This window comes from Amblyomma mixtum, chromosome 1, assembly GCF_055824585.1.
Source record: "Amblyomma mixtum isolate Tamu chromosome 1, ASM5582458v1, whole genome shotgun sequence".
NCBI classification, from domain to species: Eukaryota; Metazoa; Arthropoda; class Arachnida; order Ixodida; family Ixodidae; genus Amblyomma; species Amblyomma mixtum.
In genome coordinates this window covers 210,755,893-211,044,250 of record NC_143012.1, presented here as the reverse complement: position 1 = coordinate 211,044,250, position 288,358 = coordinate 210,755,893, and the positions used below count along the sequence as shown (strand labels likewise).

General features: G+C 45.1%; 1 protein-coding gene across 1 annotated transcript; it reads left to right on the top strand.

Moving 5' to 3' along the window:
* The first annotated feature begins 68,248 nt into the window (after positions 1–68,248).
* Positions 68,249–270,331, top strand: LOC149370777 (cell adhesion molecule Dscam1-like). Its single transcript, XM_089578576.1, has 29 exons — positions 68,249–68,700; positions 150,109–150,281; positions 151,794–151,950; positions 203,811–203,972; positions 207,589–207,750; positions 216,960–217,307; positions 217,991–218,317; positions 223,792–223,969; positions 224,758–224,987; positions 238,749–238,910; positions 239,253–239,540; positions 247,799–247,918; positions 248,299–248,475; positions 249,296–249,443; positions 251,264–251,412; positions 253,699–253,830; positions 255,264–255,431; positions 255,914–255,984; positions 256,204–256,444; positions 257,364–257,456; positions 258,334–258,555; positions 259,249–259,554; positions 260,526–260,693; positions 260,843–261,180; positions 262,348–262,414; positions 264,295–264,478; positions 266,828–267,016; positions 267,695–267,870; positions 269,923–270,331. Exons 1-27 carry the CDS (start codon positions 68,628–68,630, stop codon positions 266,955–266,957), a joined length of 4,974 nt encoding a protein of 1,657 aa, XP_089434702.1. The 5' UTR covers positions 68,249–68,627; the 3' UTR covers positions 266,958–267,016; positions 267,695–267,870; positions 269,923–270,331.
* Positions 270,332–288,358: the final 18,027 nt, after the last annotated feature.

Genomic DNA, 288,358 nt, shown 5'->3' with positions numbered 1-288,358 from the left:
CTTAGAAATAACTCATGTCATTGAAGAAGCGTAGCTTGTTGGGCCAGTTGGTGCATGGTATGTAGAAAACCAGCGAAAAGGACGCATTCACAAGGATGAGAAGTACATAGGACAACGCTGGAAACACAACTGAAAATTTTCAGTTGTGTTTCCAGCGTTGTCCTGTGTACTTCTCCTTCTTGTGAATGCGTCCTTTTCGCTGGTTTTCTACATAACTCATGTCAGGTACACAGCCACAAGTCCATAATCAAGTGGTGACAATTGCAAGGTCAGTATAGATTCGAACTTCTCGATGTAAGTAAACACTTTTGGCTGCTTGAAAAAGGATGGCATACAAATATCACGAACCTTTAATGAGATCGCACAAGGAGGGCCATCAATAAGAAAACTGTTCGGCGTCGGTATCTGTACAAAGTCTCATCTTTCCAACCGATAGAGGTGACAGGAGGCGTTTCTGTTGATTTCGATCCCTCCTGCAGCCAAGGTTGGCAGGCGCAGATGCAGTGAAATCGCCCTTTCCACATGCAGGAGAGAGGAGAGAGCGCACACACTAAAAATACCTCAGCGAAAATCGAAGTGACCAAGAACGGCTCGAAAGCGAATGCTATCGCCTATACTCCGCATGAATTCAGTGGATATTCCTCAAACTTTCATTCCGTTTGTGATATCCTGCCCAAATTTAAAAACAGGCCTTACAGCCGGAATTTTTTTTATCGAGGTTATCCGCAACTTTCAGAGCATCTTTAGCAAAAGCAAGCGGCAAGGCCATAACGCATGCCATTTCAGACCTTCCTCAAGAAATTATTGGGGGTAAGGGGTAAGCTAGAATGCTTTTATTTGAGAAAATTGTTTTCAATCAAGCTTTAGAGCATATTTTTAGTTCCGGTCGCAACCGAAATCTGGGAGGCTTGTTTGCGAATCAAAAACAGCGATTCCGCTCCTTATGAATCTTCGTATTGCATTACGGCAAGTGTCTAGCGATAACTCATCAAACATTCGTGCAGGAGTTGACAGTGACTCATATACCGATCAGCTACATACCTTCGTTCGCAATTCAAGGTGCAGATTATGTACGAAGAATCTAGATTTGAAAACTCAATAGAAAGCTTGTTACATTATGCTCGAAAGCGAGGAGGTTTGAAATTTGTTTCTGTCGGATCTCAGTCAATGTCCATGTTTATAAAAAGGATGCAGTGCTTAACTCTTAAAGGGCTATTGAAGCGGTTTTAAAATTAAATGAGTTTAAGGTTACCGAATGTGCGAAACGTGCACGTAAAGCCTGCGAAATCGTTTTGCTCTAGCATTTAAAATGTTGGCGTAATCGCCGAATAACGTCGTCGTCGGCGTTCACGCTTCTCTGAAGTGCACAGAGACGGGCAGAGGCCCCGATAATGACGTCACGTATGACGGCCCTACGTTTCCAGCGAAGAAACGATTATTCCATGGAAGAAAACCGACCCCTCACGATGCATTGTTTGGCGCCATCTGACGACACACAGCAGCATGCAGGCGTAAGCAGCGGACATCTGAAATTTCGGCAACAATGATGTCTCTGTTCAGTTTCCCCGCACTCCTCCAAAGTAGTGAGAAGAAGCCTAAACATCTTCGCGGTTTCAATCGATGATTATGACATCATTTTAAATGCTAGTGCAAAAAATACTTTTCATGCTTTATCTAGAAGCTAGATTGATTCGACGTCTTAAATAACCTCAAATTCTCAAAAAACCGTTTCAGCTTCAAAGCTCCCGCAATGTCGAGCACGAGGAAAGAAAGCTCCTAAAGTAAACCAGAATGAACATTACATTAGGCTATCTTGAACGGTAGAAAAGACAGAAGGAATAAAAGAGGAAAATAAAGGAGTCCAATGAAAGAGGCAAAATGAAAGAGGATGTGGCACTGTTAAAAATAGCCATTAGTGTTCGATACCTTCACATCGTGAAGCAGTACCCGATAAGTTCTCTTTGCTGAGAACCGCTAGGATATCGGCGTCAAATTACGGCGGTGCTTTCTCTCACGGCCGGAGTATCAAGCTTGTTCTCATGCAAGGGCCAGGGGCAAATCTGTAGTCAATAGTGGAGGAAAAAGACGTTTGGTTTGGTTTGTTGGGGTTTAACGTCCCAAAGCCACTGAGGCTATGAGAGACGCCGTAGTGAAGGGCTCCGGAAATTTCGACCACCTGGGGTTCTTTAACGTGTTTTACGAATTGGAAAAACAGCGCAATCAAAGACGAGACACAAGAGAAGGACAAAACACCAGCGCTGGTGTTTTGTCCTTCTCTTGTGTCTCGTCTTTGATTGCGCTGTTTTTCCAATTCGTAAAACATGTACCAACCAGCCCGTATTTGCCCTCTTCTGGAATTCTTTAAGGTGCACTGACATCGCACAGCCCACGGGCCTCTAGCATTTCGCCTTCAAGAAATATTCGTGTACACTATGCCAAGCCACTAGTAATAGGGAAAGTTTCTGAATGTTGGAGTAGGCCAGGTGGAAGGTGTTGCCGAAGTTAATCCCTTGGGTGCGCAGACAATTTTTCGGCAAGTTCCCTCTTTCAAGAAATAAGAGTGTGCTCACAGGTAATGATGCAAAATTTAGCGAGTGCATCGGTTCTTTAGATAGTATGAACGGGTGTTAAACTTCGTTTTGGATAGATATGGCGGCTTCGCACCCAGTGCCCTGGCAGTCAGTGGTACGATGTACCTGCCGTCGAGTTTTGATGAAGCTATTGAAATTTAGGAGCTACTTGTGAATAGGATTTATGGTTGACTAGTTCACTACAGACAGCATTTATTTTAGATGTGTAGGTACACCGAGCGGTACATTTTAAAATATTTTTATTGACACAGTGTTTCTAGTAGCACAGGTTACTTTTTTTTTAATTATTGCATATTGCTCCTCCTGCTTTCACACGCTTTTGTGTCTTATTTCGACGCGCCTACTACGTTGAAGTGTGCACGTTTTTCACCGGCACAGTGAAGCGCTAGTGAACATCCGTGCAGCGATTCTACGTGCAGTCAAGGCGCTTATATTTTGGTCATGCTTGTTTTGGCTTAAACCTCTAATTACTGCTGTATTCACGTCAGTATCTAATCTCACCCGCCTATTTTTCTCGCACGTTATACTCTCATTCGCGCGTCCTATTTGCGACACAGAAGAAATGCAACTTTCTGCTGTGCTTTGTCATCCATGACATGAATATAGTACACATTATCGTAAATGAGATAAATCGACTGAAGAATGGAAAAAAATGACAACTGCTGTGCAATCTCGCGCAGTCTGCTAAGCTCAGTGAAAGATAGGCTGTACCTACATGCAGTGTAAATTTTTGTAACCCTTCACGTTGAGGTTGCGTAAAGCGAGTAGGCAGCACGCAGCACTCAGTTTTCTTTTCCTTTCCTAGCTTCCAGCGTGATTTTCCTGTTCCGTTAAGCAAGGAAGAGTTGTGGTGATTATAGAACTCGGAGTAGGGTTCCTTAGCAGGTTGTGGAGGAGTGTCCCTATTTCACTTCCATGTTTCTCACCGAGTGCTTAACCATGGTGAGCGAATATTTGTTGCATATATTGAATGCTTTGGGACTTCTGCCTCGCAACCCCAGCCTTGTGTGACCAAGAATTCTGGTCACAGGGATCCTAAAGTGCGCGGTTTTCGGAGCTTGCAGTGAACCCTTGTCGCGTCACGGCTTATCTGCAGAAGTTGACCACGCCGCATGCACTAGTACATATAGCTTGCTTGCAGGCATGGAAATAAAAGCTCGCAAGTTCCTACGTTGCACAGCCGCCGTGAGAAGCCCGCAAACTGTGAGGCACCTGTAGGGAAATCACAGCACTCTAGAGGAGCACCCTCGATTACCGAAAAATGCATGTTTACGAGAAGAAATATCGCTTACTTGCTAGTGTTCTCCTCTTGTCTATGGTATCGAGGTTTTGGTTCTCTTCATCGCTCTCCTTCTAGCATTCGACATGAAAGGAACGCATGGAATAAAGGCGGACAAGACACAACACCGAAGGCAGACCCGAGCAGCGCTTGTAGATCGTACAGACGTGCAGGCGAGGGCAGTCAACTATAACAACGGCCCACAGACCACTCGATCTGATACGCTGTGCCGCTTAACGAGGCCCGTACCAACCGGCAGCTTTCGACCAGAACGAGTGTAGTACACTCTGTCGCTCATGACCGCTTGCCTGCAAAGTGGGGTGGGGAGGGAGGAAGCTGTGTTCAGCTCGCTGTGTCCGCTGCGCGCTGCACACATCGGCCCATTAGTCTGCGTTAGCGACGGCGCCGACTGATGCTCGGACGATAGCCGGAAACAGGGCGAGCGGCGGGGCTCCCTCGGCGGGCGAGTTTGTCTCCACGCTGTCGGCGTGGGCGTGATTCTCGCGCTACTTCCGAAATCTCCTTGTGTTCTTGCATGGAAGGTTTCCATGCCAAATCATTCTGTTTGAATGCATTTGTAAGCAGGAAACTCATTATGAAGGCATTTTTTTTTCATATAATGTAAGATCACTCTATAACAATCAATATATTCGCAGAGCACACTACAGAAGTGTATTTTTTTATATTAATGTTAGTGCTATCGTTGAAAGCGTTCCTCGTTGGTTTTCTGTGGCCGTCTTAGCTGTTCGATGCGGTCGGTGGAAACATTACAAAAGAAGGATATTGCTGCATATCTGAAGAATGGACCATTTACGTCAATTTTGGTCATGATTTATGAAGAGCGTTCGCACCCTTTAATATTATTTCGTTCAGAAAACAGTGTGTGAAGGGCAAAGTTTGAGTTGCAAAGAAGAGTTTTTCGTTGCTTACTAGTGAATTTCTAACTAAGCGTGTTACCCTCCGCACGCACTTATGTCTATAAGAGAAGGCGATGCTTGGCGCTATGCACTCCTTGTGCCTGCTGGGCGTGTTCACTGTAGTAAAAAACATTCCGTACTACGGAATTCCCTTCTTCTAGTCCCAGCTTCCGCTGACCACTAATTATTTCGTCTTAACTGTGTATAAAACATGAAACATATTTTCATTCTCTCATTCCTCTCATTCTAATATCATACATAAATGCATGCAGGTTTTTCCTGTGGAATAAGCCTGAGAAGTTTAAAAGTTACATGTATTCTTGTTTTTGAAATGCGGCATTCGATAAATAGTGGGAGCGTTTAAACTTGCATCTGTAGAGAGTCGGCCAAGTCTATGACATGCGCGCTGCAATAAAATTATGACCTGACATATATCGCCCGCAAAGGAAATGACCCCCCTCCTCCCTGCCGTTGAATTCAATAGTACTGTTTTCGAAGAAGTGTTAGGGCAACTCATAGTGAATTTATTATTTATTCTGTGTAGAAGGCTACACACAGCTAAGAACATTGTACTATAATGCGTCGTTTTGTTTTTCATTCACTGAAACATTGCGCTGCGAAAGAGTGGACGATGTAAGGTATGTCTCCAGCGTTGAACTCAATACGCACGAGCGGAAAGGTCTTGTTAGGAGATGCTGAACTAAAGATTAGTCATCCTTTGCCGCTTACCTCGCGCTCTTTCTGTCTCCTTGGCTTTTTCCTGTGGCTGTCTTTTTTATAGCGCAACGTGGTTCTTCAAAGCAATGCACCAACTCGCCCAACAAGAAGTTCTTCTAAACTCTCGATACAGGTCTGTTAGCATTACTTTAAAAGACGGCTGCTAATGGGCTCGTACAAATCCGCTGTCGAGAAAGCCGCCACAAATAACGAATCTCAATATAACACAAAGGAGCACTTTTTTGAGCCGTCATTTTTGTGTGTTTTCCTGATTTTTCTTGCACCCTTTCTTGGCAAGGCGGTAGTAGTTTTATGCGCTCATAGGTCTTACTTTAATACATTTCATCCAGTTCGTGAAGTTGCGTTGCGTCTTTAAAGTTATTTCTGGCCGGCTTAGAGGGTTGAAATAATTTTAACTTTACACATAACTTGAGGCATGGTGTAGCGCTGACGGCTTGAAGTGGAAAATTATTTTTAGAAAAGGAAACATCCTGTCCATTTCCGCTTGGGCTGTTACATTTTGTAGGCTGCCACAGAGAACAATAATCTATTGGCTTAAACCAGACTTACTATGCATGAAACAAAAGCGTTCACTTTTTATATCGAATTGTTCGAGCTCCACTTATTTTTCGCTTATTAGCTGCAAATGCTGTATGCTTACTTTTCGGATGTTGAGTTTGGGTTTTAAGAATACTAAGCTATGTTTAAATGTTATCTTGCCCGTTAATAGCTTCGAGGGGGTGTTAGGCTTTGTCAAAGGAAGGGCAAAGAAAACTACAGAATGCGAAAAAATTGCAGCGACGAGCGGATGGCCATTTTATTTACAGAGTGCGCCGTTTATAAAAGTTTCGTACGATTTTTCTGTAGGACAAATGTAATAGAACGGGTTTCTGAATTCTGAAGCCGCATCACGTTCCGACATCAACATCTGGCTTCTTTGTTATATTACAGAAAATGTGGGGTCGAATGAAATCTTTTGTAGTGAGAAAAACCAGCATCCTCGTTAACGCTGACGTCTGAATTCCTCTGGAGAAGAACGTGTATTTTAGGTAGGTGGTTCAGAGCAATGATAGCAGCAGTCAACAGAAGACGACACACAGAGATGAAACACGACATGAGATTAAGTAGGGATTTTCTTTGGACATTCACACATGTAATTAGTCAAAAATGCACGAGGGCGACGGGGGAAGGCAGGACAGAATGCTGCGCAGCTGCGAATTAACAAAGGTAGTCAACGTAAAAAGTTAGGTAATCAGATAAAAAAAGAGCCCCCACTGCTCTTATAGGGGAAGGGTGTGAGAGACCGGAAGATGACTGTGGCGGAAAGAACCCTCTCACTTGCCGAGGTTGGTACTTGAAAAAGCAAGCTACGACCTGTCACGTGCCACGGTGGGGGGGAGCGAGGAGGAGAGTAAAGATTGACCTCACTGTCTCTTGTCAAAAAATTTTAATCAGTCCGGTGGTGCATTGCACCTGCAGTCCTGCATTATGCGTATCTTAATGCATGGTATGTGTGCTTTGTATGGTATGTGCGGTAGGCTAGAAGCGCACCACAATCTTCCTAAGCTGTTGCATTGGCAAAGTTTAAGGTAATTGGGTGTCCTCCAAGTTCTTAACTTGTGATGTTGATTACTAACGTCTTGCGACTGCTCAGCATGATGTGCTCCGTTTCCACTGCCCCCTCCTGCCCCAGTCGCATATTTCTCATGCGCTTTCACTTTCGTATGGAAGTTGCACGGAACAGAAACTAAGCCTATATTTACTGCACGGACAACGCATACGAAGAAGCCTACTTATTTTTAACTGCATATGACTTCATGCACTGTGAGTGAATATTATTGGGCTACTGCGAAAAGACTATAAAAACATTAGCAAAACAATAAGAAAGCTTATTGATTATGACGTATTCATTTATATCGTACCGACTCTGTATTCAAAATTTTCATCTGCTAGGTTTTAGTAGCGGTGATATTTCTGAAAAGGTTATCTTTTGCGTAATCTTCGCTCAACCCAACAGTCACGCGCAAGACTTGCGGATGCAATCAGGCTCAAATTTCGGCTGAGAAGCAGCTGAAACGAGCAAAGCACTGACTGCTTATTCTGAAGCATGAGCTTTTACAAGCGTTTCACATATTCCGTTTTCCTTTAGTGCAAAACTGCGGTCTCACCCCGGCACCAAGAACAAGTAGGTGGCGCCGGCAGCAAGAACAAGTAGGTTTTGAATATATCTACGCTTAATTTCCCTGGCAAATGCAATCAACATGTTTCGGATAAAAGTATGGCATCTATTGTACGCACTATTTGCTCATGAGCGAAGCCACGTTGCAGAATTAGCGCCATCTACTTGGTGGTCAAGGCATGGCTTCAATTCGGGCGTGTGCTGCCTTTGCCTTAGCAGTCACTAGCTGCGTTATCTAATTGTATTTTTGTAGCATCTTTTTAGTGGGCGCTGCTTTTTTCAACTCGAGCTTCAGCTTACAAGGTGCCAAAAACGAATTTATCTCATGCCTCAGCGCTGACAAACCCGCGAGCGAAAGTGACTGACAGCGATTCAAAAGCAGCTGTTGGAAATTTTACTAAGAAAACAATACCATCCATCTCCTTGGTAATTCTTAAGAATTACCCGAAACACAGCAAAGACGTGGAATTGTTCTGGGTACCGGCCCACTCGTCAAACGCGGGGAATCGGGCAGCCAACGATAATGCTGGAGTATATATAGCCCGAGATGTGGATGCTAATTCGCATGTCAGAATGACATGAAACGGTCTTAATGCTTATCGCTAGATCACTCAGTATTACAGGCTGGAAAGGCTAATTGTCCCACCTCCGCATAAAAACCTAACCAAAGAACAGGAGGTACTGCTAAGACCAATCCAAACTAAAACTTCCCCTAACACCGCATTCCTAAGCCATGTGTAACCGGATGATTTAAACCGGAGTAGAGCAAATGCGGCGGCAATGCCACCGTAGACCGCATATTTTGGTACGGTTTGACCGATCCCCCACCAATATCGCTTCAAAGGTTCGTGCACCCGGGCCCGTCGCAGACCTTGCTGCTGAGCTCCGATCTGGAAACACAAGTACCGGTCGTGACAATAGCCTCAGAGGTCGCCGCCAGTCTCCACTGAGGCCTACCCAGCAAGATCAGCTAATCCACTTGTTACTCATGGCTATAGGTTGGCTTGGTTTATGGGGTTTAACGTCCCGAAGCGACTAAAACTATGAGAGACGCCGTAGTGGAGGGCTCCAGAAATTATAAAAGTTTTTCCAATCCAAAATCTGGCGCCACCTACAATGATAATCTTTGAATTACGCTATGCCAAAAACTTAAAAACCAGGCCACTTTCTTTCCAAGTGTATGTACATGTTCAGAATCGGCAACCGACCGAAAGCTAAAAGATAGTTTGAAAATGCCTGTCACCTTCATAATCCCACGTGAAAGAAAAAGACATGCAGCAGAGGCAAGTCGCCCACGAGCCCACTGGTGGAAAATAATAAGCAATAAAAAGCAGAAAATATTCTCATAGAGAGAACACTAAACGTGTGGAATTGTGAACCAACTAGTTTGAAAACACATTAGGGTGACACAAAATAGGTTTAAGTGTCGCACTCTGGTGGGACAACGATAGCGGAAAGAGCAAAAGGATGCGGATGCATGCTGCAGCAGGTAGAGGGTATAAGTATTTGTTTGCAAAGTACTATTTGCGACCATGTCTCGGCAGGTTATACACGCTAAATGGACTGGATTCGCACCTGTTGACAATATGAGATATAAGGAAGTTAAGTGTTTATTTTCCGTTAATTTTTTCGAGTGCGTGTAAGTGAACAATTCTCAGTGGATCAGGTCTGGACTTACAATTCCTTCTGCCATAGCCTTGCAATATTAAGCAAACATTACAAATTAATGGCGAAGAATAAGCTCACTTTTTATGTGGGGTACATAAAACAGGCTCCATGCTCGTACACACTGTAAGGAGATAGCGCCACCCAGCGGCGTTCGTGAGGAGAAGACAAAGCACGAGGAGCACGTGCGGAGGGGAACGCGGGGCAGGTCGAAGAAGATTACGTGGCAGAGAAGAGAAGAGCGCGGTGGGCGACGGACGTGGACGAGTTCTGCTGGCTCCCCGAGTTCCGGGCTTGGGCCTTAGCCGCAGACGTCCGGGCCACCAGACCTGGACATCCATCGTCGAGAGCCTCAACCACCAGGCCCAGGCGCCACTCTTCTCCGTCCATCCGTCAGCTGCTCCACACAGGCCGCCTCTGGCGCCTACGTGACCTTTTTCCGGGATACCAGGCCTGGGAACCGTGCCGGGAGCCCACGAACGCTGACGCTGCGGTAGCGTTTCATCGACGTTGGAACGCCAAGAGACTCCTTGACTGCCCGACACCCAGCCAGTCCTCCCCGCTCGTTGCTCGAATAAGACAAGTAGTGTGAACTTTCCTCTTTGACTCTTTTTCCTGCATTTATCATAAGCACTTTGTTCTGTTCCCCCGTGTGTTTTTCCCGTGTATTGTTGCGTTGTTCTCTTGTTCCTTTCCTTTCTTCTCGCTCATATTGTAATTGGTTTCCTTTCCGTTAAAAGCCGCCTCGTTTATTGTTTGTACTTTGGTGTTTGTTGAAAATAAGACCTGCAATCATCTCACAGAGTCCTCACAAATTTGGCGTCCACTACGACAGGACGAGGTCGGTTTTTATTTATTTGCCTGTTGTGTTAATTTAGGAACAATATGAGCGCTTCAGATTTGGTTGCTTTAGGCGAGCGCATGGGCTTGTGCGGCGCGGAGTTACGAGCGTGGGTGGAGGACGAGCTTCGTAAGGCACGGGAAGAGAGAGCCGCGGAGCGTGAAGCTGCGAAGCAGAAATTGGAATTAGAGGCACGGAATTTAGAGGCTGAGCGTGAAGCTGCGAAGCAGAAATTGGAATTAGAGGCACGGAATTTAGAGACGGAGCGTGAAGCTGCTAAGCAGAAATTGGAATTAGAGGCACGGAATTTAGAGACGGAGAAACAGAAATTGGAGTTAGAGGCGCGGAACTTGCAGCTACAAATAAGGCTCATGGAGGGTGGCGCAAATCCTCCGAGTGACCGTGGAGAGCGTAGCGTCTCATCGACCAGCTCCATTAACCCGCACAGCCTCATACCACAGTTCAATGAAGCGCGGGATGACCTCGATGCCTACTTAAAGAGATTTGAGCATGTGGCCACGGGGCAGGGTTGGCCAAAAGAAAAGTGGGCAACGGCGTTGAGCTTGTGCCTTGGCGGCGAAGCACTTAGGGTCTTCGGTCGGCTCTCGCCTGAGGATTCCGTGGATTATGACAAAGCGAAGCTTGCCTTGCTTCAGAGGTTTAGGTTCACCGCGGAAGGATACCGAGAGAAGTTTCGCCAGAGCAAGCCCCAGGATGGAGAAACGGCCTCGCAATATGCTGCCAGGTTGTTTAGCTTCTTTGACCGTTGGGTCGAGATGCGGGGAGCAGGCCGCACTTTTGAGGTGGTTCGCGAGATGGTCGTGAGCGAACAATTTCTGAACAACTGTCATTCTCGTTTAGCCCTTTTCTTACGTGAGCGGGAGGGCAAGACAGTTGCCAAGCTGGCGGAGGCTGCCGATCATTTTCTTGAAGCGCAGCGGCAAAATAACTTGTTGTTCTTCAAAGAACAGGGGGAGCATACGATGAATAAAGCCAAGGACGAGGTTTCAGGTTCACAATCTCGCCTGCGGTGTTTTCTTTGCGAGAAGACTGGGCACAAGGCGGCGGATTGTCGGACGAAGCCGAAGCAATCGTATTGCACCTGGTGCCGCGAGGTAGGACATGATGCCCAGTCGTGCAAGGCTAAGAGGCCAGGAGACCGTGAGGAGTCCGCCTGTTGCATGACATCTCGATATTCACATCCCGATAGCACTGCAGTGGTAACGCGCGTAGAGGGCCAGTTGGGGGAGATGGTCTGTCCTTACAACCCGGTGGAAATTGCTATGCCCGTGGCGCACGGTGAGGTGTTCGGCCAGTCTAGTTCGGTATTACGGGATACGGGCAGCACCGGCATTGTTGTGCGTGAGTCCCTTGTACCGGCAGCGGCGCTTACAGGGAAACAGGCTACATTATTCTTGGCCAATGGGACCCGTGTAGAAGTTCCGGAAGCGGAGGTGGTGATTTCTTCTCCATACTTTTCGGGTAAGGCCATCGCGCGGTGTTTGTCTACACCCCTGTACGACATCATAATAGGCAATGTCCCTGGCGCTAAACCTCCATTCTCGGTTGACCCGCCAGTTCTCACTGATCAGGCAGTTTCCCTTGCCATGACGGGTGCGGTCGATGTTCCTTCCCTTATGGTGACAGCAAAGGTTTCAGAGAGTAGTAAAAGCCCCACTCTGAACACACTCCACTTGTCACGGCCGGAGTTTCGCCTCAAACAGGAAGAAGACCCGAGCTTAGAGGTGTGTCGCAGGAAGTTGGGGCAAATATTTCGTGGTAAGGGACAGACCGCCCACTCCTTTGATACTGATGACGGTGTTCTTTTCCGGTCGTACCAAGTGTGTCCCGGCCAGGTCGTTGAGCAAGCGGTGGTACCGAAGGGCTTACGCACGCAAGTTCTTAAGTTGGCACATAAGAGTGCATTATCCGGCCATCATGGAATACGGCAAACAATAGCTAGGGTGCTCAGTGAGTTTTACTGGCCCGGTGTACAGGCTGACATTAAGAGTTATGTCAGATCGTGTGACATGTGTCAGCAGACTGTGTCGAAGGCAAGGGAGAACAGAGTGAGTAACATCATAGGACGGGAACATGTAAAATCATGGTGGAAACCGAGGTCGGTGTGGAGAAAACGGTTTCACAAAGGAAAACGGAAGTACTAGCCGGAAAAGTTCTCGCGACGGTGAAGTGGTTTGATGTGAACAATGGAATACGGAAGAATGTAGCCCACACCTGTTCTTGTTGGAATTGTTTTTGTTTGTTCATGTTTGTTTCTGAGTGTCGGCTATCTACTTTTTATGCCTTCCGTGTTTCTTCGCCCTCTATGGACGCTTTACGTTGACTTTCCATGTGCTCTCTGTGCTGTGTGTGCGAAGGTCTGTGAACGCTTCGAACATTGACGACCGTCGTATTGTGTGTGGTGTATAGTGTGCGCGCTGTGGTGCGGTGTTCTGTGTTGCGATCGTCGAACGCGTCTGGTGTCGCTCTCCTGAAGTTGAGTTCTTTCCGTTGGAAAAAACTTCCGAAGAGGGGGCCTTCTGTAAGGAGATAGCGCCACCCAGCGGCGTTCGTGAGGAGAAGACAAAGCACGAGGAGCACGTGCGGAGGGGAACGCGGGGCAGGTCGAAGAAGATTACGTGGCAGAGAAGAGAAGAGCGCGGTGGGCGACGGACGTGGACGAGTTCTGCTGGCTCCCCGAGTTCCGGGCTTGGGCCTTAGCCGCAGACGTCCGGGCCACCAGACCTGGACATCCATCGTCGAGAGCCTCAACCACCAGGCCCAGGCGCCACTCTTCTCCGTCCATCCGTCAGCTGCTCCACACAGGCCGCCTCTGGCGCCTACGTGACCTTTTTCCGGGATACCAGACCTGGGAACCGTGCCGGGAGCCCACGAACGCTGACGCTGCGGTAGCGTTTCATCGACGTTGGAACGCCAAGAGACTCCTTGACTGCCCGACACCCAGCCAGTCCTCCCCGCTCGTTGCTCGAATAAGACAAGTAGTGTGAACTTTCCTCTTTGACTCTTTTTCCTGCATTTATCATAAGCACTTTGTTCTGTTCCCCCGTGTGTTTTTCCCGTGTATTGTTGCGTTGTTCTCTTGTTCCTTTCCTTTCTTCTCGCTCATATTGTAATTGGTTTCCTTTCCGTTAAAAGCCGCCTCGTTTATTGTTTGTACTTTGGTGTTTGTTGAAAATAAGACCTGCAATCATCTCACAGAGTCCTCACACACACCTACCCATTCCAGTGCGTGGGCTTCTGCAAGTGCTTCAGGAGAAAGGAACGACATCGTAGCAGTTCTTCAGCTGACCCTGCTATGACATGCACAACGACCTTAACTAGCGTTTTCTTGAGGTTTCTTCATCTTCCGCCTTCCAGCTCCCAAACCCACGAAAATAAATTGCCCGTGGTTTCACCTTCCGACCGTTCTCATGCATTCCTTGCACTCCTGTCCGCAACTTCGCCTCACCTTGCCAATAATTTATAGCTCGTAGGAAGGAAGCACAAAGCCATTAACGTCGATGCGCTAGGTACTGGCGTCGCATAGCAGAAGAAGAAGGAGTGAAACAGCAAGCTAGCTACACTCGAAGAGTGGGAGCTGATCCCGAGGGAAACGCGGGCCCTTTATTGCCCATTCTCGACCTCGCCTTGAGAATCGATCCTCTCGGCGGCAAGTGTCTTCCTGAAGCATTTTCCTCTTTTTCCTTTCTAACATTCGAAGCGCGTCTGCCAGCGTTTCCCGAAGAGAGAAAGAGGGACTATCCCATGGGAGGCCACCGAGAGTGCCTCTCCAATTACCGCCTGTTTGGGATCCCCTTAGGCGTGCCCTGGGCTCACCTCACAAAAGAGCGTGTTTGTTTGTTCCGGTTAGGCCTCCGAAAGTTCCTGGTTCTTCTTTGCAATATTTTTTTCTTCTCGCACTACTTTTCGTTGTCTCGCAGCTTTCCTCTTAACATAGTTCAGGAGTGTTTTCATGTATTAGGCAGCTCTGTCGTCTGCATTGTTCCCCGGTCGCAGTACTTCGCGGTGGTACCTTGCCGGCACACGCATAGAACAACGTCGGGCTTCAGCTACAGGGCCCGGCCCTCATGGCAAGCGGCGCCTTATCTTTGTCTCGCGCCCTCTTCCTTCCCTCCTGTTCTCTATTCGCAGTCCACGCTTTGTGTTTTCGCCGCCAATCATTGGATTCTTTTCGTTGTCGTGCTTCGAGTCGAACAGTTCTTTTCGGAACCTGTGGTCAGCCATTCTTTTCTGCTTTTCTCACACGCATAGTCTCCTCTTCGCGCTTTCGAGTGGTACCCTTTGTGGGAGGCGTACCATAGCACACCCACGCGTCACGACCGTAGCGCTGCTTCGCACGTCTAAAGGCCGGGACGCTGCTGAGCCGAGTACGATGAGGGCCTGGAGACTAGCAAAATAAATAGAAAGCAGATAGATGCGTATCTCTGAAGCACACAAGGAAGGAAATTCAAGAAGGAACCTTTCTATGATGATTTAAAGAGCCACACACACCCTGCTTTTTTTTAACCAGATTATGGAGAGTAGAATGCCAATCTGCAAAAATAAATACAGCTAAGACGCTGGCACGACGTCGGTCTGGTGCAAATCTGTAGAAACAATTCAGCATATTTTGCTAGAATGCGGCAGTCTTCATTCAGATCACAACGCACGTAAAGTAATTATCTCGTGAATCGCACGTGCCTTATAATTAGTCTCTGTTCATTCCTCCAGGCGCCAACGCTTAGGCAGACGCGACGGTCCTGGCGGCGCTTGCGAGCCCTAGCCGCATGTTTTCGTGCAGCGTACTTCACTCGAGCTTTGCAAGACGTTCTCACACCATGCGACTTTCCGTCGTGGTCACTCCGTGGGGAGGGCGCAGAGCTGCTGAGTCGGAGGAAACGGGTGCAATGCCAGCCGGGACGGCAGCGTTTCGATGTGGACGAAGCGAACCTGTACACATGTCATAGTGTAAATAGAATACTTGTATATTGTACCTTTCTCCCCCTATTATTTCTGCCTGTCCCCTCACCTCTTTCATTTCATTTCTCCAGTCTTCCTGCTATCCCTTTATTTCCGATGACCCAGCTCAGGTGCTTCCCGTAGCGATGGCAGTTGCCGGGGCTAGCAAAAACGTTTTCCATTCAATTATTATTATTATTTAAATAAACTACTACTGCTACTACGAACTTGTTAGTTAGTTATACGGGGTTTTATGGCGCATAAGCAACTAGGGCTATCATGCGCCAAACACAAGGTTAGATGATATGTCAATTGTACAGAGGTTACATTATAATAGATTTAAAACATTGGCTTTCTTTAGAAACTTACAAACAAGTGAAAACTCGACAAGTGTTTGCTCGCCTAAAAGCAATGCGGGATGAAATGGAATGTGTTCATTGTAAAATACCGTAAAAAAGTTTTTTCTATGTTCTTCGAGACGCGAACAAGAAATTAAAATGTGATTTACTGTGAGCTCCTCACCACACATTTCACACACAGGTTTGTCTTTTTTTGTTAATAAGAAGTTATGGGTGATGTGCGTGTGACCTATGCGTAAACGACATAAAATTACTTCGATAAAACGCTCTTTATGGCGGCATGATTTCCATTCTTTTAAAATGGGCTTTATGGTATGCAGCTTGTTGTGTCCTTCATTTTCCCAAGAAGCTTGCCACTTGGCTCTTAGTCTGCTATGCACTAACTTCATGTAATCCCTAGGAGGTAAATTCACATGTTTTATTTCCATGGTTCTGGTTTGTGCAGCACACATGTCGGCTCTCTCATTGTCCGTAATGCCAATGTGACTGGGAACCCAGCAGAATTTTATAACATGTTTTTGTGTTGTGACCTTTAGTATATTGTGTATGATGCTTCCAATCAGTGGCTCCGTGGCATTTTTGGAGTTTAATGCTGTAAGGACGCTCAGTGAATCTGTATAAATGATGCTGTTTTTGATGTTTTCATTTGTTATTTTCTGTACCGCAACACTAATAGCATAACACTCCGCGGTGAAAACTGTAGCACATGAGGGCAGTCGTACTGCATTTTCATTTTTTCCTTGTATAACTGCACTTCCTACATGAGCATGAGTTTTTGACCCGTCAGTATAAAATGCAGTGTAATTTCTGTATTTTTCTTGTAGTGCTAGATATTCTTGTATTATATGGTCGTGTGGTGTACAGGTTTTCCTGAGGCGTGTTAGTGTGACGTCACACACTGTGGGGAGAGTGTACCACGGTGGTAGCGCTTCGTGTCTTGGGGCAATATTTTTAATTTCGTTTAGTATGTTCAGAGCTTGGCATTTTTCTTCGAAGCGCAAGAGCAACGGCTTAATCGCGTGAGGCTTGTTGTTGAAGAGTATTCGGGATGGGCATTTCGTCAGAATTGGGTAACAGAGATGTTTGGGCTGAGAAAGGATTTTGAGGATGTATGTACAAGTTAGTGCAGTTCTTCGATCTTCTAAGGAAGGTTCATTCGTTTACACATACAGACTTGCTATTGGTGAAGTTCTGTAAGCACCGGAAGACAACTTTAAACCAAGATTGTGGATAGGATCCAGTCGTTTTATGTAGGATGGTCTTGCTGAGCCATATACGATGGACCCATAGTCTAACTTAGAGCGAACCAGAGAACGATATATATGTAACAGGCATGCCCTATCAGACCCCCAGCGTTTTCTTGACAGTAGTTTCAGTATATTGAGGGCTTGGGAACCTTTTTTCTTTAAGCTATTTATATGTGGCAAGAAAGTGAGCTTTTTATCGAAAGTTACTCCTAAAAATTTATGCTCTTGTTTGACAGGTAATGGGGTCTGGTTCAGATATAGTGTGGGGTCGGCCTGTAGGGCTCGTCTCAAAGAGAACAGAACCGCTACTGTTTTCGGAGGAGAAAATCTAAATCCGTTTCTATCTGCCCAGGTAGCCAGTTTATTTATTGTTATTTGTATCTGTCGCTCACAAGTAGGTATGCTGGAAGACGTGCATGCTATTTGGAGGTCATCTACGTAAACTGAGTACATTATGGATTTTAGGATTACTTTGCCTATTGAGTTCATTTTGATGATGAATAAGGTCGTGCTGAGGATGCACCCCTGGGGTACACCAGTTTCTTGTATAAAAGTGTGGGAGAAGGTTGCGCCTAGGCAGACTCGGAACGTGCGGTTGGTTAGGAAGTCGTTCAAACAGCTCAGCATCCTGCCGCGGATACCTAGGTCCGCTAGGTCACGGAGGATACCGAATCTCCACGTGGTATCGTAAGCCTTCTCCAGATCGAAGAAGACCCCGATACAGTGTTGCTTGTGGATGAACGCTTCCCGGACTGTGTTCTCAAAGCAAACAAGGTGATCGGTTGTGGAACATGTCTTTTTAAACCCGCATTGGTGTATATCTAAAAGTTGCCGGGAGTGAAGTATGAAGGTTAGTCTGATGTTTAGAATGCTTTCGAATGATTTTGCTATACAGCTAGTGAGTGCTATTGGCCTGTAACTGGTGGGACTAGTTGGTGGTTTGCCAGGTTTTAGAAAGGGTACTATGATTGCTTCTCTCCACGCTTGGGGGATTTCTCCACTCATCCATATTTTATTGAAACATTTTAGGAGAGCCTCTATGGCAGTCTCAGAGAAGTGAGCAAGCATGGCATAATGTATATTGTCTGGGCCTGGTGCTGTCTTTTTACCGGATGTTAGTACTGCGTTTAGTTCCTGCATTGTAATAAGCTGATTGTAGTCTTCATGTATGCATGTTCTGAAGGGAAGTTTTTGTTTTTCTACTATTGTTTTGTGCTTTTGAAAGGAGTGTGTGTAGTTGGATGAGCTTGAAACTGTAGAAAAATGTTTACCTAATATGTTGGCCTGCTCTTCTAATGTTGTTTGAGTACCGGGTGTTGTTAGCATTGGAAATGTGAAAGGAGTAAAATTTACAGTAAATTTCCGCACCTGCTCCCACATTTTTTTGGATGTTTTTGAGCTGTTTATCGAGGATATGTACTGTTGCCATGATGCCCTTTCTTCGTTGCGTCGGATGTATCGTGCTTTTGCTCTTGCTCTTTTAAAGTTTATAAGATTCTCATGTGTTGGATATCTCCGAAAAATGCCCCAGGCTTTGTTTTGTTTCTTTTTTGCATCTTTACATTCTTTTGTGTGCCAGTATTTGTGATTTTGTTTTACTATTCCAGAGGATTGAGGAATAGCTAAATGTGCGGCAGCTAAGATAAAACTTGTGAACTTTTCATTGATCTCATTGTTGTCAGTATATTCTAAAACTCTGTTCTCCAATGTGGCTTTTGCACTAAAAAGTTGCCAGTCAGCTAAATGTAGCTTCCAACACCGTGGTTTTGTGGGAACGACTGTTGGCGATGATGAGAGACTTATTACAACAAGGAGATGATCACTTCCATATGGATTGTCTAAAACACTCCAGTTAAAATGGTTAAAAACAGAGGGTGAACTAAAAGACAAATCTAAAAAACTCATTTTCCCCAAGGTTGGGGAGCACTATGTAGGTTTATTAGAGTTGAGTAAGCAGACGTCATTGCATAAAATAAAATCCTCTACGAGATGGCCTCTAGCGTCAGTTTTGTCGCTTCCCCAAAAACATGAGTGTGCATTAAAATCTCCAACTACCAGGTATGGTTCTGGTAGCTGCTCTAAAAGATCCTCTAAGTCATGTAGTGTTAAATTAAAGTGCGGATCGATATACAGTGAGCACACTGTTATGGTTTTATGGGCAACCAGAGTGGCTGCGGCAGCTTCGAGTCTTGTTTTTAGTTGAAGCTCTCGAGACGGGACACCGTTTTTCACTATGATGGCTACGCCTCCCGACAGCCGGCTCGCCTGTTGCTGTTCGCGGCGGAAAACAGTGTAATTCTTAAGAAAGTTATTTTTTTGGGGACCTAAATTTGTTTCTTGTAGACATAAGGCGACAGGAGCGTGTGCTCCTAGTATGTCTTTTATGTCACTGTAATTGTTTAAAAGTCCTCTACAGTTCCATTGTATTATGAAAGCCATCTTAATTTTGTGTTTCTATAGGGTGGAAAGGTAGATCAAGTTGTTGATGGCCCCGTGCTTCGGAGCCGGTCTTTTTTTGATCGATCCAGTGAGCTCCGCCGACCGTCCGACGTGGACGGCGCCGGGCTGCCCGGGGCCGTGTCCATCGCCTCTGCGGAGGCGCTGGACGACCGTGCAGGAGGCACGTTCGCGTTCGAGTTGGACTTCGACCTGTGGGAAGAGGTCTTGAGGCCCGCCGACCCGGGGGTCTGCGCAGCCTGACTTTCAGTTGGCGGAGCAGCGTTAGCTGCTCTGCCTTGGGGCGCGGATGGCACCGCCACAGGCTCACTGCGTGTGACCTGGACGGGTGCCGAAGCCTGGTGTGGTGCGCCGCGCCCACGCACCACATCGGCGAAGTTTTGTTTTGTTGTGAAGGAGAATGAGTTCGTGAGCGCAAAACGCCTTCTAGCTTCTTTAAATAAAATGTTTTCCCTTGTCTTTATGGTGATTATCTCCTTTTCTTTTTTCCAGGACGGACACGACCTGGAGTATGCTGCATGGTCTCCTTCACAGTTTGAGCAGTGCGGGGCTGCGTCACATTGATCAGAATGATCCTTCGAGGCGCATTTCGCGCACGTTTTCCGGCCGCGGCAACTTTGTGAGCCGTGACCGAACCTTTGGCAGTTGAAACATCGGCGAGGGTTGGGAATGTATGGTCTTACGTTAACTTTCAGATATCCTACTTCGACTGTGTCGGGCAGTGTGCTGGTGTTGAACGTGAGGATCATGTGTTTTGTGTCTATTTCCTTATTATCCTTCCGGATCTTGATTCTGTGAACATCTATCACGTCTTGGTCACTCAGACCTTCGAGCATCTCTTTTTCGGTGATGTGGACAAAGTCATTTTCGGATATAACGCCTCCGACGGTGTTCAGAGATCGGTGTGATGTCACGGAGACAGGAATATCCCCAACAGATACAATGTTTACGAGTTTTGAGTGTTGGACGTTGTCACGCATTTCGAGCAGTAAGTCACCGCTGGCCATTTTAGATACCTTGTAGCCAATGCCCAAGGCTTCTGTCAAACACTTTGATACTAAGAACGGGGACAGGATTCTTGCTTGCTTATCTTCTACTTGACTATGGATGACATGGTATTTAGGAAAACTCACTTTTCTTTTTTGGAAACAAACATCTGCTTCGTTCCACCCTCTCTTGAGAGAGCGATCAGGTTTGGAAAGTGGGGGAGCCATAAAAAATTCAAGTTTTTCAGTCATGATGCCAGCCACCCACCATGGAGCCCAACAAGGGGACGGGACAGGAACTTGAAAGCAAGTCCTGCCCACGCCAGCTGTACACCTTAACTATAACCTAATATGACTCAACTCAGGGTAGTTGGTCACACACGGTTAACCCTCGCCGCCAGGAAAAAGAGGAAAAAAACATAGAAAAGAGGAGGAGACAGGAGAGTTGTAAGAAAGAGATAGGAAAGTGAAAGATAGAGGGGAGGATAGGAAAAGGCGACTGCCGATTTCCCCCGGTCGGGTCAGGCCGGAGGTGCCGTCTACAGGAAGCTGGGGCCAAAGTGGTGTGTTGCCTCCGCCGAGGGGCCTTAAAGGTCCAAACGCTCGGCATCGGCTCAACCACCAAGATCCCCTTTTCCCCGGACACGGCGATGCCACTCACGGCTAAGCGCGGATGCTCGGGTCCGTGGTGACGCATTGTTCACCATCATCCCCCTGCGGGGATGTCCCTGCGGATGCTCGGTTTAACCCCGTGGTGTCGCCACTCACCAACGTCTGCGTGCTGCAGACGCCCCCCTGCGGGGAGCTACTACGAACTGAACCTGCATCTCGTGAGCTGAGTATATCAATGTATGCACCCTGAAGATCCGCAGGCAGGTTGGAGAAATTATATTCAAGCCCATCCCTTTACGACACCTTTTCTCCTCTTCTTTCTTTTACTCCATCCTTCATCCGTTCCTTACAGATATCGTTGTGGTCTGCGCCTAAACGTGAGACAGCTACAGCGTCTTTCCTTACCTTACACAAAAAATTTACGGAGGGCACAAGATTACATACCTGTTGTGAGTGAGAAAGCATTTGTGGGTCAATGTGGGCTACTACTTAGCAACATTTGATTACAAATCACTACCTTTTTATATTGTCGCAAACGGGTTTCCGGTAAACGCCCTTAGGACAAAGGCCTTAGGTTGAAGGCCTTTGGAAGAACCATATGGCATATGCATACGTATAAAGCGCCGCTTTAATAAAGCCATTACGTCAATTCCGGCCTTCACTTCCACATTAGCTGACTTCTCTTCCACTCTGATGCTGTCACTTTCGATTTCACTTCCAGTCCGATGATGTCTCTTCTTGGCTCTTGGACAATGATGAAGTTAAACGGAATTTTCATGACCATTTTTCTGACTGCGACTCACACAAGCTTCACGCGCACATGGCAAATCCTTGAATAGCTGCGAAACATCAGCGTTCCTCTGGAACAAGTTTACCAAGCTGACGGCAATGCCCAAACGCATAGCCAAGCGAATGAAGAAAACAATTTTCAGGTGGTGCTGTGACACCCCCAGTCGTAGTATACGCCAAGGAACGAGCGTCATCCCTCCTCTGCGGGGACTGCATCAGTTCCTGTAAAGCAGTGAGGGGTGCTCAGGCCACTGAATGTGCTGTTGTTATCGCGACTGAAGGCAAGAAGAGGAATGTGTGCGGGACAGTCGCCTGGTTGGAGCTGAGCCACTATCACTGTCATGTGCAGAGGAGTGTTGAAAGAGATGTGAGAGGAAATTTCGAAAGAAGAGACGCTCGTTCCAACAACGGCGTTCGCCGAAGCGTTGACGATTGATTTCGATACAAATATTTCCGCGTGCAAACAAATATTTCCATGCATCGTGCCGGCTTTCAGATGGTGTGAAACGGGTTCTCTTCGAACATCTGCTAGTCAATTTCGAAGCTAGCACGTGAGAGGTATCCGATCCGAGCTCTCCACTGTTTCGCTTGGACATTTCTAGATTCAGTGTTTGTGGAATCAGCGTTCGGAGACTCGTCTTCGTTTAATTTCTAGAACATAGTCTTAGCCACTGGTATGGGAGACACTTCACAGAAACATGTCGGCTATGTCAGGGTAGGGCAGATCTCTTACACATTTTATTGACATGCCCTAAAGCATGCAATATACACAAAAAAACTAGGGCAGATCTTTGGGAAACTCCAATGCACAGCTCGCACTCTGAGACTCAGCTGAGAATCGTCCGACTGGCCGAAAACGCCGCCCGGGTCCAAGACTAAAGCAATCCTGTATCTGTCAGAAAATAAAGTTACCTGCTAGTGCAAATACTACTGCTCGACCTGCGTCGAGATGGAACCCTCACGATGACACACTGTTTTTTTTGCGTAGCATATTGCAATCACTCAGTTCAGCCCTTGGGCGCGGCCGGGCAGCCACCAAACCACGTGACGTGACGTCACGTGGTTTGGTGACGTCACGTCACGTGGTGACGTGACGCCACCAAACAACGTGAAAAAAAAGGAAAAATAATAATAAAAAAAAAGACGGCGGAGCATGGTGGCGGTTGCCACCGCCCCGTTTCAAAGGGGGCGCTCCTATCCATCCATCCATACGTCACGGAGGAAAAGCTGCTGAGAAAATCGAGTGCCACCAAGCAATACCTCGCGCAAAAAGACCGCACAATATGCAACGCATTCTTGGCTTAACCAAGCTAAGCCTGGGCATCTTTTTTTGTCTTCAGAGCACCTTAGCTGCCTTGAATGCCCTCTCACCTTTTTTCATCCTGTTTAAGAAAAGCAGCCTTCCTTAATTGGAGGCACTGTGTTTTTAGTTCTACTTGCGGTATGAAGTGTTTGTGCGCTTCATCCAACAGCTCATTGATCACAGGATTCGGGGGTGACAGGCACATCTACCTTTATTCCGGGCGCCATTAGCGGCCCATCATTGTTGTACAGACTCGTGCGAAGTTATTATCCCTTCGACGTTTCCGCCCGCCCTATTCGCTGGCTGGCCCTACTCGATAAAGCCCTCATATTTCTTCCGACGTGTCTGGTTATGTTTTACACACGACTTCTCTCCACCAAAACAAGTTGCCCGCCGATTGTTCATGACAGCGGATGGGAATCCTCACAAAACCAAGAATATCTTCTCTTTCGTTTCTTGTCTTTTCACCATGAGTTTCCTTTTGCCGGTGGTTAGCGAGTGCAGCTCCGGGCGACAGTTCTGTACTCCATCCAGTAACTGTGTCAGCAAGGATGTTTTTTTCTCTTTCTTTGTCGACGCTTCAACAATTTCGGGCTGCGTGGCCACCCATGCCTCTTATATTTGGACCACAAAGGAAAGCGCTACGTGACTTTCTTCCTGGGACGGAGCATAACTTCCGAAGACTATGCGCTAAAGCAGCTTTGATCTGCTACGGTTAGTGTATTGGTTTGGTTTTGTTTATTGGTGTTTAACGTCCCGAAGCAACTCACCTAGGCTATGAGGGACGCCGTAGTGAAGGGCTCCGGAAATTTCGACCACCTGGGGTTCTTTAACGTGCACTAACATCGCACAGTACACGGGCCTCTAGAATTTCGCCTCCATCGAAATTCAGCCGCCGCGGCCGGGATCGAACCCGCGTCTTTCGGGTCAGCAGCCGAGCGCCGTAACCACTGAGTCACCGCGGCGGGGCGGTTAGTGTATCCTACCCAGTGCATCCTCTGGTGAAATACAGGTTACTGTTGCGCAGGCAGTTTTACGGGTAATTAAATGAACTGATCTAACGCCGAATAGGCCTAGAATCTGAGTTTTTACTGCGGAAAGCAAGGTGGGTTTGATATAAACATATGGAAGGCAGCTTGGACCTGTTTGCTTTGGTGACCTTCCAACGTAGTTCCTGAAAAAGTTATTCATGGCTAAAAAGAAAATCATACGCAATTTGCGTCACCTGCTTGTGCTCACAACCGATATCACGGTACTTGCAATGGGGTGTGAAGAAATCATTATGCATAAAGATAACTAGCTCGGAAAAACTGCCCGAACCTTGACTTTTTTGTGGTGGCGGGTTTTCGAGAACGTATAACGGATTTGGCTAGCTCATCCTTCCAACTATTCAAATTGATGCGTCCTATGTGTCGCCGTTCTCATAAATCAGGAGGATGATGCGAGAGCAGTATTATGGAACCCGCTGCTAAAAGCCGAACACAAAAAAACACTTAAGCACTTAATATTACAGCATATCGAATAAAACAAGGTGTCGACTGCAGAGGTAAATCGGCCTTTCCTGTGGTCCTTAGGTGAGGCGAGTGGCAGCTTTGGCGACAAAAATTACGAGCGCACCTGTTTTTGACGAAAATATTGTCGGGAGGGTTAGTATTGAAAAACGATCGCTTTCATTAGTGTTTCTATAATGTACACAGTGATCAGTGGATAGAACGAAATCACAAAGGAAAACAGTAAAAAAGGATTAAGCCGGAACCAGCCAATCAGCAGAGGCTTAGACAACAAATCGTAAATAAGCACCCACAAAGCGAAATTGCAGGTCACAGAGCAAGTATTTCTATCATGGATTTCCAAAACAAATACACCGTGAGCGTGAGCTCTACTCTGCAGGCACTAGGGTCTTAGACTAGGGTCGGTTTTGCTACTCTGCTCTGAAGGTGCCGGTGAAGGCAGTCGCCTAAGCTAGCGGCGTTGCATTTGAAATTCTCGTGGCACAGCACGAACCATCTCCTACTGCTTCATAGAGTTTCTTCGTTCGCCGTTCTACATCAATACTCCCCGCCTTTTGTGTTGATTGTTAATTTTCTGCAAACAAAAGTTTCGACAAATTAGTTTTGTTTCATTAATCAACATTTACAGTTCACAGCATTTCGAACTTTATTGTGCTTTGTGAATTTTTTCGCACTGCTTGCGCTCTGTTCCTGAGGGTGCGTCTTGGCTTTGTGTTGTTGCATGAAGTGTTGCGATTCTTTTGAAACATTTCCCCGGCAACATATGCACAATCGCAACCGAGTGAAGCTGCCTATTACACCCTGTTTTGAAGCTAGCTGCACACACGAGCCTATACTTGACCCTGGTGGCCAGTATACTTTATTTACAAACAGTATGCGTACAGCGGCGTGCTATCAGTTTTTGTTTTTTAATGCATAAGCAGCATGAGTGCCATTAGGCAAAAATACCGGCGTGTGTCTCTGCGCGGCCGCCGAGTGAAGCCTCAGGCCCCTGCAGCGAGCCGTGCGCGAGAACCGCTCCCCGACGAGAAGCGAGAGGGAGAATCGCCATCAGAGGACGCGCAGAGGAAAATGGCAAAGAAGAAAGAGGCGCAACAATCTCCTCAAGCGAGCGGTGAGTGCTGAACGAGGTTAAGCGACGTTGAAAGTGAGCGCGTGTTATCGGCTGATCCAACGTGGCGCGCCAAGACGAAATGTGCATAATGAATGAAATTCAAAGGTATAAAAAATCAACAGCTAGCATAAAGGCGATCAGCCTAAAACGAAATGCAAATGCAGTAAATGTAAAACCATAAATAATTAGAAATCAATGAAAGCCTGTCGAAATAACTCTAAATTAATTGGTGGAAATTCAAAAGGATGCATCGCAGAAAAAAAAAACAAATTATCAAGTAAAACAGCGTAATTCTAAAAGCGTACTTTGATTAGGCAGTCACATCGCATAAGATCACCTTAGCGTCCCTCAATTTTTGTTGTCGAATCTCTATGTTGACAATTATGTATTCATCCTTAGCAGCATCAAACACCTTGCAGTTGGTATGAGGAACAGAAAAAAATATCCTAGTGTAACAATACGATTTCGCATTCAGTATCACTCTGCAATATCCAAGATATGCTTGGAGATCTCTTCACGGGGCAGACGGAAAGCAGCGCTGCTCAATGGTCATGAATCTTACTCAGTCGAAGGGCTTTGTCAGCGCGTACTCAGTAGCTACGAACATCGAAACGCATTTATGCGCGGCCGATTCCTCGTAACGATTTCTGCTATGAAACTCGCGACCGCGCATTCACTTCAATAAACACAACATTATTTACATGAAAGTTGTGCCACGCAAAAAAAAAGCGTAATCATAGCACAATATAGCCATGTTTTAACCAAAGAGTATGCTGTGTGCAAGCGATGTTTTCCGCTGCAAGAAAACATCCCAGGAATTAGGTTTCCGGGCAAAATTATCGAAATTTGTCAAAATTTCAGAAAATTCATGGTAAGCACGGTGTCTTATGACGGAAAGTCGCTCCAAATAAATTTCCCATTAAAATTCAAAATTTTAATGTTAAGTACATTATACAGAAAAACATTGGATCCATGCGTTTTTTTTTTTACCAGTGCAAGTCTAGCAGCAATATTGCGCGCATTGCAGTGAACAGCCTGGCGCATCCATTAGGATCTAAATGCGAAGGCAATTGCTGTGCCTTCTCCATCTTTTTTTTTTTTACGTAGCGCGCTGTTCACGATTCGCAGAGAAATCACCCCTGCTCTTTTTCTTCAGAAACGCTTTCATATGCACGTGGCAAAAGTGGAGTGTTCCGAATGCATAATAATAAGCACGCCCATGTTTCCAGCCTGTGGCGAAAGTAGCGACAGCAGTCACTCTCTGTATGTTTCAGAATACCGAATAACGCCTCTCAAGGGTGCGCAGTAGGACAGCACAAAAGAAAGGAGTATGCACAGTCACGCAAATGTCGCGAAGAAATAAGTTATGGAGATAACGGCCTGTTCGATATCACGCGCGCTCTCCCAATACGTTCTAAAAAAAGGCGTCATGGGGGGAGTCGCTAAAAAATCCGTACTGGAAAGCACTACCAGGTGTATTGCAGGCTTTAATCTCAATATGTAGCGTTTGGTGCTGTACGACTTTAAAACGCAAGTACTCAAACTGAGCTTAAATCTTTAAAAGCCGATGAAACTTCTCTTGATAACAACCTACAATAATTGGTCCCAAAAGCCTGATTAATAATAAGCCTATTGATTGCTTCATGTGCTGAGCCCTGTCATTGTGCGCTTCATTGCGATCCTTTGGGCTGTTTCACAAAAGCTCTGACCGAAAATTATTCAAATGTAAAGAAACATCGGCGTACCGCAGTAAAATGAAGCCAGATTTAGAAAATGTGCTAAAATAAACCGATCTCATGCGATTACAGCAGCGTACTTACACCTGCACTCGACGCTTGTTTGCCGAGAACCCACGCGCATTAGAGCAGTACACTGTCCTTTCTTGCGTCGCGTTTTTGTAGCGAAAACTACATTGACCACTAACTTTTGATTTCGCTATGGCGGTGCTCCGAGGAGGCACAGAGACCGACCTTGAGCCGTTGCCTAGCAACCGCCGCAGCTGGCGGACGTCGTGCGCTCCGCGCGCCATCTGGTATGACGTCAGACCGCTTGCCTCGTCGTAAGTTTCAGCAGCGCGGCCTCCCAGGCGAAAGATGAGAAAGATAGAGAAATAGAAAATTTGAAAAAGGAAGTCGGTGAAATTAAGGAGATCATTAAAAAATTCACTCAGGAATGATATATTTGTCGATGCTAGAAGCGTGTCCCACCAGGCATCGGGTCCAGGAGCACCGCCGCAGTGCCGAAGGAGGAAGGAACGTGGGCCGGAGACGGGGAGTAGGGGAAGTGAAGGAAAAACTGTATTCACATATTTACATTATTTACATAGAGCGGGACTGAGAATGGCTCTCAGTGGAAGGGCAACGTCTTCGTCAACCGTAGTCGACTGGAGCTAGCAGGCTTCTCGGCCACACTCACGGCCGAGTTAAATATCGTCCGGTTTCCCCAGATCCCTGGCTGGGGAATAATGGTCGACGAGCACTGTCCAATACGATGGACCGAAGGGGACGTTCTTGTCACCACCCACGGCTGGGCAGGTGCGAGCTTTTCCACTCTCCCACAGCTGGGCCGATGAGAGGGGGAGAATGCTGACTCATCCAGCACTGCGGGAAAGGAACCTCCCGAAGTCTTCCAGCAGGGGAATGAACTTGCCTCCCCGCCGATTTCCCAGAACGCGAGTCGGGGACACAGAATTCTTCAATTATCCGCCAGCGTGACCGGCGCCGCCAAGTCGCCTCCGCATTCACGGTGGTTGCTCGGACAAAAGCTCCTGGGCCTCGCCTGCCTTCGTCGCCGCTATAGTGGTCATCTCCGCTGTGGTCGCTGGGGTTTCTGCTGACAATGGCCCTCGACATTCTTGCTACACTAATCCGCTGAGGCTCGGAGGGGCATTCCAAACATCCCACTTCCCATGGTCGTCGCGGGGTTGTCGACCTTGGTGATTGTTCACGGTAGCTGTTTGATCGGGCCACGTGGTCCGAAGTACGGCTACAACAGCAGGCCTCGATGAATGTTCACGATAGCGGCTTGATCGGGCCCACGTGGTCCGAATTACGGTTACAACAGCAGGCCTCGATGAACGTTCACGGTAGCGGCTTGATCGGGCCCACGTGGTCCGAAGTACGGTTACAACAGCACGTCCGCCGCCCGAAGAGGTCTCGTAGTGGTTGCAGCCAACGCTGCTGCGCGCAGAGACCTGGAGTTGTGTCCGTTCGGCTTTTGGTCACAGCTGGGCCCAAAGGTTCTTCCTGCTTCGTTGACAGCTGTAACGAGCTCAACCAGCAAAGTCCAAAGCCCAACAAGCAGAAAGCGCCAAACTGACTTCAAGAACTGCCAAGCTGTTTTCGGTCAACAAAATCTCTTTAGAGAAAATGAGCTGTAGCGTGAAATTTACGTCCTCCTCCGAAAGTTGACATGTTTGACCAAACCAGAATACACAGAGCTTGTTTAGCCAAAAGGGAGGAAAATTTCCTAAAATTTTGGGGGGGTGCCGTAGCACGGTGTATGTCACAGAAAGCCACCGCCCGTGAGAGCACAAAGGGAAGGTGGAGCTGCTGAACACACATACAAAACAGACAAAAATGATTCCCGCTAAAGCAAAAAAAAAAACAAAATACAAATTTGCATAGCGGATTAACGTCCGTGGAGTCAGGAAAGGGCATTACACGGGAAAGCTTCGGCTGAGGCCATCAGCGTTTCCATTACCTCGCACTGTAGTGCAACGCATGTAAACTGAGTCCGGCAATGCCAAGCTCCGAAATTTCGCTCTCATTTCGCATAGGAGAGTGTAATGAACAAAAGAACAAAAAAACAAGCATTAAACTCAATATGAGATTATGCGTCATATCCGCCCCTTGCGCGGCCGCGGTCCGACAGCTGCTTTAGCAGATGAGACATTGCATAATGCTAAGAATTCCAGCTTGCATTTCCGTACATGAGAGTTAAATGAACAAAAGAGACAAGCATTCAACTCAAGACGGGATTATTCCTCGAATCCGTCTGCAAACAGCGTTGCGATCAGAGGAATTTACTGCTTCCTATTTTTCAGCCGCCCCCTACGCGGCCGCGGTCCGATAGCTGCTCTAGCAGGTGCAACAGGACACAAGGCTAGGAATTTCAGCTTGGGACCCTTAACTGTTCTTCGTCCAAGTCTCGCGGTTCTGAAGTTTAGCTGACGCTCAGAAAGCAGAATGCGAGAAGGGAGCGAACGAGTGCGAATGCCGTGCCAGCGAATCCGCCTCTCCCGGATTGGGTTCGCGCGTTGCGTCCCCTTAGCCTGTGTTCCCTTCATGCGGTGCGTGCGATCTCTTGAGCGCTGAGGTGCCAAATTGGGGCGGTTACACGGCTGTTCGGTTTTTCGTGCAGTAGTCAACATGAGCCGCACTTTCCCCTTCATTAACATTCCCCGTTTGGCCACCTCTATACGCTGCCGCTCTGTGGAAAACCTGGCTGTTGGTTTGCGTGGCGCGTCACTAGGAATCGCGAAACCGTCACAGGCAAAGTCGCTGGCGTTCGCCTCATCATCAGTTTGTAATCCAGCCTGCTCTGGCTCACTACCGTCAGAGTTTATAAGGCTTACAGGGCCACGTTTGCCCTCTTCACCCGCGTGCTCTGCTGGCTCTGCGAATTCTGGAGCCTTCGAACTGGTAAGGACCTGCGCAGCATTATCTCCAAAACAAAGGCCTTTTTCTTTGGGCAGCATATCCAAGCGATTTGATAAAATCGAGGGATACTGCATAGGCAGGTTTTGGGAGACGGCTGCCTTGGTCAGACGCAGCTCGAGCGGGCTCTCGTTCGCGACGCGGGCAGTAAGTTGGTCGTATTGGATACCTTTCCTATCCTTATACTGGCGGTACAGCAGGCCAGAACGGAGCTGGAAAGGTATGTTCTTCCGTGACACACCTATGTCACTTTGGTGACTCAAGTTGCGTAGAGATTGGTCTTTCTCTTGCTCAGCGGTGAACGTTTCCCTGTCTACACGAAGGAGTTCGAGAAAGCCATCCGAGTGGGGTAACACCAGATTGGTATTCAATTCCTCACCTAGCTCCAGCTCATCACTTGCGCCTGATTCTGAAGACTCACTATAGCCTGCACTACTGTCGGTACTCTTTACCGCTGTGCTAGAGGTGAGTAAGTCCTGGGCTGGCTCGTCATTAGGTAGCGCGGAGCCGTCACGGGTAAAGTCGCCGGCGTTCGCCTCATCGCCAGTTTGCAATAAAGCCTGCTCTAGCTCATCACCGTGAGAATTTACAGGCTTCGGGCTTACAGGTTCAGGTTTGCCCTCTTCAACCACGTGCTCTGCTGGCGCCGCGACCTCACGAGCCTTCGAAATGGTAAGGACCTTCGCAGCGTTATCTCCAAAACAAAGGCCTTTTTCTTGGGGCAGCATATCCAAGCGATTAGAGAACATCGAGGGATGCTGCTTAGGCAGGTTTTGGGAGACGGCTGCACCGGTCAGACGCACCTCGAGCGGGCTCTCGATCGCGACGCTGGCAATGGGCAAAGACACGCTGGTTTCAGTGGAGCATAACTCATTTTCGGGTGTTTGGTCGCGAGCGGCTGTCGTTCCCTGATCGTTGAACTGATCATTGTTTCGAGGCAGCGCTGAGGCGCATTCCTCGCTTACAATAGAACTTGCAGTTGCCACTTTCAGCGCGCGACTGCTTTCTGGAGGACTGCCTTTTTGCGCTGCGCCTACGCCTATCTGGGTTGCAAGGAAAATCTGCGCGGCATCGCGCTTTTCATCTAACGCCGCGCTCTGGCTTGGAGCGCCACAGTCGCTGTCAGGTGACTGACAACGACGCTCTGTGCTGCAGATTATCGCTTCAACTTCCCGACTGCCACTGTTCTTCTGAGCAGTTAAATTGTGCGTAGCTGACCAAGCGAGGCTCTTTGGCTGGTCACTGACGCACTGATGGGAGCGCTGCCCGCTGCTATCACTTCGGCTTTTAGATACGGTCTGTACACGAATTCCGAAGTATCGGAAGAGGGCACTTTTGGCTTTGTCGTAGTTGCGGGCATCCTCATCGGACAGTCGCGCTAATACGGCAGCGACATCACAAGGGAGGATAGCCAGCAACATCATTGACCATTCGCCCTGATCTAGTTCCTCCTCCGCACATACCTGTTCAAAATTCGCGAGGAACGTTCTGAAGCTCTCGCCTCTCTGAAAAGTCCTCAACCGATCTCGGGCCCTTTTCCGTCTGAGAAATTGAGTCGTACGTATGAGCTCCTGCTGCTCTCGTTTACGTAGTTCCTCGAGCTCAGCGCGTCTCTTACGGCATTGCTCCTGCCATTCTTTTTCAACCCTGTCGGCCTTCTCCTTGCGCTCTTTTTCAATCCTGTCAGCCTCCTTCTTAGCGGCTTCCTTGCGGTAAAGGCGTTCTTTTTCAATCCTGTCGGCCTCCTCCTTGCGTTCTTTTTCAACCCTAACGGCCTTCTCCTTGCGTTCCCTTTCAACCCTGTCGGCCTCATCCTTAGCGTTCCTGATTCCCTCCTGTATGACTTCCCAGGTCTCCCAAATTTTGTCACCCTCCTCCTTAGCACCACATTCCTTAATAGCCTCAATCAGCTGCGGCTTTCTGTGACTTTTCCTGGCCTCAATACCCAGCTTTTCACACAGCAACATCAACTCTGGCTTCTTTAGCTTGCTCAAATCCATGGCAATTCCCGAACGAGGACTTTCAAAAATAAGCTGCTACGTGAAATCCTTTAGCGAGCACGTGCAGAAGATTAATCTACAGGTAGTGATAAATTTCCAGAGTTATCAAGCCTGGCAGATTCTTAAAGAAAGTCAAGCGCTCACCACTGCTGAAGCCAGGACCAAGCGTGGAAGATCCCGCCGCTGCCAACCAGTTGATATATTTGTCGATGCTAGAAGCGTGTCCCACCAGGCATCGGGTCCAGGAGCACCGCCGCAGTGCCGAAGGAGGAAGGAACGTGGGCCGGAGACGGGGAGTAGGGGAAGTGAAGGAAAAACTGTATTCACATATTTACATTATTTACATAGAGCGGGACTGAGAATGGCTCTCAGTGGAAGGGCAACGTCTTCGTCAACCGTAGTCGACTGGAGCTAGCAGGCTTCTCGGCCACACTCACGGCCGAGTTAAATATCGTCCGGTTTCCCCAGATCCCTGGCTGGGGAATAATGGTCGACGAGCACTGTCCAATACGATGGACCGAAGGGGACGTTCTTGTCACCACCCACGGCTGGGCAGGTGCGAGCTTTTCCACTCTCCCACAGCTGGGCCGATGAGAGGGGGAGAATGCTGACTCATCCAGCACTGCGGGAAAGGAACCTCCCGAAGTCTTCCAGCAGGGGAATGAACTTGCCTCCCCGCCGATTTCCCAGAACGCGAGTCGGGGACACAGAATTCTTCAATTATCCGCCAGCGTGACCGGCGCCGCCAAGTCGCCTCCGCATTCACGGTGGTTGCTCGGACAAAAGCTCCTGGGCCTCGCCTGCCTTCGTCGCCGCTATAGTGGTCATCTCCGCTGTGGTCGCTGGGGTTTCTGCTGACAATGGCCCTCGACATTCTTGCTACACTAATCCGCTGAGGCTCGGAGGGGCATTCCAAACATCCCACTTCCCATGGTCGTCGCGGGGTTGTCGACCTTGGTGATTGTTCACGGTAGCTGTTTGATCGGGCCACGTGGTCCGAAGTACGGCTACAACAGCAGGCCTCGATGAATGTTCACGATAGCGGCTTGATCGGGCCCACGTGGTCCGAATTACGGTTACAACAGCAGGCCTCGATGAACGTTCACGGTAGCGGCTTGATCGGGCCCACGTGGTCCGAAGTACGGTTACAACAGGACCTTCACCGACCTCAACCACAAGCATGTGTGGGGTCCCTCCCGTCTCAGCAAGCGTTTCCTTCAGGACAGGTAGCTAAATCGGCTACCCCACCTCCGGCGTCAAACGTGGTCACACAAAACGCGCCGTCGGCGACGGAGGAGGAAAAGATGGTCACTGAGCCCATTAGACCTCCCCCGCAGAAATGGAGGGGTGGGGAGACAGATCTGCTTGTGGCATTAGAACAAAGGTTAGACGCGAAGTACCAGGCGAGATTCGAGAGGATCGAGACTGGCATGATCGGAATTATGGGTCTCCTAAATAAGATTAAGGAACAACTTACAGTTGCTGCCGGGAACGCAGCCTCTGGCGCTCTCACGGAGACGCAGCCAGTACTTGACCAATCCGAATATAGCCAGAACTCTATCAAAGAATGATTCGACTGTGTGGCAGTGGAACTGCCGAAGGTTCCCGCGTAAGCGAGCGTTCGTGCAACAGTACCTCGAGCAGGAAAATGAGAAACCTTTAACCGTAGCGCTGCAAGAAACGGGAAAGGGCGCGGTTAAACTTGCCGGATATCAAGCGTTTGCTAGCGACCGCGGGGAAAAATCTCGGGTTACTACATTCGTCAAAAGGAACGTAGCGGCAATCGCACACGAAATCAGTTCTCGTGACATTGAGGCGGTTCTCGTTGAAATTGTTACGGGTAGGAAGGTGGAGCCCAGTATTTCCTCTTAAACATTTACAGCACCCCCAAGCAGCGTAAATTTAGGTTCAGGGCCCTCTTTCGCAAAGCCATCAAGGCGGCAGGAACAAACCCGCTGATAATTGTAGGGGACTTTAACGCGGCCCATCAAGAGTGGGAATACAATAGGTACGACCCGAAGGGAAGGCAGCTGTGGGAAGACTTTCACGAATTGGACCTCACACTGCAAACGGACCCGGGCAGTCCGACCAGGTAGGGAAACAGCGTGAGCGTCGACACTACCCCAGATCTAACCTTCACCAGAAACGTTGCAGATATTAGCTGGAGAAACACCTACATAAACTTTGGGAGCGAACACTACGTCCTCGCAATAACCCTTAAACGGGGAGCCAAAGTAAGAAGCAGCAGAAAACCCAGTGTAACTCAATGGGATAAATTCAGACAACTCAGAGAAAGCTCCGACGTAGAGCAGCACATCCAGGATATCGACGAATGGGTGGAAGCCCTCATGCGCCAAGTTAAGGCCGCTAACACGACCCTACAGGAGGAAGACGCACCGGCGACCGCCGAGAGCAAACTCTTGCACATGTGGGAAGCTAAACGATGCATGGAAAAGCGTCTCCGCACACAGAGATGGAACAGAAATTTGAGGCGAAGAATAGCCAGGCATAATAAGGAAATTGAGGAGTACGCAATTAAACTTTCTGAGCAAAACTGGTGTAGTAGATGTGATGAAGTGGAAGGCAATATGAGCCTTTCCTAGACGTGGGGCCTGCTTAGTAGATGTGATGAAATGGAAGGCAATATCAGCCTTTCCTAGACGTTGGGGCCTGCTGCGACAGCTCTTGGACCCTGATAGCTCATAAACACAATCGGGCACTAGATTGGCGAAGGCCAGGCACGCGTTCGAGGGGACGGACGCGGAGCTCATGGCAAAATGAGTGAACACCTACATCGGCGACACAGAATCCCTCCTCCTTCCGCAGTACAAGGGCCCTCCTAACGAGACTCTCGATGCGCCCATAACAGAGGCGGAGGTTAGGGCTGAAATTTTGACTTTAAAGACGCGATCGGCCCCCGGCCCAGACGGTGTTACGAACATATTATTAAGGAATCTGGACAACATCTCCATAACGGCACTCACGAAATACATGCAGGAGGTATGGAGTGGCGGCCGTCTCCCTCCGCAATGGAAAACTGCAAACGTGGTGCTAATCCCTAAGCCGGGTAAACCACCCGGATTGGAAAATCTCAGACCAATTTCCCTAACTTCGTGCGTAGGAAAGCTTATGGAACGCGTCATCCAGACTAGACTGACACGCTTCATGGAGCAGAACGACCTGTGGCCGCACGAGATGCTCGGATTCCGGCCGGGCTTGTGTACGCAGGACGTGATGCTTCGCTTGCAACATGACATCATAATTTCGAGATCCAAAGATGCGAAGGTGATTTTAGGTTTAGATCTAACCAAAGCCTTCGACAATGTTACGCATGCGGCCATCCTTGCGGGGCTTCAGGAAATAGGTGTCGGCGAAAGGACGTATAATTACATCAGGGATTTCCTGTCACACAGGACGCTAAAACTAAAATTTCAGTACTTAGAATCCCCCACGGTTTACCTGAGAAGTAAGGGAACGCCGCAGGGATCGGTGCTCTCCCCCTTCCTTTTCAACGTGGCAATGAGGGGCCTTCCCGCCGCACTCAGGAATATAGATGGCATAAAATTTAGCTTGTACGCAGATGACATCAACATATGGCTGAACAGTGGTAGTGACGGTAGCATAGAAGAGCGGCTGCAGGCAGCGGCAGACACTGTAGTGTCCTACGCGGCCGAAAGGGGCCTTGTGTGTTCGCCACATAAATCGTAACTTTTTGTTTACAATCCGAAAGCGCTCCGGTGCAAGGGCGACTGGAACTTTGAAATTAAGGTAGAGGGCAAAGCTGTACCGAAAGTTAATCACATTAGGATCCTAGGACTTTTTATCCAAGTGGACGGTTATAATGAAGGAACTATCAAGAAGCTCAGCAACTACGCTGCGCAAGTAACAGGGATCTTCAGGAGGGTCGCGCTGAAGGGCAGGGGCCTCAAAGAAAGTAGCCTCTTGAAACTGATGCAGGCTTATATTATTAGCCGAATATGCTATGCCACGCCATTCCTCGATATAAGGGTAAACGACAGAGAGAAGATCGACGCAATTATTCGGCGTTGCGTCAACAGGGCGCTGGGCCTACCTATCTCCACCTCTACAGACCGCCTGTTGGAAATGGGGGTGCATAATACTTGGATTGAACTCGCCGAGGCGGTGCGAATCGCCCAGCTCGAAAGACTGAGTACAACGAATACGGGCCGGACCATCTTAGAGTGGGTCGGCCGAAAAGTAGATAGGGGCATATGCGACAAGGTCGCCCTACCGCCACAATGTCGCGAGAATATCATCGTTCCCCCCCTCCCCCGCAACATGCACCGAGAACATCACAGGGAAAGACGGGAGAAGAGGGCGGAAGCGTTGGTTAAAAGGGCCGGGAATTTCAGGGCATATGAGGTTGCCTACGTGGACGCAGCGAGTGGCAGGTCGGGGGCGGCGGTCGCCTCAGTGGTCGACGGCCGAGGTGCACCAGTCGCCGCCGCCTCCATTAGGAGTAGAAACATAGATACGGCCGAGGAGGTCGCAATAGCGCTTGCTTGCGCCGGAACCAAGGCTAGTTTGATTCTTAGTGACAGCAAAACAGCAATCTGCAACATCGGAAAGAGCAGGGTCTCGCCAGAAATGGCTCGAATTCTGTCCGCAGCCAAAATTGATCGCAAGATCACCTTAATTTGGGTCCCAGCACACACATCCGTCCCCGGTAACGAGGCGGCCCACATGTTAGCCCGAGATCTCTACTTCCGGGTAACTGTAGAGCCACCCGACCCCCAGGGGATGGACGAACGTTTGCAAACGAACGCGGAAATCGCCGTGCACTACAGGTTAGGCAGGCGTCTAATGCCACCACCAGATCCAAACTTAACCAATACAGAGGCCATCGCCTGGCGACGATTACAGGCCGGAAATTTCGTTAACCCCGTCTGGTTATTTCAAACCACGTTAGACGATAAAAAAGATGACAAATGTAAGACCTGCGGAGCGAGGGGGACCCTCGATCATATAATTTGGCAATGCCTCGGATCCCCGGGTGCTGCGGATAATATTAAGAGTAGAGCAGCCTGGGAGACCCTTCTGCGAAGTGTGGTCCCCGCCGACCAGAAACGAGCTGTCCGCCTGGCGGCTGAAGCCGCGAAGAGCCAATGTATCTTCGCCAGTCTTTAGTCGCGGAGGCCCCGTCCCCCGTCCCCTAGGCCTGCGTGCCAGGGACGGGGAGTAGGGGGCCTCCTACATCGGTGGAAATAAAAGTTGTTATCATCATCATCTCGTCGTTGCGCTCGCAACCGCTTGCTTCGCCAGTTGTGTCGCATTCCTGATGACATGGCGAAGGATTAAAAAGGGCAGCTCGCGTGCGCCGCAACCAGACTAACCCGGACTTGCAATCAAGATTAACCAAGGCTAACCAAGCCTCAGCTTTCGCTACGTATATCCTGGCTTATTCGAGCTAAGCCACTGAAATTTTTTTTGTATGCAATGGTTCCACCTATACTCATTGATTTTTGACTGCTTCGTTTTTCGGGCACTTGTTATCGTTCCGCTGTAGACAAATGCCACTGGCGCCCATATCACTGCTTTTCCAGTACGCAGAAATACGCTGTGTTAAATACAGGCAGTGTGGTTTGAAATTATGCAGCAGTAATTTCGCCCCTCATTTCTAATATCGATTCAAGGCACGAACCGCAATGTTTTTTAGTGCACGCTCGGCCCCTAAACGACTGCCCAAACATTGCAAAAAACGTAGCTAGAATGTTGGTTTACTCAAGCGTAACTAGATTGTGAAAAATTCTCTGCCTCTCCCGTAAACGAGAGTAGAGTAAGCATGAAATGTTTACGGGCCTAATGTCATCTCGGTGGACACCCGAACCGCACCGTACAGGAAGGGAGGAACGCCACCACCCGTTCAGCGCGATGCCTTGCCATTTAAACGCAAGGTTTTTTGAGGAAAGGAAATGGCGCAGTAGTTCTCTGCCATCTCGGTGGACACCCGAACCGCACCGTAAAGGAAGGGAGGAACGCCACCACCCGTTCGGCGCGATGCCTTGCCCTTTGAACGCAGCGCTTCTCCCCCGGATCACGTATGACAACGAAGTGTATCATTTTGCACGCGTTATTAGAAATCGGAAATTATAATTCCGTGCATTATCAAACCCACAGCTCCACTGATATCTTGATAAACATTGAGAAGGAACTGGCAGCAGTTATTTTTTGTCTCGTTTGGAGACCAACCGGCGCTTGCATGCCGGTCGCGTAGGAGGGCTTACAGAGTCTCGTTAAATCTCGCTAAGTCTCGTACGGTGCCCGGATGTTCTCGTTTCAGAGCCCGGATGACTGGAATTCAGTGCCCGGATGACTGGATTTCAGTGCCCGGATGACTGGATTTCAGTGCCCGGATGACTGGATTTCAGTGCCCGGATGATGGCTCTCGGTCTCGGCGTGACGTCACCACACTGCCGACAACGGGGGCTAAAAGCATTTCATGCTTAAAATCTACGTTTGTTACCAAACAGCACTCGTTGATAAAGCGTACTGGAAATTTCCGTATAATGGCGCTAGCAGCAACTCTGCAGCAGCAGGAACAGACTACGTGCCCAGCGTGAAGCAGAGCTCGATCGCAGCGCCACTAGGTCTAGTGACGGCCACAGCGGCCACGCCAGTATTTGGGCACGCAAATGGAGCTGCAAACTTATGGTGGCCTAGAAACAACAGCTTACACCACCTCTTTTCCCTATCCTGCAATCTTCGAAAAAAATGAAGCGGCATTAGTGTCCGGAATAATTTCGATCCCCCGTGATCTTTAACGTGCACTGAAACCGCACAGTATAAGGGCATGTTTTGCGTTTCGCCTCCATCGAAAGCGCTCTGCTTGGCGGTTCCACTGCCGCTCTCAGCTGCGCGAACCTTCTCACCCTCTCACTTGACTCCAACATCCACTCTCGCGCGTGGGACATACGTGCTCGATCTCTCCGACCCGTTCCATCTTTCAGGTGCCTGTTGAGAAATGCGATAGTTTTCGTTACTGCGCTCTTTCCCTTAATTACTACAGTTTCTTTCGGTCCACAGCGTCCACAGCGCATGCCCTGATGGCGCCGCTAAAGTGTGCTTGCGAACAGCCGCTGTTCACATGGCATGCTAATTGCTGTCCACTGGTGCGACACTGCTACGCGTGTGTTTCGCTCATGGCTCCTACAATGAGCTTTCTCTTGAAAACAAATTTAACTGGAACAACCGTTCCAAGAAAATCCATGGCAGTATAACAGGTGTCTCTGTACGTTACGGCCTCTAATCAAATTTTCTTGGGCCTGGCGTGTTGAAACCACGAGATAAGGTTGGGGAAGTGGGTGACGCGTCAACTTCACTGATTGCTCAGAGATCGTCTGCAGACAGATGTACTGTGTAACGCCAATAAGAAATATAACACCGGAACATGGTTTGAGGCAGATATCCGCCCGGGTATTTCGGTCGGACATTTTGCTCGGGCCATGCTTCAGCCAAGCAGAGATTTGTCTCTTGGTTGCGTAATTTGTGCGAATCCTGGTCTGGAGCACGTTCCGTTTTTCAAATGGAAGATAGAATGTTTCACCTGATAACCTGCTTCAAATGGCGAGAGCTAGGCAGCAGTATGCTGGTTAACATTTTGACTTGATGGCTGTGTCTTGCTGTCAGTGAATGCACTCCAAGGTTCCAGTCGGTTTGGCGAGTTAATTAATAATATGACATGGAATTAGGCAGCGAATGTTTCTGCGCTCTTAGTTTCCTCTACCTGAACTCTTCTGTCTGCACTGTCCATAGTGCCATCGCGTGAAGACGCCGCTAACGTAAGCAAAGTGTTCCAAAGCTGCTCTTGGGCATGCTTACGGAAAGAGCCATTCCAAATTGTTCAACGTTCTTAGATATTTCGCCAAGCTGTCTTTCATGCAGCGGTTTTCAGTTTTCTCCTCGTGGCATTGAAATTCCAATAGAAAGAAGACCTGCCTGGCTTGTGAGGCATTGGCCGCTCTAGGAAGACGCTGCTCTTACTTTAACCTGAGGTTCAAGTTCTGTACGTACATTCGAATGCAACATTCTTAAAAATTGCATCAAGATTGGACAACCGCGAGGCAGAGAGGTTGTCGTGCTTTGCACAGCAGCGCACTCTCACTCCGGTGGATGAACGCAACAGCACCAATGCGCGCCGCTAGGGGACAGGCACAGCGACGGCGCAGGGAGGATCTTTACGTAGGAGCAGCGCTGATAAAACGCATTTTTCGGAAGCATGATCATCACGTTTTTTTTTTACCCGGCTGCCAGGAGACGGCTTAGACTCTGAACAATGTTTAATATGATTCAAATGAACACAATACTCATTGTACAAAATTATATGGGTATTCTATTTGTGGCAAAGCATTGAAGTTGAAAGAGAAATTTGAAATTGTTCTAACCTCGTGAGTTTTCGTAACACTAAGTCGAGTTCGGATATTACTCGACGCGGTGTACCTACGTTCCATTTTTCTTTAACTACAAAGTTTCTGAGAAAGTTACACAGCTTTTTTTGTAACTGTATGACTGCGCTTGGGTGGGTGCAATGCAAATGAGTAGTTTATCCCTTATAACAGGTTCTTTTCAGTTTCTAATTTTCTTTTTTAGTGTGAAGAAAGAATATTCCAGAAATAGGTGGATCACATGGCGTTGTTTCCTGTGGAGATAACAAGAATCCATTCTTTAATGGTACTAACGTAACATGGGTAATTCCACAGGCTTGTGTATGGCTTCGAGGACTATCCTGCCGGCTTTGTAACGACAAGCGTTGAAAAAAAAAACAGACTGCATCTTGTAATTTGTGCAAATCACTAAAGAACTGAGTATTTGCGAATGTCGTTTCCAAAGATCAACAGATAAAAACAGTGGCCGCACAAAAGTTGAGAGTAGTTTATTTTGTATAAAGTTTTAACTGAACTCCACACCTCTCACCATGTGGACCACAAGGCTCTAAGATCAATCAAAATTGTCGATTAGGCGAGTCGGTGGGACATGCTTCGAAATGACCAGCGCGAAAACAAACAAAGACAAGAGAACAAGCACTGACGACAAGATGGGCGCTGACTAACAACTGTTTACTTTCGAGAAAAGCCCAGCACAATATATGCCAAAAACCGCGTCACAGTCAGCGGGCCAAAGATTACAACCTGAAGCACAATCATCAATGGGTGGCCGACACAAGCATGAAGCGGAAAAAGCCAAATATTAAAAAATGGGGGCGGAAAACTTTATTAAATGATAACATCAAAAAGCACTACAACCAGCATAAGAAAAACGCAAGGAAACAAACGCGTGCAGACAACATCGTGGCCAAGGGGCGGCGTCAAGAACCTTTAAACAGCAACAACGAGCGAGCCTAAAAGGGTCCAAGCAAGCGAAGGAAAAGCAGAGTAAGAAACTAAAATCAGATAAAACGTCATACAATCCTGCTGATGCCCCAAAAAATGTCTAAAAACAAACGAGCACCACCTAACAAATGAGCGAAAATTTGTCAGTGCTAGAAAGGCAAAAAGGTTAACACTGACAGAAAACTAACAGACCACATGTGAAACACATTTTCGACGATTACAACTTACAAGGCACGCCAAAAGCCTCAGGAGAAGTCTGCGCACCGGCAAACATATGAAAACTTCATGAGCAGACAAGAAGTGGCAGGCAACCATGCAAAAACAGGAATTCTTAGGCATGGTCAAGGATGCGCATTTCTTTTTCGTGCAGTGAAATTGAGGGCGTGCTTACGCAAATGTCTCCTGCCTTAGCAGTAAAGTTGGTCACAATGACCTCCCTTTATGTTTCGTTTTTTGACGTTGCTAGGAACCTTGTATTCTCTAATATAGGATTACACTTGTGGTGAGGCTGGTTGCAGTAATCTGCGAGATTACCTCCAGACCATTTATCTACATTTTGGAAGTGCTGCGTGGCCTGATATTAAAGCATCTTCTTGTCTCGCCTATGCACACACTACCGCACGTTAGTGGTATCTGATAGACAACCTCCATCCGACAAGGTGTGTACCGTTCCCCGTGTCTCGTAGTGCAGGCCGCCTGCATTGCCCTGCTCTTAAGGCAAATATCTTAGAAAGTTTGCACGCTGCGGAGAAGACGACCTGGACGTTGTACCGCCCTGCTATCTTTCTCAGGTTGTGGGACATCTTGTGGAGGCAAGGTATGACTGCAACATTTTTTTTTTCTCACTCCTTTCTAGCTTTTGCCGCCGCGGTGGCTCAGTGGCTATGGTACTCGGCTGCTGACCCAAAAGACGCGGCTTCGATCCCGGCCGCGGCGGCTGGAATTTCTTTGGAGGAGAAATTCTAGAGGCCCGTGTACTGTGCGATGTCAGTGCACGTTAAAGAACCCCAGGTGGTCGAAATTTCCGGAGCCCTCCACTACGGCGTCTCTCATAGCCTTAGTCGCTTTGGGACGTTAAACCCCATAAAACCAAAACCAAAACCAAACCTTTCTAGCTTCTCGCCCCTGACTGCTATGTGTCATGTGGTTTTTGGCGTATATTGTGCTGGGTTTTCTTCAAAAATTAACAGTTGTTAGTCAGCGTCCGTCCTGTCGTCAGTGTTTCTTCTCTTGTCTCCGTCTGCTTTCGCGCTGGTCATTTCGAATCAAGCTTTAAGATCGCTAGCTAGTTAAATGAGCTTGATCATACCTCCCTGGCTTACTCGTCAGCTGTTCCATACGTTAATTTACTCGCATATATATTACTGCAGTTTGGTTTGGGGAGCTACAACCAATATTAGCCTTGGGAGACTGCATGCGCAGCAAAAGCAGGCTATTACGTTAACAGCAAATAAGTGAAAATGTAAAAGCATATTTTTCATGTTTTAAAAATACTTTCTGTTGTGAGGCTTTGCGAATTTCAGTGCTCTCTCGTCGTCAAGCATACAACAGTATAGCTAAACCGGTGAGTTGGTAATACATGTTAGGGCAAAAGGCTTTGTCGACGTCTTTCGCATGTTGCCCTTTAAAATCCAGATCTCTGCTGGATAAATATTTCTCGCGTTCTACAGATGTCAAGATTGTCCCTATTATTCAAGAAAAGACGAGTGGTGCTAAAATAAAGCTCGGACGTCGTGCGCAAGATGTTGCGACCAAGAGTTGATGTTGCGACCTGGGAACTGCTTAACGCTTAGGATTAGCTAATTGACCCCATGCAAGGATCGATATCGCTTTGCTCATTTGTGTAATGGGCAAATTGTCCCCTTTGATATATAAAAATATAAGAAAATTTGCTCTCCTGTTTTGTGATCGCAATTTATGCGTCTTATGCAACATGCTACCCGAGCATTTTGGTTGCATCACGATCTTCACGGTTTTATTGTTACCAATCAACATAATGTTCTGTATTGCCTGTCTGTGCGAGCACCTTTTTATCAATAAGCTTTTTTGTGCATTTGTATCATTATGTGGTGATTTCTCCATCTTTTTTTTTGTTTTTGAGGAGGTTGTATGCGATATCACTTGCCGCTGTAGCTGGTAGGCTCTTTGCATCCTTGTCCCAAGCTTTTGTATTTTGCTTTGTCTGTAAAGTCTGCTTGTGTTTTATTCAAGCCATTCGAGATTTTATACAGCCGGACTGTAGTCCGCAGCGGTATGAGGAATTATAGGGTTCCGTGCCCTCGTCAATTATTAGAGCCCATCTTTCTCAGGTATTCAGACAGGATGGTCCTCATGATTCCTTATCTTTAGATATAAATTGCATTATTCTGAGAAAAATAAACGAATCAACAAAGTCATTCCATAGACTCATTTTGCGGGCGAGCATCAGGCTACGCTGTTCCCTAAAATCTTGCGACGGAACTGTGGGAATCCAGAGTTGATTAAATCGAATACATAAAACTGGCGACGAGTAACAAGTGGTGCTCCTGCGCCGAGTTCCAGTGGTTAAATGCTTTAATGCCACAGCATAACTTTACGAGGCCTAACCGGCTCACCAAGCTTGTGTGAGGCTTGACCTTCAGGGTGGCCTTTGTAAAATCATAAATAAATAAATAAATAATAAATAAAATAAATATTGCCTTGCCGTGATAAAACCCGTGGCGGCGCGAACGGATCAGCTTAACTGGCCGCTGCACAAGAGCCCTATGCCATTGATACTTTTTTTGGAACAAGGTATATATTACGAAGATGTCGTTTCATACACATGAACTACCTGCAAACAATAAGAAAAGAATGGCACATCGACACAAATAAGCAACTAAGCACGAGAAAAGGATCTATTCGGAGCACATAGCTTATACATCATAACAGGACATACTATCGCCACCGCCGATCCCGCCTCGTGTCAAACTGCAGCATACTCTCGCGCGGTACATTGCACATTGTCGTCTTCTTCAACTAATAATACTCCCAAACTAATTAATATACACCCTCTCGTGCTGTGCATTCCACGTCGTCATTTTCATCAAACAATGCTACTATCGCTAGACGTGCCAACGATTCAGCAAAGCAAACCACTGAGCTAACCAGGCTAAACACATGCTTTCGCATGTCTACTCGGTACAACTACGTTAAATCGCTACCACTTTTTTCATCATCTGTGCACGCGACGCACACAAAACTGGGTCCGGGATCACTAGCTAGCATAAAGAAGTGCCCTATTAATACCAAAAATATGTAGCTCTTTTAATCATTTCTAGTTGAAATTCCTTTTTGTCATTGCCCGCCTTCCAGAATGAGCGTTATACGCAGCGTGGGACCTCGGTGGTGCCACTTTAGGTCACAATTCTTTCTTTCTTCACACAGGAAAATTGCGTACTTTGCTACGTCCTTTCATGTTTTTATCTCAGACAAGCAGAGAACGGTGCGATTCCGCTTGTCAACTTTACATGTCATGGCTCAGCTAAGCCATCCCTGGAGTTTTTTTTTTGTTTTGCGTAGTTTTGTAAGACGTGTACTTTTTGGTCCGCCTTGTAGCCCTCGCTGCATGAGTGCTTCGCACTCTTGCCTCATTAATTTTTGTCTCGTGTGCATATTTTAAATGCCTACTTTCTGCGCCGTCCTCTCAGCAAGAAGATGCATTAAGGTTCACGCTGAGCTCCCTGGATTGAAGATTTTCCTCCCCCCTCGTCTTTGTCCATCCATGTCCCTTTGTTCCGCGCATTCTTTCCACTTCCCCTACTTAGTGTTTAGCATCTGTTGCTTTTTGGTTCGCTCTGTTCGCATTACGCTACAAAGAAAGCTGCACGTTTCAAACAGGGTTATTTTTTGCGCTTCCTTGAGAGCAATTAGCCACAATGGGGTCCCACCGCTACTTTTTTGCAGTGTTTAAAGTGCTATATTATTATTATTTTAATTTATGATACCATTATAGGCTGAAAGCGCATTACATAAGTGGGGGTGATATAAAAAAGGAGAATGGTAGACAAACGTCACCGGACGGCAGTTGGCAAACAGAAGTTACTCTATGGCACAGTTTTCAGTATGCAAATATAAACAAAAGGGTATGAACACCGTGAAATAGAAAGACCACGTCACTGCGACAGGACTCTCGGTGTTCGGCATGCTTGCAGATTGAGTAACGTGAACTTCGGCATGAGGGCGCATGCGTTTAAAAGCATTTATAAAATGTACGACCATCCAAATTTAGAGTACGGCTGTGTCTTCTTCATGTAGTGCCATCTTGAATTTGCCCTATTCTTCTCTTGGAGCGAAAAGCGTCGTGCCTCCGACTAATATTTCCAAGATTTGTGGGTGATTCTCTTCCGTACCCAGAGGCGTGTATTCAGTCACTGCCATCCAGACTGCTGCTCCCAACACTCCAATCGTTTTAAAATGAGGTCACTAGGTTCATGCTTCAACGTTGGTCATTGATTGTTGAAGCTGTTTGTGTAGTCCACACATCAGTTTTCTGCAATGCCTCCTTGACCCATTAAACGTCCAATCTGCGTAACTTCTTCCGCTGTGCGCCGATTATGCATCTGTTCATACTCTCTTCGATAATATTTTTTGAAACAACGCACAGCTACTGCCCTTCCGCCCGTTCAATAGTTCATTAGAAGATGACCTGATGTTCTGATGTTTTCAATGTTACAGACACCTTAGATTACCAAGAATAAGCATTCATCAGTACATTCTGGATCTCCCTGAACGGGTCATTTTGTGCCGCTTCCCCAAATTCACTGCAATTAATTGGACTAATTTTATGCAGTGCTCCTGGCCTTGCGTAAATAGGACCACTCTTGGCATGCCTTAAATATAATGAAAGCTTTTTGTATGCGTCCGGAACCAAAAAAAGGGCATACGCTACGGTCAGCTTGGGTGGTTGAGTAAAGAGGAGCCCATTTAAATGACGTAACGGATACCTGAAGAAAGAATATTTTCAAAGGCCAGTCCTTAGCCTCCTGTCACCCTGTGGATATGTTATGGCGGCTAGATTTCGCTGGTATATACAAACGAAAGAATTTTTCAACATAAGCAATTCACATACTCTACCGCCTTGCAGCATGTTCTGGTTCTTTGGGGGAGAGAAGAATGGCCACAGCGCAAGCTGGAGGTTTCTTTCACACAGATAAGTTGCCACAAACCTCAAAATTCTACATCCACAGACTTGGTCTCGCCGTCTGTCCACTGTGTTTGTTCTGAGCAAAGACCGAAACTATCATTCACTTTTTGTGTTCTGCCACCTGTTCTCTTTACGGAGGTGCCTGCTAGAAAACTCCTTTCGACAGCTCGGTCTGAGTTCGTCTACTGAGGTTCTCATTTCCGTTGGCGCTTATACGTTTGGGCCAAGCAACAGTAAAGTGCACTGCACCATTCAAAACCTCGTTTCAGAAAAAAAACGGCTCCCATTCTGAAGTGGTTTTGAATTCCTAGTTCTTCCTGCTCATGCACAAAATAGATTTGCAGTCAAACCTTCCAACACTCTGCACATAAAGCCCTGGTTAGTTATTCACTCATCCATCTCAGAAGAAAAGATTTGTTCATGATTATATGCTGCTGATCTTGATTAAATAATTTGTTTTGTGTTGTAAAGCACTCTTGAGCATCTGTCAGTCGCTGCCTGTGTCCTGAGCAAAACACGACAGTGGGTATGCACAATTTATCCTTGAGGGCGATAAGAACAACCAAGCTTCCTAATTTTATCAGTTCTAGCTGAAATATCGTCAACGATCAAACGAAACGGGCCATTTGGTGGCGTAATTAAATAAAGTGCGAAAATATTACGCTCTGAATGTTAAATTTCTCAACCAGATGTGCGTTTCCACAGCAATGAATACAGCCTGTCTGGGTTAACCTATTGTGGTTAAAGCGCGGAACCTTAAGCCCATTTCCTTCACCGAACTTTGATTACATGTTTTTTCATTTTCATAACTGTTCTTTACCCTTCCAGCGGTACTCAATTAGTTCTCTCTTCAATTCTTTGGTTTGGTTTCTTGGTCAAATAAAGACCGTGTCTTCTTTTTTCTTCATTTTTGCAGCTGGCATGGCGACATAGTGTAAAAATGTGATTGCATAAAGTGAGTATCCCGGTGTCCAGTCGAGAGACCAAAGAAACATGCTGTCTGTGGAATGTTGCACAATCGCATTATTATCGGTGAAGGCACACAGGCAGAAGGTTGTAGTTGCGAATATATTCGCAAGGTGCGCCGGTTTAATTTCAGTTCAAATGATAAAACCCGCGCACGGCGTGGGTAAACAGCAGGTCTCAAAGGAATCAGGTAAGCTGCCAATAAATGAAAATTTGGCTGATTGAGAGCTCCGCCTTCTGTTGGCTTCGGAAAAGAAAATGCAGAGACTTTTTAAGGCCTACTAGAGAATTATTGGAGAAGACACCCAGGGTCAGTTTTTTTTTATTTTGAAACACACCTGCTCATACTTTTCTATAAAACCAAGAGGAACGTTATGGAAATAAGTACATGTTTTTTCTTTCTTTGTTGTGAAAAATACGCATGAGCAACTAATGGTAGTTGAAGTAACGTAATTCGAACCACATGCGCTATCGTCGCACTGTATTATTTTCCTCGGAACGAAATATTTGCATCATATTCCGATTATCACTTCTTATGTTTAAAGTTAAGCCATGGTGGCTTGAAAATACATATAAGATCTTTGCTTCTGCAGCGCAAAGCAGAGTTTGCTCTACCACAGGCTGGAGTGGTCGTGGAAATATTGCCCATCCCGTATTGGCTGCTCTACATTTTTACCTCGTGTTCAATAGCGCATCAACACCTCAGCTTTGTTTTCTTTTCCATCAAAAACGTCGTCATCATCATCATCACCAGCAGCAGCTGAATTAGGACCACTTCTCAGCTTAATTTCCCCTACATGCCATTCTTCTGCTCTCTCAGCGTAGGCCGAGGTTTTTTCTTTTCCTCATTCAAGAATGACACACGAACGGAGCACACCGCCGGTAAACAGCTTACGACACATAGTGTCTCGGTTAGGGGGTGCACCACGGCAGTCTGAGGCTTGGCCCAGTTTTGACCAATTCCGCTGGGCCGACTAAAGTCAAGACGGACAACGGCACCGAAGTTGGGCGTTTTCGGGACTACATGCGCTTTTGATACATTCTTGGACAAACTAGAAACTGCCATCCCGTCTCGCAGTGTTTCGTGTTCGCGTGTGCTTGTGTGTCGGTTTTGTTTTGGGTTCGGTATAGTTATTTCGAGCTTCCCGATAAAGCGATGTTTTTTTCAGCTGAAGCAGATGTCATGCGCAGGGAAAAATTTTGAATTTTTCGTCTCGTTCTTTTGTTGGCCTAATATTGGTGGGGTCCTCCGTTCCGTTGTCCGAATCCTTCTTAGTAACACGAGCGGTCGTTGTTCAAACTTCTCCAACCAGGTTTTTAATGCTGGCGTACAGAGCAGTGGCGCTTTCCTTTCTTTCTTTTTCTTCATTTTTCGCGCTCAGTTTGTTTCTTCCTATCCGAGCACAGTGCACATTCGCTTCCAGAAGTTTCAGTTTTTCGGGCCCTGCGCACATCGACCGGGTTGTGCGGCCTGAAACAGTTGTCTCTCGTTTTTCCAGAATGCCGGTGAGACAGCTTGTCCAAACTGATGCAACAACACTGTGCTGCAACCAACAAAGTAAGAAAAAAATGAACCCTTTCACGGTACTGCACAACTGACATGTCCGTCTCTCCGGACGTTTATTTTTTTAGAGGTAAACTTCTCGCACCCGTTACTGTTTTCTGCGTGCTGCTTCGCATTACTGGTGATGGAGTTGCAGCAGTAAGTACAATTCTGTCAGGGTCTTGTGGAGAAGGAATCCACTCGCTTTCGGCTGCTCTCCTTCAGGGAATTAAAAACAAAGTGAAAACAAAACGCGTAGCAGTATGGGGAAATCAGCTAAGAAATAAAAATGGCCATATAAGCAAAGAACAGGTATCAGTTCCTAAATTTTTATATGCTTGTGTCCAACTCGTGAAAAAGCTATTCAAGTAAGATTACCTTAGCACTTGATCGTTCATAACGCTTGTCACGTTAACCGAGAGCACTCAGTATTGGGAATATTGGATCTCTCACAAGTACATCGATTGCATAACATTTTACTTTGTCCTTCCTGATAATAACAGCAGTGCTAAGATAATCTCGCTAAAACACATTATAACCACAAACTTACACCACCCCTCTTTGTTGGCTTCCTTTTCGTTCTGCGGGAGCTACTACAACTGAACTTTACTCAGTCACACCATTCCAACCCCTTAGTGGAATGTCTACCTATTCTAACATTCGCAAGATGTAGAAGCGGCTTTCTGTCACTCAAAACCTTTATTTATGACTATTTTTTCATGCAACTCTCGGTAGTGGAAGCGCTTTCACAAAGCAGTGGCTTCTATCAATTCTCGCTTCGACTTTTACAATGGCTTAAATATCGTAATATAACCACAGCGGATCTAGGGCTGTCATCTAATTTTTTTTTTTATATCCATTCCTTTCTATATTCTTTTCGTCGCCATGCGGCAACAAAATAAAACAGAATAAATATTGGTGCCACTATTTCGTTCGCAACAGCTTTAGTAAACGCACTTATACTGTATGAAAAATCATTTACATAAGTTTTCGTTCAATATTTCTGTGTATTTGCTTTAAACGCTGCCAACCAAAATTGGGTGATGGAGCATCTGTCTGCATTGTCTGAGAAATAACAGCAGCTATCATAAGCGCGCTGACTTTGCTTAAGTGTCCTCTGGAATAAGTCATTTTGTGCCATGCGCATGTCAATTTATGTCCGAGGCTATTGGTGAAGAAAAATACAATGAACCTGTTTCGTTTTTCAGAAACAGCTGTTAGGACGATATTTCCAGAAACTATACTCCGTTTCACACATAGCAGTCAACGCTGCCAAAGGTACGAAAGTAGTCCGCTGCAAAGAACAAGCGAAATGTATCCGTTCGCTTCGCGTCGTGGCTGAGTGGTACGAAGCGCGCGCCTGTCTGTTCATTTTATAAGGGGTCAAGGTTCGGCTCCCGGCTTGGCTGTTTTTATTTTTCTTAAAAGATTCATTAGGTAGAAACTCGAAACTGTCAAACTTTAATACCTATTGTGAAAAACACAGCGCTGTTTACCTGTTTCGAAGGGAAAAGGCAGTGTAGTGTACGGCATACGTACGATGTAACTTGAGTCGTATGGCGTTGAGTGCAAAGCTGTCATATTTAACACTGCGAGAGCTAGATAATGTCATCTTGCTAAGTCGTTTTTGCGGTGACCTTATTCCAGTGGAGAGACCTTATTTCTTCAACCTCGCAACTGTCCGAGGGCTCACCCCGGTCATCTCGCCCACAGTTTCGAGAACTTCACGCACAGTATTCTCCAGGAAGCGCTTCCTTACGCTAGAGTAAACGTTGACAATCACCTGATTGCAGTCTTTCGAAATTTTCGGAGACTTAAGCTTGGAGAATAGGCGGGCAGATGTTTTTGAAGCCTCAGTGGGCCAAGAAAACAAGCGAGTAGGAGATAGCGGTGCCATTTTCGCAGACTAAGAAACCAAAAGACGAAAGCAGACATCACCGGCCGGCCTAGGTGCGAAAACCTGATACAGGAGGCGCCGGAAAAAAACCAGAAAACTAAGGCACTCTGTTTTGAAGAACATAAAAGAAAAAACAATATTTTTGCAAAATAAAACACTTTTATTATTACACTACAATATCGACCAACATTTACTTTAATTTTAAGTTCATTCCTCTTTTCACTTTCGACGCACTACATTACGATGCGGACGAAGAGCGCGAACAGGCGCCGCAGCCTTCGATGCGTTGACTGCTATGTATGAAACGGAGTATAGGGTTGCACAACTCCGCGCCCTTCATCACTCTCAAGGCTGCAGAGGACGGGAAGAAGCACACCATCTACAGCACACAGCGCAGCCGGCAAATTTAGGAAGGAAGGGCAAGCGGCGTGCACACACACGGAACGCCGAGGGAAGGAACAGCACTGCGGAAGTCAAGGTCGATGAAGAGCCGTCTGCCGCTGCTACACGGGAGGGCAACACATAGAACCCGCTTCCTCGTGGGGAAACCACTGGTGTTTCTCGTTGATGCGACCATAGTGTGTCAGCGAATAATCAATCAAACACGTTGGTGATGTCATAAGTATATAATGGTAAAGGACTCAAATGAGAACAAGAAGTTTACCTGTATCGACACTTGAATATAAAAAATTCAAGGGGCACTTTGTTGATCTAAAGTGCGGTGAGTCGAAAGCCTTTAGCGCGGTGTTGCTGCTTGTGTCACTCATGTGTGGTTAAGATGTTAATTTGTGAATCTTAAGTGCTGGAGACACCGGAGGGCGTTTGGGAGGCATCCGTCTGATTCGACGCCTTTCTGTAAACACTCTCCAGCGTCCTAGACAAGGAGAACTGCGTATGTGTTGACCGGAAGTAGCGTAGCCACTAGCACGCTTGACTGCGGAACGAAATGACGCTGGTTAGAATCCAATTGTGCACAAAGATTTTTGTCCGGTCTGACTAGAAAGAGAGAGAGGCGATGGAGAGCGCGCGGCAGCGGCGGCGGCCCCGGCACGCTAGCTATGCGCTGCTACAGCGCATGCCATGCGCAACTGGCGAGCGCAGCGGCGGCACTTCTGAGTCACCCGCGCAGCGACGGCGGCGGCGCGCCAGCTGTGTGCCGTGTGACGTCACTGCTACTCGCGCATGCGCAGTGTGGTCTTTCCTCGACTCCGCGAAATGGCTCGGCGACTAGCGTACAGTTGCTTTCGCAACATATTGTAGCGCAAAACAAAGACGACCGCAGGAGGTAGACACCACAAACACGAACGCTACTAACAATTGGTTTTATTAGCCGGTACTGTTAACAGGTTTCAGTGACAGCGAACACTTTAAAAAATTATCAAAAATAGCCTTTAGGGGATAAAAATATACCTTTTGTGGTTTAATTTTGCCAGAGCTGGGGAAGGCCAGAAAACCGGTGAATCTTCTTAAATAGTAAGGTAATTAATTTTTAATACTTAACTCTTTAACCAGGAGAGTGAGTTAGGCACCCAGTTGCAATTACAGATTTGTAGCCGGTCGTCAGTAATAACGGTATCAGGTTTTAGAATCTCGATAACGCGATTACCCTTTTCGCTGTGACTTGACAAATTTTGCTTTTTCGACTAGTTACGTGCACTGGTGGCGTTGCTTTACCTGCATTTTTTCGAAAGCGCGTGTGTTTTCGCATGATGTAGCCAAATTTTGTCGAGCTACAGTGACGAGAGTAACCGTGTTTTCGAAATTCTAAAAACTGATATGGCTGTTAACGACAACCGTCTACAAATCCCTAATTGCAACTAGGCGTCTAATTGTATTAGTTAAAAGCTAATTATTAAAATTAGTTATCCAGCGTATTAAGACAATCTACCGGTTTTCTGGTGTCCGCCAACACTGGTAGTACTATGCCGCGAAAGCCATATTTTCGGTCAAATGTTTTAGGGGAATCCCCCAAGGTGGAGTAGATTTGTAATAAGGGAGTAATAACTCATTGAAATCTACCCGAGCGCTCGGGTGGATGCCAGTGAGTAATTACTTCCTCATTACAAGCCATATTTTTACCTCAAAAAGTCTAATTTTGAAAATTTTTTTAAGTATTCGCTGAAACACCCGGTATAGGCTCACACATCGCATGCGCACATCACACTAGTGTAGTGTGGTGTGCCGACACTATCTACCCACTACAGCGTTCGAATTGAAAATAAATCATTCTCATCGGAAACAGAGTTTCTTAAACCAGTAAAAACAAAGCAAAAGACGCCAGATACACTTAAGAGTGCTTCGTGTGAAAAGGCCTCATGGGAGCTTGGGAAGAGCAACCTGAATCTAACAAGCCCCACCGGTGGCTATATTCGAAACACTCGCCTAGGCAATGGTGCATTGCTTAACCGCTGCACAACTCAGCCAGCCAGGGTATAAGGACTCCCTGTGATCTATAAAAGCGACTTAGAGGGTCGTGACGTCATCAACACCATGTGGCCATCACTTGAAAAATCGGAGCGCATCGCACAAATTTTGTAATCTTAGGATCCCGAGAATTTTAAAGTTGGCCGACTGGAAAAATCGATTCCGGTGAATTAAGGAGGATTGGTTGATGTACATTAAGTTGGATTTATTGGTCGGGTTAGTACCATCTCAATATAGTCCAGTGCAAGGTTTTCATTCATGGCTCATACATACCTTATAAGGCCGATGGAACTGCTTTTAACCAGTGTTATGGCGAGAAAATCGTAAGTAGAACATTTGACGCTCATTATAGACTCATACAAAGCTACTTAAGCGCCAACGCATATTCTTTAAAAATATCGGTGTGGCGCTCCGCAAGTTTTTTTTTTGTCACCCGTTTTAGCTGCATGTACCGTTTGGGCTCGAGGTTGTTGGTGTGTCAGTAAGTACGTTTACAAAGGTTACAAAGAGACAAAAGACAAGCAGCACATGCGCACTCGGGGAAGAGAGAAAGAAGAAACCATGCAGATGCCCGATGAACTCGAAATAACATTAAGTATTCACGCTATGGAATTTTAGCGCCCCGTTGCACAGAAAATCTGACGACGGCGTTGTGAGCTCAACATCACGTGCATGGCCATCGCAGGTGGTCCTCAGAGAGCAACCTAGCAGGCAGATTTCTTGTGAAACAGCGCAACGGCACAAGGCCTGAGGAAAGTAAGGGACGATACACAGCGCTGACCAACAACAGACTGTTTATTCAGTAAGCTATGCTTATAAAGGCGCCAGCGACTCTGAAAAACAGAAAAATACAGAGAAACGTGACAGATATCCCTCGGACCAGGCACTTATTTGATAACACAAGGCTAACACGTGTGCAAAAATTCCTATTCTTTCTGCAAGATAGCGACAGAAGATGTGCTTGCACACCTCTGACCCAGCTTCAAGATCTCAGACGCTTCGATAACTTCTCTAGTCAGCTGATCTTTGTGTTTATCAACAATCCTGCTTTTGTGATATAAAGGCTGGCAAGAACAATCACGACAGTGAACACCGATGTGGCGGGCAGCATTCTTTACATCATTTTTGTGCTCCCTCAGCCTATCGTTCAAACAACGACCAGTTTGTCCAACATAGGAACCACCACAACTCAAAGGGATCGAATAAACCAGATTTTCTACGCACTTCACAAATTTAACCTCCTGCTTTTTTGGGCAGACGGGTTGAGCTTCAATTGACTTTTTGGGGTCATTTACACGCGCGCACAAACTTCTCAATTTCATAGGAGCAGAAAACACGTCTACTCCGGCTCTCTTACCTATGCTTTTCAAATTATGCGAGACAACATGATTGTAGCAAGCAGGTGGGCCACATAGGTCACGTGAACGTGCGGCGTCATCACAACTTTCCCACAGAATTGTGAGCGAACTGCCCGCGGTGGTATTTGGCAGTAAAATTAATGATTGGTCGCTCGGGATGAGTAACCTGGGCCGAACATGGTCCAACGCTTGGAGCACCTGCCATTGAACGGTAGTGGCGCATCGCCTAAGTACAGCAGCACTGCGCCAGGAGGGGTATGAGGACTTCCAGGTATCTGTGAATGTGATAGTAAATTTTTTATGGTGCAAGGACATCTGTGGCCAAATTGTGCGCCATGGCAAAAGGTGTTTTTCGACTACTCAAGGTGGGGTCAAGGACCCATTTTCCCGAGCATTTTAACCAAGATAATCCAAAGGAATCCAGGCTAGAGGAAAGCTTGGGCCCATTCTATTACCGGTGCGTGCCCGGGGACACTTGGGATCGAACCCGGCACCTCCCGCATGAGAGGCGGATGCTCAGCCACTTGGCCACCGCTGCGGTGGACCTATGAATGTAAATTAGAGGACGGCCTTCTGCATATATAGGAATTAGCCGTTACGCTACAACTTCGTACCCTTAAGGCGCAGTTTAAGAGTACCCTTCATTTTTTCGTTTGGTTCGAAGTATTTTAGCACCGGGAGCATATGCGTGCACTGCATAGCAAGAACTTTTTACACAGTTTAGAAAGAAACAAAGACAAGCAACACGCCTTATTATGTTCCTCTTCCTTAGCCTGTTCCCACACTATGTAAAGGGTTCTTACTATTGTAGCGGAGTTACGGTGATTGGCAGAGGCCTGAGTGGTGGAAGGAAAGATAGAAGCTACCATGTTAGCGGGGTTGTTTTTCCATGAGGTAAGAATGCAAAATTCGAAAAATTTTGTTTCTTTCGCGCTGCTGTAATAAAATGAACGCGAACTGAAAGTAGCAGTTACACGCTTGTGGCTGTTGCGAGTACCAACAAAACTGAAAAAATAAACTAACAATGAAAGCTAAATTGCCCAAACTAAGAAAGAAAGTACCATATCATGAGGCTACCGAACTTTTTCTTATCATATGTTATGGCATAGCAAACGGACTGTCTCTTTCAGGAAGGTGTTCTATATTTTGAAACCAGCATTACGCCCTAGTACCCTGTACAGAAAGAATGGCGGCAGTCAGAGTCGCCATATACTTTCCTGGCCCATGATTAGAGGGATTGTGAACTATTCCAGTTTAACAGGGAAAAAGATTGCCCTGATTAGAGCCTACATTTCTATGCTGTTCAATAAAGTAAACGTCTTGCGCGCTAATACGCGTGACCTCTGGATTGCTTTACTACTTGATATGCACTATGCTATTCTTGTAGCGGCAGGGGCCATGTCGTGTTTCCCCCATCCGCGCCCAGTATTCTTTGTGGCTTTAAAGGCCTACTCCAGCAAATACGCAAAAACTGTGGTCATACACAGGTGAGCTTAGACATTATTATTTGGATGGCCTGGGAGAGAAATGCTTGAAATAGGTTGTTAGTTGTATAAAAAAATTCTGGCTAATTTCACCCATTTCTCTCGTCCACAATGGGACGCCTGTCGACAAATTAACCACCAGTGCAGAACCGAGGGTACACTTCTTTATACAGTAGCACAATTGCGCCCGCGCCGACGGACAGAGAAATGATGAGCTGACACGGTAGGCCACAGGCGGAAATTTGGATGGACTCGCAATAATTGTCACAAAAATAATTGCCTTTCACGAATTAGAATTCACCGCCTATGCGTCAGTATTAAGGGAAGTGTTCCAATCGCGTAGCAGCATTTCGTCTTTCATCTGTGAGCGAATAGTCGGAGGCGCGTTCGAAATTTTCAGCTGATTATTCTATCCAAGAATTGTCGCAATTTTGCTCCTAAATTGAGAATAGGCGGCTCTACACGGCACTTGCAGTCCGGAGAAGAAATGACTGAAAGCATCACTGGAAAAGAATGACGGTTGAGAATAAGAGACGCATACGGTGGCCGTCAGAGTGTTTTCTTTTTCTCTTTGGTCATGCTTTCAAGCGCTGCTCTCACTGACCCAAAAATCTACCTCGCCAAAAAAAAGAAAAAATGATCTAAAGACAACTTGATATGTGCGATGGCGAAGTCTATATTGGGGAGGAGGTAGGAGTAAGGCCCCTATATTAAAACTGAAAGCAGAAAGCCAAGCGTTAGAACATTTTCAAACAGAATTCATTGTTTCCAAAAAGGACATTCAGAAAACAGGAAAAGGAACGTTCAGACATTCCAGTGATGTAAATATGTGTCACAAATAAAAGTGAATAGAGCCACGCCAGCTTTTTCATGTGTTTCAGAGTGCGGGAATGCCCAATTTTAGGGCACATAATACAGTGTGGTGTAGTTTCAAGTGCCATCTGCAAAAATTTAAATGTAGTGAATGTGTACTAACCGAAACGTTTTGAGTATTGAACCTTTTTGTCATAACCTTGACTTTAAAGGTGACTGATCCTGTTAGCTGATAATCCATCGACAATTTTGAATTCAGAAAAAAGCACAACAGGTAATAGACATAGAAGGTATATTAATACCACTTGGTAGTCTCGGCTTTGCCGTGTCCCTGTGAAGCCTCGCGGTTGTTTCCGTAAAAACATGGCTATAATAATGCGCTCTCCTTGGAGACTAAATGAAAACTTCTGAGAGGGCCTCAGACAACACCAAAATGTTTCCGCGGAAGGCAGTTTTGCATCCAATGCTTTATTATGAGATGAAGAATAGACACGAGAAACTATGAACTGAGGTGACGCGTAAATCTTCGCTAGAAAGTAAACTTTCGCAGGTTCGTTTATAATAATTCTGTATACAACAGAGGAAGCACGTTTTGAACAGGAGACCTGCTAGCCTTTACGAAACTTGCTCTCCTTTCATGCGGAATTTTCGAAATATGGGTAGACTTTATAAGTTTGTGCCTTCAGGTTATTCCTTCGCACAAGCGTACACGTATGCTTTTTAGGGGAAGCCATGCCCATAGAGCTGCGTAAGGAACTGATTACCAAGCCTCCCACAACTCATTACAGACTGACGCAATATGGCACAAACACTCTGCGCTACACGGGCATTTAAATCTATGCGTGCTTGACCAAAGCGGTCTATTCTGTCTAATGCGGATTTCGGATTGCAATAGGCGTCCAATTTTGTTCTCTCCGCATTCAGAGATTCGAAGCGGTACTGTACGATACACTGCGAATGCCAAACACTAGACAGCACTTTGGGTTTGTTGCAGCGCAATGGGCAGTCATTTTGCAGATTTCAATTTCTTCGCAAGCGCCACTATTTCTTCCCGCCTCGCGACTATTATGGATAGAGCCTAGAATTGGATGTAGCGAGCGAAAGGCGCAAAAAATCTCCATTAGTCTGGGAACTGCATTCAGTTCCGAAAACTCTACCATTAAAGGAGGGCATCGCTTCTATATGGACTTGGCGACGCCTACCATCGTAGAGTTGATTGCAGTGTTCGAGTTGCTGTTTTCTACCTCCGTCTTCTGCTTTGACCGGACCCTTGTACAGTATCGAGCGGAGCGGAGATGAAATGTGCCAGGTGTTCATGGCAGCCGGTTAGCGACCAACCTGCGCGAAAATTGAGGCTGAAGCAGCGGCGCGTGAAAATCAGAAAATGGCTGACCATGGCTTAATGGAAGTCCCAAATATCTGAGCGAAATGGAGAACAGTCGCTGTAATGAAGTCATTGTATTCGTGCTCAAGAGTTACAGGTACTTCATTCTCTCCCTCCGTGCCTCTCTTGTCAGCTTAAGTGTGCTTCAAAGAATACCAGCCCAAAGGACGATCTGGTTAGTTTACGAATCTGTGTGAACGAACATTAACTTTCAGGACTGAGTCGTCGTTTAATTTGTAGTCAAGTTACCCTAAAAAATTTAGATTTCTCAGGGTTGTTCCGCGCGCCTGGAAATATATTCACGTGGTGCTTTTTGGATATGGCCTCCATCAAAAAGCTAACGCACCGGTCGAGATAAAACCGCAGCTTTATCTTTGGACCCCTGCGAATGAATTTCCATCCTTTGTAATAAATAAAACACCAGTCTTCTGTCATTTTGGCGGAACTGGGTGATTGTGGTCGTTCGATTTGAAGCGGGCCGTTAAGCACTTTCCCCCAAAAGAAACATATAGCCTTCCTATTCATCTGGAGCTGAAGTAAGCACTAAATGAATTTCAGAGTAGGCACAGTGAATTCCAGAACTGATCAGCTTTAACCACACTGTAGTCTTGGAGCTGCCGTCATCAGCCGCTGTTCTTAGCTTTGACCAAATGTTTAGGGCAATCCCCCAAGGTGGAGTAGATTTGTAATAAGGGAGTAATTAATCATTGATGTCCACCCAAGCGCAGCCATACGGCTACAAAGGAAAGCTATACAGCTTTCTGAGAAACTTCGCAGTTAAAGAAAAATTCGTCCTGGTCCGGGGTTCGAACCCGGGACCCCCGCTTCACTGGAGCAGTCGCTCTCATTGTAGCCGTATGGCTGCGCTTAGGTGGACGTCAATGAGTAATTACTCCCTTAATATTGTTCTTAGCTTTCAGAAGCGAGCGACAGCGCGCTCGTTAACATTCGTCGCTTTAGTGTGTTTAGACACGAGTGATCAATGCCGGCTTCCGAAGCAGATGTGGCGTCAGCACCAGCCCGCGCTACAGATCGCGCTCGCGGTCGACTGCACGACCATGATCCCATTTTTTGCAGCTACGTCCACGTGCCTGTGAAATGAGCGGCCGCAGAGGCGTTCACCCGTTCAGTAATTCTCAGCATTCTCGATGGCGCGTACTGTCTCAACCTATTTCTGGCACGCACCGCTTCTGATCACCTGGTTCGTTAGAATTGTTTTATGTGCTGCTGCCTTCAACAGCTTCTCTTTTCTTACTACGCAGCGGGTTGAAAGTCTTTCGTTTAGTTCTTAGGGTCAGCCTCGTTCTTTTATGCACCGGGGCGCTCGCTATCTCTTCAGGGGCACTCACCGGGGTGGGTTAGAGGTTAAGGCCCTCGGCGATTGAGACAAGGTGATAGAATCAACTATACCGTTTGCGGCTTCCGCAATTCGGAGGAGCTGAAATGTGAAAGGTATCACGTGATGTGCGATCTAAGAACAGGGTTGAGAATCCCAGGGGGCCCAATTTAACCGGATCCAAACACTGCCACACCTGTTTCTCTCTTTTTTCTATCATTCCCATCATCCCTTCCCCCACGGCACGTTTGAGGTTCACAGTAAAAAATGGTACATTTACAAATAGTTTTCTTTCATCAAAACAATTTTGTTGTAGCGAGAGTTACTACGCAAGCCGCTTCGAGAGGTCAGCGTGGCTGCGCGCTGAGCCATGGCACTGCGGGTAAGGCGTCGCGCCAAACGGGCGATGGCGTTCCTTCGCAGAACTGCAAATTGGTTTTTGAGGAAAGTGAATACGCAGTAACCGTCTCACATATCTCTATAGACACCCGAACCTCGAAATAGAGGAAGAGATAAACAGTTGGCTCAAAGAAGTGGTTTATGGTTTATGAGGGTTTAACCTCCCAAAGCGACTCAGGTAGAGGGACGCCATTGAGGAAGGCTCCGGAAAATTCGGCCACCTGGGGTTCTTTATCGTGCACTAATATCGCGCAGTACACGAGCCTCTAGAAATTAGCCTCCAGCGAAATTCTAGCCGCCCGCCTTGTCAGTTGTGCCCATGGGCGGAGTGTCGTCAGGGATGCGGCGGCTACATATATCACAACGATACGCAGCCTGTGGTAGAAACGTACAGCTCAGAGGAAGCTAGGGCTCGTCGTAGGAACGAAGGCAAGAGGAGGCGGTGAGCCGAGGAGACCGAGGAAGAGCGCGCTAAGCGTCTCGATAAGCGACGTAAAGACGACGCGGCTAGACGGGCCCGCTTAGCCGACGACAGTGCATCCACGACGACAGATGATGATGAATCGAGTTCTGCGTCTCTGAAAGAAGCTAGATTCTAGCTACTCTACCCGGTTTAACCAGAGCTAAACCAGACCCATTTTTTTTCCTTAGATGCCTAATCGAACATTCACAATGCAAAAAAGGGGCATGAATGATGAATAGAGGCTACCAGTTAAGCGCGAGAAACTACCAGTTAAGGACTACGACCGAGAAGTCGAATGCAGTGGAAAGCGAAGCGCCCACCAGTTCCTATCCCGCTCGGAGTGGAAGATATTTTCTTCTGGATACCGTTCGTACAGAAAGCCCTGAATATTTCAGACACGTTTCCCTTCGTGTTCAGAGGAAGTTTTTGCATCATATTATTTCTCATATTCTCTCTCTTGTTCTTCCTCACATTCGCAAGTTATTCGGCTCAGTTTGCCGAGAGGGGCAAGTGGAAGCTTTTCAGAAGTGCATTAAGCTTTGGGTCTCGAAGAATATTCATACTTCACTCTCCTGCAGCAAGGGTTTCTGGAACGCGTTCGGAGCAAGCAGAGTTATGAAGAACCAAAATCTGCACTGCATTCTTTTAGCACCTTGCCTTCCTTTTTCGCTTTGATTCCACCTGCGCTTTTATGGTGAAGTCGTCGTTATCAATAAGAGATCTCTCCCATCCCTACCACTGGCGCCCAACTTCGCCGAATAACCACGTCCTCCACGCACAGGCGCTCGAAATTTTGCGTGAGCTGATAGTAGCTGTATCTAACTCACAATAAAATTCTTTAGCGCTGTAATGCATTGTACGAGGTCTGTTAGAAAAGTATCCGACTTTATTTTTTTTAACGAACACCTGATAGATTTGAAACAAGCATGCTTGCACCAGCCTACCTTGAACCTTCGTGCGCATGCACAAATTTTTTCTCGCCTGCCGATAGCGTCAGTCACTGGTACGCAGCGTTTGAGTGAGGCAGTGCGCAGTGCTCTCGTCGGTTTTTTATTGCAAGGAAAATGGCGGAGTGACAGGAGTAGCGCTACTGCATCAAATTTTGCCTGAAACTAGCCGACAGCCAAGTGGAAACCATTCGGAATATTCAGACGACTTTCGGTGACAATGCTATGAGCAGCACACAGATTAAGGCCGCACATCGGTGCAGAGAGAGCCACGCTCCGGTCGGCCATCAACATGCCGAAATGACCAGGTCATAACCGAAGGGAACGCTGTGGTGACGCGGGACCATCGTGTGACTATCCGAGAAATTGTTTAAGAGGTGGACATCACCAATTTTTCTGAACATTTCATTATCACAAAAAATTTGGCCATGGAGAAAGATGCGGCGAAATTCGCGCCGAAGCTGCTCACGGTGGAGTAAAATTAGCTTCGTGTTGAAGTCTCACAGGATATGCTGGATTCCACAAACTGTGACCCCGATTTCATCAACACCATAATCGCTGGTGACGAGTCTTGGGTGTACAGGTATGACCCGGAACCCAAATCCCAGTCGTCACAATGGCAGCATTCCACGTCACCAAGACCAAAGAAGGCCCGCCAAGTGCGCAACAATGTCAGAGTGATGCTGACTGCTTTCTTTGACTCGCTCTGTGTGGCACACCACGCGTACACACCCCAAAAAGTAAACATTGACCAAAAGAATACTACAGGAATGTCCTCTGTGGCCTGCGTGGTGCTGTGCGGCGCAAAAGGTCAAAGTTGCGGTCAACAGGAAATTGGCGCATCCATCATGACAATGCTCCTGCACATTCCTCGCACTAAATTCACACTTTTTCCGCGAAAAACCAAACTGCTGTAGTCCAGCAGACTCCTTACTCTCCTGATATGGCCTCCTGTGACCTCTGGCTGTTTCTCAAAATCAAGAGACCATTGAAAGGAGCGCGATTTCAGACAAGAGAGGACATTATGGCTGCAACAACAGCTTAGCTCAACTCCATTCCGAAAGGGGCCTTTTCGGAATACTTCCATCAATGGCAGCACCACTGGGAGAAGTATGTGGAGTCCCAAGGAGACTACTTTGGTGGTGATTAGGTTTCCAACGCTCCAGTTATGCCAGTTTTTTTTTCTTTGGCAAAAGGTCGGATACATTTCTAACAGACCTCGTATTGTGATTCCTGGCATACTCTACGGTATAGATGGCTCCTCATAAGCCCCATGTGATGAAACTTTTATCGTGGACGCATGATATCGTCCTTTCTGTTTTTTCTTTCGCTTTATCTCGCGAGGCAGTCTTTTTCCAGTCATTGCGCACGCTACTTGTTAACGTCTTGTGCACACAAGCACAGGGATCTTCTCTACTGTACTTGCTGCGATTATGAGCTGTAAGAAACCGAAGAAAAAAGCAAGCCAACTTCTATGCGTGAAGGGGAAATATTTAGCAGAGATCTTTACGAAAGGTTAGTATAAACAGAGCATGCATTTCTTTCTGGTATTCTAAAGATGTTGCGGTGACTATTATGTTGAAGAACTTTTCCACTGTGCACATCTTAGCGGACGTGTAGCGGCTACATTTTTAACCCGAGTAATTTAACGACGAAACAATGAAACAAAAGCAAAACACACAAAAATTAAATATTCTGCACGGTTGAGATTGGTATTTTTGAATGAAGCAGCTGGGCGAGTTTGCACATTCCGTCGCAGTTCATCTTTGAGGAAGTAATTGAAAGAAAGAAGATGTACTCTAAATTTTTCGTTCCTAACAATGGGCTGTACAACCCTGCAATCTATTGATCTATGCGGCCTATCAGTCAGCCCTCGTTTCTATTCTAGTCAGAGTATTCGACTGATGCCTTAGCTGCTGCGTGGTTTAATCTGCCTACAGTAGCTGTAAATGCTTGCTCATCAGTGCGCTTTACGACCGCCGAGATCTTCGCCAGACAAGTCTATAACATCCGCGCAGAGCGGCAGCATCTGGCCGTGTTCACACTCTGTTTACTTGCTGGCGAGCAGGGTAAAAGGCTGTCAGCAACGTACTGACTCTGAGACGAGTTTCCACATTTTACAGGCGCTGTGGACGACCGAAGATGAGAGAGGTGTCAGGCTGGCAAACTGACTCTCCCCAAGGAGAAACCAAACTCTTCTGAGATTAGAGCAACCCTTTACTTTCCTAGAGTCTCTTGTTCATCGCCCCTGGTGGCCATTCGTGTCATTAAATATGAGACACGATTTATGCTATTACAAGTCTTAATTGTCACCTGGAACGACAGCCAACCCACTGCCACTAGCCACTGGGTTGCTACTGATTGGTTCAAGCGAAGGGCATCGCAGGGTTTAGAACAGGGAACATCTACTCTTAGAGCAAAAAAATATATCCACAAATTCTCGACAAGTTAATTTTTCATACGGAAGTTATTTATTAACGCAATTTTTTTCATACACTTCAAAGTAATTTTGGAGTAAAAAAATTTTGCGGGCGATGTGAATTGCCTCAAAATGTAAAAAGGAGAAGTCGATTCCGCTTACGGCAGCTTTAGCTGGCATGCATGACTATGTGACACATGGTGCATCCCAGCATTTCCTTGTGTAGAATAAAATAAAATTATTTCCATCCTTGCTTATACTTTAGGCAAAATGCACCAAACACCTCCTACAAAGCGATTGCGACTGTAGGCACACGCATGACACAATGCCTAACGTTAGGCAGGAATAGCAACATTTGATTGCTCAAATAGTCCCGACGCGGTGGCTCCAGTGGCTAGGGTACTCGGGTACAGATCTGAACAGCCAAGATAAATCCCAGTCACGGCGTGCGTGCTTAGATCGAGGCGACACGCTAAAGGCGCCGTGTGCTCAAGAGCGTCAGCGCACGATAAAAAGCCCCAGGATCTCTGAATTACCTTTTAGCTCTTCACTGCGGCATCCCTCAGAGCCCATGTGTCACTTCGGCCACTTAAGCCTTGCCATTCACACCAATTTATTTATTGCTAAAAAAAAGCACAACTTTTGTTTTAAAAATTACGCCTTGACGAAATTTTTTTCCTATTCATACTGTTTCATTTATGAACCGTCCTTATATTTTCAGTGCAGGCAGAAAATACACAGAACACTGTAGGTCGAAGAGCATGCATCCCTTGGGCACGCCTGTGGGATCGAATACAGCTCTTCAGCTGCTATTATGTCGAACATTTTTGTTCTTGACCTTTTTATAAGGTTATAAGGTTTGCCTAGAAGGTTTGAAGTGGTACACATAAAAACCATCTTGTGTAGGCTAAGCGTGTGGAGTATTCTTTGGTCCTGTCTTTCCGCTCTTATGCTGCCACCATACCTGCAAGCAGCATTTCTTAGTTATATTTTGCTGCGTGGCATTTTGTTGCTTTCATGAGCTTATTTACAAGGCGGTCGGTTTGTTCATTTATTTACTTGAGTCCGTCGTGGCTGAACATCTTCTCCGCTACATAAGCCACGAAATCAATGATTTGATATCAAGGAATTATGTGTCATGGGCATGCTATGAAAAATGAAAAATGCACATAATAGCAAAATCCTTGGAGCTTCAAAAATAATGTGGCTGTGAGGAAATTTTCGTCTTCTAGAATAACAATAGCGCTTAACCTGAAGCAAGTTGTAGTCCTGCGCAAACTTGTTCGCTTCCGTAATAGACTCAAAAGAAAACATTCGACAGAAGTCTGTCTGGTTGGGAAATTTAATGTTAGGAGAAGGTAAGTGACGCCAACCAAGTAAAATACAGGGAAAAACACGACGTTTCGGGACCGGCTCGGCCCCTTCTTCACGGTGTGACTACGGGCGAGCGCAGCTTGGCTTTTTAAGCCCCTGTGTGGAGGACCTGCGGGTCAATGGCCGCTGCCCATGGACGTAGGATGAGGGGAGAGTCCCCAGGGAACGATTAACATTCTCTCGTGTTTGCTGTATGTGCCACGACTCGAGTAGAAGCCTCCTGCGTGGGTTAGCTTCCGTTTCCAATACAATGGTGCTGTCGAAGTCAATTGGGTGGTCACACCCTTCACAGTGTTCGGCCACGGCGCTGCGTTGACGATTCATGTGACGGACGTCCGCTTTGTGTTGGTTCATCCTTTCCGCGAAGTTCTTCGTTTCCCCTATGTACGACGCCGGGCAGACGGAACACGGAATTTTGTACACGACGCCCTGGGCCTTTTCTCTGGGCTGCCGGTTTTTTTTTTTTTGGGCGGGGGAGAAGGCGACCGATAGTGCTGGTCGGTTTGTGCGTTGTCAGCACCCCTTCTTTTCCGAGAATGCGACCGAGCGTCTCGCTCACGCCTCTCACGTAGGGGATGCAAACACGTTTCCGCTTCTGGCATGCGTCTGAGGAAATAATAGACCGGATTTTGTTTTGCCTTTCTTGTTTCCTGATAATGCGCCGGATGAATGAGCTTGGGTAGCCGTTCTTTTGGAGGTCAGAAATGACTCGGTTCTTGCATTGCAAAATGATCAGGAGAAGAACCGAGTCATTTCTGACCTCCAAAAGAACGGCTACCCAAGCTCATTCATCCGGCGCATTATCAGGAAACAAGAAAGGCAAAACAAAATCCGGTCTATTATTTCCTCAGACGCATGCCAGAAGCGGAAACGTGTTTGCATCCCCTACGTGAGAGGCGTGAGCGAGACGCTCGGTCGCATTCTCGGAAAAGAAGGGGTGCTGACAACGCACAAACCGACCAGCACTATCGGTCGCCTTCTCCCCCGCCCAAAAAACCGGCAGCCCAGAGAAAAGGCCCAGGGCGTCGTGTACAAAATTCCGTGTTCCGTCTGCCCGGCGTCGTACATAGGGGAAACGAAGAACTTCGCGGAAAGGATGAACCAACACAAAGCGGACGTCCGTCACATGAATCGTCAACGCAGCGCCGTGGCCGAACACTGTGAAGGGTGTGACCACCCAATTGACTTCGACAGCACCATTGTATTGGAAACGGAAGCTAACCCACGCAGGAGGCTTCTACTCGAGTCGTGGCACATACAGCAAACACGAGAGAATGTTAATCGTTCCCTGGGGACTCTCCCCTCATCCTACGTCCATGGGCTGCGGCCATTGACCCGCAGGTCCTCCACACAGGGGCTTAAAAAGCCAAGCTGCGCTCGCCCGTAGTCACACCGTGAAGAAGGGGCCGAGCCGGTCCCGAAACGTCGTGTTTTTCCTGTATTTTACTTGGTTGGCGTCACTTACCTTCTCCTAACATCGCTTCCGTAATGTAAATGAAGAACGAGATCAAGATTAAAGCCTTTCCACGGGTGAAAGGGGGACAACTTTGGCTGCAGCACACGTCACCTCCGACCAATCCGGTTTGCTCCGGAAGATTGCAGTGTTGGGCGCTTGATTTTGTAAAGCCCTTATTACGGTAAGCATTTTGGAGTTAAATATTAGAAAACCAATTACGTGCCAAAATAGAACTACAACCAATGTCCTAAAATCCACTAAAATACTCACAATATACCCTAAACGAATAAACCAATCTGAAAACTCATTCCCGAGTTTATTCAATCAGAGTCAAACTGCGGAACTCTGGGCTCCGCAGTCACCTTCTATGCGCCGTTCTCTTTCAGTTGTTTCACGTCACAGCGTGATCCTGAAAAGACCGGAAGGAAGATTCTTGGACCACCGCTGTCGCCGTTACGATACGCTCCTTTTTTCCCGACATGTCAGGGAAGGAGAGGAGGAGATCGGAGCAGCCGCTTTGAAGGACTTCGGGAGAGGGCGAGGGTGGCGGAAGGGGAGCTCTGGATGGGTCCTGGCAAGTTGCGGCTGAGAAGGGGGGTCGTAAGGGAAGGAGGGAAGGCGCGCGCGCGCCACACGCACGCACGTGGTTTCTTTCGGAGGCCGCGCAGCGTGGAGGCGCTCCTGGCGGCGCGCGGCAGTTGGACCCCGGCTCGCTGCTAGCGTTCCGGGAGTCGGCTCTGTGAAGCCGCGAGTGGCTGACGTGCGCCGACTCGAGGCTGCGCCTCCTTTGCTTCGTGTCTGCGGTTGCCCACAGCGTCCAGCTTGACGGCGCCTCATTCTGCGGTAGCATCGAGTGTACCGTTAGTCTCTCTCGTCTTACCTCCACGTCGTCGAAAGAGCTTCCGCCAGTGAACTTTATTTTCTCTTCGCAACTTGTTAACTTGTTGGTGCCACTCGGTGAGGTTTAGGAACTGTGGATAGCGCGTATTTTGCTTTGCAGCCCTGAAGCACTGGGCAGAGACGATGCTTGTGTGTATCACTAGCAAATCGGTGGAAGATAGAGTCGAATGAACGTATTTTAAAAGGGCTGTTCACACTGAACACGCTATCACAGTGACAGTATTTCGGCATTTATACACCCAAAAAATCATTTGCGCTGTGGGTCGTTAGAACTTTCTCCCTGCACAACGGTCCCTGTTATCACTGCAAGCATTGTCACGTCGCAGTACCTTAGTTCTTAAATCAAAGGGACATGATGGCCTGACAGGTACTTCAGAAGATTGTAGCAAGTGGATTTGTATTGGCTAGACTACTGCTGTGCGGTGTTTGTACGCTGGATTTCGACTTCCTTGTTATTGACTCTCGAAGTGCCAGCTGCGATCGTCGTCCGTAGACGTAGTTTCGCTCGACGAGTGAAAAACCGGGATACTGCTTCGTCAACTAAGCGTGGATATGAACGTGGTGTGAGTGAGGAGCACTGGTGCCGCTGGATTAGGTTAGCAGACAAGATTACTTCACTTCGACTTCTACTTTCTGGGCAGACTGCTACGACCGTTCAGTATTGCAGAGGGATAATCTTTTGCTGGATAATAGTGCGCCGTTTAGCCCTGCCAACGTAGGGCTCCAGACGGATTACCGTTCTTCCTGTGATCGCCACTTCCAAGTTATCATGGGGATCAAGACGACATCGAGATCCGGCTTTGTCGTTGCTTCGCTCTGCTTGCTGGTAATGGCTCACCCGGGTAAGCCTCTTCTTCCTACTAAGAGGGGTAATCTTTTATCCTCTCCTTATCACCTAGTCTTTGCTTTTCTCAACATTAGAATCAGTAGCATTCTTTTCACTGCATGCTTCCCAAAAGGACAAGCATAAAAAATGCTGTTTTCAGTACCCTACTCCCGCAAGTATTGCTAATGAATGGTGGCACACGGTTATAAACAAAGCGATTTCGTAATTCACTAACAAAATTTTGTGTGATGTCGCCGTTATCAATAAAAACACTCATTATAAAATATATAATGTCATTATATAGGCAAAATCTACTTTGGGATAATGTCATTTCTAATGTCATAAAAACGCTAAACTAAATACTCAGACAGAACTGCACACAGAATGCAGCAGACTTACCGTCTTCAATTTACCCCCCCCCCCCCCCCCCCAATCTCCAATAATTTTTTTACGTTCTCTCCTATTTCAGTCGCAATGCGTGAATTGTCACAGAGTACTATTTGCTGACTCTCCTTTCTAAGAAAGGAGCAGAATATCTTGCCCGCGAACATTTTGGTCGGCAAGGCCATGCCCGTTTAAATTCTTCAACATTTATCCAGCCAGATTCCATTAGCAAAGAAGGTGACATTTTAATATTGCGAAATTCTTTCGCACACCATTGAGAGCGCGCTAGTATTCTTAAGTCAGAGGTCCATGGAAGCTACCTGTTCCTCATTAATAACACTTCTTACATGCACTGCTGAAAAAAAAAATCCTCCATCAGTGGTCTCCAAGTGCCGCCATATTGCGCCAACAAGTGGCCTTCCTATCCCTGCACCATTGATAAGCTCGCCACTATCATTGCATTTAATACTATCGGTTCTGCGTTTTCAGTCAATTACTAATAAAGAATGCCTAGCATAAAAAACTCGTTATCAATTGTTCACATTTTGCAATGCATACTTCAATTTTCTTGCCTTAGTTTGAGCTATGCGACCATTAACTTCAAAATTCTTCTCTAGATCATGCTGGCTTCCCTTGCTTCTTGGCGCTGTCAACCAGCGCATAAGGTTCACAAGCACAAACCTCTGTGAACGTTACAGGCGCGGGCTGGACGTAATGAATACTAGGTTCGAAAACATTGCATATCTTGCAGTATTTCTTATATTTCTATAGTAGCCACTGTTACCCTATCAGCTGGAAAGAGGGGAGTACGTTCTACTGCATCTTTTTTTTTGTCAGATTCACTGACTTTAGCGCTACCTCGAGACATGATCTGTAATCAAAACTACGGGCCAGTGATGATACGGAGCCATTGCGCCCGATTTAGTATTTTGGGAGGTACTAAGCATTTGGTTTGGTTTGGTTTGTTGGGGCTTAACGTCCCGAAGCAACTCAGGCTATGAGGGACGCCAGAGTGAAGGGCTCCGGAAATTTAGACCACCTGGGGTTCTTGAACGTGCACTGACATCGCACAGCACACGGTCCTCTAGAATTTCGCCTTCGTCGAAATTCAGCCGCCGCGGCTGGGATCAAACCCGCGTCTTTCGGGAAAGCAGCCGAGTGCCATAACAACTGAGCCACCGCGGCGGGGCGTTACTAAGCATTTCTTCTACAAACAAGCAGTAAAGTAAGAACAGCCGAGCTCCGTTTACAAAAGCATTGGGGTATATATCCCTAAGTAAAATCAATTGCAGCTTTCTATTAACATTATTTTATGCAATTGCACTCACAAAGGTGCTAATTTTATGGTTGGAAAAGAGATAATTTGTTTCTAGGAATTGAAGGATGCTGCGCAATTACGCCAGCTCATTTGGGATTATAAGAATTCTTCTAAAATTATTTATATAACATACTGCTGCGTCATACTTTATACATAGCAGGAGTGCGTGCTGATTCCAGTAAAGAATAGGAACATAAAGCACTATAGAACAAATTAACTGGTCATATTATCAGTCAACTTCAAAGAGAACTCTTCGGGTGGCAACGAGCGAAGTTAGCCATCGAGATTATTCACAATTTCAACTGTTAGCGAAAAAAAAAGAAAATTAAAAACAGTCTATGTCCGATCTGAAAGGAACAGTGTTAATTGGGTGGGTCCGTCGAGTAGCACGCGCACTAGGAGCGACAAAAGAGAACCGCGCCTGAATGCAAGGCGCGATGTGAACGATATTGTGAAACATGTCGACGCGGTCACATGCACGCCTGTGTTTCAAAGGCTGCAATCATAAAGCCTGAGCATGTGATAAAGGTGAGAAGTTGCAATCATGGCGACCGTAGATCAATCTGACTGCTTTCTTTAGATCATTCCAATTCATCGATGCCAAGCGCGCAGTGAGGGAACCAAACAATTGAAGCGCATTCCAGTATCGGTCGAACTAGTGATCTGCAAGCCGTTAGTTTGCATTCCTTGGTTGTATTTCTTAATTTAACATAGCCTTGCTTTGCGGAGTGATCTTCCTGAAATGTTATTAAGGCTACGCTCTGAATGTAGACACAACAGTGGTTTTATCTAATGGTATCAATGTGCCGCCCTTTCCTTGAACAAACATCACAGACAAGAAGCCTTTCCCGAAATGTTTCTAAATTAGATCACCTCGCAGTATTCATTCGGCCACAGGAATCGATGCATAGGCCTCGACCTCCATACAGTCAAGCATTCACAAACAGTAGTTTTTCTTCTTATGGAGCGAGTTTATACCGTATTTCTTCTTTCCGAAATAAAAAAAAATCTAATTTCGCCAAATCTTCGATAGACCTGTGTTACGCGCTCGCACTCTGCGCCATATGTGAACTGGTACAACTTATTACGCAGGGTTCATCCGTTCGCGCTCCCCTATAATTCTCGTTTTATACGACAAAAACTTTTGAGGTGCTCCAGTAAGATTTAGGCGACGATCCCACACATGCGGAAAACCAGGATTGTTCAAGGCACACTAATTCAGGAGAACCACTCTATAACTAAAAATCCGCATGCGAACACAGCCGCGAGTTTTGCGAAAACAAATATGAGTTTGAGTTAAGGTCCTCCTAGGCAACTGGCGTCAGATTACTATAACCTAACTCCAGATGGTGCCAAAGTTTTCTCGAAGCAGTCAAACAAATAAGCTCCTGCCGTGCGCAGCGAACTGATATTTGTCTCCCCGTTTCTAAAACAACGCACTCAGAAAAAACTAGCGTGAAACCGAAAGTTCTGCCAACTGTTCTAGAAACGGGTAGAAAGTGAGTTTACTAAACGCAGTTTTGTGCACTTTTGCTTAACATGTACGACTTTAACATTTCAGTGTTCTTATCCGATTTGTCTACGTAGCTGCTTCAGCTCCATATCTCGATTGGCTGAATTCGGTGTCTTTACTGATCCAGCTATGTGACACAGGAACGACTAATCTTTGTGTGTGTGCGTGTGCTTGGGTGTGCGTGTGTTTGATGGTGTGCGCGCGCACTGTTCCTCATTTTTTCACTAACTTTCAGACAGTCAGCACCAAGCTTCCGGCATCCTCTTCCGCCCCGCCATAGACGAAGACAGAGAGGGTCGCGTTAGCTTAATGAACCGTCTTTCGCATCACTTGCCTCGCAGCGAGGGGGGGACGACGAATATAATGCCGCTGGTGGCTCGCACTGCATTGCACGCGTAATTGGGGACAGCTGATTGATGGCGCTGGCGTTCGCAGAAACGGCGCAGTGCTCTCTGGGATTTAGTCGGCCGTTTAGTCGGGCGCAATGAACGACTCTTCGGGGGCTAAAGCATCGGCTGAATTGAGTACGGAGTACACTTCCCACTGATTGGACCCCGATGGAGACGAAACGCACGCTCGTTTCTCCGCTCTACCGACGAGAATGGAAGTAATTTATCCATTGAAACACTGCACCTTCATCCGAGTATTGAATTTGTTTCGTTCCGTTTATTGAGCACGGTTTTGCAGAAGGGCACTTTGTAGTAAGTATGGTTAATATGGCCATAGATGTGCTTGCTTCGAAAATTAATTGTGGCTCGTTGAATCGTCAGTGCCTTTTGCCTCGGCAAGCCACAGCCTGTGCAACATTGAAACGTTGCAATGCAGGTCCTCGTGTAAGAATCGCTTATCCAGTGATGGCCAGGAAAAAGCTATTTATTCAGCAAATGATATATACAAACAATGTGCTAAAAGTATTCTTTTATGAAATTGAGTTACAGCATATCAAAACTAGGCGTTCCTCTTTTTCCAGCGCTGATAAGAAGCTCTGGTAAAGAAATACTTGGTGCGCATAAAAACATTGGTATCCCTGGTTTCAGGCATTCGATCTGAATGACTACTTCTTTAGCAATAAGGGTCACTCACAATGGCGCGCCAAAATTTTTATAAAACTTCTCTCACCTTAATACAAACATAATTCCTGAAGCTCTGTATGTTAATTGTGCAGCCTTTTCTTCTGGTCAATTCTTCCTAGTTTATAACAAAAAATATGTGAAGAATGATTGCGTTCTTTGTAGGATGTTACATTCCTGCCTGGCGATAATGGGAAACGCTCTTAATCTCAGAATGCCACGATGTACACCACTGTATGCTGCAGACCTTACAGGATTTTTTGGTCAACCAGTGGCGGTAAACCCACGACACCGGATGAGAGCTAAATCTTGCACTGCGTTTCGGGTTCACACACACACACAAAAAAGATCAGACTGCATAAATGCTTCCACATTTCGGTCGGGAATGAACCGATTCATATCGATCTAAAGCGAACAAAATAGAGCTCTCGATAGCACACTTGCCGCAGCTTTGCCTAACGAATTTGAAACGCTTTTTTAAATGGTTTTTTAACGTTCTTTGTTTTGTTCCTCTATGCATGGTACAGATACGACCACAAGCAAAGTCATTCAGTGCATATTCCTACTGCGAACCCGTCTGCAAAACCACCGCAGCAGTTACAACTCTCATGATCGCGAATGTGTCGCAACAAATGCGTTGCATTGCCGGGTTCTGTTGCAACATATCTTGTTCGATTGTAATTGAAGCCTGACGAGTTTGTTGTAACGTTTCAGAAATCCTCTAGGCCAGTGTAAGCTTTTGACCATGACTAGAATTTGACGTGCAATAAGTTTTTTGAATGTGGATAAAGTTGGATGCGCATACAAAGCTTCCAGTTCTGGAAATATTAGTTTAGCAATATCGCACATAGGGCTTCAGTCGAAGGTTAACAACCCAGCTTCACGGACTTATCAGAGCATTCAATTGAATAGTCGTGTCTGCCGTTCTTCACAAGGCGCACTGTTGCGAACGTTCGAGGTAGAAATTACGTTGACCGTCAGTGACTCCGGCAGCACCAGAAGTGAAATTCTCAGATATCTAAACTTTCTATCATAATTTTACATTATTTAAAATGCATTAAGTACGTAGCATTTCATGAAACCGGGTAAGATGCTCCGCTACCTTTTTGCTTAAGTCGTCTAGTCAAAACATAGACTTAAGTTGAAAGGAGAAAAAGTCGCTGCTAGTAGAACTACGTGATTGAAACCTCAAGTACGCCTAGGCTGTCCCTGGATATAACTGAGTACAAGGCACATTGGAATATATGCAAGAAACTTTTTCCCTACTCAAGAAACCGAACCTCTCCAAGAGTCTAGTGAGGAGCAGAAGAGAGTAAGTGCAGGATACGTGCGCAACAATGAACTATTCAGTTGTTAAGAGAAGTTCCAGCCTCTCTATATTAATTCAGCGAGGACACATAGTGCAACCGTGGAAAGAAGCACTAACATAGCTGTATACCCATCAGCTAGTAGACACTTTTAACATAGCGTCTACTCCTACCACTAACCGCACACCATGCGCCGGCAGTGCGCGTGCGCAGGTCACCACGAAGACGCCAGATTGCCCATGTGCCGTCCGGCTAGGGACATAAGTGCGAATAATTACAGAGCTTTAAACCACAAGCAAAAAAAACTTAGAAGTTAAAAACTGGAGTAATTCAATGAAGAAGAAGCAGACGAGGACTATATGGAAATTAAAAAAGGAAAATCAGGAAAAAAATCGTAATACGATAAGCCAGGATACAGTGCCCTACTCTTTCAAGCTATGTCAGGGTGCCTTAGAACGCAAAGCTACAAAAATAAATTTGGCCAAAAAGATGACAGATGTGGCAATGCGTGGTAAATGTGCAGACTGAATTGAACAACGTATAATAGAAAGCGGCAGTGTCCATCCGGATGTCGATGCAGGCAGTGACTCTGCCTGAAGGTCTATGTTTTAGAGATGACTATAGTCATGTGAATGAACTTGCGGCGTAAGTTAGCAAAAAGAGGTTCGTAGAAAGGTGGCTCAAAGCAGAGATGTGATATTAGAAGAGTAGCGTTTGATTAAAATGTATTTTAAAAAATGGCGAGTTTATAAACCGATTTGTTGCACCGATAAAGAAATATTTTTCCGAGCATTCCAACACTGATTTCAAAGGGAACGCTCTTATCTTTCATCCGCGCATCCATGCGAGTTCGCTTGTCAGTTAGAATTCATCTGCGCATGCGCGGTGACGGGGTGCGGTAAGCGGTAGTAGTGGCGGTACGCGCTTTGCCAAAATTCTCTTATGGCACTATGCGTCGTCGCAACCATTTTCTTCTCCCATCACAAGAGCACAAGGATCCTCTTTGCAGCAGTTAACTATGAACTGCCTATTACGTGGATAGCCTCACCAAGCAACACAGCGCTTCCGTCGGAGACTTAAGTTTACCTGCCAGAGATATTGGCGTTGTTCAAAGCAGTCGCAAGTCTTCCGCGAAAGCACGAAATGACGTATAGTGTCGAATTCTTGAGTGAAAAAAATTTTATTATCCTCAAGCTGTTCGCGGAAGTATGCACGTGTGAAAAGTGAAAAAAAGAAACTCTTCAGGGGTGTTATGCGACAGGTTAAGAAACCTTAATAGCATTTAGATAGCTAGATAGACATCACAGTTGTATGTTTAAAAATATGGCAACGACATATACGTCTCCAATAAAGCACGTGATTCAGTTTCCTAATGTTTCTTTTAAGGAGCATTTGAGTGCAGAGTGCCGGTTGCTATGCAGTATGGTAAAATGAATCAAAAGAAATTATCATTTGAATATTATGATAAAAAAAACTACTGAAACTTATCTCGTCGATGCCAACAGGAACTAATAGTATTTGTTTTTGGCAATTTCTTGCTATCATGTTCAATTTTTTTCACGGATAGATGAAAGCATGGCAGAACACTCTCCTTAGATATTCCTGGCTGGTTTATTTCGTCCAGTGCAGGAGTTGTGAAGATCGAAAGGTGGCTTCCACTGGATCATTTTCAAAGAATCAATTTTGTTACACGGCGATCAAAGGTCCACATACATAAACACCTTGCAACGAAATTTTCTACTAAGATGAGACTACACGATCAGGTACCACAGAATTAAAAGACGACAACAATACAGAATGCAGACTTCTGCCAAGAAGAAACTTAACAAAGATACCAGCGGTTCAAAGTGAGTAAATTTCAGTAGAATGCCTCTGTTCTTTTCTTTCATCCTTCACTTTTATATACAATTCGGCCGCCCACTCTATTCTACGTCTTGACCTGAACAGATAAAGTTGGTTGTATATTTGTGCGGTCGGCAGCCTACCACACAAAGAAGTTGAGAGGAGGTGCGCCGCAAGATAGCTCGCTAACGCCGTTATTCTGGTAAAAGTGCTCTCATCATTTATTTACTTATTCCCTGAAGGTCCTGCCAGCCCCACCGTTAAAGCCTCTGCTCCCGAACAGCAAGGGCGGTTCTTTCCTTCCTGGACAATTTATCTCTACAGGGAGAGATCGGTTGGTGCAGGCCTCTTGCGGATTTAATGACCCCTTCTGAAACATATTGTCTCCTCTTCCTCGCCGTTGTCCTAAATACAAGCTTTATCTGAAGGAGCGTTCGCTTCTTCTTGTTAAAAATGTGAACCGTCAAGAAATATTTCTTACTTCGTTTTACTTAGACCCATACATGTTATGCCGTTACAGGAGGAGCAAGTATTAGAGAAAAACTTGCTGCAACGTTGTTATCGGTAAAACAATGAACAAACACCGAGGGAGATACTTACGCTCAGCCTTAATGAAATCACGCGATAGCGTTAAAAGCCAATCCACATATATGCAGAACTGGCCATTCTGTACTGAACATTGTTAGATACCTAGGAGTCCTCATACCACTCCTGGCACAGTGGTGCAGCGGTTGATGCGCCACTGCCCTGCGACAGCAGGTCCTACCGCCGGTGAGCTTTCTTCGAACCAAGTTGCTCTTCCGGAGCAAACTCTCGCGACCAAAGATGATTTAACTGCCACTTGCCAAGCGAGCAGTTAACTCACAATCAGTGGTTATGAAGACGCCAGAAGGCTGCGTTACTTACGCGCCCCACCTGCCTCCATGGTTGCTTGTTTGGGGATTTTTCGTAGATTTTTCGCCCAAATTCATTGACGGAGGCGTCCACGCCGGATTTTCTGCGGCACAAGCTTCGTGACTCTATTGAGTTAAAGGGCCCCAATTCTTCAGGCACGTTAAAGAACCCGAAATGGTCGAAATTTCCAGAGCCCTCCACTACGGCGTCTCTCATCGCCTGAGTCGTTTTGGAACGTTAAACCCCCTAAACCAAACCGAACCAATTCTTCAGGCTTCAATTTTTCATTAATAACGCCTTCTAGTTCGGTATCTCCAGACATAGTAATGCTGCGCAGCAGGTAGAATGAGGCATTAAATAGCACTTTTCAGGATGCCGGCTGCCAAGATCTGGTCTCGTTAACGCTGAGCGAATTATGCCATATGGCTTATCAAGTGGCATGTTGCCAAACACTGGTGCAAATATGTTTCTTCGTGGTTTTCAGGAGGACACAAGACTCTCTTATTCATTACCGACATGTTACCATAGCCTAAATTGGTCGTCTGCTCGGCTTCCTGTCACGAAGCGGAGCATTTGGAGACGATAAAATAGTAAACAAAAGCCGGATTATGCATAGTGAGACATTATAGATGTGATATAAAGAATTCACGGTCCGTTTTCGTGAGGCATTTGAGAAACAAGCTGGAGAAGGTGTTCAAATCAAGCACTTCAATTTGTTTTGGGTGCGTACGTCAACTTAACAGCGTGAGGGTTACCGCTAGTGGGTAATGATTGTTAACACCTAGTGCAGCAAAATCGCATATAAGAGACCAAAAATACACAAGAGTTTGTTTACTATTACTTTCTCCTTTGTCGCCGTCAGTTTGCGGCACTATCCGTGTTAACTCTGTGTGTTGCAACTATAACGTTCTGTTATCAATGTCCACATTGTTTCATTGAAAGGGAACACAATTAAATTTTTTAAACGCTATGCAAAGGAAAGAATGAAATTTCCTATCAAAACAAAGTAGGAATCAAGAAGGATGGGCTATTTTTTTAAATTACAGACTGCAATGTTTTGGATATATCTCCTTGCAGTTGAACCTGCGCATTATTCTTGTACATTCGCATTTTCCAAGTTTTTTTACAGCTGCCAATCTTTGTATTATACCATAAGTGTTCCTTTTCAGGCATGATTTTGTGATTTCTTGATGGCGCAGGTGTTCGTAGAAAAGTTGTTTCCTCTCTAGCTGTATTAAAATATCATTATTGTGAAAGTCAAACTATCAGTCATGTTTTGATGAAACCTGCCTTCGTGAGGTTTTATGTTTTTTGCGCAGTCAGCTTTGTCTGCGCATTGGAGGTTTCTTAGTTGAAAATAAAAGTGCACGGGGTAAGCTTAATAGGTGAACATTTGTCTTCTGCTGACAGACGTCGATATGTGCAATGTGTTTTCAGGAATGACATCTCTATAATATTCGCTGGCAACCTCGGCTGACATAGCGATTAACAATGATGTCTTCACCAGAAAGAAGAAGGCTCCCTTGAGTTCTGTTTTCTATTTTCGGACACTGAGGATAAACAGGCGGTGAATGCAACGTGCGAAAAATGCTGAAAGTGCCATGCGTATTAATTCATCATGACCGTCAATCGGTCTTCCGGCATCTATATTTTCAAAAAGTCTGTTATAGGCGGGAACGGTTTGCAGTAACAAGAAAACATTACTTCCTTAGTACACCAACTTTTTAGCTGGTTTTCTCATGTTTGCAGTATTTATGAGTAACTCGTTTAGCACCTGGGTTTAAACCATTTGAATTGGCAGATACTAGCAGGATGTAGATATTTTGAAAGCGCTATATGTTCTGTCTGAACTGCGTCAGCATTATGCTTAGGCTGTACAGAACGCGTTGATTTAGTCTAGAGCGGGCCTGAAGTCGACTTAGCTCCGTCGTTACGATTACCTTCTTCTTTGCGGGTGAGGCCATCCCTATTCCTCCGTGCATTTATCGATCCGGAAACACGCTCACTACCGGTGTAGCATGAGCCCTCTCCGTTCGTCTCTCACCGTTCCTTTTATCCGGTTTCTGGTGCAATGCCCTCAGGGACGTCGAAGGCGGCTTAAAAGGTTGTTCCTTACGGGATGTTCGAAGAAAGCTGATCTGAAGTCTCGAATGAACTCGATGTTTAATTTTCTTCTCAGCCTTTGCCCGACCTGCATCTTCTATGCGGGTTCCTGTTCTCTCCTAAATATCTTTAGACTACTCTCTCCTCGAGGCTGCCTTTTGCTCCTCACCCCTATGTTACTCCTTGCCCCCGCACCTGTCCAGAATCTTCTCTCTCAGCTTTGTCAAGTTCGAGCCGCATCTCTTTCCGTTTTATTTCTGATTTTCCCCCGTTTGTCGCTTATACTTTTGTGCTTAAGGTGACGAGGCACCCCTCCATTTGCAACCAAAGTTGCGGTCTTTCTTCATCGACACTTCCCGGTTTCTGGAGCTGGGGAGTGCGTTGTGTGGATGCTGGGCATTTCTATTTCCATGATGTCTTTTTCTATTAACACATGATGGTGCTTCATTCGGAGGGCACTGCTTCCTGCGGTAAGTTATGGATCTAGGTCACAAAGCTCTCTTCATGGCAGGCGCTACCTGGACGAGAGCGCGCTCCTTATTTCGAATAAGCCATGGTTAAAGGTGAAAGCATCTAATTAAGGAGCCCCCGCCATTGCCAAACGAATATCGTTTTGTGCGGCCAGAAAGGCTTCTGGCGAAATCGGCAGGCGTGCAACCCTCAGTGAAAGCAATACGGTTTATAATAGAACTCTTATGCGGTCCTCGGTGAATTGTTTTAATGCGTTAGCAGCAAAACGTTCCTTATGTCCGAACTTGATACAATAAAGTTGCTTACATACGAGGTAGCACATAGCTTCGTAATTTCCATGGTCAACGCGGTAAGCTCGTTATATGTAGGTACGCACGAGAAAGTTCGTTATATCTGAGGTGGCATACTTAGCTTCTTTATATTCTAGTTTAGCACATCAATATATGTTACACGCGATTTCAATTCGCTTCAGTTGAGTTTTACCTGAAACGGCATAGTTATTTTCGGCATACCTGAGGTTTATACTAGAGTTCATTATATCCCACGTGGCGTAGTAAGGTTCGTTGTATCGGAGGTTCAGAGATGAGCAGTCGTTATATCCGATTGACTATTCTAAGGTTCGATATATCGTAATTGGTATATCAAGTTCGCATAGGTAGTACACAAGGTTCTTCGTAGCGCGGTGGGCAGGATGCGACCTGTAACTTCCTAATGGCAAACGCAGCTCGCTTTTTCAGCTTTCACTGGCCATTGCAAAGCTCGCGCATTGAAATCCACTTCTGTGAGCGCCTGTAGTCATCAAAGTTCGATACAGGCGAAAAGTTACAGCGCTGTTACGCTAACATTTCAGCGCACGTTGAAGTTCCGGTGTACAAGGTAAATTTAGGTTCTCCATTTTTGTACCTTTTCGTATCTTTTCGTACCTCAGGTGCCTCAAAGCAGAAAGGCACCCGAGCTACGCAAAGATTCAATGAAGATAGTTTTTGCATTCCTTTTCATAGAGCCAAGAGCCCTGTATTGTTATAGTCTATCCGGTGCGCACATGGTGGCCTGGCGGGTTCCGACAAAAGCCGTCAGAGGCGCCGCCAGAGAGTTCAATGCAAGTTTTGCTTTGCAGTTTTACATACTGCTTGTAACTGCGTAGTGGGCACCGGCTTGTTACTCACTGCTTCGGCGCAATTAACAGACATAATCTTACTACGGCTTAAAACCGGCGGTTTAAAAGTGGGGTTCTCTTCAAAAACAAGCCCATTTGAGAAAAACACATATAATAAGATAACTGGCGCAACTGGCACTCTGGTATACTCCCTTCTGGAGAATGTCTCTTTATTGAGCAGAGTATTTTGAATAATACTGTAATTACATCGCAAAGTGATCTTGCTGCCTTCACGAAGGTTGAGTTGGGGAATGCCCACCTATCAAGAAAGAAAAGTGGCGTGCTAGTCTTGCTTCCGACCCCGGAGGCAATTAGTAAGGACAACTTCTTACCTGAATGTTTGCCAACGTAATGGGCTCCATTTTTTTTACGCGTAATAGCAGGCACACCTAATCCGACTTACGAGGGATCCAAAAATAACAAGTGCTGAAAGATGACTCTCTTTCTCTGAGTCTCCCAAAGACCTGACGTTAAAGTGCGTTGCCTAGCGACTGTCCTCAGGTTACAAAAATTAGCTGCCATTTCTTCTTTTTTTCGACTTCTCGCTTTCAGCAAAAAAAGCGCGAGATTAATCTTGTTCATCGATCGAAGTTTCTAATTTTCTCGGTGGGCCCGACGACGTTGGTCCAACACGGGTTACTTTAATTACGAACGACGTACTAATAGGCGCCGTTGGTTCGTCGTTGACTTTGCTAATTAGGCCCCCTTCGCCTCACTCTCTATCCTCTCGTACTTCGCCGCCCAAAAAACTGAAACATGACTCAAGACAGCACGACTAAAGCACGCCCAAAGTTGAGCTTGAACTTTGGCCAACAGCGTGTTACGCCACCGATAAACGAGTAGACTTGAAAAATCAGTTGTTGACTCGCCTCGATTAAGGAGGCCCAGGAGCACTCTTATACGCCCGCTCCTGTACTTGTTCCTCTCCTTCCTCTCCCATGCAGAGAGACGTTCAAATTTACCCTGATGAGATGGGAATGTCACTTAAGGCAAATTACTACAATAGGAAGATGTTCTGAGCAAAAGGAAACGAGCAAGCATTCTCGAGGATACATCATCAAGTGGAAAAAAAAAACCTCACGCATCACAGAGCACTTGTTGTGTGAAGTGCACTCTTTTCGCCGAGCCAAGCTCTGTTATGCTTCCAGATGCTTTCACGAGACACGAGATTAATCGGAGAGTAAACAAATGCATCATCAACGATGTGTGTCAAAGAGTCCCTTCACTAATGTTAATTTGTCATGCAAGAACTGACTACAATTCGGCGAGCTACCTCAGGACCCCATACTCTCGGCTTGAGGTGGGTAATAAAGCATTAAATGAAGCTCTGAGCCTTTTGGCCTTCCTGCAGGCAAATACTGGGCAGCGACAGCTGGCCATATCCCCGCAGATTACGCCCATCTCTGGTCGTTTCATTACAATTTTAATAAATGGAAAGACTATCCTCTGGCCGGAAAGTAAGAAAAAAAGAGGTTGTTCCTTCTTTCTTTTTATGTTTAACGTCACTGTATTAGGGACGAGAGAAAACTTAGACGAATGAAATGAACACTGCAGGTGCTATTGTGAACAAACCGTTGTTATTCCTTTAGGAACGCAATAGCGCTTAGATTTCGTGAATCAGGAATCTGAGGCGGTTTTTTATCGGCCCCAGTAATTATACAGTGACACAATAGTAGCCCACTTGATAGCTCTATGGCATCAGGCTGCTTTAACTATATACCTAGTGCTCTTTGTCGTTCTTCATCAGAAATTTCCCTTAATACCTCAACAATCAAAACGATGTCGCCGTGTGGAAAAAAAACGGACGCCGCATCTGTATCTCGATTTTATTAATAAGATTTTACAGCTTCCTTGTTTCTAATCATATAAGGTGTAAATTCTACTTGGGTTTAAATTTAGCTTCGTATGCTGTAGAACAGCCTCTGTCCGTCTTTACGTGTTCAGCCAGAAATATTCCATAACGATATTCAGATACCTATTCTGAATGTACGTGAAAGAATGTTTAACAAAAATAACGCTCCCACATACGTCACTGGGTGTCAGTGACTGATATTAATTTCAAAAACATACGCCTCCTTGCTTAGCTCATTATCACTTCTTAATACTGTCAAAAACTATTTCGTTAGTTGGTTTCGATCATCATTTCTCTCTTTCTTTATTTTCCGTGGTTAAAGCCCGACACTTCGATTTGTAAAGATCAAAGTCGACATAAAACGAAAGGAGTTCTTGATGATCCAAGTCTGAAAACAGAATCACAAAGACTTTAAAATATGAACAACAAACGCCCACTAAATGAGCAACGGAAAAACGAGTGCCAAGGAAGAGCCGGAAGTTCCAGAAGGCCAGAAAGAATTGGATCAAAAGACGAGGAGGCGCGAAAGAGAATTTCTTCGCGGGCGACAGAAGCGAAGAGAAAATGCACAAAATGGTTCGACTACCGGATTTAAATTTCTAACAGGGTTGATTTGCATGTGCCAAGAAACGTTCTGAGGAGGGGGGGGGGGGGGGGGGGGGGTGTTGTTCCGCTTGCGCCGCACAGTAGCGGCCCAAGCACTTGCCTAGGCCACGGATTCTCCTTTTCAGTTCGTTGTGGTGAAATGTTTATTCTGTTTTCAGCGCATGCACAATTTCTTTATCCTTCGCGCTCCATGTTCCTATGTTTTACCCTGCCGCTTTTATTTTCTACTCAACTAACACCTGTAAGCCTCAATTTGACGTGCGCTCCCATTCTGAAAGGGCACATGCCGGCACGATTGATGAGATTTATTTTGTGTTTACTATTTTTCTCCTTGTTTTGCTGCTGTTTTCTCATTTTCTAGCGCATATGCAACGCATTAGAGTATTTAGGTGGTACTGAACGCGTAGGAAACCGCAGCTTCGCAGGATTGAGATCATTCGAGACGCGAACTTAGCGTGTTAAAAATGCAGGCAATATAGGAAACGTTGACAATTCCATTCTGTGGGACGAAGTCTGCCGGTTAAGTTTAAATATGTTGAGGCATATTTCTTCGCTTCCTCACCTAAATTTGTGCATGCATGCCGCTAAAGGAAGGAGAGAATTATTTCGATAATTTATGAAAACGATTTTAGAATTATTCTTCATACAGCACTGCCTGACTGTGCGGTAATCAAAGGCATATGAGACCCTCATAGAATGTTTACAGAGTGTTATAAATTCAGCACGTTCTTCAGCGGCACCGTTGTATTCGTTGAAGCCATTCGTTGGATTTGAATGATCGTAGCTTATTAATCTGTGACCACGACTTTTTACTTACAAGCAGGCGGAGCCATAGTTGACGCTGATTTTAAGCAATCTCGTTCGTTCATATAGCCCACGCTTTCCAAGTGCACAGCAAAGAGGTATTAGAAAAGAATTTGCGCATCTTAATTCCCTCAGCGCGAACTCGTATGCCTACACTAACGGAACCGATAGCCTTGCATTCGGGGGCGCAAATAATCATCAATCAACTCAACAAGAATAAACTACCTTAGAAAGCTGTATGCGGCGCGCAATTTTACTCGCAAAAAATATATATTCGGAGAAGTAGGAAACGATTCAAGACTTCGCACAGTTTGGACAGACCACCATCACAGTAACTGCCTCCATCATGTTTCGTGCTGCTGTGTTCAAAGATGCACAACTCTTGCAAGCTTGACGCACGCATGAGCTGGGCAGGTGTATCAGTACCATATAATACACACAACTTTTATTCACGCAGCAGCAATACTAGTAATGATGCAAGCTTTTCTAGGTTATATCGGAATACTTTTTAGATCGTCCATAGGGGCATCAACTCGTATTTTCCGTGGAGCCCACTTGCTCATCGCACAATATCTTCACCCGTCTAGGTCAATTCTTTGCAGAACACAAATTCCTGTAATCTATATTCGGTCCAAGTGGGTATATTTTGTTTTAAGCCGAATACAAATGCATCCATATTAATGTTTTCCTCCAAGTTAATGAAGTGCAGCAGGTCGAAGTGTTCACCCGTCGGCTATAGAACGTACCTTACACGTGCAGTCTTTGCGAAAAATATACAGCCGAAGGAGGTTTGATCTCATGCCATGTAGCATGGCTCTTAGGCCCGCTTGACTGCCCTCAGCTTGGGAGGGCTGAGGACTGAAGTTCATCCCGCCTTCGTGAGATTAGCGTCGCTGAGTATGCAAGCAGAGCTGCACTGCAGCGCTCAGCTGAAGACCTCTTGGGCTGTATACTTTTGACGAATACTGTAAGTGGGGCATGTAGAGAGTGAAAATAGAATTTTAGTGCGAAACCATTTCTTAACACAGTCCCAACCGAGAATCTTGTGTGAAGCCTTGATTTAACTCGAGTAAGCTCTGGTTAGTTCGGAGAAGCGTCGCGCAAGCTGAAACAAATCGGAGGAAGTGAGGGTAAGTTCGAAGGAGGGTCGCGCCAGCTTTAGCCAATGGGAGAGCGACCTTGAAGGTGACCTTAGCCAAACGTAGCATAGCAACAGACTAAGCAAACAAAAAAATAATTATTGCTGCGACTGGGTTTCAAACTCAAGGCGTCACGAACAGATCTGCATCGTTGGTCACTGCCCAAGAGACCATGCTATCGCAGCAGCTGATTACGCCGCGTATAAACGGCAACACACTCTCTTGCCGTGTGCTGCACATTTACGTCTTCATCAACTTACAAGTGCGGCGTGAACAGATATGATCAGCTTAACCTCGATCAGAGCTTGATCTTAGTCCAATATCGTTGCCAGATTTGCCGACGACCCAGCAATGAGCCAACCAGAATAAACACGTGCTTGCGCATGTCTACTCGGTTTAAATTCGTTAAAAACCCTACTCCATGTTCTTTTATGCGAAGCATATTGCTAGAGCTACACTACAGCCCGTCGAGCGCGGCGGTGGAGCTACCATTGACCATTAGCGTGACCACGTGACACCACGTGACAACATGACGTCACAGCAGAGGAGAGATGGGCTGCCGGCTCGCGCGGTCGGCCGCGGCGGTGGAGGCTCCACATCAGAGGCGCTGCAGCTGACCACGTGACGCTAAGCAGCGGTATAAAGCTGAGCTTGCCTCGCTCTCCGGGCACTTACGAGGCGGCCAGGTGTTGGAATGCCGCCTAGAAGCAGGGCTGATTTGAACGAGAAGCGAAAGCTGTTGTAGCCGGTGCTGGGGCAGCGGTTGTACACTCTGCATTGAATTCACCGATGATCCCGTATATAGCTGCCACGGCAATCCTTGCTACACTTCTAGTGGTTGTATTAAAATGATCAAGTATTCAACCAAGGAAAGCCATGTATTACCAAGCCTAGCCATCAATATGCTTCGCATCTGACTAGGCTTAACCTTAGCTAAGCCTCAGCCATTTTGTTTCTCATGGTTCGCCCCGCTGGCACAAAGTGCGGTTAAGATTACGTCTCACAGGAGGCGCCAATCGCACTTTCGCAAGAAGTTCACCCGCATATCTCAGCATTTGCGAATGGTGTGCGAGCTCTTGCGTGCATAAAATGTATACAGCTTCTGTGGTTATGTGTCTGCAGCAGCTGGTCAGAGTCTTCGCTCCGTTACGACGCTGTTCCCTGTTTGAGAGATTAGGGCACGGATGAAACACCACGTCACGCAGCAAGCAAAGGAACCCGCGGCCGCAGAAAATTCGAGAGTGGAAAGAAAACACTGTATATATGTATGTACGTGTACCTGGAAGGGTCATAAAAAGTAGTGGTTTTGGTGCCATAACGCGTAAAAAGGCGATATTTGCCGCGGAGGCGGAAAAACTTTTCCGTTCGGCAAACAACTTGCAATGTTCGCCAGCCACTATCGCACAGATTGGCTTCGGTGGATTTTACGGCTAGCTGTAAAAGAAAAATAAATCTAAATAAACCATTTCCACACGCGCAGAGGTCGGCAGCGCATAGAAATCGGTTTTGGACCGGACACGACGGGGCCAGCGCCGGATGGAAACGGTTTATGGGCAGATCTGTTTGCTAGTGGTTTTGTTATAATCCGCTATCTCTCTATGTCCTTTTGAACCTTCGGCCGCCCTCACACCAACCTCGTTTTCAGTTTTGTTCGCATAATTTGGATTCATTATATGCAGTAAAAACAAGCCTCGCAATAGAAGAACAAGGACAAATTGATAAAACTGGATTCCTTGAGTACCGAATGTTTTAAAGATACCAAGGACTTTTCCGCATAATATATGCAGTATGAAGATTCCCTCGCAGAGCTCATCGACTGGGTGCATCCTATAAAAGAGGCATCTTTTTTTTAAGGCAGTTTTATGAATCCTCTGCCTGGCTCCTCTGTATGTGTCACTTTTCCGGCCATAATTCGCGACCACATAAAAGTTCAGGGTAGCACCGAGGGTCAGGAACGCGCAGATAAAATGCTTTTTTTCCTGCAACAGAGATTGCCTTCGCGTGTAAATTGTTTTGCCGCATGTGGAATGATTGCCGCATTGAATAAAAAAAAAGAAGAAAGCTTGAGCATGAGCTTTTTACGCTTGAACCCGACCGTAGCCAGGCTTGTGGAAGATTACCCAAACTTCCTTTCTGTTGCCACAGAGCTGGCTCCTATGTTTGCGTGATGCCTCTTTACCGAAGTTTAAATTGCTTGCGAGCACTCTAGGCAGATGTTTATTTTTTTTATTTGAAATATCTGTTTGTAATTTTTAATTTTCTTTTCTGATACTCCACACAATGAGAAAAAAAAGTTTGCCGACTTTCTATTCAGCCCTCTTAAAAGTATTGAGTAGTATTTGTACGTACGCGCACGGCTATGGAGACCCCTTACTTTATTGATTTCAGGCATATAATTTAAATAAAAACAAAACTATTCATTTTTTTTTTCATTTGAATGCATATTTCAATGTTTGGTTTCAGGTCCCCGTCTAGCAATGAAAATAGCGAGGGGCCACTTTGCGGACCATTCTAGACTACGTTGCAACAAGTTTTGGTTTTTTGTTTTTTTTTTGCGTGGTTTAACGTCCTAAAGCTACTCAGGCTATGAGAGATGCGTTCCAAGAAGTGGCGCCTCTTATAGCGCGCTAATATATATCCCATAGCGGGCTCTTTCTTACTTTGCCTGCGTAAAAATGCGCCACTGCGAATCCAGGTGTTAATCAGGCACCATTTAGCGGAACAGCGAAATGCCATGACAGTAAAAAGAAAGAAAGCCGACACTATTTTTTGGCGTGTAAGCACGTCCCCGCTTCCTGCGGAGGTTCGTCGTTCATGAATTTAGTTTGTCCGGCCACCACCTTAGCCGTCTACACGAGCGGTAGCTTCAGTTCAAGCCACCATTCGGTCAGCCGGTCACCTCAGGAAATCGGTTGATGCAATGGCCATAGGCAATCCTACAGATTTCTCCTCTATGCTCGCTTCTACATGTAAAATAAGCGTACCGCTATTATCAGCGCATGGTATTCTTTTTTTTTTTGCCAGTTTCCTCCACTTTGCCTATTTATGTGCATGGCATAGTTTTCTGCTCTGTAAATCGACGATTTACCGAGAGGTTCGCACTGCGCCGCTTTAGTTTATTCATGATTGCTAGTCTCTCATGGGAGTGGATGCTGGAGAAAATTCACCTCGGTAATCTAAAATGGCCCCAACTACGCATAACGACAGAGTAGCACGTCACTGTCCGCATTGAACGAATTGGCGATTTCGATACATGGCAGAACAGTCGATCAATGTAGACTTGTATTTCTGGTTATGCCTGCCTCAATTTCATAGCCTTATTATGAAACAGCAATCCCTTCGTGGAAGTTACCAAAGCGTAACTAGTATTTAGCAATTCCACCCAGATCTTCTTTCTTGAGTCGCAATCCGAAGCACTTGACCCAATATTATCATACTTTGAAAATATATGTTTTATATTATGTATCAAGAAGTCGTAATCAAGCGTAAGAAGTTCTAGTCAGCTTTATTTTGGAAGCTCTGTGAAGCTTTGTGCGCGGCAAATTGAAATACTCGCAATCTGCGGCGGCTTCGGTCAGGACAGAATGGCTTATACGACCAAAAGGTGAATACGGAAATATATACCTGCAGTGGGGTTTTCGGATCACAAATAGCAACTGAAAAGCGCATCGGCACTTGATTGACAGGTTTGTATTTTGTCTGCTGCGTAACGATTTCTACGAATAACCATTTTGGTATTTAGTAAGAGAATACAAACACTCTTTTTCTTCTTTAGAATCTTGATATGTAGGTTTTACGCACCATGCAATAAAACGCTGCACCTCATGTAGTTTTGTTGGTCGTTCGAGCAAAAACATTTCAACCTGACCAAATACCATACTCAGAAGATGTCCCCTTTGACGTGTAGTATGCTAAAAATTAAGCTCTCGAAGGAGTGCCAGACAAAACTTGTGGTAAAGACGCGCAAAAAATGTGAGCAATATTTTCTGAAAAGCCAGTTCGTGAGGGCAGTGTTTTTATCCTTACATTTTTTGCACGGTGCAAGGGTCAGTGACCCCGAGCTCCCGGTATTCCCAGCCTACCAGCCGCACAAACTAGACAAGAAAACCGCTCGCGGCAACACGCACGTAGTTTCTAAATTTACACCCGATTTCTGAAAAGCCAGTTCGTGAGGGCAGTGTTTTTATCCTTACATTTATTGCACGATGCAAGAGTCAATGACCCCGAGCTCCCGGTACTCCCAGCCTACCAGCCACACAAACTAGAAAGAAAACCGCTCATAGCAACATGCACGTAGTTTCTAAATTTACATCCGATAAATTCGCACAGCCCACAATCGCCATGCAAGCGGCCGCACTCACTTTTGATAAAAGCGGTCGCGACCATCGTGGACTTTTGCGAAGCAGTTTAGGCATTCCGCGGGCGTTCATAGCGCATATGGGAAGCCTCCTTCACGCCGGCGTTTCCATCGTCGCTTATGCTCCATCTATGCAGCTCGGCTCAACCATTTTGCTCTCGTGTCTCCGTGTGCGTCCCTAGTCTTGTGAACGTGTCTCTGTATGCTTTTGTTCGTGTGCGGTCTCAAAGAGTCGCAAAGCGGCCATTCTTTTTACCATCTATTCTCTATTCCTTTTTCCTCCGGATCATTCGCTACCGCCAAAGAAATTTCCTGCGTAGTCTTCTACTCCATTAGAAACAAGCTAAAAGAAAAGAAAATAAGACGAAGAGACCGGCAGCGGAGCCCCTCTCGTCCCGGACTCCTAGGTGCCAGCTGTGCAGAAACCAACCTCCCTAAATACACTTACTAGCACAGAGCCGTGCATCGCCAACATACGGGTCCTCATAACGCTTCCTGCTCTCGGCTCATCCAAATCATCTCGCTCACAAAGCGCTTCCCCTCATACAAACGGGTCCTGCGTGTTTGGACTACGGCTGCGCCCCAGGTGATTGGTGTCCTTTCATCCGGGCGCGCATATCTCGAGTGGTCTATCTCCATCCCTTCCTTCCCTGAAGCCTTCGCCTGGTCGGCGATGATCTTGCAAGCGCTCGCGCGGGCAAGTAAGACCCGCTCTGCCCATTTCCCCTCACCTCTTCCTTCCTCGACTTCTCCTCCCTGTTCGCCGAGACAGGCAACGCCTGTGCATTGCATACAGATGTGGCCAGCCGGCTGCTACATTCGGTCGTCGGCCTCCCGGTAATGCGCCTCACACACGGCTCCCTGAGCCGATGAGAAGAGCAAGCTCAAAAGAACGAGGACCCACAGAAAACGAGTCTGATGTCTATATACGGCCGGCGAGCGGGCCACTTGGTCTGAGCAGTCTTTGTGGCCGAGGCATGAACAAGCTGGCCATATTTCGTTCTCCGGCCCACGTTTCTCGCGAGGTGAGATGTCTGATAAGCTCTGCGCGCCTGCTTTTCTGTGTCACGTCTTAAAAAAAGGCTTACAAAGCACGCACCCTTCCGAGAAGCTTGTTTTCATTTCCTGAGCTTTGCATTCATTAAAAGTAAAATAAACTGAAGAAAAGTAAAGTAAAGCAACTATAAACTTACATACGAAACTATCCAGCAGGAAACAGGAGTAATTATGCCTTTTATTGCTTTCAGTGCATGGCGAAGGATCGCACCGTTTCCTTGAATATGCCATCGGTTTCATTTCGCTATCTCATGCTGCCTAAGGATGCTGCACTAGGATCCATGCAGATCGACAGCCCTTGGAAGGATTTTGTGCGATGGGGCGCGGATGGTTGAATTCCACTGCCGACCCTGCGATTTTGGCACACTTCGTGTAGGGCAAGCAAGATAGGGTTTAAAAATCTGTATGAATGCTTTAAAAGTTGCGACAGCGCGCATAAAGAAACATATATCGGGGAGACGAAAAAGGAAGAAAAAGGAGGCAAGGCAAATTGGGTTTGTTTTGCTTATGAGAAGGACGGAAATATAAAATTCGGCTGCTGCTTCAACCTGTGTGGACGCCTGAAATGCGGCCGGAAAGTGGTGCTGCAAGTTTTCATGTGCAATGTACCGCTAGCAGCTGAACGACTCGCCATGTTGATGCTGAAAAAACATCACGAAAATTGCGCAATGACACGAAGAGAAGTACCCTGGAGTTACTGTCATGAGAGCCAGAGTGGCCCCAAGCATCTCAAGTTCTCCCAAGCATCCTAGTTTGCAGTGAAAACCTGCACTCCTCTACGCGGAAGGAATACTCAGTGCAGCGGTGAGAGCTGGCACTCGCTGGGACGATCTGTTTTAAGCTGCCGAACCCACTTCGTTCTAGAAAAAAAAACTGCCGCGGCGATTGGCCCCGTTTGTAAGCCATGCACGAGCCCCACAAAGACCTGTCAGAGCATTATTATTAAAATACCCGCCATGTAGAGGGGTGACTGTAGCGAATGCTGCAATGCGCACGTACACTCTGTTTAGGAGTAACAGAAAATATGTCCTTAAACTTCTTGTTTTTTATACAAAAACTACTTTTTGGCGTAAATTTTGAAGGCCTACTTCATGCAGTAGCAGACAGTGATTCGGAATTTTTTTTTAGCATGGTGCCATGCTTCTTCCTCTGTAATTTTGCACCTCGGCTTGTTATGTTATTTTCCTCCCTACAGTTAGCTCGCAGGGCTCCAATCATTTTGTTTTTTAGTTAATTTTTGTCGGGAAGAGGAGAGTGATGCCATCTGGTGTCCACAGGCAGCGCCTGAAGACAAAAAAGTGCAGGATTGACGCACTCTGGGATGCTGTTTACTGCTTGTGAAAGTGCCTCGTCCCTTTGTTCCGTCACAATAGGCATTTCGTAAAAGTGAAGGGCCTGATACAGGAGCACAGTACGTGAACTAATGAATTTAGAGCCTCAATCGAGGACTGAGCGGAGCGAAGCTGTTGGTTGCTTTACAATGCATGAGTGGTTCAGAACCATGTCATTGCGTTCAGCCAGTAGTGGCACGAGAAGCAAAGGGGTCACAAATGTCAAAATTTGGCTCCAAAAGAGGTCCTACGCAGCCACTATAACCCACACCACCTCACTGCAGTGGTGTTAATTTTGAGCCGCTTTTCCACCTAAAGCATGTATAACCAGGTGTTCTAAGCTGTCAAGATTGTAAGCCGCATCTCCTAGGAGTGTAGTTTAAATTTCCTGTTTTCATTTTGTTGCCACGGTTTTGAGATGTCATTTTACATCTCTCGGCTTTCCGGTCTTTCACCTTTCTATATTTTAACATCAGAACTGCTGAACGCTGGCTGGAGCACTGTTATCCCCCCTATTTCATCATCCTCCGTTATTTCTGTTCAAGATGCCCTAATTTTATCGAGGCCTTAATATCAGCGCTTTTCGCGAATATCATTTCACTGTAGCAAGATCAGTAATGCGAATAACTTTACTTAGATCAATTTGACGTAAATGATACCTCCATCTCCATTTCTAGCACGCTTGTCTGGAACACAGAAACTAGCACGGAAGATATCAGGGCATCCCTTAACTTTTGTGAGGCGTAACCTGTATTGACATTAATACTTTATTGAAGTAAAGGAATATTTAGGCCGCGCCTAGGAGCTTCGGAGTTCGACTCCCGTTAGGATTACTTCCAAAAAGGTCCTTTTTCACGATAATTTGCTATTTATTCGCGTTTAGTACGACGCAGCCTTAGGGACCTTTCCCCATTTCTCCAGCGTTGGCGCCGGTGGTTGCAGTAGAAAATTAAAATGGTGATAAGGAAGGAGAGGACAAAAGCACAGCAGAGCTTCGCCACCTAGTTTGTCGTGCCGCAAGTCGGGGCCCCTGGAATGATGTGCGCGAAGGAAAGGAAAGTAGCGCTTCCGCAGACTGCCTCTGCTCGGATTCGTGGCATCCTCAGTGGGCAGTTGTGCGCGAAACAGCGCTGAAAAGGCAAAAAAAAAAGAAAGAAAACCCTGCATGATAGCCGGCGCGCAGCGGATAAGATTCTACAAACTTTTGTAGCAGAACAGAGTGTTATAAAGACGCGGTGATCATCGGCTATTTTGGCAGGCACGTAGTGACCAGAGATACAGATCAGGAGAGTTAAATAACTTGGAGAAAAAGAATGGAGTGGAGCGCATTTGGCAGGCTCTCTCAGATCACGAATTGCAGCTTACAGTTCTCTCAAGAGAAGAGCACACAACAGCTGTATTTTACCGATCCTCACCTAGGGACATAAACTTGGAGGCTAACGTAGACGGTTCATGTTAAATTGAGATCAAGCCTGAGAGCTATGCAAAGAAAATGATAGGCGTACCATTAAGGGACTGGAAGAAGGTGGAATGGGTCAAGGAACGAACGCGGGTTGATGATACTCTAGCCGAAATCAAGAAGAGTAAATGGGCTTGGGTGGTGCGTGTAATGCGAAGCCAAGATAATCGATTGTCTTTAAGATTAATAAACTGAATACCAAGAGGATGCAAGCATAGCAAGAGACAGCAGAAAGCTAGGTAGGCGGATGAGATGACGTTTGCGGTGATAAGGTGGCAGCACTTGGCACAGGCCAGATTTATTGAGCCTGCGTTTGCGTTCAGCGGAAACAAAACCTTTTTCTATTTTAAGAAAGAGGGAAGCACCAATTGCGACGCTACTACTTCCTCGCGAAATTTAGTGACCGTGAAATATTTCTTAACAGGACTGCAAATGAATTCGCTATATTTCGAGTTTGCAAAACATAAGTCGTTTACTTATGTATTCTCTTGCCCGCCAAAATAAATCTGAGTTCTTAGTAAGCCTGAAATGGCATGCCCCTTTCTTTGCTGTTGTTATTTCCTTGTAGGCTGTGAAAGTCACTGTGATGCACGAACTGGCTGAGCTTCCCCCTGATTACGTGCAGACATTTCTTTTTAAATGATGTAACATCAGGTAAGAGTCACCCAGCGCGAAACAATACAGTGCAGCATTTGTCAGAAGCAATGATCGTACGCATTATGACAACCCATGCAACATGGTGCTGTAGTCATCCGGGAAAATATTTTTGAAGAAGATAAAATGATAAGCTTTTTCTGTGCAGTGAGAAACTGATTTACTGGTCGCCATCACCACAGTTTTGGCTCCCGGCGAGTCGAAACATTTTAAAACTTAGCCTGTGCGATTGTTTCGGAAAGTAGTTGGTGTGCTATTTTTTTTTGTGTTGCCTTACCGTAAAGGCTGATTATTTAAAATTAGCACGCTATTGGGGCAGTACTATCTTCGGAAAGGAAGCCATGGGGCTTTTTGTAATGCTCGTAGCAAAAAAAAAAATATGGACGCTAAAAATAATTAACCTCTGCTTGGTCAGGAACTAATCCGGATATCAACGCTAGCGATGTTCATCATTATCTGCTCTTGTTATATCCACTTCAGGATAAACGCTTCTTCCAATGACCTCCAATAGCATCGTTTTGCGCGAGCCGCTGTCAAGTAATCTCACCAAATTGTATCATCTGCTCACATGAATATCTGCCATCTCCAAGCCCTTCCAGGTTGTGTTCTCCTTCGGTTGAATTCCACCTCTCTTATTCCAAGAGACTAGGTTATCTTGCTTTCGCATTGTATGCCCTGCCGTGCTTATTTCTTCTTTTTTATTTTCGTTATCATACTGCTCAACACAAGTTTGTTTGATAACGCATGCCCCTCTCTTTCTTTCCCTTAACGTTACTCATCAGATTTTCTTATCGAATTTCGTTAAGTTTCTCGCGTAACTTGAGAGTTATAACTCCGATCTAATGGTACTGTTTCCTTAATTTTTCCGGAGCTCCGCATCTCTGGTGATTGCTCTGGCCAAATAGATACACTCAGTTACTGTTTTGACCTCTTCACTAACGATTAGAAAGTGCTTTTCAGTTCTCACCCTCTATTCCTGATAATTATTCTCAAAGATACCTTGTAAAACTGCATCATTGGGTCCTGAATCATGCTCTGCAATCTGGCCTTCGTGTTTTTTGGCAGGGCGATGTCATCAGCTAACCTATCGCTGCTTGCTTTCACTATAGTCAAGGGGCCCTAAAAGATCTTGTGAGGAAAGAGCCTAAGCTCGCTCAATCATGGCGTTGTGTTAGCATGAGCACCTGAGCGAAATATAAACTTCCATACTAAGTTGGGCGCACTAAGAGCGCGCGAAACTTGGCCACCCTTTCCGGCAACATTTTTGTACTCGTACCCTCCTCTTTTCGCGCTCCTGCGTAAGTCGGCTACGAGATGCCTGCTGGTCACATTCTTTCAGACCTCACGCAGCTACCGTGGCCAGCCAGCCGCGTACGTCCGACGGGTCACGAAGCACCGACCTTCGGTGAATGGGATCCGGCGCGCGGTAACAACAGGTGGTGGGGCCGAGTAGCTAGGACCGGCGGAGGAGATCCGGGCTTGAGGTGTACGAAAAGTGACAACAGGATAGGAAAAGGGTCGAAAACGCTGGCATTCAAATTTTTACTACTAGTAGCTCGGCGTCTAACAAACGCAATAAAATAATCCTTGCTTGAGGATATTTGCGATGCCTGGGTTGTTAATGGCATCGAAGACATGATAATGATGATGATAATGTCCTTTAAGATCCTCGGCAAGCCGCAACTTCTCTTACAGTCTCTTCCACAGCCTGCTTAACTAGTATCTGGAGATCTTAGAGAACCAACATCTGAAAATCCCCATAATACCCTATGTAAAATTCATTCTATTGCAGGAACAATATATATATATATATATATATATATATATATATATATATATATATATATATATATATATATATATATATGTAACGTTGTCTAACCCTTTTTCTATACGCTAATCTGTCTCCGCTGCAACTTGTCTTAGTTTTTCGCCTTTTAGATTTCTAAATAATCACCTTGTTGCCTTCTGTTGAACGGTCATAAAGAGAGTACATTAAAGAATGCTTTGATTACAAAATCCCAATTGCAAGAATGCATTTAAGGGCTACATTTTCATCGCCCCTTGTACCCAAGTTTTGCCCGGTTTTCGTCTGTCCGTCCATTCGAAGCTGTTCTTCTTGTACGCACATAAGTTCACAATTTCGACTTAAACGAGATTCAATAATTCTCGCTTCTTATGCAGTTGTTACTTCACAACATCGTCAAAATCAGGTCTGTTAAATACGCTGGGTTTTAAATTATCAGGTGTAATAGCGAAGTGGTTAAGGCATACAATCAGGGATTTTCCCCAAAAGTTGCTGTAACACACCTAACGAGCGTCTGGGGCTCTTGAAGCGCGTATGCACAGGTGGCGAGCGGTACGCAGTCCCCCACACAAGAATCGCCTTGAGGGATCCAGATGGCACCACTTTTCGACGAGGTGGGCGAACGCTTGTTGCGTTGGGAAGAATCAGCAGGTGGCCACTGGCGATGCGGAAGACGCACCCGGCGCTCGAGATGAAGCGCCCATTTTTACTCGCCTCCGAAAATTTCACACGCTGGTGTCTATGACCTAGCACGGTGTCGTCGACATCAGCGGAACCTTCGACAAGTACTGCTGCCAATCGCCAAGAGTGCGCTGGAATTTGCAAACGAGAGGCGAGACCTCTTCCACTGAGGAGAACCGACAGTACGATTGCCTAAGGCAGCGTCAGGACTGATCTTTGAGCACACAAGGAAAGCGAAAGCAAGAATGTCTTCGGAAGTGGAAACACAAGTCAGCACGCATGCATCCCTGCAATGGCGTAGTCTATGCGTAGCACGAATTACACAGCTATATTTTTATAAAACAATTAAAAACTCCATTTCTTCATCACTGTATAACCAAGAACAACACGTTCTCGATTAATTTTCTCATTCACTGGTGATTCCCTCTGACCTCTTCGCTAATTTCCTCCATGAATTCACTGAATGTTCCCGCGACATTCCTGGAGAGAAAGCGCTACAATACACTCTGACATTGACCCCATCCGCTGTCCTGATTTTATTTTTAGTTGTATTAATATAGGCACACCTTAGGCTGACTTGTACAGCAACAGTCAGTTTGCATTAGCAGCGACGTGAATAGTATGAAGGTACTTCGTGGTGGCAGCAAGCGCAGCTTAAGAACAAAGGAGAAAACGATGTGCTTGCTCTCCGAGCCCCGCACCGGAGACCAGGTCCTCTTTCTTCCTTTCTATCTTTTTCATTCGCTATATACTTGCGGGTCACGTTTTATGAGCACCAACGAAGTTCTCTCCCATCTTTGTTTTTTTATATATATATGGCCTCTCTTCTCCTTAGCCAATTCCTGTCTTGCTCTGTGCGTGGGCGTTGCTCGAATGTTTTCTCGGCACGTGTGATGGGCACAGCTGCGGGCCTCATATACTAACCGGGTTATTCTCAGCAAGTCTGAAACTAGTTTGTGGTTAGGCAGGGCGAGCATTGGCACGTGTGTACGAGTCCTAAGACTAGGAAATATTGAGCAACACTTCCATGAAAAACTTAATATAAAATATTGACTTATGGGAAGCGGCATTATGAAACGCAAAACCAAGATTGATCCGGCATGGATGAGGCAAAAGTTGCATTGATGCAAACCAGGAAGAAAGCAGTAAGAACGCAACAAGAAGTGACAAAAAAGTGGAAATGTTGCATTGCGTCTGGATTGCTTTTGAAAGTAGCCCTGCATATATCCGAAATTTAAATTGTTTGTGTCCGGCATGATTATATGATGTGTCCAATAGGCACTGGAAGGAAAAAACAGAGCGAAGTGTTTAATGCACCAAAGGAACAATGCCACAAAAGGCCACATTAACGACTATCGTACGCTTAATATTGTGTCAGTTATAGTATTCTGTTATCACAGCAACAAAGAGCTCATCCAATTACAGAGTTAAATATTAAAAGAGGCTGCACGTGAGTTTTACTTGCCCTGTCGCAACCCTTTTTCTATCATAGATCTTAGTCTCTGTTATGCGCTCTATTTTGTGACCTCAGTTGGCTAAAAAGAATAAGGAAGTGCGGGGAGACCTAGGTAACATAAGGAGCTTCCCGCCGTATCAGCTCCTTCTTGACATTCCGCCGGCGCGGATTCCATTAAGCGACAGTGGACCTCTTTCCTCTTTTTTTCCTTGATTTCGTCCGTGCACTGAGGTTTCGAAGCAAAGCGCGTCGCCTAGAACGTAACATAGCGGGCCCTGGGAACATCCCCTCCTGAACAAAGCCGGGTGTGTTTGAGACACAGCTCGGATGAGCGGCCTTGCTGCATTTTACTTTCTTACTGCTTTTTTCGAGGCGCCTTCTTTTCAAATTCTCTTTTTTATTATGTTTGTACGCTTTCTGTCTTACGATTTTCCTCTGCGCAAGACACCGCGCAGAGGCTCTCAGTGTCAGGACATTACATACAGGCCCTCCCTCCTACGTCGCGGAAGAGAGAGCCGTAGGGGGGGGGGGGGGGGGGGGGGGGGGCACTTGTTCTCCCTCGAATTCTCCGGAGGCGTCATTAAAGTGAACGACAGGCTCCCTTTTCGCATTTATTTTTCCCTCTGCTTTCTCTCTGAATCACTTCTTCCTTTGGTTTAGTGCCTTTTATCTGAATAGAATTTCGTTGTTTTGGCTTTTTCCTCGCATCAGTGTCAGTGTGTGCGGGGGCCACTTATATCTGTTGCGTGCACGGCTCACTTTCTGCTACTTTCAGAGTTTTGTGCGCGTTTCAGTAATCGTGTAATCAGATCAGTAATCAGATCGTGTCATAAAGTCGCAATAGAAATAGGGGGTAGATAAGCCAGAGAGAATTCTACCAAGATGTCAAGAGATGAAAGGCGTCCATAAGAAACCCGGAAGTATCAGATGTTCTAACTTGTTAGATAGGAAAGAGGTTGCAAAACTGCCAAAAGTTATCAGTGAGGGTAAGGCCAACGACATACGGAAGTTTAGCATGAAGAGCGTCGATCGGGTTGTAAAGAAGCTGAGTAGCCTAAAAGTGGTCAAGAGAAATGTATTCATTGGCTAAAAACAGATGTACGCTCTAAAAGACAAAGAGGGCAAAGTCATCAATATGAATGCGATGCGCAACATAGCCAAACCACTGTACATAGATCTCCGCACTAGCCAGAATAATCTGGATCTTAATGATGAAGCCAGTCATGTGGACAAATTTGCCATCCTGCCAGTAACGATAAAGGAAGTAGTGAAAGCCCTATACTTATTTATTTATTTTTACATACTGCAGCCCCTATAGGGCTGTTGCTGGGGTGGGGTTAACAATTTCGAAAAATGGCAATTTGTGATACACACACAAAAAGATTACATCCAACATGGTTGAATAAAAAGCGCGAACAATTTGTAGGCAGTAACTAATAAATTGAATAAAGCAATGTACAATGAACACAACACAAAGAAAACATCATGTGGCACCGATAGCTGTTAAAAGTGAGTAAATGCAAGGTGTGAAAGTCAATGGTGAGGTTAGGGTAACTGCAGATTTGTTGAAGGACGGTGAGAGCATTGTGTTAGAAAAAACTTGCCGTGCTTTGTACGCTGTGCCTCACGGCTTCGAGAGCGCAGACATCTTAGAGGAACTGACATCATCTTAATCAATAAAAAGGGGGACGTGAAGGGATTCAAAAAACACACGAACTAGTGATTCTTCGTAAAATGAGATATATCGAGGTTGCAGGGCTTGACAGCAGCATACATTAGTGCTTAGGTATAGTGCAGTGTTTTTAATTTCATCTTCCTCGTTCTTCAACAGGCGCACCTGTCTATAGTGCGCCGTTCGAGGCGAACATCGTCCCTCCGTTGTTCCGCATTTCCCCAGTGCTCCCTCCTCCTTCCTTAGTAACCAACCACCGGTTAAGCATTCCTACGCTCTCGATACAGGCTTCTTTTCCATGGTAACCACTCTCCGTTAATAGTGGTAGGAGAAGGTTGTAGCGGTTGGCATGGTAGCCAGCCTCAATTTACGCATTCCTCCGCTCTCGCCATGCACTACTTCTTGCACAATAAGCAACATTCGGTTACGCATTCCTGCCCTACAAAACACGAAAGGAGTAAAAAGGGAGAAAGCTCTCTTCTAGCCCGCTTCTTTTAAGAGGCAGAGTATGCTTCCGAAGCCCTGGGGTGTATTTCCATCACAGAAAATACAAAGTACTTCAGGTTTGCAACTGAAAAAATTACGTTCTTCAAAACAAGCAAAGCTCTCGATGTTACGAAGGTTTCAACCCCCTCCTAACCTCCTAAGCAACCGAGAAACCTAACCAAGGTTTCAACCCCCTCTGTTTGGTAAAATCAGCTTCGTCGCAGTTTCGTCCCATTGCTCACTGCAACAGATTAATATGCTTTGCAGTGGCAATATACCTATGTTGACATGACCAGGCGTTCCATTTAATTTGTGGTCGAAATCTACTTTGCAACTTGTGCAGCATACTCTACCCTTAAAAGGGAGTGCGCTTGAGGAGAGCGTACTCACTTTTTACTCCCATAAAGGCTTATTCGTGTTTAGAGCCTGCCCCTTGGCATACCATCCTCCTTCTTCACAACCCTGCCTCACTCTGCCTCAAAATGACGCATGAGGATTATGTCCGATATGCCATCTTCACTCATAGAATTCTGAGTGGTCGCCGACTTCACTTCATCCGCTTAAAAACACACCTAATGGAGTGGGATGGTTAAGGTGTTCATTGCCCACTTCTGTCGACACCTCAACTCGCCGCCCCATGAATGCTCTTAATGAGCTGGCTATCCAATCGACCATTCTCTGAGTGGCCCTGCAGCTGCATATCCTTTATTGGTGTAGCACTTCGTTCTGCTGACCACAATAATCGTTGGTACACTATGGCAATTCGTTCCGGCACGCTTCGATTCTGCTCCTTCCGCGCCTTGATATCTTTTCGTCAAGTTGTCGTCCTTCGTTCCCTGTGCGGTAGGAAGCCGTGCATACGTCCGACTAACATTTTTTCTCCTGTTTATCTATTCCTTCTCTTTCGTTTATGTCTGTCTTTGTCTATCTGGGCAGGCATAAATAAGAAGAAAATGAACAGACATAACGGTAATTACAAAGTCCTCCTAGGTATAACGTAGGAAACTTTGACAGAAACCAGTTTTCATGTGGAAAAGAGGCCCCAGTCTCCACGAAGTAATGTGGTCTTTTCTGAAACAATAGAATAGAGAAAATATTAAGAAAAATTTTCGCGTATCAAAGCAACTGGCAAACGGAATTAATAAACATTACTGCTGAGTGTTGTCCTTACGAGAAAGGTTCCGTCTTTCCCTTGGATCTCTGGTATTTTCACCTCCTGTTTTCTTTTTTTTTTGTTATGTATGCCTGCATAGTTCAGGCACCTGTTTTCTAATACGAAACCCGCGGGTGTTTGTAGTTGTCCGTCACATGAGAAAATGAGTCTGCCGTCAGCACTCGCAGAGAAGAAAAAAATGGTAAGATAGCAAGCAATAAGCAGACTGCGGTGCTTCCCGGGTATGTATGGGAGAGAAAAGCTCATTACGCTAATCAGAATACGCGTGCTACGGCATTCTCGACTGTGGTCTTTCAAAATGAACTAGGGAAGAGCGCGAGCACCATGGCGCTGAAGGTACTGCGCCTTCACCTACAAAGCAATAGAAGGATGCAGAAATGGTGAAAACCACTCGCATTGAATATCCTCACATTGTTGGCGCTTTAGTTAGACCAAATTATGAACAGATTATAAACCACCTGTTTTATATTTCACCCAAATTAAGTAATGAACAGTGGCTATTGACCGCAAAGTATCTGGGCGATTGTACTCTGCGATCTCAGGGTGCAGTTTAGATTCACTTTCGTGGTGAGGAATGAATGGCATGCAGTATTACTAGGGTTTTGATATTGAGCAGCTCTAAAGATAGAACTTGGTTCCCTATACCAATGGAACTAAGCAAGAGCGATATAGAGCGGCAAAAGCTTGTATAAATTATGAGGATAAAAATATTTTAAGTACAAATGTATGCTATCAAAAGAGCTGCTTTACGCCTTGAAAAGCTCGTAAAATCGATAAAAACAAACAAAACAAAAAAAAGATTCTTCCGGTCGCTTACAGGTTGTGTGAATGTCGTTGAGCAATTCGTTCGTTATGTGATAAGGAGGTCTATTCTTCCGCGAAAAAAAAATGTGTCAGTTTATATCAATGGAGCTATTTTACTGTAATTTAAGAACCCGACCTTGGTGAATATTGAAACATTAACAATGATGGATCTTTTATTGGTTCAGCTCCTACGAAAAACGTTCGCCACTCGTCCTTCATATCCCCACGGTGAGTCAATTTCACGGATACCAACACTCTAAACGTATCTACAAGCTGAAGCTTCGAGGCTGAGATGTGATGTCGCCCACAATGTGTGCGGTACTTAAACAGCTTGTCACCGCACAACATTCGCTCACTTACGTATGGTGAGCCTGGTTTGGAAACCGACGAACTGCTTCCGTCGAGTACGATATGATAGCTTGAAGCCCTAGCACATGTAGAAACCCTTGCAGGGTTTTACTAATTTGTACTTTCCTATAATCTTAAAGAAGAGGACAGTACCATACAAGGACGTATTTTAAACTCTGCTTACAACAACACGACAATACAACACGCATGATTGTTTTCGTTCGCAAAGAGGTGCTAATCATTCATTGAACTGCCAAAGGTGGGCAGTTTTTTCACGGTCCGATTAGTAGGTTCCCAGCTGCCATGGTGGGTAGGTTGCAGTGACGTAACAGGGTTGGCAGTCCATCACGTTTCTGCCTGCACAGATCCTTCTATGCTAACGCATTAATAATAAAAATATTCTGGCTTATTTCCAAAAAAAAAATTATTGTCTTGCATGGTGTGTGAGAAGGCGTTCCTTCGTGCTTTGTAGTTCTACTCTTGGGCTATTAACAGTGTCATTCTGATTCGCTGAAAAATTTTTTTGAAAGGCACTAAAAAATTCAAATGCTTTTTTTGCTGTCATCCAGCTCTGAGGACGTAGTGTATTCGATGGCAGCCTCTCGTTCCCGTTATCCCTTGTTCGAAACAATCTATATGCTGACTCAGCAAAGCGTTGTTGGTGGCACTGAACAGTTCCACAGAAGGAAGTCATAGCCTTGGTCAGAAAAGGTCGGCATTCATGGTTCACTAGGTGCCGTGTAACTGGACATCAGCAGCGCACCAGAGCTTTCGACTGTATGCAACAACAGCAGCCACCTCATTCACACACACGGTAAGCTCTGAGGATTCACGATATCCGTAAGCCTCACATATGACTGTACAGAAGACCCTTCTGGCTGGAAGGAATGTACATAGGAACGTGCGGGACAAGTTTTTGCTGTAGTAAGACAGAGCATGCACTGCAGTTGAAAGGAACACCCATATTTAATACAACTGAAATGCCTGCACCTAAGCTGAATACAGAGTAAAGGAAGGAAATATGACAAGGATACTTAATCGCATTCAGTCAGGAAGAAAAGAACGCTGCCTTTATTAATTAGAAAATAAAAGCAGGAGACGCGTATGGGAGCCATTTTTGGCAGTGCAGCATCATTTTTCGAACTAAAAAGTGCGAACAGATGGTGTCCAGATCGGTCGAACTGTTTACTATGAGGTTAAAAAAGTTTTGTTGAGCACGTCTAAAGGCTTAAGACAACGATTAAGACTTCCCGCTAGAAGTTCAGAGAGAGGTGTATATTTCAGAAGGCGAGAAAAGTCGGCCTGAAGGATCATTTCCTGGCCGCCTACAATGCACAGGGGAGAGGAATGGTGCGAATAAGGTTATAAAAGATGAGAGTAGAAGCGAGATAAAAGTGTACACAACCCCATCAGGAATTCCCGTAATCACAACTGGAAGTCGATCCCGTGGTGAGCAAGGAACGAAGACGCAGCCTTGAAAGATCTGAAACTTCGGCCAAGTGCGCAGTACAATTCCTCTGAACGCCACGGAAACGACCAACGCCAGTCTTCATCACGCAAATACAGGGTGTATCTTACGTACATGTTCCACAGCCTCAGTGACGTCACATGAAGAGCTGTCTTAAGAGTTGGCAAGTGAAATTAAGTGCAGGTACCTGCGTGTTAAATTGATTCACAATCTCATTCTGTCAAAGAAGCTTACGTAGCTATGGAAAACTGCATGCGGAATGAAAAGGTGATGGCTGGACTTTGCGTTTGAAAACACGTATGTCGTATTCTGGAAGAGGCCTGTGTCCCGTGTTTAGATTCAGTAATGCCGGAAAGGAGACAGGTGGCATTCGAGCTTGAAAACGACTCGCAGAACATTGCTCATGGCGCTCTTTCTTCTTCTTCTTCTTCTTCTTCTTCTTCTTCTTCTTCTTCTTCTTCTTCTTCTTCTTCTCTTCTTCTTCTTCTTCTTCTTCTTCTTCTTCTTCTTCTTCTTCTTCTTCTTCTTCTTCTTCTTCTTCTTCTTCTTCTTCTTCTTCTTCTTCTTCTTCTTCTTCTTCTTCTTCTTCTTCTTCTTCTTCTTCTTCTTCCTCTTCTTCTTCTTCTTCTTCCTCTTCTTCTTCTTCTTCTTCTTCTTCTTCTTCTTCTTCTTCTTCTTCTTCCTCTTCTTCTTCTTCTTCTTCTTCTTCTTCTTCCTCTTCTTCCTCTTCTTCTTCTTCTTCTTCTTCTTCTTCTTCTTCTTCTTCTTCTTCTTCTTCTTCTTCTCTTCTTCTTCTTCTTCTTCTTCTTCTTCTTCCTCTTCTTCTTCTTCTTCTTCTTCTTCTTCTTCTTCTTCTTCTCCTCCACAGTAAGCATGGCACATACCCACGCGGGGGGAATGGCCAAGGTACGGTGAATGCCAACGAGCTCCTGCGTCGTCATTCTCTTTCCCATGCGGCCTGGAGTGACATGAACCCGCTGAAACAGAGTACGGTGGCATTTTTCTTGAGCACTTCAACGAAGCTCAGCAACGTCGCATGCCGAATAGCGCTAGAATCAATGCCGTAAAAAAAAACTTACCTTTCAAAACTTGCAGCGCATGTTTAGCATCAGAAAACACGAACAACACTACGGGAGACCTTCCGCAGATGCGGATAATGGCTCCCCACAGTGCCATAAGCCCAGCACCGGTTGATACCATTCGGTGAACTATGTAGCGGAGCGTCTCAGAATGAAAAGCGCCCAAGCAATCTCAGTATGTTTTAAATCGAGAACTTCCGGGGAAGCGAAGATAGGCACCATTAAACCAAGGATGAAATGAGGCGAGATAACACTTTCAGCGCATACGGATCCGGAGGATGAAACCAAAATATTTAGAGAAATAAAAATACGCATCTTGTGAAAAAAAGTTTGAATCGGGAGATAGAAAATGGAACGGTCTATTAAGAGCGCGGTCTTTTTAGTTGTCAATAAAGCAAATAGGCGCATGAAGTCAAACACGCGAAAAAAAAAAGCTTGCAGTGAAGATTCAATCCTTGGGGACGGAGAAAGAGCAGCACTATTGCCGGGAAATGAGATCACCGTAGCGTACAAAGAAGAGGGTAAAGAAGAGGTGGCGGATTACAAAGAGAACGCGCACATGCCTCCGTCGATGTTAGAGCTGCAATGAACAAAATTCTAAGAAAAGAATCAAAATCAAAACTCAAGAAAAGGCGAAGAAAAAGGAAGGTGCAGCAGAAAAGGTGCAGTGAGCCATGCCGCAAGTGAAACGAATAAATTGGGAAAGAAGAATTGAGTCAGTGAGCAGGAAATTGTGAGGGGGTATCACATGGTTAGTAAATCCAATATTCACGGAATCTATATGAGAGCGGAAGAAAACAAATTACAATACCAAGAAACTCCATGAAGCGAAAAGAAGCCAGCCAGCCTGGTCGCTGTAGGTCTGCAGAGATACCACGCGCTGGAATGAGGAAAGCATGGCTGTAAGACCTAGAGCAGCATGAAGACAAAAGCCGGCGGCGGAAACCATTACGCTCGAGGAATGCACGTCACCCACCACAACGCAGTTGGGGTAGCTAGAGTGGAAGTTCGTGGTTGTCAGTGCTTTCCGCCCTCTTCTTTTCGTCTAGCCTTTCGCTCATTCCAGATGTTCGTACGTAGGCGGAATCGACCGCTTGTGGTGAATTTGCTGCCTGCATCAGTGGGGTGCTTGTCTCTTGGACTATCACTAATCAGTGTTTGCTTACAGCTAACATGGGTGGTCTTCGATGAAGATGATGATTGCCGTGAAGATAGTGAGCAGTTATGGATCAGGGGCAATTGTGGGCAAACAGCGTTATGACGCAAAATGTTTGAAGTTGCAATTGAAAGTTTATTTCTCCACGCACATTACAGTGGAAAAAGGGGACACTGGGCAAAGAGCTGCATAATGCCGCTTGAAGTAGCACCCAGTGCCCCATGAATACAACGAGAGCAGTGTGTTTCTCGAACATCAGGCTTAAGGTGAGCTGAATGTACCCATCAAAACAAAGAAAAAAAAAGACAACAGTGTAACCTCGACCGCGTACACAACAACAGAGATGCACATAAATATTAGGAACAATATACAACACAATACGCCAAACCTATGTCGTTATATTAAAGGTGAGGTGAAAACTTATTTCCCAAGAATTACTCCTTAAAAAATGCCACCACCAGATCAGGGTAAGATTAATTTATTACCGATTGGCCCCCCAGCGGCTCTAAGGATCGAGTCCCGCACTTTCCGCATGCGAGGCGGATGCTCAGACCACGAGTGTGAGAGATTGCAAAATCATCAATTTCAGTGTCGTACTGTGACACTCGTTGCATGGCAACGCTAGGTCATTGAAAAATCTAAGAAAAAGAAATTGCACGAAGGATAGATCAAGAGAGCGCGGACATGTGCGGGATAGTATTGTCGATAACGCGTAGAGCTTGCGAATAATGGACGCGACGCGTGAGAAGTAGCGAAGCCGCCAACCCCGGGAGCAAACGCTGATATTGAGCTGATTAGCGGTGGCCGCCGCGATCGATGACTGCGAGGTCGTTTCTCCGCTTTCATTCATCGATTTTCTTTCCGGCAGGCAGCCCCCGGTCAGATTGCATGCCTCGGGTTCATTTGCGTGATACGCGTGGACACCTAGACGTTACCCTCAGCCTCTCATACGCCGACAGGAAAGGCAATGAGATCGAGGGAAACGCAATGGTATTGCCTTATTTTCTATGTGTGTGTGCGTGCACGTTTGCGCACGTGCATGTTGTGTCTGCTTTCAGGTATATTAAACATCTGAATGACCATGTCCTCCTTCGATCAACTGCGACGTTTTTGGCAGCTAAAGGAAATTAAGTAGAGTTCTGTCTATGGCTGTGTTTTCGCAGGACACTCGCTGTCTACTGATATTCGTCAATGTATTTACGCAGCACTAGTTGGCCTCTTTCTGTTCGGCCTTATTCTGCCGTGTATTTCGCTGGTGCGGTACAATTTCTACGCTGTGTACATGCACCACCCGAATATTTTGGAAAAAGGTTCAATCACCAGCCTCCCAAACTTTTGTGAAGTTTATGCAAGATCTTGACAAAAAAAAATTTAAGATCACTGAGGCGACCCGCATTGGGAGAATGCGAAAGCATTGACGCCTCCTCGGCACTCGTCCCGTGTTTTGCCTCTCTTTATCATTTTCTTTTTGTTGGTATATAATTTAACTACTAAATTAACATAATTATCTGATGCTTTAATTAAATATGGACTTCTTTACACTGATTACACCTTTTTTATCTTAATCAACTATTTTGGTTTTGAAAATATGGCGCCGTGATTGCTTTCCCATACACTCACTATATCCTCGTCGAGCCTATTGAAACGTCTAATGGTTTTCGCTGATAATTAATTAACTACTTAATGTGCGAAAATGAAACTTTCTTGCTCGATTAATTGTCGCTCATTAAATACATTTAATTTCATTTCAAACTTCATTTTCACTCCTTTCCCTATATTTCGACTATATTACCGTCCACGGCTGTTTTCCCCGTCCACTCACTCCATCGACGTCCGTGCTATTTAGTCGTTTTTTCAATATTTTTGACTCTAATTAATTAACTACTTATCCTATCGACATTTTCTTTTTTGCGCGCGGCATCCTCACACCGTCCTCTATCGATCGCAACCATTTGTTTGGTGCTATATCTTCTGGTGGTGGTGGTGGTGTGGCGCCTTTATTAAAACAGCCTTTAAGTTTTAATAAAAGTGTCGCATCACAACTGCTGTGGACACGTTTTGCGGACACCCTTTCGTGACGCGATCCCGTCGACATAGCCTAGAAATGCTTTCGCACTAATAACAATCGGTTCTTTTGTTGATTGCTCACAGTAATGAAGGACACAGTTGCAAAAGTCACACAAATGTAACTAGAACTTTAAGCAACATTGCGTGAGCTCTCCAGCGAAGGTGATATTTCTTTCAGAAGAGTAAGACTATTTTAAAATAATCATGGTGTGTGGATATAGGAGTAGCCATTGTCGCTTTGAGTAGGAAGAACGAAGCACGCTACTTAAGATATCAGCAAAATAAAGCGCATGACTGTCTCGTCAGAAACGTTTCTAGGAAACCCCCAAATGCGAAACACACGTGCAAAGAATAACAATTTTTTGTGCATTTCCTAACTCGGAGTAGGTTTAAGCCCGGAATGCATGTCAGGAGACGTTATGGAGAGTGGTAACCACACACCGCTATATGCCTAGGCCTTTGGCTGTGCAAAGGGCCCCTGTATTCACCCCCTTTTGTTCTTGAAGCTAGGCGGCGCAGTGTCCGTTGCTTTTACAGGCCTAGCGGAGCCCTCCGCCATCTGATGTTTCCTTCGCTCCTTTTAATACTTTTTGGCTTCGTTCAGCCGCTTCTGCTCTTCGTTATTGCCGCTGGGCTGAGCATCCATCGTTTCTTTCGCTGTTTAACTAGCCATGACGCTCAGCAGCTCTTCATCCGCCCTAACAACGCGTTAGGCCGCCTTATTCGCTGTTTCACCTACGTGTGCGACGACATTAAGCTGCAATTGGCGGACAAGTAACGACTTTATATGTCTTTTCCCGACCAGTTCAACTGCACGCCCACTTTGGCAGCGCTAGTGGCACTGAATAAGCACTGAATAAGCGGCACTGAATAAGTGGAATAAGCGGACGAAAATGAGGAAGAGATTTGAGAACACGCAACGCGGGAGGCTACCAGTTAAAAAAACCTATTTGTTCAGCATCCAAAGATGGCCGAGAATTAAATAGAAAAAGCGGAGTGCCCTAAAGCGTATGGAAACGAAACTGCTATGTTGATCCAGCACTGCTTCAAATAGCGCAGGAGAGTTCTGTTTTTTTTTTCTTTCGCTGGCAGCCAGTCAGACGCAAAAGTTCGATTTTTTTTTGTTTAAGTTCGCTGCGATTTTTAGCGACGTTCTGAATTCGCCGAGCATGGAAATAAAAAATTTTCTTGGTTTAAGGTATGCGACTATAATGAGCGAGATTATTCCTTCGTGCGCTGTTAACGGTATTTAGTGACCACACTGCTGTCTTTTTCCTTTTTGCTTTTGGGATTGGTTGCATCTTTCAGGATATACCTGCTGTGTAATGGGCAGCGCCTTCATATTTTCTGCTTTATAGCACTGGGAGCTATTCTCGCGCTGTATTCGATCAACATACAGGAGAAAAAATACAACTGTGTTGTGCCATATATTACATCCATAATGAGGAATAATATAGTGTGGTCGCTGCTTTTCACCTGCAAAGACAGCTTAGCGAAAATTCTTCTTTCCGCGCAGGCCAAGTTGTTTGCGCATCCCTCTTGCATGTTGGAGGGACGGGGATCGAACGCCAGTTACGCCGGTTACACACCGGTGATGAAGCGAATGCATACTTTCTGCCGACCTGTTGACCTGTTTCTGCCGACCTGTTGATCTTTAACACTACCCTTTGCCATGGTGTTCTTTGTCATTGACGCCTGTAGGCCATAAAAATTCGTCAACAGCATTAAAATTTGTATTCCCATTTTTATCTCTGCTTTTTTTCTCTAATTTTTCCACGCAAAAAATGCAAAATTGGCGGAAAACTTGTCCTAGAGGAGAATTCTTATACGCTGAGTATCAGTAGCTTTTGTTTTGAACAATCTAATGTGTTCTCTGTTACATACCCTCCTCAAGTAGAAACACACAGAAAGGCTATTGTCAGCGATTACTGACGTCAGGTGCGATGAAAAGAGGCTCGCAAGTACGTCGATAACAATAAAACATTAAAATCGACGGGCTTAACGATGTTCTAGCCAACGAGAGGACTTTAATTGGAATTGTTTTTTTACAGCCTTTGCTATCGTTTGTGGTCCCTCACATATTGTCATCTATGGTGTAAGAAAGACAATAGAGCTCATACCGCTTTTGACATACTGTGGCTACGAACTGCGGCTTTAAAGAGAAGCGGCTACGAATTTTCGGCGGAGGACAAAGCCTAAGTAAGACCTAACTTTGAAACCCACATCCGCACATTTAGCTAGAATGTGAAGAGAACCTTGAATATTAAGTAGAACTAGGAGAATGCCATGTCCAACATATAATTGTGCGAAATATTATAAATACAGCGGAGAGGAAGAATCAACTGTGCTTACAAAATCTAAAGGAACTTTGAGGACAACACCATGCAAGTTTTGTTCTTGCTCCTGCTAAAAAAAATACGCGTTTACTGATGAGATAATTACATTACTTATAAAAATATAGGCTGCCATTCGACTCAAGCTCGGGATATCTACACCGAAAAGGAATCTGTATCCCCATTTTGATGTCAATGGCTATGTAGCGGAGGCTCTGCGATCCACGTCCGATATATTGCATCCAAGCGCACCAGTTTACTTGCAAAATTGGCCAGTGATGCCGACGTCTTTAATTCATATTTCGGCTTTTTCTTGCTTTTAAAAGCTCAGTCTTAACTGAAGGCAGCCTCTTTGTCTTTAGATTGCCATATTTTATTGATACAGGCGTATTTTTCTTTAGAATGCTATACTCTACTGACACAGGCCACCTTAATTCTAGTCTCAGTGTTGTTTTCAAGCTCGCTATCATCAATATGCTCTTTCCCAGAGCGCATTCTAAGCATTTCTTTCGGTCTACGAGAGGCTCTGAAAGCGGTGGTGGAAAGAATGAAGGTTGGGCTCCTGGCTGTTTTTCTTTGATAGGGGACAGTCTGCATAACCACGCCTTACACTTTGTATAGTTCAATATTCATGTGTGAAGCAGAGAGACGTAAACTCATGGGTACGATAGCAGGTGTGTTTAAACAAACGCAGACAGGACACCATTCGGAGGGTAGGTACGAGGGGTTGTGTCAAATTTGAGTTTCATGTTAGTCACTCTGGCGGGCAGCCGAAAATTTCTTAAGGTACAGTCAATTCACGGATTCTGCCTACCTTAAAGTACTTCATTCAGTTACATCACTAGTTCACACAGGGCCTAGAACTTAAGATTAGCGCTTAAGCAAGTGTCGTATGGTCGCCTTTTAATGGATGGCGGTTTAGACAAAAAACCATGCTCACGATTGGAATGCATGGGGCAGCATCCCCAACCTTACGCATAACATATATGTTAAGGCTACGCTTTGAGCCTTCCTTTCTTCTATCGGTGCTTCTTGAGACATTTTTATTTTTTTCACTCATGCTGTTTGGTGCAGACCGCTCTGATGATCTGACTGCTGGTCGGAACAAAGATTTTAAGGACAGTATCAATTTACGCGAATCCGCTTTTTTCCCCCAAAAATTAGATCATACTTGTTTATTAATTGAGAGATCGATATTAGGATAACAGTACAAGGCACGTTTGATGAACAGTTCCTCCAAATAGGGACTCCACACAAAAGCCTAAGTATTATATTAAAAATTAAAAAATCCAAAACAACGTTAAAAGCAGTTTTGAATTTTTATTTGCTATTCAAAATGCCATACCTTGCCTCAGGTTTTTTCATAGGTCACAGTTTCTGTAGCACGAAAGAAAGAGTGAAATGTTAGAAACAGTTTTTCTTTGGATAGCTGGCACTGTCAAGTATTTACGCTTCAAATTGTTTGCATTCAAGCCGTTAGGAATGCCGAAACAAATTTTTAAAAGCACTGAACTGCACTACAAAATAATGGACAGGGTCATTGTCTTGCAGAAGCCAAGAAGTATTAACTTATTAGACTCTATCATGAACTGAATAGACTTGCAGAACTCTGGTAGCGCATAATCACGAGCTTGAAAGTCCCTTTTAATCTCTTGAAGTTTTCTGTCATAGCAAACTTATATAATAGTGAAATGAATGCTCAATCTACCTATTCGTATATAGTGAAGAAAGACGCGAACTCTTTACTTCCCAAGCCAGTCTCCGGCAAGCGGTCTGTCTCTCAAAATCTCAGGCGATGTACTGTCGCTCCGCTCACTTTTCATCGCCACTGTCGGCATTGGCAACTACAAGTGCACCGATGGCGCCATACTCGCATCCTTCCTGCCTGACCGACTCACTCGCTCAGACGATGGACAGCTTGCTATCAGCCCCTCGGTCCTCATGGAGGCAGTGGACAGATATCTCTCTCTGCGGCCTTTGGCTGCACCAAATCATAGGTGACGTGCTTTGCCAGCGTCATGAAATAAAGATGAGTCGGCCTCCCTTATCTCTGTCTCTCTATCCACACAGTTTCCGGCCCGCCTTCTTCCACCTGACCTTTTTCCGCTCTTCTCCGCGGACTTCCTTCCATTCATACTTGCGCGGTGGCAAAGCCTCCATTTTTTCTTTTTATGTTTGTTAATAGGAGGCAAAATAAGGTGGGGGAATTTAGGGACAGCTGCAGCCTACTTCTTGCATTTGACGTTTCCAAGCAGGATGTGACAAACGGCTAGCGTCAGCACCCACGACTAGGTGAGATTCTTGGACCACTCGTCTTCGATCGCAAGGCCTGAGCAGCCGCGTGGTTTTCTCCCCTTTCTTTGCGTTCGCTGCTCACTCTCCCAAGGCTATCTATCACCTGTGCAACTTTTCCTTGAAATTTCGACTTTCCAGGAGTTTAAACATGCCAGACATTTTTTATCGGTTTCAAGCGCCTTAGGGATCTTTATTCAGAAAATTCTTCTTGTCCTGGCGCATTCATTCATCTCCAACTTCCAGAATTTGTGGCGCTTGGCTCGGTGAGGCTTCTGTCCAACTTCTTAATGCAGTTCGGTAGCGGAATCACTTTTAACTGCTGCTATTTTATATCTTTTCTCAAAATGAATTCTTTATTTGGGCTTTACGGTACACTGACAGTTACAGTCTAACGTCTGCTTTGGATACAGTACACAGTCCAGAGGTTTCACAGACAGGCTTGTTTTGATAGTCACGCTGCAATAACATTTTTCCAGGACAGCAACAAATCATCATCATCATTTATTGACCCTTAAAGGCCCCTGGGTGGTGGGGCATTACATAAGGGGGAGGCGTTACATAACAAAAATACACCAGGTCACAATCAGTGCTATATACATGCACTGGCAGGATATAAAGAAAAAAATGCACATGAACCCATCACAGAGAGTGGCCAAACATTTATGAAATGGTAGTTAAACACAAAAAGAATAATCAAATCAGGTTTTTAAGTGCGACAGCAGCAATAGGCGGAACTTACACGGATCTTGTTCGATGACAATGCACTCGGGTAATGAATTCCATTCTTCGATGGCAACCGGTAGAAAAGACTTGTTAAATGCGTTAGTGGAGCCGTGCACGCGTAGAATGCTCATGGAGTTAAAGAGACGGCTAAATCTACACTTTTCTTCCTATCGTGTATGCTAAAAATCTCTCGGTAGAAGGGAGTCATGGACTCTTAATTTATCAAGTCTCTTCGAATCCCTAAACGAGCCCCCTTCACCGTCATTGATGCGCAAGCGTTGCAAGCTTCACACTCATCTCTCGCCTTGAGAGTTGACAGTCGAACCTGAGAGAGCTTTTCAACTCTGCCTATGAGCGTTTCCAAATATTTCCAGCAAATTTCGTTCTGAGTAGCACATTTTCATAGAAGATGATATCCTCAGTACCAGTCAGTGTTTGTTCTTGAACAAAAACAATAACGGTGATTTAAAGAGCAACATATAGTTCCCGTGTTAACAGAATTAATTGTGTGGGGGACCTTATCCGGGCTTAAGAACGTCGCCTTTATGTGAAGTGAGCCATAGCTGCCATGTTCTTCTGCTGGCCGGCCATACAAATGCATGATACATCTGGATATCATATCCATGCATTATTGTCACGCACATTCAAAACATATAGGTGTGCTGTATACCCATGCATATGATAGGTCATGCAGGACATACAGCCAGGCAGTCATGAACCATAAAGGGCATGCGAGCTAGGCAGTGGCCACGCTCTAGAAAGTGCCATCTATGACAATATTTATTTATTTATTTATTTATTTATTTATTTATTTATTTATTTATTGTACCCTCAGGGCCCGAAGGCATTACAGAGGGGAGTGGCAATACATCAAAAATTCAGTCTAAACAGCAACAACAAGAGAAAACAAAAATAAACCAGGAATACATGACAAATTGAAAACACAGGAAGGCAATGAGATTAGAATGCAGTGGGGATATATTAAAACAGTGTGTAGACAGTGAAAGGCAATTTTTATACAGTAATAAACGACACATACTCAGAAAGAAACATTAAGGACTTGACGAAATGCATTGTTATCAGAAATACCTGCGATGTCGTGGGGAAGGTGATTCCAGCTGGCACAAGTTCGGGGTATGAATGAGTCATGAAAACATTTGGTGTGACAAGGTGGGATTCCAACTTTATGACGGTGATCAACGCGTGCTGATATGTAACATGGTCTTGACAGTAACTTAGGATTGAGAAAGCTGTTGTGGTAAATTTTATGAAAAAGAGACAATGAGGCTATTGATCTGCGGTGGGAAAGAAGTGGTAGGGACAAACTTGATTTCATGGCGGTTACACTGCTAGTTCGGTGATAATTAGAAAGAATGAAACGGCATGCGCGGTTCTGCACAGCTTCCAAATCTGAAACGAGTGAATCGATGCCAGGGCTCCAGACAGATGCAGCATATTCTAACTTGGACCGTACCAATGTTTTATAAAGTAATAATTTTATTGAACTAGATGAACGTGAGAAATTTCTGCGAAGGTACCCAAGCATGCGATCAGCGTTATTTGTTATGTATTCAACGTGAGTTTTCCAAGACAGGTTACAAGAAACGTAAACACCCAGATATTTATAACATGACACGGTTTCGAGAGACACGTTGTTAATGTGATAAGAGGAAGGGGCATTAGAGAGACGAGAAATGCGTACATGTTTACACTTATTAATGTTTAGTTGCATGTTCCAAATAAAACACCAGTCAAGAATCTTGTTAATATCAGATTGAAGTCAAGAGACATCTAATCATCTTTAATTTCGCGGTAAATAACACAATCATCGGCACAAAGATTAATTGAAGAAGAAATGTTAGCCGGTAAGTCATTTATATAGATGAGAAAGAGGAGGGGCCCAAGAACTGACCCCTGAGGCACTCCGGAACGGACAGGCAAAGAATGTGAGTTTATATTGTTCGCTGTTACGAATTGTGAACGGTTAGAAAGAAAGCATTGTAGCCATGCAAGGACATTAGGGTCTATGTTGAGATTGCTTAATTTAAGAAAGAGGAGCTCATGCGAAACAGTGTCCAACGCTTTCGAGAAGTCCAAAAATATGCAGTCTGCCTGAAACCCGTGGTCAAGGATGCAATGAAGGTCATGTGTGAAACATATTAGCTGAGTTTTGCATGAAAAAGACTTACGAAAACCATGCTGGGCAATGCTGAAAAAGGAGTTAGATTCTAAAAAAGAGATGTTTCATTGAACATGTCGATAAGCACATATAGTGAAGGTGCGAGGTGGGGATTGGATTGATACTTTGTGAGTACGCGGTATTGATATCAATATCAGTTCTCACTACAGCACGAACCCTGTTTGATGGCTTTTTCGAGGGATTTTTTGCAATTTCTTTTATGAGTTTTTGTGATAAAGAGGCGTATTCAGAGGAAGTTTCAGAAGAGCTTCCTGGCGCCACTCGAATGCCGCGATGACGTTATAGCATGCTCTTCATCAGCAATGGTTGCTGCGGAGGACACATTGACATTTTATGAGCTACGGTGCAGGCTTAGCACTGCCTGCACACTTATTTGTTCGCGTAAATGGGAGGCCCGACGTCCATACTCAAATTTTTCTCTCTGCATGCCGCTTCTTTTTACAGTAGCAACTGTTTTCACTTTTTCTACGGCAAAGTTTAGGCGAAGTGAAAGCCACATGAGTGTGCCGAAGGCCAGACGTCGACAAAAACGTGGCTAAGAGGTTGCTTAAAAAGTTACTGGCCAAAACCGCAAGGCACGTTTGCCTTCTACTTTTGATACTAAACCAGCCACTATTACTTTACCCAGTAGTCCGGATTAAAAGCAAGTGCAGGCGGGCCATCTTGCTTTACTCGTTGAAACTAATGAACCATTTGCTGATTTACATCGAGGTGCTGTGCTTGTTAAAATTTTTTCAAGTGAACTGTTACAAACATTAGGTGTTCAGAACATTGGAAACAGCAACGCAAACTCAGTTGGCAGGCAAAATTATTGGGCCTCTGCCCCCCCCCTCCCCAGACCGAGAATTTTCTGTGTTCGAGAACTTGTCAGGCTTTGTCTCTAGAGCTGTCAGCCGCAATTTATTTCAAAAAGGCGCTCTAAAACCAGTATCTCCAAGGGAGTTTGTCTCACTCATCCGGGCCCAAAGCCTACGCGGGGTAAATTCCGTTTTCACGCCCGCTTTTAGGGGGCGGATCAGAAAACGTCAGATGTCTACGTCATAGCTCCGCCTCACCAGATTATTTTGTTTTGCGTTTTGCTTCCAGGTGTTTTAACGGCGGCATTTACGCGCGCTTGTCGATGTTAACCTGCCACGTCCAGACAGTGCTTCATGGTGCATCACGTAATGCGTGAAACGCGATTGCCAGATTTGGAGGGCTGGGACACGGAAACGAGCAAACAGCTTCCGCCGAGACCGTGCTACGGCGTGCGCGGTGCAATAGAAAGAAATTAATAAGGTGAAAAATACGCCACATACAAGGTACTCCTACAAAGCCAGGACAAAAATGAACCATCCCAAAAAACTAAAAAAATCATCTCTTTTTTTATTGTAAAAGAAAACAGTTAACGGAACGAAAATGAGCTGCGCACTGCTCAATATTCCACTTCTGTGTCAGAAATAGTGATCACTAAATGCAGTTGGCAGCAGCACCACTGTGAAGTCTTGGGTGCAGCCAGGTTAGCTCTGGATAAAAAGAACGTGGCTGGTTTTAATCTTAATGTTAACTGCCTTCAAGGGGACTCTTGGCGGTAATATTTTCTTCAGAAGTTATCACGAAAGCCCAAACACTGCAGCGGCCAAGATTGTTTCATAGGTGCGAAATTGGTGAGAGCCCTTTAAAATGTCATCACCTTCATTTCTTCTCCGGCGGACGCGTTGTGGTATGTTGTTTTGGCCCTCAAGCAAAAGATGTTATCTTCGTTTCTAAAACATAATTGTATTTTGAGGCCGCGTTGGTTCCGCAAACCTCCACAGTCTATACTGCACATAGACAAGGCCGTCCTCTCATCAAATTCATTTTCCACTTGTTTTTCTTTAACTCTTCTGGAAGCCAAACCAAGCATAGAAGTCCCACAAGCTCTTCCTGCAGTTCTAATGTGACGCTTGGACGAAATTTCGAAAAACCGTGGTAAAATTAAAGCGAAAGAGCTCCCAAACGGAGCACCCTGAGAAACGCGGCGTGAAATACGCGGCGCTGGCTTGAAGGGGAGGTTAAAACGTGCCCGGAAGAAAAGAGCTTTTAGAGCAGCGAGAAACGTTCCTGGGGATTCAGGACAGGTGTGGGATAAACAAGACCGCGCCAGAGGGCGTGGGCAGCGCAGCCCGGGCAGGAAATGAAGCCCTACGCGTAGAAAATGGAGCACAAACGGTAGAGCAGTATGGCGACGTGGGCACGTACGGAGAGAAATAAAATTTGCAAAAAAGTCTAGACCCAAAATTCTATATTCTTTTACATGGGATTACGGTGGTTTATATTTTCTTGGCCTACAGGTGCAAAAAAAAAAAAGTTTGCCTACAAGAACGCTTATATAAGTGATATGGCAAAGGATTTTACTTTGTTTTTCGTCTTTAAACTGACTTAGAAGTCAACCAGGAAACTGATAGCACTACATTTATAATGATATTTTACTTTATGCAAAATAAAAAGAAAGGGACATGTATTAAAGCCATAAAAACAGCAGTTTTAAGACACTAACCTTACGCAGTTCTTCATGCACACAGTTGTTCGCAGCCCTGTTATTTGGGGCGAAAAATTATTTTTTGTTGTTGTTGTAGACCTCAAAAGACCCAGAACTTGAATCTTAAGTTAGCACTGGGGACGTGCGCAGAAATAAATATCGGAAGGAAATCGCACTTTCTCAAGCCTTAGGTTTCGCCCTTTGCACTGAGGCGCCGTGCATACGCCATCGTTTCGTTCACAACCAATCACAATGCACCGCCTTCGAAGCGAGAACGCTCGACCGTCTCCTATATACGTAGCGGTTTTCTTCCAGAATTTCCAATTGAGGAACAAGAAGTACCCCCGTCTCAACTCCATTTTCTCAGGCATCGATGGGAAAGGCAACGAAAGGTACAGGCGCCGTGTAGGCGGAATTTCACGGTGATTCCCAGTACCGCAATTTCTTCGGGTGCAATTTTGAGCATTCGTGTAGTTGATCTTCATTATGCCGCCTTGCGTCTTCGCTGGGCAAACGGACTGCGAAAAATAAAATAAAATAAAACGCCTTTTCAAAAGCTTTTCTTTGCTTTTGAACAAGCAGATTTCCTGTCTTTGCAAAAAGGCCCAAAGATGCGGTTGGCTTCAATAAAAGACAGAAATGGAAAAAAATGCAATGTGGATACCACATGGATACCTATGCTATACATAATATTGATCTGTAGATATTCTATATAGATACATTTCTCGTAACTCCCTCCCATGGTTTTGCTCATTCCTTACCTAATAAACTATATTCAACTGAAATCAATACAGCTTTATAGCACCATAAAGTGGTCGTAAAATATTAAACGAACATTTATTGGCAAAATGGGCTCAGCCACGATTCGCGTTCAGAGACAGATTACGGGAGTGAGAGAGGGAAAGGAAAATATAGATTAACCAGGTGATTACTGTTGGCAAAGTTGCATTGCAGTAAAGGGAAGAGGGTAATACAGACATCACGGAAATAAACAAAGTTGTGCGTCGTGCACAGCCATCAGCAGGAACGAGTTTGGGGCAATCTAATTTGCCCATTTGTGTTACAAACTCTACAGTTGATTTCCTGCGCAGAATATCCTCTAGCGCCTCCCTGCCACGGCGAATGATGATGTTTTGTTAGTCTTGTTTTCGTTTATAGCGTTGGTCGACTAGAAGAGCTTTATATGCGTGTTATTGCTGGGGAAAAAAAAAACGAACACATGCAAGAGAAGCCAGCACTTCTATTGCTTAGAGAACGGTCTGCTGTAAACGAAGGACGAAGGTGTCATTTCTGCGGTGCCCCGAAGGGGTGTAAAAGAAAAATCTCAAGCGTGTCGAAAATTGCAGCTGAAAAACGCAGTTTGCGTCCTCTCTGTTTCAACCGAAGCGTAACGACGGCCGCGTGTAAGTCCTTTTATGATGCCGGATAACGCCCGTCTCCGACCAGAACAGAATTTGTGAACGAGTTGTGAATTTTGGATGATGTCGCCCCTGTGGCTAGAGAAAGAACGCGCGCAGGAGCTTTCCTCTTCCCGTAGGAAGCACGTAACGCGTGTCCGCTACAGATGTTGTTTCCCAATTAGTTTGTTGTTTTCATTTATTCTTTTTGAGCGACCTGTCGCCTGCCTGCATGGGAAGAGAGCGTTAGCAATCAATTCTCGTTAACTTTGCGAGGGGACGCTCGTCGAGCGGGCACAACTAGAATGTGGACGCGTTTGCCTAGTCTCACGTGGAAGGACAACGTTGGCAGCGCTTCAGCGTTAGCGGCGTCCCATTTCCCTCACATAAACACGGTGCTTTTAGCAGATCGTAGCTGTATAGTGACCAAGCACGTCGTTTGCGGGTGACGCGCGTAAAGCCGTGAAACATTTGTTTCGTGCAACCAACCGTGGCTATGTCCCATTCCTTCAGAGGCGACAACAACAACCACCTCCTTGTCTTTTTTCTCATTTTGTTTCTCTAGTTGACGTTTAACTATCGGATCAGAAAGTAACCATCATTATTGATGAATGAATGTTTGGGCATTTGTGTGTTTCTCAAAATTAGATGTGTACTGAATAGAGTGCTGGTGTGCGTTAAACGCCAGAATAAACAAACGTTTATTGAGAGGAGTGGGGAGTCTTCCTGGTGAATGGGATCCGCTATGTGCTTTTCTTCATTGGAATTTATGTACGTGCGCGTGCACTAGGTTTTGTTATTCATGCAGGTGACACTGAATTTAAGTGCGTCAGAAAAGATATTGGCTTTTGTCTCGAAAGGTTTCAATATAAAAACGTTGTGCACATTCTACGGGACACTACTTCTTGATAGGTAGCATGAAATAGCATTACCGACGAGAGGCTCAATGGAAGAGGGACGTGTCCAAAAGGGGTTGGGGGGGGGGGGGGGGGGGGAGAGGTCTCAGGAAGCCTCCCCCACCGGTAAAAAAAAAAAAAAAAACATTTACAGGCCCTTTCATCACCCCTCCCCCCCCCCTCCCCAATTTTTAGAGCAGTGCTCTTGTTCCGCTTGCATCTCTCAGCATCCCCTTCCCCCCTGTCTCTGTTGAACGAAATTACACCAGGCCCCTCCAGAAAAAAAATCCAGGCTATGCGCCAGTTGTCGATATTGGAAACGCAAGCTCTGCATGCTACGAGCCGGAAGGCGCAAGAAAGTGACGTGGTCACTCAATGTTGTTACAAATGAGCAGCAAACTATTCGCCATCAGATGTATATCTGGCTCCAGTGAAACCCTATGTATAAATTTAGGAGCCACCAATTAACAAAAATTCAACCTGCGTTGACAGCCTGCTTTCTGAGAACAAAATAAAAAAAACATTAAGAAATGTTGCCCACAAGAGCAAGCAAAGAAAAAGAAAACAACTTACATGCTGTTTAATTGTATTAAGCAATGTTGGCAGTGTTGAAAGCAGTCAAATTTCGGACGGCATTTCACAGCCTACCTCACATTTTGCTCTTTCTTCGTTTTGTGTGCGTCTTTTAATCGCGCAGAGAGCACGTTCCCTCTCCGAAGCAGACATGGCAGGCTCACACTCGAACCGTTTCACTACTGGAGTCCCTGATAATGATTTAGCAGCACGCGGGAGAACCACATGAAATCGATATCGGTTCTCACACAACCAATCTCATTACAAGAAGCGCTGAAAACAAACAGCTTCCCTTCCTTACTTCAACGTCGCTTCGGCATGCAGACATGTTTCTTCTGTTTCATGTTTTTCTTCTGTTTCATGTTTTTCTTCTGTGAAGAAACGGCCTGCGTTTCTTCTGTGGTCGACCCTGCACACAGACGGCGATACCACTTGTTCAATCTGGCAGCTCTCTCTTGCGAATGTAAATCACTGGGACGAGTGTTCCACGTTCGCAGCTCTGCTAATGCAATTTAAAAAAAAAACTAAACGACTGTGATGTAGACGACGTCGTTGTGTTCCTTCGTGGTCTCAAACAACGCCATGTATCTGTGTTTTTGAGGTCGAGTTGATACGAAAATGTTTGTTCATGTCGACGTTCTGCTGGTTCAAGCAGCGACGGTGAGTGCGGGTAGAACAACTTCTATCCATTTGCCCTGGATTCAGGTCAGCCTTTTGCGTCGTATGCCAGTGAAACGGATGTCACTGTGAACGCCTTTGATGACGCATGTTCATTCATGGCAGGTACGTCACATAGCAGTGTTCTGATGGCATAGAGAATTAAGTCACTGTAAGTCACATCTTAACCTAACTAGTCTTGTCTGGAAGTTAAAAGAGAAGCGTAAAATTCCTCCGGACAGACGCGTGCAAATAGCAATGCATGGAATACGCGTGGCATGTTGCAAGGATTTAACAGCGATGACGAATGATTTAGTAATAGTGAGTTGTCAGTGTTCATAGCTAAATCTACTGGCGTCGTGTAAGGAAGGTGTCTGAGGAAGCGCCGGATAAGACAGTATCCTTTTCTGGGACGACAGTTACGATAGTGCACGCAATTTTTTTATAATTTTGTTCGAAGCGTCTGTAGGCGTTATCAGGAAATCGGGCATGCCACCTATATTTGATGTCCCTGTTGGATCGAATAGAAGGGCCGTTTCGTCTCTAGAAAAAATGGATTACTCTTCAATACCAAGAAATAAAGTTAGACGTCGCGAAGTTCTACAGTGCACCTAGGAAGTGTTCTCCGGTACTAACACTTTTTTCTTCTTGCACTCTGTAGAATATTTTCTTTCAGGACAATGCGACTGAGATTTGTTTGCGGAAACAGCTTCGAATGATAGGAAACATTTAATCAAGCGTAAATCTATTTTCGGGATGAATGGGGCTCAAATTGCATTAGCGTGGAATTTTGTAGAGATCGTGAATTCCTACAGTTTTTGAGCTGTTCATTTTAGTTGGTTAGATATAGGGCTCCAATTACAGATGCACACATTTTCACAATTTCCTCTATAGTAGGACATAATATGCGTCTGAAAGTATATATTACACCACTCGCAATAACCGGTGCATTACCTCCTAATTAAGATGTAGGTTGCTGCTGTGCAGAATGTTTCATATATTTCACTAAGGGTCGCTCGAAACAGTGTGGCATTTCTTTCATGCACACGCTGTCTTCTATAGCTTCTAGCTTCCGTTTTGTATTGGGGATGCCTCCAGATTTCTCGCTAAGTTGCAGCGACTAAAAAAGCTCAAAATAAAACAAAACACAGCTCGATAAAGTTTCAAGCAGGAAGGCATGGGTTGAGATGAATAATGGCCAGAGGGGACCCTTTGTTGATGGATTGCCAGTTGCTACAGCAATCACTCCACACGTGAACCACGGCTAGAAGTTACCACGTGTATGAATTCTTTTTGCTACCGTCGGCTGTTACAGATTTGGTCCTTGACATACATGAAAGAAGGAGCACTGCTTTCGTTGTTCCTTTCCTACTCTTGCCCATTCGCCCTCTGCCGTTTTCTCTTGATTCTTCGTGCACAATCAACCAGAGGCCAGCGTTATTGGTCGAATCAATCAGACCGTGAACGGTTCTGTCTCAGTTCCAGACGCGTGTCCAATTGAGCCTTGCTGTGATGAGTAAACGCTGGGGCAAGAACTAAGCCATCGCTCAAACGGTGCGACGGCAAGTCGCTCGCTTCTGTCTGGCCAAGAAACTCGGATTAAACTCGTTCCTTTTGTCTTCGACGTTTCCTCTTTGGCTTCCTCTCGGGGCTTGTTTCCTGCTCGATTAGCTCCAACTGTCTGATGATAGTTTTGCGGCGCCTATGGCTATGCCAGGCATGTTGTTCTTCGTTATACAGGTAGCGTTATGTCTGATTTCCCGGATATGTCGAAGATATCAGCGCGCAATTATCACAATTGTCTTCGTAACACCGTGTGCTGCGGGCTCTATTAGGTTGATTTCTTACCATCCTAAAGACACAAAAATTAAAAAGCGTGGCATAACCACATTTCAATTCACTTTTATTCCTAAAAGGTCCCCATTCAAATGGGTGCTACATAAGGGTAGGATATAACAATCCATGGGTGGAATATCACTCTTATGCCTTTTACCAGAACATAGATAAAGCCTTGACGTCGAAGACAGCAATAACAAGCATAAATATTAAAACTCGAGGGCAAATAATATGCAAGCATAACTAAAAATGAAAAAAATAATGAAGGAATGGCAATTGCAATTTAGAACCACGTATGCAGAACGAAGAAAAACAAAAAAAACGGGCGATAAGTGCAGCAATGACCAAATGTGCGTGCTCTCAAAGAACTCATGAGAAGAAAGGACAGAAAACAGCTATTCTAGTCAAAGCGATATGTCAGCGCCTAAAAGAAAAACTGAAGAGATCTAGACACTGAATAAAACTGAATAAGGGCACTCTATATGATGTAGAAAATTATCTCGAATTTTATACCATTTTCATGAGTTTTTCACATAATTTAAGAGTCTTTTCCGGATAGTTTCGACGTTATTCCTGTGATCTGCATGGCGTTGTGAAGAGGCTATATTGATATTAACTTTGCCGTATATGTTGTACCGACTATGTGTATAGTCACTGTATGTTCCAGTAGGTTTCCACTTGAGCCACGCGAAAAGAACAACATAGTAAAATTTTGTCAATTATGCAACACTTTACTAGAGCTCCCTTTGTTCGCGAAATCAGGCTATACGTTAGCGAAGCATATTGCTGCAAGCCCCTCTTAAGACCAGTGTGAGTAAGTCTTGGCGGTCGTCCGCGTATATTATCAAAGTTCCTGGAAAGTCTCACGCCAGCAGACTCATCAGTCAAGAAGGAGAAAAATTGGGAACCTAAAGGACTGTGATGACTTAAACAGAGCGTTAAACATAGTGCGTAAAACATAGTACGAGCAAATAAGTGGCGCAAAAAGAAATGCGTTTTTTTTTTGGGGCGTAAGCCTCACCCGTCTTTTATCCAATACAGCATAAGATGTGCCACGTCTTTTTAGTCCAAGCGCTGGAGGGGAGGAGGGGGGGGGGGCATACGTTTACAGTAGCTTTTATTTATATATGTTAGTATATCACTCGACCGGAGATTCGTGTTTCAGACGCTGCCCTAATCTACTATAGGAGGAAAATAATGAACACCAGCGCTGACATGATACGAGAGTTGCACATCATTTCTAGGAATTGTTTCACATCACTTCAATTCGTTTATCTGTATGCGAAAAGAACGAATGGATAGACTCTCCCTTTTCTGTTAGCCAATAGGAAGCATTCTGTACGGCAACCGTTAGCAATTTTATTAAATCTGCTCAGTGTGCAGTTTATATGCCGCAGCCTTTCTCCGTTTTATCCCCTTAAGAAAGCACCTTAAAAGAGGAATTTTTCGGTTTCGTCGGGTAAATTTAGTATATTATACGGTATACGAGGTCTGTTAGAAAAGTATTCGACTTTATTTTTTTTTTGCAAACACCTGATGGATATGAAACAAGCGCGCTAACAGCAGCCGACCTTGAACCCTCGTGCGCATGCACGAATTTTTTCCCGCCTGCCGATAGCGTCAGTGGCTGGGAAGCAGCGTTTGAGTGAGGCAGTGCGCAGCGCTCTCGTCGGTTTTTTGTTGCAATGAAAATGGCGGAGCGAGAGGAGCAGCGCTACTACCTCAAATTTTGCCAGAAACTTGGCGATAGCCAAGTGGAAACCATTCAAAATGTTCAGACGGCTTTCGGTGATGATGTTATGAGCAGTACACAGATTAAGCAGTGGTGCAACTGGTTTAAAGACAGCCGCACATCGCTGGAGAGCGAGCCACGCTCCGGTCGGCCATCAACATGCCGAAATGACCAGGTAATTGCCGAAGTGAACGCTGTGGTGATGCGGGACTGTTGTGTGACTATCCGAGAAATTGCAGGAGAGGTAGACATCAGCAATTTTTCTGCACAATCCATTATCACCGAAGATTTGGCCATGGAGAGAGTGGCAGCGAAATTCGAGCCGAAGCTGCTGACGGTGGAGAAAAAGCAGCTTCGTGTTGAAGTCTCACAGGAGATGCTGGATTCCACAAACAGTTACCCTGACTTCCCCGACGCCGTAATCACTAGTAACGAGTCTTGGGTGTACGGGTACGACCCGGAAACCAAATCCCAGTCGTCACAGAGGACGCATTCCACGTCACCAAGACCAAAGAAGTCCCGCCAAGTGCGCAGCAATGTCTAAGTGATGATGACTGCTTTTTTGACTCCCTCTGTGTGGCACACCACGAGTACGCACCCCACAGGGTCAAAGAATGACTAAATAGTACTACAGGGGTGTCCTCCATCGCCTACGTGGTGCTGTGCGGCGCAATAGACCGGAATTGAGGTCAACAAGAAATTGGCGCATCCCTCGCGGCATTGCTCCTGCACATTCCTCGCATTTGATTCAAACTTTTCTGGCGAAAAACCAGACTCCTGTAGTTCAACAGGCTCCTTACTCTCCTGATATGTCGCCCTACGACTTCTGGCTGTTTCCTAAAATGAAGAGGCCATTGAAAGGAGCGCCATTTCAGAAAAGAAAGGACATTATGGCTGCAACGACAGCAGAGCTAAATTCCATTCCGAAAAGGGCCTTTTCGGAATACTTCCAACAATGACAGCGCCGCTGGGAGATGCATATGGAGCCCCAAGGAGACTACTTTGAAGGTTATTAGGTTTCTAACGCTCCAGTTATGCCAGTTTTTTTTCTTCGGCCAAAGGTCGGATACTTTTCTAACAGACCTCGTATATACTAATCAGCGAGCGAAATCGAAAATCGCAGCAGAGGCTCCATACTGAAAGCTCGACCTACTTTCGGATAAGAAAATGCCGGCTGCGTAAGCACTTGGTTTAAGTACTAATGATGCGCTTGATCGCCTAGAGAAGCGCCGAACACTTACTCGTGATGGAACCGAGGAGGTAGCACTTGAGCGGCTCTCTATACGGTGAAACAAATGACTGTGTTGTTGATAGAAGGGCGCAATCTATGACCGTTGAGGAGATCTACGTTCCGAGCAGGTCGCAGGAGCTGCGCGGCTCTAGCAAATTTATTTGTTAGTTCTTCAAAAAATTTTTGCTTCCAATCCCGAGAATGAGCAATCGAAATTCTGAGCCCACGTTTTAACGCGGAAACCTTTAATGCCTCATCGTTGCAAGCAGCAGTTGTCGACAGAAATGTCACGCTTTTCAATACGTCGAAACGGTCGTGACGTCATAGTGCGCGAATTTCAAACGGGGCCATTTGTACTTTGGCCAGTAACCATGCAGCCAATTAAAGAGATCGTATAGTGATGCTCGAAAAAGTGGGACTGAGTTTAGTTCATTGCCAAATTAGCCTGATTAACCCTTCTAGTCAGGCCAGATAAATACATAAAGCAGAGTAGGAAATTGGTCCAGCTCGGGGATCGAACCCCGGTCTCCGGAGTGCGAGACGAGCACGCTACCTCTCCGCCATGCCAGATCGATGGCTTGGAATGAACAAGGCGCGTCTAGTGAACACGGTGTCTTCGTTCACGCCCATCTTCCTCTCTTCCCGTTATGGCGAGGTTTAAGTGACCACCGAGATATGACACCCTGATACATTTGCTTTCCTCAAAAACCAATTTACCGATGAGCAAGGCGTACAACCTTTCCTCAAAAAGCGTTGCATTCAAAGGGCAACGCATTGCGCCGAACGGGTGGTGGCGTTCCGTGGGCCGCCTGACAGCGCTGCAACAGGCTGTGGCGTTCCACTTCTAAAGGCGAAGCTAAAGCGTCATTAATTGGCAGTTAATTAATGCACCAACAGAATGTGAAGTGAACAATCGCGTAGCAGAATGCAGCACTCAGGCTTTCGCCTTTGACCACTTTAGCCGCTAAAGTTCCTCGTAATTTTTTTTTCTTTATTACATTTTCACAACGGGTATTATGCCATGCCCGCTCGACGGTTTGGAATGAAGAAAGGCGCGTCTAGTGATACGGTCTTTTCGTTCACTCCCATCTTCCTCCCTTCCCGTTACGGTCAGGTTCAGGTGTCCACGATATATGCGTACATTTCCTTTCCTCAAAAACCAATTTACCGACGAGCAAGGCGGAGAACAGAGCGGGCGATGGCGTTCTATGCTCTCTGGCAGCGTTGCAAGACGCTGTCGCGTTTCATTCTTAGAGGCGAAGCCTAACATCTTAACAACGCATCAGTGACACAAACAGCAAAACCGCGCTTAAGGCTTTCGCCTCAGCGCACTTTAGGTCAACTAAGTGCCCCCCTGAGTTTTATGCGAAGCATACTACTTTAGCTACCACTTCAGCCCTTCACCGTGGTTGTGCGCCCTCAAATAACGTGATACATGACGTCACACCACGTGACACGATGACGTCACGACAGTGGAGAAACGGGGGCCCACCTCGCGCCGTCGCTGTGGTTGTGCGCCTCGAAATTACGCGACACGATGATGCTTCGCATTCTCCAGGCTTAACCAAGTTAAGCCTCAGACTTTTTTATGAAACGTTCTAGAGAAATCATGGTGGAAGTTTTGACATAGCATGCCCGGCAGGTTTTATGAGGGATCTATAGCAACAAAGTTGCCCATGAGCTGTGAGAGACAATAGTTTAGACTTCCGGAATAATTGCGACCCCTGCGGTTCTGAAACGCGCACAAACAGTGTACAGCGGATTTGGTTTCTACCGCAATGAGGCCCCAACAACCGAGATTGATCCTGCGACGATGGGCTCGGCAGTCCAGCGCTACAGCTGCCAAGCCATCGTTTCAGGCGGATGTGCTGTAATTGTGATGTAGATAATTCGTTTTGCCAATGTTTAGTTTCATGTGGCCGCGTCCTGAAGCACTTTGAAACTATTGCAAAGTAGCTCTTTCTGGTTCTTTATTACCCTATTTTTTCTCTGGACGCAATGCAAAATTTATTTTGAAAACGTAATACTAAACATTATCCGGAAAGAATCATTGAAAAATATAGTTAACTGAATAATTCAATCACGATAGAATTCTGATGCTTGTGAAGCCTTTGGCGGCGATGGCTACTAACCTCTCCATAACCCTTACCAGTTCACACTGAGTGATGGAAAATGTAAAAGGTTCAAAGAATATCAGTACAGTGCTGGTCCATGAGCCATGACATGCCTGAGACAAGAAACTGGAGAACTTAGGTTTTCCTGAATTTACGTGAAGAGGAAGTTTACTTCCTGGTTATATATTATCCATCCGCAATGAGGATTCATTGCACATAGTGTGTGCCAAAACATTTCCTTAGCATGCAGAAAAAGGAATCTCTCCCCTCCCTTCTTAAGGCGTGATTACCTCCCCTTTCATGGTTATAAAGCTTTTCCCATACATAATTCAAACTTGCGGTGAAGCTCCCACTGAAGACCCCCACATACTACTGCGCACAAAAAGCATTTAGCCCAGCTGCAATTTCATTAATAGGAGTCTTCAATGGCACATTTTAGCAACCAACCTCAGAAGATGCTTTTATGATGTATTTGACGAAGAATTGAGCCTCCGCGCAGCCTTCGTTTCTGGCGTTTTTAAATTAAAGATAAGCTGACCATACCTCTCTAATCCGATCAACGCTAACAACAGATGCCACTTTTGCCATCATAAAATCCAAACCAGAAAGACGTGTTCCGTTTGACCGCTTTTGTAATTCTTCACTAAATATTGCCTGTGGTTTAGCTCTGGTTAAACCTAGTCGAGTAGCGATAGCTACAGACCCCCTGATGCGCTTAGGCTTCGCTTGTATTTAGACATGTTGTTATTAAACCGTGGTTTCCCATTGGACGCTCCTCTTGAGTTTCTTCAGCGTGCTGTCTCCTCTTCCCTTCATTTCTACGGCGATTCCTGTACTCCTTCAGGCTGGACGACTTCTCCCCATCCATACTGTGGTCTCAACTATGGCTGCGGCGACGCCAGCTGTCCCCTTCTATACTCTCGGTTATCACAACTGCGGAGCGTGAGGTGTGACGTCATACAGAGGGCGCAGCGAGCGCCCAACGGCAGCAGCGGTGGCCGTGCGGTGACTGCGACGAGCCGAGTTGCTGGAGAATCGAGGGCCGTGGTGTGACGTCACAGTGCGGCCACGGCGAAGATGCGAAAACCTGGCGTAATGTAGTTATTTCTACAAAATGATAAACACTGGCCAGCGTTTAATGTCCGTTACAAAGTGGGCAACTACTGTCGATGCATGTGCCCTCCGTCATATGTATTAAGTGCACATTAAGGTAGGAACCCACCCCTTAGATGCTCTTTGTAGAGCTAACAAGCCTAACCAATAAGACGACTCCTCTTTGCATCCCTCCTACGTTAAAAATATTTTTCTTGCGCGTATATGTTTCACTGACCTATTAATAAGTGGCGCACGATCTGAACGCAGCCGTTGCGTGCTGGAAGTCATTGTGGTTAATAACTTGAAACGGGGCTAGAATATTCGCTCTCACAAAGCACAGCAACTGACGCGTGTTACTTCGAGTGCTAAACAAGCCCCATTTAATGCAACAAAGTATAAAGCGCATTCGGTCGAAAAGCAGTCGGCGGAGTAGTAGTCGGCACTGCATGTCGGGAATAATCGAGGGGTGGGAGGGAGGAAGGCTTCATAAATACAATCGTATAATGCTAACCGTTTGCCGCAGAACGTTTGGAGCGTGTCATACGATTCAGCGGTTCGTGAAGCATAAACTTACTAGTTAAGTTCGAGGCTATAGCTCGCGGTAGGGATTCGATCTGGCGACCTAAAATCAAGGAAACTAGAGACCTATAATGGGGGCTGCGTAAAAAAAAAATCATACAATGCACCTTTCGGGTGTCCAGGAAGATAACAGAGACGGTTACTGCTGCATTTCCTTTCCTCAAGAAAAAAACAAAACAATTTCCGATTTTTCCAACTGGCAAGACTTGGCGCAGATGGGGCAATGGCATTTCATGCCCTTACTGGCAGCTCTTCAACATGCTGTGGCGATTCCACTGAAGCGTCCTCCAGTTTTTTTTGTTCGTAGGCGTTTTTCAATAGATGTTCTTCAGTAGTATATAGTAGTCCTGCTATCTAAGTTGGCCAAAATTCTGGTATAAGTTGTACGAGCTGTGAACCGCATAAAGTTTTCTTTAAGAAAGAGAGCAGTGAAGAGCTGAAGTGAGAAGTCTCGCTTAGTTTTGTGCATATGGTTTTACTCATCAGTTATCGAATTCTGCAAGGCCGAGCTCTTGCAGTTTTGGCTGATTGGCGTCCCTACTCTTCGCTGTAATAAAAATTAACGATGACATTCAAACACTTCGAAAATGTGTTGTATTGGTTGGTTGATTGTTTTATTGCATATTGCCCTCCTCAGCTCAAACCAGGTATTTTCGGTATTCAGCTGTAAAACCTGTTGAAGCATAGGTTTCAGATGAAAAGTAAACAGCAACTAGCTACAGATGGCTCTTGTATGCTGTAGCACTGACGGGGGTAGAAAAAAATCGAAAAAAAACAGGCTCATTAGTAAAGCCCTCTTTAAAAAAAAAAGATGACATAGAAGTGAGCATATTTTTTGCTTTTACTTAATCCTACAACCGGCTTTTATACGACGCCCGGGATGGCCGCATGTTACGCGTTCCACTAATTTCGAGTTGCAGCGTGAGGTGCAACGCAATGCAGCGGTGACACCTTGTTTTGTCTTCGTTAGCTGAGCGCTGTTTTTTTTTTTTTTCGTCTTGAGGCATCACGCAGACCACAGACGAGTGGTAATTACCGTGTTGCAGGCTAGCAGAGCCGGGCTGTCGCAACAACTCCCATAGGCAGAACGTGCGAGCAGTGGCTCTACATTTTGTTTTCGCGGGCAGGAAACACCGTTGTTGTTTTTTACCCACTGACAATGCGCAGAAAGTGCAGCAGCAAGCTATAAATTAGAGCCGAAAAAAGGTCGCCCTTTTCCATAAACACAGAAATTATGTTTCTGTTGATTAGCGCCGCCGCGGTGGCTCCGTGGTTATGGTGCTCGGCTGCTGACCCGAAAGACGCGGGTTCGATCCCGGCCGCGGCGGTTGAATTTCTTTGGAGGAGAAATTCTAGACGCCCGTGTACTGTGCGATGTCAGTGCACGTTAAAGAACACCAGGTGGTCGAAATTTCCGGAGCCCTCCACTACGGCGTCTCTCATAGCCTTAGTCGCTTTGGGACGTTAAACCCCATAAACTAAACTCTGTTGATTAGCTGCTTACTTCGATCAGTGCCCAACGTGATCCTCCTGTAGCAGATTGAGTGGAATGCTGTATAGCAGCTCGTGGACTGCAGTTCGTATCCTTGGCATTTTCGCAAATATTTTCTGATATGAAAATAAAGCGTAACACCGATGTCAGATGGTTGTCTTTTAACGGCACTGACAGTTGCTCCTTTATTGTCATGGTTATCGGTAACCTTTAATTTCATTCCAAATTCTACACGTTTCATGGTTATTCTGCGCCTAGATAGGTTCAGCGGCAGTAGTTTAACAGCCAGTTGAGCTCCTGGAAAATTGCAGAGCCAACAAATATCTTCACAACGCGTTACACGACCCAAGTTTAACGCCGGAGAAGGCAGGCGCTTGACAGGTCGGCGACTAAAGAATCGGGTACACACTCGAACACCAGGATCATGGCCGTAGGGGTTTCAAAAGTGGCTGCATCTAAAAATCGCTTGAATGCCACAGGCACAGAGCAGACATATATTGGTTAGAAGAGCGTATCCAACAGCATATATAAGCTGTGCTATAATTAGGTCTTAACGGTCTTCCGATGCATTTCATGCTGGCTCCTGCTGCCGGCGACGACGTCGATGATTGTTCATTTGCGAAAACTTTAAAAGCCTCATAGTAACAAAAGGTGTCTTTGGTCATAAAAATTGCCTCTTTGCTAGAGGAAAGTGACGTCACCAGACCGGAAGTGATGTCAATTACGGTAAAGGCATCAAAAGCTTCTAATGCTATCGCGTTGCCAACGAATAAGGAATTCAGGCGCTCCTTTGAATTTTTTCTTCCTATGTCTCTACGTTTAAGCAGGGCAGTTGTGCCACGTTGCTCTTGAGTGGATGAGGCAAGACGCTGCAGGGAAGGGACAAATATGGTTGGTTTATGGGGTTTAACGTCCCAAAGCGACTAAGGCTATGAGAGACGCCTAAGACAAATATCGAAGTTTCTAGAATGGTTGTTCAGCGCTACTTATTTCAGACGAGCGCACCGATAGACATCAAATGAGTAGCGATTAATTATTATTGTGGGAACAATGCGTCCCCAAAAACCCTCGCTGCCTGTGAAGCAAAGAGCGAAATTTCCCTAATAGTGTTTGTTTTCCTGGCAAGTCAAGTTCGCTCCTTTCAATAATTTTATTTGAGCTGAATTTAATGTCAACAGAGTGTGCTCGCCTTACGGAAAGAGCTGTCCGAAGGACACGGCACATGAGCAGGCATCTAAAAAATTTCCAGAAAATCAATGTAAATATTCCCCCGATTTCCGAGACGCATTCAGCTGCCGCGACAAGGTGGATAGAGGAAAAAAGAAATCTGATAACAAGTTTGAAGACGAAGGCAGGGAAACATGAGGACTTCTCTCTGACTTTTCTGACAGAGCTCACAGCACTGCAGGTCTGCCCGGGAGCAGATAGCACTGTTCTGCTCTCATACTATTACAAATAAACAAATTCGGCAGAGAAACTTAAGACTGCTTACGTGCGCCACTGCGAAAGCACTCATTTGCCTGGGTAATTGACACCCTCCTGCACGCACACACCACCTATACACTTGCTATGACACCACCCTGAAAGCTGTGCAAGAAATGGTTGCATGATAGTTTTGATACAAAAGTCTGGGAAGACACGCGAGTGAAAGTGTATATATCTCTCGTTCGAATTCCTGTTATAAGCTGGCCTCCAGCTTGACTAGCACATATAAGCTATATGCAACGAGAAATCATATGACACCGCCCAGAACGCTGCACGACAAAAACAAATTTGGTACGAATGTTGTCCGTAAAAACTGGCGCCACATGGAGGCCGGCCAGTGGCGAGTGTACCTAGAACGACGTGTATGAGTTTGTCGGAAGTGGCAGTGCTGGGTTTTTTGTGTATATCATACGGCCGCTGAAGGAAGTCAGCGTATTTTTCTTGCTATCGCTGGAATTTTCTGTACCATCTGCGAGCACACGTTAGCGCAAGCACACACATCGGCTTTCCCCCGTAATGAGAGTAGTCATGCTTTCGCATTGAAAGAGCACAGAAGGAAGACTACAACGGCCATGCAAATGAGCAGAATGACAGACTTCATTACAGCAAGAACACATCACCTGACACAGTCATCTCCGAGGAGAAAATATATTGGCACTTTTTTCCGGACCCTCTAAAACGCGCACGCAGCGCGCGTGGAACTCAGAGAAGCGAAAAGGGTGAGAATGAAGGCACGCGCACGCAGAGCTCTCGAGCAAACCTAATCGCGCGTACGGAACGCCGCCTACCGCCACATCCAGCAGAGCCGCTTCCGACGAGCTCACTTGCCCCCAACATCCTGCAGCTTCTACATTCCCTAATCACTTTCACTTTCCCCTTTTCACTCTAGGCTTTATCATAGGAAGTCAGGCATACCGCTCTAAAGGTGTTCGACGGTTCAACGCCACGTCCTTTTCGCGTGTGGCCGCATTGATTCTTTAGGAAGAGAAGGGGGCACCTCCCTATATTGACTACGTACACTGCAGGCGTACCTGCGAAGACAGCAAAGCTAATTTTGCCACGATACCCGCTCTGTAGATTACAACGTAGCCGTCCTTTTTCATTACATGGTGTATCAGGTGTTTGGCGAGAAGTACATTTCGTGACTGCCCGCACCGCAATAAACCGGGCAGTGCACAATTTATCTAAGCATACTTTACCGTAGAGAGAGTGAACGATGAACGAAGAGGCAGGGAGGTTACCTAGGCGACGTCCAGTATGCTACCCTACATTTGGGAAGGGCGACGAAGGGAGAGATAGAAAGGAGAGAGAGGAAAGTAGTAATGTTGTTAGCACTCAGGGTGGTGACAAAAAGGAGAAAGATGAGAATTATACAGTAATAAGACCACTAACTCAACTATTCACTCTACTCTACCCTGTGCGTGGGCATTTCAGCTCTTTTGACAAAGTGGGGACAGCCGAGACTACGAGCAACAATACCAAACTCTTCCTTTTCAAATTCCAAATTTCTGCTACTTACCTCGACAGGGTAAACCCTATACTTCCCATATATTTTAGGTCCTGTCTTTGCGCACTTTTCTCAAAAGCCAGTAGCGATAGCCCCAAGCTGTTAATATCTTTTTTTATTTTTGCATTGCCTTAGCCGTTCAGTTACTCCTTTTCAAAGCTATTCGTAGAAGAGAAACATACAACACGGGAAGCAGTGGATATTTTAAAAGGTGCGGAAAAAGAATGTCCGGTTAGAGATGAAACAAATTGGAAATCAAAACCTCGTGGATATTTTGGCTACCCGGTCCTCTTAAGATTTTCTTTATAGAAAGATGTAAAAGTGCCCTCGAACGGTTATACTTGCGGGTTGTTCTGAAAATAAAGACGTTTATCCAAATTAAACTGAAATTTTTATCAGTGCCATAGGTGCTCTAGGGCTACGAAAAAAATAAACGCGCGGTTCCTTGTATCTGAAACGTACAAAAATACCCAGCTGATAAATCAGGCAAAAGAACGCGTGTGCGTTCACTCGATAGATAAAATATTTGCTCAAACAGTTTGACACATGTACATGACAATGGTGTCTTAGTATTTGAAACTGCCTTGTGTTCAAGGGAACTACATTACCGTCTTGTTTAGTTTTCACTTGTTTGTATTAAAACGCATTGTTTGTTCATATCCCAACCTCATTTGCTATACAACTGCGGCTGCTTTGGTAACGTGGCTCTGAATATATGTGCCGCCTGTTTTGTCAAAGGAGAACTGGAATCACTTTATACAAAAAACACACTGCATTACAGCACCCGGCGCAACGTGCTTGTCACTTGTCATCTCGTATATAGCACAGAATGGGATCAAATCACAGTTATCTGCCGCATACAGCCGCACACGTGCCACAACCGACTGTACACCGTTTCCAACAGCCAGCGACGGGTTCTCTTGGGCACTGTCATTGGCCACAGAGAAAATTGCAGTATCTTTACCACAGCAAAGCTATCGTGTAGTGTCATCACCTATTTTATTTGTCATTATATGATATGTTGTGTATCAAACAGACTATGCTTCCCTATCTACTATTACTTTTTTACATACATTATATTTACACATGGAAGTAGGTGTGCCAGCGGAAGCGCAAGACAGGGCGCTTGTGGGCGGGCCACGACAATCAAACAAAGTGCAGTCTCAATACAGACAAAATTACATGGTTTGCCATATAAAATAGAGAAAAAAAACATATATTGATAGGAACAACAATCACACTTGCACACACTGAAAAAGTAGGTTAAATACGTAGATTATGAGGATGCAACAACAACAAAAAAAAGCAACCGTGCTTTAGAACACGTATCAACAAGACCTTCAAAATGTTTCGAGCCATTATGTCAGTGTACCGTTTTAAAGGTTCTAGACGTAACTAGCCAGGATTTTACTTGTAATTTGACCTCTTTGATAGTCTGCAATGATAGTATTTTTGTTGGAAGCTGGTTAAAAAGGAAGGGGATGTAGAACATCCGGCACGTTTTTCCATAGTGTGTATATAGTGTGTTGTAATACTTCACAAACATGTATTCTGTTTCAAATTATTCTGCATATTTCCTGTCCTTAAGAGGTCTGTGCAGCTTTTTTTTTTTTTTGCATACGGGTCTTCCCCCATGTGATGCCCGCCTTTAAAGGGCTTGTTGTCGTGATTTTATGAAACATAACACACAAATAATTAAATAATACTTACAAACACCCCGCTCAAGGCTCATATCAGCGAAAAGCTGGCGGGGTATTAGGACACACATGTCGTCTGTGGGCCGTTTTCCTTAACGGAAGGATGCGTCGACTGCGACCCTCCATCATCGGCTGCCGTGGCCGTTGACGGGTGAGACACGATCAAATTGTTCGGCCGCCTTGGTTTCCGATTGCTTAGGCGTCTTTCATCTCAAGGTAATGCTTGATGTCCTCCCAGCGGCGAGTAGCTGTAACCTCGGCTAAGAGCACGCCAGGGTGTTGCCTACAGACACGCTGCGTTCTCGTTCTTGATAATGATAACAGATAATGTGGACGGCAATGATGAAAACTCAGTGCCTTGGATTGAGGCCTGCTCTCTTCCCTATGTTCTTTCTGTAGCCGGTGCTCTGTGTTCACGTCGTTCCTGAAAGTTCCTCTCCTCCGGCCGCTGAAGAATATCCACCAATGCGAAGTTTGAAAAATTCAGCCTCCAGGGATAGAGGCCTTAGTGTTGCAAAAGAGACAGACAACCATCGTTTGGCCAATTGACTGAATAAATATGTAACTTATCGGCTTATTTGTTTATTTGTTTACTGACGGCGTCAACGGAGCAGCAAAATAAAGGCTGTCGTTATTCACGAGTGAGCATTTTTTGGCGAATAGTTTTTATTATGATTTCGAACATTTTTAAATATTTATGGCTTTGGACGGCTAACATAATTCATTTGAGTCGAAAGGACGTCCGTAAAATATGCAGAATTGTGTTGGGTGTAACAATAGCAGCTTATATAAGGTAAAGTAGTCGCATCGTGTCACTATCAAAATCCCTCTTATCAGCAGTAGATGAAACAACACGATGCCGACAGCTCGTACCAGTGAAATCTAAACTTTAAATTCAAGGCGCCCTTTGAGAAGCTGACAATAAATGTTGAGCGCTTCTGGGGCGGCAGCAACAGTTAGGCACTTATGAATCATTCTTCACATGCAAAATCAAGCACAACGCTACAATACTAACTTCCAATGACAATACTGAACATGTCAATTGTTTACTGACTTTGGCATAGTAAAAGTAGTGAACATTTTCGAATTCCATTTGGTGTATTCCTTCTTCTGATATCCAAAAAAGTGAAGCATTTTTAGGCAAAGGTTCCAGTTTAGCTATCGAAAAAACATACTCGAGCCCGTGCCTCACACCCGTGGATAATTCTGCAGAGGCGTTTACTTAGGACAACCACTTAAAACCATGCATCATTCGTGCTAAATAAATACGAAAACTCACTGCTTGATTTCACCATTTTTAGTCGAAGAAAAATTCCCGAGTAGTTTGCAAAGATACCCAATTACTTTTTCCTGCTTTATTTTATGCTATTATAGTAATATACGAGAATTGTGCGAATATGTTCCAACATGATTATTCACTCAGATTAATTTTGTTTTTCCCGTTGGTGCGGCTCCTGAGTTCTTGTTTTTTTTACTGGCTCTTTTCTTGCCAAAAAAAAAATCCTTGCATTTCTGTTGCCATATTATGTCTGTACCTTTATGTGAACACAAACTGCCTGCTGAACGGTCGTCCGCTTCTATATGTCTGAATCTCCGGCCCTGTCTATAAGTCTGCTATTGCTTTATGGTGGGGTTTCCATGAATCTACAGTTGGAAAGTAAAAAATTTGCGACTGCTTATGGGATACAGACGTCATACGCATTACTTTCACTCTCCACGGCACTGCCAGTTGGGCATTCAACAAACCAGGCTATTAGAGTGTTTATCAAAAGGCGAAAAATGAATAGAATAGGCGACAAAAACTGGGAATCAGCAGCCTATTCGCACGAGAGAAAAAGAAAACGATAAAACACTGAAAGTGAGGGCCGCTGCTTCAATCAGGTATTGGTTCGCCCTCGGTATTAGTAAGGCTCTCTTATACTTCCTAATGCCTTCCGCAACCAAAAAAAAATATACGCGAAGTTGCCTTTGTGACGCACCATCTAATGGGTCCCGCTATCTCCTTCGAACACCTACACCGACAATGGAGCGGCCCATTGCTGCATTTTCAGTACCGGCTGTCGAAAAGCTACCGCGGTTCCATTCTGATGGTGCCCCCACTCCTGTGTTTTGAAAGTCCGCCACCTGTCTGGCTCTTTATCTCCGTCCTCCTTTTGTGGTTGCTCGGCTTGCTTAATATATGCCCTGCGCTGCCAAAGACGGCACTCCAGCTTATTAAGTAAATCAAACGAAGGTTCGCAATAGAAATTATTTCCTTCTCGTGTACAATACTTGTCACACATTGCTAACACGTCTTAATCTCTCTTTAGGAGGCTCAGGGGGTCTGTGTATAGCGTAAAAATAAGATTGGGGGAGGAAAATTGAATTCATAACTAAAGCATCGGTACCTGGAAGTCCCGAAACATATAAATCAATGAATCGCTCAGTTTCCTTTGGGTGCTTTTTGTAATCCTGTTCAAAAACTCCGGGTTTGAGGATGCCTCTTGTTCTTCCTTCTTGTGTGGTTGCATGCTTTAGCGCTGCTGTATTTAATCGATTAAAGTGCACAAACAGGTCCAAAAAGAAGTTTTGATATTGCATTACAAAAGAAAAAAAATATCAGTGCAAACAATTGCAACGTTTTTTTTTTGGTTTGTCTGGTTCAGAATCTCAGCGGCAGCTATTTGTGATGATTCATTCTTGCATGAACAATCTGTTGGAAGCGAATGCTCCAATGAGCCTGAAAAAATACGTGGCATATTGAAAGACAATGAATTTCTTACTCTGTACTAGGAAGAGAGAGCAGGAGAATGAGAGGCTAAGCAAGTTTTCCGATTAGACACTTCATTATATGACAATGGTCATTTAACTGCGAGAGCTAGTGAAATGACACACGTTGCACAAAGTTATCCTGGTGCATGTACCCACTATATTGGTAGCCGTTTCAGACTTGCTAATTCTATTCGTATAGATTCTCGTGAAGAGGAGGACGCTCAGTTCAGCACAAGCAGTTATTATCTAGTTTGGTTTGGCAAGGCGGAATTTACGTCCGCACAAAAACACTCCTAACGGCTTCGCTACTTTCGTTGTCGATGCGGCATCAGTCAGTAATGGTTTCTGTGCACCTTGGTTTATTTTTTAACGATCGCCAGTTCTGCAAGAGAGGAGCAAAACAACAAAAGAAAAGGCCGAAACTTTTTCCTGTGCAAGAAGCTGAAGAGAACAGAAGTTTTTCGCGTGAGACGCGCGGAACAGTACGAAACTTCCGCGAAGTTGGTGGGCACACAATTCGTTATTTTCACCTGAAAGGCTTCTAAGAGGAAACGAGTGCATATACTTACTTCCGTTCCAAAACACGCACGTTTGCGTGCAAGGAGAGGCTAACATCTTCAGAGCAGGGTAAGACGCGTGAACGAGCACGAACCTCGTTTGCATAGCTCTTCTCGGAGGAACAACTTGCGTGAATAATGGAGCGCTAAAAGAAGGCTGTTCAGAGTACGGTTTCCTGTCAGGTGCGATCAAAATTTACTTCGCATGGTGCTTTTAGCGTGGGCTTTTTTGTGCCACAGCACAGACATCGGCATTGCCGGATGATAAACGCGGCAGCCAAAACTGCTTGGTCGAAAAGTGGCACTGTCTTTCGTGGAATGTATCAGTAGGCCCATGGAACAGTTTTTTTTACTTGAAAGGCTGCCTTCATTTTAATCTTTATCAACGCACACAAGGCGGCTAGTTGTCCACGCATTATGCAGGGATTATGGCTAAAAAGACAGGACAGGGACACGTCTTTCTTGATATACGTTTTCATCATGTGGTAGACAGTCTAGCGCGCATTACTGCTGAAATTCTAATCGTGTTTTGAATGTTTTAGGAACTAGCAACTAAACCCGAGATTTTGCCCAGTCATCCCCTTTTAGCCGTACAGACTTTCCGATCGGTCTGTGTGTTCTTGGCAGCCGTGAGAGAAATATTTTCGGCGAGGAAGACCGAATCTTCGCTTAACTGAAGTTTATGCATGCCGCGTAATGATACATTTATTAGGAAAAGGATGTCAGTTTCGCACACAAACCATGTGTACCTCCATAACACAGAAACAAAAAAACAAATACACACAACATGGTACAAAACGAACTAGGCAACACAAAAACTTATAGCCGTTTACCTTTAGGACATGATCAGTTATCAACCCTAGATGGTGGCGTCACTGATGGCGCATCGCAAGGGTGTTATTGCCACTGAAGATACACAGTCAGCCATATAACCTGAGGAATGATTGGGCGGGTCCTTGGCTGAAGATAAGTGTATCCTGCATCACTGTATAAGCCAGCCCTTGTGTTCGAATCCAGTGGCTCAAGTTGAAGTTACCTGGTGTGGAGTCTAGGGCAGAAGAGCCGTAGGGTGGCCATACCTCAGCCCGAAGCGCTATACATGCGCGTATATAGCTGTCTGTCTCTTTAATGCAAAATGGCGAATGGGCACGGATGGCAACAATGACACAAAAATGGTGGAACTTGGCTAATACTGCAATAGCGCCAAAACCCGAGTTGGGGAAAAAGTGTTTCAAGGAAACGCTGTTAGAAACCCAAAAGAAAGCAACGTTGGCGACGAGGCATGATTTCCAGCCCTCTGTGACCGTTGCACCGAGAAAACTTGTGGTGTTTAGATTGCTGTGCTAGTTTCATTAATAGTTTCTTTTCGCTCACTGGCGCGTAAAGATGGCACGGGGCACTCTTATCGTTCCGAAAGACTGCTTGCTGCGAGCGTTTGCGCTGTTCTTCACTACCGAGGAGTGCCGGTGGGAGTTGTCTCACCCTCCTCCCTCCCCCCCCCCCCTCTCCTCTGTGTGCCCCCTTCCTGCCAACGATGTCACGTTACCAGTGGTCACGTGGTCAGCGTCAGCGTGGTACGGAAAAGTGATAGGTGCACAAATCAGTGTCCTCTCCCCCTCACAATGCTAGGTACACTAGATTCTCAAACGACGAAGGCAGCAGCGCTGTTTTTGTCATAGATAGTGGTCCATGCGCTTCGTGGCTGTGTACTTCCCAACAGCACAGGTAATCGGCCCGATATTGCTAATGGATGGTTTCACTCGGTCTCTTCGTAGGACGAGCCTTTGCCCATGAATTTCCAATACTGGGTTGACTGCCTGTGCTGCTGGAGTCAACGCCCTCCACGCACTATAAGGAGTACGCAGCAATAAGCAGAGCTTGAATACATATCTTAGCGGCGTGCGGATAGACCGCTCCACTGAGGACTTCAAGCACAGAAGATAAAGTGTCCTATCGGCCCATGCCGCGCTCGTGTGCCCTCAATCCGGAGAATTAAGAGCACAACAGTTCAAGAAGTTACTACGCAAGCAGCTACGAAACGAAAAAACGGGCACTGTGTTGCACTATCTTCGCAAACGAACCCGACGTCCACCGCGTCTAGATAGCGGGCTTCAGCAGGTGCGCGCAGGCCGACTCGGTTGAAAAGCATTGGGGCGAACATCCATTGATGTACGCAAACTCTTAATATTAGCACATGTTGTGATAAGCTCAGTTGTGCCGCCAAAGTGGGTTGCCAGACTCTCGTCGCGTAATGGAAGCGCAATACAAGGCGCTTAAGTATGGGTTGGCAAATCCGTAGTAGCAGCAAGAAACGGTCGCTCGCATATACCTTGCCGGTTACATCAGCCCCATTCTCTACACTCATGCCTTACTTACCCCGAACACCCACGTGCACTCGGGAGAAGATAGTGAAGCCTAACTTTCGTGCATGCGGTGATCCCCCCCGCGGACCTTTCAAGACCAATGAAAGTCTGTCCCAGCGTGGTTCCTCAGAATGTGTCCTTCACGGTCGAAGTGTCCAACAGGGCGGAGGGGAAAACGACGTCGAGAGGAAACGCGAACCTCGCCTCGCAAATCAAACGGAAGCAAAAAAATTGCCGTGCTAAAGCCGCCAATCCCAGCCCCTTATGAGTGTACAAAATGAATTTCTGCACTCATAGTCAGTCCCTTGCAGAGAATAATATTATTACCTACATAAGGACTCGTCGCCCCGCCGCGGTGGCTCAGTGGCTACGGCACTCGGCTGCTGGCCCGAAAGACGCGGGTTCGATCCCGGCCGCGGCGGCTTAATTTCGATGAAGGCGAAATTCTACAGGCCCGTGCTGTGCGATGTCACGATGTCAGTGCACGTTAAAGAACCCCAGGTGGTCGAAATTTCCGGAGCCCTTCACTACGGCGTCCCTCATAGCCTCAGTTGCTTTGGGACGTTAAACCCCAATAAACCAAACCAAACCATAAGGACTCGTCTGGGCCTCCTAATTTGTTTCGCTAACCAGTGCAGCTATGCGCGGAGACGTAAATTTCCATCACATAGGAAGATATTTGGAACGCCTCACGAAACCTTATGCTACATGTTTTTTGAAAGCACTGCATGAATTTTCCCAAGCGACAAGTTTTGCTTGCAAGTAATGCATGCGAACTTATTTTATCAAATCAGCAAACAGTATTTATACTCCCGTTCCTGGAATGCCAGACTCAAGTGTTCGTTTATAATTTGTCCCTCTTTTAAGGGGAGACAGTGTCTTCATGAAAAAGTAAAAATAAAGATCATGAAAATAAAAAAAAAATAAAAGATCATGAAAAAGTAGGTTTTTTGGAAAACAGCTTTCTGTACTGAATGCACTTCAAAGTCAGCGAAATTTCCATGCTGATGTGAATCGCAAGGTACGAAAAAGATGAATAATCGGAGAGTCGCACAGCTGAAAAGGGAAGCACGAACTTCGAAATGACGCTCCACTGGACGCGATCATAATTCCGAAACCACTCTCCGATCGCCGCCCTTTTCGACCGTTTCAAAGAAATGCCCTTACGTTTGACACCTCCGACGATGGCAATACCTCAGCTCAGCCAAAGCTGCAGACGTTTCAAAGCAACTTTATTTCCAGCTACACGAGAAATGCATTGGTGATTTGTTGGGGTTTAACGTCCCAAAAGCGACTCAGGCTATGAGAGACGCCGTAGTGGAGGGCTCCAGAAATTTCGACCACCTGGGGTTCTTTAACGTGCACTGACATTGTACAGTACACGCACAAGAAATGCACCGAGACTTCGAGCTTTTATCTTTATTGGTGATTTTTCAATTAATGTCGCTGCCTTAGGGGTCTTTTTCTGGTTTGCATTGGGAAATTGAAATGAATTTGGTATCAATTTATTATAGAAGATTAGAGCTGTGCAATGATGATAATTTTACTGGCGTTTACCTTATTGTTTAAATTTATTGAGCTGATTTCCTAGATTTCCAGCAAAATGGTTTCTACGTCCGTTTCGTAAATTTTTTACCAATTAATTTTCACTGAAGCAAGCGAAAAGACAGCATCACCGCACATTGTGCGTCCCGGATGATTCAGTATTGTAGATATTTTAAATAATTTGTACACTACTACTAATGATGCTTAAGCAGAGGCACAAATAAAATCACACTGGCATCCACCCAAGCGGAGCCATACGGCTACAAATTTACTCCACCTTGGGGGATTCCCCTAAACATTTGACCAAATAAAATCACAACAGTCCTTATACCTAAAATTCTAATCGTGCTATTCAAAAACCTAATTGCATATTTGTACTCTGCGTAAAACACACACAGTGTAGATTTAGAAAAATTGTTAGCATAAATAAAAGTTTGTTATAATACCCACATCCCCCGTTAGCAGGCAAGTTAGCACTCTTGAAGTCATGTCGAGGGGAATCCAAGCCGGGATTTTTGACGAAACGCTCCATATTTCTTCCAATATCTGTTCACTGGTGCTCACTGAGACTAAAACGTCAGCCCCTTTAGAAAAATTGATAAATGCTCTTCATTCATGCGCATAATAAGAGTCAAAAATGCTTTTTGCAGATTTCAAAGCGCGCACGTAGGGAGCCGTGGCAGCAATATTATGGAAACGCTAACAACGCTAATTCAGTGAAACGTGCGGAAAATCCGCCAATACAAAAGAACAAAGAGATTAAATTCGTATTCAATCGGTTTCTATGCAAATGAAGAAGTGGGTCCTAACTTTTTTACGTTCCATACATGAAAGAAACGTGCACAATCTGGAATATTGCGAGAGCATTTGAATGCCGACGAAGTTTTTGCAAGAACAGTCGAAGCCTCTCGCCAGATCTGGAAAGGCCAATTACAAAAGAAGTTTCCAGCATTCATTTTTATGTTTATGTTGTTTCTGCGCGTTCAAGAACAAGCTTGTGGAGAACGAATTTTTTATTGTCCTTGGTTTCATCCTTACTAGCCCGTTATTCTGCGGTGTACCGGTCAGAGCGTTCAAAATTAATATTGATCGCGAAACAATGCCGTTCCATAGCACAATGCTTGGTGCAATCACTGAGCGGGCATATCCGATGCCAAAGTCTTGCACAACTTGTAATTGCGATGACTGCAGGTACGTGACTTTGCTGTTTTCTTTGGCACGCCTCCGTGCCTTTATGCAGTCTTGCAGGTTCTCGTTTCATTACATGCAGCGCATTTCGAAACACTCTTGTTCTTAGCAGTACTATTACTGGACCTTTTGTTTCTTACTTCTGGAAATAGGGAAGTGCAGCACAAACGAAGGATGGGGATGCAGACGAAAGGCAGTGCCGGGCGCCTGAGCCAATGCTGTCCTCCCTGTTACTGTATTTCGTTAACGCTACTGCTCTTTTTACGCGATTCACGATCATTTACTTCTTCCACTATGCAGATGCGCCCGGACGCATTTGTGGATTGGTGGTGTATGCTCTGCTGCGCATTGTGTGCATCCACTCTTCCCATTTTGCTTGCCCATGTGCGAAGCTCTTGCAGTACTCCTTAGAACACCCCTGATTCTGCTACGGCTTGTGAGTCAATCACACGGTGGCCCGTGATCGTGTTATCACACAGTCACTACGGTAAATCATCCGAGCGACTCTGTGACCCTGGTTTAATCGTAGCCACACTGTGATTATTTAGCAGGGGAAATTTCTAGCGCAACACCCCCGGCACGCGTGACCAGGATGGGACAGGTACGTGGAGCGCAAGCCTGAACATAAACGTCAGACGCTCCACTTTAACAGCAGCGTTGTGCTAAGCTGTTCTTCAACGGTGCCCTGGAGTTACAGCATCAACCAGCAACACCCTGCAGCAGGCGTCACGAACCCTTGAGGCCTATAAAATGTTTCCTCATCCCCTTCTACTTGCGACGGAGGCTTCACCTTAGCTGGACATCACAATAAATGCGGCGGTTCTTCTCAAAACAGCTGCAATTTCAGAGTAGACATCCTCGGCACAAGCAACACGTCGACGATCAAACAGAGCAAGCAATCCTCTTCGAAAGAAACCCCTCTAACGACACCACTATTGTAGCGTACAGTCAGCGCAGAAATCGCCAGTGTCTTTGAAAACCCGCGCGCTGACTTTTTGCTTGCTTTGGCTGGCATTTGATGCTTCTTGAGCAGAGAACGTCCGCTTCACGGCCATAACTTCAAACTACTCTACTTGCAGCTGTGAAAGTGTGCTAGGGGTGGAAAGGCGAAGTGATGCACCGTGCAGTAGTGTGAGGAGAGGAGTGGTGCAACTTTAGAAGGAAGAACAGGTGCCGTAACTCAGCCTAGCAGAAACCGCAACATTTGTTTGAAGAAAGGGGTTAGGTTTGGTTTAAACGGGCGAGCCAAAAATGTATAGAACGGAAGGTGAAGACAATGATACCAAGTGTTGTTTACTCGGAAGATCACATAAATAGGATGTCAGACGGCAACAGAGACGTAAGTAGACTGCCGCAGTATCTCGGGAGCAAACATAGTAGAGACCTCCGTGTGCCGAGCTACAATACCAGTAATAATCAATCTTGTAATCGCTGCGGCATGCTTGATTAGGCATGTTTGTATGCGTGAGTACAAGAACAAGGTGCATAGCTACTCTTAATTGCATAGGAAGATTGAATACTTAATATGCCAAGTAATTACAAAACCTAACGTCAGATCTGGCGAACGGCGAGAAGGTCGAGCCAGGCTTCAAAAACACACAAACGATGGCAAGCTGTACAAGTACGGAGTGCCCGTGCAAAACGTATGCTCCTGACACCGCACTGCCCGAACACAACAGAGAAAGCATTAGGGCAGAGCGTACTCTGAAAAAGAAAGGCAGCAAGAACGGGAATCAGAATGAAAAAAATTAGGTGAACGCTTAAGCATCACCTTAAAGTAGACGCGACAGCACCTTCTCCTCCTTTTTTATTTCTCTTTGTTCCTTTTTATTATTACTTCCCACCAATTACCGATCCCCAACCATCGATCGTCGCGATCAATTGCAGTCATCATTACCGATCATATTACGTATCGCCAATCACAATTTTCGATTACCAAACACTAATCATCAATCATTACCTAGGTTACACTGCACTACACACTACGCCACTGTATACTCGTACACATGCTCATCATTTTTGTGAGTACAATGAAGAATCATAACAGCAGCACCGCCTTTTGATTCTGTTCAGTTTTTTACACCTAATTAGCAAATTTAGATGTCTTTTTATACTTACTATAAGATCTGTACACGTCCCAAATAGACGTTGCTAAGTCATAAGTCATACAGAAGTTTGCGGGGATACAGTGGCCGCAAATGGCAAAGGACAGGGTTAATTGGAAAGACATGGGAGAGGCCTTTGCCCTGCAGTGGGTGTAGTATGGATGATGATGATGATGATGATGACTATTGGAATAGAAATAGAAAGGTTCTTTAAGTGCCTCCGATAATTTTAGTTGCTCTTCTAATGGGAAGATCTTAGTGATACCCGGGAATACACAACCTGAGTTAGGTTGACATTATCTCAGCTCTGGCACTCGAATATATGAAAGACAGCATGGATTTCAGGCATATCAACTTTGCTAAATCGATAGCTTTTAAATCTGTCTCGGCTGTTGACAACACCTAATGTAGCGCATCTGCGGTGTGCAGTTATAATAACCTGCGTTATTTTATAGTGATACAGTGGGCATGATCCTCAGCATATCATTTTCAACCCGTGGAGATTACAAACATTCATATTTTCACCGCGATATTTCCATTGAACCTTTCTTGCGTGTTGGCAGAAATCGATATTTTAATTAAGCAGCCGATGTATTAAGGTGGTGTGGAATTCCACCGAGCTATGGCAACCTTTCTTGTCGTGATTGTTTTCTCAATACAGGTCGAAAGCGAATGAATTTCATGCGTGTTCTTTTTCATTTTTCCTGCTTTTTAAACATGGCGGAAGTATTGCACAATTCTGTCTTGATGCAATGAACGAAAGAAATGAGGAGTAACTTATCTAGTAATAACAATGTTACTATGTCATCTCGAAGATTCAATTAGAGCGAACTATGGCGTTTGGGTTACAAGTGTTGCATCACCACACAAACAGAACTGCCTGGACCACGCAGAGCCGATTCAATTACCTCGAGCATGTCCTTCTCTCTCTCCCTTCCGGCATTCTATTTTTTGTTCATTTTTTCTGCGTCTTCGATTACATTTTGTATTTTTCAATTATATTTCTTCGAGGAGTGAAAAGGGAGAATGCGATAGCAGCTCGGGAATGCCACTCGAGGTGCTCGAGCACTCGAGAGTGCTCAGCAAAGCAAAAGCTCAATTTCTTTTTTTTTATTATGCTATTCCAAAAAAAAAATTGATCAATCACGGCGCTCAACAGCGCACGGATTTAAACGGAGCTTCAAGAGTTAATGAACATAATCAAAACAGATATCCTCGCCAGTGCTCCACATTGGTAGGGACGTAGCTTAATCGGTGATGCGTTTTAACTTTATGTGGACTAAAGTCTCAAAGCCATCGTAAAAAATTCTATAACAAACTGTACTCAATAATTTTAAAAAGCTTTAATCAAACAAAGAATACTGAGAGGTCACGGTATATAGTGCAAAGAATAATGGCCAACCATCCTAAAAACGTTACTCTTCTTAGATCCAGTATCGGGACCCGTGCGACTATACACCCAATTCATTTATGTCACATTGTTGTAAAAGTCAGAGCTGATCAAAAGGAACCTCTCACATAACTTCTTCCCCAGGCAGACCCACTGCGGTTAACTCTTGGACCGATTGTGGTCCCGAGAATTAATTTGCAGCACCGCCTTGCCCGCTAACTTTAGCACCAAGTGCCTAGGATCCTCTAACCTTAAGCGCCAACATTGGACACTACTAGCCACTGCAAATGTGAAGCAGGTCTCCTCTTCGATGACGTCATATGTGCCCTCCATGGCCTCCTTATTTCACACAGATCTCTCGCTCCTCCCCAGAAGCGCGTTGTGTCTGCGCGACCTCCCTTTCCATACTCTCGTCTCTCCTGCACATTGATTCCTCTTCCGTCTCTGGCCATTCCCTGCATTCCTTGCCCCATCCTATGCAAATCTCATCAGACGCTGTTTGCAATGCTGTGAGTTGCTGATACTCGCAAAAAAAAAAAGAGAACAAAGTTTATTTTTGAGGAAAGAAACGGGTAGCACAAGCCGAAGAACGGCACGACAAGAGGATTCGTGCCGTCGTCGTTCTTATGTGGTCGCATTTGGCGCTTTTTCTAAGATGACATTCCTTCAAATAACCCAGGTTGGCACATTTCTAAAGTACTTAGTTAAGGTGGACGGAGTCATTTAAATTGTTTTTCAACAGTCGCTTGTAGAGGAGTTGTAAAACAACCTAAAAACTTCTATTAAGTTATCGATTATTTTATACTTGCCTTCATTTCTCCCACGAACGCCCATATTTCTTAAAATCTACTCTATGCAGAGTGTTGAAATTTTGTAAGAGAGTAGCAATGAACGTTTTGCAAGAGAGTAGCACTGCAAATTTCTGCAGTGCAAATTTTGCAAATTTTTGGAAAACGTTTTTTAAGAGAGTAGGAATGAACGTTTTGCACTACTGCTACCGAAATTATGTCGTTCCAAAAAATTCATTGTTTTTTCCATGTCGGTGCAATAAAATTTCAACCATAATTTTTTCTTTGTGAAAAAAAAATAAGAATTATCTTAAGGGGTTGATTCTGGTAACATTTGTATACCAACCCGCATAAACCAAAATAAAGCATCAGAAAACCCATTCATTCTTGAAAACATTACTTCACTGAACAGCCCTAGTTACCAAAATAGACTAAGAACCAGGCTAAATTCCAATCCGAGACTGAAGGATGTTATTCTGATGAAAAAATTTGGAGCAATAATTTTTTGCAAGCATTCGAAACTAAGTGACGACGTCAAGACGCACCCACTGTTACGGTGGACGTGACGACGAAAAAAGACCAAAAATAATCTTGGAAATCGCGAATACCCAATTGTAATGCATCTTCTGTAAGATGAGGAACTTCTCTACCTCAAAATCGTGAAATTTTAAACTCGAATTTTTTTAAAATACAGTCTAACCTCCGATTAGGATCACGCAGCGAGCTTCGCGTGCTGATTTTTAAGTTGTATTTTTTATCGAGCGCAGCTTCCATGTATTCATTGTTTCATGACTTCATTGAGAGTATCGAGTGGCCATTACAGTGTGTCACGAGAAGTTGTTCCTTACTCTAACCTTCAGCCCTCTTTTTTTCTTCCACAGCTTGGGCGCTGAGCCCGCAGCTAAATGGTGGTCGTGGCCCGACCATCGTTCTGGAGCCGCCTGCTGTCGTGGAGTTCTTGAGTGACACGGGTGCCATCCTCCCCTGCTCCGCCCAGGGACAACCGGCGCCCAGCATCCGGTGGGAGAAAGAGGATGGTAGCGCCGCCACCACGGTAAGAGAGGAGCTGGTTGTAGAACCGAAGCTCAGCTGCGCTTAAAGACGTACAGTACGGTCCACTGTTAAGGGGAACATGCGATCGCATGGCCTCCGCGCTTTGCGGCGCGCTGCCGACGAGAACTTGTGGGCATTGTCGGCACAAGACGCATGTGCAGTAAGCACAGTTGCTGGTCTTTCCACGCATGCGCCTCATGCCACATATTCTCGCCGCATCTAGGCAGCAGGGCTGCGTGAACTGCGGAGGCCACGCGATCGCATGTTCCCTTTAACAATGGACCGTACTGTATGTTCAGATGTTCTGGGCACAAAGGCATTCACGCAAACCGAGATAATTCTGCGGATCGCGACAAAGCATGCACTTTTGAGATTAATGTTCTTATTTCTCATTGTCTACCAAGGGTCTTACAACACTTATTTCGCCTCGTTCCTTTCTAACAGAGCACACAAAACATGCTGAAACCCTGTCTTTCAAGCCAGAATATTAATTTTGTGTTGATAGAGATAAGCGGCGGAAAAAAAGGTGATACTTTCAACCCATCCAAACAGTAAACAGGTTCTCTATCCTCCTCGTCTTCATGCAAGTAAATCTGTATAATTTCCTTCTGCTACCACCAAGAAAGAAAATAACATAAGTCCTACGTTTTGACATAACAACTCGGTAAAGGGATTAAAAGTCAAAAAAGGGTTTCAAAGTTTTTTATTGAGTACGGAGTTTAAAATACTCCTTTATGTTGCGTAATTAAAATAGAAGTTGCCTCGCCAGAGGTCCTCTAAAGAATCACCGTGGTCAATGAATGATCAGCGCGTAATATCTACATAATGCATTTAGTAACTTTTCAGCCACTGAGCGTTCCATATTAACTTACAGTATGAAAGCTCCGCACCTTCGGATCAATTAAAATGGGTGTCGTTTTCGTACCGCTGCTCCTTTAGAAAAGCACCATCCAGGCGTTCTAAATCCGAAAAATTCTCGGCGAGAGTTCTGAACAACACGCGGCTGCCGGTGGAATGCACAGTGCGCTAATATGCTGGAAGTTTGCGCGGCTCTCCTTGATCTTGCTCTTCACGGGGGATTTCTCGCGCCTCATTCAGATCCCAGATCAAGTAACTAAACAGTATAAGCACCAAGCAGAGTTTTGATTTAAGTAGAATGTCCGTTTTGCCTTATGTTTTTGTGTTCTATAACATTCTAATTCAAACATTTGCGCTTTTTCTTTGAAAATTTAGGTATTTATTAGCAGCTTCTTAAGAGATAACATTCAGGCAAATTGCGGACGTTTATGTACGATATTTTGGTTATATAAAATTCTGTAATTCAGCTAATTAGTTAACTGATTGGGGGGTTGTACATTGTACTATATTTGTGTTTGGTCTCCAAATTTTAGCCTGTTCATGAGAATGCGCAGTATTTGTGGTGATGACTTCAGAGGAGGTCGGCACGTGTTAAGTGGTTCAGTCAGTGACAATCCACAATCCAATGGCAATCTATATTTTTTTTTTGCCGCAGATCCCCGGATTGCGGGAGACACGCTCGGATGGATCCCTGGTGCTTCCGTCATTTGTTCCTTCCCAGTTCCGGCCGGAAGTGCACTCGACCACGTACCGCTGCGTGGCGGCTAACAGCGTGGGCCTGGTCAAGAGCCGACTCGCACACGTCCGAGGAGGTGAGTGTGCTGAAAAGAACTATAACGAGAACGACAACAGCTTCTCCCCAAGAGCTAGCGCATAAAACTCGAACGCCTATGCTAATGGAAAATTGAGCGCCCCTCCGCGGCGTGGGACATAACGATATAAAGCGTTCACCACAGTGAGGCCTTAACTACAAGTTAAGACCTGATTGAATTTAGGGGAAGTTTTGCTTTCTCGAGGTAAGCACAAATAGCCGGCTGGAAGCTGCCGCCTACTTTGAAGCTATACCTTCACTACTGTACCTTGGGCTTAAATCGCGGACCGTGTAAAATTAACCTTCAGCTGAGACAGCGGTCAAACCATCAAAAAGAGAAAAAGAAATTGAATCAATTTCCATGACTGGGAGTCGAACCGGCCGCTGCGCGAACAGATCTCCTTTCAGGGCCGCTCATCGAGCCCACTAGGATATCTCCTTTTTTTTTATTGACCACTAGGCTATCGCCGCAGCCAACACGCCTCGTGTTGAACTGCACCACACTGTCGCGCTGTGCATTGGAGAGCGTCGTATTCATCAGCTTCCATCTGCTCCGTCCCGCGACACTGCCTGCTAACCGTCGTCTTCTACGTAGCACAAATCCGTGCTTTCGCTCCCAGTCGAATGTAGTAAAGCCTCTGGAATTTTTTTTATCTTCATTCTGGATTCAGTGTCCTCTGTCAAAATTGAAGCTGTTAAAATTACTGACGCCAATCAGAACCTAAATTTGGGCGCCTGACATGTATTTGATAAAGACAGCCTACATAGAGTTCCGCTCGCCATAACTTTTTTATTTATTCGGCTCAGTGCCGCTCAAACTAATGGTGTGCTTAATGAAAAAGATTGAGTAAAATCACGTCAGGTTCCATACTGCACAATACCCGCTAGTTTCTCCAATCGCAGGCTCAAGCAAATTGCGTCAAATCCATTTCAGTTTCTTTATCTCTTTCTGCAGCTGTCGGTAGGGAGACAAAGAGAGGTTATTGAGAATAAAGAACACGCAGATAAAAATGTCTTGATAAATGGCACCAAGAAAAGAAGCAACAAAAATGCTGCATTCAAAAATTGCCTGGCCTCGGTGATATACAACTGAAAGCAGGACCTGATGCGCGACTTTTTTTTTTCATGAAGGTTACGAACCAGTGCCCCTTCCTTCTTTCCCCTCCTCTTTCTTCTTTGTCCTTGTACCATTCCGGTCTTCCGTAACCGTCATGCAATGCACGTATCCACAAAAAGCCAACCAATGAGCAATCATCTCATTATCAAAGGTGAAATCACCATCATCATCATCACCGTAAGCTTGACTACGCCCACTTCAGGACAATGACCTCTCCCATGCCCCTCCAATTAAGGCTGCATTTTGCCAGATACGGCCGCCGTATCACCGCAAATTTCTTAATCTCAACCGCCCACCTAAATCTGTGCCGCCTCCTGCTACGCCTGCCACCTCTTGGAATCCACTCCGTTACCTTTAAGGACCAGTGGTTAACTGCACTGCACATTCCATGCCCTACCCAAGCCTATTTTTTGGTCTTGATTTCAATAAGGATGTCATTTACTCGATTTTGTTCCCTTACTCACTCTGCGCGCTTACGGCCTGTTAACATTAAACTTGTCATTTTTATTTCCGTCGCTCGCTGCTTTGTCCTTAACTTCAGCTCAACCCTTTTCGTTAGCCATCACGTTTCTAACCCATAAGTGAGTACCGGTAAAATACAGCTATTTTACACTTTTATAACAAAATCTTTCTTCCGAGTGAGTGTATACACCACCGTGTCTTTTTTGAATAACTAGAGGAAGAAATTTTATGTCAGGCTAAATAATTTACGCCATTTACCGCTGCCCAACTCGACTAATTAACAAAAATAGTCAGGGAAGGAGTAATGCAGGGGAAAGAGTAGGCCCGTGCTGTAATTGATGCCAACTTCATGCATCGTTAGACGAGTAGGTAAAGCATAATCACCTTTCCGCTCTGTTTTAGTGGTAGCTTTTTAGCACATTCACAGTACGCAGTAATAATAGTTTTGGGCATGACAGGGTATTATTTCCTATTATCGCCACATTCACGCAATTACCGCAAATCGCGGCGAACCCGATGCCGAAAGTCACGCATAACATAGGCTGAAGCTTCCAAAACTTTCGGTCGCAATGATACCAGGGTTAGCGGCGGCGATTCCCTATTGACACCACCAGGAAGCGGCGGCGCCGAGACTACGTGCGTGAGAGCGGGAGGGTGGCAGCTCGTTTGCGCTGTAAAGGCAGCGTATCTGTGCTATCCAACTTCTGGCTACACAATTAACAGGCGTCTGCGAGAGTCCTTATCGCCATTTAACAGTCTGTGTTGCAGACCGATCGTTATGTGAGTTGGAATGCGCACACAGCACTACTAGCGGGTCAACACCAATCCCGCTCAACGTACCAAGCCCCCTCTCACACAGAGGAATCCATGCACTCTGAAAGTATTTTTCTTCGGCCGGGAACTGTCCTAGAAAACACTGCTCTTATCCAGCAGTGCATTGCATCCTACCATCTACTGTAGGTAAGGGGATTGGTTACATTTTCTTGATTATGGTGGTAAAATCTTTCGAGTAGAAAAGCTTGGTTACACATGCCACTCTTCCCTGTGGTAAATTAGGAAATTTGAGGAAAAGCTGCAATTTACCAAAAAAGATTTTTGCGCCAAGACAACACACCCAAGAAAGAAGACAACACGGGCGCCCGTGTTGCCTTTCTTGTGTGTGTTGTCTTGTCTAAAAAATCTTTTTTTTGCATGTATGATCACCAACTAGCACAGTAGTTAGCTCTTCTAGAGCAGCAATTTAGTGGAGGCATCAATTTGTTTATGCTGTTTGCTTTGAACTCTCTGGGATAGCCTACCGACACCGAAAAAGGGAATCTTTTTCTCAAAGGGCAATTCGCTGAAATGGTAACGAAGAGTTTCGGGTAGATAGCGCGGCGGACAGATATTCTAAAGGGAGGTGACGGGCACACGATGTGTTTTTTTATGTTCGCGCTACCTTGAAAGAGTGTGACCCAGCTGTTTATCACTTAAAGAAGCCTACATTGGGATTGTAATATATAGTTACAGATATGCTCTACGCGTAACAACAGTTGTAAAGCAATGAAATTGTAATTATTGAGATCGTAATCTTGGGATAAAATATGGTTCCTCCTAGTGTCGGAAGTATATTATAGGAAGTATATTATTATTTTCTGTGAGCCTGGGTCCTGACTCGGGAGCACTTCCATGATCGGATATAATCATTGCCTATTATGGGGCAGGAAGGAAATTCGACAAAGAAGACTGTGCCGTAGAAAATGTATCTGGTTCCGCAAGATCAAGCGCAGATTATTTTCGCAAATTGTCAGCAATAGTAATCGACGTCATCATAAAAATCTGAATTTTTAGAGCTCCTGGAAAACTATGACCTATACCAGACTAGCTTGCGTCGGATTTACCGCGCTTTTGCGCAAGCCGCGTCTACATTACTTCTGCAAATAACGTATTGTCCAAAGAAGATTACTGTGCATTCAAGAGCGCTATCATCTTGCTAAATACGCATCACTGTTTTTAATGCTGTCCTAAAAGTAGGTAAAGGTACTGCTAGGCTTAATTTCGAAATGCGCTGAAAAAGTCACATAGGCTGACAGAAAATAAGCTAAAACCAGACTTGTGACGCTTTCTCGAAGGCTATTATAAAGCTAGATGTGTGAGTGTTTTCGTGTACTGAAAAATGCCCGCAACTACTTCCACCCCTGCCTCGCGTTCAGAAAGATTGAGGAATCTGCTTTCTTTCTGGATTATGGCTGTATTGGTGAAGTATTGGGCCATAGAACACACAATATTTCAGTTGATTTATCATTTATAATCTGTATGTAAAGCCGAAATATCGACAGGTGCGATCTCTGAAGGATGCCTTTTATAGTGAGCTGTTTACACAGCTTGCACTACCGTCAGTAACACTCATATATCACCATCTCTCATACATCCCATCGTTCCTGCATAGCATGCTGTTTCAGAAAAAGATTAGGTTCCTTCTACACAGAGATTGATCTCTAATCTTGTGGACTTATTAGGCTCGCCGTCGTGATAGGCTTTATCCTACCTGCATTAAAGGTGGTGTTGCAACGCTTGGAGCAGCTTTAACAAGCAGAACAGACGGTGGGCAGAGGCATGCTTCGATCAGACGCTCCCTCTTTGGTATCAGTCCTATTCAGAAGTGGACGTGCAATGACAAGCAACCGCATTGCTTTTGAAGTAAGCATTCGTTTTCTGTGTGCAGAGTTCGTTAGGGTCACAATGCTGACAGCTTGGTTGGAAATAACTTCAACCACTTTATAATACGAACGACGGAGTGTCCTAGACGTGTATGCACAGCGTTTGCCACTTTTGCCAAGATCTCTGCTTTCTGATATCAACTGAGGGGTGGGTGTATGCTGAAAGTTTCGATATGGTATTTATGATTAAGGAATATTATGGTATTTACACTTGCACATCTACACAAAACATTGCAAAAAATTAGCGTGGGTGAAAAACAATGCATTTCTGAGCTTAGCTTAGAAAAAAAGATCATATTGCTTGTGCTTATCATGTGTTTTGGCCGCCATATTTTGCATCAAAGTCTTGATCTGTCGACAAGCTATAAATGTCGCCTCAGGGAATTGCAGCTGGAGAATTGCGATGCGCATGAGCTTACGCGAAAAGAAATGAAAAAAAAACCAGGAAAATAACAAAAATAACGTCAGTAAAGTGGAAAGTTCCCCAACAATGCACAGTCTAGTATCCCTTTGTTTTACAGAGACAGCTGTCTAAGTGCCACTCTGCGATATTGTGCCGTCTTCGCCACACCACCAGACACCTACATCTCTTTATCATACAACATGTACGACCGTCTCATGAAGCTTCAAGGTGGACCACGGCTGCAGGACCCACTTATATACCCTAAGACGCCAACAACTAAAATAACCCAGCACCCCTAACCCTTAACCCCCACACGTTTTCTGCATTTTGGCCCGGCTACCACAACACTCCCAACGACGGAATATGACACCAGCAATATCTCTCTATCCGTAGACATGGATTATGGGTTCATGAGCGACCATGCGTGAAACGTACCCCTACTTTACACCCGTACACCCGCAGCACACACCCGTAGCCAGAGTTACCAAACACTTGGACTCGCATCAGCCTTTCGCGGCCTGTTATCGTTCGCTGGAACCCTCATTTGCCACAAAATCTCCGGTTACTCGTCCTAATATCGCTGGCAGTGTTAGTTCATGCCGCACTCTAAAACCCCGGACTGCTCACTGTACGCTGCTACGCAAACACTGTAAACCCCGCACTCGCATTTTCATGGGGTGGCCGCTCATTGCGCGCATTGCGTCTACACACCTACCCCGTCATCCTTACCCAGAGCTGCTAAGCACACCGACTGGCACCAGCATTTCTCAACATCCGCTCTTTTCTTCCTCGCTCCTTTGTTAACTGTGCCTATTTCAACTAGCGCTTGCCTTATATGGCTGAATTAATAACCGTATGTGCACGCTTAGCCTAAACCCCTATCATAAACATCATCAGCCTGACTACAGCCTCTGCAGAGCGAAGGCCTCTCCTATATCTCTCCAACTAACCCTATCCTATCACCGCAAACTTCACAATGACATCCGCCCACCTATTTTTATGCTGTGTCCTGCTACACGTGCCTCCTCTTGGAATCTCTTTCACCCTAATCATACACCCACAAACCACACACCAACCCACCAAGCCCATGTTTGTTTACTGTACCACGCTACTCAGACTCATCAAAAGCACTTCATAAAGCTTACGCGTGGCCCTAATTCAAGTGCAGCGGCATAAAGCAGGACACAGCCCACAACCAGAGTTTCGAATGACATCATCCTTTCGCACCACCCCAGCTTTCACTCAAGCTGCGCCTAGCCTAGAGTCCCACCATATTGGTGGACTGTAGATAGGCTGTGTCTATGTGGGTTCTGAAGTACGAACCATCACAATTGCAATCCAAGTTATATTTCTTCAGACTTCTCCGGTTAGGACCAAAGCTGTTTTCTCGCGCGCAATGTAGAATACCAAAGCTAATCAGATAACTATGCCGTAACAGCATCATTTCTCTGTGAAATGCACGCGGCGCACAGACGGTATCACGGATTGTGCTTACCCCGCCCAGCCATGGTATGATTAGAAAAATTATAGCTTTGTGGGGTGTCTTCGGCGTTCCATTTTCGGCCAAGCATACGTGAGCACGAGTTTGCTTCAGTTGTCCCTAATTATTTTCCAGAAAAGTGGATGGCCAGTAAGAGATCATTCGACGAAATATCAGACGACAGATAAACGAGCAAGTAGAGTTTTTTGTGAAATATTTTGTTATAAGAGACCCGATATAAAAAAAAACAGTCATTTAAGCGAGACAATACGTTATAATGGAAGGTGTAGCAGCGGGCGCGCAAGCCTAAAACTATTTTTCATCCTTCGATCTTTAGAGAGGTTACTTCGGCTCCAAAGCACACATTAAGCCTAAAAGTAAAAATGTTGTGTTACGCGTCAGATCTATAACTAAGCACAAGATACAAAACTCTTTGGTAATTTTTTCTTCGCGTCTACACAGTAGAAGCAAAGAAAGATTAAACATTGTTACGTCGGCAAATCTCTGGGAGGTCTAAGATATCAATATAAGCCAATAAATAGTGTGCCACAGTCAATTACAAAATTTTCTTCTCATCATTTAAGGATGCCTTGCGATTCCGGCTAAAGAGTGCTGTTTTATAATATCCGCAGCCGACCTGCTGTCCGCAGGTTTCGTATAAAAAAATTAATTTAAAGTCATTTTTACGAACTACTGAACCGGATTAATACAGAGACAGAAACAAGCGGGTCCTCTTTTCAGTTTATTTGCTTGTAAAAAAGAAAATGAATTTACTTATACTTGTGCCGCTCATAGTCCATGCCTTCAATGCATTTGTGTTGTAGAGCTACTACACCTATTTAAATTTAGTAGGAAGTAACATTTAATTGCTTTCAGTTTGAAAACCACTACGGCAGGCTGAGCACTATGCTTCTCGTGACCGAAGATAAGCATAGCGCGGGTGAGCTTAATTAGGCGCTCTAGACAAAATGAATATGGTCCTTGAAGTGTAGCCTTAATACTACCTTCTCCTATATCTAGGCAGGTCAAATTGTCTGCTCATGAATGTTCTAAGCTGGAATTTAGCAGGGGTAGTAGATTTTGCTACAGCGCTGATCTTTTACGACGTGAAAGCGGACTTCTTTTTTTTTCAGTTTGATCTTTCCAACGCTAAGGAGCAGTTTGCTGCTAAATATTTTGAATTGTTATGTACTGGTGGATGAACCTGAAAGTTACGCGACCTGTAGGCGCCTTTTTTTTTTTGACGTTATGCACGCTTGCTCTGGAAGCGTCATAATGAACAATAAGAGCCCTCATTATTAGGCGATGACTATGATTATAGGGGCACTACAAGGCGAAAGAGAAGTTGGCCTGTATCAGGAGGATGTCGCGTTAGAGCCATTAAGACACAACTGTCAACAAAGAGAGAGCTTTTAGAATCAACTAAAGGAAAAATAAATCTCAATACAGGTGTCACCAGAACAGATCGATCTCGCGAGTAAAATGGAGGCACTGATAACGATTTTTAGCCTTGGAACTCAGCGGCTTGTCTGCGCCGTCATGCGTTTTTGACACTTGCTTTTCGTTAACGACGCGACTGCCTCGAATGGACTGGAGGCAGGGGGGGGGGAGAGGCTTTCAAGTCTAGTTTCCTCCCCGATTAATACGTTTTTGGTTGCCGCACATATCTCAGCATATGCGGAAAATGCCGGAAAATAAATATTTAATGAGCACAATAAAAGGATAGAGCTGCCCTGCGCCCCTTCAAATGCCCGGTGAAAAGCTTTGATGTCTCTAAATTTTGATAAGCGCACAGCGAAAAGAAAAGATCATTCGTTAGAAGCATGTGCTCGCGAAGGTTATTAAAACAGTGTATTCTGAAGGCACCCTATCCCAAAGTTAAACTAATAGTGCATGTTAGGGCAAAACACGTAAAATATTCTGCTTACTTCAGTTCTATGAAGCCTCTCGTATTGAAATATATTATTTGAATGCCATATTATATGTGTTATTTCAACATCAGAAGCATCAAAAAACTGAATTCGGCAGAATATTTCAGACGTTTTATGCCTGAAAAATTTAGACAGACGGCCGCTATCTATGAAGAAAATTTTAAGTATTTGCTTAACTTTGAGAAGGGCTGTAGGACACTTGTTTCTTCTTGGCGCTTTCGGAGGTCATAAGCATGGTGCGCCCTTTGTGTACTGCAGACAGTCCTGACGAAAGCGTGGCGTGCAAGTGCGCTTTAGGAAAACAGAGACAATCAGATAGTCGATATTTAAGATCAAGGCCAAAATAAAGACCAAAGAATAGTGCAGAAGACGTGGTCTCATTTTCCTAAAATTTTATTTTTTTATTTATTGATACCGCGATCTTTTACAAGACCTTCGCAGGGTGGGCACACAATACATAAATTCTGGAAACAACAAAAACGACCTCAGGAACAAGCAAACAATACAAGAACAATTGATCAACAATTTAAGATCAAGAACACAATTGCAAAAAGTACAAACGAAACACAGAAATGTAGCGGTACGACATTATAAAAAAGTTAGAGGTGGCTTTCAAACCTTTTTAGTGAAGTTTGGGTTACTGCATCATTAGTTAGATTATTCCAGTCTGTAATCGTTCTGGGGAAAAAGGAGTACTTAAAGGTGTTAATTCGTGCGTTTAATGGTGTTACTGTAAAATCATGGCGTTGTCTTGTGTTGTACCCTGAGGAGAACGATATAATATTGGATGTGTCAATATTGTACTGACCTTTGCTTAACTCGAAAGCTTGATTTATGAAGACATCTGCGTGGTGAGTTTTTCATTTTTGTTATTGAGTCAGCATGCCTTTTGGTATACCAAACTGTAGTATCCTACAGATATAGACGCACACCGGATTTCCGAAAGGACTCCAGCACGTTTGCGGGGTAGAGGGGGGGGGGGGGGGGGGGGGGTGCTCGCAAGTCAATTTCGAGCATCCGGATGTCACCCCGTAGCGGACCACGTCGAAGCAGGTGTTTTTACCCGAGGACGTAGAGAGAGCCAATGCTCACACAGAAGCGGAACGGAATGGACAGGATTCGCCAAATAGTGCATGTTACCGTGCCACCTACAACCATGTTACCGCATGGCTGAGGGCCACATGAAGCCGTAGCCTTCGAAGCAAAACCTCTTACTAGCGGGCAAGGCCGCCGCTCAGTCGGAGAAGTAATAACGTGGCACACCGATGGCGTTCGTTCCCAACGGGCAATTCAATTTGAACTTTTCAATTCCTTTATTATGTTCATTTCTTTAGTGCAATGCATGCCATCAGTGTCTGGATTCTTAGCCAAAGTCTAGTTAAGGATCGCTAGGAACAACTGTTTCCACTGAGTATCAAAATAATACATATATACACATGTTGCAGGAATGCAAAACGTACAAGTATTAGCAAATTAGTACAAATGAGAGAAGTGTGCATGGTCCAATGAAAATAAATAGGAATGCCAGAGCAAGAACCGCAGACATTCTACAAAAGAAAGGTACCTTCCTCAAAATTGATTATTCAGTGACATTCTATGAATAGTAAGCCAAAAATCGACAATAGAGAATAAAACAAGAATTAGGCAACTAAGCAATTCACACTGTCTATGCCTCAATTATTTCTCCAAGAAAAAAGCCTACTGTAAAATAGTTGGATTAGACGTAGCCAAGACTGCGTAAGTATTCTTATTCCAGATTTTTGCCCCTTGATACTGAAGGCGACCCGTGCCGTACTCATTGCGAGATGTAGACACCAGAAATTTTCCCTGTGCTCCTGAGCGACTGTTGTAAATGGGGAGGGAAGGAAATCCGAGATGTAGACACCAGAACGTTTCCCTGTGCTCCTGAGCAACTGTTGTAAGTGGGGAGGGAAGGAAATGTGAAGGAAAAGGGGACGCACCGCACAGTACTCTTAGTACGTGTAGTGCAATGGGGAAATCTTGAAACTTTAGGCCTTTGTTTATTTTTTTTGTTTGGCTGACTGTTTGTCTTAAGGCGGTTTTGTGACCGGCTGCTCACCTGCCCACCGTGTCATGCTGGAGCACATTTAATCTTGAGAGACTGCTCGGGAACAGTAACCTGGGTCGCAACCCAACCAAACCAACCCAAGACTCACAAATGGTAACACCTGCCATAGCCCCTGTCTTGTGCCACTGCTCACCTGCCTCGCGGGTGGCTTACTTGCCAAGGTGTAGCCGGTTTGAACCAGGCTAGATCCTGAGGCGCTGATTAGGCGGCACTGGCCCTGAGCGTACCAAGCTAAGCGGAATGAGCAGCAGTAGTTACGTGGTGTATGTGAATCGAATGATGCTTGCAGAGTAGCTAAACGCAAGAAAAAGTTAGGGTGGCAATTAGATGGTAACCTGGTACCACCTACTAGGTCGTGGCTCCGGCCGACAATTGACGTCATGCTAGCGCACATATCCGCATTTGGCCAAATTATGCTAAACGATTCAATTTTTTTTTTTGCTTGCCATAGCCTAATACACTTGTAGGCTCCGTGTTGAAATTTTGGAAAAGGTTATTCCGATATCGCCCAATAAGTATTCAACATAGTAACGAAAGAGGCTAAAGATGAAATGTAAAAAGCTCGTCTTCACAAGTGCAACGTCACATCGGGAAGAAAAAAGCTGCGTTTAAGCATATGCTGTATCAATTTTTGGTGTCGCTTATTATCACTGCTAATGCTCTTATTGAGGCTTAAAGCGTCAACGTAGCATTTAGTTTAGTAGTTAATTCATGCCAGGTCACAATTAGAAACAATCGTTCGAGCCCTCCGTACTTCCTTTTGTTTAATGATTACTAAATATAGGGGATGCCTTTATTGTTGTAGCAAAATTCTGGGGCAAAATTTTCCCGTTAGTCCCCTCTTTCGCTGGTGCTTTCTCACGTCTAGTTCTCTAGGCAGCTGTGATTTCTTTTCTGAAGAGGTTTATCTTGACCGCCACCTTTACCTGTCATCATTCATCTTGACCATCGAAGTAAACAGAAGTATTTTATACTTTCATGTACATTCGTCCCTGTGCTTGTTTTTACTTCGAAGTAAACGGAACTGTGCAGCTTTTGTAAACACGGTGGAACAGTCAGAAACTTTCTTTGCGATATATGTTTGCTGTGATCTTTGCGCACAGCCGCTGCAACCGCCCCTGCTATACGCGCACAATGGCGACAGGCTGGCCGGTATGTGTCTCTGCTGCCAGCCGTAACGAATGGCGCTAAGTCCAAGTAATGGCTCCTGTCCACGGGGCCACGACAGCGTCTATCTGTTGGTTCGGCACCAGGCTCCGGAGAAGGCCGTCTTTCCACTTCAGGCGGTGAAGAATGGATACGACCAGGGTCGGTCGCCATCGCCTAGCACCGAGATCTGCGATCTTCAGCCGTGATAGTGGACGCTGGACCGGAGTGCTAGATGCGTGATTAGCTGGGTTGAAAGAGGGAAAGCAGGAGGAAATGGGAAGGGGGGATCCCGCATTCGATCCGGTGTCTTGATCCCACAGTGCACTAGGGTGATTGTAAGTGGCTCCCAACCAGCCAGTCCACTCAGTGGAGGTGGAAAGGGCAGATCTATTTATTTCTTGTTATGACCTGAGGGAACGAGACCCGAAAACATTGACAGGATTTGGAGATGCCGCACATAGATCGCCTATGGGGAGAGGGTAAGAGAGTGTAAGGGGTGCTGTTGTTGCTCAAAATTTAGTGAAAACCTGAAAGGCTGCAACGCGTTTTAAATACATGTGTTTTTTGTGATGTCAACTCTATCTGAGAAGCAGCCTGAATGTGAAAGGCGGCCGGAACACTATGAGCGACAAATTTCTACACATTGCGAATGCAACCTGCAGCTCGCTAATAACGCAGCATTTTTGTTGGTAGCTACTGACTGGACATCAAAGTGACTCTCATTAGCTGTAAATTTAGTCTTCATTCTGGCTCGCGGAAAGTAGGCTAGTCGAGGTGCGCTAGGATTGAAAATGAGCTCTCTTGTGCGAACCGGGTTGCCTTGATAACAATTATGCACAAGGAAAGCACGTGTCGCTTAAGTCTTTTCACCATGAATATGGTGCATTTCACTTTCCGACCCTTTAGCCGATTCTATATCTACAGTGTTACTCAAGGCTAAGAAAAAACAAAAACAAAATCTACTTTGAAAAGGTAGCTAGCTTTTTATCGACATTTCCATGCCTCATTGTGAATACGAGGAGAGCAGAGTAAGCGCTGATATTTGTAAGCCTCAAAGCAGGGTTTGGGGGATATATGTCAAGTATACAGCCTTCTGTTGTGTTCAGGGTAGTAGTGAAAGTGGGACGTTCGCAAAGCATAAATTATGCAAACGTATATCCACATAAATAAACAGGTACCAACGCTCTAGCGCATCTTATATTTTCACCCAATTATTCCAACCAGATTGATATACCTTAGTAATATTCGCTGAATTAAATTCTCTGAGTATTCAGCGATTCATTCTGTATGTGCTATGTCCGCCGTATAGATTTTCGCTTCAACATTTTTTATATAAATGCTTGTTTGGCATTAATTTCTCAATATTCGCCTTTGAAGGCTGTCTCCAAACGAAATGCTCCTGCTAAGCACAGAGATTTAGCGATGTGCATTAGCGGTTTTGCACTCAAAAGCCTAAGTAGATCTTTGCTATTCGACAGCAACAGGGCCAAGAAAAGCACCAATGCGATGCTTCGAACAATGTTAAAGACTTCGAGCTTAGCGTCAAAAACAATCTTTGTGCATTACGACCGCTTTTTCAAGTGTAATTTTTCTCTACTGTTAGTCCGCACGGATGCAACTTATTATGTGGTTTCCAAAGCGTCCCTCCTTATTGCAGCAGTGCAGAAGCATCGTAAACATTTGATCACCTGGCTGAAAGAAAGATGCTTTCGCATTTCAATAGGGTGCAAGATTTTGTGGAAACTTTAGGACAATTTTCATCCCTGAAAAGGACGGCTAGGTATCCTTTTCATGTTTAAGTCTTTCTAATGCGTACCTCCCATTAAAACTGGCGGTACAACGACGTGCTCGAGCGTTCCGAACAGTTCCATGCGTGGCTGAAACACCTGGGCGGGTTCTCACGTGCGCAGAGCCTCGAGAAACGATCGGCACCGCTGAAACAGAAGCTCGGCATGATTTGTGGCTCCCACAGCGACAGCGAAGATTGAGTTGCGCCCGTCCCGCGATCGTTTATTTCCGCGCGTTTGCGGGAAGCGCTCAAACGTAGTGTTTTGTTTCACCCGCTAGCAGCTCAACTCTTTTCGAGGGATGAGATTTCCGGGGCGTGCTTACACGCGTACGCAACTTCCATGCTCTCTTTACGGCCGCAGGGTTCTTTCTATTTACGCTTTAATCCCATTTTGTTTCGTAAGCATTTGTGTTTCAATTTTTCGGCGTTTGTGGCTATTTTGGGGAGCTGTTGAATAAGCAGAAATACGAAAATTTTTACTTTTGTAATGTTGTGCATCCCATTTCTTGTACATTTTACATGTGTTCAAGAGAAAAACATGACTGGACAAGTGCCACTATTTCATGAAGGATCCAAATCTTAAACTCTTTGAGCTGCATATTAGTCGCACGCCGCAATTCATGCTGGCAGCAATGCACAAAATTTTTCAGGCAGCTTTAGTGCCCGCACGACTTTCTTCTCCTTGTTGACGAAAAGATCATCAGTTTTTGCTGCCTTTTCTCTCAGCACCTTGTTACGAATCACCGACTGGACCTGCTGTCGCTAGCAGGAAAAGAAACAAGGTTATCAACGAATGGTTGTTCTGAGACCAGCGCAGCACATCACAGACATGTATGCAAATATCCCACTCTGACATTGTCATGTTTCTAACTGCAGAATTATCGGCTCCTTCCTAAAACCAGATGGCTCAAATATCTGGCAATATTCAACAATTAGGGCTCCTTTTATTTGTAAAAATTATTGGTACAAAGCGCATTGAAACAGTGTAACTGAATAGCGGTTCACTATTTATTCAATACATTCTACATTTTAAGATGAACGAAGGAGAATGTCAAGCAATATGAGATGCTTTTAAACTTTTTGACTTAGGTGTTTACGTCACAGACGCTCCCCAAAATGAACGTGAGTGCAAAACAGTCCCTGCTTGTCCTGGTTAAATAATATAATTGAAAAAAAAAAATGGTTTAAGGAATAAAGAAGGTAACTCCATCGTACTTTTATTCTTACAAATACTCAGTTCTGGAGCTTTCTACGGCTAGGTTGATATCTCTCCGGCCCCAAAACAGCCATTTCTTGAAGACAATCTTATTAAAAAGAAACGGCTTTTCCACTCCACTCAATTCACACTGGTGACGTCAGGGCCAAAAAAGACTTCACGATCGTAGTTTGGAAGCCAGTGCAAGTGCAGCCTAGCACCACGTATCCGCACGAAAAATAACAGAGTGCTAAATTTTAAAGCACATCAACAGGCAACCCACGCACAGAAACCCCAACAGTATAACATCTCCGCTATAGAAGCGTCCCCAAGCGGGCAGTATTTTTCAATCTAGATGTAGAATATTGTAGGGGAATGAGTTAACAACCGATACGACGCAAAACTGTGCAATCTGTGCAAGCAGGGGGCTTGGAGTTGTCTAGCCATCAGTTCACTAATCATTAAGAAAGGAAAAGCGCAGAACGAGCGTAGGCGAGAAAGGAACATGGCCGGCGCACGTTCACGATTGAATTTTACTTGGAAGTACTCTTAATGCACACCTTCATATCAGCTTAACCAATACCTAAGCGACGTTAAAAACCTACCTTCTTTTCTATACAAGCTGGTAGAAGGATCGCTCACAGAATTATCATATTTCTGGTCTGCCGCACACCTGCCGCACGGAAAGTGCCCGAACTCTCCCAATATTCTGCCCTGATTCTATGCACTTCCAGTCTTCTAGTATGTCTGCTCATGTGGCTACTTGCTTTCTTCTAAAGATAGGACGTTTTTTTCATTGCTGTCCTTTCTCCATAGCTGGGGTTATGCTATGAGCTTAGTTTTTTTTTTTTTTTACAACGAAACAATTGATGCCTAAAAGCGTCCGCGAACAGCACACTCAACACGATGTTGTCCAAATACATGTTTGGCGTCAGCGCAGTAAAGATGCAGCAAGGTAAGGAAACTACTTTTTCTTTGTGCACATGCACGAGGGCATTGAAACGAGCAACTCAATAGGCAGAAATGTTAGATGTTCTTATCCTAGGTTATACATTTTCTGTCGTTGTAGGAGATAGCACACTAATTGCACTTGTAATGTGCTTCCACTACCCTACAACTTCTCTGTATTCTGCTATTGGACAGCACGAGAGATAACAGAGAAGTCGGCTGTGAAAGCAGAAAGTAACTTGCGCATCGCAGCCACCCTTGCTCTGCATACACAGTGCTAGCACGTTAAGAAGCAATGCCACAGGTAAATAGAAACAGGCAGAACGTGGCGCGGACTTCCCCTAAGATTTACAATTCAGGCCCGCCAAATTCATACATAGCAGCGTGGACACGTGTGCACAATATGTAAACAAAAGGTTATCACCGTTACTAGCCATACTAGCGTGTACCGCCTGTTTTCCGGCAGGCAGCAAGTACTTTTCATTGGGCTCTAGAGAATTTTTCGTAGAGAATTTGTCGGTACCTTTTCTCGCGCAGTATGCCTCACATATTCTCGTTTCCAAAAAGCGCGTTACGAAATTGTGCGGTAATGTCTGTTCCCCACCCCCTCCCTGTGTTAGCCACATGACAAGCTCTGCCAACTAGCAGTGCTCGACGCAGAGCGACTTTTACAGCAGTCCGAGCGGCGGCCTGCGCAGATATACCGACCCAGACCGCGCCGATTTCAATGAAGTCGGGTAAATGCAGTGACAGTAAAAGAATCACACATGCATTATGACGGTCTCTTTCTACGAAAAAGCGTGATATCCATGTACACCACGCTCTCGGGGTTGTAAACCTTCTCGCGAGGTTTCCTAAGAAAAGGAATTACGATAAGAATACGATGAGAGTTAGAACGTTAGCCTGTTATTCATTGATGATCACGCTGAGCAAATAGTGGAAGGCCCCATGTCCACAGTGATAATTCTCGGAAGTACCAGTTGCAGAGCGATAAAGAAAGAAAATTCTTTGATATAAGCGAAACGCATCCCTACATCAGCGCGCGGTAAATCTGTGACGGGCATGGGGAGCGTGGTGCCGTTTCATCCGCACTCGCGGCGAAAAGAGACCAAAAAAATGAAATTCTGCTGGATGGGCGCTGATGAGATGACGCGTTAGGAGCGAGTTAGGCGCTAGGCGAATGCAGGCGCGATACTCTGGCTGATGATCTGGGCGCTCGGAGAAAAAACGCACGAGAAAGAAAAACAAACAGGCAGTGCAACTGGGAAAACAGGACAGCGCATCTCCCAGCCGCAACCTGATGAGCTATGCTCGAGAGAGACACGTTTCTTTCTGCCTATTCATACTGTGGCTGTTCAAAGGACTGTTTGCCCGTTATCTTGGCGTGGTGCTTTTTGTTCCATAATAAAAAAACATACACAAAACAGCACAAAAAGACCGGCAGAGTGATTGCTGTACATTTTATTCCTCCCAATAAGCAAAAGATTGGGCGATCGATAGAAATAACTGCATTGGCCAAGATAGATGTCCATGTATCTGCGATCTTTGTGGCTGCCGGAGAGTACCTGAAATTAGCTGGGCGTAGGTGATGTTCCTCCTGGCTACTATTACTAGCGGTCAGAATCAGTCACCGGGATCAACCACAGGCATCGGCATGAATAAAGTAGAAAGAAAAAATTTAGGGTTGATAACTTTTAATATGCATTTTTTTTCACTCGTCATTCTGTAATCAATTCTGTATCTAATGCAGTTCTCAGTCCACAGTATGTCACTCCCTAGTCTATTTAAATTCTGATCTTGTTCCAATTCCCACTACGAAAACACGCACAATGCGTCTCATTGCTGAATCGCGGGAGTCTTCGTACCACTGCCAGCGCAGTGACGCAGCGGTTGAGCGAAGAGTCACTACATCGGCAGATGGCTGTTTCAAACAGCCAGCGGTGGAGTTTCTGATGCTCAGGTTGCTCTTGCCGTGCAACGAGGGAAGGAGCAGCTCCCAGAAGCCTCATTTTTTGCACAGATAGTGTTTCGGAATGCTGTCTAATTTGCACGTGGACCTGCTGTTGTTCAGTAATTTTCATTTATGCTTTAGCAATCCTTCGTTCGGCGTCTCCCTCCTCTTCCCTAAAAGAGGAGAGGGGGAGGAGTGATTGGCAGGTGGCCGGTAGGCAGAAACGATGGTTGGCAGGTGGAGGGAGCGCTCCAACACCACCTCTCATGATAGCCAGGTTGGGAAAGCTCAAACCGACCTCGCCGTCGCCGAAGTTTTAGTCTTTACTGCCGCCTAACGCTATTACATTAAAAACATCGCATGGATTGCGCAAATGAAACGGAGCGCAGGAACGGCAGCAGCATTGGGGGTCAAGTTGAGCATTGGCCAGTTGAAGCAGCATGATAAGCAATTGCTGTCAAATGCGTGGTGCATGGCCGGGTCTCATGCATTTCCTAGAAAGGTGCAAGAACTGGTTTCGGAGTAGGAAGACAAGGTGAAGAATATGTGATCTTTTATTGGCGTATGGTTGTCAGAGTCAGAAATATCTGCATAATATTCGCGAGTGTCCTAAAACACGAAAACTGTTTTTTTCTTTTAACGTATGCCGATGTGCTCAGCGCCCTACTTTCTCCTTTTTTCCTCTGCTTCGCTTATATTTCTTTTTGCGCTGCGCCGACCATTCCTTGATATTAACTTTCAGTGCCGCCGCGGTGGCTCAGCGGTTATGGTGCTCGGCTGCTGACCCGAAAGACGCGGGTTCGATCCCGGCCGCGGCGGCTAGAATTTCTTTGGAGGAGAAATTCTAGAGGCCTGTGTACTGTGCGATGTCAGTGCACGTTAAAGAACCCCAGGTGGACGAAATTTCCGGAGCCCTCCACTACGGCGTCTCTCATAGCCTTAGTTGCTTTGGGACGTTAAACCCCATAAACCAACCAACTTTCAGTGCCGCATGTGAAAAAAGGCTTTATTCACATTAGCGTGATAACTTGCTTTATGACAATCCGGCGCTTTAAACTTCGCCCACACCAGCGTATTTTTCGATCATTCATATACAGACATACCTTTCATGGTTCAAAGATATATCCCATTACTTGCTAGGAAACAGCTCGGGAGGTAGACAGGGAGAAGTAGAGAAATGAAAGTGGGCTGTGCACAGAAACAGCAGCTGGGCCGCCGCGGTGGCTCAGTGGTTATGGTGCTCGGCTGCTGACCCAAAAGACGCGGGTTTGATTCCGGCCGCGGCGGCTAGAATTTCTTTGGAGGAGAAATTCTAGAGGCCCGTGTACTGTGCGAGGTCAGTGCACGTTAAAGAACCCCAGGTGGTCGAAATTTCCGGAGCCCTTCACTACGGCGTCTCTCATAGCCTGAGCCGCTTTGGGACGTTAAACCCAATAAACCAACCAACCAGAAACAGCAGCTGCATATGACATTCTTCCGGTCCCATATAAAAAAGGTTGCGCTTGAGTACGCAAACAAACACAAACCAGCCCTTTTAATTTCCAGCACGGAACTTCCGCTTCGCTAATCTTTGTAATCAAAGCGGCGCACATGCAGCATATCGCCACGTGATTTGTCCTAAGCAGCCCTCATAATCGGCTCCCACCGTTCGACAAGCTGGAGGCCAGACTGGAAACAGACAAGCGTCGAGAAGGAGGGAGCAAATTCACACAGATGAGTGCACTTCGCCCTGCTGGCGTCTGTTCACAGCTGTCATTTGCACTTGAATAACAGGCATTCAGTTAGAGGCATATCTGCGCAGTCTGGTGAGAGGCCGCGCAGTACACGACTGGTTTCCTCCAACTCAGACTAACGAACACGCCTCCTCCCCGTTAGTAAACAAGGCGTAATGGTGGATGTGGGCATTCCGGCAGCGTACCAAACGAGTTGCCCGCCGCTCGCCGTTAGGTACTTATTGAACTTACGGCGCTCAACTCTGGAAGGAGCAGGTGCTCATCAGGTGTATATGTTTCGTGCACGCTGAACGATGCGGGCGTGATGAACTCACGGTGCTAGAGGCAAACTCTTTCAAAATTAAGTGTCCTTGTTCGTGTAGTCACAGACAATCCGCACGGTTAGACGCACCGGCATGGAAAGTTTGCAAGTTCGTAAGTACCTTGCTGCTTGTGTTCGCTTAGACCGGGCAGATACATAACGGTGTTCAGATGAAGGAAATGTTCACCAGTGGACGTTATTTGCCCGTTTCGTCGCCGACGTTACCAGCTTCGGCATAGCGGAGATTTTTCAAGACTGGTTTTCTCACTCACGAAAACTTGCTATGCGAATGTTATAGTCCAAACGTGTTTGAAGTGATTTGTTTACACTTCCCAAAAGCTTTCTTATATTGAGTGTCCCGCCTGTTAGCTTCAGTTGTTTCTGCGCCGTATGACTGAGTGCAACTTGCGTAATTGCCTCACAAGCCTGACGAGCAAATCTTGTAAGTGCCCCGCCGCGGTGGCTCAGTGGTTACGGCGCTCGGCTGCTGACCCGAAAGACACGGGTTTGACCCCGGCCGCGGCGGCTGAATTTCTTGCTGTGCGATGTCAGTGCACGTTAAAGAACTCCAGGTGGTCGAAATTTCCGGCGCCCTTCACTACGGCGTCTCTCATAGCCTCAGTCGCTTTCGGACGTTAGACCCCAATAAAACATGAACCATAAATCTTGTAAGTCATGGCTTTAGCAAATTCTCATTTTTTTTAAAGCAACTACATTTCCTGTCCATCACCCAAGAATAAACTCAGCTTTTTTGCGCACGTGCCGCATATTCAATCCTCTTAGCGGTATCTTTATCCGGTTGGGCGACGCGGGATTTCGCTCGCCTGTAATACCTAGAAAAGAGACGACGTAAAAAGGTCTGAAAGGAAGTCTCTTACACAGCCACTCCTCGAAAAAAAAATTAAAAACAGTAACTGGAACTCCCTCCCTCTCGTGTCAGCCACCAATACAGAAAATTCCCCCTTTCTTACCGTCATCTTCTTTTGTCCTCGTCTCCACGTGTATTGCACCGAACCGAACACTGCCTGGTCGATCTTCCTGCCTTTCTTTTCTCTCCCTCTGTCTCATCACAAAAGCCGATGGCTTTCACAAAGCATTTAATATCGGAATGCAAAGCACTGCATCAAGTGCTGGCACATCAACCGGGTTTCAGTTACGTTTCTGATGTGAAACGAGCTATTTTTCGGCTCACTTGAAAAAGTCGACGGCGGCAATTGTAGCAAGCGTGATCGGCTGTAACTGAAAAAACTTAATCATTCCCGCTCTTGGTCGCCCTCGATTTAAAGGTGGGGCAGACCTTTTGCGATAAGCAGCAGAAATCACTTATTACAAGCTCAAACATTGTAAAAACGGTCATATCTTATGATAAAAAAAACAGCAATATTATCTTACGGGGAACCAACTAATCATCACTCATCAATCAACGAAGGGCCAAAACCGCGTTCCTTCGACTTTGAGCAAAAACAAACAAACATTACAAAGCTTCACGACAATATTTGCTGATGTATTTGTTATGATGTGGCTGCATTTTTTAGGCACTTTATGTGTACCTGCTCTTCAGCCATTATATTCTGCAAAGCTTTGTCTAAAGCGTAACGTCAGAAATTAATGCATGAGTTAATTTGTATATTATTCGTTTCGAAGTCCCGAAGAGACAGGCAGGCTATCACGGACTGCGTAGTGGGCAGCTACGGACTCGGCCCACCTGGCAATTTTTACCTACGATGAGATGGCACAGCACACGGGCGCCTTTTGCATTTCGCCTCCTGCAAAACGCCGCCGCCTCGGCCGTGATTGAACGTTGGTCCTAAGTATTCTTTTCAGCGGTACAGCTCTAAAGATCGGGACAACATGAAGAGTAATCACAGGACGGGCGCTCTTTTCCTGTGACACCTCTTCTTTTTTGTCCCCGTCTTTGCGCTGTTGGCCCAAAAAATGTAGAGCCAGCTCGACTGTTTAGCTGCAGACCTGGGTCAGCAGGCCGAGTGTCATTACCACTAAACAACCGCAACGAGTAATGTATGACTGAATGAAAAATTGCTGAAAGACTGTATAATATTCTTTGTATTATTTTATACTGTTATTATTTGATACCTCACAACTTTCGAATAGTCGCAACGTAGACGGATTTCTGCACTACGGCAGTGAATTATCCTAATCGTTTTACATTATTCGGATTTTGTCAGCGCTTCTGGTTCAGCGAACTACTCTTTTGATGAGTGTGAGCTATGCCTAAGCCTGCCTCATTTTTTTGTCCCTGATAGACGCTTTCTTTTCCCCGCGGAATAAAAAATGGGGTTGTCGCTCAACTCAGCCGAGCCAGCATATACAGAGCACAAGCTCTATTAAGGATGGCTAGACACGGTTTAGTTTTGCCGCGGTGGCTCAGTGGCTATGGTGCTCGGCTGCTGGCCCGAAAGACGCGGGTTGGATCCCGGCCGCGGCGGCTGAATTTTTTTGGAGGAGAAATTCGAGGCCCGTGTACTGTGCGACGTCAGTGCACGTTGAAGAACGCCAGGTGGTCGAAATTTCCGGAGCCCTCCACTACGGCGTCTCTCATAGCCTTAGTCGCTTTGGGACGTTAAACCCCATAAACCAACCAACCAGTTTTGGTTCATCTTCATTTTTTGAAGACTTCAGCGAGTGCAAATTGCTTCAGCGAGAGCAAATCACCTGCTGCAGCACGTGCTAAGAGTGTAAGAGCGAGCGTCTAGAGCAGCGGTCGGCGCAGCAGCGGACGTGACTGCAAGCGCAAGAGCGAATCACGTGACACATTACAAGCCACACCTGGCGAGGAGGAGTGGCCGAGCATCAGCCAGCACAGCAGCGTAAGTGACTGCCAAACGCGCAGCTATGGCGCCGATGACGAAGAAGGTCGAGCACCTGAAACGCGCGATTTTACTCATGCGGCGTTCCTCCCGTTAGAGGTCAAATGTAAGAGCCAGACGACCTTCAGGCTCAGCAGAGTGGGAGTAGAGCTTTTCGCTCGAATAAAAGGTGGTGAGCTGGCCTTGCACGTCCGGTTAAAGGCCTCGATGTTGCATGCTGGATTTGAGAGACGCCGCAGTTAAGAGAGAGAAAGATGAAGGGAAAGGCAGAAAGGTTAACTAGGCGACGCCCAGTGTTTTACTCCTTACGGTACCTAATCACGCACTCACTTCGCAGAGCAAAGTGGCGCATTCTTGCATTTCGGCTGCATCTAAATGCATTATCCATGGTATAGATTTCTCCTTGCGACATCCCGAGAACTTCTTCGCTAGAAAATGTGTAACAGTTAGAAGCGACGTGCCATTTGCATTACCCCTGTTTGAAGATCACATGAGAAATTGTGTAGCGCTCCCCACCATATTAAATAACACCACAGCAAATTGGACAGTACTGTGAATTTGCCACCACTGTGCGAATAAAAATACATTTAGCAACAGCACCAGCCCCCTACCGGCATATTATGAAGACTACTCTGTCGCACTTACATCCCCAAAACTGTATTATTGCCTGACGTCTGTGTGAAAAACAAACAAACAAACGAAGCATAAAACTCTGGTATTGCGAAGTATTATGCGAGCGAGAGCGCATGCCGACAGCTTGTATCAATCATTAATGTGTAGTTTGATGTCTCGGCATGAAGTCAGAGAAAAATGTGCCTAATTTTTGTCATGTTTGAGCACGCACCGTGAAGCTTGTTGGATCTCCCACTCTTGTGTTGTTAATGGGACAGCACCAATAGGTAAGGAAGGTGACAGTTTGTTTCTCGTATTGCGGAGAACTGGACATGCCATCGCAATGGCGATCAGCTTTCAAAATAGACGAAGTAGTGCGTTTTGGTTCTTCAGTGCACGCATGCAGAGTTTTCTGTTTTTTGTGAAGCAACACCAGATTAATATTTCGGCTGTCGTATTTCTGAGCAAGAGACGTAGCGTTATGATCTTATCTGCTGGTCGTCTGGCTTTTGGCACCGCCTGATAGCAGGGCTGGTGGCCAACACCGAAGCGTCAGTAACATCTTATAGCGCACAAATTGCAGGTTTCTGTGGAGCTGAGATGGAAGCAGTTACAAAGATGATTTGGCCACTTCTTCACGCTACGTGCGACAAGCGTCTTTCAAAATGTGTCTAGGAATCTTTTTCTAGTGCATTTTATTATTAATTTGCCGAGGCAGTTAGACATTAACACAGCAACTACCGTGCCTCAGTTTTCTTGCACTGATCGTTTTTAAATATGTCCCCTTTTAAATGATGAGAGTTGCGAGAAAAGGAGACGATTGCAATGTTCTTTCTCTCGGCATAAGCGCTTTGCAAAACATCAAAGCACCCACTGCGGAGGGGCGATAAGAGCTCCTTGAATGCCAAAGGACTGCAAAGGTTAGCTTTGATATGTTGCCTATTTGTAACGTTTATTTATAATAAAGCTTTCAAAGAACTATCCCAATCAGTCATTACGATGACAGTTGACCTGCAATGAACTTACTTCACATGCATATAATTTTTGCCAACAGCGCACGAGAAAAAAAGAATAGGGCGATAAACACATAGACAAGGTTTGGGCACTCTCAGACACACAAAACAATTGGTACCTGTTTACAACATCTGGCTGTGGCGACAAGTAAGAGTGCTTTGCAAGATAACAACTATACACCCGAAGCTACTCAGAAGTGCCGTTCTTCACTGTTTCACTGCTTTTATTTTCCCAAAGGTGCGATTATTGCGTAAAAGTATAAAAGGCATCATTAAGAGCCATGGTAAACGATTTCTCAGTAAACGAATTCAAGAAAGGAGTGATAAATAGGCCTCCGTGTCGAAGCAGCACAAGGCTCTCCGGCCGCTGTACGGCGAAAGAACCGTTTCTGCCGGTTGCAGGATACTGGGCCGTCTATAAGCTGAGGAGGCCGACAGAAGTGCGGCGTTTTTTTATTTCCTCTTCTTTTTAACGCTATATCGTTAAGGAGCTCGTGTCGCAGAAAATGCGGCGTCGCAGTCGGCTTCCTCGGCGTCGTTGGCTGTGAGCGAAAAATCTACGAAAAATCCCCAGAGAAGCAACTTAGGTGGCACATGGGCCACCAAGATCATTTGACATTGCGGCGTCAGCTCAACCAGCCCACCAGATTGTAAATAAACTGCCCACCGTGGCAGGTGGCATTTAAATTAATGATTGGTCGCTTGGGAAGAGCAATCTCGGTAGCACAAGGCCCACTGGTGGCACCACCTTCCATTGCAGGGCAGTGGCACATTCTTTAACCACTGCACCACTGCGCCAGCAGTGGTACGAAGGCTCCCAGGGATCTATGAATGTAAAGTACAGAATAAGATTTAAGTATATGGGCACAAACCCATTACGCAATCGCGTCGTACCCTCAAAGGTGCCCTGAAGAGGAATCTGAACTCGTCTTTTTTCCGCGGGAACTCGATCTACACTTTCCGAGCATTCTTAGAAACTTCGACGTATTGCCCTGTGTGGCCGATTTCCCTAATTAAACCGAATTAACGTCCGGCTCCCGCCTTTAATTTTTGAATTCTCCCCGTACGGTGGACGGAGTCGACCAACGCGTGGAGTGCCTTTCAGCCAGCTGCGTGGAGGCTTTGCTTTCGCTTTATTTTGTTTTTTAGGTTTCCCTGAATAAATAGTTTCATTCGCAGATAATATAGCCGCAAAATAAGCCCGCAGAAATAAAAATACGCGTGTACTATTTGCTTGTACTGATTACTACGTATTACTCCGCCGATGGCAGAGCGGCAAGCCGCCGCGGGACTGGGTGAAAGGCACTCTACGCGTTGGTCGACTCCGCCCACGGTACGGGGAGAATTAAAAAAATATAAAGGCGGGAGCCGGACGTTAATTTGATTTAATTAGGGAGATCGGCCGCACAGGGCAATAAATCGCAGTTTCCAAGAATGCTGGGAACGTGTAGATCAAGTTCCCGCGGAAAAAAGACGAGTTCAGATTCCTCTTCAGTGCACCTTTAAGGTCGGCGGAGCTTAAGTGTACCTCGCAATTTTTTTTCTTTCCTTCTAAGCATTCTTAAGCATAGATGAGGCTTTAAATTCTGCTAGGAAACGTAGCCACCCTCTATACGCAATGGCTTATGACCTCGAGCGGACCAGAAGCGGGGAAGAGCTCTGACATCATCTTAATTTATAAGGAAAGAGATGTGAATGACTTGAAAAATTGCTGACCTCTCAGATTACTGTCCGTTGCCTAACTGCCTCGATTCCAAGAAAAGGCAAGCGCAGCAAGGGGGGAGGGGGGGGGGGCAGAAAGCTAGGTGGGCGGATGAAATTAATAATCTAATTAAGGATAGGATTAATTGGAGAGATATGGGAGAGGCCTTTTCGCTGCAATGGGCGTAGTCAGGCTTATGATAATTATGACTGCAATGTCGCAACTTTTCTCGCTCTGGTTTTTTAAACTATGGGGCTTATTTAGTGGCTAGCGTAAATTGAGATGGGAAAAATAGCGAAAAGTAATCCTCAGTAAACTTTTTTTCCGGAGCAAGACTACAACAAAAGGGCGATTGTTTTGTCATAAATGCCGATGCTAGAAAAAGAAGCCGGAAGTGTGGAATACTACTTTTGGTGGTGGGCTCTTCCAAGATATTTCAAGTTAATTTCAGAACATCATCGGCTCACTATGCTCACATTATATGTGTCCAAAACACTGCCACCGCGTACACATCAGGAAAGCTAAAGGCCTTCTTTGCGGCCGCGACAGCCAATAAAGCATCGCTCGATTTTTCGTGAGTGGTGCGCCGCATCGTGAATTCCTCGTGACGTACCCATCAAGTTGACCGACGTGGAGAAGGTGTGGGACGAAGTTTGCCAGCCACCTAAATTCCGACTGACAAGGAAAGTGCTTCGGTGTAATAGGCCATTATCCCGAAGCCGTCGCCTTCTTCCTCCTCCGATACCTTCCGAGCAGATTCCCAAGCTTCGGAGAGGTAGAAAGTGGAAAGGACGAGCGTGCTCAAGTGCTTCCAGGACGCGCTTGGTCCGTTGGCCACGCTCCTCGGACCCCCCCGGAGAATCGTTGTAAAACGCGAGTGTCTGGTCAAGTGCACTTTCCCATTACGCTGCGCGGACAATATCATCCGAGAAGTGGCCGTGTGCCGCAAATAGTGTCCACTCCACCGCGCGGCCAGAGTACCACGGGTGAAGTATTGGAGAGTAGACTTTGGCGCAGTGAACAGTTGAGTAGAGGCGCCTCTTGACATTGTGGGCTTTATATACCCTTTCTTTCCACATTGCTTCAAGAACAAAATGAGCTGTCACACGGTTCCTTCCCCAAACAACAGTGATGAGCCCGTCGTATAGTTTGCTTGATTTTTCCCGCCGCTTCCTGCAGTTCAGTGCGTGACCTTTTCTCGAAGCAACGGAGAAACATCACCTAAAGGAGGTGAACTTTTTCCTGCAGATTTTCAACTTCTCAGTGTTTGGTGGCACAAAACAGTCTTTCCCTTACTTGCAGGGCTATCAAGGTAGAGAGAAGAGATGAAAGTGCGCAAACAGTGAAGCAAGCACAACCTAGCTAGGTAGAAATAGGGGGAGCCTTTAACGTCCTACCTGAAAGCGATCGACAGTTGACCTGACGCGTGAAAGCTGGGCTGGGCAAAGCCCAACTAAACGCAGACAGTTCACCACCGCCTTTCGTGATTTTTCATTTCTGTCCTCGCTTTGGAGATAGCTGAAGCAACGAGCTCATCTACTGTTTACTTCCTCAGGAAAGTGAGGCTTGAGGAGCAAGATGTTCATAAGTGGGTATCCGTGAGGCTTATTTATGGAATTTGATTCTTTGCTGTTCTAGAAGTTACGTTTCCTTCCGCAGCAGCTTCCTGCTTGCTATTTGGTGTTATGTTAAGAGCGGTGAATAAATCTCCTTGAAAATTTTATAAATACTGATATACATCGCCCAGGCCGGATAAAGGTGAAAGCCAACCACTTCTATGATTCGGGCTTTGCCTCTGGCTTTGGCTATGGCTATGTCTGTAGCTCTGGCTACCGACATATAGATATCAATTCATATTTCCTGTCTTCGACATTTTTTTTTTTTCAAATATGTGCTGTATCGTGCTACAAGATGGACGGGAAATATTTCAACATGACTCCCAGGTAACGGCACTCCTCGGTAGAAGCTTACATAATATGCGTGAATGGATGTTTGGGTTAATACAGCGAAATGGCGCAAGAAAACTGTTAGAGAGTAAAGCAGATTGTAAAACAGCATCTTATGAACAGCATTGCTATATGTACATTTTGCATAAAAGTTAACATTTAAGACATAATAACATCAGGTTTAGAGTTCTAGTCATGCGAAAAAAAGGAGAAAGAAAATGTGCTATATAAGTTTTAAAATGCTTGCTCAGAAAAAAGAAATATTTTTGATCCTTTGAAATCACATATCGACAAACTCGGCGCCGTCATAATAGAACAAGCTTCATTTGTAGCCTTTCATTTCGAAATATTGGGATAAAACACACAATAGAAAAATACCCATGAAAAGGATTTTCATGTAGCTCTTTGCACGCGTTCGTGAGCAATCGCTAGCTTTTTCTCAGCTCACGGCTGTGTTTTTCTTTCTGTGGCTGCATAATCTTCAGGCTTAGCTGCATTGTCGCATAGGATGCCATGAAGTAGGCTCAGACTAGCGTACAAGGGAAAGGAAATGTACCAGAAATTAGTCCTTTATTCCGTGTACGTCAATTTATACGAAAAACTCTCATGAAACTGACTGCTATTTTGTTTGGAAGGATGTTGGTGATACTACATATTTTGCGGCGGATCACCTGGGTAATGTGTAATTAGAGGTTATTATACCATCACAACTGGGCCGCAGAAAGGTTTTGCATGCGTTCCGAAAAAACAGACGAACACACTACCTGACCAGCAATGTCGTCAATGGTGGCTTTAGCGGATATTTTCCACCGTATGTGAATTTCTGTTGTAAGCTTTGTTTCTCTGCCAGTTCGAGCCCAGTATGCCTGAAAAAAAAATAGCGATATTTTTTATATGTCGAAATGAATGATATAAACACGCATCATCCCTCATTTTGCTCACTATATGGACAAGCCAGATGTCATATGGCCGGTTTTCTGCACCTCTGTGCTTTGAGACATTATGGCGGAAATAAGCTCAAGCTGGCTCTGACAGCTGAGTGTCGTTTCACTCCGTTTTTTTTCCAGGTTACAGCAGAGAAAAACTAATGATTCAAGACCGTTTGGTCATATCGCGGGGAAATTAAGCTGCAAAGAGCAGCCCCACTTCTCTACTGCAGTAATATTTCTTCCTTTGTTGTTTGTTATTCAAGACTAGGCTCGTCTCCACTTGTTTTTATTCAACGAACCTTTTAAAACCGAAGCTGTATCGGTAGCTGTCTATTTTAAAACATTAGACAGATTGGAACGAAGCTTCCAGGACGACAAGGGGAAGGAGTAAAAACATATCGAAAAATAAGAACGTGAATATAGAATTGGGAAAGAATAGAGAGTGGAGCTGGCGACTCTCTGTAAACTACCTCTGCACAAAGGACATTGCGTACCTAGTGCCTACTGCAGCCTAATGAGTGTAAATATGTTTTCAAACTGACACCCTGAAAGTGCTGTTTCAGTTTATACTACTGAGTGGCTCCCACATACTACGGCACGGTAAGAAATGTGTATCGGGTATCTGAGCGGCTTTCCTTAAACGAGGAAACTTCATTACATGCAATTCACACGGGCAAATCATCCTTAGATTAATATCTGTACAGTAGCGTTCAATTAATATAGCACAACACGGCCGCATTCCTAGATGACATCATTTTAACACACGCTGTGTTATCTGCTACTGCTAATTCTTGCGCCGTGCTTCCCCAAGGCATCGCACTAACTTCTGTCAGGGTAAAAACACTCTATAAGAGCAAATACTGTCTGGTTGATGCAAGACAAAGACTAAAGCAAGCGCTGCATGCACTATATCCTACTACTGTTCAGGATACAGATGATGTTGCAGTACATAGAAAACAATGAGGGGATTCCAGCCCACTTCGCGAGCGAAAACAAGGCACTGCGAAGTTTCGTGCACTTCGCAGCTTCGAGACTAGTCCCTAGAACTTTGAGAACGAGTATTGACATACTTTTGCCATCCATTTTGACGTTTAAACAAGTCAGACACAAGTCATCCATTCTGACCAGAAACCAGCCTTGTCAGGATTTTCAAAATTCTTGCTGAGCTTAAACTGGTGGTGCTCTGAGACTCGTTCAGTTGAATATTTAGATATAGTGGCCGGAGGCTCGCGGGGGGGAGGGGAGGAGGGGGGGGGGGGGATGGTGAGAGCTGTGTAGCTTTGTTTACCTGAAAACTCTGTTCCAATATATTGCGTTCATTTAATGCACATTCGTACATTTTTACAAATATACACGAATATGTATTGAGAGGTACGCCTTCTAACGCCGGCAAAGATGCTCACAGAGGTTTTCAAAACACAGGGGTCACGAAGAAGACTTATTTGCTTCAAAGTGTAATGAAACAGCTTGTGTGCTCGGCGCTTCCTTGACTAACGTGCAAAATAAAAACATAGATATCAGGCCGGGCTCCTGGTAGCCAGTAAACCCAGCCTTTTCGCGGATTATATGCCCGAAACCTTCTTCTTGTCCCTGTACGTATGCACGTATGCAGAGCGTCTTTATAGTGTTGAATTTATCAAGGCCTCGAGTAAGGACGAAGAATACCGACTGTTAGCTAACTCCACGGCATGAAATGGACTTTGAATGAAAGGCAGAAGAAGTGACTAGGCGTGTAGTTGTGCTTAAGTAAAAGCCTTAACCAGTCAATATCAGTGGACTATAACAATCGAATACAAGTAAACACAGCAAAGAAAGTAAGAAAACGGGGTCACGGTCTCCGGCACTAGCAACAGCTGCAAGCGTTGTACCCGAATTGGAGCAAAAGAAGCTGTGGTGCCATAACAGCCCCACTGTATTCGGCCATGCCTCAGGGCGCCATAATCCTGAAAAGCAAGACCATGTCAGATCAAGCTTACAGCATATTCTCCCCCTCTGCCCTTACGTCCCAGTGGGACTTTTCTTTTTGCAAGAAGCTAGGCGCTGCTGAGCATGCATTCGGCTCTCAGGGAGCTCTCGAAACATCTTCCGTTTTTCTCTTTTCTGAAGCATGAACGGGGCGTGCGCGGGCACGATAAAAGCGTCGGGCGGCAGACGGGGTTGTGCGGCGGCAGCGATTGGAAACAGGCTTGGCGCGTCCCTGCGGTGTGTGTTCCGTGCAGAAGCACTTCTGCATGCGCAGCGCCTGAGGATGACGCCGTTTTCCGGCCGCGTAACCTTCGAAAGGTAACATCATATCTCCTGAGGGTAGTGTTCAGGAAGCAGAAACTCATCGTTAACACCTAGGAAGGAGTCTTCGGCCAGTAAGTTATGTTAAGAATGCAAACAGTGCGATAGTTTCGTAAAAAGATACCGCGGGTACAATTTGTGCATACGTACTTTAAGGCAACGGCCCTATGGAGAACCACGAATCATGATGGAATGGCTTCAACGAACCATAGAGCCTTCTGCAGCGCGCGCCCTTCGTAGAGCATCCTGAACGTGGCGCATGCGCGGATGCAATGATTGCGGCGTTTTTATGCTTCGGAACTTCGCCGTTGCACTATAGCAACTCTGTTCACATGGAAAGTGCTTGCCCAAATGGTTACACATATTTAATTCGCGTGCAGTTTATTATGGCCATGCACACGGCAAAAGGTCCTATCTATGGCCTGAGGGATCAGTTGTCACAGTGCCCCTCGCACTAATCTCTCTTTCCCTTTTCAGTCCCCTCACCTCTCCCCCCGTGCAGGGTAGCCAACCAGAACACCGTTCTGGTTAACATCCGCGCCTTCCCATTTCTCTTTACCTCTCTCTCTTGATCCCGAGTTGGTTAATTTTTACAACGTAGGACTGCACGAAAAAGGCAAGGACAGATGACATGGCGGTGTCGTTTTCGTTCCTATGTCTACTATCTTTGTCTTTTTCGCACACTCCTACCATCTTAAGCGCGCATATCTGTGCGCGCATATCTTCTTATGTGCGCGCATATCTGTTCTACACGTGGCGACCTGATGCCAGGATTCAACGTGCTCCACTAGAAAGCGCTTATTTACCAAGCCTGCTAACTCTGTAGAATTGGAGACTGTGGTTGCAAAACAGCGGCCTTCGAGTGGAAAAAGACGCAAAAAGAACGCTAATGTGATCAGAAACTCAACGAAGCACAACAGCACTGTATTGCCGAGACGAAACTGCTGAATAAAAGCGTAAATGCCTGTTTAGATCACATGTACAGCGCGCTAAGCAAATGTTTTGTTCTGCAGTGTACCCTGTCTTTTTTCAGTTTTAGATGACCTTTTACCTTAGTGTTCATAATTAGGCTTTGCTGACAGCGTGCCATCGATTACAGTGCAACGGTAGTTATATTTCCTTTCTGTAGGCTCTACCTCATAAGTCAAGGCTACAATGATGATAAAACTGCTGTTCTCCGACTCCAGTCGGAATGAAAGAAATAAGCGATTTTTTATTTCTCTGCAAACCTTCAATCTGCTCTGCCGCTCATCCCACTTGATTCATAGCTGTAGAAGCAATGCCTCTGTACAGTACGTGTTATTTTTAACAGCCGCTTAAATTTGTTGAGCTTGATGTTCATATCTCGGAATAAACATGAAGTAAGCCTTACCTAGCCATGTTCGGCCGATTCTGGAGACACGCTACGTCTTTTGCGCGTGCGCATGGGAGTACACCTCATAAGTAGAACGTACTATAGACCGCAACCTGAGAGTGAACACGGGAGCGCAAGGTAAATGGCCTGTAAGTGTACTTAAAGCGGCCATCTTTCGCAAATTTAAGGAAATACTGCGGCTGTTTTTGCTGCTGGCGGCACTCCCGCTAGTGGTGTTTTAGTCCTTAGTCGTATGTACAGTCTTTGCCAAAAGTAACCCGGCACAGGTGGTTTGTTTCTCAGCCGCGTATCGAAGCACTCATGGCAGCCCTTAAGCTCTGATTCTGTGTAAAGAAAGGTGAGACCTTGTCCTTCCATTATGGCACCGTTCGGTCTTTAGGGCTGCTGCAAATGCTCCGTGATACGTTTGAGAAGCAAGAACCTGTTGCTCGGTTACTTTTGACAGCGACTGTACATAATTGAGAGCATTGCGGGACATTCACCTTCCATGGTTTCACAACCAACATGGCGAAGGGGAGTTACGCTGCGCACACAATGCCACAAAAAAACAAAAACAAAGAAACAACCAGAGGTTTTTATCTGTTCAGAGGACGCATTGGTGCTCTGTGCGTACTTATCCCTCATCATGGTCAGGTGCTCAAGAAATGCTCCATGGTACAGAACACACGGATGCTGTGAGAGTGGCAACTCCTGACACGACCACACATCCCGTTTAATTTCTTTCCGGAAGCGGGCGGGCGTGTCCACAGCAATGCTAATCGAGGCTGTGTCACTACTGTGCTGGTTTACGGGGGCACACCCAATGCATACGGGGATATTCTTTCGTCTTTTTTGTGCTCCTGCCGACTCTGAAAATGAGGAAAATGATTTGCATTCGCGGTTCTCACCCTATTTCGCAACTGCATAGGTCCGGCGACCACTTTGAAGACACATGCCCGCACATACCCACACGCACGCACGCACGCACGCACGCACGCACACGCACACACACGCACGCACGCACGCACGCACACACACACACACACACACACACACACACACACACACACACACACACACACACACACACACACACACACACACAGGCTGCTGAGCCCCAGGAAATGGTTCTGAATGCCGGCAGCGGTGGCCACATTTTTATGGAGACGAAACCGGAAAGACACCCGCACTGCGGCCGAAGTCAGCGCACGTTAAAAACACCACGCGGTCGAAATTTGTTCCGAGGTGTCAACTACGGAGTCTCTTAACGTCCATTTAACGATTAAGGACGTTTGCATACCGTATCAAACCATAGCACTAATAACTACACATGCATGCACACGCAGTAGTATACCAAAGTTTACAGAAAGCAAAAAATACATCATAAATATACAAGCGTCCTACCAACGAGTATTTTCCTGTTTTAGCAGCCAACTTTACTGAAAGAACCCCGCAGGAATCTGAGTTAGGACAGCCTCGGCAGATAGCGCGGAAAAGGAGGGCACGAAGGCAGGAAGGAAATAAGGAACGCTGCCTTCATGGACTTCGTGGCTTTCCAATAGCCACGCTTGTAAACACTTCTTTGATTCCATGTTATCTAACTTTTGGCGTCGTCGCTATACTCGGCAACACTGATGCAAATGAATGTCCTGACAGCCCCGCGGAGTCATGCGTGCTGGGGCAATAAATTATGCTAATGTGGCGGCCCTGCGCGGCGTTTCCTGTTCTTGCAGCAACGATGCTTTGCTATAGAACGTAAAAGAAGGCCGAGGCCCAAACCTCATTTATCCTCGGGCAAGAGAGGCAGAATGAAAAAAAGCGACGTGGAATTAAAAGGAGGACAGACTACGGGCTAACGCCTGCACCGAAACGAATGCCTAGCTTTGCATGTTGCCCTGTGCATCCAAGGCTTAGCGGTTGGGTAAAACGGTGGTGTATGACCTCGAAGTGAACACGACTAGGGTAATTCATTCAGCTTTATCTCCCGCACAAGAAAGGCGCTAACGGGCATCCACTGAGGTGAAAGATTACGTGTGTCTCTATATAGGATCCCGCAAACGGCGAATGCGTGCATGAACAAAGAAAAATGCAGCGTGTTATAATGCCTTTCTGAAGCCTTAACTATGGCGGCACTCTTTTGCATGAGCAAGAAAAATGAAAAAAAGAACACATAGTTCGGCCCCTCAAGCAACATATAGAAGTAAGATATTTCGTGCATTTCATGGTATTTAGGCACTTAGCATGCCATAGTAGACTAGAAAGACATTGCATTTCATGGTATTTAGGCACTTAGCATGCCTAGTAGACTAGAAAGACATTTTCAGAACGCTGAAATGTTTTAGCGAATAAACTAACTTTACTTTGCCTGTCTATGTTTAGGTCCTTAACTCCGCAACGACTTCAGTTGTGTGACTGTCATTATGATCTCTGAAGGGATCGTTGGCTATCTCATAGGCCAAGAATACCCTGACAAATTTATACTCACTCTCAGGCTTTGTGCTGTTTTATGCAGTACCCTTCATCCTGCGAAAAGTTTTCAATCAATCAATCAATCGTTCAAACAATCAATCAATCAACCAACCAATCAATCAATCAATCAATCAATCAATCAATCAATCAATCAATCAATCAATCAATCAATCAATCAATCAATCAATCAATCAATCAGTTTATTCGGCACTGCAAAGGCACCTTACAGATTCAGGTCTGCCGAAGCCTCACTGGGCTTGTATGGCAGCGCCTGGCAGGTAGCGGCAAGTCGCGTGCGGAGCTTTACAAACTAAGAATAACAGAAAGAATCAGAAAAGTAGGGCAGCAATAAAATGTTGAACACATCACACTTCACAGTTAACTAGAAATAAACGCTGAATTCACTAAACTACATCAAAAACAAATGTATATCAGGCAATGTAGGCGATGAAAGTCCAGGAATATATGACCATGAAAGGAGCGATGAGACAATTTAATAGAATAAAAATTTAATAGAATCTTCAGTTAACAAGTCCTTGTGTGCTTCACGCAGCGGCCTCGGTAGCTGATATGTTCTCGCCAGCCCAGGTCGACTTCCAGAGGTGTGCATATTCATGTGATTTCTTTTTTAACTTAATGCGGCGTCGCTGTTGCTACACAACAGGACAAGATCCAACGATGACACAATTCTTGGTTGGTGTTAGCGAGCGTATGAGTGCTTTTTCACTATTGGTTTGAAGTTACATTGAGGAAGAAAACGACTGCAGGAAAAAGGAAAACGCAATGCTTGTTCAGTGCTACTAGAAGGTAATCCTCTCAGAAGGAGCGATGAACGTGTGAACAGCGGAACTAATAGTCTTGCGGCTCCAGCAAAGCTCTGTAGCGCCTGTAGGCATTAAATTGGAAACTGATATAGAGAGCCCAAAATGTTGAGGGCCATTATGCAGGGAATGTTTGCGGAGGGAGATGAAAAGGCAAAAGAAAAAAAAGGAAATGCTGCAACACTTCGGGTTCAATATAAGAAATTGAAACATGGCTGAGGAAGAATACCAAGATCTGTAAAGGAAGATATCCAGAGGAGATATCCTGAATCAGAGAGATACATGCCAACTAGATTGAAGCATTGATAAAGAGTCTGGAGTGGAAATATCTGCATGGCAGTATTTTTTGTGCGCTATATGCCTGGAAGTGATTGAAATAGAAAAACGTTTTATAGGCGTATTTGTATATTTAATATATTATTGCTATGAATTCATTGTTTTAGGAATATAAGGTAATATAAACTGATATAATCATGTTTAATTGCCGTCCTCCGCAGAACACACCAAGCCGTCCGGGAAAAAAATTATAAATGATCTTCATTGTTTCGCATGCTAGAAAAACCAACGTGTTCTCCCTACATCAAAACGACGTATGTACTGATTTATCATTCTTTTTACCATTAACTTCGTTTTTTAATTGACGCAAAAAAACATTCGGCGTTTATTGACCTCCAAAACAAATGCTACCGTGCCGACCTTCATTTCGAGCAGCCATTTTGGTTCCAGCGCCGCTTCAGTAATACTCAAAGGGGGAAAAGGAGGTACAGTAGCGAGCCTCGGCAAATACCCCTAAAAGCCTTCCAGGGACATCCTGTCGATAGTTCAAAAGTAGCAGCGTGTAATATGCGGCCCAATTAGCGCTCTTAGTCTCAAGCAGCAGCCGGTAACTTAAAGGTGCGCCTTCAGAACCAATTAAAAGGCATCCCAACATTTTCAAAACTTTTGTCCACAGAGAGGAGCACTTGTATGTCACAGTGACTCGTTCCTAGCCGGACATGGCACTTGCGTACGTTGCTGCGATGGAGGATGCATTGTTAGAGAAGTATTTTATCCGAGTTGCCATTTTAGTTGCACGGACAATTTACGAACTGTTTCGAATATACCCGGAGAAAAATTTTTTGCTTTCTGAACAATTTTATGCAGACAATTATTCGCACTGGCAGTCATTGCAAATAGCTCCAAAATTGAGGTAAGAGTGTGTTTGCACAGCACGCGATGGTATTATACGCTGAAGAATGAACCCTCCATCTTGCCTACCAGAAATAAAAATAAAGAGGTGATGTTATACATTGTTCAGTATCGTTGCAAAGAAATTTCAGCTTGCTCTCGCTTTCATTTTTCAGAATCTCATGGTGTCCATTAGCGTTGAAACATTCTCTTTTGTGGTCAATACCATACTGCTGAGTGCATTACCCGAAACAGTTCATTTCTAGGCGTACACGTGAAGCAAGGTATTCTCCATCTTGGTCGACTCAGTTTTTTATTGAAGGAGACTTTGAAACGTGAGTGTTCTGTATGCGCACAACACATTCAAGATTTAATTTGACAGAAGGAAATACGGAGAAAAAAGAAAGTTAGTGGAAGTGAAGCGCAATACACGAATGATGTCCATTTTATTGAATATGTGCGGCTTTCAAAAAGAGAAAGTGTCCACCACAGAACTTAGGTTTCTTCATTTTCCATGTTGCAAATGCCGAATCTGTTTTTCTTTTAATAGCGTAATCAATACCAAGCAAGGAGTTGGACTGGGCACCGAGATTGAGATCCAGGAAGAGGCTGGTTCACATTGGTTCCAGCATATTTTTGCTCCTTCGATCGCTCGTAAGATTGAATTGATCTTACAGACACAGAGTCCTTTTTCGGAAGTGCAGCACGTGAAAAACTAACTCAGCAAAGCTACCCACTGGCCTGTAAGCTGCACGCTAAGGGCCTCGCGTTCTCAAAGTAACGTCTTAAGAATCGAACTTTCCGGTATTGATGCCTTACAAAGAGATTCTCGTATACACGGGTGCCAGGACATTCATCGGATTTAGCTACAACAGGGCTTTTCGAAGGCATTTAGCATTATGGAGAGTGATACACATACATAAGGTTGGTTTTATAGGGATTAACGTCCCAAAACCGTAGTACCGTAGTGGAGAGCTGCGGATAATTTCAACCAGCTACGGTTCTTTATCGTGGACTGGTATCACACAGTACACGGGCCTCTAGCCTTTCACCTCCTTCGAAATGCGTTTACCGCGGATGCAACCCACGTCTTTCGGGCTAGCAGTCGTGAGCCATAACCACTCAGCCACCATGGCGGCTATACGGATATATAGAAAGATACGAAAGATGTCGACTGTTCCCAGACGAATATGCGATGTTATGCATTTATATAAAGGCTAATCAGCCCTTATTGTCCTAAATTAGGGATGAGGAATGCAACCTTGTTTTCACGGCATTTTCTTAATTTCTGTGTCCCAGTTGGCGTCTTTAATGTGTAAATTATTTGACACAATGCCAAGAGTCAAGCAAAATGTTCACTAGCGCCTCAGCTTTTGGCGTGACAAAATTTAGGTGTCTTAAATGCATCTTTTCTAGAGAATTTGCAGGCAAGAAACGCACGCACGCACACAGTGTGTAACAAGACACAAGACTCGCTAAACTTCAATCAGCCTTCTATTTGCACTTACATGAAAAATACACATTTCATTCTGCACTCGGACGTGCCTCGTCATTAACAGCAGATCTCATATTTGCACACTTTCTCATGCGGGACAAACGCTTGCGCAGATAATCTGTTTCTTTTACTGCTAATATTATGGATGGTATTTAGACTGGGAATTCCATTCTGTCACAACAATCAGCTCTGGGTCAACTCAGCTTGCTGCCACTGTCTGGCGAATTTAGGGGAAATCATCAGGCACTCTGCGCGCCGAGGTAGCTGATGCCGGTCGACCCCGCAGCTGCCATCCACTGTTAGGACTGGAGCTCCCACCCTGTCAGCACTGTTGCGACTGTGGCATCTCAGCCTGCTTCCACTGTCGGGCACAGCTGAGCGATGAAACGGTCAAGGCGACGGTGAGTCAATGAAACATTTATGCACAGTACATAAAAGGGTGTTCCCTAATTGACACATGAGCCGAGATCACATTGTAGCACAAAGGAGCATGGCAATGCCCCGGGTGAGCGTCTCTCTCGCATGATGTCTCTGTCTGCTCCTCGTCTGCTGCTCCCGTTCGGCGCGGCTCGGCTTTTATAGCCTCCGGGAGTGTTGGAGCAGCCATCCGTTCGAATCCTCCATTCAGGTCACGACACTGGTTACCGTTTGAATTGGGCGAATGGACGAGAGGGGCTCAGCCGTTCTAAGTTTGCAGCTGAAAAAGGGCAGCCGGCAGAGCGCCGATTGTCTCTCAAGCTGGCGTTTGCGATGGGGGAGGAGGAAGGGGGATTCCGATCCTGAAGGGTGAGCTTGGATAAATCGTGCTACAAGCCGTGACATGTCAGTGGGGTCCTGGCTTGTTTGTACGATGGCGCACGTATGGCGCTCGTTACCACGGATGCCAGAGGAATGCGTGCTCGGGCCTTGCAACGCGGTGCTTGCATATGTCGCCTGCCCTGTGATTTCAAGCACTTGGATTACCTTTCTTTTTTCAAGGCTGAGTTGAACTGTGCCCTAGTAGTGTTAGGCTTCAAGGCTAGTGGGGACTCAGTGTTTACATTTGTACAATAAACACACCAGCACAGGAGAGAGAGCAACGGTACACAAGCGCTTGTGAACTGTTGTTCTCTCTGCTATATTTCCTTTTGTTTGTCGCGTTCTGAACATCTGACCTGTTACTGGCTCCAGTTGTCTAAAGTCAAAAACTGCCAGGACGATTCGCCCTGAGATTGGTAATGATGTAAGGAATGGCTGTGGCATCACACATAGTCACCTTGTGCATTAACTTACATAACGGATCTGCGCGCCGTTTTCAACTGTATACAAATTTGTATTGAATGTTACCCCAACGGGAGAAGACAAGTTGTTCTAGATTTCGGGGCATGGGGCCGTTGTCCCGATAGCGTGCACTACTAGAGTCTGAAGCACACGTGCATTGTAGAATGCAGCATGCAGTGCCCAGGGCAGCGTGCACTGGACGACAAGAAACGGTATCAAATGTTGTTTAGGATGATGTTGCAGTCACAGGCGCTGCGGTCTCTGGTACTGTACTTCGCAATCGCACTTTAAAATATTCAAAAAATATTCAACGAATGCACTTAAGTCTCTCTACGGGCGGAAGAAAAAACATTGAGGTTACCGTTGCCTGCTCTGTTGACTGGTTCCGTCTTGCTCACGTTCTGCTTGACACTTTCTACGAATTGTCTCAGCGTTTCGCTTACACCTGTTTTCAGGAGACATTAGAACTCGCTTAGCTCCGCTTAGAGGGCCGCCCGTGTTGGCATCCAAGAACAAAGTGACAGGGAGCGAGACAACTTCTCTACAGATGTTTTTTGTATTTTTTTTACTATTGTGACGTCTTCGACTCCCAAATAATTGTTTAGACATGTTGCTATCACGTGACTATTTGGGTCCCGTCACGTGACTGGTTATGACGTCTCTACCACAAATCATTAATATCACTAACTACCACTTTTCAGGTCACCAACATTTTCATTATTTAATAATTCCCTGTTAATATTTTAATTCAATATTAGCAATACTTAATAATTATAATTACCTACTACTATTTTATTTATTTATTATTACGTGTTGATTTCCTACTTATCGTTACTTAACATCGTTCTTATCGTGGCTATCTCGTGGTCATGCCATCCAATAGGCACGAAATGCCTTCGCATGAAAAAGCAAGACATGACCAATGAGCGAGTGCACGTGTGACGAAATGGCAAAGCGTTCATTTCGCTGAGAGTATCGACGATTACTTCCGCGAAAAACACGCGGAGAGGTGTGGTTTCTAGGCTAGTTCCCACAATTTTCAGAGATTCACTCAGGACAGTTGCACTATGTGTATGGCATTGTAAATGCGTTTCCATAATTCACACCGATAAGTACTGCATTAAAGCTCTAAAGAACATGTGTATTTCAGTGTAGAATCCCATCTGCGTTGCATCATTTGTCCTTTCTTTGTTTTGACATTGGACATGATCGGCAATCCTTCTTTCAAACAACCAGCGCGTTCTGTATTCATCAGCTATGCAAAGCGGCAAATGCCGGGCCTTTGCGGCACACGATTATGTGCTTAGAATTTGTTGCAGAGTTGTAGAATTTTTTTACTGCATATCTGCAGACTCCACATGAAGACTAATGGCGTTTCAGCGGCATCACGCGTGCACGAATCCTTTTTCGAAAGTTAGCATATTCCGAGCTTTCAGTGCTACAAAACGAACACACTTCGCTTTGAATGGAATACCGATGCCTTCAACGACATTGCCGACGCTTTAAAAAACTACAGCTTAGAGCCGTGTAGAGTTCCGCAGCCGTTTATATCAATGCGTATTCGCTACACATCCGCTGCAACAGGAACTGCTTACGGCGGCTACAATAATGAGGGCTTGCTTTCCGTTTCCGGCCCCCGCGCTTTTGGTGAGCAGTGAAAAATGGTACACGGGGACATAAAGCGTAGCGCCTTCCTGGCCTGGCTTTCAACGATCCGCACCATATTCGCTTAGAAATGAATGCTGTAGACAACTTTTTCTCTTTTTTTGTGCGCAGCTGCAGTCGTCTGCATTACTTCAGTGAATCGAACCGTCCATGAAATAGGACGGCGAACTACTTGAAAGAAATGGGGCTCTCAGTACACTTCTAAAGGAGAGAAAATGCTGGAAAGAAATCAAGAACACGAGCCAGCATTGCCCAAAGCGGCAAGGAAGTTCATCATAAATCCTTCGTGATGGTGCTTGAAAAATCACATTATTGCATACAATGATTATTGATTTACTCGAACGTAGACCTGACGAAGAAACAGCAAGTGTTAACTCCGCCGCCAAACCTGCTCTGTTCCTAATTTTGCCTTAGATACTACACAAATCAAACTTCTAGACCCTTTTTTCAGGGCGCGTGGCTGAGGCTTCAGGATTTCTGACATGTCAGCATCCGCCTTTTCAGTGAGCAATATTGCCACGTTTCCACAAGCAGCCGCTGGGCGGCTGCTCTTCGAAAGTCGCGTGCACCGGCGAGTGAAAGAAGAAGAAGATCGGTTCCGGCCTCCTCTGGGTGCTCTTGGCTTGTTCTCCGGTGCCGTCCAGGTCAACCCCCCATCAAAGCCTTTCGGTTACGAGCCCCAACGGCTACGTAACAATATTAAAAAAAATGCCTCTCTGGTTAATTATATGTTTTGGTTAAAGCTACATTGAGGTTACTAGCCATTTTTTTTGTTGTGGACACTATGTTGAACGCGTCGTTTGTTTTTGTTTTCTCTATTACTGCTACTGCAAACATTTTAAACGTCGAGCGAGCTAATACAAAAAGTAGCCACCTGTCTAAGCATTGCTGCATCGGTGGGAAGTAAACAAAAGTGGTATTTACTGCGGACTGCACTAAGTCGCCATACCTTGCAGTTACAGTTTACGGTTGATTATTTCTTAAAGTAATTAAAAACGACCTGGAAAAAAACTTTTTCCAGTGTCCGCGTAGTGTTTATACTTATTTCGATATTTCCAATCATTTTGACATCAGGAAAAAAAATTCTGATGCTCTAGGCAGTGGAGATGGGAAGGTACGGGAAACAGTATACGCGTCTGTGCGACTTTAAAATAATAAACAAAAACACTCAACCGGAGCCAAAGAGGCCCTATTATCTGTTTGTTTATGCCAATGAACTACACAGATTAGCACTTCCACTGATTCGCTTGCAGGTTTACACTTGTGCATGACACTTGCACTCACGTCAGCTAGATAAAGTATCAAAGCGAGAAAGGGTGTGTTGGCTCAGCACCAAAAAAAAAATCATGAGAAGACGTAATATTGCTTTTGACCTTGCTTAGTGCCAGGTGGTTACGGGCTATAGAACTCTGGCCTAATAACAGAAACCTAAGACACTGTTCCCCCACTGCATGATCTATTCAACATTGCTAGGAAGTGTCTCTAGGTTTGCATCAGATTGTGCGCCTTCCTGAGACATGTTTGTAATCAATTGTGGGCGTTAGTCGAAGGGACACTTTATGGTGAACACTCTAAGCCGTGGCACACTAGATCCCTATGTCTTGTTACGTTGGATGGCTTTTCCGAAATGTATTTTTGCGTTTATCTTGGGTTCCCAGCTGTCCAACATTAAGAACAAAAAAATTAGGCAGTGGTTTAGCTCTGGTTAAGCCTGGATATAAAAGCGAAAAGCTACAGTTATGCTTGGTTTGACGTCATGGCTGTCGCAGTTCGCGCACAATGCACTGGGAGCACCACGATAACGGTGAAAGCGTTCGGCCGTCCACACAATGCGTGTGCGGAGGCGGAGGAGGAGACAGTAATCGGCGCGGTTAAAATTCAGGGGGCACTTTGCCTCTCTAAAGTGCTGCTAGGGGAAAGCGTTTCCTGGTGCACTGTTCTTTTTTAATTTTCATATTTTATTTTTTTTTTCATTTTATTTTTATATTCGTCTCTTTTCTTATTGTTATTGTTTTTAATCTTCTTTTACTTGCTTTAATTGATTTTATTTTTCTTTGCTATTTTTACTTTTCCATTCCTTTTATTTTAGTAATGAAATCTATGCACTCACTAGATGCGCCTTTATTCATGCTTGAACTTTGAGCCTTCGTGGCGGAGTGGTAGCGTCTCCGCTTCAGAGGCCGAAGACCTTGGTTCGATCCCCAGCCTCGACGCAGTTTCCTGTTTTTGTAAATACTGACGAGTCGGCGGCTACGGCAGCGGCCACCTGCGCCATGCGTGACGTTACTGGGTTTTACGCTTGCGCAGAAGTGGCAAATCTGGGCTCCCGCTCACGCGAACCGCGGTGCTGACTAGCCTAGTGAAGCTTTCCGCTTCAAAACATGCAAAACGTGTTATTGGTAAGTTCAGATTACTTCTTTTGGAGACCGTATAAGTGCCTCGTAGTCACGGATTTTATCTTGCTATTTCTGATATGGCTTACTTTGGTAGCTGTAGGCTCATTTTACGTTCCTTTTTTCTTTTTTTATCATAAGCTCCATGCAGACGATCTTGTTACAAATGTACTCCTGTGAAGCACGTTCCGCTGCACATAGAGTGCAGACGAGGTGTAACCACCTTTACAGGCTGAAAAACAGGATCAGTCGCCGGAGGCAAACTCCCGTCTTCTATTCTCCAATATAAGCGGTAGAAGTTCCCGCTCCAAGAGCGAAAGAAAGTAATGAATATGGCTGTTTTTCAGCTGTCTCCTGGGGGAACATGGAATCGCATTATCAGGCCTCGCCCTCTCCACATAAGCAGCACGCTCACATGTCCACAGTATGCAAATGATAGGGGATTCCAACTCTGATTGGTAAGGAAGTGAACTAGGTGCTTTCATTCGCGGTATACTACGAGGTCCAATACGTCTCCTAAGTAGATTACCCAAAAAAGCTTGAGTGCATTTATTGATCAAGCACTCGTCTTAGAATACAGAGCGTATTTTTCGTTACTTCGTTTAAAACACTGTCATCTAAATCGCCATCATGGCAGGATGAACTACAATTTACAAAAACATTAAATTCCTTGCAGTCTAAGAATGCAATAATCAACAGCTAAAACTATTTACCCACCTTCTGTTAACACTCCACCACATTTTGAACTACCGTTTAGGCGCACGCTATCCAAAATCGTAAATGATCTTACAGCTTCTTTCTTTATTTCGGACATGTTTAAGTTATTTTCCGCACTAAAGTGCCATTAAAAAACATCTTTAGTGGGAAATTATAAAGGCTGATGCTTGTTACCGTTTTTTTTGTGAAATGACCATAACTTGCGTCACATACTCGGTTAAGGCTTTGGATCAATGAAGATGCACAGACAGCCCTGTGCTTCAATGTCACTCCACGTCAGAGAACTCTCAGGGCTCGAAACAATCCCGCGCCCGATGCTACGTTGTTTCTCGTCGCTCACATGCAGCGTCGCAACATTAAACTTCGCCTGTCATGCAGTACCACATATTTTGTCTTTATTGCTAATTCGAAGCTGTCAAGGAAATTGTATTTTATTCGAACAGACTAGATCAATTTTATTTAAAACAATTGTAATACATGGCCTCACATTTTCATGAATTGCCCTTTGCAATAAAACTTCCTTAACCATACCAGGAGATGCGAAAGGATAAAATGAATCGAACTTATCCAATATACCATGCAAATTTGTCTGAGAAAATGTGCTGTTTCGATAAATAAATTGTTTTCCGAAATTGTAGCTACATATGAATGCAGCTCGTGCCCGCAGAGAATGCGAAACATCTGCCATACTATGTGGTCTGGGAAGTCGCTATAAATTCACTGCTTACGTGAATTGACACATGCTCCTGATTGACGCTAGACGCACTGAAGACAGCTAGGGCATGGCGATAGTAAACGAAATCATAGGACACTAATAGAATGTGGTTCAATCCCTTGGTGAAGTTAAAATGTCATCGTGGAAAATATTGATTATCTGCAAGAACAGTTTCTAGACCCACTGAGTCAATTTCCGATCATGTTTACCTATATGCAAGAAACCCTATGGGAAAAAAAACAAGAATACCAGCCTTCCAAGCGCAATAGCCAATATTTGAAACAAAGGAAAGGTCAGACTGTAAGCAATTTTCTGTGTCCTATATGACGTGAGCGGCCTTAGAAACAAGCCACCGAATTCGCTGTTTTCGTGAGTACCGACCGGGCACCAGGAGTTCTCAGTAAGCACAACCCGGCGCAACACCAAAAGCACTGTTCACTTGATTATCTTCATTATCTCCAATGCCCCATTCTCTTCCGACGCAAAATCCATCATCAAGCAGTAAGGATCAGTACTTGCACGTGCACACAGGAGAACCTTACACTCAGCACTCAGACGCTGCACAATGTTTTGTTCCGCTTATAGGGGCGCTTAAACAAATGTATTCCGCACTGAGCTATCCACTCTTCACATATCTTATGCCTATGTCAACAATTAAAATTCTAATTGATAAAATCACCCACAAGAAATTTTTACCCGCCTACTACCTGTGCAGGTGATTTAGCCTCAAATTTAGCAGACCAGAGCGCTGACACTTTCCGTGCCTAAGACTGAGGCCAAATAGCGTCGCAAAAGCAAACATGCGGTGTTATGGTTGCTTAGACGGTTCACCTAAACGGCCTATCTTCCATCACTATGCTGTCAGACGAAGCCTAAGCCGGACGAACCAGTTCAAGTGATAACTGCTTGCATTTTCTATAAGCGTTTCGTGAAGCCGCTAAATGACTGCAGAACAACACACTTATGTACGCTTGTGTCCGTGCTTATCTATTGACTGCCAATTGAAGCGAGTTTCATTGAAAGAAATGTGTAATCCGAAGAACACAATTGCGTTGTTCAGCGGGTTCAAAACAACTGCGGTGGTAATTTTTCTTAGCTGGTCCGCAGAGAGAATAGAAATTATATTGATTTCTCTCATTTCATCAGACAACTATAGATCATTCATTATCTTCGTATAAGAACCAGAAATTAATCTGTGTTTTTAGTAATGTTTTTATTAGGGTGTTTATGATCATTATGAATTTAACTGAATCTATTCAATTTTATAGACAAGTGTAAATAAATAGTCTTTATGGCTTTCGAAAGCCGTATCTAGCTGGTAATCCAAGCACAGGCTTGAGAAAGGAAGAATTTTTATCGTCAAGTCAACGAACACACTCGCTACTACTCTTCCATTTCTTCCTCGTCGCTCTTTCTTTCGAGCCTTCCCCCGCCTGGCGCCAAGCGAATGAAACCATCAGGTATGAGTTATAGCTAGTAGAACAATTCCAGGATCGGAACCCGATGAAAAATTGCCTAGTGCACCGAGTGTTCTCCTTTCTCTGCAGCCATCGCTCCGCAGAATTTGAAACGGGGAAGAACTACTGATAAAACTGGCGCTCATGAAAAAACCCGACAGGCTGATCGAATGAGTGAGTGAGAGAACCGAAACAGCAAAGAGTAGCAGGCTTATTAACGCTTCGCTGCGATCGGAAGCGCGGATGTTGGAAGCCTGCTCGCGCTATTCGTATTGCATGAAGGCTGCGCAGCATTGCGAGACGCAGGCCCCTTGAAAGTTTTCTTGCTCTATCCAATCTTCTGTTACTGTTCAGCTGTGACGCGCTTTATATATCTAGCTTTGTAAGAACCACCTCATTCGTTCTCAATTTAGATTACTCATGCGTATGGCTTATTCCCGATCATCTTGTACTGTCCAAAGTGTATCTTTAGCGGGTGTCTTAAGTCTCATTCGCGCCTTTTATGGTGTTTTACTCTTTCCTTTCTTTTTTTTTCGCTATGCCATATGGCGGGTATCGGTGCATTATGTTGGCTTCAAGTCTGTGGGCATATTGATTGTTGCGCATTTCTGAGGAAAGAAGACTCTTTAGCGGAACGGCAGAACACATATCATATATAATTTATCGTATACGCAGACGACACCAACATATTTTTCTCTGGCAATAATATCGGACAACTTATTTCTAATTGTAACCACACAACAGTTCAACTACAACAATGGTCGTCTTTATAATTCTATGACGATTAACGCAAATGAAACAAAAGCGATTATCTTTCGAGCAAAGAATAAGCTACTCCTTCCTCGTGTCGATATTATTTTTAACTGTCGTCCTGTTGACATTGTTGACCATTTCAAAAGCCTTGGTGTGACATTTACTCCTCGCATATCCTGGGAAACTCATGTGAACTTAATAGTGCCATATTTAGCTCAGATAACTAGAATAATTGGTCGTCTCAGATGCATTCTTTCTGCAAAACTTAAACTATTAGTTTATAATTCACTTTTTTATTCACAAGTTAACTATTTCCAACTTTTCTGGGGTACAACTACATTCTCCAACCTACAAAAAGTATATGTCATGCAGAAGCGATACCTGCGTCATGTGTAAAAAGCTGGTTATAATGCAACAAGTGCCTGTTTTTTTTTATAGAGCGCATGTTATTACGGCTCATAAACTTTATCTCTACCGTTTGAGTATTAGATTTAAATATAAAGTCAGATATAATATACATAACTTGCATATTTAGAAAAGAATGACCAATATTATGCTACAATATGTGGAGAATATTGGAAAATCTGTACACCCTGTTTGAAATGTGGCATGGAGCACCTATGTTATTCTTTGCCATCACTGTTGAACCATTCTGTATCTACTAACTTTGATTTATTTATTTTGCTCCACTGCTAAGCTTCGATCTATGTTTACTGAGGATGAATAACTGGTTTTACTTCTCCTGGGAATTCATTTCTCGGACCACACGGCTTTACTTGTGTTATGCACTGATCAAGCATTTTAATTTTCTTTGGTACGACTGTATAAATTATTTGTTGTTCACCAAACGCTGCTCATTATGTGGGGCGATGGACTCGTCAAGTCACCTATTGACGGCTTTTTATTTTCCGTCGTCCTCCTTCTGTGTACTGTACATGGTGGAAATAAAGTATTTTTCTTTTTCTTCTCATTAGAAGCCCGCATAGACCCTGGGTGAGCTTCAGGAAATTTCTTTAGTCGCCTCGAGCAAAAAAATACTGTGTGAAACGGCGTACGTAGGTTAATCATCACACATACCACCGCGAGCACACAAGCACACGCATACGCGCATACACGCAAACACGTACACATGCAAGCACACACAAGCACATACACACACAAATACGCACGCACAGACACGCAAGCACACACACATATGCAGGTCGTATGCATGATATGTACAAGTAATTACCGTGAAAGCTGCAGCTATTTACGTGCTCCACACAAGGAAGCTCGTAAAAGATACGCACGGCGGCTTTATGAAGTTGCAGTTAGTGCTGAACGCGACTATTGTTTGCTCTTTCTTTATTTGTTAATACATGACGAGAGCAAACAATCACCGAAACCAAAGAGCATAGAGAATTTTTTTTTTCAATTTGTGGTGTTCATTACTTGAAAATTGATAGTGCAAATGGTTTGTGGCTTGAAGGCAATTGATAACAAAGCAAAAGATAAAACGACCCCAAGTCGCCAATGGGATCCGAACTCACGACATCCTAATTTCGCGTCCGCACTCCATCAACTGAGCTATGGCGACGGCCGTCCAATCTTCTGTTTTCGGGGGTATTTATGTGCAGTGTAACCGAACCTTGACAGTGTTCACCAGCACTGCCCTCGTTTATAGCGGCGGACGCAGTAAGTCCTGTACTATTGCTAGTGCCACATAGGAACGTGGTCGAACGGCGAGGGCGTAAACTGTGCGAGTACCCTCTTATGCTACTCATGGCATCAAGACTGCCAGATTCGGAGCCCTCGTTAAGCTATTAGGCAGAAAACGCAAAAAGAAAGGTGCTCGCAAATCAGTAAACTTAGAATACCATCCTTGCAAAGGTTTCCTCTAACGCTAATGCAGCATCTTACATTCAGACACCAGTTTCTTCCTAGATGACTAGGTGCACTCAGAGAAACTTGGTGACAACTCGAGCGATGCACTGCAGGCGAAACGCGTATTGAATTAAGGTGTGAAGACAAACTCACACTGGAAGCGGACACACTGGATGAAATATTAGGCTTCTCTTCGATTTACGACCTCACGCAAAATAGACAGCAGAGTGCGGATACAATCCCCTGAAGTGTCACGGCGCTAGCTGTCCAGACGGCGATCTGCGGGAAGAGATAATTTGCTTCAACCTTTGAAGGCTTCGAAGAACGGGCAGCTGGGCGCGGTGGCTACGATCTATGGTACAAAAATGGCATGGTTTAACCGTAGCTTAACCGAGTAGACGTGCAAAGGCATGCGCTTATCCTTGCTGGATCATGGTTTTGCATCTCTGGGTCATCCGAACTTCGGGCGACTATATTACACTCAGGTTAAGCTCCGATCAAAGTTGGTCATATCTGTTCGCTGCTCCGCAGGTGAAGTTGATGAAGACGACGGTGTGCCATGCACAGCGCCAGAGTGTGTGGGAGTTTAACACGAGGTGCAATCGACTGCCGCGATAGCATTGTCCCGCGTGCAGTGGCCAGCGAAGCTGGTATGTGCGCGCCGCCGCGGGTTCGGCAGCCGCGGCATTATTTTTTTTTTTCTGAGTGGGCTGTTGCGATACTAGGTTTTGCCATGGTCACCTTCAAGGTCAAGCTTCACACAAACTCTTTAGATTCCATGAAGTTGTGCTGTCGTTCTAAAATCGCTGGAAAACAATGATTTAAACAGAAAGAAAGTCTGTTGGACACCCCGTTGTTACCAATGATATATCGGAAAACATAAAGTTCTAAGGACACCTTAGGGAAATTGCCAGCAACACGCACATTTTTGAGAAGATATAAGTGCGCATTTTTTTCGGGTCAATTACTTTCTTTCAGACAGTCGAAACTTTAATATGCAGGAAAAATTATTTAACAACAAAACTGGCTGGTACCGACAAGCGGATAGTTTTCATTTTTTTCAGCGCCTGGTCGTTAGGTCTATGCTTTCTTGTTAAAAGCCATTTTGGCCCCGTTTCAAGCTCGCACTTATAAACACGCCTAGGTGGTGTTCTCATTTCTTTGTGTTTGTGCGTGTGTGTTTGTGTGCATGACTGTGTGCGTGCGTTCGTGCTCATTGCCAGTGTTGTTCCTCCTGGTTTTTTGAAGTTAAAAATTTCTATTATTGAGGAAAAGAGTAGCTAACTATAAACGCAGTGCCTCTCTGTATTTGAAGATTGCGTTAATCAGTTTTTTTAAGAAGAACAGAAAGCTGGGCGAGTTAGTGGTTATCCATTTTTAACAGCGCGAAAAGACGACGACATTTACAAACAAAACAACTCGAGCGCTCGTGTTGTTGTGTGTGTAAACGTCTTCGTCTTTTCGCGCTGTTAAAAAATGGTTGGTTGGTTGGTTGGTTGGTTTATGGGGTTTAACGTCCCAAAGCGAATAAGGCTATGAGAGACGCCTTAGTCGCTTTGGGACGTTAAACCCCATAAACCAACCAACCAACCAACCAACCAACCAACCATTTTTTAACAGCGCGAAAAGACGGAGACGTTTACACACACAACAACAAAAATGGAATTTTTATTCCTTTAGCGCAATTGCAACGCTTAGAATGAAAACCAATGCGTTTTGAAAAGAAGCCGACGCAATTAGTAAAATGAAGTGATATGATAAAGTTAATATCGCCATGAACAGTGCAACTAAAACATTCGGTTTGCGGTGGTCTTTGCAGAAATAGTCAGTTGGAATAGAGGAAGGGTTGGTCTAGGCCGGAAGAATTGTTTGACAAGGGAAAAGCACTCCCTTTTTTGCCACAGAGCAGCCCGATCTTATTTCCCAATTATCTCAAGCTCTCAACACTTTCAAATATAACGCAGGATCCGTATTGCATCAAGTAAAATTTATTGCAGACTAGTCTCTGATTGTCATAAATGATGACGTATGCGGTGCCTATCATTACTTCGCCACATGATCCCTACACACAGAAATTTTCAGAAGTAAAAAACCGCAAACATTTGGGACGCTTTTCTTTGCCGTCGGCGAACACTGAAAGCGAACAGGTTCGTTGGGTTGATTCCTTCGTACACACCCTAGCTAAATACACAGACTGAGCTCAGAGCAGAAAAAGCTCAAATTTTGCAGCATATTGTTATTTACGCCAACACTGAACAGGTAAAAAAAAAAAACAACGCTTTTCTCCAAAGAGGAGAAGGCTGCCACCAGCGCTAGCTTTAGAGCGATGCCTACATGTGTAAAAGGGATGCAGCTGTCCTCATTTGCAAGACGAAATTAATGACATCCTAGTTGAAATCAAGAGGAAGAAATGGGCTTGGGCAGGGGATGTAATGCGAAGACAAGATAACAGGCGGTTTTTAAGGGCAATGGCGTGGATTCCAAGAGCAGTCAAGCGTAGCAGTTGGCGGCAGAAAGTTAGGCGGGCGGACGAGATTAAAAAGCCTGCGGGGATACGGTGGCAGCAGCTGGCAAAAGAGAGGGATATTTGGAGAGACAGGGAGAGAGAGGTCTTTGTTCTGTAGTGGGCATAGTCACTATGATGATGGTGATGATTATATTGTATCTGCTTAGTAAACGCAATAATACGCCCGGCGTGCCCAACCACAGTCATCCGAGTGCTTGAAAGCAGTTTTGACATTCCTGAAAGAAGAGCAGAGAAAGACGGAGACACCACTTAACCATGGAAAAAGCTAAGTAAGGAGAGCTCTGCTTCATGGGTTGAGTTTCGCCCCCTTAAGCCAAGATTACCCGTCGTATGTAGGAATTTATATGAATTTGTGTACCGCAAAGAGAGTTTGAGCTGTTGTTAGAAGACAGAAACTTCGAATACGGAAGTCGGAGCACCGCAAGTGTCATATTCTCTCATATAAGTTTATCTGTGTGAGTGGGCAACCAAAGCGGGTTTCTTCTGCCTTCGCATGGTAGTCGTTTACAGACAGCATCAGTAACTTTAATGTTGCATTTTTTGTGAGCCAGGCTTCACTCGAGTTCGTGTGTTTTAAGCTGTTTTCTCTTTCTCTTCTTCTTTTCTTCTCTTCACACGTTGCCTACGCTCCTGCTCGAACAGTGGTGCTGGAGAAGTTTGTGGCCAGCGTCTACGATGTCTACGTGGTGCGCGGAAACTCTGCAGTCCTCCGCTGCCATGTGCCTCCCGCCGTGAGAGATTACGTCACTGTGACATCGTGGGTACTTGACAATGGAGTGAACATCGGCACACTAGAAGAAATCAGTAAGTTTCAGTACCTGTTCCTGTTCTCAGACTTCTATGTTACCGCAGAATGAAGCAGTTTTTTTAGAAAAAAGGAGATGTCTTGCCCAATGCGCCGGTTTTCTTTGTAATTCTCGCGCTGCCGAAAAGATGGATTCATGGTCATTCATCCTAATTAAATTCAGATTGGTATGAGTTCACTAGAAATTATTCGCCTCCGAAACACTTCATTTAGTCCTCAAAAGTTTCTCTATAACTACGTACTGCTTGGTAAAAGAACACGGCCTGTCATATAACTCCTCGATAGCTTCTCTTGACTGCATACTGCTTCGTAAAAGAACGTGGCCTGTCATATAACTATCGATTATTTCTTGTTATGCGAAAAGATTCTACATATTTTTTATATGCCACTGCGGCTAATTTTCTGAATACGTGAGGACGATTGTGGCTTTTGCTAGAATGTTCGTTTAAAGCTTATTTTTTGTAAACATGAAAGAGAAAAAATAACATCATGCCTCTAGGAATTCATTTCCCCTAGGCAGAATGCAGTTTAATAATCTGAAGAATGTCCATATTTTAATATATGCTTTCAACTTACTTCCCGATGTTATCTGCATCAATACCGTTAATAACTAAATCTTAGCCTGTACCACTAGCTTTGAAAAAAATCACGTAAACTCTTTACTTGTTAAGCTGCTTAAAAAGAAACGACATGAATGAATTCTGGGCCTTACATACTTAAAGTCTGATTTTGTGTATGCGGATCATAAGCATAAGTTGTATTTTATGAGCAGTCTCCTCGAAGATCGAGTTGGGAATTTTTATGGATTTCTGCTATGAAGTGGCAGATATCTTTAAGTTAAATGTTTTCAATAAGTGTTTGTTGGCATACGCACAGTTGCGCACATTTCCTAGAGAAGCAGCTTTCAGTCTTTTTGCAGTGAATGTCTCAATTTTTTTTCATTATTATTTTGGCATTTGGTTGTTATCTGGAAACAACGTGATATTTTATGTCTTCAACCATTTCTCTGTACGTATACCGCATGCCAGTGCTACTAGTTAAAATAACAATTAACTTTTTTCAGTTGCCCACACACAGAATCTTTTAGTTTGAAATATTCATGGCCCACAAACAATTTAGTTTCGCGCCTGCATTTGCGTTTCTGTGATCTGGTACTCGGCGATAAAAAAAAGAACACAGAAAACTCTAAAGTGAGAAACTTTGAAAGTTGCCTCTCACGACCACGCAGAAAAAAATTTGCTGCTACGTTTAATAAATCACAGGTCCCTGCACGGAAACGCTATCGACTGACTCCTTCGATTTCGACTCCAGAACTTGTGTATGCTTGTCTTTCGCTTGCATCGAAATTGTAGCAAACTTGTCCCTGTGGCGCGCCATGCGAGCAGTTCCTACACTCGGCGCTGAGGAGCAATATCAGCAAGCGGCGGATTTCGAGCCTTCGTATTCGGCCTCGCTCTCTGTCTAAATTTTCCAAAGTTCTTTACATCTGTCTCCTTCCTCGAGACTGCTCTATCATATCGAGCTAAAGCGCCCCAAAGCTTTCTTTGAGCAAAAAAACGAACTTTGGCGGTAAATAAAAAAAGAAATATATATACACGTATATATACACGAACGGCAACTTTCAGTGCGCTTTTTGTTTTTTTTTTCGCTCCGCTGAAGAATAGCGGATGTTTGAGCTAAAGAGCCGAGCGCCTCCATTTCCAGTGTCTGGTGAGCTAAACGAAATTATAGAACGGCACGAACGGCTGGCCTCTCCAGGCTTCGGTTAGCTAAGGGGCGATGTTCGCTCTTATGGTCCGGCACTTTTTGGATGGCCCGTTTCTTGAATTTCGCTTCTTCGTCTTCTTTCATCGATAGAGGTCTTCTCCGGTTTCCCTCTGTCTATCTTCGAAGTTAATCGAGCCGAGGAGAAGAGACCCAGACAGCTTCACCGATTCCGCTTACTTCTAGAAAACCTCTGCTGCGGGGGCACTAGAGGAACCATTTGTGCCGAAGCTGTACCCGAACACCGCAGAGAAAGTTCCGCGTTTAGGTGAAACCTAGCAAAGGTCAGTTTTTAAAGATGTGAAGCAGACAGCCACCGACCATAGCAGTCGCTATCATCATGTACGCTACAGCTGCTTCTGTACAATATCAAACAGCAGCCTGAAACCCAAGCGCCTACGAAGAGCCTTAGCGAGCTCACTTGTGCTAGCTTGTATAGCATCTTTATTGTAGCCTGTACAGTGTTGATAGAATGCGTGTTTTATTTGCGCAACGCTATCATTTTCTTCATAGCAGTTACTCGCTGAACTTTTGCTCCCCGGTTAGTGTGTCTTAACTTTTGTCTGAGCACCACTTTTCATAAGTCATAACCGATAACTACCACAAAGTGTTTAAGTGAACCACGTGTGTTCCAGATCCCTTAGCGGAGTGGCGAGGATGGCTTTAGTGACTGGCCTTATTTCTTGTCTGCGGGACAAGAAAAACATCCAGACTTTTTTATACTTTCTCCCAAGGCTTCAATGCGCGATTTGCCGTTTGTAATGTATTCTCACGTGCAGTGTGAACGGATGTATTTCCCTGAAAAGAAACACAGTCTTAGATGAAACCTGAGACTGTACACAATCTTTAAAATTAGGCCTTTTGAGTTAGAAGTGCGCTTTTTCTGCACTGCATGGTCAGCGGTGTACTGCATTAAAATACGGCTAGACGTGCTGGCTAGCGGGATGGTTAACTAATACTGCATAGTTATCTTTTTAACTGTTGTTGTTAGGCTCCTGAAATACTGACATCTGTGTAGCTCACCGTAAGTAAAGTCCATATCAGTTTTTATGATTTCGAAAATTAGGTTACCCTGGATGCTGTGGCCAAGCAAATTTTGACTGTTTCGACGAGTTACAAGCAGTGGAGGGGTTGCTTTGCCTCTAAGCTTCTCGAAAGCGCATGTATTCTGACACGATTCAGCCAAAATTTGTTCGGCCTCAGCGCCGAAGGTACCCACATTTCAGAAATTCAAAAAACTGAAATGGATATCACTTACGGTGGGCTACAAGGCTGTGAGTAATTATGGAGCCAAACAGTAGTAGCTAAACAATTAACTACTCGATATTAGTTAAGCAGCCTGCAAGTCAGCACATCTTAGCCGTATTATAATGTAGTACACCGCTGACAATGCTGTGCTTCAAAAATCTGTCATCTAACGCGAGAAGCCTAATTTTAAAATTTATCGAACACATGAAAGATGTTTTACTCAACAAGGAGGCATATTCGCTGAAATTACACGGCTATTAGTATTCCTGCATGCACGACATTGCTATGATTCGGGTGTCATCCTTGCTGCATGTGCACATCCTGAAGATAACTCTCACGCCACACAAATCAAGGAGCAAAACAACACTTTCAGGGAGGGTCATTGTACCACCCCTAAAATATGTATTCACGCTTTTCAAGCAGTGTGTTGGATTGTTATCACTTCCCGTATTGTGCCATAACATAATTGCCAATTTGCTCTGGAAGGATGCTTCTTTCAATGCCTGTCTCATTGCTTGACTAACCAATGTACGAGTGTATGCGTTTCCAGTTGGAGTTATAAATATTTTTTTTTTCCATTTCTGCCCTTAATCTATCTTGTAGCCCTGGACAACCGCTACCTGGTGCTCCCCACGGGTGAGCTTATCGTGCGGCACGTGGACGAGGGCGGTGACGCCTACCGCCGTTCCTACCGCTGCCAGGTGCACAACGTGCTCACGGGAGAGAGCCACCTCAGCAACAGCGCCGGAAAGATAATCATCACCGGTGAGCTCAAGTCACTCTGCCTGTCATTGTGAATCGAGTATGGTATTTGTTTTGTTTTATGGGGGTTTAATGTCCCAAAGCCACACAGGCTATGATGGACGCTGCAATGAAGGGCTCCGAAAATTTTCATTACATGGGGTGCTTTACCGTGTACTGACATTGCACAATACACGGGCCTCTAGAATTTCGCCTCCCTCGAAATTCGACCGCGCGCTTTTCTGGTCAGCAGCAGAGCGCCATAACCACGTAGCCAACGCTGCGGCGAGTATGGGTATTCGGCAAGAACAATAAATGGGCGGAGAAGTGACTACTTGTATTTTTTTAAAGCCAACATTTCGGCAGAGATTTGCCTGGTCGAGGGGCAAATTAGAAAAAGGACACGCCGACCGAAGGTAGCCGATGTTTTGACGGTCACTCGGCACATTTATAGGATTTAGTCGATGAGATAAAGAGACGCGCTTTTTGCCTTCCTTTACATCGCGGATGGTGTTAGACTCGCGCCTAGAGTTTCGGGTCGTCGTTTCAGTTGGAAAGCTTGGCGCAAAAGGAGTAGCACTGCATACGCGTGTACAAAACTGCCAGCTTGAAGCTCCTTCACTCTGCCTTGTCTCGAACAGCATGGACAACCGAATTCCCAACATAGACCCAACCATGGCTATTATGGGGGCTATTAGTCTCCTCCATCCACCCATACATTGAGAGGCAAGTGCGGCTTTTTGTGTTAGATCAGTGGTAGCTTAGTTGCTGCCATGCGTTAAGCCGTCATTATGTTATTCACTTCGAGAACCAGGTAGCGCTTCAGCAAAGGTGAGGACTCATATTTTTTTTTTTGCAATCTTCCCTTTCCGTAACACAATGGCTTATTTAGAAATGAATATAGCTTTCGTAATTGGGCCGCATCCCCCTCTTCGTTATTGATCAAGAAAAAATGCCCATGTCGGAACAGGTTGGAAGCGCTTACTTTATGATAAGCGAACCTAGCACTCTTTTGAGTGTACTTTATTAATAATGAGTGCTCTAGCGTAAACACATATTTGCGCAATAAAAGAAGAGGACGCCTATGTTGTCTGAAATTTAGCTTTGTGAAAAACAACTCAGAAGTGAGTCCATATCTGTTTTTTGTGATCACTATAAGAAGATATTCTGGAGCTGTTTTATAAGTCCCAAAATTATAGCCAATACCGAGCAACCACTTTAATTTCACCTGAAACCATAATTCCACTGTTCTGTCATTTTCTGAAAAAATTTGAAGTGATGCATGCTAGACAGATTTTCATCTGCTTTACTGAATCGGTAAAAAGAAATTTCTCACCAATCAGTTTTACCCACTTGGGGGATATCAGAGGTTCATTGGCCTTTAGATTCCATTGTGAGTCGAGGACACGCTATCAGATTTGAATCTCTGTGCAAGGCTGTTTTCCAGAGAAGCAAAATGAATGCAGCTTTACCTCAATAGCAGCCCAGTGCAGGCGCAGACATCAATCCACAGCATTGGCCTAAAACTTCAATCATAATATCATGCAACATTCAGGGCGCAAATTTCCACACATTCACGTTTATGGACAACGATACCTGTCTATTTCTGCGTTGGCTTTGCCGAAGACATATTTGTGCCCTAATACAGCCTTGTTTTCGAGGCACCAGACTCTACAGCAGCTTAGTCTCACTTACAAGCTGATCTTGGGACCGCACGTTACTTTCAATGCACCGCCAAACTGTTATACCGACGCGAAGCTCCCTAGCAGTATATAAATAGGAAGTAAAATGAGCCTGCATAATTTAGCACTTGAGCGGAGGCGCAGATAGGCTGAAGAACAATCAACACAAGAGAAAGAGAAACAAGGATTTATGTACATATCGATGGAAATGCAGAGCACATTTTTGAAACAGATGAATGCAATCTAACCGGAAGCACGGAGAACGAGCCGTCAACACAAACTTCACGTCGTTCGCACTGCGTCAATAAACTTCGCGAGTGCCTTCTCGGAAACAAATTTTATAGATTCTGTTGTTTCCTGTCGCGTTCGTTGATGCTTTTCACTGGTATACGACAATAGAAATGTATTTTACTCTAAGTGAGGCGTTTTCCACCCAGCGTGAAAATCTGCGGAATATTTCTAGTGACATCTTCATTGCTGGCTTCATTTTCTTATGCAAGAAGACACGTTAGAGGAGTGTTTCAAAAAATGCCATACTATACTCGGGAACGGTTTATAGCTGCCGCGAAAAATTTTACGCGAGTTCAGTGAAAGAAAGAAATCGCTCGCACTTACATTAATTTGCGTAAGTCGCTAGACGGCGGGAATGACATAAACTTGTTTTTCAAAAATTCATCCCATTTTACCCTTCATAATCCCGTTCCGCTGCGATACAGTCCAGGTTTCTGCTCATTATAGGACCGCACCTTCTCCTTTAATCACCACTACGTACAACCCCTGCATAGGCTCGCACAGATCGTACGAGAGGTGTTTAGAAGCAAGGGCCGGAGTCCAAATACCGCTTGTCCCACCCGGCCGCAACGAAGGTTGCTTGATCCGTGAGGAACGGCTTGCGTGCACCCAGTGTACGCTACCTCAGCGCAGCGGAAAGACGACGCGTGGTCGACCGCGGAAAATAAGCGCACGCACCAGCGGCGCTTTAAATCTTTTACGATCATCGCACCCGTTCGTTCCGAATGCCCTCGCAACAATCACGCCAGCTGTAAGGCATAAGTCCGCTATGTAGAGCTACCGGAGGGTCATAGCTCTGATTTTGTAGGAAAAAGTGGCGAGTATTTCGGCTAGAAAGGCATCGAAGGCGGTGAGATGGAATCCTTTTGGATGTGAATCTAAAATCATTCATGGCCGGGAGTTTGGCCCAGACGGCGCCGGGGAGAACAGTGGATTGGCGGAGCTGTGCCATCGCTATTGCACGTGTGTGGCACATGTGCCACTTGGCTTGGGTGAGGCGCCTAAAGGAAAGCAATCAGCAGCAAAAATAACCAAACGATATTATAAAGCATGTAGGGCAATGAGTCATGTTCACGCCATTCGGTCGGATCAACTTACCGATCATCTGTTAATTTTTTTATAAAAATTGATAGCACAGAGAAGGTGGACCGCATGCTGAGAGTATATAAACCGGGACGAAATAATTTGCAGATTTCACGAGAAGTGTGACGCGCGCTTCTCCACAGACGCTTGTATGCCGAGCTCCGCATTCGAAATGATCAGGGACGGAATGCTTTCATCCCCTTGTTTCTTAGCATAATAAAAAATAGCTTCGCTATTTCTCTCTTTACTACTCTGCGCTCACGTCAGAGCTCAGAGGTACGAAGAGAGATATTTACAGGCAGGCTGGGCCGTATGTCTTGGCTTCTCGCCATTGGTGGCTTCTGGATGTCGAGGTGTATGAGGTGTGGAGTTTTATGGGTAGTGGCTGAGTTTTGGGTGCTGCGTTCAGAGGGAGACTATATTTCTAACCCAGTAACAGTGGGCGTATGTCATCTTAAAATTGAGCCTCTATTGTGACAAAATGTACGCCGCAGTTCATGTGGGTTGCTTGCTATACAAACTAGAGTTCACAAACTGGCCACATACGCTATCGCGCCACATTAGCTGCTCTTCACTCAGGCAAGTCAGGCACTCGGAGCACTCGGGCTATGCAAAGCGAGGCAAAAAAAAAAGATGGTCATAAATGTCCCTTCTGCAATGCATATCACAAATGCAGTGAAATCAGACCGACACAACATTATGTATGAGAGAGAGAGCGTGTCACATGACGTGCGCGAGCTCTGGCAGCTTTCAAAACACACTCGATAGCAATGCCTCAAGTTTGCACACTCCTAGGTCCCGGCTAGTACGTATCACATTTCTATAATCTTACTTAGTGTGCCATCTTTTTTTCTTTCTTCTTCACGCGCACTCCGTCGGTGCTCCATCATCCATGACGACGTTGCAAAGCTCGGCTGCCAATAACCCGAGGCGTCGCTCAGATTCCCCGGGTGGGAACGTGTCTGCCTGTAAGGTCTCTTCTCAGAACGCAGCCCAGGGCTCCACGACTGCCGAGCCGTCGGCTTTTGCTGTACGTCGAGTTAGAAAACGCATCCCCCATCTTTCGTCTTGCAGGCCTTCTCATCTGCTCGTCTTCTTGACCCCTGCGCTTGGCTGACGTGAGGGAACATAGAAAGTCAAAACGTACACAGTACTCGCGCGACAGATTGCTAGTCCGCTGCGCGAGGAGCCAGCGGGAGAGGTCGAGCGGGCTGCCGGAAAATCATGCTGGCCGTCTGAGAAACACGTCCGGCAATAAGCTTCTCGGCTGGGTCGGCCTTCGCCTGCTGCGCACCGACACTAAAGCCCTGTCTGTGCTGTATTAGAGACGTATATCCGTCCGGAAAAAAAAGAAGAGAAATCGTACCGTTCGAATGAAGACATTTGCAGTAGCGCGGCACTTCTTGGGTGTTATTTCATTTCCTAGGTCTCAAGCTGTCCAGGCGCTTTTTTATATGCACTGTTATTTTATTTTCTCCCTCTCTTGTATACGCGAACGTTCTTATCGTTTTCTCGTTTTTCTTTTTATTTAGCTCCCCTGCGTGCAGTTAGTGCAAAGTTTTGAGGGCTGGGCTTTGATTCAAAACTTTTATTTCCATGGCTCAGACATCACGGCTTGGTCGCAGCTGTATTTTATTGCACGATAACCAAGTTTTGCTCATTTCAAAACACTTTCTCTGAAGAAATAAATGCTAGGAGCTCGGTTCTTGCACTTATTTTAAGAATGAAATTACCTTCTTGCCCTAGTAACGTTCACAAATAACCAACCTTTCGCTTTTCATTTTATCCTGTAATGAATCTTATAATATTCATAGTGCTATATAGAGCAGATTTCTTTATATCAATATATTTCCGCTAATATAAACTGTTGTTTGTGTTATCGTCTCAAAATCAAAGCGCTAAAAAAAGGCTAGCGGTCGGAGAACGCAAATATGCGCCTCCTGCACTCATTTTCTTAAAAATTCTTCACTCTCAAGGGCCACCAACGACAAGAGCACCCAGTTTTTGTTCTCAGTAGAAGTTGGCGATGTAGCTTTCTGTACATTCTGTAGCCTCTTTCCGGGAGAAAAATACCTGTTTGATGGGGGGAAAATGCGATTTAAAATATTCCCGCCACTCAGTTGAGCTCTTCACCTCGATACCAAAAGGGACTCCATGATTACTGTTTTCAGTGAATGGCAGTGTAACCAAGCCTTGCGAAAGATCCTCACTGTCTTCATGAATGGTTTATTTTCTAATATTGCTGGTGCTGTCGATTGATTTATTTCGTTTACTCTCTTTTTAAAGCCTATAAAAGCTCTGTTCTTAGTGTTACTAGCGTCTTTGTGTCAAAAGAGAGGTATTTTATGAAAATAAGGCAACATAGATTAGTGAACAATGCACATTTAACTAATTAGAGTTCAGTCAGCGAAAAACAGCAGAAATTACAGTTTGGGCATGCATGGGTCATGGAGACTCATAGCAAAATATAATCAGTGGCGCCAAGCTTTGATTGAAGGAAAGTTCCGAAGAACTTTTCGTCAGCGCTGTCGTTCTAGTTGCGTAGAGAAAAGTCATGAGTTGTGTTAAATTATTCCAGTAGTTTGTCAACAACGGTAGCGGAAGAATGATGCAGTATAAATGCATATTGCGAATACTCCCTGAAGCAAGCAGAACAACATGTCATTGCAGGAAATGTTGCCAGAGTGCGAGATTGCTGTTGAACTGTCGAACACTCGATAGGAGCACTTTGCGCCGAATTCTAAAAGCAGCCTCATCGCATCGACAAAAACAACCTAGTGCAGTCGTCAAGACTATCCTTTGTAGTGTGATGCATGCGATTCGACGTCAGTGACGCTATGAGCTATGAGCCGCGCTCCATTTGTTCGCCATTCTGCAGAGTATCACGCTGTTTTATTAGCAATACTTTTCAGGCACGCAGACAATGCGGAACCCGAATGCAACTACTTCACGCGCTTTATACCGAGGGTGAAACGGCGCTGAATTCGAGCGGATGTTACGAAGCTGTTTGGGTGCGCGCTTCATTTCCGAGAGCAGGTTTTCTCGCCGCTTCCATTGGATTCCTAAGAAGTCTTTTGTGTTGTCTTGGAAACATAAAAGGCTATAAGGTGGAAAAAGAGGTAGCGCCTTAGAGACAAACATTTCGCTGCAGCTTAACAGGGTACACCACAGAAGGGCCCAAGAATAGAAGAAAGCAAGCATTCAACTGTTAGCAACGGCGTCCCGCCGCGTTAGCACTAGTTCTTAGAATGAGGCTATTAGAATGCGAGATTAATGCGTTTATTTGCTCCAAGAGCTCATTTCTCATATGTGAGTTTCAAACCCCTGTCTACAAGAAACTTCGGCGTGCATACGAACTATTAATAGAAAAATAAAATAATTCTGAACAGATAAATGAAAATACACCTTAGATTAAGTTCCAGGTATCGCGTAGTTTCCATGCGTTATCACCCACGCGTTATCTCCTGCTGTGTTTAGCGTTAACAAATTTTATGGGGGCACCATATTAAACAAACAGTTGGTTTTACCAGTTTTAGCGAAATCTGCTCAGAATGCAAAAATCGGCTCAGATCAGCTTTCAGCGAGGATGAAGAGCCTAGTTATTGCTTACAGAACAAAATTGCCGTTATCTCTTTGTAGTTGCGTAAATCATCCTACAGGGCGGAAGTCACGTATTTTCGTTGTGTGAAATGTAACTATATCGTCGTTCTGTGCTTGCATTTTTTTAAACACTAAAATCATACTCAGTGTTGTGGTCTCCCAAAATTTTGAACTGTCCGCGATTGTAGTACTCCGAGTTCTGGCTATTACGCGATACATTGCAGCGATTAATGGAAGCGTGTACATGTGACAGGATTTATCACTACTTTGATTTCTCAGTGCTGGTGTACGAAAATACCTAGGCGCGGCGCAATCATGACATATTTATTTCATTTCGGCAGGTCTAGCTGGCTTCACACACTCAGACAATGGTTCTCGTTTTTCTAGATGAGAAGCTTTAGTGCTGGCGCATTAAAAGAGGTGATAGCAAGCATGAATCACGATCCCGAATTTTCTATCGTCAAGTCTGAATGACACAATGTTCTGCAGCGGTGCACTTGTGATGGCTTTGCAACGGAGCCAGTTATTACTTGTCGACTGCTTATTGCGCTGTCGTTATAAGAAAATCTGTCTACATATTTCAGCCCCGGCATAATTCTAACGTGATAAAAACTCTGGTGAAACTAACTTTTCGGGGGCTTGAAGTGTCCCAGTGGGGGCGGTGGAGAAGCGAAGGTATAAAGGCCAGAAATCGGGCATTTTCATAAGGATTGCAGCTAGTTTTTGGCTAGCTACGTCTCGAAAACATTTGTAAATATCAATTCCGAAATGTGTAGGGAAGTCATTTTTTAATCTGAGTATAAAACTGCCTTATAGATACCAAATCTGCAGTTCCCGTAAATGCAATTTTTCTACAGATTTACGCGATGCGATCCTCCTTTCAGACCTAAGAAACCAACCTTCATCTTTTCTCGAAATTGGGTTGGGGGACAAATATTGAAATATTTGAAATTTCCTCTTCGATGTTGAGATTCTGCTGAACGGTGCCAAAGGAGCCAGTACACAAATGAAAATTAAATAAAAAAAACTGAACAGTAGCTAATAGAAACCTCGCATTGATTATGACGGGCACATGACGCCTCTGTCATTGAAATATAGTGAATTCATCTAGAGCAGCGTATGAGCGAGCCAATTTTGCGTCATATATGGGAACAATACGCTATTTTCATGTTGTATTGAGAGGATAAGTGGACCATAGAATAATCAAAAGCAATGTATAAACGCGTGTAAGGGCCGCACCTGTGAATGGGCCGCACCCCGTTTTCCCGAAAGAAATGTTTAAAAAAAAATAAATCCATTTAAGGGCCGCACCCGAACTTTCCACGACCCAGGTGGGAATAGCCTTCTAAATGCACGTGCCGTGGCCTCCGCGATAAGCTCCGGCTGCGAGTAAAAGTGCGCTTGATCGCGGAGCGCTTGATCCCTGAGGCCACGCACGTGCACAGGAGCTTCCAAGTACCGTCCATGGATGACGCCCGAGGCCGCGGTCATCATCATCATCATCGTAAACTTTTTTCTCCGCCGCGACCTTTCGCCATTCACATCGACATCAGCATCGCCAGCTCCAGCCTTTTGTTGTTTTTGTGGCGTGTTAGCGTGCTCGCCGTAGTTGTGGTGGTTGTAGCTTTCGCGTGCTGCCGCCAAGCTTTGCCGTTTTAGCACGACGGGCAAGCGCCTTAATAGCTACACGGCTGGGAGTTAGCTCTCGAACACGCAAGCGTGCGGCGGGCAGGAAATTCGACGCGGCCGAGTAGTACGTCCGATGATGGTGCAACCAGAAGGATGCATTGGGAAACACAAGCTGCAAAAAGCCCGCTTTCTGAAGCAAGCCGTTCGAGTTTCTCAATATGGAAGAAGAGCTGCTCTCTTATGTGATGGAAGTGCGGAACAACGGCTACGCGTTGACAGCGGACGTGCTGCGCGGCTTCTTTTGGGATGAGCGTGCACCAGGGTGCAGCACCAGCTCGGAATCGTAATACTCGGCGAGTGACGATTGGACGAAGAATAAATGCCGTTCATTCCCTGATTGGTGTGTTTTTACTTTTAAAAAAAAATTTTTCGCACATCGCGTGTATGGGCCGCACCCCGAAAATTGTCCCGCGAATCTGGAAAAAAAAGTGCGGCCCTTACACGCGTTTATACGTACGTAAAGCAGTCCTTAAGAGAAGTGCATGGCGATTTGAAATTCTAATGATCATTCGCTCATAATTTTACACTCTCCTCACTTAACACCCTTCATTTTTCTTTTTAGTTAATGCCATCAATATTGACACGTGCAGTCGGGTACGCACAGAAAGAAAGAATGCGTTAGCATGGTATCTAGATGGCCAATAAAGAGTTGCACCTTTATAATTCAACAGACGAGCAGAAGTTGCTTTCCTTTCGATCTTAGAACGCGTGCTTTCCACTCGTCTGCGTTTTTTTTTTTCTTTGCAAAGTTTCTCGCTTGCACCATTCAGAGCTTGGAAAAGTGTTTTTTCTTCTTAGCGAAAAAAAAAAACATTTTAATACATCAAAGAGGTGCTTCTGGAAGTTTAGCATTGCATACTTTTTTTTCTTCCCTTTCCGCACACTCAGAGCCCCACAGCCAGCTCCCTCCCCGGATGACCGAGTATCGCAGCGTTGTTCGCGTGGATCAAGGAGAGCGTGCCGTGCTGCCCTGCCTGGCGCAGGGACACCCGCCCCCCAGGCATCACTGGTTCCGCGTTGCAGCGGCTGGCACCGTCCACGAAAGGACTGTGGAACGAGGTCCTTTGAGCATCTTCCAGGGCGCCGTGTCAGTGAAGGCCTCCGACAGGGTGTCCCTGCTTCCTGAGGGTGCGCTGGTAGTGCTCGCGGCACACATCCAGGATGGCGGGAGGTACTTTTGCGTGGCCAACAACTCGGCCGGTGAAGACAGGGCGTACACAGAACTGCTCGTAACAGGTTAGTAATACGTCGTTATTAGCGGCTCTTTCTAAGCAGTGGATATTTTCTTTTGAGGTCAGCGGGGTAATTTTGATGATAGGTTTGTCAGCCATCAAGGAAGAACATCTGAAGCTCTCCAGAACAAATGCTGCATCTGTTGCCAGATAACTGCTAACCCGTTAAAAAAACATTCCACAGAATTACAGCTCTTGACAACACGCAGGAATGGAGCCTTTGCAAAATTCTGGACGTAAGCTTTTATGCATAGTGCAAACCACTTTATCATGGCAGGAAAACGGGTTCTGGGGACAGAAGAAGAGTACAGCGCTGGAGGCATATATTGTCAGATTAATGCCGAACCGCTTTCCTCCATGCTAGAGCCCTTTGTTGCTGCTGCAATAATGCGATAAGCTCCCGAGCGTTTGCTTAGCAGGTACTGTTAACTCTCCCCGCTGCAACCATGAAGGAAGGGCGACATCCAGTTTTGTCAAAGTACTGCTCATCAGTGCATGCATAGCGTTAGGCGTGCAATAGAATTCTGTAGCACTGCACCCAACTTCTCCCCTAACATTGTCCTCGTCGCCATGGTAAAACGGTTCTTGCTGTGCAGGAAACTGACTTACGGAGTGTTTAAAAGGTCCCATTGCAATATTCACGCTGAAAAGTGAGGACTGCTTTTTTGGCGTTTTACTTTACTGCAGTGCCCTTGTCCGCCCGCATCGAGCCGGCTGTGCAAGTAGTGGACGTGGGCAGAGCCACCAACATGAGCTGCCGTGTCTCAGGACACCCAGTGCATGGTGTGCTTTGGACGCACAACGGTCGTACCATTCCGATGTCTTCGACGTTCAGTGGTGCTAGAGACAGCGTTGGAAAGTTATCAGCTAGCAGTGTATCCTCGAGGATTGCCCTCCTGTCTCGGGACCTGCTTCACATCTCAGCTGTGGAACGCCACGATCGCGGAATGTACCAGTGTCTCGTCTACAACGAGAGAGACTCTGCTCAGGGATCAGCGCAGCTCGTCATAGGAGGTAAGGAGTGCTTTGTGTAGTAGAGATAGTTATGCCCTCAAAATAGATCTTCCTTTGTCGAAGCTCCTTACGCCATTACAATTAACGCAATTAAGAGGGAAATAACTCTATGGCCTGTGCAGTTGCAGCCTTGTGAAGAAATACAAGACGTTCGCTAATACAACCCAGGGGTTTTCCTCTTTCTGGTTTGAGAGAACTTCATTTTACTTCGTGTCTAGTGTGATCTTCATTCAGCCAAAGCGCCGTGTTGTGTATTGGCGTCGAATCTTTGTAGCGTTTGTTTCTCATTCTTCAAAGCCGACGGAGTGTCGCTTTATCACGTTGTTTGTGATGCAACAAGCGACCAGATATATATCGATTGATCGCATCCAGAAAAGCCGCTTGTACGTTGAATGCTCTAGTAACTTTGCAAGCTTTATCTCGAAAGTTCACTATCAGCTTTAAATTGAGCATGGCTGAGAGCAGTGGGCATTCGGTTCGAGGACCACCTAGCATGCTTGTTGCTACGCCGCCGTCGACTCATTCAGCGGGTGCAAGTAAGCCCAAATTAAGAGCCTTGTTTAGAAGCCATTTTTTCCATTTTCCTGCTCTCCGGACTACAGTTACCACTACGTGACAGTATATCTGAAGCCTTTACTCACGACCCATCTCCGTTCTACACAAGCGCAATCCTCCACACATTCACACATCTACCTATCTTCAGCTTCTACCACCATCCAGGAGCCTCCACCAGTTAAATTCGACAAGTAGGGGAACCAAAAATACGCACAGATGGTCTGATGACATGAACTACGTAGGGAAAATGCGCGTTAAGCATTATGCTTCCCCAATTACTGCTTTTCTCTTTTGCCTCATCGCATTTCCAGAAAATTGCTCTATTTAATTTCGCTTTACATTGGTTGGATTTTCTGGCTCGGTAATAGCGTCATGTTTCATATTTGCAGCATTTCTATTTCGCTTCATTTTTCGACGCCGCTCGGCTGCTGACCCGAAAGACGCGGATTCGATCCCGGCCGCGGCGGCCAAATTTCGGTGAAGGCAAAATTCTAGAGGCGCGTGTATGTGCGACTTCAGTGCACGTTAAAGAAACTCATGTGGTCGAAATTTCTGGAGCATTTCACTGCGGCGTCTCTCATAGCCTGAGTCTCTTTGGGACGTCAAACTGCAATAAACCCAAAAACCAATCATTTTTGTTTAATTTATGAATCGCTAATTATTTTCGTCCTTTTAAATTTGTTACATTATGCATAATCCTCATGGTTTTCCGCCAATGAGCCAGAGAGGCGTGTCACTCGCCTTTCAACCTGCCCAGGGGCAGATTTTCTCTCTCACCTCTAGTAAGGGGTTGGTTCTATCGTTTGGTTCATTGCAGCTGCCGAAGGCTTCACTAGGCGGCCACACAGAGACACACCAGTATTCCTGCTTAATAACACTTATGCACTCTATACAGTGAAATGAAATGCGAAGTCGTTCACTATGACATCTAAAAAGTAAAAACAAATGATGTAAGACTGTTGCGGCTGACACACATTTGTCCCATTACTTTGTGTCATGGACCGGTATTTTTTTAAAGCTCGCTGTGTTTGTCTCTGCCTTAGTCCCGTCCTTCATGCGCTGTGCCTTCAGTTTGAACCATGTACCGACTAGCCCAGATAAATACCTTACTGGTTTTTATTTAGCATCTTATCTTATATAAGCCCAGTTGCATACCTGTCATTAAAAAGGACATACTATCGTTCTGTTACCTCTATAGTTGCACGCCTGAATTTATGATATGCAAGGTCCTTTGATAAGAATCAAAGCATTCGGAGGCCACCCGTGCATCTATGCACTAGTGAGAGCTGTTTTTAAAGTAATCGCCATGCCTTCTGAAAACTCAAGTAAGACATTTATTTTGTTGAACTTGCGTGTTTTACGGTGCCTCATTTTGGAAATGTAAGGTCTGACGTCCATTTCTTTAGAGTTATAACATGATATATATAAAAGCAATTGTCGCAAGCTGCTAGAACGCGCGTTTGAAGCCGTGTTTACGGCACCTAGTTGCGCTTATTGCTGGAAGGTGCAATAAATGTGCGTGTGGTGGGCTCGCTAGGCTATTGTCATGGTACTTCTGCAGTACTGAGAGACAGCGCTGCGAACGGGTACCATTTCCTAATGGTCGTCGCCTTCTATGTTGTGACCTACACTTGATTGCAGTTTATGTCGATGGTCCTGCTGAGCAAACCATGAATAAAGAAGTGAACTGAAGTCTCACTGGTGGTGTAAAAAATCTATGTTACAGCATTCGTTCCAACAAGAGTCAAATCGTTATGTAAACAATGTTCTTTTCTTTTACGGTATTAATTTTACTTGTGCTTCACAAATCGTGCTTTGTTGAACGAATAAAGCAATATAGTCTTTTTTGCAGCTTTACACCAAAGCGCCTTCTACTCACCACACCTATTAAGAGACTGTGCAGTAATATCGCCGATCATTTATATTTTCATCACCTTAACGCCCCCAAACCAGGGCAGCCAGGCATAATTAGAGACGAGTGAGTGAGTGAAAACTTTATTAGATCTTTCAAGGGTTTCGCGGTTGTGAAGTCTCCGCCGTCTTCTCTGGCGCTGGCGACTTGAGGCTTCTCGTCAGCAAGGGTGGGCCCCTATTCCAAGGCTCCACTGAGTCGTGCTGCATCATTCGCGTGCTGCACTAAGGCCCTTTGGGTCGCGAGCTCGCCGCTGGTGAGCCGACTCTCCCATTGCTCCGCACTCGGGTGTTCGTGTTGGTGGAATTAGAGACGAAGAATGCTGGCTGAAAAAAACCTCTTCAGTTATACCCAGCAGTTTTCATCTTCTTTGCATTGTAATAAACAATGCAAACGCTGTCTTGGCGCCAAAATGCATGTTAAAACTATTTGCGTTGAAAATTATGCTGTACGTTTATGCTCGTAAACATTGTACTGCCATCCAAATATGCGCTCAGAGCATTCTTAACAGCCAGCTGCTGTTGCCTGGCAATTATCAGCAATATATAGGTGCAGTCATTCACGAATAATTTGCCATTGTCTACTGCTCTGTTCGTATGCCAAAATTACATCCATGCAGCATGAAGGGATCGAGTTCCTTATTGTTCTAAAGCAGAAACATTCATTAGATTACTGTAACACTTATCACTGGCACATACTAAAGGTTTCTCACTTCAGCGGACGGAGCGTAATGCACGTCAGTTAACTGAGAAGCCGTTTTTTCAAGGTCGTTGTGGGCAGCCGATATGGGCCTCTGATTTAAGGCCACAAAGAAGGATGATGTTGCGGTGTGTGGCTACACGCACCTTTGTCTCTTTTAGAAAGACGTGCTCTGCGCCCTTGCCTTGGACTGCCCAAACCCGCGGCAAATGCTCTGCTGCTATTGGAGGCACGAATTCCTCATTTAAACTGAAGGTTTCAGCTTCTAACTGTGCGCGCTATTCTGACAGCTTTAGAGCCTGTTCCTGGATTGGCTAGTCCTAAATTTATGACGAACCCAGTTCTGTTTGCTGGTATTTTTTGCCCTAAGCGTACCCTCCCAAGGGTGTTTACAAATTATCTGTATGATAAATTCACAACCTGCGCACCTGTGTTGCAGTTCATTATGAGTACATGCTTCCAAGGAAAGCTTGTTGAGCTTGTTGCGTCTAATATACGAAAGCTGTCTTTGTATTTCTGGGTCCTGTTCTCTAATAAACTTCCCTAGAGTCCCTAGACCAACTGAGGCTTACCCTCGAAACTTGTTTATTTTGTTTAATACCATGAAGAACGCCATCTTCCAACCTTTTTCTCTATCGTGGACCCCTAAGTTTTTTGTTGTGATTACAAATACTGTTTTATATTTTCCCCTTCTTTGCTCATAATAATTTTAATGCAGCGTTTCCATTCCAGTTCTTTGAGGCTCATTAAGGCCATCATTGTTAACCTCGCGAAGTCGATTGCATCCTCCTTTTCTGTCCCATTGTAGTGCCTCACATTCCTAAGGAGCCTCCGCGTCTCCAAAAATAGCCTCAGCTCGCGATGTAAGCCGGCCCTTTGAAAGGCCTGAGGGTTTCCATAGGCTCTCGTCTGGTGGCTCATTAGTCGAGATTCTTTTCTGGAAAAACAGCTCGTAACTGGCTATAAAGATAACCGAAGTGCAGCATAGAACTTCTGGCCCTCGAACATTGCGCAAGCCAAGTCCCTAATATTGAATTCAGCTGCACAATCGTTACTTCAGTACAGTGCAGCTGAAGTCTCCGCTCTTTGGTTTGTTTCAATAACCCTTTCTTTGATCTACGATGCAAAAGCGACTCTTGAATGGGAGAATTGTCGCCATGCAAAAACCAAATGAAGCTGCACAAGCCAGACGCTTGGTGCCAAAGTAAGTCAGAAATGCACTCCCACTGATCGCCCAAAGAAATCTTTGCATTGCCTGAGGCTACCTTTCTCTCTGTTCTCTGCTTCTTTCTCGCCTTCGTTTTCCTGTTCTTCCCAGCTCAGTTAAATAATATTAGTAACGTATCCTTCAACTCAGCGGGTCATAAGAATTAAGCTCCTTGCGGGAAAAATTATAAAACGGAAATGTTTTTAAAAGCGCTCCCTGCACTCACTAATACTAATAGCCTGCATGGCCACGCAAACGGAAGACAAAGCTTCCGTTGTTATCAAGGAAAGTTTGCAATAAAAGGAAGAAAATGATTAGGGCACGGTAGTAGGCAAAAAGGAAAAGGTCTCCTCAGCAGAATTCCAATTCTCTTATCCTTCGGGGCAAGCGCCAAGGGATATGCCCTGAAACCAGTGTTCGATTCTATTCACAATTATATAATTTCATCTGGTAGATTCCTCTGCTAGAATGTGAATTCACAACTTTTCTTTCTCTGTATTTTTTGTATTGTACAAATTCTAGCTCTGTGTCCCAAATTTTATATTTAATTATACTCCATTCCCTGTACTTGAGTGCGTTTGTATCCGCTATGCACCCTGGCCAATCCCCCGCCGTGGGTATGTGCCATTCAGCCCGAGGACATCATCATCATCATCATCATCATCACCAGCTTCAGTTCGCATTTTCATCTGTCATTTAACTGTTCTTCACACACGCCTACAGAGCGCTTTCACCTTGCAACCACCTGAATCATTCCCTCTGAAATTTCTCAGCAAATCCCGGTCAATACACCTTAGGGGGTATGTGCTATGTATGAAGTGGCGAACAACAACCTTACATTTGCTGGGAAATCGGTGTGAGTACATTTGTACGGCCGACGTAGGCAGAACTTTTCGCGTGTGATTAGTTGATTTTATTTTCTATAAATCTTTGATAGATTTAATTTTTTCCTGAATGCTCAGCTGTTACAATGTATTTTCATGTCCTTCGCTACAACCTGTGACCGAACTATACACTAACCTATGTTTTGCATGCGGTAAAATGCTGCGTAATCCTTCGGACCACCATCTCTGTATCTTTTGTTTATTGCTGTGATCGCAGAGGACGCCCCAGTATTGCAGCACGCGTTTGCCGAGCGCCAGGTGCGGCCCGGGAGTAGCACCTCTCTCAGGTGCTCGGCTTCGGGGAACCCCCTACCGCAGATCACCTGGTCCCTGGACGGTGCACCCGTGCCAGAGCACTACCACGTCCGCATCGGCGACTACGTCAGCGGAGAACGGTATGCTACCACAGTCGAGTTTTGATACCTCATGCTTGTTGACTAATAATCTTGTCATCATACATATTCAGAGTGGTCCCTTCACTTGCGAGATGAATGGATAAATAGCGGCCGGTATATTTGAAGTTTTGTTCTTAGCCATCTTCCTCGGAGAAAAGAACGCTTAACGGCATTTAGGCTGGCAGATGAGCTCACCCACAACTGGAATAGGAACCAAATGCAGCACTATAATCAGTCAAGAATAAAATTGGAAGCACTGTGTAGCTCCTACCACCGTTCAGCTGCAAGTCTTTTTTTTTTTTTTGCTTTACGAACATGGACTGGAAATTGCGCACAAAAAGCAATTCATTACGCAAAACCATCGCTATCCTGATAAGTCTCTGGGCACAAATTGTAATTGTATCGATAATGTCAATACACTTAGCTGCGTTGCGGAAACAAGTTTTGGCGTCGTGATATCGCCGGCAAAACAGTGAGTGATCACAGAAATTAACCCTTCAAGCCGCAAGGAAAGCTTCCATGTTAATCTCAATAGCCTAAGATATCAAAGGCAGCAGCCAACCTTCGTCCTTACTAACGGAAGGACGATTTCCGGGACTGGTAAGATTATCTGCGGATGCCGGCTAGGAATCTATGGTTCCGCAAAGTTTGCAACTCTTCTTGACACACGACACAGAAACGGTTACTACCTCCACAGAGTAACCTGTGGTCGTTCTAGACGCAAACAAAAACAACACGTCCAACAGTTTTTGCAACATCTTTTTCCTCTCGCATGTCGGCTGAAACAGCTTGGTGCACAGCTACGTGAACCTTACCGGAGTGCGGGTGGAAGACGGAGGCCTGTACGCGTGCGTGGCGCGCAACGGCGTCGGCCGCGTGTCGCACTCAGCCCGCTTGAACGTACTCGGGAGGCCCCTGGTGCGTCCCATGGACAACGTTACGGCCCTGGCGGGAAGACCCATGGTGCTACACTGCTCCGTCGCCGGGCACCCCATTCAGAGCATCGTCTGGCAGAAAGGCGAGTTGGCCTTGTGTAACTTTGTCGGATATTAGCGCTGAGTAGGATCTGAACGTAACCAGCGGCGTTGCCTTATAGATGCTTCTTGGACGAATTGATATTTTACAGCGTCAAATTTCACAGCGGCGAGAGAGGGGGGGGGGGGGGGGGAGCGCCAGCCTCTAAGCGCTATTTTAGGCCTGCGAGGCAACTTGTTCACTGATTGCGCTGCGCTTTTGATCTACTCCATGGGGTCTTCCTACATCACAATCTCTGGGCACGCCTCATTGCTTCTCTCGGCGACATCGTGACCAAGTGCGGGCTGCTTACGTGGGCGCGAAAGATTATCGGCACGCTCCTTCTTGCCCGCCACCTAGCCGTAGCGGCGGCTAAAGAGCGCGGAGGTGCCACCAGCGAACTTGCATTGCAGTTATTGGCAGTGCGGTTTTTGATTGGCCGTTGTGGTTCGGAAAGAGGGGGCCGTCAACACACAGGGGTCTTCTCATCAGACGAGATAGCCCCTAACCCGAGCCGCTTCGCCGCCATGCCATGTTGTGACGCGGGTGCACTGCATCGACGCTGTGAGCACTTTTCCCAGAAAACTGAATCGCTACAGATAACATTGTCGTCGGCTGCGTACCCGGCCTAGCTGCTGACAACCATGAGGGGGCTTCACCGGAGTGTTCTACAGCGCTAGACCTGTTGGTTGCTAATGCCGATAAGCTGGCGCTGATTAATGCGCTATGTAGGTAGGCTTAACTATATCAATTTCGTCAGGCCCACCGCGGTGGCTCAGTGGCTATTGCGCTCGGCTGCTCACCCGAATGACACGGGCTCCATCCCGGTGTGGTGGTCGATTTTCTATGGAGGCGAAATTCTAGAGGCCCTTATACTATGCGATGTCAGTGCCCGAAAAAGAAACCCAGGTGGTCGAATTTTCCGGAGCCCTTCACTACGGCGTCCTTCATAGTTTGAGTCGCTTTGGGACGTTACATCACCACAAACTAATAAACCAACCAATTTCTTCAATGTATCCAGCAATGTCGTGACTGCGTGAATAATTGTTTTTTTCTCGTCGTCTGGTTTGTCACCAGTGGAATGAGATTTTGGAGGAGAGAAAATTCGAATAAATGTGCAGAAAAGTGGAAACGCATACACTCAGTGGACTTACGGGAACAAACCATGTTTCTGTGGTCAAATAAGGCACGATGCAAAACGTCGGAGAAAAACATTTTTCAAATTGGTTGTGCATGAAGTTACACTTTTTCTAAGGTATTAAGAAAAAAGTAAGCTTCTAACGAGAAGCTGCCCCTGAACAGACAAACATGACGAGCTACTGTAAAATGCTATACGTTTCATTAAATCTCCTGCGGTCAAACCTTGTTATTTGCTAATTCACTGCATGCGGGAGGACAAGCGACAAAGAAGGGGCCTGTAAGATGAACTGAGTCCTGTTTTATGCCGGCAAAATTAGCACTTGTCAGGAGCAGAGAGATAGTAAATATGAGAATTGAATTCTGAATTCTCTGTTTCTAATCTTTTTGCTTTGCCGTCTGTTTTTTTTTTGAAATGCTCAACACCTGCGGCCAAATTTATGTATAGTGACCCTTACTATTTCAGCTGTTCAGCCCTTTTTTTTGCAGAATACAAATTTACTTTGCTAGAAGCGCGTGCCTTAGAATACTGCTTTTCGGATGGTACACTCAGCGTACAAACAATCGTTACGAGTGCTCGGAGAATAGTTTGGTAGTTTTTACGTGCCAATATGTAAGTCACTTGCGCTGAAAAAATCGAAACTGCATCCAAGCCTGCTCATTTACGGTTTCATCTCGGCTGTTCTCGAGTCGTGCATGAGATCTGTCTCACTTACACTTCGACTAACACTTTACGGAGCACGCGGAATTTAATATCAATGCACTGGTTTAAACTTTGAAAAGGCATTGCAATTCAAACAAAACTGTTATTGGCAAGGCACTTACCATTACGCGCGCACTTTTTCAATTGCAATACAGGTGATTTGTGGCACCTTGTGCTCCCGTTATTAATACAGACAGACCGCGCCAGCGGTTAATAAATTGCACTCCATGGTCACAAACGGACCGCCGCCGTTTTACAGCCAGTGAGCCATGCGCTTCGCGAAAAGGCTGCAACTACAAGACCGAAAATAATGGTACTATCAGCGTCAAATGAAATGCGAAGAAAACAACTGGAACGCGAGCACAAAAAATCAAGCATATTAGAGGCTGGAGATGAAATACAGGCGTGGGCTATTAACATTTCCGAAGAGCGGTCTTTTCGGCTTCGATGGGAAAATCAACTGCTCATGTTTTTTGCCTCCCTAGTATAATATCTGCGAGTTTTTCTGTTCGCGTTTCAATTGGCTTGTTCGCGTTTCAATTGACGCTGATAGTACATCACAACTTAGAGATCACTGCAGAGACTGCATTGGAGGAATGCGAAAGGATTGGCGTTTGCCGTGCAGTTGGTGGCTCCTACTAACACACCTACTAACCAACACTTTCCACACCTACTAACCAACTCCGTTAAGATCAGACCGCCACGCTTCGATCTGAGATGCTACCACTAGACGATATTTACTTTGTTTTTGTTGCTTTACTTTGATTGGTTGTAGGCGGGACGTCATCAAGCGTAAGGATGATGTCACGTAGTCTCACCAGGTAGCCCCATTAATTAAACTCGTTATTGCACTCAATCAGCATATTCCCTAACTAGATCCATGATTTAGGGACATTAGTTATGGCCACTAATTAGGGTCAATAATTTAGAGTCTTAATACTAACTAATGTTAATGATATATGACTAATGACACTGAAAAGATGTTTTTAATCATTTAACCACACCACTCTTCGGATGATGACTGATGACGGCACCGACGTCACATCCGGCGACACACTTTGCGGACACAACATAGCCTCGTAGTGCTTTCGCATTAATAAATTACGACACGACATCTTTAGAAATCTTTTGGAATTTTCTGTCTCTTATGTCTCATCTCAGTGTCTAACCCAAGCGCTCATGGCACAAAAACTATGCCTTTTGGTAAAGATCAAATCAGGATTAGCTGTACAATGAGCGCCCGTGTAACGCTAGAAATTGAGGATGAATTGTTCCTTCAGCTTCATCAGTACTAAGCAAAAAGAAATGGTGATGTTGGGCAGAACTCAAGCTATTTGATGGTAGACGTAGAAGCCCTTCCAATATGTAAGGGAACTTTATTTCACTGTTAGATCAATAATTCCTTCATAGTTACGTGTTAGAAGCACGTTAATTCCTGTTTTATATCTAGTTTACCACTCGGTGTGAGATATCAAAGACTGATTTTCGCCTTTAGCTCAGAAAAGCCAATATTTTTCGCTCTCTGCGCAAATTGATTTTTCCTTTTCATATAGAAGGGAATTGTACGTATACAAAAGTTCTGGAATTGCTAAAAAGTGTCAGGGCACAGAGCGCGTGCATCATCAGGCCGGAATCAAACTCACCACCACATGTAAAAAAAAGCTCAGTATTTCACCTTTGGTGCTCATATATAGGAGGAAACAAGCTTTATTCTTGTTATTACATGCACATTCATCTACATGCAATAGCTTACTATTCTGCCGCGTTGTAGTGAAAAAAATTGTCAGTGGTTTAGCTCTGGTTAAACCTGGAGGATGGCGAAAGCAACGAGGAGAGAGAGAGAGGCGATGGAGAGCGCACGGCAGCGGCGGCGGCCCCGGCACACTAGCTATGCGCCGCTACTGCGCATGCGCAACTGGCGAGCGCGGCAGCGGCAACTCTGAGTCGCCCGCGCAGCGACGGCGGCGGCGCGCCAGATGTGCGCCGTGTAACGTCACTGCTCCTCGCGCATACGAAATGGCTCGCGAAATGGCTCGGCGACTTGCGTAGTGTTGCTTTCGCAACAATAACACTCCCAATTCTTCATGTTTGAATTCAACCGGATTAGAACGGAATGCGCATGATTGATTTAATTCCCGCTATCACGACGTCTTTAGACGATCAAAAAGAAGTTTTTTGCTCGCCCAAAGTAACAAAACCAGGCTGAAGTTCAACGTCAGCGTGGCAAGTGCTCACGTCAAGTTGGCTGCGAGGAACAGCGAGACAAAATCTCATCCCCAAACTTTTGCCTGGACTAAGGCGTGATTTCTTATCCAATCACTTTGTGTCAAGTGGCGTTTTGTGAGTGCCCGAAAACTTCAGCACTTTCTTCTCACTATGTCTCTCTTTTAACAAATAACTTCGCCGGTTTTGCGAACAGTGTCGAGAGGTTAGTGGAGCAGTTATATTATTATTTTATTTTCATTTGATTCGGAGTAATACCCCTGTGTTCTATCCTAACAACACGCCAGTGTGACTTCTTTGACGGCCGTGAAGGAACGGCTCGAAAAAGGACAGCGAGGCGTGATTAAAGACGTGTAGCCAGAAAATATCTCTTCTTATCTCAGAAATCATTTCGCACCGAAATAACTTGAAATACACTTTTGCCGTCTATGATCGCCGGCTGTTACCCCGACCTGTCAAATACATTCTGCGATCGAAGTTCTGTTGTTTTGCACTCAGTCTCCCACTTTTCTTAGGAGTTTACTTTTTAATTTGTTCTCGGCGTTCGGGATTAAGCAGGCTAAAAGAACACGTCACGAACCTATGTCTCTGACAGCGAAAAGCCGTTCCTTTGCTTCCTCTTTCCACCGATGCGTCTGAACCGGAAATGACGCGTGAAGAAGAAGAATAGTAAAAACTCTCCCACCTTTATTTCGTACACGCTGGGATGGGTAGAAAGTTTATGGACGAGTTCAGCAGGAAATAGAGAGGCAAAACCTTCATTTCCAATCAGCGCCGCACATTTAGTTCAAGGCAATGTGCACAATGGCTCGGGAGGAAGCTGTCAGGTACTTTAATTTTAGATAATATGTTTTTGAAAGCTTTCTGATATTTCTAATAAAACCATAAAAAAGCCTTTTACCCAGACTCAAACAGCACTGAAAAGAGAAGGAGACAAAAATTTATTAGAGCGTGAAGATGTCTCACTTTCGTCGATCAGACGGTAAGGGGCTAGTCGCTATGACGGTGAAAGCTGCAGGTCAGCCTAGATGACCGGAATAGCGTCTCATAACCTACACCTCACATCCTTTCGTCCTCCTAACATGAGTGTCACGTTCAAGTTCTCACACGCATCGAATTTTACCAGGAATAAAATGGCTTTCACTCGCTAATATTAACGTGCTCTAACTCGTTCCCCTCTTGCGGAACTACGCCGACGCTGACTAATGGAGAAGGATAATGAAGGGTTTTTACAAGCCAGGCTAGCTTTTCGGGGCTATTTCCCGTCTCGGAAGAGACAGATTTTTGCCAAGCAGGTGCCCAATTTCAGCACATTTCGCTTCGTGCTGCTTCCATTTTGTAGTGGCGTCAGTTATGAAAAAAGCGACAACAAATGGTGAGTAGCCAACATTATATGAAGCGCATGAGCGGTCTGTCCGCAGCGCCATCGCATTCAGTCCGGCCGTGTCCCAGCGACCACGAATCGCCAATTCGTCGCACTTGCATCGCACACTGTTATTCCAGGAGTGCGCGTCCGGCCTGCGTCAATATTCTAGTATTTTTTCGATTGTCGACACAGACTTATAAAAATATGAGAGTAAAAAAAAAAAATGGATACAGCCCAGCTGCCAAAAAATCTGCCCCAAGCCCAAGCCAAGAAATTAGCGAGGTATAGTCTTAGTTTAAGCGGCTGCCACCACCTGCCACAGGGCAGTGAACATTCAAAATTTCGCGTAAATTTTCAGTGTTTGGTACTCTCCTGTGCTTTGCAGTGGTTCTCATAATCATCCGCTGAAAGCGCCAGAAGATTTTTAGTTTTATGATATTTATAAATGAAAATATCCCCATTGCACGCGCACAGCCCAGTCATGGAAGCCGACTGACGGCGCTAGACTTTAATGTCTACCGCAGTGTTCCACTACACGATAAAGAAACAATTACATTCGGAAAACCTAGGCCTGGCTTCCGTTTTGCGCTTGAAAGTGTGAGGGAGCCTAAAAACATAATACGGAAAGAATGCTGCCCGCAGAAAGCACAGTTGTAACAATTATTTCAAGTAATATGGATCCTATTCGGCCTTGTTCTGCGGAGAATGCAAATATGGCAGCTCTTCGGACGAAAACTGTAGAGACAAGGTTTGTTGCATGACACCTCAAAACTTAAGCATAACGGTGAACTCGAGGCGAACGCTATCATCGAATTTCACTTACCATGATTCCCGCAATGCGCTCATTGCGGAGACTCTCTTGAGCTCCTCGGAGGCTGCTTGTCAAGGCCTACCACGCACAATGCATGGTTCTCCTGTGGCTGTTGTAGAGCTGCCAAGACGCCCGTTCCGAGAGTATTTCGGTAAAGTGGGTATATGCAAAGTCTGTGCGCAAGCGTCGGCTCTGACTCGAACAGAAAGTACAGTCTTTGTCAAAAGTTTAGAGCCCAGGGGGTCTGCTTCTGGGCCGCATTGCTTTGCTCGTAATGCGTCCTCAGCGTCCCAAATCTCCTGAAGGTAAGAAGATTTTTGGTCCTGCTCAATCCGATGCGTAGGACTTCCATTAGTGCTACAGGAGCGCCACAATAGTGCTCAGAAGCAAACCCCCTGGGCTCTAAACTTCTGACAAAGGCTGTACGTGCTCTCTCATGCTTACTCTGCTTAGGGTGAAAAAAAAAAGGGGCGGATGATATCTTGCTTCCGCCGTCTCTTAACCGTTCCTCAAATGATATCTCCTGCTTTTCTACCATGAGACCAATGCTGGAGCGCTAAACCTGGCTTCCATACTTTTTGCCCTTAACGAACCTTAGTTATTGGCGTCCGAAAGGCTCAGATTGACTCAGCAGGTTTCGTTTCCGTCACTTCCTGCCTAACGTGGAAGCAAAAAAGGGCACCAAAATGAGCAGGCCCTACAGAAGTGCCGTAACCGAACCATTGATTGCTGGTTACATATGAAACTGCCAGCTCTGATCAATTATAGTACGATTAGTACCAAAAAAATGAAGGCAAAATAAAAGCGGATGAGGTATGCACAGAACTAGGCACATAGGAGGCCAAAACTACCTGCACGGAACCAAATGGTTCCGCAGAACCATGCTGAGAACTTTTTGGAATGAAGAATAAAGTCAACCGGGAGTCAAAGACACGGTGTCTAGACAAGGTTCGTCATTTTTTAAAGGAAATCCAAGGAACTGCTGAACATACGGCAGTTGTGTGAAATGTTTGTTAGAATGATTAGTTGACCACAGGGTTCTTTCGAAGTGTGAAATAATTTGATTGCGAAAGCAGTTGCTCTAAAACAGCAATCCACATCTCCTGACTTGGCATAAAAACAAGAAAGTCAGTAACCCCTCCGTTGGATAAAAAGCTCCCGCTCCATATGTTTTTTTAATTATTTGAACATTCAAGACTGCACAGCTTTTACGTTGCTCATGTCTCTTCATTGGGCCAATTTCACTGTACGCGCGTATGCATTCATTGTTAATTTTAATTTAAACATGATAATAAACGGCGATATTGCTTTGTCAACAATGACCTATGGTTGCTGCCTTTTCTTTAATGATTATATGTGTTATTTGTTTCATACACGACAGTAGAGATTTCCTTGAAGTTCTGAGGAACTCTGTATTCGATTGAATAAAGTTGATAAACGCTGTGAGCTTAAAGCCTTCTTTGTAGACCCTCCTATTAGGGTCGGCGTTTGCACAAGAAGCACTGCTGTTTACATGACTGATATTTAGTGAAGGTAAGAACTAATTCAGAATAGCAATTTACATTCTATTGCACAAGCAGCAGTGCTTGTTATATGTCAGATGTTTACTGAAGCAAATAATGAATTGAGAATAGCAATTTTCGGGTCGTTTTTTAACGTTATAAATTTAAGAGCACACTAGTTCGCTATCGGCTAGTCATTAGAAAGAGACTGTCACCTCAGCTCTGCTAAACAGCTCATCAAGGTGACTGTGTAGCATTCATTTCAGATATAATTCTGCCTACATTGCAGAACATCCTATTGTTGTCGGCTTAAATTCTTTTGCACAAGCAGCACTGCTTGTTACATGACAGATATATAGTGAAGTGAATGATTAATTCAGAAGAGCAATTTATACTCTTTTGCACAAGAAGCACTGCTTGTTATATGACAGATATTTAGTGTAGCAAATAACGAACTCAGAATAACAATTTATATTCTTTTGCACAAGAAGCACTGCTTGTTACAAGACAGACATTTAGTGAAGCAAATAACGAATTCAGAATAGCAATTTATATTCTTTTGCACAAGGAGCACTGCTTGTTATATCACCGATATTTAGTGAAGGAAATAACGAATTCAGAATAGAAATTTTCGGGTCGTTTTTTCAAAGTTATAAATTTGAGAGCACAGTAGTTCGCTACCGGCTAGTCATTATAAAAAGACTGTTGCCTCAGCTGAGCTAAACAGCTCATCAAGGTGACTGTGTAGCATTCATTTCAGATATAATTCCGCCTAGTTTGTAGACACATTATATTTCCGACCTTTCCCGACGGAACTAAAACGTATTTACCGTGAACGTCTAGATAGAAGCTGCTGTTTATAATGTTTTTTTTATATATATAATAAAGAGACTCCTTCAGTTTTTGCGCCGAAGGTGTTCACCGAAGCAGTAATACTTTTTTTTTTTTAAGGAACGAAACAGCGCAACTAAAACGAAGGACCAAGTCAGCGCGTGTTCGTGTCTCTCTTTTTCTTTGTCCTTCGTTTTAGTTGCGCTGTTTCGTTCCTTAAAGATGCAATACCAACTCGCCCACTATGCTATGTTGCTAACAGTAATACTTTCCGGGTCCTCTTGTGAACGAGACTTATTTGGAAACTAAAAAATGCACAGTTGACGAAGGTGACTCTGAGCACTACTGCGAAAGCGAATTAAAATATACTCAAAGAGAACAATCACAGATGAGATACTGCAGGATAGCTAACATACCACAGAAGTGCAAGTGAAAAGCTTCTCTTTGTGAGCTTTCAAGACGCAGATGAAGAGATACATAAGCTGTCACACAACGGAGTGTAGTATGTGTAAGTAAACCGCACAACAAGATAACACGGGAACTCACACACAACAGCGCAACATGTTACTGTGCATGACAAATGTGAAAAGGTTGTCTAGAATAGAAGACAAAATATCGCAGAAAACATTGGTTCGAGCAAGGAGATCATTGCGAAACACTTTTGTGACACTTCACATGCAAGATCAGGCTGTGCAGGCCGCCAGTTCAATAAGCGCTGTTCGTAATTTAGGTGCAGGTAGCGTGAAATCGAAACGTTTTGGATTTCTTAAAACAAAACCAGCCAGTATCTTTCGTGCTTGTAAAGTGGTCCCTTCTTTTCTTCACCCGAATTTATCCACAGTCTGCATGAGCCGGAAACAAGAAACTATGCGGCAGGGAAGCTACGGCGTTAGAATTAGCGCTTTTTCTTGCTATTTATGGCCCGCTGCAACCTCTTCCACAACCCAAGAAAAAAGAAAGCGCTAGCTGATGCACACATTAGTTGATTCAGGACTGTTTATTACTGACACTTGGTTCCAGGTGTCCGCTGCAGTAAAATGTTACTTTGCTGGAGGTTTTACTATTAGTCAGCTTTCTCAGCCAAAACAGAAAAGGAGAAAAATCTGACAGCAGCTCTCCTCCCGCATGCTCTTTCTTTTTTTGCGCATGCGTTTTGCTGTGCTTCATTGATTACGTGTATACTTTTGACACTTCGTTCGCACACCACTGTGCTGCGTCCTATCCCCGCCAGCTCAGCCTTCTACGCGACGTCTGCCAGCTAAGCACCGTGATTTCGGAAACACCTTTACTGCAGCTTCGCCCCAGCACTCTCTTGGCCGTCACTAATGAGGCGATTGCTTGAGTTCCTCGCAGCGTCCGGCTCCTTTCCAGCTTGATCGTGCGGATCATTAGCAGCTGACCGGGGTTTTCGTTCACGCTGCTTAAACGCCTCGAAGTCTCTTGCCCGTGTATGATGGCTTCTGGGGAGTAATGAGCGACTTCTGGGCGCAGCACTCGTGCGCGCTCTTTGCTTCACTCTGAGGCGGAAAAGCACGTCTCGGCATTTTTTTTCTTCCGGATGTAAATTAGGGGCTCGCTAATGCGTTATCGTCGTTCAATTGCCTCCGAGCGAAAAGAAGGGAAAGAGCACCATACTGCTTGCATTTATGTTTTTCATATAACCTTCTTTCATAATAAGTAATTCATTATTTCCGGCTGATCCTCCTTACGTGTTGCGTTTAGTGTACAAAAATGAATTCTTGATTCAGAGCTGCAAAAGAATTTAAAATCAAATTCGAAGGCATTACAGCAGAAGTGCCGAACTGTTTTCGCCTTTCGTATAGCTGTAGCTTTTGAGCGATTTCCTTAAGTCAACACCTAGTGGTAAAAATGCTAAAATAACTTTAATGAAACAAGAAAAGCAGATATGGAAAGTAGTTTTTAAGCAAATACAAGATTGCTCGAAACTTGAGCGAACAGATTTTAACTATAGATAGAGCATAAAACGAGGAGCATTCCTCGGTGGTGCTTTTTTAAAGATAACGACGTCGGACGACTTCGTGAAAAAAAGTTGGTTTATTGGTTTATTGGGGTTTAACGTCCCAAAGCGACTGAGGCTATGAGAGACGCCGTAGTGAAGGGCTCCGGAAGATTCGACCGCCCCGCTGCGGTGGCTCAGTGGTTACGGCGCTCGGCTGCTGGCCCGAAACACGCGGGTTTCATCCCGGCCGCGGCGGCTGAATTTCGATGAAGCCGGAATTCTAGAGGCCCGTGTGCTGTGCGATGTCAGTGCACGTTAAAGAACCCCAGGTGGTCGCAAAAAAAAAGAAGCTCAAATTACGATAAACCACCAAAAGCTTCTCGTGTCATGCGGATTAGTTCAAACACTGAGGGTCGGGAATTGTGGACGGCTATTCATGCGTAAAATAAATAATGCGCAATACGCAAACACTCTGAGAGCACTAAACAGCCTGCTATCTGTTCACTGAGTGCATTCAACGCTATCTATGACTCGTTAGAAACCTACTGCGTCCTTTTTCCCAAACGTTTCTGGCTGACATCTCCTGTCGGTGTCGAACCGAACGCAGATTTTATTCTATGCTTTATGTGCACTACAACTCCGTTTTTTAAAGTTTGAAACATCAGCTCTCCTTTCAACTGTAGCACATGTTGTTGTGTCGCGAAGTAAACTTCAAAACCAGGCTGTGGGTCTAATTAAGAGTGGGTTTCTAATCACCACCACACTAGGCCAATTTCTAGGAGCGTTTCTTTTTTAAAGCTTTTAAATGACGTTTTGTCAATTTTAAAGACGTCGACAACATTTCAGCATTGAAGGCCAGTATTAAGCCTTCGTGCAATATTCTACCTTCTGTGTTTCTTTAACGTGCGCGTATTTCTTAGCATACGGACCTTTTGCATTTCGCGTCTATCAATATGTATATTTCGAGGCCAGGATGTGATTAGCCCATAACCGGATTCCCGTAACAGTTGAGTAGTTGATTTTTGTTCAAAGCCAACAAAGCACTACCTTTGTTAGATGCGACAACCAGTGCTCTCTATATAGCGGCGCATATGCGATGCATCAGCTATTCTTATTTTACACTGCCAAGGTGTAAAAAACGAGTACAGTTCCTGAAGTGTCGTCTTCCCTTCCAGCGACAGTTTGCGACAACTGTGCTGAGAAGCCAAGTCTCGCGTTTGAGTGTCAGAAAACATTACGCCAATATCTGCTAACTACCTCAGATCGACAAAAGAAATACGAACAAAAAGATCATCACGAATAACTGCAGCCTTGGTTTTGTTATTCCGAGCACGGGAAAAAGACCATGATCCTGGAATGTGAAGCAAGAGGACCGCAGTTGCTCTTAGCTGTAGGGATTGTTTGAGCCTTCTGAATGCAAAACTTCAATTTGTTCAACATGGGGAGCCCAGAAGATATATGAGCAGAAACTTGGTTTTTCAAGAAGCCTAGACTTACGTACATTACCACGCCTTTGAGGGAAAAATGTACTTTATTACGCTGCTGAGGCGTTTGAATCAACTTGTACATTGTTGATACCTTCTTGCTAGAGGAAAGACAAAGAGTAATTTTCCCTCGTTCTTCTCTGCACTAAGTTTGCATAACTGTACAGGAAGGTTTAACCTACACGCATGCACTCCAACCAGAAAATACGCGTGAAGGAGATCAGCAGTGACTGAAACCAAGATAAGAAGAGGAGAATATTCTTTTTCTTTATTTATTTGTGACGTTTCGAACTGGGGAATCACTACCGTAATCAACTGTTATCTGAAAGACAATCGTTTAGAAAGTGGAAGGAATGACAACCACATGCCGACACCACGAGCGGAATCTACTATCTTCGCATGTCACGTACGGTGCATTACCAGCCGAGCTACGGCGGCAGCTGTTAGGCTTTTCCAGTAGACCGTATTTTGCGTTGTTTGTAACGTGACCTTGACAGTCGTGAGCCCGCCATCCTAGATCGTAGCGATGGACATGGAACGTCAGGTAATACGGAAGTGTAATACGGAAGAAACACCCCTATATAGCCCTGATATACTAAATATCGTTTTCTTTTCTTTTCGTCGCCAGCCGCTTATCTCTCTCTCTATTTAACTTCATTCCTACACAAAACAATCTTCAGTTCTGAAGGATTTTAGGAGGAGGCCATAATGCTGTTCAGAATAGATGAGGCTTGGGCATGAGGCTTGGGCAGAATGGCCAAATGGCTGCGCTTAACTGCGCATTGATCGAAATAATACTTTTTTTCCAAATGCGGCTTAAATGCTGGAAGACCTGACAGAATGCAGAAATATACCTACTCTTTCCTAACAGCAAAGTGAACCCACGCGAGGTACTCAGTGTACGGTCCAAAGCCGCAGTTGCCGTCTAGAAGCATTTTCCCGGTGAAGTCAGTGTGGTCACTGTTCCTACATAAAAATACAAGAATGGTTTTCGATCGCCCGTGTTCTTTGTATTCACGGTACTGCTTTCGTTCTTGGAGCGAGCTCGTACTGTCGACATCCGCCATCTACAGACAGGTTTCCTGGGAAGGACTGGGAGAATCGGTCACCCAAAGTAGCTTCCATTGTTTTGCACGACATATTGTGCCTCGAGCTCTCGCGGTATCCGGTGGTAACGCCGCTTTGTTTGCTGCTTTTGTTGGCCAGCCTTGCCAGTCGATCTTTACACGCGGACGCTTTTACTCAACATATTGTTGGCACAAGTATCTCAAGAACAGTGTAGTTTATTTAAAATAGCCTACATATTTGTTTTGTATTCATTTCCACATTATCTCGCGACTCTCTCAAGAACAAATTTTTTAAAATATACATTTAATCAATTTTTACTGAGTTGCACCTGTTGTCTTTGCTTTGATCAAAATGAGAATGCAGAAGACCAAGAAACAACCGCGATACGCCAAATTAGCCTCCGGGCCATTTTCACAGCACCAAGTGAAAGGTCGATGTAATCATGGCAGAAGCTCGCTGCAAATTTCAGTATGAATTCTTTATCGAACAGAATGCTTTAAATGAAATTGGAAGTTATCAAAGCGATTGGCTTTTCCAAAACAAACATATAGCAGACAACGCGAGGTTTGTTCATCGTTCTCTAACCCCCCTCTTCAAATTTGCGAGTTCTCCTAGATCCGATGAATGTAAAACAGTAAAAACATTCTTTTGTGGCTATTTCTTCTTAAATCTGTGCGCAGATGGTCGGTCGTTGCCCCAGAACCACCGGCAGCGCAGCTTTCCAAACGGCTCCCTGGTGGTTGTGGACGTGCAACGCAGTGCCGACAGCGGCTGGTACGCCTGCATCGCCAGCGACCCTCAGGGCAACACGGCCAGGGGACAGCTGGCTGTGCACGTCATGAGTGAGTTGATCTTTGTCCGTCTACTCAATTCATTTGCTACCGGCATCTGTCTTGCGGGATGAGTCACCAACCTGCCTTGGCAACGACGTGGACATTGAAGCACAACTTAGAAGGGGGGAGCAGCATGGAATTATTCTAATTTTGCTTAACTTGTGCGTTGAACCATCATTTCCGAATCCACACACGCTCATCCAGGTAAAGAAACATCATCCTCATACGGGTACACAGGTGCACGCAATTACCCCAACGAATAAGCTGAGCTCAGTCTTTTAACCGCAATGTCCTAACTCGTGTAAAGTAAAGTAGATAATACTGGCATTTTTCTCCTCACGTGTTCCGCAGCGCCTCCCGTGGTGAACCCGTTCAACTTCGCCGACGAGCTCACCGAGGGCAAACGTGCTGGCGCCGCATGCATAGTGTCCGACGGTGACCTGCCCATCTCCATACAGTGGCTCAAGGATGGTCTTCCCCTAGACAGGCGTGGCCTGGGGGCCTCCATCGCCGAGGCCAACGACTACACCTCCTTCCTCTCCTTCACCGGAGTGCGCCAGTTGCATTCTGGCAACTACACCTGCGTTGCATCCAATCCGGCGGCGTCGGCAAACTACACAGCGCCCATGGTGGTGCAAGGTGGGTGTAATCTGCGGCTTAACTGGCGTCGCTCTGCAATTTTGCACCGAAATAGATGTGTCCAAGGCGCACGAAACCGATCAACTGGTAAATCCCGCGGTCGGACGGTGCGCGAGAGATGAATTTTAGGCCGTTCGTTCACTGACCAACTTAGCAAAATCCGATCAACTAGTAAATCAGAGAATTGCGTCAGCTGTAAATTAACAGTCGTTAATCCAGACAGATGAACAGGTTACGTGTAATCAATTTATTCATGAACCGCTTTGTTATTCCATGCGGGGACGACAACAATTGTGAGGAATGCCAGAGGCTCTGCTGTGCGCTTCAACACGCAGAAATTCATATTGTTCTCCTTATAAAATATTTCTTTCAAAATTAAGAAGAAATTTTTGAAGCCATATCAGCTGTGTACACCCCTTTATTAATTGAAGACGGCATTGGTGCAGTTGTATTTTGTAGCCGAAAGCCCAAGCCGTAATTCTTGCAAACGAAACTGCTTTCGAATGTTAAAGAGAATTGATGTTCGTGTCCTTTGGGGCCAAGTAGCCGATGTTTTCTTCGCTGATGCCAGGGTTCTAACGGGGCGCGCGGAAGAAGTACAGTTATCACTCATTCTTTTCCTTAGAAGAAACGGGCACAGCTGCGGATGTAACCTTGCGTTTTATTCAAATGTAAATAGCTTGCAAGCAAAGTGCTGCGCTGTGCTGTCCCTCAGAAGCTTGTCACTTATACTGAGAGCTGCTGTCTTTTTTTTTGTTCAGTGTCGTTCAAGGGTCTTTAATTCATTTTACTTTCATAATTACGTTGACTGCACAACAGTAAATGTGCACAAGCACACAGCTGTACGCTTTTCTTATCTGCAAGATATTCGGCATTTACGCGCTTAATGCATCGGGCGTAGAGAACACTATTACACGAAACACAGTAGGAAACTCCTAAAAGAAATGCGCCTCTTTCAATTGCAACATTGCAGCACTATCAAACAAAAAGTGGTTGTTCGCCCACTACATAGTGCTGTCTTTACAGCAGGGCAGTAGATGATAAAAGAATACATTCGTGGAAGTCTCGTTCCAAGTGCCCTGCCTTACTCAGCAATTAGAGCAGTACAGCCTATCAACAACCGACGTGTCAGTAGGCTTCATAGAGTCTAATTCCAGCGTTCGAAGGCGCTGAACGCAACTCCTAGTCTCTTGAAACGGGCGGAGAAACCAATGCATCTGCTATGGTTACTCCAGTTACCCCTTTGTGCTCGCATCTTTCAGAAGCCGTCATGAAGTTCTAGCTGAATCTAATTTGTTAGACATAAGCTACAGTCCTGTCTAAGCACTATACGTTCAATGTGAAAGCAGCAAAAACAGAAGTCTGCAGTATGCTTGCCATGTGCCACGTGAATTGTCACATTTTACTTATCATGCCGTGGCTCATAAGACAAGGCAAACTCTTTGCGAGTTTTCTTCACAAGTTTTGGGCGCCAAAATACAGCTGACGTCCGCGCTTTTTTTTTTAATGCGAAAGCACTGCTTCACGCAGCCAAACACAGCCGAGAATCTTTTCGCATCCTTGACCTTGAGAGTCCAGAAATAAAATGAAGATTCCCGTGACTGGGTTTCAAACTAGCGGCGGAGTGAACAGATCAGCTTCGCTGGCCACTGAGCGAGACCACTATGCTATCACCGCAGTGCATCACGCCTCGCGTTGTGGTTGTCTCTTGTGGAGTGGCCCATACCCACAGTGGGGGATTAAACTGCAATGAGTAATTACTCCCTTACTGCAGCACACTCTCCCGCTGTGCATTGCACATCGCTGTCTTTTTCAGCTTCCATCTACGACCCGAACAGATCAGAGCAGTTTAGCCTCGATCAATGCTTAACCTGACTATAGTCATCGAGCCCGCGCGATGAAAAGCATCACATGAGCGCATCAGTCACTAGCGTTTTTTAACGGCGTCAACCAACATCACCCGAATGCTACTTAAAAATAAACTGAAAATAATGGTTCAAAGATGACTGCGCCTTGTTCGCACACCACTGTTGCTGACTGCAATTCCACTCAGGCACGAGAAGCACCCGTAAAGGTGCACAGGCTAGGCGTCCAGATGGCCGGAGGGAGGACGGGATGCTCTGCATTGAGCTTCCGGCCGCGTGTTTGCGCAGCGTATCTGGAGGCGAGGCCCTGATTCCTTCCGCACCATGTGGCAGGCTTGTTTTGGTGTCACGCTCGAACGCCGCCTAATGCCGCGCCGCGGCTTTACCATCGGCGTGTCAGCGTGAGCAAACATTCTTTCAATGGCGGCCGCTGCGGCAGCATTGCACGCGCATCGCGTGCCGCAGAAAAAAAAATAACGCTGCACGCTAAGCCTCCATATTGCAGCCCTGCGTCACATTTTCTCGCCTGAATGAGGGCGAAGCTTTCGTTGGAGCCTATGCAGTCTTGAATTTTGCATTCTACTTTTGGTTGCACGCGACCACAATACTGCTAGTTCAAGCACACGGTACTTCATTTCTTCCCTGTATTTGCTTTTCTGTGTCGAACCGCTCTCGTTAGTCAGTCACGCCAGCTGCTTAAATCTCCCGTCCAAACAGTTTTTTATGCGAGTATTTTTTATCACATGGTTTGTTTTTAGTTTAGTTCTTGCCTCTAATTTAGAACCGCATAGTGAGCTTTATATTGGTGTCCGACTTACATTCGAAAGCCTTCCTTCCTTAACTTTTCCATGCGCATCACTTTAATAACTTGCGTGTAGCATTACTTCAGACTAGCTTTTCCACGCCCTGCTGTAACGTACGTGCACCATTATAGCCAATTAAGGGCTTTCGGTTTAATTCAAGCATTCTTGACAAGATCTGAGCTTAAAATAATACGAAAAGAGATAATCTGGTTAGTTTCGACGTATGGAAATAGGTTGTTTTTATAAAAATAATACCCACAGTTTGAGCAAAAAAAAATGAGAAAGCGTTTGATACTGCAGAGTCATGCAGTAGCGAAAGCCCATTGTTACCACAAGTCTGTTTTCTCCCTCCGACAACTGATTGTTTCCACATATATTTCACAGAATTCTCAGGCCTCAAATTCTGACAGAAGACATAGAAAGAACATTGTACGGAAATCCACTCCAATTAATAATCATTAGTAGTTTCGCAAAAGCACCTCATCAACATCTGTGAATTGCTCACAGCAAAGTAGATGAAGTATTTTGAATATAATATAAAATCCTTACGGAATGTGTTTTCGTTTTAATTATAGCAACAAGGACAGAGGAAACAATATGCATGTTCCCCTATTATCTTTTGACTAAATGTCACCAATCTATGAAATCGAAAGCGTTCATTGTGGTTGGGAAGAGGGAGTGGATAAATATAGTGGTGTCAATCTATGCGCATCAAAATAGAGCAGCCGTGAAGGCAACCTGTTCGAAGCACATGATTACTGTCGCGTCACAGTAGATGGTACGGTAACAAAAACAAATTATTTATTAAATCTACCAAGCATATTTGGACTCGGTTGGAATCATACAATAAATAAAACTAAATGCGGCATTCTTGTCTAGTTGTGCGGCTTCTTAATCAAAAACACATGGCTGAATTCCCAGCCAATGCATATGACATGACGCTAATCACAGTCACGTCACCTTTCTCGCACTCTCCACTTAAGGGGTTCACGCAGGGATTGAGTAGAGATCTCAGACCACTGGATGGGACCTCACTCAAGGAACAAATACACAGCTCGGGGATAAGATCTGCTTAATCAGGATTGACAGTAATCAATGATTGGAAAAATAATGAGATATCAGTTTGGATGATGTTGCTGGATCAAATAAAAGGCTAAAGGAGTGCTCATAGGTTAATAACTGAAGAAACGAACGACATAGTGGATTGTGTTTCATCCAGTTCAAAGAAGGTGAAATAGTGATAAGCACCAGAAGCTTCTAATTTTCTAACAGCCCCCAAGCAGAAACAGCGAAGATGGCGGTACTCCTCAATGCTATTCTGGTTTATTCTGGTAATTGCGGCTGTTGTGCTTCCACCGCGTATTTTTTATGCGAAAGTATTATGTGGCTCATCAGACACGTGACCTCATGACGTCATCGGCAGTGCCGAAGCAATCAGGAAAGAAAGCAAAATAAAGTTACTTAAAAGATTTCTTCAGTAGAGGTTTTGGTTTGGTTTGGTTTGGTTTATGTGGGTTTAACGTCCCGAAGCGACACAGGCTATGAGTGACGCCGTAGTGTAGGGCTCCGGAAATTTCGACCACCTGGGGTTCTTTAGCGTGCACTGACATCGCACAGTACACGGGCCTCTTGAATTTCGCCTGCATAGAAATTCGACCACCGCGGCCGGGATCGAACCCGCGTCTTTCGGGTCAGCAGCCGAGCACCATAACCACTAGGCCACCGCGGCGGGTGTAGAGGATTTCGAACCCAGGTCCATGCGTACAGATCAGCTTCGCTGGCTACTTCATTGAAAGATTTTTCTTTATTGAACTATGCCATCAATGCATCCGAACACCTCGCGTGCATGCTTTCGCATTCACAACACGTAAATAGTCTTAAGTGTCCCGCCTAATTTTCATTGCTCCTTTGCTATTGCAGACGCACAGATCGAAGTTCAGAGCGCACATAAATCCCTCCTCCAAGGTGCTTTGATACGCTGAATTTGCATATAAGTGCAAATTAATGTAGAAAGTAAAGGCAATATAGCCTCTTTGCTGACCGAAAGACATGCTTCAGCTAACGGATTCCAAAAATTGTTGATAGAGAAGTAATTTCTCGATGATTTTATCTGACTACGTTACCAATATGAAGGCTTATTCACTCCTGTGTTCGGTAAATGAAACCGAGAAATAGGGCAGGTCATTACTCATGCGACCCAGAGTGACACGTTCGCATTTCATTTCATTTTCATTTTATTACTCTCAAGGCCGGTCAGGCGTTACAGAGAGGAGTACGCAAAATAATAAATACAAAAAAACGAACAAACAGTTACAATTCATAAGCATTAACAGTATCCCGCCAGTAACGAAGGAGGAAGTAAAGAAAGCATTAGGAGCAATGCAAAGAGAGAAAGCAGCTGATGAGGATCAGGTAACAGCAGATTTGTTGAAGGACGGGGGAGAGATTGTGCTACAAAAACTAGTCAACCTGTATACGCAATGCCTTGTGACCTCGAGAGTACCAGAAGCTTGGAAGAACGCTAACATTATCTTAATTCATAAGAAAGGAGACGGGAAGGGCTTGAAGAACTACAGACCAATCAGCTTATTCTCCGTTGCCTACAAGGTATTTACTAAGGTAATCGCTAATAGAGTCAGGACAACTTTGGAGTGTAGTCAACCAAATGATCAGGGACGCTTTCGTAAAAGATACTCGACAATAGACCACATTCACACTATCAATCAGGTGATAGAGAAATGCGCAGAATATAACCAACGCCTATATATAGCCTTCATTGATTACGAGAAAGCATTTGCTCAGTGGAAACCTCAGCTGTCATGCAGGCATTGCGGAATCAGGGTGTAGAAGAGTGTTATGTGAAAATATTGGAAGATATTTATAACGATTGCACAGCTACTATAGTTCTCCTATATAAAGTCAGCAATAAAATTGCCTGCTTACAGGAGGTATTCCGGGAACTGGAATGGGAACAGTAGGGGATAAGAGTTAAAAGAGAATACCTGAGTGATTTGCGATTCGCTGGTGACATTGCCTTGCTAAGCCACTTAGGACAAGAACTGCAAAGCATGATCAATCAGTTAGACAGGCAGAGCAGAACGGTGGGGCTAAGAATTAACATGCAGAAAACCAAAGTAATGTTTAACATCCTAGCAAGGGAACAGCAGTTCGCAATTGGTAGCGAGGTGCTGGAAGTAGTAAGAGAATATGTCTACTTAGGGCAGGTAGTGACCGCAGATCCGGATCATGAGAGGGAAATAACTAGAAGAATAAGAATGGGGTGGAGCGCATATGGCAGGTTCTCTGAGATCATGAATGGTAGCTTACCAATATCCCTGAAGGGAAAAGTATACAACAGCTGTATCCTACCGGTACTCACCTATGGGGCAGAAACGTGGAGGCTAACAAAGAGAGTTCAGCTTAAGTTAAGAACAACGCAGCGAGCTATGGAAAATGATAGGTGTAACGTTAAGAGAACGGAAGGGAGCGGAGTGGGTGAGGGAACAAACGCAGATTAATGACATCTTAGTTGAAATCAAGAGGAAGAAATGGGCTTGGGCAAGGCATGTAATGCGAAGGCAAGATAACCGCTGGTCCTTAAGGGTAGCGGAGTGGATTCCAAGAGAAAGCAAACGTAGCAGGGGACGGCAGAAAGTTAGGTGGACGGATGAGATTAAGAAGTTTGCGGGGATACAGTGGCGGCAACTGACAAAGGACAGGGTTAATTGGAGAGACATGGGAGAGGCCTTTACCCTGCAGTGGGTGAAATCAGGCCGATGATGATGATGATGATGAACAGTATCCTTGAATTTGTGAGAATCCTTGATGACGACGACGGTGGAGGGCAGGTGATTTCAGTCCGAGGCTGTTCTGGGGACGAAGGAATTAAGATATTGGACAGTCCTGCACTGTGGACTGTGCACCTTTAGGTGATGATCTCTGCGGGACGATATGTGCACCGGAGGCGTAAACACAAGGACTGCTTTAAGGTTTCGTTGCCGTAATATATTTTATGAAATGTGCAGAGGCGCGAAATGCAGCGCCGTATGGCAAGATCCGGAAGATTAAGCGTTCTTTTCATTTCTGAAACACTGGCATGGCGGGAGCAATTTGACAATATGAACCTTGCAGAGCGATTTTGGATAGATTCAAGCAACCCAATGAAAGAGTTAGTGTATGGGTCCCGCACAGCGTACTCAATTTTTGAACGGACGAGTGTTTTGTAGAGCAGTAGTTTCACAGGGATAGGGGCAAGAGAAAAGTTACGACGGATGAAGCTGAGCATGCGGTTGGCCTCGTTAGTAATATATTCAATGTGAGCCCTCCAGGACAGATCATCTGTTATTTGAACTCCAAGGTACTTATACTTGTTAACTTGGGTCAGTGGGGTGTCGTCGAGAGAGCATGAGCACGGAATGTTGTGATTAGTCGTGCGCGTAATTCTCATTAATTTACATTTGTTAACGTTTAGTTTCATAAGCCAGGTATTACACCAAGTTCCATTTATGTTCAGATCATTTTGAAGAGAGCATGCATCATCTTGGTTAGTAACTTCTCTGTATAAAACAGTCATCAGCGAAAAGTCTTATTTTGGAAGTAACTGAGGAAGGAAGATCATTAATATAGATAAGAAAAAGAAGCGGTCCAAGAACTGATCCTTGCGGAACGCCAGAGGTTACGGGGGAAATGGGGGAGTCATGATCGTTAGCATTTACATACTGACTTCGATTACTTAAAGAACATTCAATCCACTTTAAAATACCATTATCAATATTTAATTTACTTAACTTATAAAGTAACAGTTAATGTTACACGGTGTGAAAAGCCTTTGCAAAGTCGATATATATACAATCAATGAGAGAAGAGTGGTCCAGAGCGAAAATCAAGTCATTAGTGAATGCAATTAATTGAGTTTCACATGAATGATGCTTACGAAAACCATGCTGTGAATCTGTAAAAAACGAATTAACTTCCAGATAGTCAACAAGGTGTGAATAGATATGTTCAAGGAGTTTGTATGGATAAGATGTTAAGGAAATAGGCCTGTAGTTATTAGGATTATGAACGTTAGTTCTTAATTAGTTAGTTCTTAAGCTAGTTCTTAATTAGTTAGTTCTTAATTAGTGACTAGGAAGTGCATCATAGATGGCATTTCCCAAGCCTGAGTTAGTCAACGAGACCAGATGTCTCCATGTAACGTGGCTGAAACGGATAAGAAAAGCTTACGCGATTTATTTCTTTTTTAACATGCTGGCTTATATTTGCGCATTTTGGAGCTAGGTGTCATTGAGCAACATTTGAAGTTTCTGCTCGAAATGGATTGGTACACTCTTTTGCTACATTAAATCAGCACAGCTTACTCAATAAATTTAACTTGCGGCCTTGATTTATTCCGTAATGCTTACTTCCCTGGTTCGAAGTCTGCACAGCATTCCCAATGTCACCTAATATTTACGACTTTACTTAGACAAACTTTATTTCTCCGTTCCTCTGGAGTCGTGGCATGAAAACAGAATTCTAAAAATGGCTTATTCAGTCGAACTAGTATCATTTTCTCTCTCTACTTAATATAGTGTGTTGTATCGTGCAGTTCCTCCCAGATGGCGACAAGAGCCAGTTGACAAGGCCGCAATCATGGGTCAGGCGGTGACTTTTGACTGCCAGGCGGATGGGTTCCCACTGCCCGTCATCCGGTGGAAGAGAGAACATCGTGAGTGTTAACGAAGCATAGAGAATTTATTTATTTGCTCAATAAAGCATTGTGCACTCTTTCTTATCTCCCCTCAAACTACTTTCTCTTATAAAAAAAATGTCCGCCTCAAAAACGAATAAAAAATTTACATCACTTTACTTGATTAAACATGTACTGATTTCAGCGTAAGTAAAGTTGTAAAATTTTTTGTACCTTTAAGCATGCTGTATCTCTCTTCATGAGTGCATTTCAATTGATTCGCACGTGTTCTTTTTTTCAGCAAGAAGTCATTCTTCAGTGTTTGCAACGAAACCTCTCCGCGTGCCTAGTTCTAATCGATAGCGCATAAACGGATCGATCGCCTTTTTTTTCTTCTTGTTCTTAACCCTGCGTTCCAGGTACACAGGGTGGCAGGGACTTCACGGTGATCATCAGCAACGCCAACGTACAAATACTGGAGAACGGGTCGCTCAGCATCCGGGAGGCGGACCGCTCAGACGCCGGTCACTACATGTGCCAGGCGCTGAACGGCGTCGGGCCCGGGATATCTACGGTTGTCAAGCTGGACGTACACGGTAGGCGTTTATGGAGTCGCCACATTTATTAATCCGCGAAGGTTCCTCCGCTGAGTAAGAACTCCAGGAACGTCTGTTTCCTTTTTTTGTAGCATGATGATGGAGCGCTTTATACAAAACTGCCGAAGAGAAGCGCTTTGCAGCTCAGTCGAAGGAAGCATGACACAAATTTTGCTCAACTCTCATTCGTTAAAAGAATATTCGAATGTTTGTTGCGTGCTAGAAACTATAAAAGCTGCCAATATACCAGTCTCAACTAAACATTGTCCCGGAATCGCATCAAAGTTCTCGTTTAAGTCGGTGCCTAGTTAGCACTTAAGCCGAAGCCATTATTTTTGGGTGTGATAAAAGATATTTGCATTTGTCCTGTAGCATGTCCCTTAGTGCTCAGCATTAGTGTTAGAGCTGAGATCACGAGGTGAGTAGCGAATTTCCCTCCAATATTCCCTGCTATCACGTAGTATGGAAACACGTTCACGATTACAGAGCTGAATGATTTTCCCAGATAAAAAAAAAAAAAAAAGTTATTTTATGCCAAATTCAAGCGAGTTTAAGATTGCTGATTACGGTTTCACTTGCGTTTTTATCTCTCGAGTTGTTAAAACCTCTGAAGAAAATGAGGTCTCGTTTTTGCAACTATGAAAAAAACCAGACACTAATTTATTTTAATAAGTGGAAGTAAGCCACAGCATTTCTCTGGAACTGCGCGCAATATTCGATACTTCGAAAACGTGGAATACATGGCGATTCGTTTAACAAGTGTCGGTATTTTTTTTAAACAACTTGTGTTTTTTTTTATTTCGCCTGATCTTTTCCTCAGTGGCAGCGCATTTCGAGCGAAAGTTCCAAGCGCTGACAGTTCGTCGCGGGGAAAGCGTGACGCTGACCTGCAGCGCTGTCGGAGAGCCGCCCATTACGATGTCCTGGACGCGAGACAGGCACGGCTTCAGTCCTGCTCTGGAGCCCAGGTGCGCATTTAAATTATTTTGAGGAAGTTTTGAACTTGCTACATAGCGTTCCTTTAAAAAAAAATTCTTATGAGGTCAACGAATCCGCCACGTAAAACTTTTCTTGCTTAAAAGAGGGAGGCAGGTTCACCTTTCCAAGCAAGAAGAGCAATGTAGAACGTGGTATAATGTGCCAAGATGCAAGCGAGAGAAAACGCTATGATGCTATGAATGCAAATAGGATTGTCAGAACCGACGTCTTCAGTGTTTAATGAGCAGGCAAGAACATGGAGGGAATATTCAGGGACGTGCCACACCTGCCGCTATGATTCAGTGGGGCTTCAGTGGGCACCTTGAGTACGAAAGAAAGTAGGAGAGGAGACAGGCGTTGTCCTAGCTGAGCTGTTGGTATAGAGAGCTGCACGCGGTCTATGGTTGGGATAGGTTTGTACACCACATGTGGCAAGCAGTTTTTCTTGTAGCTGGGAAATAGTTGTCAATTGTTCTCCCACATACAGTGAGTAGTCACATTCTCCCTTTGACGAAAATACGTACTATCTTCCTATTCCTCTTAGGTACTCTTTTCATCACAGCCGCGGTGACTCGGGGGTTATGGCGCACGGCGGGTGACCTGAGACCTGAAAGACGCGGGTTCGATCCCGGCCGCTGCGGTCGAATTGAAGTGCAGTCGAAACTCTGGAGGTCCCTGTACTATGCAATGTGAGTGGACGTTATGGAACCCCAGGCGGTCGAAATTTCCGGAGCCCTTCTCTACGGCGTCTCTAATAGCAGGCGTTGCTTTGGGACGTTAAACCCCATAAACCATCAGTAGTTTCTTTTTGTAATACTGTTTGCTCTGTTTGCACATATTCCTGCCTTAACAAGCCACCTGCCATTCCTATTCTTCTGCAGGCCCCCAATACCCTATTACAGTCATAAATGGTCGATAAAGAAAGAAGAACAGTATCCGCTGAACGCAAGGCTCGCTCGAGTAGCTACTTCGTGACTATAATAAAGGAACGCTGTGGACAATTAGGAGCGGATGCGTACCGAGAAGCTACAGCGTTTTTTAATTGTAAATTGACCACTCTCACCGAAAACGGAGATTTTGTGGGTAAGCGGTTTATTGGTATTTAACGTCCCAAAAGGACCCAGGCTATGAGGGACGCCGTAGTGAAGGGCTGCGGAAATTTCGATCGCCTGGGGTTCTTTAACGTTCACTGACATCGCACAGTACACGGCCCTCAGGAATTTCGCCTGCACCGAAATTCGAACGCCGCGGCCGGGATTGAGCCCGCGTCATATCGGGTCAGCAGCCGAGCGGCACAACCACTGAGCCACCGCGGAGGACAATTTAAAAAAAACGTAAAACCAAATGCGGGTTTCACTTCAATAAGTCGATTTCGCAAGTAAAATGCGTGCATCGACGGCAATTTTTCGGAGCGGATCCCAGAACCTCCGCTGCGCCGCCGTTGACTTGAAAACAGTAGCACCCCATCCTTTTCGTTAACGACCTGACGAGTCTGAATCGACTTGAGTGAATGTCCCGTATTTCTGGTCGATAAACGCGTGTTGTGCTTATAGACAAACTTCAGCATAGCCCAGAAGAGTCAGTGAATCGATTTTTACGCAGAGGAATTTTGGACAGAGTTGTGCTCAACGACCGATTGAGGTATATATTGAGAAAATTTTAAAATATATTATTCAGGGATTATCTTCAAAAAATACACATTTCTTTATCTGCCTTCAGGTGTTAAATAAACCCGGTTCTAAGACCAGTATGGCTTTCACAGAAGTCGCATTTCTCGCATTACTTCCTGCATTCGGATGACTGACCACAGGTATATAGTGGAAGAGAAGCCCGGAAAAGAAGTTTTGGAGTACGTGGTGCGCATCCCGAGCGTCGACCGCCGCGACTCCTCCCTCTTCAGCTGCTACGCGGAGAACGCCTACGGAAGGGACGACACCAACTTCCAAGTCGTCGTCCAGGGTGGGTGCTGTGCTCCGTGTTTCCGTTAACTCCCTCCTTAGCTACAGCACGAACAAAACACCCGAGGTTAAGTTAGGCAGTATAGGACAGTCCAGGATGCAGAAGTAACCATTAGGATTGGAGGAGGGCCACCTGTTCTGATGATGAGGCAGCGGTCACGTCAGCGGAGGCGAACCTTGGAACTGCACATTTTTTGGGGCTGTGTAACTGTTCATTTGACTACATGGCAGGAGATTCATTGAATGATTCCGTGATATTCATATTATAAAGCTTAAAAAAACGCAAGAAAGTTTTTTCGTGCAAGTAGCACATCAAATGGTGCCGTCTCGGACACTCTTTTACACTCGCGGGGATATTTGCCACGCTCTTAAATTTAACTCACGCAGGAGGAATGGTAAGGTGGATTTAAACTATTTAACTCCTTTCCCCTCTAAGCTGTGGACAAATGGGAAAGAAGGTTTGTCAGTGATTAGCGAAATTTGCGCTCTTCTTCAAGGATAATGGGTAAGACTATACCGCAGGAACACGCAGCTTCTTGCGACTGAAGCGGTCAACCGCAAACGCTCGCTTTTTCCGTGCGTACCATCGGTCTGGAACGTTCAACTCTCAGGCACATCTGGAAAAAGTGTTAGCTCTGTTACGTTGGCTGCCTTCGCCGTACCGAGTCTTCGTTTATTACTCGCCCGCTCAGCCCAGTCTGACTACAGGCGGCACATTGAAAGGATTCTGGGCAACAGCTTCTCCATCTTACCACAGCAGCCTCCTGCAGGCCACTTTTCACGTGATTGTGTTAAGGGTCCCGTTCAGCGGCAACGCAGGCGTCGTAGAAATAAGCGTGTCGAGAAAAGGAGATGGTTCACCTGCAACCTAAGTCTCGTGACCTTGTGCCATGGCAAGTGGCCCACTTGCCCATCGGATTGTCAGCAAACTGCCAACCATGGCAGGTGGTAGCTACATTGATGATTGGTTGCAAGAGGTTGCTCAGAAAGAACCTGGGTCTTGCGAGCCCCATTGGAGGATGTGTTTCAAGCAGTCAAGTGCCGTGACAGTGGCGCATCCGTTAACCTCTGTAACACTGTGCCAGTAGTGGTATGAGGACTGCCGCAATATATGAATGTGTTTGAGAGGATCTTGACTTCATCAACTCTATGGCACCGCCACTGGGCTAGGGCACCGCGAAATTCGAAAATTTTAGTACTTTTAGTAATTTGGAAGTTAGCTCACCTCCACAAATACCAAAGGACCCCAAAAATTATGCGTTGAGAAGGGTTCCGGAAAATTCGACCACCTGGGGTTCTTTAGCGTACACTCACATCGCACAGTACACTGGCCTCTAGAATATAGCCGCCATCGAAATTCTAGCCGCCCGCCTCGTCAGTTGTGCGCATGCGCGGAGGGTCGTCAGAGAGGCGGTGGGTATATATATCCCAATGATACGGAGCCTGTGGTAGAAACGGACAGCTCAGAGGAAGCTAGGGCTCGTCGTAGGAACGAAGGCAAGATGAGGCGGCGAGTTGAGGAGACCGAGGGATAGCCCGCTAAGCGTCTTGATAAGCGACTTAAGACGCGGCTAGACAGGCCCGCTTAGCCGACGACAGTGCATCCACGACGACAGATGACGATGAACCGAGTTCTGCGTCTCTAAAAGAAGCTAGGCTCTCGCTACTCTACCAGGTTTAATCAGAGCTAAACCACAGCCATTTTTTTTTCGAAGCCAGAAGGATAGAGTCCGTCATGCGATCCCGCGAAATCGGGCAGCAGGGCAGTTGAAGTCGCTTTGAAGCCGCACGAATGTGAAAGCAGCGCTGGCTAAGAAAAGTCAATAATTGCATTCTTTAAGCATGTCGAGCTCTATGCCTCTGTGTGAGAAAGGAGTCGACTGGGCCCCAAACCACTGTGACATATATTCGTTGGATAGCTATGTTTCTATAACGCACACAATTTGGTTGGGCGCCGTTTTCGAAGACCTAGTTTGTAAACAATTTTCGATTCAGCTAAACTTTCGTAGAATCAGGTGCCTCAGAGAGCACTCACGTATCAACCGTTGACACACAACTAACAAACGAATCCTCGAGAGTGACTTCTGTTGATCGTTGCACCAGGCGAGCTTTAGGAGCAATAAGTTACCGGTGGCGGTGGCAATAAGAGCTAGTTTTTGCCACGTCATTGGTATAGTGTAATGAGAAACGTTTTCGAAAAGATTGATTCCTCGATGCTGCTATTGGAACAAGAAATGTTGCGTTATTTTTTACTGTGGCATTAGGGTGCTTTGCCTCTTTGCCGCAGAGCCTCCGGACAAGCCGCGAGGCATGGAAGCAACCCAGACAACGAGCCGTTCAGTCACGCTGTCCTGGTCCCCGGCCTACTCTGGCAACAGCCCCGTGCTGAAGTACCTGCTGGAGCACAAGCTGCAGGAAGGTATGCTTTCTATACGTTCACAGGGGGGAAGAAAATAGAGAAAGGACACAATTATTTAGCCTCGCCTTTCTTGTAGAAGGCTTAACCAGGAATCTCATAATGATTCACTGAATGAAAAACGTATCGCACAGAGTGGAACTCGCTAAACATTATTTCGTTCCTCCGACTGCATTAGGAAGCAGTTTTAGATTAAGAAGCCGGCTAGGGATAAGGCGGCTGCAGTTTGTCCAGGACATGGTGTATTTGGGGGAGGGGGGGATATGCGGGAGGCATCGGCCCTTCAGAGGACGTAAATAGGCTAGTGATGAAAGGAAAGGAGATTCTATGTGACTCCTGAGCGCTATTTCAGCCGGAATACACGAAATTTAGCTAAGATTTTTTACTTTCGCTTGCTTGCTGTCTCACCCCTCTAATAGTATGGCATAAAAGATAGCTTAAATTTCACCTGGGGATTGTAGATCCAGCAGCTTCCCAGCTAAAACTGCCAAACATCTTTTCGCAAGGAACAATTCAATAGTGTCGTAAAACAAAATTACAAAGTCATTGTGTAATGCATAACATACCAACGACGCAGATTCCTTAGACCATCTTGTTCTCCCATTTTCAAGAGAGTAATTTTGAAAATGAAAAAATCTTCCTCCTAGAAGCTGGGTTGCCACGTTGTCATTCTAATCCTACATTGTGGATGTTTTACTCACAAAATAACGAAGCTCATTGTAGCTAGCGCCCTGAAGCACACTGTACACTGTCATTTGCGGCTGGTATTTTCCGGCCAGAAACTTAAACGGAAATAAATAAAAAAGAAAGAAATTGCAAGAATAGAAAAGAAAATAGAAAATAGAAAAGGAAAGAAAAAAACAATATTCGAGCTGTGAAAGGCAATGATGGGCGCACTTTTTGTTTCATATATGCAGCTTCAGCACGCTCCAGTGCAACCCTGCGCTAGCGCTTTCCTTTCTTAAGAGGAAACAGTGCATTGCATCTAGTTTCGTCATTAAGGCTGACGTTGCAAATTTCACAGCCAATGCTATTAAGGCCACGTTTCTCATTACTGCGGCCAGGATGCTCAAAATTTGGATAGTAGGCGCACCTGAGAAAAAGAATTAGGTTGGATTAGTGGTAATTACTGGGTGGATAAAGGTGGATTTGTGGGTCGGATTAGTATAATCACATAGGATAATTATGTTGAAGGAGCTCAAGCATTCTAGAAGGAGGTGACTCATGAAAGCCACATAAGGTCAATGGCACCGGTTCCATCCGAACTTCTGGTGGGAAAATCACAAGAACAATACTGTACACTCATTGCAGACGTCATAACAGACAGCCTAATTACTACCATGTTTTACGCTTTATGAATGGGGTTAAGAAGGCTCCCAAGTTATTTTCTTTTGCTGCTTCAAAAGTTGGGTTATGAAAACAATGATACATTGCAGGCACCTGGGAGCGCGAATCGCATGTCACAGCGATCGAGCCCACCGAGTTTTCACACGTGGCCAGTGGGCTGCGGCCCAAAACCACGTATGAGTTTAAGCTGCGGGCAGAGAACGCCATCGGGCTCAGTGAACCCAGCGACATTCTGGTCGTCACTACCGACGAAGAAGGTAAGGAACACTTAGTTCCCTTTTCTCTATAAGATGACGCGTTGTTTTTTGGTGGTATAGCCAGTAGTACGGAGAAGTTAAATAAATAAGAGCCATTGAGATGAGCACGGAGGCTTTCCCAGGCGAACTATTTACGCTAACTCCGGCGTTCGGCTTAGGCAAATATTAAAAGAAATAGGCCCGTTTACTCATGTAAAAACCAGGACATCTCATGAGGAAGATAGAATTCATGCTGGAGAGCGTTGGTGCAGGCCACTTTAAGTGCGGTCGTTTATGCTTAAGTTTTTGAATCGGGCTCCCATACGTTTAGATTAGTTAGAACAAGTGCTTTAATTTCTACCATCCACCAAAACTATTCTGAACTGCTACTGCTCTATTGTATTCCTTCTTGGTTGTTCTTTTATCTTTAGTCATAGCAAACAGAATGATCATTTCGCTGAGCCAACTGTTGAAAGTAATGAGATTGCGTCCACTCTTCGCAGCTCCAAGCGGCGCACCTCGAGACATCAGAGTGACCGCAACCGGTTCTAGAATCCTCCACGTCGCCTGGAAGGTGAGCTGGTATTTTAAGGCGTGCGTATATGATTTGACTGCGGTCAAAATTACCCATGCGTTAAAGAAATTAGCAATATTGGAAAGCTAACGTCTCGGTAGTACCAGCTTTCATCTCTTTGTTTCATCTTTATTCCACCTAGTGGCTTTACAAATGTGATTAGTATGCTTAGGGCAAGATCAGTTCTTTAGATTTTCTTTTCGCCTTTCTTGTCTCTAGCCGCCGCTGGAGGAAGAGTCGAACGGACTGGTTCAGGGCTACTACGTGGGCTACCGCGTTCGTAACGCCAAGGAACCGTTCGCATACAAGACACTCCAGAGCTCGGCGTCATCGCTGCTGCAGCAGTGCGAGTTGACCGACCTGCGCCGAAACACGCGTTACGGCGTCGTGGTGCAGGCATTCAACGGGAAAGGAGCCGGACCAGCGTCGGAGGAGGTCTTTGCGCAAACTCTCGAGATTGGTGAGTCAGTAAACTTGCAGATAACATCCCTTCGTTCTACTAGCAGTTAAACGCATAAATAATTTAAGGAGGTCTCTCTGTTCCCGCCTAGTGCCGTCTTCCCATATAAGACGACAACGTTTGACTGGCACAATTGCTACTTCGCAATTGGCTTGAACAATTGGCTATTGAAGTGAGACTGCCTCCCCCCCCCCCCCTTCCTCCGCTTAATCTTATTTTGCATTCGCAAGAACCATATCTTCCTGCCTTAATCTACGGTGATTTGGACAATTTTTTTTGGAGAAGGAGCCGAGTAAACCTCCTCCGGTTACGCGCTAAACACCCAGTTTCCCTAGCGATTTAGAAACACTTCTTTGGTCTGTGTTGGAAACTGGAGAAACTCCGATAGTACCAAAAGAATTTGGCTCAAACGTTAAGCGTTGGATAGAGATTTCTACAGTTTACTCAATTTAATAGAAATTAAGTCACATTTTTGTGACCTACATGAACGGCATAAGCTCAGCAAGCACTGTTCTTCCACGTAGCCATCATTTCTGTGCTGCTGCTCCTAACGCTCATCACAAATATATTTCTTTATGCTTGTTATAGCTAGCAGATACAGGAAGGTAAACAGCAATAAAGCACAGAGACCGCCGGAACAATCCTGTTTTTTTCACTCAGCCTTTTACATTCTCAACGCGATTTGTTTAAAACCTTTTTCCTTGTTGACAACCACTAGAAATATTCTGATTAAAAGCTGTCATACTTGTTTCCAATATTATATGCTGGGAAGTTTTCATGAGCGCTATAGATTCTCCCTTCTGTCTCTCTGGTTCTCAGAACACTGTTAGGTAAACTCATTGCGTGAGTCTTCAGATGCATGCGTAGAGTTACACTGCCTGTCCTTGTTCAACTCGCGGTTACGGTGATGGGCGCCCAGATGCTCCGGCAGCACCGCGGCTGACGTTGGTCTCCTCGACTTCATCTTCGGTCCACCTGAGCTGGGACGTGGATAAGGAGCAGCCTGTTAATGGTGAGTGAGCATTATTACAGCAGAGAGCGAGGCTGATGTCAGCAATGTTTAAACCTTCTTTACGCGTTCATACTGGGCGTCGAATATACCAGCTCAAAGCAAGAGACAGAAGTATTCTGAAAATTTGGTTAGGGCAATGGAACACTTTAAAATAGTTTTTTGTCAATAAATAGAGTAATATCTCACTCCAAAGAAAAAAAACAGATAGCTTGAGATGGCCTATCAAGTAATACTTATTCATAAAATTTGTTTGTGTTCTCATAATTTTAGGGCTAGAGGACTCTATCCAATGGAGTGGGGTAAACTACAATGTTTCTTAAGCGCTTCAACCGTAACAACAATTTCGAAACGCCTTTCATGATCTCCTCTTGAGACGTTTGTCTTGACCACAACTTCTGATGATGACTGAGGGTCTGTTACGCATTATTTTGCGCAGTTCCTGCGGTGGGCTTGCCATAGATGAGGTGTTTTAATACAGTTTCTATGAACGCGGCAGGTAACCTCAGATACCGGCTTCGTTGGTAAAACTTAATTTTCACTCCTTTCACTGAAGCCCGAAGTGAGATCTACTTTCTAGTGTCCGAAGCTTCTAAATAGAGTCACAAACAGGGAAGATTGGCACAAGGGTACTCATTGAACATTATTCACGCAATAAAGGTTAATAAATAATCATGTTTTCGGTAAGGAATATCCTGTGGTAAACAGCTTCTCACGCAGCCTGAACTGAATGTTCTAGTGTTCAATGCCGGAATTTTATTCGAAATTTTATCTCATGGCATGAGATGAATTTTCGAACTTGAGTTCCAGAAACACTATCCTGTGAAACTTTTGAGATTGAGAATCAAGCAGAGCCAATCTTTTCGGGCAACACATGCAGGATTTGTGCTGTTCCATAAAGCGGAGTCACCATTAGTGTCTAAAGCGGAATCCACAGAAGACTTGGACGACTGGTCCGAAGTGCAGACGGGCGCCGACCGGTCGGCCTACGCATTCCGCGGCCTGCGCTGCGGCCACAAGTACGCCTTCTACGTGGCCGCTTTCAACGGCGCTGGCAGAGGACCACGCAGCAACATCGTCATTGCTAAGACTGACGGATCTGGTGTGTGCATGTTATTCATGCTCCGGTAGCTTCTTCACAGTACCAGGCTAGCCATTTAAAATATGCAATTTTGATTGGGGTTGGTTCCAAAGTTCAATTCAGAGCTAGATTTGAGATCACAAGGCCGCTGAAACAAACTGGCGAAGGATGTGAACGTCTTTGACTGCCAAAATTCTTAATTCACTAATAGAGCCTATGTCAAGAGCTTTCAGAGCACAGTGCTTCTTTTTAATTCGTGTAGCGAAGAAACTGTTGTCGCTGTAGACCTAATAGTGTTTGAAGATGAGGACAATCACTCTTACCGTACAGGGTTTTAGAGCTTTGCGGGTACCTTCAATACAACATTACATGACTGAAAGCAAACCGTGTTGTAGACATCTTTTAAAAAAGAGTACGTAGAGCTTAATTATTATCTCATCACGTGGAATTGGGCAGAGTGCGCACGACGAGGTAACATATCACAAGATATGACGCGCAGAACTTAAGGTGACAAATGGGACATGCAAATGTGGTTTGAGTGTCGTCTTTGTTATGGTCGATGTGCACGCGTGTCAATAAAGCAGCCGCACTCATGCATTTCTGACATGGCATATTAGACGGATTACACAGCAAAGTTTCTCAAAAGCCTGTTAAAAAACTAGGATAAAAATAGTCTTTAACCGCGAGGTGAAGCACAAACTTCACCACACACAGCGCCCCTGGCTCCGGATGAACGCGATCTTCTCGTGTGCAACGTGACTTCGGTGACACTTCAGCTGGGCGCCTGGAAGAGCGGTGGCTGCCCTATCACTTCCTTCGCCATTCTGCACAAGCCGCAGTCGCGCAAGGAGTGGTCACCAACAATGGCCACTCATCTTGTACCGGAGCGCCAGAAGCCGCCTGTGCTGGTCGTCCCTGACCTGGCACCGGCTACGTGGTACGACCTGTTGATCACGGCGCAAAACGATGCCGGGGCAACAGAGGCTGAGTACGTCTTCGCCACACTAACTTTGTCTGGAGGTACGTGTTCTGGCGTCTAAGCCTTTTGGTTTCGCTCATCGTGATCGCTGTGCAGCCTACGCTGAAAAACTGCAGTACCCTAATTAAAGCAATAATGAATTGCCGCAGTGGCTCGGTAATTATGGTGCTTGGCTGCTCTCCCGAAAGTCCCGGGTTTGATTCTGTCTGCGTTGATCGTATTTCTATGCAGGCGAAATGCTGAAAACTCATGTACTGTACGGTGTCATTGAGCGTTAATGAACCTCTGGTGGTAGAAACTATCCGGAGACCTCCACTATGAAGTCCCTCATAGCCTCAGTTGCTTTGGGACGTTAAACCTATGAACCAAACAATCAATCTGAAGTGGTATTTTATATAGACGTTCGTATTTAACCAATATTCATATGTGACTTATTTCTAACCTAGTTTTAAAAAAAAGAGAGACCCCAACCAGGCTTTGAAAAGAGAATGGAGTGCATATTGCAACCGCTCAAAACGACGCAGGACGAAGAGAGGAAAGCACAGGACAAGACGCAGGTCGTACGTGTCTAATTGTTTGTGGCACGACTTTGGATTTAGGTATTCAGGATGAGTGAAAAATAAAATTTCTTGGGCTGTTTGCGAATCCGCGGTCACATTGTCGCGGGCAAAATTATTTTGATACTAATAAAATTTTCGCTTTTATTTTTTTTTCTATTCTTCTATCAGGCTTTTTCTCTTACTGGTTCAGTACTTCACACATCTTGACAAAAAAAAATAAAAATAGTTTTCCGCGAGCACCTGCTTGTTCTTAGCACAGTCCTTCAAAGTCTTTCAATGCTTTTGAAGGAGTATGTCATTAGGCATATAGGAGTTCAGGTCATCTTATCTGCGCGACACTCGCGTGCCATGCACATCAGCAACATGCGCCGAACGATACCGGCAAAACATGTTCATCGTAATTCCCCGATGCGTCTGGTGCATGTAGTTGTGAGTACTACGTGGCGGCGCAGGTACTCTGCCACCACCTCAGTGGACCCAAGCGGTGGAATCACAGCGCCGCCACATCCACGTCATCATACCCGTGGTCTGCACCCTGCTTGTCGTGCTCCTTCTGACGGCATCCGCATGCTACGTCTTCTCGAGGAGGCGGGTGACCTTAGAGGAGAGCGCATGCTCAGGTTAGCCCTAAAGTCATGCTTTTATATAAGACTTCCCACATGGCGGTTCTTACTCTTAGAAAAGTCTTATGATAAGGCACTTTACCATACGGCACCTGTAAGTGAATGATGCGGGGTAACAGTACTGTGCTCATCTTTCATTCACCTAGGCAACATGGACGAAGCGATCGAAGCTACGAAGTCGGTGGACACAGTGCCAATGAGCGTCTGGGAAAAGTCTAAAGAGAAGCAGCAGTCTCACATGTCACAGCACCGGCTAGACGGCCATCCAGAACAGCTATATTACCCTTCTCCATATGCCACCGGCGGCGGCGGCCTTTCTTCTGTGTACGCATCCGGGGACCTACAGTCAGGCTGGGCCTCGGTGCGAAGCCTTAACAGCGCTGTTGACGATCTACAAGACGACCGACTCGGCCCTCATCACACATACGACGTGCCTTTCTCGCGCCGGCCATCCAGCCCACAGGAGAAGCAGCACAAAGGGCAGGTAACACCAGTAGCGTTACGCATACGTCTGTAGGAGCGGTGTTGAAAAGGAAAGCTCTGTCAAATTCGACTGTGCAGCGTTGCTTTCAGAAACTATTTTCTACTGCTAAATATATTGCTGACAGTCTTATCGCGGAAAAAACGCCTTTAAATAGCCTGGAGGCTGTGGAAACTGATGTGCTTAAGGTAATGGGAAATCATGCCTTTGTTTCTTACACATGCTGAAAACCAGCAGGCAAACCATGGGCCATTGTTTGTGCGTTTAATTTCTTGGTTGGAAACCTTATCAGAGGAATCAAATTCGACATCAATAGACGGGGCCGCTGCCCCCACTTTATGCCTACTTTTCTTTCATACGATTGTCGCAGCAAAAGACACTTCCCTGTGGGTTCGAAAAAAACTTGCTGACAGTTCTCTACTCTATTATACGCATTGATAATCCGCCGTCATTTTTTGGAGCTTAAGGCTTCAAACTGTACCTAAGATGTTAAAAAAAGAAGCACTATGCGCCGCGTCAGTATACGTTGAAAAAGCGCAGAAAGACTTTTTTTTCTATATAGCTCCTTCCACGAAATGCAGCGTTGGCATATCTTGGGCAGCAATATAAAGCTACAGCTATGTTTCAATGCAAATTTTAAGACATCATCATAAAAAAAAAACGCCAAATGTTGCCCTTTAAAAAAATGACTAGGACACCGGTTTCATTTTTGAGGAGCATTCGCAGCTGCACTTTAAACTGTATATTCCGCCGCAACTGTGATATGTCGGTGAGCTTGTGATGCAAAAAGCTGCTGATATAAAGAAAGTGTTCAGGTGGATAGGTTGGTTTGCAGTTAAAAGAGTAATTTATTGGTTTACGGTGATGAACACCTTTAAAGCGTGAAACAGAAATGGGTCTATGAAATCCGTGTGGTATTTTTGTCCATGCGAGTAAATTTTTTTTGTTCTTAATGAAAAAGCTTCCGGCGGCAGCTACCCTGTAAAAAGTTCCAATGGAGAACGTTTATATACTCCCCACACCCATCTTATATTGCTAAAAAAAAAATGACCTCCAAAGTATATTTCCGTTTGTTTTCCGGTGGGTGTGCCACAACACATTGTGACAATTACGGTCCTGGCGTAAATCTGTGAACTCGTTTTCGCCACACTGTTTTTGCCCTTGACGCAGTTAGATGGGCCGGAGCGTGCGCTAGGATCAACGCAGTGCCTTGAAAACACCGTATACGCCAAATCAGGTAAGACCTGAAATATGCGTTGTGTGCAAGAAAATAAAAGCAAAAAGATTTTTTTCACCACCTGTAAATACTTTTGTGGCTGAGTAAGGTCTCATACACTCTCTGCCTCCCTCCAATTTCAACCGCTTTTTTCTTTGACGTAGTCATGTATGCCGCCAGCAACAAAACTCTTCGTTGAAAGAAGCGTTGCGCATGACGTGATAGCGTATGAATTGGTTCAAAAACATTACTGAGTGGACAGTGCACATTTCACACCATAGCGTAAGTGGGTCGCTTTAAAATTTGATGTAAGTTGATTAGGTAATGTTGAAATTTTTAATGCCTTTTACCTCGTCAGCAGTTAAATGTCTACATATTTTTTTTTCTAGTAGCGTTGGGATTGCGATTATTTTCCAATGTAGGTTTATAGATATGTAATTTATGTCGGATTCTAGACTTCAAAAATGATCGTTCAGAATGTTCGTACCGCGTTGCGGATGTACATACAGGCATATTAGGCATGATCAATAGACTTCATTACGGCTCCACGCAATCTCCAACTAAAACTGTTCTCTGCTGTGGGGCCGAATCCACGAGACGGTTCGCTTTTCAAAGGGTTCACTTGCCCGCCGGCCGCCGCGCGCGATTGGGCGCTTGCCGTCACCGCCTGCGTGACGACATCTCGCGGAGGTGGGAGCGCGTTTCTTGTACACGTCACATAAGCTGTCAATCATGTGAAAGCAAAATAGTGAGCCGGCCGTCCGTGAAACCGAGACGCTGTCGTTCGCTTCAACGTATACATGTTGGTTCCTCCGTTAGCCTCCTTGATGTGCACGCTTTTGAGTGATCGTTATTGGCGGCCGAACAAACATGAGGAGCCCTTCGACATGCCTGATGACGCGCTTAGGCGGCATTTTATGCTTTTTTAGCCCGCTGGCGATCTGCTGAACTACAGGACCAACTAGGCCACGATGACAAGACAGAAATTTCACGTGCGCGCTTCGGTTTTTGCAAACCTAGGCGTCCGAGTGGTCGTTCCCAGGATGACATTGGGCACTTCTTGGCTTAGCCGTGCTGACGGCCAGTTTGTACCTGTGATACGTGCAGGAAATTATGGATAAGGTGCTGGTGAGAGTCTCCCAGTGTCCCTCCGAGTGTCGCCAAGCGTGCTTGCTGACTGAAAAATCGATAAAAAAGCGCTGTCGATGACCTTTTAATCATCACAAACGCTTCGTCAAGGCGTGCGTTATAGGTTTTCTTTTTCAAGAACCTTCGCTCTTTCGCTGCGGAGATAGCCGAAGAGTCCACAGCTTTGCACTTATCGGTAGCCTCCTTAGTCAGCTGGTTATATTCATACCAATATTGAGTCCACGCGTGTCTTTGTGCCGCGTGGGTTTACGAGCACAGTTTTCTTTTCTGCATTGCATGTTCCTATCCCGACTTCAACTATACTGCTGCATGAGCTCAACTGGGAGCTCATGCTGACGGAGGAAGTTGTGCAAACCCAGACGGAAACCTCTGCATAACTGCACTGCCACCGAATCACACGAAAACAACAACAAAACTTCTGCATCGCCATAAGCTTGCCGCATAAGTTTTAAAATGAGCCGCACCCTGCTGCGAATGCAAAAGGAAAGTTCGTGTGATAGCCGACTGGCTACGGTCCTCCCCTCGTCTTCCCACAAGGTTCACCCCATCAATGTCTGCATCAAAATGACGTAGCCGCAAAGCGAACCGGTTCCTAAGTGAACTGTTTCACGGATTCGGTCCCTACTCGACAAAATGAGCAACACTACACGACAGACAGTCTGTAAAAATGCATTATATTGTTGTAAACGGACCTCTTGTGATGTTCTTGACGGCAGCTGAGATTAAAAATTCTTTTTATTTCCGAAACATAGCCTCCCTGTACATGTCCCCCGAGAAATGCAAGAGCCTGCGAAAGTCACTCCATGCATTGAGCATCATCGAGGGCTACCCCAACAGCGACGTCTCATACGTTTACTCTCGTCCGAAAAAGAAGCACTGGGGAGCCTATGACGAAGAAGCACTGTACGCCGACCACAAGATGCGTAGGCTAGCCAGGTATGTCCAGTGCAAAGGAGCATGCGCGTTGTGTTACGTCGTAATTTGTACATTGATTGAAACACATCATTTAATGCCCTTCCCGTCGGTTTCGCTCGAAGCATCTGTGCAGGAGGAAAGGTTTGGTGACCGCCCTCAGCGCTCACCAAGCACTTAGCGACTCATTTTGATAGCGTTGCCCAGAGCTCAGCTAAGACCGTGCTGTTCTGCACTTCTGGAAGAGCCCACTCGCCTTACGCGGTCGGGTTGATTGCAAAAGGGAGTTTTGTGAGCTTCTTTGAGCGAAGCTACGAATATTCCTCTCGTCCCAGACACTGTGAGCAGCGCTCGCAGGCTTAGTCAGTGACGGCGCATCCTTTTTTCGGTGTCATTGTAAGAAAACTTGTGGCTTAATTAAAGGATATGAAAGACCTTACGGCGACGCGGCGAACCAGAGTTTGCGTGTACCATGGTATATCTCTTTCGGGATAAGTGGAATGGGACGCCCCTTCTCGTCCGAGCATTCACCTCTCTCGCCTTGGAGGTGCTGAAGGACTTGCGGCGTCGCTTCTTCACAATGTCTTTCAAGCTTGCTTTCAAGGAAATAATATGGCGAATGCCTTTACCGTTTGTCCCGCTAGAAAGCTGTGCTCATTAGATTTTAAATGTCGAAAATAAAAAAGAGATATACTCTGACCCATCGTTTCTTGTTGCCTAACACAATCTAACTTAACGACCTAACTCTGGCAACGTCATCAAACATGACTGTGGTCTCTTAGATCGCTATCGTCAGAGCACCGCTGGTGCGAGGATTGCCGACTCCGTTTACAGAGGTTCACCTTTCTACTGGTGTGGTGCACGACAAATCACCCCAAGTACTCTGCATCACTGTAAACTTTTTGCCTTTTGTGTCCCGGAATCTTTGCGAAAAGTAATGTATGGCTCGCGAAGTGCTCATCTATGCGCTTTGCGTCGAGCAAACATCGAAACCAAATGCCGCATGTTCTCCAGAACATTTTTTTTTCTTATATGTGCATGCTTGAGCGCATGCGCAGCCTCGTGTTCTTAGTTTACGTAATTTTTAAATTTGCCACATTTAAAAGGGGGCCGGGATGGTACGATTACAGGAACAAACAGCCCCCGACTATGAGATATGGCCAAATGGAGCGAGAGAGGGGCTTCTCTTCGTTTGTACAAGGTTGTAGATAAGAACATGAACCGTTCGCGCCAGTAATTCCATCAGGCCGCGGAATTTTAATTTTTTTGGCTGACTTGCGACATTCTCCTAGAAGCACGTTGTTTTTAGAAATTGTTAGCAATCGTCACCTGGTCGATTACACTACCGCACTTTCGGTTTAGTCATGTTTTGGTGCTTCATAAGAATAAAGACAGGCAAAATTTTTGCAGCATTCTGAAAATATGAATGAGAAATATGAGTACGATTATTTCTAAAACTTTGGTGGAAAAGTATAAAAATGTGCATTAAAATAAAAACCTATTTCTGGGCTGTTTGATTGTGCAACTAAATGTAAAAACCGCGAGCTGCATGCAAAATTTCAGGAAATAAATATTTTACTGCAACAATACGTACTTGGTAATTTGGTTAAGTTCGTCCCAGGAACTGAAAATGGAGGCGCAATCGTTAAAGAAACACTCAGGCTTCTTAGACGCAAATAATAAAGGCACTGACTATAGGCACTTTTTTATATGGTTCAGATTTGGGTTACCAAGATAATCGTGCACCTTAAAGACAACTGGTAGAAACTATTGAGAACTTCGTTATGATTAATTCTGATAGAAATTTCCCTTTTAATGTACTACCGATTGTTATCAGCGGCAGAATTTTCTTTGAAGAAATTCATCTCGGACCTCAGGCAAAAAACTCTGGAACAGTGCCACTGAAAGTGCTTTTAAGAGGTATGAAATGAATATTCGGCTAATATAAAATTGGCACATACCCTACAGGCATCGTGGTATCGTCTAGGATTGTACATGTTCATGGCGTCACGTGAAACCCACTCGGCAGCAAGCATGAAGAAGTGCTCAAATCATAAGGCCACGCACCACATGTGGCGTCAGGGTCATTTGTTATTGTTTATATATGACGTCAGAGGAGAAAGAACCGTAGCTTTTATCTTGCGTGAAAACTGGCCACAGCATAGGATAACGTCAATGTAGGCCTTAACTATAGACTTCAATTGCGCGAATGGAAGGTGTGCGGTTTTTAGGGCTGTTATGAATATGTAAGTTATTTTTACGCGAAGCGAGATGTAAGTGCCATGGGGAGACGGAATTAGATATCATAGTACGAAAAAAAAAACGCTGCACATATCAATAGTATTGCGCGTTTTCATTTCATGGTTGGCCCAGGTATGCGGATGGGCTGAAGCATGCCGAGCTCGAGCCCCACAAGGGCAGCCCGGAGTTCGTCGTCGATGGCCACGAATTGTCAGAGGCCGAGTGTGACATGCACACGAGCCGCCTCTCTGCACAGAGATAAAAGGAAAAGGGCGACGGGGGCGTGAGTGGCGCGTTCTCCCGCTCAGCATGGTTCGACAGGTAAGTGCACGGTCTTTACACATCTGACTCCGGACACATTGTGGTCTGTTGCACGAGCCTGGTAAATTTTTGTATTTAGGGCCCCAAGAAGCACAGCTTAAAATAGTGCAGATAATAGACCCTTTTCACTGAGACCCCGTACTTGTCAATATAGTTCTCAGTACTGTGTTGTGCAGAGAACCCAGGAATGGGCTCATTCTGAAGCTATTAGGTAATTAACCTGCTGAATGCGCAAGTATGTAAGTATAACAGAAAATTTTCGGAAAAGCGCATACGCTTGTCGCAGGACTGTCCTCCAGGTAGTGCCTGGAGCACTGAGCTCCAGGCACTGTGCTCCAGGTGCGTTAAGCGTTCTTTATTCAGTAATACTCACGCATGCTATGCCTGAAAATTTGTAGTTTTAAAGGTGTCTGATGACAGAGCGTCGAATGCTTGCCGCTTTCCGGAATCCGGAAATTGAGTGCAGCATGTGTATCGCCATTCCCAGTGGCCGTCTGAATAACGCCCTCTTGCTTTCGTTGCGAAGAACGTCCAGGCCACAAAAAAATCTTTAAAAATTTGATCGATGTTTTTGACAGCCCTTGGGATTTATTAATGAGTTGTTTTGATTTTTTCTTAATGGATATGAAAGCTTGCCTGCCCATGCACTCTAATCGCACGGTTTGTTGTGGTCTACAGGCCCGAGACGTCGTCCAGAGGCGCTCGCAGCGCACTTGAGGTCCGGACAGCAGGCTGAAGATTGGGTCGCTCGTGTTTTTAGGACGGGGAACGAGCTTCAGGTGAGAATGCAAGCAGTTCTCAGCAATGATTGTCCAGGTGTCCGCAGGGGAGTCACGGCCAAGGTGATCAACAAGGTTAGTAGATATATCAATACGCGGCTTTTCACGAAACTTGTTGACAATGTTTAGCGGATGCCAATGTTTATGCGGTAATAGTAGTTAATGTACTGGGGCAGCCTGTAGCCTACTTTCTCACAACTTGGGAAGCAGTCGCTATTTAACTGTTGAGGTTACTGTCTCATGGAATGCATGAACTGACGCCGGTATAGAAACAGTTCGTCTTACCGTGCCTCCTTGTTGAAGTCTTGCCTTTATTCACGCATTGCGGGTCACTCACCGAGATTCGTGTGCGTACTATGAAGATGCGTGCGTGGAATCGTTCCGTAGTTGTCCGCTGGGTGTTCGTCCTAACTGCTTATTTACCTTACCAAGTCGCCACTCTGCTAACCGGTCATGAAGGGCAGCAGCGTCACGCGGCTGTGGCGAAGTTTTTAGCATTGTCAGTCACCGCAAAGGATAACAGGCAGTACACATGCAGCGCAGCCGCAAAAAGCTGGCGCATATATAGTTAATGAATTGAAACTGAAGGAAATCGTTCCCCTCTAATAGCCCCGATGGGGCTCTTGCATGGAAATTTATATTACCTCATCCTTTAAAACTGGCAGTGTTTGGTGGTACTGAACGTGGCGCTTTTTCATTGTTCAGTTTATTGCATTAATCCCTTCTTTAGTGTGCAATCCAGAACGCAGAAGTTCGGGTAATTTTGAATATTACATTATTTATCTGCGTGGGTTCGGATTGAAATTAAATTCATGCCGTGAAATTAAATTCACAAAATCTACTTTGAGCGGTGACAAAATAAGAACGTTTTGTTTTAGAATTTATATATCCCGCGTTCTTGCGTAGGATGCTCGTAGCTAGTTATGTTCACGTGAGCCTAACTGCAAAGTTTGTGATGAACGCGGAACTACATATTTTAGACAATCACTTTATTTTGTGATTTGTAAGAGTAATTTATCCTCTGCAGTGGGTTGTTGCGCTTAAAAATGTATCATTTTTCAACCGCAATAAAGATACGCTAGTTTCGGCGTTTCCGTTTTCAGTCAGGCGGCAGTTCCAAGAAAGTCTTACCCTCGCCTACTGATTTGTTGCGGTTAAAGACCTGATGCCGCAACAAGCCCAAGTTAACGCTGAGCGCGAAAATCAGCACCTTCTTTCAAAGTTCTTCCTAATAAACCAGCTAGGCTATTCCCAAAATTTTCTTATGGAGCTCACCCGCAAAAGTAAGGAAGTGAGCAATTATCACTGCTAGCTCGTAACGGTGGGCGCTTACTTGCGTGCGCGTGTGTAAAGAGCGTCGCATTGACCTTTTACGGTCTGTATTGTTTATTTGTTAGGCCTGACGAAGTCAATCGCATTCTGCGCAATATTATCTCGAAGGAACACTGGGACCATCGTAAGAGGGGACAAGAATGATGAAAGCAAGAGCGTGTTCACAAGTTTCAGACTTCTAGCAGCAAATGTTTAATAATGGAAAGCCTTTCTTTGGCACCAATACGAAAGCGCAGCCTTGTAAACAGGCTGCTATGATAGAGAAATTTTGACATTAATGGTCAAACAAGAATTGATTACGGTCAAACAAGAATTAATTGCATGCCAAAGTTTGATCATTATTTTGGTGTGTAGCACTACTGGACGAATATTCTGATTCCGGGTATACGTACGTCGGTAGGTACGTTCCTGAAGCCTGCTTTGTGGCAGGCTACACACGTTCGCACAGGTTTGTGCGCATCCTGCCAGATGTGTACGCCTGGCAGGGAATCAAAGTAAATACCTTCAGAATAAAGGCCCTTACATCAAATGCCTTCAGGTTAAATGCATTTAGAGTAAAGGTCTTATGGTAAAGGCCTTTAGGCGGAAGGTTTTCATGCCTTTTGAGTAAAGACCTTTAGGCAGAAGGCATTCAAGCCCTTATATCAATTATCTTTAGCACATAAGGGCTGTAAGTGCGTACCGTAGCTGGTGCTACTGCACGATATTCCACGCAGCCATGATAAACGTCTTCTAATATTGTAGATTGTCTTTAGACCTTCAGGAAAACGCAAACTGCACATTTTCCCCTTCCAGGCTCTAAAAGCGCATCCTCTCATTTGTGGAAGGTGAAGCATCAGCACTGCGAAACAAGAGTGCTCTTCAAGCCGAACATTCCTGAACAAGCTTGCTGTGCATGTGGAGTGCCTGGATCTTTACGTGTGTTCAAGGCAACGGTGAAGACAACGAGGCTTGCCTGCTGAGGACGAGACATGCCTGTGCCTCTCAATCGTGCTTCAGTGTCTTTTTGAATTGCAAGGCATTTATTTTTTACAGATGTAGTGGCATCCAGCTGCAGAAAATCAAAGGGGGACGTTTCTGTCCAAGAACAATTGTAGAAATGCGCCTTGGGCGAAGATGTAGCCATGACGTGCCTAGACTATTCCCAGGCTGGAAGGTGTGCATATGCTCCTTGCATTCTTCTAGTACTGTAACACACACATTGTTGTTCGACGAACTCTGACATCTTTTGTCTGAACACTGCCACGGAAGCTTAAAGGTTAGCGCTGTTTCGGCAGCACACCTGCTCAAGAATTAAGGCTAATGGTACCCTTCTTTGATCTGAAAGAGCAGCTGCGGGGGTTTATCAACAGCTCTAATTTGTGAAAACATTGGATTTTTCAATTTTGCATGTTTTTCACTGATAATCTTCTACAGCGAAAGTTTGAGCAAGCCATTTAGAGAAGAAATTTAGGGGGTACAATCGCAGCCGTAGAAAGGCCTGACTCCAGTCACACTCCCGGGGCGTCGAGCCACGCGCTGGCGCGTTGAGCGTCGCGCGGCGTCGAGCGTCGAGAGATGTACGCATCTCCATGATCCAGGTGCTTGCTCGCGTCTGTGTACGCGTAGACTCACACGCTATGGTGATGTTGATAGAAACAGTTCGACTGCCAAGAGTGGTGAGAGGTAGTAATTAGCGTAATAAATTGATTTTAAAACGCGCGGAATGTATTTGATGTACAAATAATTAAGAACGCCTTTTCACTGTGATCCTGTACTGAGATACACGAAATTTGCTAAACGCGCAGCGCCATCGACACTCGTTCACTTTGTGCTCTTGTGACGCGCGCGCGGCGCGCATCAAACATCTGACAAGAATAGATCGGAGCGTCGGGGCCCGCTCTTCTCGCGTCGGGCGCCGCGCGCATGCGCAGACCGGTTCTTACTGACACGCAGGACGCCTGGCGCGGTGACGTGCGGCGCAAATGTGCTAGGAGTTGTGGCTAGGGCTGCCGCTATAGACCTCTCGCCCACTAATGGCAGTCAGCTATCGCTGAATTTAATGCGCTAAGGCGGTAAGCTCAGATATAATTATTTTTAATAGGTTGATTCGTTTGATATGCTTAAAATAGAGGAAAGAAAAGGTAATCGAAACCGGAAATTTGCTTTACGACTGACTAAAATTGTAGTTTTCAGTACGGGGCAACAACACCCAAAATTTTCTAGGGAGGGTTCTCTGTAGCGAATGCAAGAGCTAAAGCGGATTAAATAAATATTTCCACTCATAAAGTTCACGGTATAAAGGTGAAAATAAGACAAGAGTCTTCACAGCACAAAGGTAGCGCACGGGTGGTTGAGCCCCCTCTCTCTCCTCTTCTCATTTTTTTTTTTTGCCTTTCGTAAAATGGCTGAGACACCGAAAGAAAAGGTCGATGTACTTTTTTTTATTCAGCGGACGCAGAGGTGAAATGCAACGGGGTATAGCAAATGCTGGGGCCAACGCAGAAATTAGCTGCAAATAAAGTGACAAACCAAGTCACTCAAAAATGTATTTCAGATAATGTACTGGAAAACCCAACCCTAAAGGTTACGAGAAATGTAGTACACGTGAAAGCAGCAAGAACGAGCTATGTTATAATGTTTGAAATATAAGAAGCCCCCGAAGCTGCTCTTTGAGAACGTTATTTGTACAAAGAAAAGTTCGTTTCTTTGTGTGATTTTTGTTTTGCGCTTTATTACTCTCATAAAACGATTCCGTATAATGAACATTTGCAAGGACATGTTTTATGCTTTTCTAACTGCGCATTCTTTGGTGCCAATGTCAAAATACCGGTTCATAGCAACGTGAACAATATATAACTACAGCCAAATTCAGGGACATTGCTACAGAGGATCCACACAGCGCTGACTGAGTGGTGCGTGCTTCAGTGATATTGTGCATTTTTTTATGCCAGTGAGTCATGTCGCTTTGAGCGCCATATGTATTTTGCTCAATAAAAAGAAATAAAAACCAAATCTGTCGGTGCAAAGCATTCCGCCCGCTACGTAGGTGGCTGCTGCCGCGACTACGAAAGTAAGGGAATGGTACAACGAAGATCAACATAAGAAAAGTTTGCTTCTGGCTCCATCTAGGACAAACTTCAAAGGTTTAAAAAAATGGTAGAGCATTCCCACTCCAGTTATAGACTGCCTGAGGCTGGGTTTATGCATACCTTGAAATATGCGACAAGCAAACACTAAATAAAACTGTCAAAAGAAAAAAAATACTCAAGATGGCAATCTCTCTCTTGCACCGCTAGATAAAAATTCCAGGAAGTTAATTACCCTCGAATACAGTACAACGCCGAGATCGTGTTTAGATATCCAGCTCTTCATATAATCGCCGGCACTAACTTGAAACTGACTCTTCTTTGTTGCCAGAGCGCGTTTACCTTGACATCCTTCTAGCACTGCTCAGTCACACGACTGCAACAGAACATGTCGCGACATTGTTCAAAGGTTTACCTTCTCTCTAAAAGATATCATCATTTTCTGTTTCTTCCAGCCAGTACCTAATGCAAATGCCGTTAAAAATTTTAAATATACCGTGTCCGCCGAGTTTGGCTTCAAGGTTTCAAAATTCACAGAACTACAGTGTCGATGAAGGTAGGTATTGCAGACGCTCAGTTGCAAGGCGCAGCGCTGAAACCAACTCTACACCAAAATCCGCTTGTAGCCCGCAATCCTAATTCTTGATCGCATTTTTAAAAATCTTACTATCGATAATACACCCGTAAATATCGTAGCTCAAGTTAAAATTGTGTGTTGAATAAAAGATAAAAAGTCATATACGTAAATGCTTCCCAATAACAGGCTTGTCCAGCGCAGCTAAAAGGAAAAGTTTCCCTACGACGTCGCAGGTTTGCTTCTGCAGGAACTTGCTGGCGCCACACCGCATCGTTGCCCGATCGATGCTCTTTACTGCTGAAGTACTACAAGGTGTCTACATCACGGGTAAATAATCTTATGCATGCACCCGGGCCGAACGATGAAGATGCAAGGAAATAAGAGGTTTTCAACAGCCGAGAGCACGCGGTGATTCTAGACCCGAAGTAGTTCATGCGGACACTTCTTCTCATTCCTTTTCCGGTACATTCATGCTGACGTCACGGCGCGGGGGTAACGTAATGGCTGGGAGGCCTCTGCACAAGTCAACAATGCTCGCGTAATCGTAACTGCCAAGGCGAAGTGGGCGCCGCACTCACGTGATGAGTCTATGAACGCCAACATCGACGGATACAGCACGACAGATCGAATAACAGCTGCTCTGCGAAATATTTTGCACGAAGTGTTTCTGAAGTTTTGTATTATCCTGCAGTGCTGAAGGTCAAGTAAAGAACACCTCACTCATATACAGAGAGAGAGAAGTTTAACGGTTAGAAGGGCAAAGAGCATGGCCGGAAAGAGGACAATCTGGCATGCTACTCTGCACTGGGGAAGGGAAAGCTTTCAAACAAAGCAGGTCTAAGTGCAATATCATTGTTACGTCGTTTTCTTTTATTGTAATAGCGTTAAAGGCCCTGTTACGCAGAAAACCCGAGGTCAGCGCTGTTGGCGTTGTGCGCGATAAATCGGGTGGCGTAGGGTGGCCCAGGCAGCCACCCCCGAAGGAGCAAACTAGGTTACGTGACCTTGTAGGGGTCATCACAGCGTCCCCATTGAATTTTGAGCAAAGTAACCCCGGGCCGGTGGCAGTAAGATAAATGGTTGATAGCGAAAGGTTGCTCGCGAAGAGCGAAGTGGGTCGCACAAGACCCACCAGTGGCAGTACTTGTCATCGTAGGGCAGTGGCGCATTCCTTAACCGCTACATCATTACCCAAGGAGTGGCATGAGGGCTCTTACGGATACATGAATGTAAAATTGTGGGTGACCAATTCCTCATATATAGGATAAGCATTTAATCACAACCACTATTGCATCGTATCTTTAAGGGATAGCTTGAGTGGCACTCCATTTTTTTCACCTCTGTGTTCTAGAATGAACGTTATGAGAGGCAAAAGTTGCGCGTAGAACGGGTTTCTGCAAAGCTTTCATGAGTTGCAGGTGTCATTTTAGAGTAGCTTTAGACACGCGAGCCACCCAGCTCAGTGCTTGTTGATGAAGAGCTGTAACTGCCGCGACGGACACCCTTATGGGTCCAGCTCGACGGGAGTGTCAGCGTGTCTCGCATGCCAGCGCGTTGTCAAAAATTGGCAGTTTTATATATTTTACAGCCACTGTGTGGCATAGTTCAAGAACACATTGTGACAATTTGAGAAGCGATGTTTTCGTGGAGTCCTACTGGTCGTTGTTATTGGGAACATGTGTGAGGTTTCTAGTTTGAATATAGAAGGAATCTCACGAGCTGCTGGCCGTGCATAACGCTTGCGGATCATAGACGCCATCCTCATCTCTGTATTTTGAACTGCTACTGGTAGAAGCTTTGCCTGATTTAGTTTTCTTGTATTGTATTTGGTCTTCCTTATCATTTTGATTCTCAGTCTCTCAGGAAAGACACCAAAAACTGATATTTTGGCGTGCAGTCCTCAGCCTATTTCAAACGGATAGACAGGGTGAGCCCAGGAAAAGAAAGGCTAGTGAATCAGGCGAGCGCCATGACTTAGAAAAGAAACACTGAGACTCAGCGTACGTCCTGTATTCTCTTTCCTGTTCCTAATATGATTCGCCAGTCTTCCAATAAAAAAAATACAATGAAAAAGTAGAAAAGCTCAAGCAATGATTGTGACCCTCTGCCATTTCGGAATACAAAGTGTCCAACTTTTCGACTGCACTATATTAGAGTACATATAAAGCCTTGCTTGGATTTTAGTTTTTCCCAAGAGAGAAGAGGGGGAGATTTGCGTATGCTTCTAACCGTACATAAGTCATAAGGGAAAGGAAATAACACACAAAAAAGCAAGCCTAATAATTTCAAAGACAATTCCAAACAAGCAAGCATGAAGCAAAAACCATAAGGATGGTTTGCGACCAGCGAATGAGATTATAAGTATGACATCCCATCGACCTTTTCCAGGTAAGCACTCTCTGCTACAAAGTGCCGCTGTCGTCCGGTATGTTGCTTTTGAAGCGCATACATTTATAGTGAATTCTCATAGCAGATTCAGACTGGTGTACTCGCTCTACGACAGAGTTCCTGAATACAGCTGAAAGCACAAGTCCTCATTATGCATTTGGAAGACTCACGCTGCCGTCAAGGAAATTTGAGGGGGTACATGCGTCGCTCATGGAGAAAGTACGCGGCATCTTCTATGCTCTCTTGCGCGCGTCATCTCCTGCATAACGGACAACGACGAGAGACAGGGAGAATGGACCTTACTAAAGTATATACTATATCGCGCAGACTTCTAGTACAATTATTCTATGTCGGTGAACAAGTGCGCACTGCACCACGGAGCTACTTTGTCTCAAGGAGTGCTCTCGGTCTGCTCCTGAAACAGGCGACCTGTGAATCTGATTTGCGATTTTGACCTTCCTTTGAAAGTGCATCGCTTCGTAGGAGCAGTCATAGTTGATCCGGAAGTGCTCCAAATATACGCTTCGAATTCACCGAACAAAATAGAACTTCTTTGACTTCAACCAAGATAGGAAAAGGTTACTTTGTCTGCATCTTCTGCGCCACTGTATCCATTTGAGACTAAGTAAAATTTTAATTCAGTACGATAAAAAACTGAAGTTTTGGATGTTGCGATTCAAAATAATCACACGACGTTCTTGATCTCAGACATCGTTTAAGAAATATTACTTGCGTTTTGTGCCTTGTTGTCCGCATAAGACACAACCCGTGCTCTGAGCAGACCTTTGTGATAATTGGCTTGGTCCAATGGTTAGGAGAGTCTTCGAAGGTGGAGTAAATTTTGTAATAAAAGAAAATTCCTACCGAAGGGCAGCCGTCCTGCTACACAAAAAAAAAATATACGTGCAGGTGTATCATTCTACCCTGACCGATCCCGATCCCGATCTTATCATCTGTCTTCAGCCCATTTCCTCCCGACGCCCCAACAAGTGTGATCTGCGTTTCATCTGCCTGAGGACCTGCTGCGGCTGCGTGGTTTTCCACCTACTGCGGCTGCGTCGGCCACTGTTCGCCACCAGGAGGAAGTACAAAAAAGGACGACTGATCGGCACCCGGCTTCACTTAGCAGCAGCAGCGGGGCAGTTGCGGCATCTTGAGCTGCCCTTAACACATCGCTTGTCCGTGCAGGTGTATCATTCTACCCTGACCGATCCCGATCCCGATCTTATCATCTGTCTTCAGCCCATTTCCTCCCGACGCCCCAACAAGTGTGATCTGCGTTTCATCTGCCTGAGGACCTGCTGCGGCTGCGTGGTTTTCCACCTACTGCGGCTGCGTCGGCCACTGTTCGCCACCAGGAGGAAGTACAAAAAAGGACGACTGATCGGCACCCGGCTTCACTTAGCAGCAGCAGCGGGGCAGTTGCGGCATCTTGAGCTGCCCTTAACACATCGCTTGTCCGTGCAGGTGTATCATTCTACCCTGACCGATCCCGATCTTATCATCTGTCTTCAGCCCATTTCCTCCCGACGCCCCAACAAGTGTGATCTGCGTTTCATCTGCCTGAGGACCTGCTGCGGCTGCGTGGTTTTCCACCTACTGCGGCTGCGTCGGCCACTGTTCGCCACCAGGAGGAAGTACAAAAAAGGACGACTGATCGGCACCCGGCTTCACTTAGCAGCAGCAGCGGGGCAGTTGCGGCATCTTGAGCTGCCCTTAACACATCGCTTGTCCGTGCAGGTTGGTCTGTTTTCTTCCTTCACAATTTCGTCAAATTTTGAGTCGCAACTGCTGGTGTACCCGCTGCTGAATAGCATCTCTCGTCTGTGGTCTTGTTTTCATTGCAGTTTCTGTGGCGATAGCCTTGCATTCTGTAATGCCTACAAACGCGGAACTAGCCAAGAAGCTAGAATCCCTTGAGGAATCGTTCGAGAAAAAGCTAGCATCGTTGATTGATGACATCCAGTCGAAAATTCAGATTAAATTTCAAAACATCGGTCTCGACGAATGCTCCTCCTTGAAAGAGAGCGTGCAGTTTTTGAGTGACAAATTTGATGAAATGATTGTGAAACAGGAACAGCTCATGGCGTCCAACAAAGAGCTCACGGCATCCAACGAAGATCTGAAAGCCCAAAATGCTCTGTTGGAGAAAAGAGTTGGAGATTTGGAACAGTACTCCAGGCTGAACAATATTGAAATAAAAGGCGTCCCTTCAACGAAGGGTGAGGACTGCTACGCCATTTTGGAGCAAATGGGTGATGCCATCGGCTGTCCTGTTTCTAGTTCTGACCTCGATACCATCCACCGCGTGTCCTCTAAATCCGATGACAAAGCCATCATCGCTCGCTTCTTATGTCGCGATAAGAAAACTGACTTCATCAAGAAAGCACGCAAGGCGCGCCTACAGACTACCCAGATTGGTTTTCCCCCAGCCAAAGCATCACCTGTTTATGTGAATGACCATTTAACCCTTGAAAAGAAGAAGCTGTTTTCTAAAGCACGCGCCCTAAAAAAAGAACATGGCTGGCAGTTTTTGTGGACTGACCACTGCACAATCAGGGCAAGGCAAACTGTCGACAGCACGGTTTATCGCATATCTTCGGAGTCTGACCTAAGCATCTTCACCTAAGTTTCTTCTCTTTTTCTTGACGCCCTTCTTCTATCTACCCATTTTTCCCGGTCACAATGCTCTCTCCTCCTGAGCTGAAAAGTTTACTAGATAAAAATCAACTTTCGCTGATTCATTTCAATGCGCGGAGCCTCCGCAAAAATAACGATGGCATTAGTAACTTTATTGCTTCGCTGCATCACTCGTTCTCTTTCATTTGCATATCTGAAACTTGGCTTGCAGTTGATGACTCCAATTTATACGGTTTTCATTCTTATCAAGCTGAATATTGTCATCGCCCTAATAACAGTCATGGTGGCTCTGCCATTTTCATTTCACCTCGTGTCACATATACTCGTAGGCATGACTTACTAATTAATGCTGCCTACTGCGAAGCTGTCTGGATTGAAACTGATTCATCATTTCCTGGTAATCATAACAATAAACTAGTCATAGGCTGCATCTATCGATCTCCTTCATCTTCTGAGTCCGATTTTCTTGATTCACTTGATGCAATCCTTCGTAAGTTATCCAGCGAAAATAAACAAGTATTAATTATGGGAGACATTAATATCAATCTTCTCGACACCAGCTCCTCAACATATAAAGCTTATACGGATTGTTTTTCTGGTTACGGTTTTGAATGCCTAATTGAGTCCCCTACAAGAATTGCCTCTCATGGCACTCATTCGCTCATCGACCATGCACTTTCAAATTTATCGCTTCCCCTCATTTCGGGAGTAGTAAACGTCGAAATTACTGACCATTTTCCTATTTTCGTATCCATTAACTCCACAGCATCCTGCCCCAACCGTTCGTACTTTACGTCGGTATTTAATGACACAACTTTTATTGAATCGCTATCTGCTACCGATTGGTCAGTTGTTTACAATCTTCGCGACCCTGTGCTGGCACTTGAGTACTTTTGCACGTCTTTCCTTCAGGCCGTTTCCTCTAGCACTTCTACTGTCAAATGTAAAAAGAAATACAAATTCACATTTAACCCTTGGATGACTAGTGCTCTTCTGGAAAGCATTCGCAAAAAAGATAATCTGTATAAAAAAACTAAAAAACAGCCGTTTAACCTTGCGCTTGCAGCCCGCTATAGAAAATACCGCAACATTTTGAACTCTCTATTAAGCCTTGCAAAAAAACGTTATTATGAGCGAGCGTTCAACTTAAACAAAAATGATTCCAAGAAACAGTGGAAACTATTCAACGAATTTTTAAACAGGCGTTCTCTGAATGCCCCTATATCTAAAATTACTTTCAATGGCATATCATACAACCAACCTAAAGATATTGCGAATGCTTTCTGCAATCACTTTTTATCATCCTACAATCACCCACACCCAACTTCAGAGATAAGCATGCCCCGTACACCGCATTCATTCTATCTCTTTCCAGTTACCCCTGAGGAAGTACACCGAACTATTTCTGAACTAAAAAATACGAGCCCTGGCTTGGACGGCATTTGTGTGCGCCATTTGAAACTAGCAGCCCCTCTTCTATCTAATGTAATCAGCTATATAATCAACCTGGTCTTCAAGACTGGAATTTTTCCTGATATTCTCAAAAAAGCTAAAATCATTCCAGTGTTTAAAAAAGGTGACAAAGAGCTTGTAAATAATTATCGACCCATCTCCATACTCTCATCGCTTAGTAAAGTTATTGAAAAGTTGTTTACCCTAAGAATAAATAATTACTTAAGTAAGTTTAACTTACTAAAAAATTGTCAATTCGGTTTTCGGTCGGGAAGTTCTACCAATCTTGCATTGCTTTGCCTAACTGACTATATTAAACAATCACTGGACAGTGGTAAACTTGTTGGCTCAGTATTTTTAGATTTCACTAAAGCTTTCGATACGATTAATCACAATATTTTATTTACCAAACTTGAAGCTTATGGCATAACTGGTCCCGCCCTAGCCTTTTTAAAAACTTATTTATTAGATAGACATAACGTGGTGTTCGTGGCTAATGCATTTTCTGATTTTAAGGTTACTAACATAGGTGTCCCTCAAGGATCGATTCTTGGCCCTTTGCTCTTTTTAATCTACATTAATGATCTGCCTGACGCTCTTACTAACACTCATTGTGTATTATACGCGGATGACACTACAATTTCTTCTTGTGATAAATGTATAATCTCGCTATCTGCCAAATTAAATGCCTCTTTGGTTAGCATTATGTCCTGGTGCCATGATAATCACCTAATTATAAACCCCGTTAAAACTAAGTTTATGCTTTTTAGAACAAAACAAAAAATCACAGCACACTTGCCTTCATTATCGCTTGGTCATACTTCTATTTCCCCTTGCGACAACGTGACTTTCCTTGGTATTCAACTCGATTCTCAACTGAAATTTCATCATCATTTGGACCATGTGAAGAAAAAAACTGCATTTGGAATTCGTGCATTATTAAAGGCTCGTCATTTTTTCCCATCATCAGCACTCTTATCACTTTACTTTGCTTTTATTCACGCTCACATTAATTACGGCATTGTAGTATGGGGGAACACTTACAACTGTCATTTACACTCTATCCAGCACATTCAAAATCAGGCTATTCGCATCATTACCCGCAGTTCATACCTTGTTACTGCTATCCCTTTGCTTCGTCAATATAATATCTTATCCGTTAGAAATTTATTTGATTACAACCTAGCCATCATGTTTTTTAGATTAATGAACAATGCACTTTCTTTTGAATTTATCGACAAATGTTTTTTGAAAAATTGTAACCCTACGAGATTTGCGGCTCAAAAAAATTTTTTGCTTCCCCAAGTTTTTACTAATTATGGAAAACGTCATTCTCATTTCTCATGCATTTCCCTGTGGAATAATTTACCCCCGAGTTTAAAATCGCCTATGTCTTTGTCTATGTTTAAATCGTATTTAAAAAGTTTTCTTTTGCAGCAAAATGTGGAGTGAACTGCTTCTATTCCCTTTAGAAAATTCTTGTACTTAATTATTTGCTAGAAATTTCTACTTTGTTTTTTTGTTTCTTGACAACTGTATCCTTGTATTCTCAATTGTTTCTTTATATGTCTTTTCACAACGCTGTATTTTGTTCAATATTATTTATAGTAGGTTGTTATTCTGGTTTTGCTTGTCTGTTTGTTTTGCCCTGCTAATCTATTTCATTCTCATTATATAATTGTTACTTATTTAAAATACCATTGTTCTTACTGCTAATTGTACCTGTCTGTGATGCTGCTTGTTTCTTAATCAAGTTAGTATTAATCTACCGGGGGTCCCGTGACAGTCGCTTGACTTTGGGACCCTCGCCTGTATACTAAATTTATGTAACCGATTTGTACTCAATAAATTCTTATCTTATCAAAAAAAAATCGAAGAACTTCAGCCTTCAGGAAAATCAGGAAATGAGTTCTATTAGACGAGTGTAACTAACGAAACAGGTTTGCTCAAAACGCCAGCGAAAGAGAGCAAGATAGAAAAAACCTCATTTATTGCACAGTAGATAGATACTATGCTTGAAAGCACGTCGCTGTCAAATGCGCTTTTTATTGTCTGTAATTGAGTAAGTAATTTGTACACATCACGACAAGCATCTTTTAATAAAACGACTAGTATCTAAATGGTAGCATGCCTGGACTTCCATGTCCCCAACTTTACCAAGCCGCGCAGCGGTGATGGCAGATAATTATGAGTCCACGGCCACTTGAGATAATTATCAGTCCACTTGAGATCACGGCCCGCCTTCTCCATTTTGTGTTTTCCTGCGCGCTTGTGTGTTAAACGAGCATATCCTCGCCCGCTCTTATCTTAATTGTTTCGTATCCCTTAATAGCTCCTTCACTGTGTGTTAACCAGTAGTCTGTCCTTGCCTTTGCCACTCAGTGTCTTATGTCATACGAAGGAGTGCTTGCCGGATGGACGAACCACTGACTACTTGTGTGTCAGTCGATTTGTCTTTCGAATTCTGTGCACCTATTTATGAAATAACAAAAGAGAGCTAAGATTATCCGCATAGCTGAAAGACGATGAAAAAGAAAGATTTCATGGGTGTTCATATTTTAGCGTTTTTTGTGCGGAAAACCAGTAGCAAGGAGCCGAAATAAAGGAACGGACACAGAATCGAGCATTGCTTTACAAAAGATAGCTTGTGGGGCTACGCACAAAAAGAACACGAGAAAGTGTAAGCCGGCAGACATTGCAGGATGTGCAGGCCTGGTTGATATGGTGGAAGGCTGCGTAGGGAGCTCTAATCCACATGGGTTGCTCAAAGTACCTCGGAGCGATAAGCTCTACTCTATCACAACATGGGTTACACTGAATGAACCACTCCGAGGGATGAAAGTGCGCGGCTGTTGGGAGCTCGGAAATAAAGTTGAATGCAGGGCCTGCTGGAGACAAAAGAACACATGAGAAAGCATAGTTTTAGAGAAATGCAGGTTAGTGCTACCGATCTAAAATTTCTGGGTGCCAGTAATTTCCGCACCTGAAGTAAATGTGTGCACTAAATATAAACAGCCCAATAAGGAAGAACGAACCACTTTAACCTGCCTGATTGCTGTGTTAATGTTAGGCTATACCTGAACAAACAAACGTATGGCTCACATGGGGAACAATATAAAGGAGTGTGAAGCGAATTGCCTCCAAAAAAAGATCGCAGGCTGACTGCGAGAATAAAAAAAATCGCGCACTCTGAACACAACTCTCTGAATGACACACACCAACCCAAGTCGTTCCTGATCTACTTAAGCAACGGGAGCGGATCTAGCATGTTTTTCAGGGCAGCCCGCCACTAATTCCTACAAATAGTGCTTTTGACGTAACACAAAGTTTTTAGTGCCGCCGCAATAACATTGTTGGGGGACGCGGAAAAACAGCTGGACCATGGTATCTAGCAAATTAACTAAATGCTAATAGAGAACTTTTTAACTATTGCAGATATGCAGCTGACTGCAAATAGTGACTTGTAGCCGGGGGCTAGTAAAAGCCACATCTGCCTTTAAATTTAAAAAAAAATTCAGGGGGGAACTTTGTTCAGCTAAAGTGCAGTGAGTAAAAGCCTTCATCGTGGTGTTATTGCTTGTGTCACGGATGAGTGGTTAAGATATTAAGTTTCGCCTGTAAGAGTGGAACGCGACAGCGTCTTGCAACGCTGCCAGGGAGTTCACAGAACGCCATCGCCCGTTCGGCTCTACATCTTGCTTGTCGGTAAATTGGTTTTTGAGGTAAGGAAATGTATCTGTCTCGCATATCTTGGTGAACACCTGAACCTCGACGGAAGGGAAGGGAGGAAGATGGGAGTGACCGAAGACGCCGTATTCACTAGACGCGCCGATGTCCATTCCAAACCACCCAGCTGGCATGGCGGAGTGGTTAGAGTGCTCGTCTCGCACCTCGGAGATCCTGGCTCGATTCCCCAACTCGACCAATATCGTACTCGGGTTTATTTATCTTTTTGTCTGACTAGAAAGGGTATTTAGGCTAATTGGTTAATTAATTAATTAACTAAACTCAGTCCCACTTACTTGGGCCATCACTATACCATCCCGTCAATTGGCTGCATGTTTACTAGCCTAAGTAGAAGTGGCCCCGTTTGAAATTCGCGCACTGTGACGTCGCGACCATTTCGACCTATTGAGAAGCGTGACATATCTGTCGACCACTCCTCCTTACAACGATGAGGCAATAAAGGCTTCCGCCTTAAAGCCATAACCGCCACCACTGTGGCTCAACATATTTTTGCCATTTTCCCCGCCATTACAAAAACGCCAAAAACGCCAGCAAACGTAAAGCTACGTCCACCAAATCAAGACACTCCATGGCGTGCGTGCCACGTGACACTTTCTGCCCCATCCCCGTTGGAGCAGCGAAGTGGGGAGCAGCCAGCAGTACCGCACTACTGGTGGGGCAGAGAACGTCACGTAGCATGTGCGTCACGGACTCTCGCGATTTGGTGGACATCGCTTTACGTTCGCCGCAGTCGCAGGGTTTTCGAATAGCGCGAGAGATGGCCCAAATATGTTGAGCCACAGTGGCAAGGGCAATGGCGTTTTTAAAAATATACAAGCTGATATGCCTGTTACTAGCACGCTGCTAGCACGCAGCTAGTAGATTGCCCATGGCAATCAGGCGCCTATCTGCAATGGTTAACAAGTTAAAAGTAAAGCATTTAAAACGTTAACTATTACAATTTAGTTTTTTACTGCGCTGGTGAACATCATTCGGCTGATTTTGACGTCTGCCAACACTTGCATTACTGGGCCACAAGAAGCTTCTTTTTAAGTCAACACCCCATTTTTATGAATTTGTGGCGGGCTTCAATTAAACACACTGTAGATCCGCTCCCAATCCATAAGTAGATCAGGTTGTGTCGAGAGTGCGCGAACTCTCTATTTATTCTTACAGGGTGGTGTTTTCGCCGTTTTTACATTGATCTTCATGAGCGCAATTTAGTCAAATAAATTTTGCATGTGAGGTACTGCTGTTAATCTCCTGACTTTTTATACATTTTTTTTTTGCCGTACCACAAACGTTGGGGGGGGGGGGGGGGGGGTGTCATTCGTCCGGAAGAATGGGGTGCTTTTCGTTTTGTAATCGTCAGGACACATGAGCGGTAAGTCCTTTAAAATGTCAGCGTATTCACCAATTATGTTGTTCAGTTTAGTTTGATTTCATAAAACGCCCTGTTTATTACCATTAATTTCTTTAAAATAGCTCATTGTTTTCCAACAGAAAGGCTGGGTCATGTTCTCTTAGAAAGTAATCACCAAACTGCATGATAAAGGACAAACACATTAAATGTTTAAAGTAAAAACACGCAATATTTTTTTGCGTGTTGCGATCGCTGCGCAACATCCATTATTGATAGCATTATTTGCTGAACTTTGTTTCACCTGGTACATAAGAAGAGTTAATCGTAATATTAAGCAAGTTGGCGCTGATCGCAGAACCTTGTACGTAACCTTTTCGAAAAAAGACCCATCCATTGCTCTGCGTTTATGTTAGTGTGTCAGTGTGTTAGTGTGCCAAATATACTTAAGCGATGTCGATGACGCTTCCCTGCGTTTAAGAAAAGAAACGAGAATGGCTGCCGTACTGCCAAGGACAAGCACCGCATATGAACGAACGAATAACACCGCTCATGTCACCTGGCACATATATAATAGGAGGAGTGAAGGGGAACTATGAAGAAAATTGCGCGTGTTAAAGTGAGAAAAAGAATACAATCGGTGAAGACAGGACTATCCCATCACAACGTTGTCATACATGATCCACAGGATTGATGGTGGCACAGAAATGTATAAAACAGTAGTAAGGGCAGCGGAAACAATTATTTATCATTCTTTATAATTCTGTGAGCTCCACCAGACGGATTGTCATACCTTGCAAGTATACCAGCCGAAGTTCATTTAAGCTTTGAAACGGTTAACTAATTGCAGATTTAGCAGCAAAAACGTTAGCCCTCCCCTCACAGCAAGACGCCGGGTGGAGGTCGGGTACCTATAACTGTTACTAGCAGACATAGGAACCATAATAACTTTCTGCGTCATTATCACCATTATCACCATTATCACGAATGCGTCAGAAGTCTTACTCTGTACTGAGGCAATCCTTCGCTCGATCTGTTTCGTTCCAAACATTCCTGAAATGGCATTCGTTTACCCAGTTCTCATTCGCAGCATACACTGTATCCCGCTAAACTCTTTTCGAGCCTCCAGTCGACTACCGTGTTATATGGAGGTAGCTTGGAGTTCTCTCGAGCCACTTAATCGCTCTTTTAGCGTTTGAGCCTAGCTGTGCTTGGCCTCTTCGTAATACGTTTAGGCAGTTGCACTCTCTGGAAGTTACTTAAGTTGTGTTGCGTCATTGCTTGCATTTGCGCCACTCTTAAGGTGTTGAATTTTGTCCAGGCCACATTAACTAACATTTACAGAAGTCAAGAGCAACGCTTATTCTCCTAATGAAAAAATGCTATAACGTTTTGCGATTCGTCTCTGTTAAAATAAAAGCAACAACTCACTGGGAAAATTCGTCCAGGGAACGTCAGGTCGCAAATCACAGCAAAAATCGTAGATCATCTGATCGTTTATAGTAGGGGTCCTTGCGGCAGTCTACTACTCTTACTTTACATTGCATTAGAATTGCAACGATCTATTCAGAAAATCTGTACTTGGAAGTTTAATTTAAATGTAAAGGCAGTTTTTTTACGAGATATATAATTGTGTGACTGTACACGCTTTACAGGGTAAGTGAAATATTCAACGAGGAAACACACGCACGTTTTTACATGGATGCCAGGAGTAGAGCGACAAGATTACGACTCAGGAGACGATTTTTCTTTGGATGGGGGCAGCCTGCGGGTATCCGCACGAAAAACCAATCTAGGTGTGCAGAATCCATATTGCAGTTAGGGAATAGTCTGCGTACGGTGTCAAGCGGAAAAGTATAAAGCGCCCGGCTAAGCTTCAAGGCGAGTATTCGAATGTAGTTCATAAAACTGCAAAGCATAATTGTTTGTAGAGAAGTTGAACTAAAAAGCCGAGGCTGTTGGTCTTATGACTGCGTACCTAAAGAAAATATTTGAAAACAAACTTCGCTCATACGTTCCCTATCCCTGGAGCGGAATGCCTAGGTGCAGAAAATGCCTTAGTGTAAAGAGGACGGGAATTCAATCTCTCGGTATCAAATTACGGGAGGGTTTGCAGCTGTAGCTACTAAAATAAACGAAAGGTATCAGAGCAGAACTGTGCACACACGAATACCTGCGTGAATGCAATGCACAGATATGCCCATTTATGCCACAGGCATATACTTTGCATGATTCTGTTTGACTATATTCCGGCAGAAAGGCTACCGAGGGATCTGGTAGTTCTGTGGCTATGACGTTTCTATGATTATCTATAGAGGAAAAATGGAAAGCACCTAGAGGTTTTTGCGCACATTGTCTACTGACTCTTTTTGGGTGGATTAAAGAAACAGCATCTGTGCGTGATATACCCCCACTTTGAACCGATATCTCTCTTTGACATGTAAGTCTACTATTTGTCCATGCAGGCACAGGTAAAGGGTGCTAAAGTGAAAACAAAGGTTGAGCTTTCGAGCCAGGCATACGAAACTTTCACTCTGAAGCATTTCAATGCGAGTCTCTAGCTGTCAATTCTAATAATGTTGCGTGCATGTCGGCCTTGCAACTTTTTCTGCAATTGCACTGAATCCAAAAGTTTCTCAGAGTCAAATTACATAAATTTTCATGCTTAAATATTTTGTATTTATTACGTACGGATGATTTAAAATCCTCAGCACAAGGAAAATTATGCTCGAATTGGTCGAATAAACTTGAATTTCGTGATGACCTCTATGAGAGCTACTATTCGATAATTGTTAAATAGCCACGAGTCCTCCCAGGTGCTTTCAAATGTAATGTAGAATTGGTGTATTCTGCCATTAGTTTACAAATACTGGGCTCGGTGCGTTCGGTGCGATCGATGCATTTGGACCCAGCAACAGTGGTGCATTCGCACCCACTGACGGGAAGTTGGAAATAGCGCGCAGTCTCTTTTCCTATACTTCCTAGCAGTCCACAGCGCTGGCGTCACACAGTACAAAGACAAGACGAAGTGACGTGAAGGAGTGATACCAAAGAAAAGAGAAAAGTCCGATCCCTGTAAACCAGCCAGAAACGCCATCCCTTTTATTGCCCATTCTCAACCTTGCTCGGGTCGACGCTCTTGGAACTTGCTCTTCCCGTTTCGCGTTTGCCCGACACCGAAGCCGTGCCCTAAGGAATTCACGAAGAGAAAAGGAAGATGGGAGAAGGTGTGCTCTCAAGGGACACAACGTGAGTGCCTCTCCAATTACCGCCTGTCTGGGATCCTCTTAGGCGCGCACCTGCCTCGTCCGTGCTTGCACAGTCCAGCCCCGGTTTAACGAATTTCTTTTACTTCGCTGTTGCTTTATTTGTTTTCTTCAGGCTCCTCGTGTTATCTGCTTCCGTCTTCTTATCGACCTAATAAAGACCTTGCATCGTAAGTAGGCGAAGGCGGCTTATGCTTGCAATAGTTTAACTTGGACGCACGCTACTATTATCGTCTTTTCTTTTTATTTTTTTTTTTATACTAGCCCCTTTTCTTCCTTTCTTAGAAAAGAAAAAGAACCACTCTGCTTATTTATGACACGGCGTTCTAGATTCCCTTTTCGTCGAATGCTCTGATTGCAAAGCCTGAATTTGCGAAAAGTGCCCCAAAGTTTTAAAATTCTCACCAGGATCTTGCGCTTTCAAATATCTGCTGCAATACATGTCCTGAATCCTTCCAAACACGTTCGCAGGCACGTCGGATGTCTGGCCCTGGGTAAGACGGAGCAGAGTGACACAAAAATCTAAGCGCGCGATCCTCTGTCACGGCGCACTTAAGCTGACCAACGCCTCAAATGAAGGCAGAAAAAAAAATTATGGCAGGACTAGGATACGCATTAGCTCAAATATACGGCGAGAGCCAGCACTTGCCGCAAATCTCGCTTCGTGGCGGCGTCTTCCCCACGCTGCTGCTTCCTACGACCTCACTTGCTGCGTGGCCTTCCTAGCAGAAACGCAGTCCCGGACGACAGTTGA

Coding starts and splice junctions, on each gene's coding strand:
- LOC149370777 (XM_089578576.1), top strand. CDS start 68,628: ATGGGGATCAAGACGACATCGAGATCCGGCTTTGTCGTTGCTTCGCTC. Junction 238,911..239,252: donor GCTGGCTGTGCACGTCATGA/GTGAGTTGATCT, acceptor CGTGTTCCGCAG/CGCCTCCCGTGGTGAACCCG. Junction 247,919..248,298: donor CCGGTGGAAGAGAGAACATC/GTGAGTGTTAAC, acceptor CCTGCGTTCCAG/GTACACAGGGTGGCAGGGAC.